This window comes from Podarcis muralis, chromosome 6 (assembly GCF_964188315.1).
Source record: "Podarcis muralis chromosome 6, rPodMur119.hap1.1, whole genome shotgun sequence".
In the NCBI taxonomy this organism is placed as follows: Eukaryota; Metazoa; Chordata; class Lepidosauria; order Squamata; family Lacertidae; genus Podarcis; species Podarcis muralis.
Genome location: NC_135660.1, coordinates 98,438,713 through 98,648,286, shown reverse-complemented (window position 1 = coordinate 98,648,286; position 209,574 = coordinate 98,438,713). Strand labels below are relative to the sequence as shown.

General features: G+C 43.2%; 6 protein-coding genes across 24 annotated transcripts; 1 reads left to right on the top strand and 5 right to left on the bottom strand.

Moving 5' to 3' along the window:
- Nucleotides 1-17,690: 17,690 nt before the first annotated feature.
- FBLN1 (fibulin 1) lies at nt 17,691-75,263 on the bottom strand. Of its 2 annotated transcripts, XM_028728640.2 has the most exons (17): nt 74,592-75,262; nt 67,981-68,080; nt 64,585-64,717; nt 62,406-62,574; nt 60,518-60,577; nt 59,607-59,708; nt 59,017-59,148; nt 58,346-58,483; nt 57,976-58,119; nt 56,400-56,528; nt 55,444-55,569; nt 54,086-54,205; nt 53,269-53,400; nt 52,256-52,379; nt 39,520-39,662; nt 38,332-38,463; nt 17,691-19,723 (listed from the first exon to the last, which is right to left on the bottom strand). In XM_028728640.2, the coding sequence occupies exons 1-17, from the start codon at nt 74,656-74,658 to the stop codon at nt 19,584-19,586; spliced, it is 2,091 nt and encodes a 696-aa protein (XP_028584473.1). In that variant the 5' UTR covers nt 74,659-75,262; the 3' UTR covers nt 17,691-19,583. The 2 variants fall into 2 exon arrangements, with proteins under 2 accessions (XP_028584473.1, XP_028584475.1); XM_028728642.2 differs by lacking the exons at nt 17,691-19,723; nt 38,332-38,463; nt 39,520-39,662 and adding an exon at nt 46,254-46,719 and having other exon boundaries at nt 74,592-75,263.
- Nucleotides 75,264-91,808: 16,545 nt separating this feature from the next.
- On the bottom strand, nt 91,809-108,516 carry RIBC2 (RIB43A domain with coiled-coils 2). Of its 5 annotated transcripts, none has more exons than XM_028728645.2 (8): nt 107,895-108,184; nt 107,306-107,454; nt 102,839-103,183; nt 102,164-102,282; nt 96,849-97,076; nt 94,160-94,326; nt 93,332-93,452; nt 91,809-91,892 (listed from the first exon to the last, which is right to left on the bottom strand). In XM_028728645.2, exons 1-7 carry the CDS (start codon nt 108,161-108,163, stop codon nt 93,371-93,373), a joined length of 1,359 nt encoding a protein of 452 aa, XP_028584478.2. In that variant the 5' UTR covers nt 108,164-108,184; the 3' UTR covers nt 91,809-91,892; nt 93,332-93,370. The 5 variants fall into 5 exon arrangements, with proteins under 5 accessions (XP_028584478.2, XP_028584481.2, XP_028584477.2 ...); XM_028728648.2 differs by lacking the exons at nt 91,809-91,892; nt 107,895-108,184 and adding exons at nt 105,650-105,731; nt 108,235-108,516 and having other exon boundaries at nt 92,082-93,452; XM_028728644.2 differs by lacking the exon at nt 91,809-91,892 and adding an exon at nt 92,082-92,722.
- A 749-nt stretch (nt 108,517-109,265) lies between these two features.
- SMC1B (structural maintenance of chromosomes 1B) lies at nt 109,266-155,220 on the top strand. 11 transcript variants are annotated; one of them, XM_077930786.1, is made up of 26 exons: nt 109,267-109,442; nt 111,521-111,629; nt 114,371-114,559; nt 116,966-117,078; nt 118,292-118,495; nt 120,077-120,315; nt 121,416-121,674; nt 122,130-122,270; nt 128,268-128,350; nt 136,272-136,479; nt 138,024-138,209; nt 138,553-138,732; nt 139,788-139,934; nt 140,567-140,704; nt 141,647-141,763; nt 143,487-143,593; nt 144,435-144,576; nt 144,954-145,099; nt 145,792-145,945; nt 146,551-146,649; nt 148,176-148,332; nt 150,303-150,457; nt 151,260-151,411; nt 153,397-153,466; nt 154,439-154,549; nt 154,769-155,220. In XM_077930786.1, the coding sequence occupies exons 2-26, from the start codon at nt 111,521-111,523 to the stop codon at nt 154,892-154,894; spliced, it is 3,732 nt and encodes a 1,243-aa protein (XP_077786912.1). In that variant the 5' UTR covers nt 109,267-109,442; the 3' UTR covers nt 154,895-155,220. The 11 variants fall into 11 exon arrangements, with proteins under 11 accessions (XP_077786918.1, XP_077786915.1, XP_077786920.1 ...); XM_077930787.1 differs by having other exon boundaries at nt 109,436-109,530; XM_077930788.1 differs by lacking the exon at nt 109,267-109,442 and adding an exon at nt 110,354-110,525.
- A 2,101-nt stretch (nt 155,221-157,321) lies between these two features.
- Nucleotides 157,322-172,396, bottom strand: FAM118A (family with sequence similarity 118 member A). Of its 4 annotated transcripts, none has more exons than XM_028728652.2 (9): nt 172,302-172,396; nt 167,554-167,611; nt 165,861-166,113; nt 163,912-164,133; nt 162,800-162,928; nt 161,484-161,769; nt 160,350-160,382; nt 158,786-158,869; nt 157,322-157,944 (listed from the first exon to the last, which is right to left on the bottom strand). In XM_028728652.2, the coding sequence occupies exons 2-9, from the start codon at nt 167,598-167,600 to the stop codon at nt 157,916-157,918; spliced, it is 1,083 nt and encodes a 360-aa protein (XP_028584485.1). In that variant the 5' UTR covers nt 167,601-167,611; nt 172,302-172,396; the 3' UTR covers nt 157,322-157,915. The 4 variants fall into 4 exon arrangements, with proteins under 4 accessions (XP_028584485.1, XP_077786911.1, XP_028584484.1 ...); XM_077930785.1 differs by having other exon boundaries at nt 172,312-172,378; XM_028728651.2 differs by having other exon boundaries at nt 167,554-167,614; nt 172,314-172,366.
- A 4,079-nt stretch (nt 172,397-176,475) lies between these two features.
- UPK2 (uroplakin 2) lies at nt 176,476-185,259 on the bottom strand. The gene is made up of 5 exons (XM_028728659.2): nt 185,091-185,259; nt 182,291-182,446; nt 179,796-180,033; nt 178,361-178,440; nt 176,476-177,373 (listed from the first exon to the last, which is right to left on the bottom strand). The coding sequence occupies exons 1-5, from the start codon at nt 185,170-185,172 to the stop codon at nt 177,237-177,239; spliced, it is 693 nt and encodes a 230-aa protein (XP_028584492.2). The 5' UTR covers nt 185,173-185,259; the 3' UTR covers nt 176,476-177,236.
- A 3,157-nt stretch (nt 185,260-188,416) lies between these two features.
- UPK3A (uroplakin 3A) lies at nt 188,417-196,645 on the bottom strand. The gene is made up of 6 exons (XM_028728437.2): nt 196,559-196,645; nt 193,936-194,094; nt 193,345-193,624; nt 191,827-191,909; nt 190,843-190,975; nt 188,417-190,273 (listed from the first exon to the last, which is right to left on the bottom strand). The coding sequence occupies exons 1-6, from the start codon at nt 196,611-196,613 to the stop codon at nt 190,159-190,161; spliced, it is 825 nt and encodes a 274-aa protein (XP_028584270.2). The 5' UTR covers nt 196,614-196,645; the 3' UTR covers nt 188,417-190,158.
- Nucleotides 196,646-209,574: the final 12,929 nt, after the last annotated feature.

The following is a 209,574-nucleotide window of genomic DNA, read 5'->3' as shown; positions in this document are numbered from 1 at the left end:
AGCTTTTTATTGCAGGGCCCCACTTTTTAGGGGCAGCATGAGACAAAATGGGAGTGTGCCCCCCTCCCAAACCTTGCCTACCTGGGTCTCGCAGCAGTGGTGACTTCCAGTGAGATCTCTCAGAGCTCTCACAAGATCTCACATGAAACCACAGCCACACAATGCCAGCAGGTCCATGCTGCCCCATGGGATTCTGCTGCCCATGGCAGCTGTTTGAGCTGGCCACTTGTTTCTTTTCCGTTTGAAAACTGATGTAGCCTTAAATTTGCTAAGTATGTCAATATGGCATTTGTCCAAAAGTGTTTTACTATTAAGCCGCCTTAATTACTGGAAATACATCATCTTGATGTGTGAGGATTGCTAATGGCAGGAGGAGCTTTGTGCTCCCACCCTGGCCTTTTAGATGTGTGGAGTTTTGTGGGTTTTGTAGCCGCTACCTTACAGGGCAGCCTAGAGGAGCATAGCTTAATGGCAGAGAACATACTTGTGAGGAGGAAGGTGCCAAGTTCCTTCCCAGGCAAAATGGTTTCAGGTAGCAGGGCTGGAAAAGGTGAGTGTCAGGGACCATCTTGGGCCGGGGGAGCAGTGGTGTGGCTCACTATAAGGCAGTTCCACATGTACAGCTATGAGGTTGTGCTGCCGATTCTTCTGCATAGCTCTGCCCACCCACACCTCTCTAGTGTGTTACATTCTACACATTTCACAACTGCTGCCGCTCCCGCACCCAAGCTGAAAATAACTTTGCTGCTTCAACTTGAATCCATGATGACTTCATCACTGGATTTTCACATATGCATGCCTCGCCCTGCTCTTTTTCCATCTTCTTTCCCTCAAACCCTTCCACATCGTAAATGCCCTCCCCACTTGTTCCATAAAATTAAATTCAGTCATATTTTATTAACACAAGAAGACATTCAGGTGTTGCCAAGGTGTAAACAAGACCAAAAGCTCATGTTGCTGTCAAAGACTGATAAGGATCAAACATTGGCCCAGGATGGGACTTTGCTGCATTTAATCCCCATACATGCCAGCTTGATGCAAGAGTACATCTTCACAATGGAGATAGGGTTTCACTTCCATTAGGGAACCGTCTACACAATAAAATGTATTTGAAAACTAGTCCATCTGTACTTTATAGTGGATCACGCCCAGAAGTTGACAGCAGCCCCCTTCCTCCTTCCCAGTGCACTCTTACCAAAACACACATAAACAGTTCTTTTTGTGGCATGGCTTTAAAAAGAGGAGTTGCTGTGAGACGCAGAGTTATTGTGGGATTTGATGTGTTGTGAGTATGAAAAGAATGGGATTGCTGCTGCATGGATGTAGGATGTGCGGTTTCTCTGCAGTGGGAAATAAGGGGAGAAAAATTGTGGACTGTGGTTACTGTCTGGATCAGATCATGAGTGGGATGCAGAAGATAATGAAAAGGACAATCTTGCTCTTTTAGTAAATGAAGGTTGTACGCAAAACTATGCCAAGCAAGTGAGGGAAAGGGTGCTGAGCAAAGGAGACAGGGAGGAGAAAGTAGGCTAGGCTGCTTTTCTAGGACACAAGATTGCAATGGGGTGGGCAGGGGAGAGTGGGAGGCAGGCATTTTTGAATGCTAGCTTCACTCCCATATCTATCAGCCTCACCTTCAGAGCCCTCCAGATGTTGTGGACTTCCATCAGCCCCAACCCTGTTTCTCATCATCATATATGGTAAGAGGAATATCCAAGGCTCCACATAGCATCATAGAGTTGGAAGGGACCCTCAGGATCATCTAGTCCAACCTCCTGCGATGCAGGAATCTTTCACCCAACATGGGGCTCAAACCCCCAACCCTGAGATTAAGAGTCTCATGCTCTACCAACTGAGTGATCCCTCAATTGGACACATTCCTGTGTCCAAAACCTTACCATCCATGCACAAGCAGAAAATATCAGCAGGGGGAATGCCCCCCCCCCCAAGAATATGCTGATGGATCTTAAAAGAGCATGTTAAATTGGGTAATGTGGCCATTATATTTTGTGTTAACCATGAGTAGGCAAACTAAGGCCCGGGGGCCGGATCTGGCCCAATCACCTTCTAAATCCGGCCTGCGGACCGTCTGGGAATCAGCGTGTTTTTACATGAGTAGAATGTGTGCTTTTATTTAAAATTCATCTCTGGGTTACTTGTGGGGCACAGGAACTCGCTCCTTTTTTCTTTTTTCCCCCAAAATATAGTCCGGCCCCCCACAAGGTCTGAGGGACAGTGGACTGGCCCCCTGCTGAAAAAGTTTGCTGGCTCCTGGCATAAACCAAAGGAAATGGAAAATGTAGGATTATATGATCACCCTACCTAGAAATCTAAGATGCAGTGTAGGCTTCATTCCTAGAGAAAGGAGTGCCCAGAAAACAGGACTCCATTATAAATCATGTTTTTAAGTGCAGATGGCAAAGCTGCCTAGCTGTTGCCTTAGGGAATCTGTCTAATTTGTCAGCTAAAATTTACTCTCTTGATAGAAAACTAGCCCATTCATGCTGCTTGCAGCTAATTACTCATTGAAAGAATCTGTTCAGGGAACTGGCAAATATATCCTGTAGGATTGTGGAGCTTTTACATGAGGGAGGTCAGAATTATCCCCTCTGAAACATGGATTCTCTCTCCATGTGAATTGGTCAGAGCACATCCCAGCAATGTTAAAACATCTTCCCATCTATTTCTGGGCACACTTCAAGTTCTGTTTTTAACCATAAAACCCTGTACAGTTTAGGACCTGCCCCCACAAACCTGTCTAGTTGTTGTGGTTTTCCTCTTTGGGCCCTCCTGCCACCCGAGGAGGAGCACATAGTGGCCAAGCAGCAGGTCTTCTTGGTTGTAGCAGTAAGTCTTTCTTGCTGAGGAGGTTCAGACCTTCTCAGATGCTGAGTTCTCCAATCTTCTAAAATCAGCTGGCTAGTGACCCAGTACCCTGGTTGTGAAATGCTCACCTCACAAAAAAAAAACCCATTTGGTTTGTTCTGGACTGCCAGCTGCCAGCTTTTAGTGGCTAATGGTGCCAGTGTGGTGTTAGTAATTAAGAGTTAGACTAGGACTGGGGATACCAAGGTCTCTTTAGGTCTTTTCTCCATAGAGCTGTTTTATTTTTACATGATTGTCTTCATCCCACTATTTTTTAAGGATCTGTTGTCTTTTATATTTTAAGCAGGACAGACAAACCACCCGCCAACAGTCAGATTTAAGATTCATCTAGTCCATTACCAATGCCATGTCAATAACTTCACCTGAATTTAATGAAAGGGATAAGAGTTGGGTGTCATCAGCATATCAACAACACCTCACTCCAACTTCCAGGTTGATCTTGATCAGTGTTTCTTGTGAACGATCTAGAATCATAGAATTGCAGAGTTGGAAGGGACCCTGAGGATCATCTAGTCCAGCCCCCTGCAATGCAGGGCTATACAGCTGTCCCATACGGGATGAAACCTGCAACCTTGGGGTTATCAGCACCACACTCTATCCAACTGAGTTAGAGGGCAGGCAGAGTTGTAGGGAAATGGTTCTTATTGTTAAGACTGTTCATGATAATGTTGAGAGTTTGTATTGCCTTGCTGTTTACTGAAATGGTGTTATGGAACTTTTAAATAAGTCACTAGACATAGCTAATACGTGAATAAGTAGAGACAAAACAACAAAGGATTTGGCAGAATAAACTCAAAAGGAAGAAGTTGTATTTTCCACTATTTGATGGCGCTCTCATAGTAACTTTAGTACATTTCCTGCCTCACCTCATTCACAAATGATTCTAACAGCTCTAACAAAAGACAATCATGGTCCATGTGAATATATCTTTGATCTTCAACATGCACCACATACAAATTGTTAAGATTCAAGTTATCTGTTATTTACCAACAGTATTTAGAAATCAAGAGAGGGTTGTATGCAGTGCAATCCTATATGAACTTGCTGAGAAGTACATTGAGTTGAACAGGTCTTACTCTCCAGTAAGTATGTGCTTAACATAGTAGCCTTAAGAACTTCTTTCCAAGTACACATTATGATTTAAAGATCTAATAACCACATTTAATGTCAGAAGAATGCAAATTCTCCGCATTTTCTATTTCATTTTTGTCTACCCAAATCTTTTACTTTGACCTGGTGCTTAATACACTGCCTTTTTTCTTTTTCTTTTCTTTTTTGGTAAAAGCTTAGCATTTTCAACCCTCGTCTCAATCATCAATTCTTTACCTTATTGAATCAGAAACCATTTTTGTAGCTTAAAACACATACACACTATGATCAGTAACTTAACATTTCAAAAGAAGTGTAATATGGGAAGAAAGACAACAGTGTTTATTTAAAGGCAGTGTTAAGTGTTTGCTTTTAAATCAAATAATACCATATGTAATATCAAATAAAGAGGAAGTATGGTACCTAAATCACTCTAGCAAAGTTTAAAAAATAGTAATATGAATTAATGATTGACCCAAGGTTTATTCATCTGTTTGCTTTGGTATTCATAAAAATGCATCGTTACCTTAGTAACTCCAACTTCATACAGATTTTAGTCTATCCTTGATCTAAAGTGCACCCTCTTAAAGAAAGGCATACAGTTTCTCTTGAGAACACTTTTCCTTGTTTTCTTTGTTTGTGAAGGAAGAAATAATGAATTGGCTTCTCTTTAATGGACCATTTTTGATCTTTTCCTCCCCCCCCCCCTTAAACAATATCTAACTTCCAACACTTGCTTTCTGGATGCTTCAGAAAACTCTAGAATGGCGTACGTGGCTCTGGGGCTTTTTCCTAGATAAGTGGGTGTCGGATTGCAGCCCTAGTGTCTTACAGACAATTTTTGTGAAGCTAGAAAAAATGATTGCTGTTTGTACTCCACTCTCTTAAGAGATTTGTTTTTTATTTCCACCACTTTGTACTTTATGTACACACCAAAATGAGTAGAAAATGCGCCTTTCTTGTTTAGAAACAGCACAGAACACAATGTTGTCCAATAAACCTACTGGCACCACTTTGATGGGGGAAGGAGTTAGTGCCGCCTTCTGCCCTGTTCCTGGGTCCTGTTGGTGATCCACTTCTCTTGTCTGTTGAAGCCTGGGAATGTTAATAATTTCTGCCTAACAGCAAGTGTGGAGGAAAGGGTCTTGGGAAGTAGCAGGCTGGGAGGTGGAGAGAAAGCAACTTCTTCCATTACTGTGTGAAGATACAGTTTGTGAAGATACAGGTGGGCTCTCCAGATCAATTCCTGGACCAAGAACCGTTCGCCATAGCTTACATGAGCTAGTGCTCCTAGCTAAAATGCAAATGCATTTGGCTTCTGAACTCCATTATCAATAGAAGACCAAGTTATGTAAATTTTACTTTCAGCTGGGTTGGTTACAGGTTATGATTTTACAACACATTTGCTCCTGACATGAGGTAGAGTGCTCATTGCCCTTTGATGGTATAATACACATGAGCAGTTTGCCAAGTGGTTATATACACCCTGGCTTACAGAGGCACATATGAGGCAAGGTGCGGCAACTGCCTCAGGCGTCAGGATCCATGGGGGCAGCAGATCCAGCCTCCAAGGAATGCATGTTCACTGCCCAGGTGGCAGCAACAACAGAGGTCTGATCTGCCGCCTTCTGGGCAGCCCTCCCAGAGCCCCCTCTAAGAGGGGGTGAATAGGAGGTGAATAGGGTGAATAAGAGGTGCTGCTGGTCTCCCCCTCCTTGCTCCCAATGTAGATCTTTATCCCCCCCCCCCCCATTCCTGATGCAGATCTTCACTCACCCCTTCTTCCCTAGCAGGAAGAGAGGACCATTCTGTCTTTCAACTCAGGTGCCAAAAGGTATTGTGCCAGCTCTGGAATGCACACTAGTTACTCCCCAAGAGAAGCTGGAGAGTATGGAGAACACTGGGGAACTGTGCTGTCCATTCCCAAAATGCTGTTTCCTTCTTCCCCCGCCCCTGGATTCAGTACTTTTAGTTTTATTGGAGGGAGAGGGAAATCTGATCACATAATTTACTTTTACTTTGGCTTTCCTATATTTCCAATCCAATATCAATTACTACCCAATACTGTATCTGAAACTGGTTTTTGGTGCAGCTGCGGGGATGGGAAAATCAATTACTAATTGTTTCTAGGAATTCCAAAACTGTCAGACTAGCAAGTCTCCAAATTTTGCAAAGGCTCAAAAATTTGCTGCTGTGTGGCTTTATTAGAAACATCAGTGCAAATCTGGCAGCATACCATGACTCTTATCAAAATTACAAAGTTTCTATCTTCAGTGATTGCTCTTTGGGTTGATGATTATCTCCGCTTGGTTTAAAAGCTGTACAGCAAACGCGTTAAATGGGGGAGGGTGAGCCTTAGGGAGAGGCTGAAATCTACTCCTCTAGCTCCACCTCTTGGAGAGACCAAAATCAGGAAAAAGTTAAAACAGCCAAGTCTCTACTGTAGCGGTACGTCATTATCCTTGCAAGTAACAAAATAGCACACTGGCTCTGGATGGTGGATAAGTTTGGGTAACCCCCCCGAAGGTAACACGAGAGTGAAAATCTTCCAGCACAAGAATTAAACCAACAATCCATTCCAAACACTATAATGAATGCTGTAGGTATCCAAGGAAGTGTTTTGAGTCATCTTTTTCCATTCAATAAACTCAAATCTGGTGTAGTTTGCTGGTTCCCCGACTGCCCTCTCCTTTTTCCTTCACCGTAAGGAAAGGCAGCCCAACCATTATTAGAGTTTCTGCACCTTTCCTGTGTCTGGTAGCCCCATTTCTAAAATAATACAAAATAATAGTCAATAAAATGCAGATAAAATCAGCAGCATGGAAAAAACTGAGAATGCATAACTAAGTCATATGTCTGGGACTTCTTGCTGAAATGAAAAATAGATTTAGCAGTATAGCGAGGAGTTTGTTTAATGGTCAGATTTGCACCATTGTTTAGAAAATACAGAAATAGGGATCAGTAGGAAATTATTTAAATCGATAACTGAAATCAACCTCTTTCTTTTTTGCTGATTTAAATCAAACCATCCTGATATGGGACTGCTTCTGAAGAGCCCCAGAAATTTGATTTAGTGTGAATCACAGCAGTCAATGGAGCTGCGGATTGGGGAGAGGAAACTTCCCTGCTGAAACAGCTGCCCTGGTCTTCCTTTTCAGAAGACGACTTTTGTTAAACAATGGGAATTTGTTGGAAGCTGGTTCAATTGCCTTCTGATTTTGATTGTGGGTTTAACCTCTGCTGTTTTTAGGTTTTCGTAGCTCCTGTGGTCAAGGGACGCGGGTGGCGCTGTGGGTAAAACCTCAGCGCCTAGGACTTGCCAATCGCATGGTTGGCGGTTCGAATCCCCGCGGCGGGGTGCGCTCCCGCTGCTCGGTCCCAGCGCCTGCCAACCTAGCAGTTCGAAAGCACCCCCGGGTGCAAGTAGATAAATAGGGACCGCTTACCAGCGGGAAGGTAAACGGCGTTTCCATGTGCTGCGCTGGCTCGCCAGATGCAGCCTGTCACGCTGGCCACGTGACCCGGAAGTGTCTGCGGACAGCGCTGGCCCCCGGCCTCTTAAGCGAGATGGGCGCGCAACCCCAGAGTCGGACACGACTGGCCCGTACGGGCAGGGGTACCTTTACCTTTACCTATAGCTCCTGTGGTGTGGCATTGTTTAAATTGACTATTGGCCTTCTCAAAGTATTTTGAGGAAAGGCAAGGTGAAATGTTTTAAATAAATAATAAAATAAATAAATAAATCCCAGAAGAATACCCACAAATCACAAAGCCAGCCTAACCCTACTTAAAAAAAAAAGTTGGCAGGGTGCTTTTATGCATTGGAGACCTTGGTTTCATTGGTGGGGCAGTGTTGCCTATGGCCTTTCTACTCACATTTCACTTGTAACTTTCTGAGTAAGTGTTGTTTTGTGCAACAGTCTCATCTTTGTTCAGTCCCACTACCTTGTTGCTCTTTATTAGCCTCTAATCCCTGTCACAATTTCACCTTTGCAATGATGAGGTCACAGCTCACGTTGATTGGGAAAGGAAGTGCTGGTGATAGCTGCTGACAGAAAGCTGATAAAGCTGGGTTTTTAGCAGCAATACATTCTCACTTGCAGGACTAATCTTTGTGCTAGAAACCAGCTTTTGCAGGTTGCTCTGTTGACATTGGCTGCAGATATTTTCCCATGCTTAATCTTCCTTTGGAGCATTCATATACACCTAAGTCCTTGCACAGAAGTGCCTTCTTGGGGCTCAAAACAAGCCCCAAGTCATTTTGGAGCAGATAAGCAAAGCACTACAAAACAAACTAGTGGTTTCTGAAAACTTACTAGCTAGTTGAAGGATGGAGAGACATTTGCTTTTAAATGTGAACCTAATTCACCCTTTTGGAAGCAAGAGGGAAGAATGGCTATACATTTGGAAAGGGATCCTAATCTTCCCTTCTTTGCACTCAGTTTATTGTACCTTTGGTACAACAGCAATTCCACTACTCATGAATGCCAGTATAACTGGTATAATCTCAAAAAAAAAAAATACCATGCTATATTTTTATCAGTGCACCCGTGTGTTTGTGCAGCAACACTACATATTGATGCACTGGCATATTTTTTTAAAAGTGCTTTTTTTGGAGTGTTTCATTAGTGCATTGCAACCACACTAATGCAACCCAGAGTGGCTAGGGAAACCTAGCCAGATGGGTGGGGTATAGATATTATTATTATTATTATTATTATTATTATTATTATTATTATTATTATGTAAAAGGTAAAGGTAAAGGACCCTTGGACGGTTAAGTCCAGTCCAAGGCGATTATCGGGTTGTGGCACTCATCTCGCTTTCAGGCCGAGGGAGTTGGCGTTTGTCCACAGACAGCTTTCTGGGTCATGTGACCAGCATGAATAATTGCTTCTGGCACAACGGAACAGCATGACAGAAACCAGAGCACACGGAAACGCTTGTTTACCTTCCCACCACAGCGGTAGCTATTTATCTACTTACACTGATGTGCTTTCAAACTGCTAGGTTGGCAGGAGCTAGGACAGAGCAACGGGAGCTCACCCCGTTAAGGGGATTTGAACCACCGACCTTCTGATCGGCAAGCCCAAGAGGCTCGGTGGTTTAGACCACAGCGCCACCCTCATCCCATTACTATTATTACTACTAAGGTGTTTCCTGCTTGGCAGGGGGTTGGACTCGATGGCCCTTGTGGTCTCTTCCAACTCTATGATTCTATGATTCTACTACTACTACTACTACTTACAGATCAGTAAAACACTGCACAAACACTAATGCTTGTCATTCAAGCTACAGCTGCTGAAATGTCTTCTTCTATGGAGCTATTAAACTATGGGCAAGATACCACATCTGAAGGCGGAATAGGTCACCTGACGTCTGGTGATTGGCAGGTGGGCAGCTCTGTCCACCTGTCAATCTTAGCCTCTGAGGAGTGGGGGAGATAAACCATAATCTAGTTCTAGGCCAAAGTCGGGAAGGATTGTCCAAAACGATCCACCAACTTGTGCAATTAGTGGGAGACCTGAAAGAAAGAATACATGTTACTATACAGGCCAATACATCAGTCACCATTTGCCATTAATCCAGATAACTCAAATGCACTCTGCAAATCCTTGTTTTTCCATCCCCCAAATAGGTTTGCTTTTCTTTCCATCTATGGCCTCTCCATAGTTGAACAGTACATTCCTGCCTATTGGTTTCTAATAAACAACTGTAACTAGGGGTGGTGATACAGTATGACTCATTATTGGCCAATGTTGCAAATGCCTCAGGGCCCCCAAAATATCAAATGATGATGACAGTTTGTTGGTGCTGAAAGGATAAATTGGCAGTGTTTACTTTGCAGTCCGTGACAGTACTAAAGTACTGATTAATGGTTCTGCTGTGTAGGTAGATTGTACCTTGAAACCTTGCAGTTAAGGTTTACCCGGAGTTTCACTCCCAGAATCTCCATTAGTTAAAACATTTGGATGAGTTAATTTACTCATGGTCATAGTTGATTGATGGATTGCTGTCCCCCAACATCTCTCTTTTTCTTCTGGCTCTAGATTTTATTGGTTTATAACTTGTGGTTGCCACTTTGAGTGTTACTATAGGCAGCATAAATATGAGATAGAAATGTTTTTAACAGTAATAGCACCTTCAGGAGGGGTGGTATATGGATGGGGGATCATGTTGAGATTCCTGCATTGCAGTGAGTTGAACTAGGTGACTCGACTCTATGATTCTATATTGAAATAATAATGATAATAAATTTGAGGAAGTCCAGACATGCCCCATGGGAGGTGTGCAGTGTGCATGGATCATGAAACTAGGCTGTACTTGCTTTGTGCATACTTTGCTGCACACGAACTTATTTGCAGTACATGCAGAAGAGTGTCGTTTGTATGTGGAATTCACTTTCCTCATTCCAAAACAATTTGGCAGGATCTTTATGACTCTCCTTGGTTTGTCTATTACTGTTGCTTTTAAACCTTCAGATTAAGCCTTGCCCCTCATTTCCCCCTCCTCTCTGTCGGACAATTGTCCATCTTTTCTTTATTTGCTTTCTCATCTGGAGCATCATTTCTTGAATACTTTCATCTTTGGGCCAAGGCTGAGCTGCTGGTTTCTGCCCTTTCAGTGCCGTTGTTTCCATGCACTGGGTTTCTTCCTTCATTGATCTTTAACATTTCACTGTAAGAGTTTGGAGCATCAAGTTGAAAGGAATAATTATTGTAAGTTCCATTGTCATTTTTACCTGAACAAAAATTATGCAGATTCAGTGAAAGACACTGTAGATTTGGAGGGCTTATCATATATTCAGGGCCAGCATTTCGCCACATAGGAATGGCAAAACATTCCATTCTAATTTCTAAATGCTACACAGCTGGCAACAGTTAAGACACCATCTAATACTTTCTGGTTAGCCTTCCTTAAAGCACATATCAGTAATTTCCAAAGCCTAAACTGCAGTTATGGATACACTGAAACAGAAGTTGCCAGATCCTTCTATATAGTGAGAAGGTGGGGAGGGGTATTACTCAGAGGGGGGTGGGAATGGGTGATTGGCAGATAGCTGTGATGAGCCTGTTGACGACTATTAACGACTGCAGTAGGTCTTACAGGAAAAAGCAAGGGGTGAGAAGGTGAAAAATGGCTTTGTCATGTATAGTGAGATAAGAATCCAATGTCTTTATTCAGGCCAGGTGTCTCCATGGTTTTAAGTTTGGTAATGATTTGCAATTCAGCAGCTTCTCTTTCCAGTCTATTTCTGAAATTCCTTTGTAGTAAAACAGCTACTTTGAGATCTTGTATAGAATGTCCTGGGAGATTGAAGTGTTCTCCTACTGGTTTCTCTGTCTTGTGATTCTTGATGTCAGATTTATGTCCGTTTATTCTTTGGCGTAAGGTTTGGCCTGTTTGTCCAATATAGAGAGCTGAAGGACACTGTTGGCATTTGATGGCATACACAATGTTAGACGATGAGCAATTAAATAGTCCAGAGATGGTGTGTGTGATGTTGTTGGGGCCAGTAATGGTGTTGTCCGGGTGTATGTGGCAGCAAAGTTGGCATCTGGGTTTATTGCAGGCTCTGGTGCCAGTGTCCGTGTTAAGTCTGGTTGTAGTATTATTGTGGGTTAGGAGTTGTTTAAGATTGGGTGGCTGTCTGTAGGCAATGAAAGGTCTTCCTCCCAGAGCTTGAGAAAGAGAACTGTCATTGTTCATGAATTTCTGGTGGAAGGTGTTCAGTTTTGTTCATGAACAAAACTGACTACATTCAGGAGGCTCACAGACAACTTTCCAATACCGCCTTTTACATAAAATTGGACTCAGACCCCACGCAAGAATACAAAAAAGAACTGAACAAGATTGTTAAGGAACTACCCCCACACATCCAAGAAGAGATCCTCACCAACACACCAACAGAACCTCGACCAGGAACTTTCTATCTTCTACCTAAAATACACAAACCAGGAAATCCAGGACGCCCCATCATTTCAGGTATTGGCACTATCACAGTGGGTGTCTCCGGTTATATGGACACTGTTCTGAAACCATATGCCATCAGTGCTCCCAGCTATGTACGTGACACCACAGATTTCCTGAGGAAAATACAATCTTTAAATAATCTTCCCAACAATACTATACTAGCTACTATGGATGTGGAATCTCTGTATACCAACATCCCACACAACGATGGTTTACAAGCTATAAGGAACACCATTTCAGATAAAACCACAGCGTACTTTGCCACCAAACTCTGCCAATTTGTCCTTACCCACAACAACTTCAAATTCGGTGATGACCTGTTCCTTCAGATCAGCGGCACAGCAATGGGCACCCGCATGGCCCCACAGTATGCCAACATCTTCATGGCAGATTTAGAACAACGTTTCCTAAACTCCTACCCACTCAAACCTCTCTTGTACCTGCGATACATTGATGATATTTTTATCATCTGGACACATGGTCAACAGACCCTGAACACCTTCCACCAGAAATTCAATGATTTTCACCCCACAATCAACCTAACAATGAATCAATCTATGCAAGAAATACATTTTTTGGACACTACTATAAAAATACAGGATGGGCGCATAGACACCACCTTATACCGTAAACCAACTGACCGACAAACATATCTACATGCCTCTAGCCACCATCCCAAACATACCAAACAGTCCATTGTTTATAGCCAGGCACTACGTTACAGCCGTATCTGTTCCAATTCTACAGACAGAGACTCTCACCTAAGAGATCTACAGCAAACCTTTTTAGAACTAAAATACCCAGCAGATGAAGTTAGACAACAGATCAACAGAGCCAGACTGATACCCAGAGAGAACTTGCTGCAAGACAGACCCAAAAAAGAAAATAACAGAACTCCTCTAGTCATCACATACAGCTCCCAAGTTAAAACAGTACAACGCATCATCAGAGATCTACAACCTCTCCTGGACAATGACAGTTCTCTTTCTCAAGCTCTGGGAGGAAGACCTTTCATTGCCTACAGACAGCCACCCAATCTTAAACAACTCCTAACCCACAATAATACTACAACCAGACTTAACACGGACACTGGCACCAGAGCCTGCAATAAACCCAGATGCCAACTTTGCTGCCACATACACCCGGACAACACCATTACTGGCCCCAACAACATCACACACACCATCTCTGGACTATTTAATTGCTCATCGTCTAACATTGTGTATGCCATCAAATGCCAACAGTGTCCTTCAGCTCTCTATATTGGACAAACAGGCCAAACCTTACGCCAAAGAATAAACGGACATAAATCTGACATCAAGAATCACAAGACAGAGAAACCAGTAGGAGAACACTTCAATCTCCCAGGACATTCTATACAAGATCTCAAAGTAGCTGTTTTACTACAAAGGAATTTCAGAAATAGACTGGAAAGAGAAGCTGCTGAATTGCAAATCATTACCAAACTTAAAACCATGGAGACACCTGGCCTGAATAAAGACATTGGATTCTTATCTCACTATACATGACAAAGCCATTTTTCACCTTCTCACCCCTTGCTTTTTCCTGTAAGACCTACTGCAGTCGTTAATAGTCGTCAACAGGCTCATCACAGCTATCTGCCAATCACCCATTCCCACCCCCCTCTGAGTAATACCCCTCCCCACCTTCTCACTATATAGAAGGATCTGGCAACTTCTGTTTCAGTGTATCTGAAGAAGTGTGCATGCACACGAAAGCTCATACCAAGAACTAACTTAGTTGGTCTTTAAGGTGCTACTGCAAGGAATTTTTTTTGTTTTGACTATGGCAGACCAACACGGCTACCCATCTGTAACTGCAGTTATGGAGTTATGAGGATATCCATTACACTGATGCCTTTTTATCATTATTACTGCTTCTGCCCCCAAACTCTGGCAGTCACAAAACAATTCAACTGCAACATATAATTTGAAGTCACCCCTTATCCGAGGACAGGGTGGTCTTTCAGATAAGCCCTGAGGTCAGTGATAGGGCGGGGAAATCTACTGATTGTTCCACATTTGACCAATGGAGTATGATGAGTCTCTGAGATCATATGTCTTGAGTCATAGCTCATAGGCTGGATCAATGAATGAAAGGGTGAGGAACACATTTGTCTACAGTGTATAAGTAGCAGTGTTGTCATTCGCAAAAAGAAACATCCCAAGCCAGGACGCCCAGCTGTGGGACACCAGCAACTAGGACATCAGGACATCTGCAGCATTGATTAAACTGTCAACCATGAAAGACCTTTTCTGGTAGATGAAGGAACACAGACATGATAAGTTAATACTCTTTGTCAGGAGTGCGTGCAGGAGCCAGGCCCTGTGACCAGTAGGGCTTCACAGGACTGGGGCCTTCCTGAGTTTGTTCTGGAGAGACAAGGCGCAGCCACACAGGTGAGGCCGCTTGGTAACTCACTGCACCTGGTGGCAAGAGCCGAGAAGGGATATAAGGTCAGCATTTCCCTGTGGCTCTTCGCCACAGCAACACATTTCCTGCCTTGCTGCGTTTGGCTTCTTGCTTCCTGATCCTCGGACCTTGGCTTTGTGACTCCTTGCTTCTTGACCCTCGGACCCTTGACTTCGTTACTCCCTGCTTCCTGATCCTTGGATCCCTGGCTTCTGGACTCTCATTCCTGCTCCCACCCCGCCACCTTAACCCTGGTCCTGATGTCCTCAGCCGGGACTTTGATCGCCCATAGACCGGACCGTGACACCCTTAATCTTTGGAGGCCAAACCTGGGGGGGGGGGGGTTTTCACAGAATTGGATTCAAATCTGAAGGCCACAATCTCAGATAGACTAAGATTAGGTATACACTGTGTTGTTTGTAGCTCTTGGGACCTTCAGAAGTACAAAAGAAAGAGGAATCCAGAAGAGGTGTTCCAACAGGGCTGGGTTAACCATTAAGCAAAATAAGGGAGGGGGAGGCATCACAAAAAAATGTCATTGCCAGATTTTTAACATTAATTGTCACAAATTGCTCAGCTGAGTGTTCATTTTCTCAATTGAAGTACAGTCATACTTTGGAAGTCGAACGGAATCCATTCTGGAAGTCTGTTTGACTTCCAAAACGTTCAGAAACCAAAGTGCAGCTTCCAATTGGCTGCAGGAAGCCGTGCCAGACGTCCGATTTCTGAAAATCGTTTGAAAACCAGAACAGTCACTTCTGGGTTCCAATCATTCAGGAGCCGATTTGTTTGGAAGCCAAGACATTTGAGATCCAAGGTAAAACTGTATATTAAAAATCCCATTAGAACAACCATGCAACAAGGCAGGCTGAATGCCTCATCCCTACTAAATATAGAAACAAATGTGTTATGTAAGATTCGTTTTGAGGATCCAATGAAAGACTTTGCAATTTAAAAAGCAGGATACAAATAAATATAAATTAATAATAAATAATATTACTTATAAGTATGATATGAATGATGTGATATGAAGATTCATATAGAGACACGGTTGATAAGAGAGATCTGTGTGAGAGACAGAATAGAGTGCTTTTTCTCAGGCTGAGGAAGATGGGAGGTATCCCAGGTAGGAGCTGGGAAGGTGTGGATCACTGTTTGTGAATTAAAGATTAAGACAGAAGGTTGATAGAATATAAAATTTTGGGTTGGGGGGGCTGTTTCTCCCCTCCCTCTTTTCTTTCCCCCCTTTTTCTTCTTTTTAGATACTAGCTTTGTTTTATTTTTGTTATCCAAATACAAATAAAGTGGAAATATACGAAAATAAACATTATTTTCCATCTTACTGAAGGTTTTGTTTTATTTCAAAAGATAAAATTTTATTTTACGGTTTATATCTTTCACTAGGTGCATTAGTGCATTGCCTATTTCTGCTTTATGCTGTGGCACCCAGCAGTTCAGGTTGTGCTACTGTGGTGCCTTCATTTAAGGGAGGCCTGACCAACAGAGAATTTTGACAGAACATTATAGACCATCATGTTAACAGAAAAACAAGCTGAAACTGCAGTGACCAAAATAGTGGGTTAAATGCCATGGACAAATTCATGGATACAAGTTTTCCCATTAGACCCACTCAAATTACTGGCATTTATAAATAACAACTACAAATAATCTTATTATATCTTTGGGGAATTTGCCATTACTGTACTTTAAATCAAAGATGGACTTAAAACAGATGAATATTTTACCCTTCTAAGCATTTTTAAATAATCTAATTTACTTTCTGGCACAATATATGGGCACAAGCAAGTACAGTAAACGTTTAAAAATTTTGATCAGCCTATCTTCTTAGGACATCAGAACAAAACTGCTTGCAATTGTAAAATAATATTTTTTAAAGTATGTTACTTCCCAGGAACATGCTGTTTTCAAGGCCCTTTTCCATTATGTATTATTTAGTTAGAAAAGAAGGGGGGGGGAGAATGATGCATATTACGGTAATTGATTGGGAGTGATCCCAAAATGTTCGAAATCTCTATCCTAATTAAGTAAATATACATATTAAAATAAATCAGTCGGCATGTACACTGCAATTAAGAAATGCTAATGGAACAAGAGGCGGGGGGCGGGGGGGAGACCTCTCTAGGGTCTCAGGAATAAGGTTTTCCAAGTCCTGTTAATTAAAAATAAGCACAGCCCTTCTGCTATACATTAAAATGTTCATTTGCTTTTGAATATTTTTTTAATTTAAAAAAAAATAAAGAAATAGTAGATCTAGGTTATTACGTATCTCAAGTAGCTGGGAATTATCTTCATTTGGTTCACCGGTGACCTGAGCATAGGATGTATTTTCTTTTTTTAAAAAAAATCTGGCTACTATAGAAGCAAGCATTGCCTTGAAATTCTGGCACGTGTGAACATGAGAGCTTCAAGGATCCCAGAAATTCCATGCAAGCAGATAATGCTCTGTATGCTTCAATCTAGCAAGCAATGCTCTGTATGTACACCCTCACTGTACCAGCATGGTCATAAGATATACTTCTAGCTTCAGTGTCCTCTAAAGCTTTTAAAACAAAGATGTGGCTTGCTCACTTGCAAGACTCTCCTCACAAGATTGGTTTGCTTGGAGGGGCAGCCTTGGAGGGGGATGTGTTTGTTCCCAACGACCAGAGGTGGTACCATCTTCTTGGTGATGGAATGGAGGTCAGCCCAGCTGGCTCCTCCTACTCTAGCTGTCCAGCCTCCCCTGTTGCTAGGGGATATTTCCACTCCACAAAATGGGCAGAACGGGGAACAGTGGAACTGCCTCCCCTTCTCTAGTATCTACAGGAAAAGAAGTAGGGTCCCCATCCTCCCTCTCAGGCTGCTCCCTGCCAAGGACATTCTCTGCACTAGTGTTTCTCAAACTTGGGCCCTCAGCTGTTGTTGAACTACAACTCCCATCATCCTCGACTACTGGACTTGCTAGCTAGGGATGATGGGATTTGTAGTCTAACAACAGTTGAGGGCCCAAGTTTGAGAGACACTGCTCTGCACCTACTGCTCCACATCTGCCTGGTCAGACCAATAGACCATGGATGGATGGCAATCTTCAGAGGTTCCACTAATGATTCTTAACATTAACTTCCGTTTTAATTCTCTCCCTCACTTCTGTGTTTCTCTCTCTCTCTCTCTCTCTCTCTCTCTCTCTCTCTCACACACACACACACACACACACACACACCTTAACTCTTGACTGCTTATTCCTTATGATGCACATTGTGAATATTCAGTTATATTGTTAAAATTAAGGGAACTTGGATGAACAACTGTTAAAAAAAGAAAAAGTTTATTTTCCTAAAAACGATACATGGTTGAGAGAAACTGTAGATACAAACAACACTCATTTATTGAGTTTCATTACATTATTGGGTCATACTTCAGCATGACACATAAGAAGCCTCATACACGATTGCTCCAACCCAGCAAGAAGCCCTCCTGTGTGCATAATGGTGGCCTAAATCCATGCTCACCTGAGACCCAGTGGGAGGACTCATTGGGATGTGCCTCAATGTGATGTCCACCCACATCTGGAGCTACCAGCTGTTCTGCAGCCTATCACTGCAACTGGATTGGGCCCTTCACCATGACTAATTTTAAAAATAATTTTAGCTTCTAAAACACCAATCCCAGTCTAGTATGTATCCACAATAGGTACGTACTGTTTCTATGTACATATCTCTGCTGCTGGATCATGGCATAAAGGTTTCGAATTACTTGGTTCCACTGCACTGTTGATTTCATTCTAGTTTGTCACTAAAGAAATGGGGATCTCAAAAGCCACTAAAAGTAGTATAGTCTACAGGATGGGAGTCAGAACCTGCCATCCCTGGGCAGCTGTCAGGGCCCCCCACTCTGGAAGGGCCCCCTCCTTTTCTAGCCTAAGAGGCGTAACTCTAGGGAAGTATCTGGGGTCTGCAATGCCTTGAGTTGTTAACGCCTTGGGGGATCTTGCAGATTAAGGAATACCAAATTCACGCATTTCCCCCTTCAGTTCTAAACCTTCAGGATGCACAGCTAAAAGAAGATGGAGAAAAGGCCTGCAGCCCTACCTTAGGCAAGCTCAAAAAAGATTATTGCTTGTTCCTGTTGCCCCCCCCTTTTTTTTTTTTGCTTTAAACAGCAAGCTCTCCTGCCATATCACAGACTGCTTTTGAAACTCTCCTCTGTTTAAAAAGCAGACTGTATTGTGACATGAGAGGTTGCTGTTTGGGGGAAACCCAAAGTGCCATTTGGATCCAAGACAATGAATCATGAGCACATCCTTCTCTTAGTGGCTGATTTCACATCAGGTACCACATCTTAAGTGACATTTTCCCCAATACTGGGGTCATTTAGCCCCTCAATACCTTGGCATATACAGTGTTTATTTTTCTACCATTTACTTTAGTTGGGGCCTACCTGATGCTAATGCCTTTTAATGAAACTTTCAGATAAAAAACCCCCAAAATACACACCTATTTTGAAGCACCAGAGAACTCCACCCACCCGCCCCACTCATTGCAAGAGAATATATGTGGAAAGATGTGTGGCGGAGGGGTCATTTTCGAGGTCAGTTATGCCCAGTGCTATTTTCCTAAAAGAAGAGGTGCCAGAACTCACAAAAAATGCCTCCCTTGTTCTCTTATAATGGCATTGGTGCCGACCTGAGAGGTGCCGGAACTGAGCTGAACAAAAGCCCTGGTTATGCCCCAAATTCATCAGAGGTGGGTGATTTCTAGATTTTTACAATGAAAAAATTAATTTGATAGCCAGGCAAGGCATTCAAGAAGGTGGAAGTAGGGAGGGTGAGGGCAGGCAAGGCTCTGATCCTGCAAAATCTTGCATGCAGCACCCTGCCTAAAAGACCTCAACAAAACAGAATTTAAAACCCCATAGAAGGAGAGGGAGCTGGACACACTATTTATTTGTCTATACAATCCAGCTAGATCAGACACAAAGGTTATTGCTCCATCCTACTTCTATTTTAGATAGTTTGCTATTGGTCCTTTAATTAAACTATAAACCAGAAATGTTACTTGAAAAGAAAGCTATTTGGTCTCACTCCCAACCCCAACCCCCATCTCACCCCTCCCTGACCCAAAAGGTGTGCATAACTTTTCTATGAGTTTGTGGTAGAGTTTCACTTGGAAGCTCTCCTGCTTCCACCCAGGTGGCGAGGTGGATCAGAACCAGTACTCCGAAACAAAGATGTGCACGTTGACAACGTTGCGGTGTGAGACAACCCCTCCAATGACGTAGTTCATCTCCAGCTTCAAGGTAGCATGGAAGGGGCCAATGATGGGTTTCACCTGGCGAACCACACCTGTGGGTTGAGGAGGAGGAAGAAGAATTAAAAATAAGAGTAGTGCCACAAATATAACTGGGCTCAGCTCTGCCGTACTGAGTAATGACCTTAGTCCTTCCGGTCAGGTCATTTCCCGCAGGGGATGTGGCTATTCCATTCTGTGGCTTTGGCTTATGGAGTGTCACAAGCTTCCAGCCTATCTCCCAGGCTGTGCAACAGGCCATAGTCATCATGCATGTCGCAGAATTATAGAAGAGCAGCATTGGGAGGGGCCACCAAGGGCCATCTAGTCCAATCCCCTGCAGTGCAGGAACCCCTTCAGGTTAGATACCTGTAATATTCTGTAGGGAAACCTACCTTTGGAGGCAAGTTGGAAAACTTCAGTTTGTCTACAATGCAACTACCAGGGTGTTGACAGGAAGAATGAGGCCTTTCAGAGAGGTGTTCTGCCATTTTAGCAGTCTGTTTCAGAGGACTGGTTTTTATTTTAAAGTAAATATGCTGCAAGCAAAGAGCCATTTGCAGATGTGTTCACAATGCCTCTGAGAACACCCGTGAGGTGGCTTCTCGCCCTGGGCTAAAACCTTCCTCTTCCATGGTGCCTTTGGGCGAGCTTTGCTGGTCCTCATCTCCAGCAGAATAAGGCCTAAGTAGAGGTAGCTGCAGGAGCAGGGAGCCTTCCGAAGAGCATGGTTAGTTCCTTTCCTGACTCTCCTGGTGGCTGACTTTTGACTGTCGGCTGATCAGGGCAGAGGCCTCTTTTGCACTTCAGTTTGTTTTGTTTGCTTTGTAAAGCACCATGAAGTAAATCAATATATAATATATAAATAATGGAAATAACAATGAAAAAGCATGAACATTTAAAATTTCCCTCTTTATATACTACATACATGGTGTTTCAGAATAACCAAATTAACCAAATCCAGAAACGTGTCCACCTCATGGAGGCTGAACACAAAGTGAGTGGCTCAGAGGTTTAGAGAAAGTGTTAAAGACACTGTTTCTTTTTCTTAAACAAATAGGGACATTAACGGGCTTTGTTTTCTACCTTATACAAAAAGAAAAAGTTCAAGTTTGCTCTCCAGTACCACAAGTGATGGAAAGTTCCATGGACAGCGTAGCGGAAGATTTTTGTTTGCTTGTAATATGTGCTTTATTTACAATGCAAAAGCACAACACAGTAGAGGAGTTGACCCTCCTTTGAGCAGATAGTGTAGCCCCTCATGATCCCTTGAACAGCTTCCTAAAGAAAGCAGTGTCAGCCAAGGATGCTGCAGCTGCAGCAGCCAGCTCACGGCACGGCCTCTTTTTTCTTTTTCTCAGGCCAAACTGGGGAGGGGAGAACCCCCCCAAACCATTTCCCTCTTGGCTCCAGAGTATGTCACTTTCTCAAACTTGGGTGGCATTTCTAGCTAGCAATAAATCTTTAAACATTTATTATGAAAACTGTAGTGAATGTGAAAGATGCATTAATGGTACTCAACTCTTAAAGGTAAAGGGACCCCTGACTGTTAGGTCCAGTCGCGGACAACTCTGGGGTTGCAGCGCTCATCTCGCTTTATTGGCCGAGGGAGCTGGCGTACAGCTTCCGGGTCATGTGGCCAGCATGACTAAGCCGCTTCTGGCGAACCAGAGCAGAGCACAGAAACACCGTTTACCTTCCCGCCAGAGCGGTACCTATTTATCTACTTGCACTTTGACGTGCTTTCGAACTGCTAGGTTGGCGGGAGCAGGGACTGAGCAACGGGAGCTCACCCCGTCGCGGGGATTCAAACCGCCGACCTTTTGATCGGCAAGTCCTAGGCTCTGTGGTTTAACCCACAGCGCCACCCGCGTCCCTACTCAACTCTTAACATCTGCCTAATTAGGCAGCCCTTTAAAAGAAGTTTCCACCATTTATTCATAGAGAGATATTGGAGTGGGAAAGCTCTTACCTCACCCACTCGTTGCACATTTCAAGGTTTGTGTTTTTCAAGGCCAGACCTGCCTCAGGCAGCAGAATCTCAATGGTCACACCCCCCCCCACAGGCCCCCATCCGCCATCACTGGAGAAGCAGCAGCAGGTTCTGGCAAGATCTTGCAAGAGCTCCACAAAATCTCATGAGATCTTACAGAGCTCTTGCGAGATCTCACAGGACTCTGCACAAGATCTTGCTGCTGCTGTCTTTTCTCACATCTCACTTTTCTGGCAGTGGCATGGGTGCCTCTCCCCCCCCCCCCACACACACACACAGACAAGGGGGGAGCCCTACTTCCAGAACCTGGAAGCCACCTCTGCACAATCCTGGTAAGCAAGCCGGCGTGGGGGCAGCTTACCATTTGATCTCAGGTGCCAAAACAGGACAGGCCATCCCTGGTGCTTTCCTCTGTAGAAAAAATACTGTTCACAATGGAAACAAGCAACTAAACTTGGGAAAAGACTGTAGCTTCAGAGAAGCTTTGATTGCCACAATTAAACCCAACTCATTGTTAAGTTGGGATAAACAGATTTTTGAAATAATTTAAGAAGAAAAAAACCCCACAAAATCCATTTACCAGAAGCTGCAACAGGGGGTTGCAGGTGCTGTCTTATTGTTTGTTGAGTTTAATAATAAAAAGAAATTTAAATATTATTTGTAAGCTGCCCAGTGGATATTTATTGCTGGCTGGTCATATATATTTTTGGGTGGCTAAAGTTGCATATAATCTGCCTTTCAAACTGCTTTCTGCTATGAAAACCCCCAATACTCACAGGGCTCTGGCCTGTGGTTGCCTGACAGCATCTTCTGCTTCTCTCCCTGCACTTTGCTGCCCTCCGCCATGAACAGAACACATGGCTAACTGTCTCCTACACTGTCAGTTTCTGAAAGTGCAAAATACAGAATAACGAAGGGTCACATATTCAAAACCCCTGCTGAGCTGAACGTTTTGGTATAGAATTGCTTCTTTCAGTTATTAGAATCCAACAGTGGCATTTAATTTGGAAGGAAACGTACAGTTTAAGGAAGGATTATTTGATATGTGTCCCATTTAGATCTTAGTTGAGGTCATGTTTCAAAAGTGGAGAGCTCGGCAGCGTGTATGGCATTCCAGAAGCAGTCTCCTACCAATTCCCTAAGAACACATTGGCTTAGGATCTGATGGGAGAGATAAACGTTTGCTTATGCCAGCTGTCAGCACCCTTTTTTCTGAATGCCGTGATGACCTTAGAGTTTTGTCCTACTTAAATACTGACTAATATCTTCAGCATGCTGAGAAATAGCAGACTTTTCACCACATTCATTTTGCTTGCCATATTCCATAACACACCTCTCTTTTTAAGCATCCTTTCCCCCCAGTCCCTAAAATGTTACACATAAGATTCATTTCCTTGGACAGATTCCCCTCCCTTATAAAATTGACTTGTATTGGCAGGAACTGAGATGGGGGTGGAGGGTTAGGGAATCTCCCTGGAATACAGCCCTGGCTACGGAAGCGCATTCTCTCTTTGGCATTATCTTCTAACCTATAACACATGAATCCATAGGATGCAATCATTTAATCCAGACAATTTCTTTCCCACTCTGCATATACCCTGGTGAGTAGGCAAGGTTGGATCTCTCCTTGATCCAGTCAGAGATGAAGCAGCCATGTCTTCTCCTGTCTATTCCTCCTCTGCTCTTGTTATCCTATTATCCTCTCCTGTCTGACATCTTGTTTATTGCAATTTTCAGGACACTGGAGTGGAAGCGGGTCAAGCTGGAAGAGACATGGCTGCCTAGCATACTTTTTGGATGCAGATTTGGAGTCCTAGTAGAACAGCAACTCATTTTTCGTCAGGGCTTTGTTTGAGACTACACAAAGGCTGAAAGGTCAGCAAAAATCGGATCATCCCCCCCCCCCAAAAAAAACCCACCACTAGTATGAACTGGGAAATGGAATATATATCAAATAATCTTTCCTTAAACTGTACATGTCTTTCCAAATTAAATGCCACTGTTGGATTGCAATAACTGAAAGAAGCAACTCTGTACCAAAATGTTCAGCTCAGCAGAGGTTTTGAAGATGTGAACCTCTGTTATAGCATCAAAATATTGGATAAACAGGGGAGACCAGGGCTCATAGTTTGAAGGCTCACTCTGCCATTCTGGTCTGAGGTCAGTCACAAGGCACTTCCAAACCATCACTCTCTTTGCGTGAAGGCAATCACATCCTGACATTGGTGATTGGGAGGTCTCGTGCAACAAACCCACTTCTCCCAAAGATTGGACTAGACTGTGGGAGTGAGGCACACATGTCAGGTCTCACAGTGAGGGGCCAGAAACAAAAGTGGGAGGCGAGAGAGAGAGAGAGAGAAATGGGCATTTTCTGCTGAGCTTGATATAAAGGTTGTTGGTTTTCTTGGCTAATAACTTTGGGCTCATCCACACTGAAGTTTAATGTGGAGCTGAAGCTTCCTGTGTCTCTTCTATTCTTACTCTTACATAACCTTCTCATGAAATCCTCCTCATTCAAGTGACAGCCACAATTCCCCTCTGATAAATCTGAATTATCCCAATCCGTGAATAATTGAATAAGGGCAGAAAAGTCAATACAAAATTGCACGCTGCATGTGGTGTAGGTGTGGGGTTTTTTTTACATGTGTGGTGATGCTTTCCTGCCACACAGCCTGCTACCAAACCCACTACTTCCATTTGGTTTTCATTAGCTAAAGGGAAAGGATACAGCCTTCCTTTTCTCATTGGCTGTTGCTGGAGGCACATCCACGATGTTTCTATTTTTAAAGCCGCTCTTTCGCACAGAACTGCTCTTGCACAAAAAGAGAAAATGAAATTTGGCCTTGCAGGAGGTGGCAAAGAAAGGAAGCAGCAGCAGCCATAAAGGAAATTTTTCTAAAGATGTTTTATAGATGGTACATAACACCTAGCAAAATATTCAAAATGTATAAAACAAAATCCAAAATGTGTTGGAGGTGTAATCAAGCAGAGAGGACACTGCTACACATGTGGTGGACCTGGAATAAAATTAAGAGCTTCTGGGATATTGGATATGATAAGCTGAAGAAAATATTTAAACAAACCTTTATAATAAAAAAAGACAGAAGCTTTTCTGCTGGGCATATTAGACTCCGACATTGCAAGTGAAAATAAGAGAATTGCAGTATCAGTAGCGAGAATCTTAATTGGAAAAAAGAAATAGTACCAACAAAAAAAGAGAGGCAAGATAAATTATTTGATTACCTTGAATTGGCCAAAATGACAGATACAATTAGGGGATGAGCTAAACAAAAATTCCAAAAAGAATGGGGAAAATATAGAGATTATCTAACATTACTCGTTGCAAGTGGCAGGAGGGTGCTGGTTTTAAACTTAGCATTGTTTGTCTTCTCACTCTTCTCCTCATTGGGATTTCTGGTACTGCAGACAGATGCTGAAGGTATTCTTTTGGCTCATTTATGTTGCTGTAAGATATAATTACATTTCCCTCCCTCTTGCCCGCCTTCAAAATATGTCAGCCCCTCAGGCAGTTCACCTTCATGTCTGGTTTCTGCTTGTATTTTGTATCACTTAGCCAGTTTGCTAATAACCTTGCATCTTAAACTTAAAAGAGCCATTCTGTTGTTTAACTCATTCCTCGCAAATACTCCTGAGCTGGCAATATGCAGAGCTGCAGAGCATCGTCCCAGAATCTAGACCTGAAATCCAGCACAGGATCCCCGAGGCCACTAGATCTGAAGTGAAGCAAGCAGATCACTTGAACTATACAAAAGGAGGAGCCAGGACCTATTCTGGAAAGACTGGCCAACCCAAAGGCTAAATGTTACCTGCCAATTGCATCAGTTGATGTTGCAGACCCCTGTTTCCTTCTTGTGCCAAAAGTGGACTCTGACATCTTAGCACACACAGTCCATGTCAATTAGATGGGACAGCGCTCTTAATGCAGCATTTGTGTTTGTATTCATGTCTCACTCAACTTTCTGGATTTACTAATTTCCTTCACCATACCATGAAATATTTTGCTTTGGTTAGTTTGGTTGCACTAATTGGGACATACTTAATAAAAATGTGTTGGGCCATATTTAACTGAATCATACCGCTAGTGGAAGCCAGTGCAAGGATTCCCACTAGTGCAACAGGACTTTCCCTCCTCCTGCCCCCCACGCCATCTCTAAATCTGCTCTGGAGGGTGGGGGGAACCCCAAGAACAGATTAAGGGGGCACGTGGGGAGAGGAGAGAGGGAGAAAATTACACAGCACAAGAAAAATCCTTGTGCTGATGGAACATTAGCCTTACGCTGAATATGGAATTTGGAGAGTTCAAACCACACTGCACGTATTGCAAAGAATCTTGTGGCACCTTAAAGACAAAGAAGTTTGCAAATTTGCAAATTATGGGGACACAGGCTTGCTGCACATTATTTAGCGTCATTTCAGCTTTGGTACAGTACATGGGAACATAAAAACTGCTGAATTGGCCAAAGGCCCATCTAGTCCAGTGTTATTTTTCGAATGGTGGTCAGGTTGACTATTTCAGAAGTTTACAGGAAAGGCATAAGGGCAACACCCACATCTTTATGACAGTGTATTCAGCTCTACTACCTCTGAACGTGGAGGTTTCATCTGTCATAGCTAATATCCATTGATAGACCTATCCTTTTTAAAGAACCTCATCACCACTGCCACATCTCACAACTGTGGACCATCCAAACTAATCATGCGTTGTGTAAAGAAGTGCTTATTTTTACCTAATTCCACTGCCAATCAATATAGCTGGGTAGCCCCAAATTCTAGTTTCAGGGGAGACACAAAGAGAGGGAGCGGAGGGGTGGAGAGAGAGGAGGAGAGAGCAGGATCCTGTTCATAACTGAATAGCATAGTCATGTCACCAAGGCTGTGGCAAGTGCCACTCCTTGACCATTTCGTGGCTATAAGCCGCACCATGGCACACACCAGGCCACCTCTGCATGATTCAATTTACCAAGGAAAATAAAGGGCTAATCCAGAGGATTGGGCCCAGAAGCCATTGCACAACCCAGCCATCATTACCTAGAGATGAGAGCCCAGAATTTCTGAAGAACGAATCCTTTTCAGCTGTTGTGCATTCTAATCCCTGACCAAATTCCAAGAATAAGACTGGGAAAGGGGGCTTCTACATCATCTTTAAACCCTTTAAATGTAGGTTGGGGGGGAGGTGAAGAGACCAAGATACATTGCAGAGAATGTTGGTATTAAACCCTATTTAACCTCCACAAACTCTGGTTCTGTTGAAAATCATGGGTCCCCACTACTTAGCATTACATTTAAAAAAGCTCAGATGTGCAGCATCTTATGCACTGAAAGTAATGCTTATGTTGCTGAAATATACTCGGAGTCATGCAGTGATTTCATGCTCTTTATTGCAGCTTGTAAAACAGTGATTGAATTGCCCCCACCAAACCTCATTATTTACACAATGGGTCCCGTCTGATTGGCTGATTCTGCTTCCCTCCTGGGGCCTGATTGGGCTGCTCCTGCAAGCCAATCAGTTGTTGCATTCCAGGATCCTACCTGCCTATTGTTCTAGGATCCAAGCTTAGTACATAATAGTTGCCTTTGTTCCGAGATTACGCAGTTCAAATATATTTGGGGATTTCACCTATTTTGTGCTATTTTTCATACTTACTCCTTACTATTGTCTCTATGATCAGCTGCTTTGGCAGCACAATCTTTTAAGCATTCCAGCTAATTTGGGGTCGCGATAAGAATGGCGATGCCACAGAACGAAGCAGGTCTTGCCCCCAGTTTGGTCTTAGTCACACTTAGCTTTGCTCTGCTCTTTCCAGGCCTGCTCTGCTAGTTAAAGCTCCCCTTCCAAGCACCCCTTTTTTGCTCCAGAGTTTTCCAGTCTTTAAAGCTGAATCAGAGCAAACGGGAATCCGTGAAAATCCTCAACTGACATTTGCTCCAATTCGGTGGTAAAAAGGGGTGCCTTGTGGGGAAAGCTCAGGGCAAGGGGGAAAAAAGGACTTGGACACAAAGCAAGCATTAAAGCACAGGCCTCCTCTGCCTGCTAAGTGTGAAGAAGTCCTTTGACTCAGCTTCAGTTCAGCATCCCACTCTCTATTCTGCGCCTTCTCTGCAGAATTAATACCTATGCACAGTTCTGGCTATGCAGATGAAGAGAGGAATAATTATTTTGCTATGCTTTCATAAGGCTAATTGCAGGACTTAATTAATGCCAGAGCACATCAGGGCACAGTTCCAGTATCTGTTTTTAGTGCCTAAACTGAACCCTGGAACAGTACGGCACAAAACCAGATGGCCATGGATGCAGAGGACCATTGACTCGCCACTGTCTCCTCTTGCCTTCGATAAATGCTCTCCTAATATGATTTTAGGGACGCGGGTGGCACTGTGGGTTAAACTACAGAGCCTAGGGCTTGCTAATCAGAAGATCGGCGGTTTGAATCCCCGCGACGGGGTGAGCTCCCGTTGCTCGGTCCCTGCTCCTGCCAACCTAGCAGTTCGAAACCAAGTGCAAGTAGATAAATAGGTACCGCTCCAGCGGGAAGGTAAACGGCGTTTCCATGCGCTGCTCTGGTTCGCCAGAAGCGGCTTAGTCATGCTGGCCACATGACCCGGAAGCTATATGCTGGCTCCCTCGGCCAGTAAAGCGAGATGAGCGCCACAACCCCAGAGTCGGTCACAACTGGACCTAATGGTCGGGGTCCCTTTACTTTTAATTCGATTTTGGATTTGTTTGTCTACACTAAAAAGCACAAGTTTGAGAGGTTTACCACTATGTCCCCTGCTTTCTAGGCATGGGTCAGAGTGGTTTTCCTTTTGCCCCACCTCTTTTCCCTGGGAATAGCCACACTTTACGGCTGAATCGGAGCAAGCGTCGATCCAATTCAGTGGTAAAGAACAGGTTTTCCCATTGAAAAGAGGCAGCATCAGAGGAAGCAGCGAAGAGCCCTGGGGTTTGATTGCTGCGGCAACACTGGGGAAAAGGGGTTCCAAAACACACTTGACGTCTCCTTTTTCTAGAAATTAAATGCCATTGGGCAGAAAATAGATTGAAAGCCTGTGATTACCCAGCCATATGCCTGCTATAGGGCCATTCTTTGAATGTGAGCCCCATCATAATATCCTGACGGTGTTGGTTTCAGAAAAAGTTTCCTACTAAGAGCAATGTTCAAGGGCAAAAGTTTCATTTTCCATTAACCAAACGTAAGTGTGTAAGTGCCTGGTTGGGGCCGGGGGGGGGGGAGGAAAAGGAGAGAAAACATCCTGCAGTTGAATGCCCTGCCTGAACACAGGTGGTATTACAGAACCCCAACACAAGGCAGAGGGAAAAAGCTGCATAGTGCTCTCTAATACCCCAGGCTTTAATAGGACCTTTTTGTACAAGCTGAAAACGAATTCTTCATTGACAGCTGGTTAAAAGGTACGAGGGGGGGGGGGCGGAACTAAACAAAACAAAAAGGTATGTAGCAGAAAGTCTGTAAAAAGGCTTAAGGAGAACAAGCTGAGGCTTTACTTCTGTTTACCCTTTCCCCTAGTTCAGCTGTGATTTAAGGCTACAAGGAATATCTTGCAGAATGAACTGCTAAACTTTGGGGCTCTTTGCAAAGGGGCCAGCCAGGTCTCAGAACCCAAGCTTAGAAATCAGCGGGAGAATCCTGCACGTCTAGGTTCTTTCCCAGCCTGGTACAGCATGTATATTGTGACCATCACCTAGGCTAAAGTGAGCTAAATTTTGAGGGCTTGGCTTTAAGGCCTTGCCTTTCATATTATCATAAATGCACAGATAAATCACAGCCAAAATTCACCAGGGCTTATCCCCAGAAACTGTTTTCTGTGCCAAAGCTTAGAATATTGGGGGGGGGGGGCAGACAGATAATTTTGCCAACCGTAGTTGTATAGGTGTTCCCTATCTACTACCCCATTTCCATCAGGCTCTGCCCTGAGCCCCAGATGTGGTGGGGTTTTGCCCACTGATCCCAAAGACGATATCTCTGGCCATTTGCTGTGTTGCACCCCTTCTTCCCTAGTTAGGCTCCAGAACTTTAACCATCAGAGCTTGGGAGACCTGGCAACCCCAGCTGGAAGGGGAGCTTGTCAGGCGAAGAGATCGAGCCATTTAAGCAAAAATACCAGAGAGTGATCCTCATACAGCAGAAAGCAATGAGACAGAACCTGAAATGTCTGTTTACATATCGGTATATATTGTAAACCAATGGTATGATAGTCATCTGTGCTTACAAAGCTCCTCTTTGTTTCCCCCCTTTCAACTCGGGGCGCTCAGTGAGGAGGGCACAGAGTGGCCATTCTTCAAAGTGGCATCCGCACCATGGAATGCACTCCCCAAGGAAACCAATCTCTCCTGCTCCCCTGCAGCCGCCCTTGAACAGTATTTTGCCATCAGGCAAAGACATTTGTGTTCTAAGGATGTTCCCTGTGGACTGATCTGGCTTGTGGGGCATTTTTCACTCAAGGGGCTGCTGCTTTTTATTGTTGGCTTTTAGTAACTCTTAAGTACAAGGTTCCCCTGGAGGTTGTTATAGTGGTACCTCGGGTTACATACTGTCAGGGGCTCAGGAGCAGAGGCACAGGAAAGGGAGGAAATAGAGAGCGAGGGGGAGGAATCCGAAGGAAATGTTAGCGATGACAGCGGTCCGAGGTCTCTGAGTCTTTCCAGCGAATCGGAAGATTCACAGAAAGGGGCTCCCATGGTCAGAGCAAGGGGGGTGCCTAGGGGGACACCCCAGGAAGAAGGGGCCAGAGGGGACTCAGAGAGCAGCAGTTGGAAATCAGGACCAGCTTCCCCACCAGAGCGCAGTAGGGGGGAGGAGTCCCAGGTATCAGGACCAGGAGGCTCACCGCCAGCGGGAGGAGAGGAGTCAGGATTGGCCACGCCTCCATCGGGGAGCGAGGAAACGGTCAAGAGGAAGGTGGAAGGCTGGGCGCGCGCGCCAAGTTCAAATGTACAGGAGGGCGGCGCAGTTGGCAGCCCGGATAGGGAGCCAGGTCCCAAAGCCTGACGAAAGGAGGGGGAGGAGTCAGGGGGTCAGCGTCAGCGTCAGAAGAGTCCAGAAAGGAGGAGACCCCAGGGGGCAGAAGGACCCAGAGGAGAAAGGAGAGACGGAAGAGGTGGAGTAAGGTTAGAGTCTTAAGCTGGTGTACAGGGGGTGGAGACTCAGATGGAGCTTCACCGGTCTAGCTTCTAAGACGTAGAGCTGCGCGCTGCGGCTTGAAAATGGAAACTGTACTTCAATAAAGACTTTTGTACATTACTACCGGCTAGCGTTGGTCCTCTGTGAGCTGGGACCTGGAGCCAGCTCTGACAGTAAGCTCCATCTCGACTTTTGCACCAAAAACCTCGCAACGTGAGTGGACGCAGCGAGGGGCGAAGATTGGTGCTTCGCGAGCTCACAAAAGTCAGGCAAGATGACTACCGAACAGCAAATAGCAGCCCTACAAAATGCAGTGACACAACTCAACGCAGAGATACTCGCATCCAGGAAAAGGGAAGATGAAGCAGCTGCCGCCTGCAGGGATCTCCAAGCCAGGTTGGAAGTGCTTACTAAGCAGGGGCAACCGGGACCCAAATCAGAGGGGATTGGGCTGGGGAAAAGAGGAGGCAGCCTTGTATCTCATTTCGATGGGAATTTACAGCAGTACCCTAACTTCCGAGCAGACGTGCTGTTTGCGCTGCAACTGCTGGATAAAGACTTTAGAGATGAGCAAGAGAAGGTGGGGTTTATCTTATCCCATTTGCATGGAGATGCTAAAGCGTGGCTGCGCAATCTGTGGAGAGATAAGGATCCGGCGCTCCGAAGTGCGGATGCATTCATTAAAGCGATGGATTCGTGTTTTTTATCTAATATAGACATTGATATCGCCAGTAAAGACATACATGGGCTGAAACAAGGGAGAGCCAGTGTAAGGCAGTATCATTCCCGCTTTTTTGCATTGGTCAACGCGCTGGGTTGGGAGAAAGATTCTGCTCCAGTCAGAGACCTTTTTTGGGAAGGCTTGAATGCAAATGTGAAAGACGAAATTGCAAGGGGGGAGAGGCCCCAGAGCACTCAGGAAGTTGTCCAGAGGGCGCTGACGATTGGGGTGCGTCTGGAAGAACGTCCATGGAGCAAAGAAGAAGGGCGTTGGGGACGCACGCCAGCGAGAGCACCTCCCCTCTTTCCCAAGGATGCAGCGCGTGCGCAATCCACACCTCCGCAGGGAGGGGGAGAGGAACCGATGGAGATTGGAGGCGCCAGGGCTCAGTCAGCAACCAGAGCCCTAACACCGGGAGCAGTCAAAGCGAAGCCTCCTAGAGGGAACAGGAAGTGCTACATCTGCGACAGTGCTCAGCACATGGCGAAAGAGTGTCCCCAGAGGCTCCACAAGCACACTGCAGCCTCCGCAACAGTAACAGAAACAACTCAGCAGAGAGAACCACAGCAGGGAAACGACAGAGTCTGGCTGGAGGAAGAGGCACTGGGGCCCAGCCAGACAAGTCAGTGAAGCAGTCCCCAGAAATTTTGCAGCCCACAGACCCCCTCCCGCCCAAACCAGTGGTGCAGCTCACCGCATCGCTCCAACTACCCAATGGACTCACTATGGAAGTGCCAATTACCATTGACTCTGGTAGTAACGCAGACTTTATAGGACTGGATTTCATTCAACAGCACAACATAGCGCTACTGCCAGCCACGCTGCCCCTGAAGGTTGTCACGGTGGATGGCAGGGAATTGCTGGGGGGGCAGGTGGTGAAGCAAACGCCTCCGATGGTGATGCAAATTGGGAATCACCGAGAAGTCATCAGCTTCAATGTCACCCAACTGTCGGACACGCCTGTAGTATTAGGCATGAGTTGGCTGCACAGGCACAGCCCAGCATTGGCTTGGTACCAGTGCCAACTGACTTTCGGCTCCTCCTACTGTGCGGAACATTGCATTCTGCCTAGCCCGGAAGGGGAAGAGGATGACCCGCAGCTACAATTAGGCACGCTGCAAGCAGTGCCCCTCAAGTACGCAGCATTTTTGGAGGTTTTCTGCGAGAAGGAAGCGGACAAGCTACCTCCCCACAGGTACTATGACTGCAAGATTGACCTCCTGCCGGGGGCGACGCTGCCGACCGGGAAACTGTATTCCATGTCTGAAGACGAACTGCAGGAACTCAGGGAGTTCATAGATCACAACTTGAAGCGCGGTTTCATCCGGGAGTCGAAGGCAGTGGGGGGCAGTCCCGTATTCTTTGTGAAGAAAAAGGACACGCCCCAAAAAAGGCTTGTGGTGGACTATCGAATTTTGAACTCGAAAACCAAGCCCACAGCCTTCCCCATGCCCAAGATCGACGACCTGCTCGCGACGGTGAGAAAAGGACGCGTTTTCACCAAGTTGGATCTGCGAGGGGCGTACAACCTGATTCGCATACGGGAGGGCGACGAGTGGAAGACGGCCATGTTCACGCCCCTGGGCACCTATGAATACAGAGTTATGCCCTTTGGATTACAAAATGGCTCCCACTGTTTTCAAGCCTTCATGCATCACGTGTTAGCGGGACTCCTCTACAAGAAGTGCGTCTGCTTCCTGGACGACATCCTGATATTTTCAGAATCACAGGAGGCTCACGAGAGAGACGTCAAGGAAGTTCTGCAGAGACTGCAGGAGCACAGACTGTACGCCAAGCTGGAGAAGTGCCAGTTCGACATGACGGAGGTGGATTTCCTGGGCTACAAATTGTCGGACAAGGGGCTCGCCATGGACAGCGCCAAGGTTCGCTCAGTGTTGGACTGGAAGAGCCCACGCAATCGGAAGGAGGTCCAGCGGTTTGTTGGCTTTGCTAACTTTTACCGCAAGTTCATCAAGGGGTTCGCTATGCAGACGGCGGCCATTACCGACACGCTCAGCTCCAAGAAGAAGAAGTTCATCTGGACGGAGCAAGCGGAGCAGTCCTTTCAGAAACTCAAGCGTCTCTTCTCGTCCGAAGAGCAGCTACTGCATGTGAATCCCAGCAGACCGATGAGGGTTGAAACGGACGCCTCAGACAGGGCCGTGGGAGCAGTCCTGTTGCAGCAAGACCCGCATAGGGACTGGAGACCGTGCGCCTTCTACTCCAGGAAGCTCAGCAAGTCAGAGCAGAACTACACCATCTGGGACAGGGAGTTGCTAGCCATTCATGCAGCATTCAAGGCGTGGCGGCACTTCCTTATCGGAGCCAAACACACAGTGCAGGTCCGCACAGACCATAAGAACCTGGAGTACTGGCGCACGGCAAGGTTCCTGAACCAGAGGCATATACGATGGGCGGAGTTCTTTGCGGATTTCGACTTCAGGATAGAGTACATCCCAGGCGACAACAACGTCATGGCGGATGCACTGTCCAGGAAGCCGCAATACCTCGAGGAGGCGGCACCAGCGGCGGCCAAGCACATTTTCGCACCGAAAGCGTGGGCGTGCGCTTCGGCAACCGTGGACCTGGATGCTGTACGTCGAGCGCTGCAGGAGGACCCCTTCGCACAAGCCAAGATGGAGGAGGTGCACAGGGGCACGGCGAAGGACGACAAGTTCCAGATACGCGACGGATTGCTCATCCGCAAAGGGGCCCTCTACGTACCGGGAGACGACCTCCGCGCGAAAGTACTGCAGCAGTTGCACGACGCACCCACCGCCGGGCACTTTGGCAAAGAGAAGACTGTAGAATTAGTAGCCAGAGATTTTTGGTGGCCCAAGATGCGGGGGGAAGTCGCGGATTACATCTCGAGGTGCGACACCTGCCAAAGGGCCAAGTCAGTGCACAAACCGCCGGCGGGACTGCTGGAACCGCTGCAGACACCGCTCGAACCGTGGGAGAGGGTGGCCCTGGACTTTGTCACGGATCTGCCCAGCTCGAGGGGCAAGACAGCAGTGCTAGTGGTGGTAGACATGTTCACCAAAATGGCCCACTTCATTCCGTGCGCGAAGGTGGCCACGGCGGAACAGACCGCCAAACTGTTCATAGACCACGTGTTCAGGGTTCACGGTCTACCACGGTCTATCCTGTCCGACCGGGGGCGACAGTTCATCTCGAACTTCTGGCAGAAGCTGATGGGCTTCCTGAACGTCAAGATCAACCTAGCGTCGGCGAGACACCCGCAGACCCACGGACAAGCGGAGCGGGTCAACGCCATCATGCAGCAGTACCTGAGATGCTACGCAAATCAGCAGCCTGCAACATGGGTGGACTACCTGCCGCTCGCCGAGTTCGCCTACAACAACACGAAGCACGTGTCCACGGGGGTGACACCGTTCTTCGCCAACAACGGGAGGCATCCCAGAACCTTCCCGGGATTAGAGAGAGTGGGGGAGGGGGAGCCACAGGCAGTGGAAGCCTTAGCATCAGAGTTGCAGGAGGTCCACGAACAGCTTCGGAGGCAGTTAGAACTAGCAAAACACGCATACAAACTGCAGGCTGACAGACACAGAAGGGTTGGGGAAGACATACAGGTGGGAGACTGGGTTTGGTTAGCAGCCCAGGCAGTGCCGGCCAGATCGTTAGCGAAGAAGAAGCTCGGACATAAGCAGCTAGGGCCTTACCAAGTCGAGGCACAGGTCAATCCAGTGGCCTTCCGGTTGACACTTCCGGAAGGATCCAGAATGCACCCAGTTTTCCATAGATCAGTGCTCACGCCCTACAAAGCACCTCACAGATTTCAGGAGCCAGGCACGGCACCAGACCCGCTCAGGGAGACGCCCACAAAGGGGGGGTCGCCAAGGGGGGAACCCATCAACGAGGTCACAGAGATTTTAGACTTGAGATGGGGGGAAGAGGGAGTAGAATATCTCCTCGCCAGAGAAGGTACCCCGGCCAGCGCCAACAGTTGGGTGCCGGACTATGCTTTGGAGGAACCTCTGCTCAAAGACGAGTTTCATGCCCTTTTCCCACACAGACCCATGCCAGCCGAGTATTTCGACGACTGGCTTTTCACACCCACACTTTCAGCCAGCACATTCCAGGGGTTCGCCTCGGACGAGGAACCGGAACTAGACACACGTTCCCCGGAGGGATCACCCTCGGGGTCTGCCTCAGACCGCTCTTATTGGTGGGACGATCGACCAGAGGAGCAGTGGCGCAGGAAGTGGCTGGGGGGCCCTTGGCAGGCAACATCCCCAGAGGAGAGACGGACATGGACGTGTTGGGGGAGGACGTTGGGTTCGAGCACGGAGGCAAAGAGATACGTTTCAGGTTACAGACTCCGCTAACCCAGAAATAGTGCTTCAGGTTAAGAACTTTGCTTCAGGATGAGAACAGAAATCATGCCGCGACGACAGCAGGAGGCCCCATTAGCTAAAGTGGTGCTTCAGGTTAAGAACAGTTTCAGGTTAAGTACGGACCTCCAGAACGAATTAAGTACTTAACCCGAGGCACCACTGTACTGGTTTTCAGGAAGGATTCAGTTGCATTCTGGACAATATCAGTTTGTGCAATTAAAGTGGATTAAAGCACTCTGGTGCAGCAATCCACTGGGGGAGAGTACACCACCACCTTTCACAGTTAGGAGAGTGAGGAGGAAATGCATTAAACTGTATTGTGGGGAAATGATTAGTTGATGGGGAAATGTATAATCTCCCAACAAACCAATTGGAATGGATGCTCAATAAAGAGCAGGCATTGTATTACTGCTGCATTAAAATCAGGATAAAGGCTCAGTAAACAGGTCACCTGAAGGAGCTGTTTATTTTCAACTTGTGCAGGTGCCTGGGGTGCCATTTATAGTGGTTAATGCAGATACAAAGAACTACTCAGGATGTGGGAACTGCCTCTTCCCATGCCTTGTGCTTCTCTTGCCCTCAGCATCAGAGATCTGATCATCTTCTCCTGCTGCTGACTGAAATTTGCCAGAAAGCCAAGCCAGGGAAGGAGGACAGCTACTGACATCTTTGCTTCTTTTCCTGGCTGGCAGCTCAGGGGAGTTTTGGAGAAATTGGTCCTTCGATCCTTACTATAGTTTTTCTGTCTCCTTTATTCTGTTTGTTATCAGCTACTGTGGATATCAAATTTTGGACAGAAACGTGGGGCAATTTTTAAACAGTCATTAAACGTTTCAAGCCGTAGCCCAGCGTTGCCCAACCTGGTGCCCCTCCAGATGTTGGGCTCCAGTTCCTGAGCCTGGAGGGCCACCGGCTGCTCTGCAAAGCCATGCAGATAACAGCAGGCCTGGTTTTCAAAGGTTTGGGATGTCAAAGCGTAGGGATTGGCATCCTGAGTGGAGCCCCTTTTTATCCTGTTTAATCGAATGGTTGCCATTCACATCTGTAGGGAAAGCTAAGGCCCTGGACCTGTGGGTGTTCTTGGTGCAGGGAGGGAAGCCTGACAGAGACGCTGCGAGGAGAGACAACGTTCAGGTCACAGAGAGAAATACCTTCTTCTCCGGGAGCACCCACAAGTCCTTCCATTGACCACAATGCAATAAAGAGCCCCACCCATCACAGCAAAAAGCAGGCCAGTAGCATATAAACAAGGAAAGCAAAGAACCCCGTCCACCATTTTTACATAATCTTCATTGTAAACACAAAACAACCCTCCAGTTATTTAACTGTCGTTTTCATCAACAAACTCTGTTTAAGACGTGGGAGCTTATAAACCTGCATTAACATGTTGCCTCTTGGCATGCAGCCTCACATTTCTGCTCGATAAATTATGAAATAAACCTAGATTTATGTTACAAGGATTTGGGTTGCTACAAGACAGGAAAGCCAACAGCGCCACCTTCAGGCTGAGCTACAAAAGGTGCCTCTCTATGTTGTGTGTGGCAGCTATTTCACCCCAGTGCAGCTTCTAGCAATAATTATTCAAGAAACTAATATCCATATAAGTTCAAAGCAAAAATACAGAAGGACTCTTGTTATCTGACCATCACCAAGATAACTAGTCCAACTCTTGCAATGTGCACAAAATAGCAGCCTGGTCTGCCCAGATACCAGCAGCAGCAACAACAACGTTAGTAGGAATAGTCACATTCAGTAGATATGTGCATCGCTTACACTGAAGCCTCTTAGGGAGGGTTACTGTTTCATTCTCGTTCTTGTCTTTATTGTGTGTTTTGTGTTTTTATCTTGTATTTTTATGCTGTGGATCTATGGATGAAGTGTGGTATACACAATGAATTAAGAATACACACACACATATATACAGCATAAAAATACAAATTAAAATACAATTGCTTCTCAATAGCTAACCCCACCATCATCCTCAGGCTGGATGACCAACAAACAGAAGTGATAAGAGGTTTATCGCGGCAACATCTAGACAGCCACAGGTTTTCCTTCTCTAGATAATTGCAGATCAACATGCAGCTTCTTGTGTTGTTTTTGTTCAGTAACAATATTACGACAATTTAGGAAAGAGATAAACATGCTTGAGATTCTTCAGCTTTGCCTGTGTACTCCATACATTCACATGGTGGCACTGAACAGAAAAATATCGTTTTTCAAACAGGGGAGGCAAAAAGTATCATTTGATTTGATATTGTGATTTCATTTTTATATCTTTAATTTGCTTGTAAGATGCCTTGTAGGATTTGTAACCCTAAAGGCCAGGTGTATATAATGTATAAATAAATAAAAATTAATAAAGGATGCAATAAGCCAATGTTTATTGATTATTCCCTTGAGTTCAATAATAATAGGAGAACTTTTTCCTCACCCACAGTGATGCCATCCATGTAGCGCTTGATGATGTCAAAGGAATCCCGTAGATTTCCTTCAGTGATGTCAAATATGATGTCTGCCTGGTTGCCTGGGTATGCTGGCGTGATGGCACGAAGGAAAATAATCTCTGAGGGGAAAGATATCGGAAGTAAGCTAAAAATGGCAACAATAAAACATTTAAATCAGTGCAGTGCAACCTATTCAGCAATTGCAAATCAGAAAAGTTAAATCAGAGAAATAAGAAAGCAAGATTACACTTCAGGTTGTCTTATCCTTCATGAGACTTACAGAAAAGTCTTGCTGGGGTGGCAGGGCAGGAGCTGCATTGGCCAGGGACTTAATACCGCAAGAGGAGTACTAAGAACCTGGAATGGCAAACCCTCATCCTGCAGCCTAGAACAGGGCTCAGCAACCTTTCTCAGCCGTGGGCCGCTCCACCGTCCCTCAGACCTTGTGGGGGGCCGGACTATATTTTGGGGGGGAAATGAATGAATTCCTATGCCCCACAAATAACCCAGAGATGCATTTTAAATAAAAGCACACATTCTACTCATGTTAAAACTCGCTGATTCCCAGACCATCCGTGGGCTGGATTGAGAAGGCGATTGGGCCTCATCCAGCCCCCGGGCCTTAGATTGCCTACCCCTGGCCTAGAATCTGCACAGGTGTGTTAATTAATTCCCTCCCTCCCATCATCTGCAACTCTGCAGAACCATCTTGCCCTGAGGGGAGGAGAGAAAAAGCAATTACTACAGCCTCTTCATTGTCTTTTCAATTTTATTGTGTTTTTTGTAAAACAGCAACTTCTACAACAACATTTTTTCCATTTCATTGATACTTATTGTTGTAATAATATTATGTAAATTGCTTTTTGAAGTCGGCCTGAAAAGGAGTACAGTATATTAATACCTGAAATAAAATAAAACTATAAAAGGAAGCAATTTAGCCATAGGTCCCCTGCTATATGACTGCTGTGCTATGTTCCAGCAGCATGGACATTGTGGGGGGGGGGACCTCTCTGGGGCACAAACCTAGCAATGGGTCTGGAGGTCCTGGGCCGCCCAGATGACAAGGGCTTCTCAGCCTTGCTCTGCATTCGGCTCTGAGCAATTCTTTCTGTAGGTGGAGCTTCTGGGATGTTTATCTCATAGGCTGCTTCTACAGAGTGAGGGGAAGCGTTTACCTTCAGGCCTCGTGAAATCCCTGAATGTGGGCAATGAAATGACCGTGTGGGAAATGGTGTGAACTGGATCTAACATGCAGTTGACGTCATTCGGTCGGCAGGACTTAATGCAGCGAACAGTGTCTGTCTTCTCATGTCTGACTCTGAGGGAGAGAAGGGAAAGACAAATATGGAACATTAATTCAGTTGTGTCACATTGCAAGGATCAAACAAGCAAGGTGCAGTAAAGATGGAAATTCTTATTTTAGATCCTGATCTCACTGTGAAACACTATGCGTATGTATATTTTTCCTAGCCTCTGGGGTCTGATCTATGTTTCGGACATCCATCTTACACTGGACTAATTCTAAAGGCAACTTGGGTAGATCCAACTACCACTGGGTCAGAAAAGCTACACGTCACAAAAATTGTTTAAAGAAATTGCCCTGGACAGTCAAGTCCAACCTGGACAGCTTCTTCACCCTGCACCAGAATCCAGGCTTTGACCCTTGTCCTGCCTGCGTAGCAGAATTTTTGAAATCTGAAGTTGGCAACGTCCACCAGTAGGATTGGACGGTTTATGAAGATCTGCAGTTTGGTGAAGACCAAGGGAGAGGTGATCGGCTTTGCTATGTTCAAGCAATGAGTTTGTGGACTGGGAACTCTTTTGACACTTTATGCTATCATAACTCCCTGATCCCTTGCGAGAAGGTGAACTATAAAATAGAAATAGAATAATTATTAATTATGGAACAAAAACAAAAATCGACTGAAACAATTTTCCTACTTTTTCTGCTCAGAACGGTTTCAGTGTTTTGGACTTGGCAACAGTCATCCTTGGACCAGTGGCAAGATGAGAGTAAGATAGCATCTTGTTATTTATTGAAGCTGAAAAAAATGGTCATGGCTGAATACCAGCAGGAAGCAATCATTTCTTCAAAGGATCCATAACTAAAGTTTGGGGGAAAGGTTGGAGTTGGAACCAAGCTGAAGATGTGAAATGAAATTGTGCTTTTACCGGGGGGGGGGGGGCTTCTGAGGTTGCTCTGGGGTTTTAGTTGCAGATTTTATCTAACTCCTTTGTGTACAAGTTGAACTCTTTCCAGGTAATGTTGTGGGTAGCATAAGAATATTACAACTGAGCAGGTGTTTGCAGGGAGCCAAGAAGAATGGATTGGATGCATGACTAATATGCAACCATTTCATTTAAATTTCCATTCCCACACCCGCACCATCAGAACAGATCTTTTTTAAAATGTTGCCAGCATTATTCATCCATAACCTAAAGCCAATTTGTCCAAAAAAACTACTTAGGGTGGATTCTCATGAACAATTTTTTAACTGAATTCAAGGCACATCCACTCCCAACCCCCCAAACCACCAATGGTTTTATGATATATTGAACAAGTTTTGCAGTCAACTGATCAACACTTGCTCAGATCTGAACAAGCCAAATCCAGTTGGCAGCCAAAAATAAATAAATCCAGTATAGCTTAAACTGGGTTTGCAAGAAACAAATAGAAGGTGGCAGTAGCATGCCCTCCAAGTGTTCTGGAATTGCAAAAGCCATCCTGGCTTCTGATTTAATCCCAGGATGTGACTATTTCCCCTCCCTTGGGCATCTCAAAGTGACTGCTGGAAAGCGGGAGAGGAGGACGGGAGAAGCTCTGAGGGGCCAGCTCTGAGGGGCAGGCAGAGGGCAGGGAGTAAGGGGGAGCCGAGCACAAGGAGACTTGCTTAGAAAAAACGCTTTGTGCATCTGCACCTAATCTTGCCCCTTTCTAAAATGTATTTATTAGTGTGTGTTTTTGTTTTTGTAAATTTACCAAAGAATAAAATAAAACCGTTGGCGTAGTGGTGGCGGAAATGCTCTGCAGGGGGGCACAAACAATGGGGGGGTGGAGGAGGGTCAGTGGGAGGGAGGGAGAAATGTCCCTATTTTCATCTGGGGAGTGTTGGAGGGTATGCAGCATCAGTAAGTGGAAGAAGCAAGGGTTGAGGGGGCCTCGTGTGGAGAAGCCAGAGCCCAACCTAGTGAAATGGTGTAGCGTATGAGGCTGCTAACTTTAGCCCTTCCTTTTGGACCAGAAAGGGAAAAGAATATGCCACATCAGCCCCTGTATAGCAGGCCATCTTCAACCTCTGTGCTGGCCAGGCCTGGTGGAAACACGTAAGAACATCATCAGAGCCTGGCTCCTGGATCAGGCAGTGGCCCCTTTAGTCCAGCATCCTGGTCTCACAGTGGCCAAGACAGATGCCTGTGCAAAGACCATTTGCAATACAGTGGTACCTCGAGTTACAAACGCCTCAGGTTACAAACGCTTCAGGTTACAAACTCCGCTAATCTGGAAGAGTTACCTCGAGTTGAGAACTTTGCCCCAGGATGAGAATGGAAATTGTGTGCTGGTGGCGCAGCGGTAGCAAGAGGCCCCATTAGCAAAAGGATGCCTCTAGTTAAGAACAGTTTCAGGTTAAGAACGGACCTCCGGAACAAATTAAGTTCATAACTAGAGGTACCACTGTACATGAATGTCCGCACATGTTCCACACCAATTGGAGGCCCCCTGCTTCCAGCGCAGCCCTCGTGGCAAGCAGCCACGGATAGGCTTTTCCTCTATGGTTCTGTCTCCCTCCCTCCCTTTTAAATCAGTGGCAGCACATTCCAGTCCATGCACTGGGGGGGGGGGGGAGGCTCCCTTTGATTGCCTTGATTTTCCCTATATATTCAGCTTCTTTGGATTACCGGCTGTTTTTAGAGAAGGAGAGAAAGTTCTCCCCGTGAGGATTGCTTAAGAGACTTCTAAGCTGCCTTCCCCAAGCAGAATATGGCATGAAAGCATTTTAAAAGAAACTGCAAAATTATAATTAAAATAATAGGGAACCACTTCACACACCTCAACCACTTGGCACCTCCTTACAGATGAGATCCAGTCATGCAGATAGGCTTCCTCTTCTACTCCAGCAATGCACAAATGGGCCTTGTCCTTCTTCCTCTAAAGGATGGTCCAATCTTGATTTTAATCTTTTCTATTTTGGAACATGGCACATTCCAATATTTTTCTTTCCTGTTCTGAACTTCTGCTTGCTACTTTTTGGGGGGGGGGCATATCTTTTCCGTTTAATTTATTAAATCTTTCAAGCAAGGAATCATGTTCTCATTCTCATCCAGACAGGCCCCCCAATGGTGCTATATAATTATGTCTATTTAAATGTTCCAGTTAGATGCAACATAGAATTATCCATCTAATATGATTTAATCTGGACTGCAGTATGTTTTTAAAGGCAACTAGATGAATATATGCACTCAGTAATATACTAGAATGCAGCAGAATTTTGCAAGGCACTGGGCCAAAGTCTTGCGTTCCTTATTTTGTAGCTCAAATAAGGCTTCGTTTAAAGACTTTGAAGCCAATCTAAGCTTTAGTTTTTGCTACTGGCTTGCTGAGGCATCGTGTACAGTTGACCGTGCAATGAACCTGTGACCACATATCCATGGATGCACATTGTCCTTGGAGCTAAAGGGCCTGTATTTGCAAAGGACTGTGCAGTCACCAATGAGCTTTGGCCACCTCTGGCTACCTGACAAGTATGCTAGACATGTTTGCAGATGCATCTGTTGCAATGGCTAAAAATGTTTATGCATACAACTAAAAAAGTAGGCGGAGAGGAATTATTTAGGGTGTGTGAGGGGGGGGAGGGAAGGAGGGAGAGAATATTGAGAGTTTGTGAGATGTGGTGCCATGGGCCTGAGGATTATCTGGCATCATGCAACATATGCATCCCATGAAATCCCATAAATATGGTGAGAAGCAAAAGGCAGCAGGCAGCAACAGTGAAGCAGAAGCAACGCAAGAACGACTGGGGAGAGGCCAGGCAAGCCCCCCTCTTTTTTCTTCCACCCAACTCTTTGGCTTGCAATCCTGAGAGAACTCCTGTCTATGATTCGCAGCCTCTCCCTGGACCGTTGCCAGCAAGGCGGGAGCTGGAACAGAAGAGAAACAGAAGCAGCCAGGCTAGTTTACCTCCCTGGCATGTTTCTGGCTGCTCACGGGATCAGAGGGCAGAGTCTCTGTGATGCACATAGATATGTAATATTTATTTAACAGGATTTATATGCTACTTAATCGTCAAAACCTCTAAGCAGTTTACATGAAATATACTTAAAAATTATCAGTCAACTCATATGTTGAAAACAAGCTGACCTAAAATATTTCAAAATATAGAAGTAAAAAATAAAATTATGAAATAAAATTACACATTAAAATACATGCCAAGTTTGCATGTCTGGGTAGACTTGCCTAAACAAAACAAAAAAATTCTGCCAGGTGCTGGGGGCGGGGGGGGGGGGATACAGTGAAGGCACCTGCTTAAGATCAATTAGCAGAGAGTTTCACAGTGCAGGTGCTGCCACACTGAAGGATTAAGTGGAGAATAAGCATTATGTAGCATTTGCAAAGTGGTCATTTCTGCAGACACAAGCAGCTGAATGCATATAGTATAGTCTGCTCTCCTCTGAATTGTGGGTGCACTTCACAGAGATGTACACCCAACTTCATTCTCTTATGCTTTTCAATACTTTTTAGGACACTTTGATAGAACTTTTCTGCCAAACTTTGGCCAAAGTAGTCCTCTTGGTCCACACTGAAGACGTCCAGTTTAATGTACAGTCCTGATTTGGCCCAAGTAACAGAAGTGTTTGAATTTAGCTGAGACATCTACACAGCTCTGTCAAAGCAGCCTGGAGGTATCTCATACAGGATGTACTAAAGTTAATGGGAATTGTTTAACAATAGCATTTATAACTGAAAGGTTTTCAGGGCAGTATGGTGAAAACTCAAAAACTGCAGTCCAGTTAACATCATTCAAAGAGTATATGTCATTGAACTGCATGATGTTCTCTCTCACTATATAACTTTGATTTCTTTGGCACATGGGATATCCTGACTATAGTGCACATAACTTTGTAGGATCTAGCCTGTGGAAATATTGAAAACATCCCCCTTTTATGCATGCGTCAAGAACTTGTGCTCTGTACATCAGGCCTCCTTAACAGAATGCCATGCAAATACTACTACAAGTCCTAAAACATTAGTGGATGTGTGCAGACATAAATCGAACAGTGCCAACCCATTGGACATGCTTTGAAGCACTTGCTAGATGAATGGTTACATTTGATGGGGCATAGCCAGGTGTGCAAAAGGTCCAAGAATTGCCAGTAAGTTAGATATTATGCATAAATGATAAAAGCTGGGTGTGTTATCCCTGGCAAAATAGTTCTCTTCTTAAGAAATGTGCAGAATATTCAGGAAAGTTTTCCATCACACCTGTGCCCTGCATGAATCACTTTTATTCCAACAAAGCTTCTGCATAGTTTTTTCCTTATGTTGTGGTAATTATAAATAGGAAATGATATGTTCTGTTTGAAGGTGGATTCCAATCAGATTTTAGCATTTCACCTTAGGCAATGGCAGCCATAGGATTTAAAGGGGACTTAAAATAATTCAGGAACAGATTTTGACTACTTTGGGAGAGTTCACCCAGCACCCTAATAGTCTCTGTCAAGGTCAGGCTCATCAGCTGCCCCCAAGAGTGTAACTGGGGCAGCAGAGAAAGCCCAGTTACTTCATACAGGACAAAAGTCCATGGAAGCCTTTAACACTCCTGTATGTGCCATGATGAACTCTGGATTGCCCTACGGCATTTTAACTATAGTTTCCGCACCTGATTCTTTCTGTGAAAATAGACCCCTAATTGTTATTTATGGGGTGCACTTAACAAGTCCACTCAATCTAGAAATGACACACACTTCTGAACTTCTCCAGTCCTGACTTACAGTCAAAGTCAACAACTCATTTTCGGCTTAGTAAAGACTGAAAGGTCAGCAATGCTGGATTTGCCAAGTGACATCCTCCCACCCAGGATGAGACACTGGTAAAGTTTACACACACAGAGAGAGAAAGAGAGCACACAAGCCCCATGCCTTAGCTACTCATTCTCCTTTGCCTGTCTCTTGGGAAACTGGCTGAGGAACAGTGTGGCTAAGAGCTCTTTGCCTATGTCTTCGTTGGTGCTGAAGTGGTTAAATACAAGAGAGAATGGTTGCTTTTCCCATGGGGGCATGGAGAACAGGGGCAAAGTGGGGGGGGGCTGCCAGGGCAATGGACCCAGGCGCTTTTTTAAGGAAGCACTGCGCATTTGGCTCCTCTTGCCATCCTGCCAGCCCTGCAGCGCTTTGCAAGGCTGGAATCTGATCCGAATGACTGTGATCCCAGCCTCCCAGGGCTGGCAGGGCAGTGTGAGAAGGATGCAAGTCATGCACCCTTCAGTCCCAGTCTCACCTTCGCTTTGCCTCGCCCGGCGTGGCGGACTCCGTTCACCCACCCACCCACCCTGCCCCGCCCCGCCCCCCTGGCATACATGGGCACCACATGTGCCAGAAAACCAGACTACACTGCTGGTGGAGAATGAAATAACCCTTTGCTTGTGACTTGGCTGTTACAGCAGAAAGCAGCTAAAGTGCCCCACTAAAAGGGGATGTGCAGGGAGTTGGGCATGCAGGATCTGACCCCCCACCCCACCCCTGACGCCATCCCAACTGCTTGTTGCCCATCCCTGTCTTCAGCATCTATCAGCAAAAGCTGACTTATAGGCAGAGCTCATCAAAATGAGAAGCAAACAGGAAAACTGGAATGTTAAAAATGCTAAGGCAAAATGAGTGGTGACAAATAAAATCCAAATGCACAGCATGCAGGAAGTGATTTACCACTCAAACTTTATTTTTTTAAAATGGTAAGAAGGGAACCAGTGTCAAAAAAGAGAGAAGGGGAGCGGGGGAGAAACTGCAATGGGTGCCAGCATGCAAGGCATCAAAGCTGTGCAGAGACAAAGACAAACAGCTTGGCTATGAAGGTGGTGACAGTTCCGTGGCGGAAGAGCTGCATCTGAATCGTCAGAAGAAGATCTCTGGGCTCTGTGATCGGCTGCTGCATGGACACTACGTGGCTGTGGCTGCTGACTTGTTTGGTAGTGAAAAAGCCCTCCTCATTCCCGCTGATGATGGAGAGCTGAATTTTATCCCCGGGGACAGCACTGGTGGGGCCCATGCGGAAAATGTCAATGGGAACTTGAATGTTGGTAGGAAAAGAGAGGTGATAAGAAGTTATTCTCAAGGGCAGGCTCTGGCATTCCATATTTTCGTGACAAGGCAAGCGGTCGCAACGACTGCAAGAAAAGTGAAAAGACAAGGGAGGAGGATTAGCAACCATTCCATAAGGAGGAAAGGAAAGGAAAGCAGAGAAGCCAAGCGTATCTTGACTTGTAACCTACTGGCCCATGAAACGAAGGAGGAATCGTAGGTCAGTGGCAGAGTTTTACGCAGCAGAGCTGGCACAGCCTAATAAGCAGGGCAGAGCGAGCCAAAGTCCATTGGCTCCAGGCCAACTTTGAAAATCCCTCATTGGGGTATGCAGAACCCCTGCCTTCTCAATGTGTTCTGAAGTGGAGTGTTCCATTTTCCTTGACTGAAGCCCCCTTCATTCCACAGGTAAATCGAGAGTATGTCTTATCAGGTATTTGGAGAAAAGCAAAAGAGCCTTCAATCCGGGAAACCCCCAAGCATGGGTGTAGCCAGGATTTTTGTTAGCGGGGGCAGACCTTTCGTTAGGGGGGCAGAACTTCAGTTAGCTATATTGATTCTTATTGATTGGGGGGGCAGCTGCCCCTTCCTGCCCTCCCCCTTGGCTATGCCCATGCCCCCAAGGATGAAGCATGGGTCTCTCTCTATGTAAATAAAACAGGTGCAGGTCTCCCCACATCTGCAGCCACACTCTCACTTTCAGGAAACAGATACAAATATTATACTACATAGTGAATTACCTGGAAGACTGATGTATTTTCCTCACCACAGAGCAACTGCTTACTAGCCCTACACACTTAATTCTACTTGCGTGAATCAACCTGGGTCTGGACTGTACCATGTCAGACATACTTGAATGTCAGCTTCCCAATAAAAAAATAACAAATCAATCTGCATATAAAGCTAGACACCAAAGCTTAGTGTTATTGGCTATCTATCATCCCCCCACACATGCTAGATTTGTATGTGAAGGAATTTCTCTTTTTTTCTGCATACAGGAACATTCAGTCGTGCATTCTGAAGTTGTATGGCCACAAATCCTGTTTGCCACTCCAGTGAGAATCAGGCCATAGAATGAAAGAGAGGGCTTTCTTCCAGGTCAAATGGTGGACTGCTTAGGGAGGCCTAAGATGGGGCAATATTTTGGGGGAAATAAAACTGCCTTGACAGCATTGCAAGAACATGATACAATTTTTAAAAACACATCTATAAAATGTAGAGCTTATGGGGCAGCTGCTGTCCACCTCTCCCCACCCCCCACCCCATATATAGTGATTAACTCCCGGAGTAATGGCTAGTAATCCTCATTGCAACTGTGAAATATCTCAAATGACACTGCTTTTAAACAACTCTCCTCTCTTCCTTTGCCCATGTAGTCAGACTTTGGTGATGGGACCATGCAATGCAGATGCTTCTGGGAATCCCCATACCGTATTTCTGAATACGCCCCATGCTGCCCTTTTCCTGTGATTTAGAATAATGCTGGAAAGCAAAACTAGTGGGAAATGGAGAATGAAATTCTGCTGATTCTGAAATATATTGTTGGAAGCAGATTTGTCTGTGGCAATTAGAATTGTTTAGAAATCATCAATCTCCTTATCTTATTGTTTGGTACCCCATATATTCACCACACACTTCATTGTGGGTTTACTTAAATGTGTGCTAATGATTCCATCCTGTGGCCACAAAGAGATCTGGCAGATACTGCTGGTTTCAAAGACCAAAGTTCAGGCATAGGTCGTCCACCATAATGACTATAAGCAGCTAGCACTGAAAGACCAATCTGGCCTCTGGCTTGCATGGGCAGAGGTAAAGTGTGCCGTGGGGACCTGTGACCTCAATACTGGGGCCCAGCACACTAAAGCGCCTGAGGGGAGTTCCAAACCCACAACATTCTCCTAGGGGTCTGCCCAGCATGCTGCTCTTCCATGGGTTGTCTGTAGGTGTCACTGCAGATGTTTTCCAAGAGGGGGAAACAAATGCTGAGCTAAAAAGGCAGGATAGGATATCATGAATCACAATACAGTCATACCTCGGGTTAAGTACTCAATTCATTCTGGAGGTCCGTCCTTAACCTGAAACTGTTCTTAACCTGAAGCACCACTTTAGCTAATGGGGCCTCCCACTGCCACCACGCCGCCGGAGCACGATTTCTGTTCTCATCCTGAAGCAAAGTTCTTAACCCGAGGTGCTATTTCTGGGTTAGCAGAGTCTGTAACCTGAAGCGTATGTACCCCGAGGTACCACTGTAGTTCCATAGCTGTCAACTTTTCCCTTTTCTTGCGAGGAATCCTATTCAGAATAAGGGAATTTTCCTTTAAAAAAGGGAAACATTGACAGCTATGAATAGTTCTAAAGAGCTCTTTGCAACCTCGTCCGCCTTGTGTTGTAGTGTTAGTCACAGAAACCTGAAAAATAAATGTTAGTGCAAAAAAATACTCTTGGGTTTCATTTCTGACCATTTAGCTTACCTTTTGGGGTTGGTTTAAAAAAACAAAAACACTCCCTCCCTCCTCCCCCCCCCCCCCCCCCCCGCAATCAATGATTATACTTGGCTTGATTCCTAGCCACAGAGCATGAATGTTCTTTTTTTAAATGTTAAAAATTGGGTCATTTATAAAGAACAAAAATGCCAAATTCCTTATTCTTTAGAGAGAGCACAAATTTAGCACTGTTGAAGTTTATTGTTTGTGAGCTGTGTCAATGTTTGAATGGCAGACCACTGAGAGCCTGGTGTATTAAGTACCTTGAAGTCTTATGAGGAACAGAAAATAGTATAAAAGGTAAGGTAAAGATAAAAGACCCCTGGATGGTTAAGTCCAGTCAAAGGTGACTGGGGTTGCAGTGCTCATCTCACTTTCAGGCTGAGGGAGCCGGCGTTTGTCCACAGACAGCTTTCCAGGTTGTGTGGCCAGCATGACTAAACTGCTTCTGGTGCAGCGGGACACTGTGACAGAAACCAGAGTGCACAGAAACGCTGTTTACCTTCCCACCGGAGCGATACCTATTTATCTACTTGCACTTTGACGTGCTTTCAAACGGCTAGGTTGGCAGGAGCTGGGACCGAACGACGGGAGCTCACCCCGTAGCGGGGATTCAAACTGCCGACCTTCTGATTGGCAAAGCCCTAGGCTCTATGGTTTAGACCACAGTGCCATTGTCATCTTTAGATAAACTTACCTCATTTGTCTCTCTACAACCATAGTAATCAGAAATGGCAAACAAGTTCCACAAATTTTCCACACACGCCCCCAAACCCCCACATGCTTCTCCTGACATTTTAGGTGGTGCAGAAGGAAGCAAATGTATTAGTGCTGCTGCCCCCTGCCCCAGTCACACGCACACATCAAGGGCTGCCCTCTTTTGGGTCAGGCATTCCTACAGCATTTCGTAATTGGCCTCTCAGCATCCCTGACGGCTGCCGCTCTCAGTGTCTTTCTTATCTCAAACTGAATGCCTTCTTCCCCTCAACCATGACATGACTTGGCCAATCAGACTGAGGTATGTGAGTCACTGGAGCAGGGGTGCCAGCTCCTGGGGGCAGAGCCCTTTTGGGTCCCCCAAATGTTTTGGAGGTGGGGGCCCCTATGTCCAAAAATGCAGAGTCAAAGCACAGTGCGGCTCCAGTGGCCAGCTCCTCCCCCCCTACCATGGAGGGGCAGGAGGGTCAGAGCAGCCTCCCCCCAGTGGGGGCTCCAGGAGGCAGAGGAGGAGGAGCTGCTGGCCATTGAAGCCGCGCAGCCTCTCCATTCAGCTCCGCCTTGCCCCCAATTGTCCTTGCCGGCTGGCGTCTCTGCACTGAGGGCAGCTGAAGCTAATACAGAGCCTAGGCAAAGCCTATGAAATTCAGGTGAGAGAGGGGTGAATATGGAGCCCAGCTGAAAGCCCTGCAGGCTTGCATTAGCCAGGGTGGAAGATTAGAACATGCGTTTGCATTAAGGTTACCAGATTTTTTTCAATTTTTTTACTTCCTACTAAATCCATGGATTTTGTCAGGGGACTGATTTGTAAATCCAGGGACTGTCCCCAGGATACGGGGACGTCTGGTAACCTTAGTTTGCATTGCTTTCACTATGCCAGCTCTGGGTTGGCTTAGGTGAAAGGCACATGGATCAGGCCCCTCAGGGGATCCACGGGGACTTTGGATCCAGTGGTTCAGGGCTTTGTGCTGTTACAGTAACTTTCTAGCTGTTTGCTTGACATTGGGCATTCCACCTCAACTCGTTGCCTCTTCCACGCAGCCAGGGTGCTGCACGCCTTCCCTCAATGAACTGCACCACACAACTGGCAGAGCTCATTGAATAAATCTGAGTGCATTCTATACATATCCAGTCCCAGGGTTTTCCTAGCCGGCAAGAAATGAAGGGTTACTTACTTTAAACTCTCTCAATACCCATCATTGTTAACCTTTTCTTAGCAAACAGCTTTTGAATTAAATGTTTAGAAGCAGGCAGCTACAATCAGACAAGTATATTATACTGGCAAAAGCTTACTTCGGCGGGTATAACAGATGGACTACATATGTCATCTTCATATCCATTGTTTCTCATGCCAGTCTATGACCCAGGATTGCAAATTTATCTCAATTTAAGAAGCATGTTGTTAAGCTACAGAATTCACTACCACAACAGAGTGTCATTCATCAATGGGAACGTAAAGGGAGGCTGCTCATTGTGTGGCTTAGTTGGTCAGGTTTGGTACTAGCACTGTTGTATAAGTCGTAATTTAAGATCCATCAATACCTTTGCTACAGAAGCTAAAACACTTTCACATTGTCTAGGTAATATTGGAAAACCCAATTTGTTATTCTAATCATTTCTTAAAGTCTTCATATCAAACTTATTTGTTAGTAACAAATTTCTGTTCCAGTGATCACTGTTTTTTAGTTTCAAAAAGTTTGTTCGATTGTTCAAATATCTCTGGTGTGTCAGAAGCTGAGAAAGCCACCGGTCCAAACAAGGCTATTACAAGACATTGTAGCTGCAGATATTGCTGTTGGGCTGCATCTGATACATGTAATTTATTTCTTAAAGCAGTATACATATAGAATTCAGCCTCCTCGTGCATTTTTCTGAATGATATGCCTATTGTATTGTAACAAAATCAGACAATGAAAATGGATTCTACGTGCCCTAACTATGGCCAATAATATGGTATATCATTTTGATGTGTACTGTGCCATGTGGGTGTTGTGCAAAATTAGCCATGTATGAGCAGATAAACTGCCATGTAGAAGTGCCTGGAAGAATAGCGATATGATCCCCTTATCCAAAGGACTGACAACATGACAACACTCACAACATATGAACAGATTGCTTATAGATGCAGACTTTGTTTGGATGAATATATTGATATTTGGAATGAGTTTATACAGAATATAATAGATGATTAATAATCATATATATTTTAGGACAATAACATTACTTATGTATCTATATAATTATGTATGGAAGTGTAATTGTTTATATTCAGTGTATTACATTATATCTTTTTTCTTATTGTATTTTTAGTTTTATTTGCATTTTTTCTTTTCTTTCTTTCCTCACTTTGATGATGATGGTGGTGGTGGTGGCGGCTGGGTACTAGTACAGGCTGCCTAATGAAAGAAAGAAATGTACTTACGTATCTCCAGATTTGCGATAATTTTCTGGGCATTCCAATGAAAGGCAGCGAAAACCACCCTGAATATTAAAGCAGGTCTCATTGTATGAGCAACTATGTGTTTCTGTAACACACTCATCAATATCTGTAAAAGCAGGAGAGGAGGACAGAGAATGCTTATTGTGGGAGTATAGATTTGGCAATGATGAAGTTTGCTCTGTGCCTCAGCTGGACTACTTCACACAAGATTGGACAACCCTCCACCTAGAAAGCCAGCTTATCGGAGAGATAGGGCATAAATTTCCATAGACTAGATGCATGAAAGGCTCTCTTTAGTTGCCAGTTTAAATATAGGTGAGTGTGGAGGGGGAAAGAAAAAGAAATACAAGCAGGGTGGTCAGCAGTCTGAGATTATTCCGCAGTGATCATCCACAACGGTAGGGTTGCCCTACGTCATACAGATTTCCCCAGACATATGTGGAATACTGCAGCCAGTAGCAGCGTCCAGGAGGAAATCGGGGAAATGTTGGGGGAAATCTGAATGTATGGCAGCCTATGTCAACAGTGCCGCTTTTCCTTAAAAATAGCTCAAAAACAGCATTTCCCCCCCTCAACAACTTTTCTGTCTGGATATGGAAACCCTACACAACAGGGATAATACAAACATCTTAGATTTGTTGTGCTATTTAACATCTGTAACCCGCTCCCCCCAAAGAGGGACAGATCTCAAGCTGAACTGCACCAAGCTTCTCATCGTTAAAACAACATTGTGCATTAGTCATACACAAAAAAAACCCTGCCAGTTTTGATATACCCTTAAGAAGAAGACAAGAAATTTCTGAATTCAGAAGGCCAGTGAAGAAGCATTTAGAGAACGAACTTTGGGAATGATTTGTCAAATGCGTTGTCAAATGCATTCGATCAAAAAGTTCTTTCTTTGCAACAGAACATGACAAAAGAATTCTGCCTTCTCTAGACCACAAGCTTCTTTCTTATGAATATCACACTTGCACATCATTATGCTTTAAACATACCTTGACAGTTTCGTGCATTGGGGGCCACTTTGTAACCGGAGGAGGGGCAAGTACACTGAAAACTCCCCGGAACATTAATGCATCGATAGGCACAGATATGTCCTCCAGTGGGCAAGGCACATTCATCAATATCTGAAAAGCATATTCACCAATTAGCAAGTACATGAGAGACTGTTTACTGCCTTGTTGCTCAACTCTTACACCTCTACAGAATGGATGATATAACGCTTGAGTACACGTTACATTTTACCTAACTAAACGGTGGGTAAATTGGATCTTAGACTTCCATGGAAACAGTCCTGCTCCCCTCAAAATTCCAAGGTAATCAATTCAGCAAGCTTCAGCAGTTTCTAGGAGAACACTTCTGGAAGAATAGCAGAAACTGGAATTCACTCCCATTACTGGATGGCTTTAAAAGAGAATCAGACAAATCCATGACTACTGGCCCTGGCAGACTGGTTCTCTCTCCCGTGTCAGAGGCAGTATGCCTCTCAGTACCAGCTGCTGAGTATCCCAAATTCGGGAGAGGGATGTTCTGGTCTAGTAGACCCGCTTGCAGGCTTCCCATGGCATCTGGCTGGTCACTATGACAGCAGGATGTTGGACTAGAGGGGCCTATGGCCTGATCCAGCATGACTCTTCCTATGTTCTTCAAGTGCCCACGGGAGGGAGTGAGGCCTCCACAGAAGACTCCCCTGCCTGAACCCTTGGGGAGCTGCTGCCAGTCTCATTGGGATAGATGGACCAATGGTCTTCATTAGAACAGTGCAGCTTCCATAAGTTAATATGAGCCGTGTGCATAATGACTGCTACCCACCTTCACAGGTGATGCCATCTATGTCACTCAGCTGGTAGCCCCGACGACAGTAGCACTGATAAGAACCATATACATTAGCACACTCCTGGCTGCAGGGATTACTTTCACATTCATTCAAGTCTGAAACCAACAAAAATGCATTAATGCAAAGCAATATTTTTTACCTTATTTGTCAGCAACCATATGAATTGTTGAGCAGCTGAATTAAATTAATTTAATTCCATTCCTTTCATATCCTGGTTTTCATCCAAGGAGTTCAATACACCACAAAATGGCTCATCCATTTTTACCCTCACAACAAACCTGGGAGGTGGGCTAGTCTGAGATCCAGTGATTGGCCCAAGGTCATCCAGTGAGCTTCATGGCTAAGCAAGATTCATTGCTTGAATCTAGGTCTCGCCAGTCCTGGCCTGATAGTCTAACCATTCCTTCACACTCACACTAAAAGGTAAAGGTAAAGGTACCCCTGCCCGTACGGGCCAGTCTTGCCAGACTCTAGGGTTGTGCGCTCATCTCACTCAAGGGGCTGGGAGCCAGCGCTGTCCGCAGACACTTCCGGGTCACGTGGCCAGCGTGACCAAGCTGCTCTGGCGAGCCAGCGCAGCACACGGAAACGCCGTTTACCTTCCCGCTAGTAAGCGGTCCCTATTTATCTACTTGCACCCGGGGGTGCTTTCGAACTGCTAGGTTGGCAGGCGCTGGGACCGAACAACGGGAGCGCACCCCGCCGCAGGGATTCGAACTGCCGACCTTTCAATCGGCAAGTCCTAGGCGCTGAGGCTTTTACCCACAGCACCACCCGCGTCCCCCCCACACTCACACTATAGGGCTGCAATTCTATACACCACACCAGAATTTCCCAAGGTGGTCAGTATTAATCCCCTGAGGTCAATGAGGCTGTGCAGGGGAGTGAATAAAGAGCTAGGGGTCAAAAGGGGGGGAAGGGTGGGGAAAGTAGCTTACAAGATACAGTGTGATAAAATTAATTAGAAACTATGAGCCTCAGAAATAAAGGGCGTGGGCATGTACAGAGTGTGCATCCTTAACAGTGAGGAACTTCTGTATTTAATAAGGTTATTCCACAATCCAACAGTATTCCTTACATTTTGTATTTTATGATTCCTAGTAATGGTGACTGACTAATAATAAATGCTGATTATATATCAATATTTCTTGACTTAACTTTATCTACACTCCTAAGAATTTGGTTTGGGGTTGCTGATAACCTCATGAAGAGACCAATAAACTCAGACATTTGGAAAACCCTGCTGAACACATGCCCAGGAGTAAGCTCTACTGAACCCAATGGAATGTACCCAATGGGGTAGGCAAGGATACAATTGCACTGTCAATGTTACCTTCACATGACCGCCCATCAGTTGAAAGTTTGAAGCCCATCGTACAGCTGCAGTAATAAGAGCCAGCCGTGTTTTCACATTTGTGAGCACATAGGTGACCAGGGTATCGTCGGCATTCATTAATATCTACGGAAATAAACATGCCATTCTGAAGATTTCAAGACAAGCATATAAATCAGAGACCTAATTCATATTGTAGCAAGTCAGTGTGGTAGCTGCTGAAAAGTTGTATTCTAATATCAGAGCCAGGATCTTCACTGGCTCCCAGTATGTTTCCGAGCACATTTCAAAGCATTGGTGCTGACCTTTGAAGCCCTCAATGGCCTCAGCCCAGTATACCTGAAGGAGCTTCTCCACCCCCACTGAACACAGAGATCTAGCTCCAAGCGTCTTCTGCTGGTTCCCTCACTGCGAGAAGTGAAGTTACAAGGAAACAGGCAGAGGGCCTTCTCGGCAGTGTGGCGTCCTCCCTGTGGAACACCCTCCCATCAGATGTCAAGGACATAAAGAGCTACACAATTATTAGAAGACATCTGAAGGCAGCCCTGCATCTGGAGTTTTTTAATGTTTGATGTTTTACTATGTTTTATATGTGCTGTAAGCTGCCCAGAGTGGCTGAGGAAACCCAGCCAGATGGGTGGGGTATAAATAATAAAATGTATTGTTGATGGTGATGGTGATGGTGATGGTGATGGCGTTGTCTCCATTGCTATTCTATGTTATTTCTGTTATTTTTGTTTATGCTGTTGTTTACTTTGTAATGCTATTTCAACTTTTCTTAGAAACATGTAGTGGTGTGTTTTAATGTGGTGTATGCCTTCCTGTGACTTCGTGGTGAAGTGTGGCATAGGAATACCCAAATAAAGCAAAATACTACTGATTTATCTTTTTTCTTTTAAGGGTTAGATGGCTGAACTAAAGGAAGGGCATGAGCCAATGCATGTCCTGTCACTTACCAGCGCAGGTTCTACTGATTCCCTCAAAATAGTAGCCAGCTCGGCATTCACAGCGGTAGCTTCCAGGGGAATTGGCACAAGTGTGGCCCTCTCCGCAAGGCTGATTCGGTGGCAAACACTCGTCCACATCTTGTAATACAGAAGGGTTAGAAAAACAAATTGAGGGGAAAGCATAACATGACAAAGTAAGAAAAAACAAAAGGGCTCTGGTTCAGAGAATCTACACACAGGTTTGCGCATGGAGTGCATGGGTTTCCCAACTCATCTCACAACTGTACACAGACCAGTCATGCCAAGAGTGTCCTTGGAGCACAGTGGGTGTTTATGTGGTCTAGGGCATTCTTGATGCTGCCATGCCACCTAGGGGAACCTTTGCTGACAAAAGCTGCCTTGGCCAGTTCTCTATCCTTTTTAAAGTGATCTGCAAAAACACTTGGAGGTCTTTTGGTCTTTGGAATGTTAAGTGGCTGCTAGAAATAACTTTTAAATTTTGGGACTGTTCTTGACCTGTTGTGAGCTATTGTAACTTGGCATTTTATTGCTTTACTGTGTTGATTCCTTTGCAAATATTAATGGTGATTACACACCCAAGGAAACATTCTATAATGCAGCAGACTCCAGCAAAATTTCCATTTATGTTGAAGTGAGTACGCTGAAGAAGCTTTTGTTGAACAGTCAAGCAAACCTGTAAAAAAATTCAAAGCCTTTCTCTGCATTTTGTCCAAGTCCTGGGCACTACAGGCGGACAAGGCCATGCAAATTGCAATGCAAAAAGCTTATTCTTAAGATGCTAGGTTTTCAAGACTCCAAAGATCTGTCTAATACCTGATCCATGGGTCCACTGAGTACTGCGCAGAGAAACCTGAGGATCAAGGGGGACTATGCAATCCTTGGGCTGAAAACTCTCCAAGAAAACAGAACCAAAGCTTAGGCAGAGCTTCCAGCCTAACAATTGTAGGCAGGGCTGGGGATTGGTGCACAGCCACTAATAACTCTTGGGCTGCGAGAGACAGCACATACCATGGCTCTGTCTGGATGGCCCTGTATTTCACAGCACTTTTGCTCCCACGGTTCCGAAGCTTCTTTGAGCTCTGCCCTGTGGGGCAATCACTAGGGTAGGTATCGCACAGCTCCTTAGAGTTTTATAAAACAGCCTTTGGGGTCCTAAATATTTATTTAGGAATGTTATATAGCACTCAAGATTTTTTAGCAAAAACATCTCTTGGAAAATAGCAGAAGTGAAAATGACATTAAAAAGACTGTTGTGGCTCAGCTCTATTCTAAAATATGGCAATTTTTAAAAGGAAACAAAACCAAAAGGAGGGTGTGAGCATCACTTCTTCATGTAATGGACATTTAAGTACTTTTTCATGCAACACCCACAGGTTGCAGTAGTGGCTTCCGGCTTAGGTGGCTGTTTGTGAACAGGTACATCAACAGGGGAACTGAGCTTCTGTGTCCAGAGGCAATATACCAGGGAGCACCAACGGCAGGGTGGCTGTCACCATGCCTGACCTCTCCAGGGGCATCTCTCCAGGAGGAAGGATGCAGGGTTAAATGGACCTTTTGTACCAACCTACACATCTTGTGCCTTCTTCGTTTAGATGGTAGCCTCGCCCACAGTTTGGCACATTCCTCTGGCAAGCGTAAGACCCATCCGTGTTGATGCAAGTCTGTCCAGCAGGACAAGGTGCGTTCGCACTCAAGCATTCATTGATATCTACAACAGTACAAACATTAAATTAAAAGGGAAACTTTTAAGAGCAGAACACCAACCTTAAAATCTTAACTGAGCATGCTCCCTTGAAAAGACAAAGCATAGGCAGGGACAGCATAAACAGAGGGAATTTCCCAGTGGCAATAGGGGGGCAGCTGTAACAGCAGCTAGCCTCTCAGGAATGACATGCAGTTCAATGGTACTGGCTTTCAGGCGCAACATGCCTTACCAATACAGTTGCCCAGTGCATCTTGTATAAAGCCGCTCCTGCACTGTTGCTTGGGTCGGCAACGGAAGGATCCTGGAGTATTCTGACAGATAAAATCGGGGAGGCAGTTATGAGTATCAGTCTCACACTCGTCAATATCTGGTACATCACAAAAGAAAGAATTTGTTAGCGTAAGGTCTTGCAGAGCCATCTTGTCATGCTTCAGACACAAGCAACATTTAAGCAAATCAGACCAAATGTGGGTTTTTTAATTATTATTCTAAAGGTATAACCACACTGCAGGATTAAGGTAGAACTAGGTGTTATAGCAGCAAACATGTGGTGCCAAAGCCACATTAGTCACTATAACAGGAATCAAGCTGGCAAAGGGCTACACTTTTAAGGACTAGCGGTAGGAGGGCTAATCCTGCCTACACTACTCTGAAAATGCTCCCCAAATTCATTTTCACCTCAGCTGGGTGGGCTTCTAATTTCAGAGCCCAGCATGAGAAAAGGTGTCCCGCTTTGTGGCATACAATACAGCAAACACTAGTGTACGTGTGGCAAACAAGCTTCTTGCATTATGTGTGAACTGGGCCTAACACAGCAAATTTCAAGAGAACAGGATACATTAGTAGTGGCTAAGAACTACAGCAGCCATCTATCTCTCTTGTGAGAAGTCTGAAACATACCTTTGCAAAGGTTGTTCTCCGTCAGTTCATAACCAGTCCCACAGCTGGTCTCCCGCTGACAGCGGAAAGATCCTGCTGTATTGATACAAATTTGTCCAATGGCACAAGGGTTGGTAAGGCATTCATTCATATCTAGAAATAATCAAGGGGGAAATATGTGAAACGGCAACTTTGCCATACCAGAGAATGCTCGCTGGTGTTCAGGAAGTAAGCAGTGTGTATGATTAGACTCTCAAAGTAACAAAAACTTATTTCTCATGTAATATTCACAAAAGAAAGAGGGAAGGAAAGCAAAACTAAACTTGACGAAAACTAAACTCTTATCCTTTCATAAATGTGCAAGTTGCCTATTTCCTCCTATTCAGTTAAAATCTGCATCTCATTAGTCAACTGCAAAAGACCCAGTGCATATAACGGAACTCAGTTACACCCACGATGTGTGCACAAACTCACTCCTATGTTCTGTTCCTCTCTTGATTTACTCCGCAAGCTTGCTTTGAGTACTTGAACAGCAGGACACACATAGCCAGTTATTTCTCTAAATAAAGGACAAAACTATAAAAGAAAAGCAAACGGCAACCTTTCTTTACCTTCGCAAGTGAAGCCATCAGGCTGAAGCTGGTAGCCCATGAAGCAAGAGCAGAGAACACTGGAGCCGGAGTCCCTGCATTGCTGGGTGCAAGGGCCGCCTCCTGAGAAGGACAAGAGCAGAAGATAGCTAGTTCTTTTAAAGTTCATCATTAAGAAACCCAAAGACCAGCATCAAGCATTTGCCCTTTAACAGTATTGTATCTTCCTTAATTTCTTTTGCAGAAAGCAAACAATTAACTACAAATTAGTGGTTCAAAACCAGAACAGAATACTCTGCGTTTCCACTATTATGTGTATCCTAAACTTGCATTGTTCAGTCAAGGTAAGCCCAAAATGGAAAGAGGGATCTGTGAATGGGATGGTTGCCATCATTCATGAATTCATCGAATTGTAGAGTTGGGACACCAAGGATCATCTAGTCCAACCCCCCTGCAATGCAGTGCACATGAAATGGCAACGCTGACTATAGCTAGCAGTCTGCATGCATTGCCAACAAAACAGAGCTAAGCTGCTGTGGAGGACTTGTAATGTGCCTTCTACACAGCCCACTCAACCAAAAAATGGTAGACAATATTAATTTTACAGGGTGCCTGACGAAAGGCTTGAGAGTGACATTAGTATTAGGAGCAAACTATGCCATATGGACAAATGCAGCAGAGCTGGGGTGGCTCAGTCAATAAAGCAAGACACCCCTAATCTCAGGGTCATGCCCCATGTTGGGCAAAAGATTTCTGCATTGCAGGGGTTAGACTAGATGACCCTTGTGGTCCCTTCAACTCTACAATTCTATGATTGTAGTGGTTTCTCATTGAGCTAGGAGGCCTCTGAACAGATTCAGTCACAAACTCACAAGCTGGTCTGTCAAACAGCTTCTCTCTCTCTCAGCCCTGCCCCCAAATTAGTAAATTACCTCTGCAGCGGTCATTAAGGTAATGATCCTCATTATCAACTTCCACTGGTGATGCTGCATCTTGAGGGAGAAAAAAGCCAAACATCAGGAGAGTGAAACAGAAAGGTCAAGCCTGCTAAAATAAAATGGCCCTTTGTCCTGTTATTTGGAATGGATCTTGATGTACGAAGTCTTGTTTATGACTCTGTTTTAAATCTGAGGTTTATATGACCATTTGTAACAGGTCAATTGCCACACAGTGACTCCTGCCAGACATTTTCTCGTAGAGATGCTTTTTAAGGGTACCTCCCAAGATAGTTGGATTTAGGCCAAATCTGCCTCAGAGTGAGAATGTTATCTGTAGTCCTATTCCATCCAGAGTTTTGTAAATGTGGTTGTTAGTTCCTCAATTGCTGTCTGGCCTAGATTTTTAGTTGCTAAGGCTAACTCATTACATGCTGTCTCAGGAAAGGCATTGTCTAAATGTCTTTGACTGGGAATTAAACAAGGACAAGGGGTCATCAAACAGGTCCTTGACTGAGAAATGCCATGAACCTCAGCCACACAGGTTGCTTCTAAATATTTGCAGATGCAACTGAAGTTAAAATGACTCCAAAAGCAGACTCAGTAAGTATTGTTGAACACCAACAGAGTTATTTAGTAACTGAGTTATTTGAGTTATAATGTTTAAAAAATAGATTTGTGGTTTTTTTTCCACTCTGTATGCTCCTTTCTCACAAATGGACTGAATGGTTCTGAATTAAGTGTCTGTAGGCTAGGCAAGGAGAGTAACAAAACAGTAACAAAAACAACATTTTGTGAGGTAACTTTGACCACTAGCACTTCATGTTCTTTTTGTTTCTCTGGCATCTCAAGAGATTTAAGGGCGGGAGATTGGGATGCCACATGGCAATGCAAGCCTCATAATGGTTAAGGATTACCTAGAACATGGAGTTGTTAAAGATTTAGATAAAAGGGGAGCTTTTTTTACTTCTTTCAGCATTGCTGTAGCACACACAATAACTCCAGCTATTGGCAGAGAGTGAAGCAAACACTGACCGTGCCTTGTGGAGTTGTGAACCACACCAATAGCAGCAACCTGATCAAGCAACTTTTGAAGGTGTTGTTTAGGAACACACAGATATTTCATAGAGCAACCACAGAAGTGGCAGTTTGCTGCCCACTAAGGCTGTGTCGACATGAACCTGTTTGCAGGAAATGTATTTTTTTCTTAACCCAGAATCATTCATGCTCATTTTCAACATGCTGCTTTCAAGCTAATTGATTCCAGATGTGTTCACAAGGGTGATGTGCTTCCTTGGCATGCATGTGAAAGCCCTTCCCTTGGTGAGGTTATCTATGAAGAAGGAAGTGGTGACTGAGGTCTTGGTATATAACCATCCACAATGTCATTGGGCAGCTATGGATACATACCTCCCTCACAAGGTCCATTGCGCATTGCACTGAGTTTTACAAGAATGGCTCCTCTAGGGCAGTAGCTTTCAATGCACTGTTCAGGGGTGATGCTGGAGCCCCCAACACCGTCTTCTCTTTGGTGTGTGCATCAGCAGAAAGTGAGGCAATGATGAAGCCTCATAACTGGCCACTCCTACAGGTGAGCTAAGTATGTACTCAGGTATGTAAACTAGCCCAGGATCTGCCCCTAAAACCCTTGCAATGCACAGAGGATATGTGGAAATGCCCAAGCAAGACAAGCTGATTTGGAAGGTGTTCCCTGAAGGGAGACAACTTCAAAACCCCAGCTCTGAGACATCAACCATTTCTGCACATGGTGAATTCCTAGCACAATCTCATTTAATCTCATTAGTTCTGAACTGAACTAAATCTGAAACGATTCCCCTCTACGTATTTCAAAAATAAAGTTGTGCTGGAGGAGGGTGTAACTTACCTAGCTCTTTGTTAGGATCATCAACAATTAACGTGTCAGAGTTTTCTTGCCCCTCAACACAGCAGGCTCGGAAGACCAAACCACACTGGTATCCCATCAGGAGGCTCTGCTCACAGCTGTTCCCTTGCTTTTGGGCCACCTTCCCCATAAAGCAGCAATAACAACATTTCTGCCAAAACGCAATACAGACATTATCCATGAGCTTTATAGTATTGTATTAGCAGCCACATTCAGGTTCCTTTTTGCAGCACAGTGGCCCCTCAGGTTGGATGCTACTCCAAACCATGTCCTCTCCTGTTTCCCTCAGTCCTCCTCCCCTCCCCTGGTGTTCATCACATCATGTATTTATTTTAAAAATATTTCTATACGGATATAAGTTCTCATAATGTATTTTGGGGGATCTCTGGGGAAATTGAAAGAAGTTGTGATGTAATGTAATATAATAAGAATAATTTGTATTACATTTCCCAACATTGTTGTTGTTTAGTCGTTTAGTCGTGTCCGACTCTTCGTGACCCCCTGGACCAGAGCACTCCCGGCACTCCTGTCTTCCACTGCCTCCCGCAGTTTGGTCAGACTCATGTTTGTAGCTTCGAGAACACTGTCCAACCATCTCGTTCTCTGTCGTCCTCTTCTCCTTGTGCCCTCCATCTTTCCCAACATCAGGGTCTTTTCCAGGGAGTCTTCTCTTCTCATGAGGTGGCCAAAGTATTGGAGCCTCAGCTTCATGATCTGTCCTTCCAGTGAGCACTCAGGGCTGATTTCCTTAAGAATGGATGCGTTTGATCTTCTTGCAGTCCATGGGACTCTCAAGAGTCTCCTCCAGCACCATAATTCAAAAGCATCAATTCTTCTGCGATCAGCCTTCTTGATGGTCCAGCTCTCACTTCCATACATCACTACTGGGAAAACCAGTAGCTTTAACTATACGGACCTTTGTTGGCAAGGTGATGTCTCTGCTTTTTAAGATGCTGTCTAGGTTTGCCATCACCTTTCTCCCAAGGAGCAGGCATCTTTTAATTTCCAGAATATTTTTGCTCTCATACTCCATACATTATTTTTGCTTCTTTGATGCCCACTTAATATATATACAAGAACAGATCTTAACTATGACTTAAAAAAATAAATCTTCATATAAACACAATAGGGGAGAAATGGCAAATCCCATTTTGATGGACAGTAGAGATAAATAATATAAATGACTAGTATGCCTGTCGGCTGTATCCAGCTGTGCTATCCCCACCCCCAAAGATGGCTGTGGCTGGTGGACAAGTTGTAAGTTAGGCTCTGACGAAGCACTGAAATAACAGCAGCCCTTTACCACTCCTCTAACCTCCTCAACATCCATGGATACTCATGCTGAGGTGTCAATGCAACGAGATTTTCCCCACCTTCACCACCAGCTGGTGCGTCTCACTACAGGGGAAACTCTCGATGTGCTGAGGATCCCAATTATTTTCATTTATTACATTTAAATCTTGCCTTTGTTCTGTGATGGGCACCAAAGTAGTCTCCCATCTGGCTCCTGACCAGATTCAGACCTGCTTAGTTTCACCCAGGTTGGTGCATTAATCTATTTCACGTCCTAGAACCAATTCTGGGACACAGGGAAGGTTATTTCGGGTAGCTGCCACACATCAGCCATAATATTTAGTTCCAGTATAAGAAAGAGCAGCATAAAGCTTTGTAATCTCAACAATGGGTGATATTGCCAATTAGCAAACACCAGCAGCGTCAAGAAGCAAACATTGTGCTAACGGTACATTAAGGAGTTGCCACAAGAGGGCTCTTGCTTGTTGACTTAAACAATGTTGTAGGTGGAAGTATATAGGAAAACCTAAGAATTACAATGCTTTAGAACACACCATTCATCTAATGTGGGGTACTGGCCGGGTGCCTGAGGGCACACCCAACCTAGATGCTACACACTATAGGGGAATAAATATAAATATGAATATATTATAATATAGGTATAATATAATAAAGGGCAAGCTGCCTCCTCCTACCAGTCTTCTTACTGAGGAGCTGATATGATCCCCAGAATGCCATGTTCCAGTAACACTGTGGAAAGCTAGACTCCAGGAGGCTTGAATACAATGCTGTGCCTGAGAGGTTAAATTCTGAGCCATAATTCAAGGCAAACGGTTGATATCAAATAATGGCAACTCTAAAATCTCACCTTAATGACTTTGTCTTCACAGGTAGTATTGCCTTCATTGGAATCACAGTCTTCATGCTTGCTGGCAATCGCTATTCCTGCTGTGCAACGCAGCTCTTCCAGTTGATTGAGGCAGCATTGTTCCTGAGCTATGCTACAAGTAAGTAAAAAGAATGGGAGGGGAGGTGGGTGTGTCTGAGGCCAAGCACATAAAGGCTTGTATGGTAATATTTGCCTCAAGCCAAAATCTCAGCATCTTCAGACAGTCCACAAGCTGTAGCCAAGGTTTCTTTCTAATGGCTTATGGTTTGTCTGGAGGAGACAAACCACGAGTCCAAGTTCAGACAACGCACCAAGCCCAAACCATAGTTTAGCTTGCAGCAGCACAACAATAGCAAGACCAGAGGGAGAACAAAGTGGTCATGATTTCCGCTTGAAGAGGTCGCTAAATTGTGGTTTGGCTTGGTGTTACGTGTGAACTGGGCCAGTGAAATCTATATTTAGTTAGGCTTTACTGAGAGTTTAAAAGCAAAGTATGGAGAGGTAGGGAAACTGCCCTGAAGATGTTGATGATGAGGATTAGTGTCACACCTGCCCTGAGTTAGAAAAAAACATAGTTCTAAATTAGAATTTGACATCTGCTTTCAGCCAAGTATGGTTAGTGTTCCACTTAGGGCAGCTTAGTGTGGCAAGAGAAGCGGGGAGTGGGGGTTCACAAGAGAGCTTGAGTCGTGTCCTGATTTCTTAATCTTGGTTAAGAGCTCAGGAAACCATACATCTGCACCAAACCAGCTACACAACCTGGTTGCTTTTAGTTTAATTAAGGTTAGCCGGTGTAACACCCTCCAAATGTTCTTGGACTACAGCTTCCATCATCCATGACCATTGGCTATGTTAGCTATGGATGATGGGAATTGTAGTCCAACAACACCTGAAGAACTTCACACTGGCTCTTCCTGGTTTAGATACATACATAACACCAAGCAACATAATCTGTAGTTAAATGTTATGTTTTATATCCAGCTAAGTCACATGTAGGGACGCGGGTGGCGCTGTGGGTAAAAGCCTCAGCGCCTAGGGCTTGCCGATCGAAAGGTCGGTGGTTCGAATCCCCGCGGCGGGGTGCGCTCCCGTTGCTCGGTCCCAGCGCCTGCCAACCTAGCAGTTCGAAAGCACCCCCGGGTGCAAGTAGATAAATAGGGACCGCTTACTAGCGGGAAGGTAAACGGCGTTTCCGTGTGCGGCTCTGGCTCGCCAGATGCAGCTTTGTCACGCTGGCCACGTGACCCAGAAGTGTCTCCGGACAGCGCTGGCCCTTGGCCTCTTGAGTGAGATGGGCGCACAACCCTAGAGTCTGTCAAGACTGGCCCGAACGGGCAGGGGTACCTTTACCTTTACCTTTAAGTCACATGTAGATCAGACCTACTGAAAGCAATGACTTGACAAACTAAGTGCATTGATCTACTCAGAGTATAGCTTAGTTGGGTACAATTCTTTTAAAAAAGTAAGTCTTTGTCCAATGAATAAAGCCAACCAAGAGATCTTTAAAGAAACAGAATTGTGGGCTTTTACTTCACCTCTTCATCAGATTTACAATTAGCAGAGAAAGCCTGCATTCCTGTTCATTAAATGAACTGTAGCTCCAGAGCTCTTTCATGTCTTCTGCTATCCCCTCCAGAGGGTGAATGCTTAAAAACAGCATGAATTTCCTAACTGCATCAGGACTGCTCTTACTTCCCTTTCATTCATTTCCATAAAAACCATTCAAAGTGCAGGCTATAACTTAAGGGGGAAAATTCCTCTAGCACCAATCTAGTTTCAAGTGATTGGGAGGGGAGTCCCTCACCTTCTCATTTCCATCATTTTCCAGAGAACATTGTGGTTAAATAAGGAACTTGCTAAGTTGGCATTTAGCATTTCAACATTAAATACAAAAGGAGGGACCTGCTGCTCTTTTCAACAAACGCATTTATGGAAATCAATTTGAACAGGGTGTTTACAGGGTACGTGTAAGCAATATCAGCCTAATTCTGTGTAAGGCAGTAAACCTATTCTAGCTCAAGTTTCCCTCTGATGTGCCAATTTTTCATCCCCAGAGGGATTTTAGGGGGGGGGCGGGTTGCACAGAGGAACACTCATTCTTAGTGGACCTCAGCTTCAATTTGTACAAGTGGTACAGTCAAGTCACAAATATACCACCTCGGCTAGGGGGTGGTGAGGTGGGCCCCTGCCAGGGGCACAGGCAATTGGGGAGGGGCAAAATTGGCTTTAAAATATGTCCATAAATATAAATATTGATTATTGCCTCATAAGAAATGGTTTTAAATAGAGGGTGAATTGAATTGGGGGGGGGGGGTTGGAGGAGAGGCGGAAAGAAGAGCTAATCTGTCCATGGCTATGGGGCACAATCTGGACAGTTCTGCCAGGGGCGCAAGATCACCCAGCTACGGCTCTGGCAACAAACATGCCCATTATGTGACGTTAAAGGAGTAGCAGTTGTAATAACCTAGGCCCAGGCGAAACCCGTGCGCTGGTGGCAATCTCATATGTGGAGTGGAGTGGAGTGAACCCCCTCCACATTACATCAAAATACATGAGTGACATGGAGCCTTGAATGCAGAGCCCAAAGGCACAGCAACTGGGTTTGAGTGATATTTAGGCTGAAAGATCCTGCAAATGAGGGCCCATGCAGCCCCAAGATCACACATTCTTAGTTAAAACAGTTATACACCATGCTGACTGTGTACAAAGTGACCTAAAAAAGTAAAAAAAAATCTTTAAAATATAAAACACAGTTCAAGTAATAATAATATTTAACGAAGTATGACTACCCACCAGGGGGACAAATACTGCAGTGCCATCCCTATGGTGCCAGGGCCATGTGACTTGAGGCACCAAGAGGAGCTAGGCTGCATTCCTCAATTTGATTTCTCAACAGGATTTCCCCTTTTCCTGACCCCTGTGTATGTTTCATCTTTTTAAAGTTTTATTGTTATTCAAGCAACTTCAAATCAAGTTAAGTTTTATCTGTCAACCACGTTGTGTAGGAGGCCGTATTCAATGCCAATATAAATGCAAACATTCACCAAGTACTAGCAGACAGGATTGCAAAACACATTCTTTCCATTCTTAAAAAGAAATCAAGCCAATTACAAATCTGAAAAGCAATACAACAAATATTTTCCCCAAAAAGGTTCTTTTCAGAGTGCTGTTTATAGATTGGGCAGGAGGCCCCTATTTTTCCACTAAAGACTACTATCATGGGAAGAAGTCCCAGGTCAGTGTCCGAAATGGGACCCTACAGTAGCAGTGAAGAGAAAACTTAGGACACTGGGCTTTCAAGGCCAATGCTTTATCCCAGAGGAGTAGTCTATCTCTTGCTATAACAACAAGCAAGCAAGCTGCTTTGAAGAATACCTGCATTCTTTGGAATCAGGATGTGATGGCAGAGAACTACAATCTCTCTTTTGACTTGCCCATTCATATCCCTGTGAGCAGCAGCTCTCCACTGAAGTTTCTGCAGAAAGAAAAAACAAGTGTGTTTTAGAAGCACTCAGGAAATGACATTGAGGAATCATCTGTCCACTCTCCCTGCAGAGGCGGAGCTAGCTGCTCTGGCACCCGGAGTGGCACACATGCTGGTCACCCAGGGGCAGGGCGAGTGGTGAGCGTCCCAGGGGGGCGGAGCTGAGATGTCACACACCCCCCCCCCCCAGGGATGATAGCCGGGGCAGACCGCAGCCACCACACACCCCTTCCTCCACCGGATGACATAATGAGGGTGCAATGGAGGCAGTAAAGTATGCCACCTTTGCTGCCTTCACTGACACTACGAAGGTTCGATGCTGAGCCCTCGCCAGTGTTCGGTTGCCGGACCGAACCGGACCTTTCTCCCACTTGCATTTGTCTCCCAGCTTGTTTCCTTGCCCTAAACTCTGGAGTATACCAGGGAGCCAAACCTGAACCTACTGCCAACCAGCTTTCTTGAGTGACCTAATGAATGAAGAAAAATGTCTCAGTGGTCCTCTTTTAAACTGCTTTCAACTGTATATCTGAGATATAATCATAAAAATGCTGTTACTGCTCTTAGATTGAAATAATCCAGTTGGAGTAAGGATGTGGAAGAAGCACCCTAACACAACAGTAAAATCTTATGAAATCAAGATGAATTGAAAACTATTTTTAAATAAAAAATGCAGAAGTGAAAAGACAGAACACATGGGGGAAAATAAGGAATTTAAAATTACAAAGAAAACGAAATTAACTATACAGCTGACAAATACATCAAAAGGAAAAAGAATACCAAAAAGAACTCAACTGAACAGACTGCAATCCTGAACACTGTGACATTTAGGCAGCCTAACTGTGTGCACATTGCAACCTTAGTTATTTGGACTTCAGATTATTTGTGGACAATGGCCAGGTCTAGCAAAATAAACACAGTTAATGAGCAACAGGATTACAGACATACTTAATATTTCATGCACAAAAGTTCACTACGCAGCAGGAACGTTAGAACTAATAAACGAGTCACTCTAATTGTTATTTTTTAAAAATCATTGCAGTCTTGCAACTGGTTCAAATCACTGTCTAGGCTGGCCAAAACTCCAGCTGAAAGAATTTCAATGACATTGGATTAGACACAGTGGTGTCCAAACATTTTTCAAAGAGGGCCAGATTTGATGAAGTGAAGGGCCATGAGGGCCAACCAAAGTTGTTGACAGTTGTTTTTAGGATTTTAACAGATTAAACCGACTGGCGGTCTGGATTAGGCCCCCAAAATAGACTTTGGACATGCCTGGATTGGAGCTTCAAGTAACTCCAAAGGCGTCAGTCAGTAGGCATTACAACAGCCGTCTTCCTTCTTTCATACCATTCCAAAATTATGAATATTCTGGGGCAAATCTTATGTCAAACTGCCCTTGACAGTTTTTGTTGTGTGTAAAATGTTGAAACTGATCAGATGACCTGAATTTACAATCTTGGCTGAGAGAAAAGTCTAGCCTTAAGAAAAAAGCAAACACTAATACTGCAGAAGAATTAGCCCCTTATCATATACAGTGGTACCTCGGTTTACAAACTTAATCGGTTCCAGAAGTCTGTTCTTAAACCAAAACTGTTCTTAAACCGAGGCGCACTTTCCCTCATGAGACCTCCCACCACTGGTGCCCTTCCACCGTTCAGATTCCGTTCTTAGACCGAGGTAAAGTTCACAAACCAGGACACTACTTCCAGTTCTGAGGAGTTCGTAAACTGAATCGTTTGTAAACAGGACTGTTCTTAAACCGAGGTACCACTGTATACATATCCAACAAAGCCCCATATATTATAAATATATATCAAACAAACTGGGGACCTTTCTCATGCTACCGGGGTTCACATACTTGAGCCAGCCTGTATAGCCAGATAAAATTTGTGGTTGTAATGACCCCCAATAGTGGATGATACAATCTTGCATCTAGTAGGGTTGCCATATGTCCTCTTTTTCCAGGACACATCCTCTTTTTCATGGATATGTATAATGAGAGTCATCATAGTGATCCATAGCTAAAAGAAGCCGGCAAATGTGTCTTCAAAATACAGCAACCCAAGCATCTACTGCCATATTGAGTGCACCGAACAGAGAACAAGCATGCACATAACACATCTATTTCATGCGGAATGTCAGGAGCAGGTTGGCAATAAATCACAAGTTAACTCTTTATTCAAAGAAAGATGGTCAACTCAGGAGGCCAGGCCTAGTGAGCACAGCAACTCATCCCGGTAGATTGTGCCCCTATGAGCCATTGTGGGGACTGAAGGTCCCCACCTTTCCACAGTTCCTTAAGTCTTCTCCTCCCCCGGGTCCATCCCAGGCAACCTGAGACTTTGTCGCCTTGTTTGTTTTTGCTTCACCCTCTTCATACCCCTTCTGGTTCTGAGAGACCAGGTGGGAGGAGATCAGGTCACAGCAGGAGGGGGAGACCCCCTGGCTTCTTCACCAGCCAGACTAATCTCTGCCTCGTGGCCCTCTCCTCTTGAGCCTCTGATTCTGCCTCCAATTCTGGACTGCTCTCTGCCACAGACTCTTTCTGCTCACTAAACCCTGTTACATTTCACCTTCTGATACCTTCTCCTCCCAGTCTTCTCCCTCTCACCATTCATCATCCTACTACTACCAATCCCCAGACCTTGAGCCTTCATCTCGTGGGAATTCTCCCGGAGGTTCCTCAGCTGTCGCCTCCCACCACTCCTCAACATCCAGCCAGTCCATGACAGCGAACTTCCAAAACATTCAGAACATAATCTGCTTAGTGGTGGACAATTCGCCCCTAGTCTTGTGCTTCTCTGTTGACATTTCCTGAGCACCTGAGAAGCACAATGTAAATGTAGCAAATGAGGAAGGTGATGCTCCATCAGATGAGCAAATCTGTGGTTTGCCCACCTACCACACACCCCACACATTATGAAACCATCTTCAGGTGAGAAAGTAATGCCTTTATTAGATCCATGAAGTTGTTGGCATATATGTGGTAGTTACTATGACATCCCTCAATACTAGTCCCTTCAATTTAAAAATTGCAAATTAAACTGTCACACGGTGTGTGGAATTCTTCAACTTTCAAATTCTGAAAATTGAGGGATGCTAAAAAGTTGTAACACGACTTGGGAATGCAAAAGATATTTTGGTTAAATTAATATAACTTTGTTTTGTTTTGTAAATAAATAAAATTGCACAGAAATCATTTAAAATGATTGCCAAGTACTTGCTTATTATTATTATTATTATTATTATTAAGCATCACCTAACATTTTCAGAAGGTAAAATTAATATTAGTTGGTTTTCCAAAAGCAGTTTATATGCTTCTTCATCAAATTCAGACTTACCAAGCTAAATGTTGTCCAATCACAAAAATAATATTGGATTTGAATTCCTCACACCCAAAACATATTTTAAATACCCCCTCTGAATAAATTTGCAAAAAATAAATTTTACCCCCTAAAATGATATGCCCTAATGGACTATGCCATTTGACAGTTCCAGCGGAGAAGAAAACCTGGGATTACAGTAGCGCCATTTACTCATCCTGCCCCCACACTTCACCTCACCAGCACACAGAGAGAGCAAGTGCATGGAAGGGGAAGCAGGACAAGACCCACTGGACCAGCCTCAACAGCTATGCACTCAGCGCAATGCCTGAAATGAAAGCCTACAGTCATACAAATGTACGCCTATGAACCCCATCAGGGTTCCCAGTTGCATGGAGAGTCTACCCATCAGCTGCCCCTTCAAATGTTGTGTTGAGGGCACAGAAGTTAGGGGTGGGTGGGCACATCCCTGTTGAGACAGTTCCTTTTCTCCTTCAGAGTACTATATGTATGGAGATCTATATCTAGAGAATCACAGACTTGTAGAGCTGGAAGAGAGACAAGGTCTAAAAATGTTTAGACTGGCTGGATGGGAAAGGCCTTTATGAGCTCCAACCCAAAAGCGGGAACAAATCATAGCCTCCAAAAACACAACTGCACAAGGTTGCTGTGATCTTCTTCCTGTTACAAACCATAAGCTCACCCATTAACCCCATTGCACACATTTCCAGATGGTTACTTGGCTATATTACTAAGCTGGCTGTTTTACGTACCCAGATGAACCAGTTTACAGTACTGTGTACTGGATGATTCACTCTTGACTGAAACCCTCATGATCAGTCTCAGGGGTCCGCTTGTAAAGTTGGAATTATTAACCTATCTGCCAGGGTGGTCAGAACAAGATGGTGATAACTTTGGAATTCCTCAAACAACAAAGGTGCTTTGTAAATGCTTTGAATATGGGGTGTGGCCCTCATCTCCACTTTCTGGCCAAGGGAGCAGGCATTTGTCTGCAGACAGCTTTCCGGGTCATGTGGCCAGCATGACTAAACCGCTTCTGGTGCAACGGGACACCGTGACAGAAGCCAGAGTGCATGGAAATGCCATCTACCTTCCTGCCACAGTGCTACTTATTTTTCTGCTCACGCTGGTCTGCTTTCGAACTGCTAGATATGTAGTCATTAGTTAGCAATGTGGCTCTGTGACCTGAAAGTCTTAAGTTGAAATGTCATCTCGGTCATGAACTTGCAAGGTGACTTTGCTATCTCTCAACCACTGCACTGGAAACACGGGGGAAATAGCGCTGGCCCACCTCACAAGAGTAAGGATTACTGAGAAAGAAACTTGTCTGAACCTTTCAGGTGCATGACAACATAAACAGTAAGTAGCATTAATCTTACCTGGGTCCTTCCTAGGTTATCTTCACAACCCCTCTGTGGATTAGACTGATTGCCCAAGACCAGCCAGTTAGCTTCAAATGTGAATGTAGACCTCCCAGAGGCCAACTCTAATACCCAACTACACTACACACTGCAGTGTAGTGCAGGGGGTTGGACTAGATGACCCTCAGGGTCCCTTCCGACTCTACAGTTCTATTATCCTAGTCTGGCTCAGGAGTGGCATTTGGGTCCACACTGAGGATTGCACACCAGTGGTACACCTGGCCAAAGTGGCCAACCCACATTTCCTCTCCTATGTGCAGACACTATGGCAACATCTAACTTGAAAATCGACCTGGTGAACTTGGAAGCTTACACCCCACACCAGAATTTTTGGGGGGTTGGTCCTAATAAAGGGCCATTTTAATCTCATTAAATTAAAATATTCTAATGATCCAACAGTGGCTCAAGAGCCCCTGGTAGGCTGGCAGCCCAGGAAGAACATTCTGGCAAAGGGGAGACCAGCCTGTTCCCAACCATCAACCAGGAGAGAGAAGCTGCGAGGAACTTTGCCTCCCCAGCGCTGTCAGACAGAGCACACAGCTCCACCTGCCCATAGCTCTGGGAATGCAGAGGGAATCCATAGGGAGACATTCTCTAGCCACAAACATCAGCCAGAAGAATTTGGGTGCTGGGCCACGTGTGTGTCACATGTAGATGTGGAGGGTTTTTTCTGAGTGATTATAACCTTGAGAATCGACTTGTGTTTCTAATCTTAACGGAATCACAGTTTCCTCCAGAAAAATGCTTCCCCCCCCCTTACACATCAGAAGGGATTGAGAACCTGTGGCTCCTCAGGTGTTGCTGGACTCCAACTCTCCTCAGCCAGCAGGGCGAATGACTGGGGTGACAGGAGCATCGGGAGGGCCACAGGTTTCCCCAAGGCAGAGCATACCCAAACCTTCGTACATTTAACAGGACCATACTCTTCCTTCTTCCACTACACAGAGAACACTGAATGTGCACCATGGTGTAAACTGGGCATCTGTTTAACAGGGCATTTATGAGGAATGCCTGGTTTACCCGAGGGTCACATCCAGTGCTGTTTTTCTAGCAGAAGAGGTGCCAGAACTCACCCTGAATGCCCCCCTGGTTCTGGCAAGGGCGCCCACCTGAGGGGGCAGGACCTGAGTTCCAGAGAGTTCCGGCTTGAAAAAAGCCCTGCTCACATCCACACTCGGAGCATGGATGACCAGAAAGGCAAAGGCAAAGGCATCTCTTATGCTTAAGTTATAAATAATGCTACACCTTTACAGATTTATCGATTATCGATATGCATATTTACTCGGAAGTAAGCGGCACCGCATAAGTGAGCAAGAGCTGGCTTCCGAAATGAATTTGTCTCCTCCTTTCTTGAAAATGTTTCTGAATGCCGAATTTTCCAAGTATTGGGTATCGTAAAATAACCTCAAGGAAAAATAACTTCAGTCTCGTCGAAATCAACTACACTCAGAATAGGGCAGACTAGGGCGCTTTGGTTTAGTTGCAAGAAAATAGTAACCTGCACGCCAACTCGAGGGGCTTCAGTCCCCAGCCAGGCTTAAAGATTAGAAGACACCCCCCAAAACACACACACACATACACATACACACACGCACACACTTTCCACGAGAGCCGACTCTTTTGCCCCGGGTCAAATCTTGGCTTTCCCAGCCAGTGAGGGGGGAGGCAGCCGGTCTTCTCCTCCTCGCCCTCGCCCTGCAATTCAAACATTTTGCAGCATTGCAGCTGTTTGCTTACCTTGCGCGCCGCACAAAGGCACCGAAGCCAGAAAAAGGAGCAGCCGGATCCTGCGCAGATTCTCCATCAGTGAGCGGCGCGGAAGCGGCAGGAAAGGTGCCGGGAAGGAGGGCGCAGCAGCCGCAGGCAGGGGCTTCACTCTGGCTCGCTCGCTCCCGCGCCCTCTGCCTGAGTTTGAGTGGACTTTCTTCCTCCTACCTCGGCTAAAGCTCAGGGCGGGTCGAGAAGGAAGGAGCCTGCGAGGATTACCCGCTACAAAGTAACTGTGTGGGGAGTTAATTTGCCGCCTTCCTGCCTTCCTTTCAAGTATCCCGCTTGCAGACGCTTAAGGCGAAACAGAGCCTGGAGGCGGGGCCTTTGGAAAGTCCTCTGCTGGATCCCGGGGTGGTCCTTCTCTCTCTCTCTCTCTCTCTCTCTCTCTCTCTCTCTCTCTCTCCACCAACTTAGGAACCTTGGGAAACAACCTCGTGGCCAAGTCTGTTTGGTTCAGCTTTCCTCCTCCAAACAGAAAGGGAATTCTCGAAATACCTTCAGCGCAAGCAAAATCCCACATAAACAAAAAAGTGGGATGCCGGAAAAAGTCAAGGCCGCTTCCTGGCCGCTCAGTGGAAAGTTTAAAAGTCCTGAATGTATGTGTATTAATGACTGAGAGAAAATCTGGAGCAGAAAAAAGGAGGCAAAGGAAGCAATGCAAAAATTCTCCAATTAAAGCACACTCGCTTTAATGGTATCTCGTTTTTATCTTATCCAAACAAGATGCAGAGTGATCTTTGGTCCAAAGGAGGATCTGCCCGGAGCCCATCAGCCTCCCTCCGGCTGCGCTGTTTGTGTGGGGATTAGATTAACTGAGGGTCAAATGTTATTTCAATAAGAGCAGATGGTGCTCAGTCCTATTTGAAGAGAGGAGTTGCTTCCTAGGCATGCAGGTTACCCCCACCCCGTTCCTCTAAGAGTGCTCTGGGCTTCCCATTTACACAGAACTCTAGTAATCATCCCAAGTGACCAGCAGTCAATGACTTACAAAACTGGACTGTTCTACATCCACATTTAATCTTCAGTGAGCCCCAAAATACTGTAGTTAATTTGTTTAATGGTTTGGTTGGAACTCTAAGATATTATTATTATTATTATTATTATTATTATTATTATTATTATTATTATTATTATCATTACTTGTACCCCGCCCATCTGGATGGTTTGTTAAGGCTCTATGAACTGCCATCTGATCAGACCAATGCCCATCTCATCCAGCTGTGGGCTGATTCCAAGCAATGCCTGCAGGGGACCACCTGCCTCTATTGGTCCATGGACAATGCAATTAATATGGGTGCTGTTAGCAACTGATAATTGCCTTCTATTGTTTTCCCCTATTATTATTTCATTATCACAGGAGTGGAATCTGGTAATTTTTTGTAAAATGACACCTTGTGCAAGGCGCCCCCAAATAGATCTTCACAAGTATGGATCTTCTCAATATCGTGCCGCCTCGGCTTGGTGCCTTCTAAATCTGGCACTGGCTTACCACATTGCACAGCATAGAGAGTTGCCTGGGACAGGAAATCAGTTCCAAAGATTAAAGCAGGGGTCAGCAACCTTTTTCAGCCATGGTCCAGTCCACTGTCCCTCAGACTATGTGGTGGGCCGGACTATATTTTTTTTTGGGGGGGGGGGAATGAACAAATTCCTATGCCCCACAAATAACCCAGAGATGCATTTTAAATAAAAGCACACATTCTACTCATGTAAAAACACGCTGATTCCCAGACCGTCCATGGGCCGGATTTAGAAGGCAATTAGGCCGCATCTGGCCCATGGGCCTTAGGTTGCCTACCCCTGGGTTAAAGGGTTGTTTAGTGGAGGCAGAAAGGAAATACAGAGATACCCACTTGGTAGCAGTAGTGAGGACCAAGTAAGGAGGTGCTAAGCTAGCTGTTTCACTTGTCCGCCCTCCTTCTCATGGTGTAGGCTGCAGCCCACCCGCCCCTCGCCCCCATTACCCTGGCCACTGCCTTTTGGGGCAGCTTGGATGATGCACACATGCATTGGCATATCTGCATACATATTTGCATATTTCCTCAATGCCAGGTTCCTGAGGCTCAAGGAGCAGAGCTTGAAAACTCAAGGGCAATGCCAGACAAAACGAATGGAGCCAGTCATCTCTTGACGACTTGCTGTCTTCAGAACGGGATTCTTGCCCTCCTTCTCACAAGTTTTCAGAATATATTTATTAGACCTTATTAGCATCTGTCTCAATTTCCTCTAAGAGAAAAGGCAAGTGAGACTGGAACAATATGACGAGAAAAGGGAAGGAGGCCAACTTTTAGGATAGTCTGCAAATGAGACTTCTGAAAATAGTCCTCTGTGCATCCTGAAATTTAACGCCTTGCCCTGGACATCCTGAGACCAAGCCAAACCTCTGGCATTTCCAGTCCAAGCAAACCCAAGTCTTGGGAGTTCATTTGTCTGGTGCCACACTTCACAAATAAAAATAGTACAAAAGTGAGTATTTGGGGTTTTTTTAACTAAGGAGCAAAACAAATCTGCTCCTTTCCATCTCAACCCAAATCTCCACAGAGCATCTGCCCTCCAGGCGGCTGCTGGCTTTATCAGAAGCCAAACTATTTGGAGGTAAAATTGAACTGTCGCAGGAGCAAAACTAAAACAAACCTGCAGTCAGGATGGTGACATAATGGAAATTCATTCCTGTTGCCTTTACTCTGTTTGCTTCCAATATTAGCACCTTTGCTTCATGTGCAACTTAGAGTATGTGCTATATATTGCAATGTTTGCATGAAAGCTCTCTCCATAAAGAGCTTCTAATAACTTTTTGCGTGTGTTGTGAAAGAAAATGTTTTGAAATGATTTTATTGATTACTACTGCATGTAGCGCACAGTTTTATAGCTTAAGCATTCTTTTGCAGGTCTCAAAAATGAAGTGTAAAACCTTGGGGTGATGTGCCAGAACGCAAAGTCAGACAGTTCTGCTTGGTTTGGTTCTTCTGCTAAGCCACCAAGCATAGCCAGGCTCTGACCTCTGATCTGCAGGTAGCATCCCGGGCCTCTTCCAGCTGTCCCTAGGCTCCAACCCACAGCCCACCATCTGCCAGCAACCACCTCCTGTTACCCAGATGCCTTCACTTTGAGTACCAGGGTCTGATGCTATTGAGATTTGACAACCATAAAGGGAGACTACACTTTTTCAAGCTTATGATTAAAACCATTTTTCCTTCCATCCACATTTGATTGGCTGATTTATCTTGTAATTGGCAGCTTGTACACTACAGGAAATATGGAGTGCAATTGTTTGAGTTGGGAGTCAGGCGTCATTTCCAATAAGTATTTGTGAAAGGAATTCACAGTGAATAATTTTCCAGATAAACCTACCACCAGGGAGCTGGTAGCTTCATACTTCTGGTCACTGATCACTTTTGTTTATATTTAGTCTTATTCCATTCTGGTTCCAGGCACCTGAGTGCTAACAATAAAAATAAGATTGCTCTGGATAGAACTAAAAAATATAATAAAATCCAGTGCAGGACTTATCTACAGGGGACTGGCCTGAGACAGTACAGTGGTACCTCGGGTTACAAACACTTCGTAACCCGAGGTACCACTGTAATCCACAAATGATTGCAACTTCTACCCTTCTTCTTTTTCAGCAAACACACTGGTTTCCCATTGGTACAGGTCCAGTTCAGCTAATACAGGGACATATAGGCAGCCAGCGGGATGCGGGTGGCTCTGTGGTCTAAACCACCAAGCCTCTTGGGTTTGCCGACTATAAGGTTGCCAGTTCAAATCCCCGCGACGGGGTGAGCTCCTGTTGCTCTGTCCCAGGTCCTGCCAACCTAGCAGTTCGAAAGCACAAAGTGCAAGTAGATAAACAGGTACCACTGCGGTGGGAAGGTCAATGGAGTTTCCTTGCGCTCTGGCTTCCTTCACAGTGTCCCGCTGCACCAGAAGCAGTTTAGTCCTGCTGGCCACATGACCCAGAAAGCTGTCTGCAGACAAACGCTGGCTCCCTTAGCCTGAAAGCGAGATGGGCACCGCACCCCATAGTCAAGTTTGACTGGAATTAACCACCCAGAGGTCCCTTACCTTTTACTTATATAGGCAGCCAGGAAATTTTCTTATTAGGTTGATACTGATTGATATTTTTATAATCAATTTTTATTAAAAGTTTTTGAATACAATAAAAGTAAAACAGGTGGGGGGGAAAGGAAGAGCATAAAAAGAAAAGAAAATGCGGAATAAGATGAAGAAGAGAAAGGAAGGAAGGAAGGAAGGAAGGAAGGAAGGAAGGAAATACAAAGCCCTCTCTCTCTCTTTACTCTTAGTCCACACAAAGGGAGGTAAGCCATCCCAGCTCTCGCCTGGGGGCTTCTCCCTCTTCCCCCAGCCTCCCACCCTGGGGGATCCGCTCTTGCTCTCACGGAGGGCCTTTCATCTTCCATCCATCACAGAACATAAATGTAGAAAGAGCTAACGAAAAAGAACAGAGTTTGAAAACCATAGAGAAAAAAAGATATAAAGAAAATTTGATTTAAAAATTGATCAACAGAAAAAGAGCTGCTGATTAATTACTGAGTATTTATATTTTTAAAAATAAAAAATATAAATGATTTTTAGTTCAAAACAAAACAGCTTGAAAGATGCATTCTCTCTCATCACACAACAGAGAATGCCTTTTCTAAGATGGTGCCTACTGTGATGTGTGCATGCATCATCCAAAATAAGTATGTATTTAAATCAGAACTAATGCTTAATTGGGGGACGCGGGTGGCGCTGTGGGTAAAACCTCAATGCCTAGGGCTTGCCGATCGCATGGTCGGCGGTTCGAATCCCCGCAGCGGGGTGAGCTCCCATCGTTCGGTCCCAGCTCCTGCCCACCTAGCAGTTCGAAAGCACCCTTAAGTGCAAGTAGATAAATAGGTACCGCTTTATAGCGGGAAGGTAAACGGCGTTTCCGTGTGCTGCGCTGGTGCTGGCTCGCCAGCTGCAGCTTTGTCACACTGGCCACATGACCCGGAAGTGTCTTCGGATGGCGCCGGCTCACGGCCTCTTGAGTGAGATGGGCGCACAACCCTAGAGTCTGGCAAGACGTATGCAAATTTATGTAGAATTGCAGGGCACTTCAAAGAGGCGGAACTACCAAATCCAAGGCCGTGCCAAGCTGGGTAGAAGGCTGGGAAGGGCAGTATCTCCTCAGCCTCAGCCCCCCCGTTTCTGGGTGCAAGGAAAACTGAGCGTTCATTCTGAGAGTGTGCCAGGGCAATGGGGTAGCTGCCCAATCTCCCTCTATTTAAAGGACATATGATCCTTGAAATAAGAACATTGATGTCATTTTGTATACACCCACAACTTAATAATTTGCTTTGAAAAACAGCATTTTTAAAAATAGACTTGAGTTCAATCACCCTATAAATAGCCTTTAAAATACTTCACATTGAGAAAAGATCTGCTTTTCAGCTGTTACACTATGAATTATTGACACCAGCTTAAAACCTAATATAGCAGTTGGATTTATTCTGTTAATACATTTCCCATAAGTTTTTTGGAGGAAAAAAGACTTAATAAATGCTGCTGTAAATATATGAAAAGCAGAACAGTCTATAATTGGGAACACGTGAGGAGGGAGGCTTAGAAAGAAGAAGTTTAATGTTAAAATATGTAATTTAGGATATGATAACCTACCATTTAGGGAGGCCTGGCTAGAAGGCCCCGCAGGAGCACGTTCCATCTTGGGGGAAGTGTCGGGGCCCAGAGCCCTTCCTGGGACCCCCCCCCCCGGGGGGGGCTGAAGGCAATCCTCTCAGGGTCCCCCCCCTCCTTGTAGCAAACAAATGTTTGGGCCTTCTTTTTCATTCTTCCCCAACACCAGTGATGCACTGCTATGTTGGGGGCATAGTGGGGCATTAAAAAGACTTGGTGCTCCTCTCAGGGGTAGAAGGCACAGATTAAAAAAAGAATTCTTAATGGAAGTTACTAGTCCTAGTTCGCGCAGCCTGCCTATACTGAGCCAAGTGAAGCTAGTTTGGAAATTAGATTTCCTCTTTTGAAATTGCTAAATTATTTGCCAGAGCAGTTTTCTTGTAGCAAGGAGTTCTGCAGTTCAGCTTTTTCCAAGTTAAATACTGTACATATATTCATTCTGGAAGTCCTGTGACTCAGCTCTCCGTTTCAAGAGGAATTTGCTGCTCCAGAGTCTCAAAAGAATACAGCTTTTCATTTTATATCTTTCCCTTCCCCACGTCTCTCCTCTTCTGCAATTTCTTCTGTCTTCTTTTACACTTAACTTCCACCCTCAAACTTTATTTCATCCCTCCTTTTAAATCCATTCCCCCTGCAAAACAACAACTAGTTTCCCTCTCTTATCCTGTTCCTTTCTCTTCCCCCTTCATTATTTTAAGAGATATGAACCATTCATCTCTCTAATTCCCTTCCGTGCTTCCTCTGCCACTTCCCCCTCAGAGGAAGGATATTCCCCACACATTTCTCTGGCTCTCCTACAGGGCAGTTTCGGTTCAACCAAGAAGCAGCGCATGAACATGAGGATGCTGAGCAGGTTGTGGCGCTGAGGAGCTCAGCCCAAAGGGGACCGAGGTCTACTAGTGCTCTCTGGCCCTCCGTTTCAGCCAGTCAAGTTGGCTGTTTTGGAGGAAATTGTATCACAACTTCGGCGGGAAGTCTCCTGAGAAATTGTGCTTGTGTTGTAGACCCACACATGCATCTTTCCTCTTCTTCTTTTTCCTTCTTTGCTTCCCCTTAAGTCCCTCGGCTCTTCTTCCTGAAACCTGGAATTTCTGGCCCACCGCTCACGCCTCCCTCTCCACACAGGTCACTTTCCCTCAAGCTGGAAACCATTTCCTTTCCACATAAGCGTCACATCAACAAGGAAATTCTTAATAATCACATTAAACATGTTGCATGTGAGCCGGTATCAGTCTGAGAGCTGGGGTACAAATGTAGTAAGAAATCATTGCACAAGTTAACAGAGTCTCTCGGACAGGCCTTTCAGCCTTGAACATGGCTGACGCAGCCCCCTTTCCCCTCAGACCAAGACACAGGGAACCAGTAATCATTCAAATCATTGTTTGGGGTTCCCTCTCCAGCACTGTCTGCAGAGATGAAAGAGGCAAGCGCATGCGAGGGTTGCCACATTTTGAAACAATTTAAATTATGCCCTGTGCATTTGCTTTTCAAAGGAGTGGGTGGAGAAGCAGACCTGTTGATCATGATTGCCATTTCCAGTCACTTCCACAGACAACATTTGGTTCTTATTATCAAAAGATAACCACATAAGTGGGGGGAGGGGGGCGTGCAAAAACAAAAAAGACTATCCAAAATGCCATAAGAATTCCTCAGACATGCACCATTCTGAAAGCATTTGTTACTGAGGCTTTCGGAAACATCTGTTATTTTTTATTTTGCATGTCCAAGTAAATTTTATGTCTTGTTTCCTTTGTATTATAAGGATTGACAAAACATTAACGTTTGATTTAGCTGAAAAGAATATATATAAAGAACACCCTGTGTATTTTAATACTTTGGATTGAGAAGTGAATTAAATACATATAAATGACATTAAGGATTACTTAACCAAGGAAAAATAACAAAAAATACCAAATTTCTGTGCACTTTTTCTGTAGTCTCTCAGAATCACAGCATACTTCCAACCCTGGAAATAAGACTAGGCCATTCTGCATGTTAGCTTGCAAGCCATTTTGGACTACTGTACATAAGTGAGTGAATAAATAAATATATGTATATTAATTTTTGCCTTTTAAATTAATGCATTTACAGTGGTACCTCGGGTTAAGAACTTAATTCATTCTGGAGGTCCATTCTTAACCTGAAACTGTTCTTAACCTGAAGCACCACTTTAGCTAATGGGGCCTCCTGCTGCTGCCATGCCGCCGGAGCACAATTTCTGTTCTCATCCTGAGGCAAAGTTCTTAACCCAAGGTGCTATTTCTGGGTTAGTGGAGTCTGTAACCTGAAGTGTCTGTAACCCGAGGTACCACTGTATAGGACTGGAGAGTATGGAAGCACTTTTACAGTCAATATTGCATTAATTCACACAACACAACTTTACACATAAATATCAAATAGAAGACTGCATTCTGTCAGAGGTACTTGCTTGTTACACATATACAATGATGGTTAGGTAATTTTAGACTCTGAACTTAATGGTCTTATGGTATTATCCATTATCCAAGTTCAAAATGTGTTACTCCAGTGCTGCTGTGCTATGGGACCTTCCTGCTCATTCTGTCTTGTCCTCCTGCTCCTTGGGCTCAGGCAGGGAGAACCCCAATGTATTTATGTAATCATGACTACTGCAAATATGGGATAGAGAGACATGGGGATGACCGGGCGGAGGGACGGGCGACGGGGACGGCTTAACACAGTAGGCTGTCTTTATTGCAATACATATACCCACCTATAAATGAAAGACTTCTAATCCCGCTCCCTTCAGCCTTAGGACTGCATTTCCTCTCTGCATTTGGGAATGGGAACTAAGGAAGTCAGACACTTCTTAAACTCCATGGCCTGAACAAGGAAATATGCCCAAGAGTTTTAGGAGTATTCACATGTCCCCCAGGTACACTTATAAGTGACCAGAAGAAGACAAAGGGAGAGTACCCAGCACAATGGATCCAGGAAGGAAAGTTGCTAAATGTAAACCATCTCTGAAAAAGATCCAAATAATGCAATCTGCTGAGAGTGTCTTTATGTCTATTAAAAACAATAAGAAGTCTTGCAACACCTTAAAAACTATTTTATTACAGCGTAAGTGGACGAACTCCACTTCATCAGAGGCATGAATAATATACATTAGTTGGCAGGTCTGTTGTAAAAGAGCCAGATTTCAGTCAGCATGGAAGTGTGGAAAACCATATGGTATCCTTCACAAAGGCTTTTGAAACACTGCTGCAAAAATGACTCCAGGCAAGGAGGGAGCATGTTGCAATTACAGCATCCTCACCATATGTTTTGTTAGTCAGGATATGGGTTGAAAAGCATGGCAACAAGAAGCTACGATAATATGCTGGGGAGATGCATGCTGCTTTGGAGCACGAGTTTAAGATTATTCAGGGAGAACTTAAAGTCCTTTTCCCTTTAAATAATATACCAATATGATATAAATCCAGATACACCTGTTATAAACGAAACACAATGGCGTAACTATGGAGCTAAAGGTGAGATTATAGAAAAACAACCCGGACCTGCTTCAAGGAGGCTGGCTACTTCTTACTGACGAAGGCAACTCAGACGTCTGGTGGGAGCCCACAAGTCTGAACGCTTCTTTCTATAAACTATTCTCCCCATGCAGAGATCACGATATCAGGGGAAAGACGCTTGTCTGCTGACAGACTACTTTTCTATGTGCAGGGGTTTATTTATTTTTATTATGAAGGAACATTCAATCATGTGAGACCCTAGTTGATGTCTGAAGTGGTACAGCTCAGTCACAGGTTTACCACCTAAACAAGGACTTGGCACAAGAAGCTTAGTTACTGGGTGACATCCTTCCTCTCTGCAATGTGCACAGCCCTGTATGGAAAAGAAAAATAGGGGTGGAGGCCTGCATCTGGTTAAGCCTCCACACAATCCTCCTTTTTATTTTCCAGGCAGAGCCTTATTAAGCATGTGTAATAAATTCCTGTGACTGTCATTCGTTTTAACTGTTTTTAATACAGAATTTTAAATGACTGTCACCCGCCCTGGGGCCTTGGGATGAAAGGTGGATAAAAAATTAAATAAATAAATATTACCTCTTGCTGAAAGAGAAAGAGCTAAGTTGTGTGGATGTAGAATTCTATATGTGCTGCATCCCTATCCCAGATGATCACCTTCATTTTTAAACGGTGTTTTACATCTCTTAATCCATCTCTTAATCCCTTTCTACTAGTGATGCCATTCCCTTAATAAGCATTGGTTCTTGCATCTATGCAAGAACCAATGCTTATTAAGCATTGGTTTTTTCCTCATTAAGTTCTAGGAAGCTTAAGCAGGGAACATCTACAATACACTACACTATACAATAGGATAGCATTATTTTCAACACAGCAGCACAAGGTACAGTTCTAGAAACATAAAAACGTACTGATGGCAAATACCTCCAAACAGAGCTGGTTGCAAAGATCTCCGAAGAAAACCTTGGACATTTTGAGAAGGGTAATGGCATACTCTGCACTGGTTCCTCAGTTCCAAATTTCTTAAACCTACCCCTGGTAGATCACTATCCCTGTTTTGTCTTTCAGGCGGGTTTTGACAAAATTGTTTTTTAAAAAACATGTTACTGTAAATCGCTACAGTTTTAATTCCTTCCCTTCCCCTGGTTCCCTAGAAGTTAAATCTCAGAAAGCAGGTGCTCACAGGGCACTACATCAGAAAGCTGTCTGGAAATATTTGCCCCTGGTTATAATTTGTAGTCAATAGAATTTGACCAGTTGCTTCCTAAAAGTGCAGCCATGGAATTTTCAAGGTTGTGTTACTATGAGAAGAACTCAGCTGGCCAGAACATTCTTAAAGGACTGAACCGAAATGCCTTAGAGGCCCTCCCTGTGCTGAGGCTGGAAGGATTCCTATCTGCATCATCAAGCAAAATATTGGCTTGTCTGCTCTTCCTACCTTCCAGCTACTATGGAGTGGTCTGAAGCAGGTTTTGGGGAACTGACTGCTTTTAATGAAAGGGCAGCTGCCGTGCTGTTTTTATTGTAATTATTTGCATGTTTTAAACTTACAGTGGTACCTCAGGTTACATACGCTTCAGGTTACACACTCTGCTAACCCAGAAATAGTGCTTCAGGTTAAGAACTTTGCTTCAGGATGAGAACAGAAATTGTGCTCCAGTGTTGTGGCAGCAGCAGGAGGCCCCATTAGCTAAAGTGGTGCTTCAGGTTAAGAACAGTTTCAGGTTAAGAACGGACTTCTGGAACGAATTAAGTACTTAACCCGAGGTACCACTGTATTTTATATATGTATATATAGTAGTTTTAATTCTATCAATGTTTAATTGTTTTTTAATTGTTGTTCTATGTTTTTGCAACGTTTTATATTATCTATAAGCCACCTTGAGTCCAACCAGGGGAAAAGGTGGGGTAGAAATAAATATATTAACAACAAACAGCTGCAGCTTTGCTTATATCAACATTAAAAGCACTGTTAGAAAGGGGGCGGTAATTCTCCAGTATATTTTTCTGCTGTTTTTCTCTTCACCCTCCAACTCTTCCTTACAATTTTAAACTCATATCTGAGATAAAGCGATGCTATTTACGTACATCAAAATTTTATGTTGAATGGGACGAGAATTGAGAATAACACAGTTATTTCCACTGTGTATGTTGTGTGCATTTGAACTCTGTGAGCCCGAAGTACCCACCTATGATGGAGGCTTCCTGCTACATCTCTGCATGACTCACTGCTCCAACCTTTCTCTCCTCCACCTCAGTTAATCTCTGCTGGGAGCAGGTAATTCTGCCCCTTTTCTGCATTGGTTGCTGAAATGTAGTAGAATTGCTTGCCCTCTCCTAGGAGCCTGCTCTGGGCTCCCCCCCCCCCCACAGGTATTAAGAGTATGCTTCGATTTTAATCCAGGGAAAAATTCTCTCTGTTATCAGAAGTTTGGAATGAGTAGAATAGTTGGACTGCAACATAGGTTTGGAAAATATGTGAAACTGTTGGAGTGGAAACATTTAGTTCAGCAAAAGCACAGACACCCTCTTTATATACACTTAACAGTTAGTTTTAGCATCAATTGCAGAAATAAAAAATGGCTGAATTGAAATATTCTGGTCCCAATCCAGCAAATTAGATCCGTCCACTTAACTGATGTAATGCACTGCAATTATATCTGGTTCTCACTGAATTCTGAGGCCACTAATTGCTGCATGCAGCAAAGTTTAACTAGAATGGAGCCACTGCATTAGTTCCTTGGACTTCTCATACAAAAAAATAGCAGCATGGTTCTCCCATCAGTGGGGATAATAAGGATTTAATCTGATGGGATACCTGACAGCAGAGCATATTCAAATCATTAGAGTGGCTCCATTTCAGGGATAAATAGCACCTCCTAGACACAACATCATAATCCTGTTTTTCTAAGCCCCAATTCTTCTGAATCCAAGCAGTTTATGGAAACCAAACAGTATTTCATTAAACTTGCCAAGAATGAGAGCACCGTTTGGGATTGCAAACTATGTTACGTCAGTGCAAATGCATTAAATGATTTTACCATTTACTTTAAAAATGTGAATGCTATATGATGACTAGGTTTCACTGACTGGAAGCTGGGGGCAGACAATACAGTTGTCTGCTTCTAGGCAGGCATTGAATAAAGTTTTAGTTTGCCTCTCTTTATATTATATTGTCTCTATTAATTTGCTTTTAGCCTGCTGCTGCTTTGTGTTCTTTATCTAATTTGTGTCATCTGTACTGAAATGGTAAGCCATTGTGAGTATTTTTGGTAAAGAAAAGAAGAAGTAGAAATTGGACTGCAGAAATAAATTAGCAAAGGACTGATGGTAGCATGTGGATTTCTTTTCCTATATTCCACCTCCATTTCTGGTCACAGAGTTGACAGGTGTTATAATGCTATGGAAACTCTGCTGGAGCAAGACTATGATGCTCGTTTCTAGCTCCTCCGAGAGCACTTTGTCCTATAAGGCGATCCTAAAATGTTACAGAGAAACTAACTCCTGATCTGCTCTCCCACAGTGAGTTAGAATTAGGCAAAAGTGACCCTCTCTCAGCTCTGCTGGTGGTGATGGAGGGGCTTCAACACTCTGGGCTTCCCCAAAGCCTCCATTGCCACTGGCAATGCTAGCCAATGATCCAATGATAAAGATAGATCACTCATGTGAGGTAATCAATCAGTTACGTAATTGGCTGGATCCCTAGATCTAAAACATGGGGCTAAACATACTCTCTAGCAAGAGAGAGACCATATCAGTTAAAAATCACAGAATCATGGGAGTAATGGGTTGTTACACCTTTTAAATATCTTGCTCTAGCCACTTACAGTGCTTCCCATCTCTTCCCCTCTTGCAATGAACAGACCACACCATTTAGAAAGTTAAGATGCTTTACTTGCAAACTTAAAAGGTCAGATTCATATGTTATTCCATGTAGAAGCAAGAAGAACACAGGTAGATATTTGCGGATTCAGAAGATAGTGAAATGGCTACATGACAAATTATTACATTTCTACCACATAAAGAGGTTATCCCCACCCCCCAAAAATGAACCCAGAATGTGCAGCAGCACATATATGTGTCTGTATGTCACTATGCTTTCTGTGACTTCAATTCCTGTGTTAGAACTCATTGGATTAGGCTTTAAATTGTATTTATGGAGAGACAGTCATCCTACATGGTCAAACTCTCAATGCATGGAAAGTACAACCAGTATTGCTTAACCTGTACTTACTTACCACCATTCCTTTTAGTGCCCTGGCAAGCAAATCACAGAACGGGATCTTCTTTGGGCCAGATTTAACAATGACACAGTCCCATCCTCATGCTTCCCAAGATAACTGGGAATGTGATGGTGGTGAGGAAGGCAGGGAGACAGAAGTGCTTAGCCTCCCTCACTTCTCTGTAAATGATGTTTTGGCTGCTTTTTTTGTAGAAAATGGGTGAGTGAGGGAAAGGCTACAGTTCCCCCCAACCCATCTTTTCCCTGAGTCTCCCCTGCAAATCTCCCTGGATTCTGCCCCATATTAGTATTACAAGGAAAACATGATATTGGGAAACCTATTTCCTTCAAAACTTCTCTTTTGGCCCATAAAGCGAGGGTGGGGAATCTCTAGCCCCCAGGCCAAATGTGGCCCTCCAGGCCTTTTTGGCGCTCAGCACCCTTCCCAGGCCACACTACCTGTTCCGCAGGTCACATCCTTCACCAGACCAGACTCCAGGCTCTTCTCAAGTACCTCTTTCTGGCTGGAATCTGCTCCTGAACTCAAATAATAATGCCTCTTTCTTGCCTGGATGGTGGAGAAAGGTGTGTGGAAACTTCTGGCTTTTATGTTTCTGGAATGTGGCCTACGATGGAAAAGTAAGCCACATCTGTTGCGCCGCCTGCTTTTGGCTGTAACCCTGTACTCTCAAAGTTGCCTATTAGGAAATGCGGCCAAGCTGAAAAAGGTCCCCCCCCCCCCAGCTGATTAAAACGTGTTTAATCCTCTTTTGCATTTTTGTATCCCAGAAGAGTGGGGTAATCAAATTAGACCTTGCTTTGTTACTAAAACAGAGCTACTTGCAAGCATTCTTTTCCTGTCCGAGCGCAGATAAAGCTAGGAAAAAAGGGTAGTGAATCAGCCCAGAATTTTGTGATTTGCCATTTTTTAAAGGGTTACAAACTGACAATGTAAGACTGCTTATTTTCTTGTGGTTTTTTATATGGAAGGATTTTTGCAGTGCCTTTTGTGAAAAGGCTGGATTACTAATAAGGCACAGGAAATAGATTTCTCAAGCCTATTATTCACTTGCATTATTTCATGCTATACTGTGTAGTGTTGTCTAGATCACAATGTGCAGATTCCTACACTTAAGAGTGGTTGAACTTTTTTTTTCTTTAACAGAGCTTTCAAGCCATGATGTTTCAAACCTCTGGATTTTGTGTGGTTACTTACATATATATATATATGCCTCTGGGGTCCATGGGGTATTAAGGGAGAGGTAGTAGTCCTGGTGGGGGACACGTGCTGTTCCTTCTGGGGTAGTTTGTCCACCTTTGGTCCCCACCCTGCAGTCGGCTTTCACCTGTGGCTCCTAGAAGCTGTCAGCATGCGACAGCGGTCACAGCCCACAAATGGCTTTGGCTGGCCAACTAAACCAGGTGAGGGTAGCCGATGGGTCTCAAACCCTCGGTGAGTTAGGGACTTCCCCTGTATGTGAAGACACTCCCAGGGGATTGAGCAGATGGGACCAATACTGGGTCCAAGAGTCAAGAAGTTAAGGATTATGTGAATGACTGGCTGCATTTTTTTTCAAATCAATGAGATGTTTAGAAAGGATTTAAATCAGAGGGGTTTTGCTGACAAAGAATCAAAATTTCAGACAGAAATATTGAATAATGATTATAAGATTTTAGCAAAAATGTATAAGATATTATTGGAATGGTGTACGAAGGATGAGGAGGTAAAATCAGTTATGATCCACTGGGCCAAAGACATCTTGCCTCCTTTTCAAAGTGTTAATACAAAAGGAGGATTCTGAACTGAGTCACTAATCTTATTTTCTCTTGGTAAATGAGGCTCCTAAGCATGAAAGGGATATGAAATAGTGAGGCTTATACATCTGCCACTGATTCCAGCTTCATCTGTTTAGTTATAGAAGAAAAAGAGATGGTAGTATCTACCAGCTGCTGGCTTCAGATCTGAAATAAAATCATAGGTGGTTACGGAAATTTTCCAGTGAACAGCATAAGGTAAGTCACAATGCTGAGGCACTGATAAAAAAATTCAATTTTTTTTTAAAATGGCCAATTGGGCTCAGTACTATAACACATACCTCACATGCAAAATATGTCAGGTTTGATTCCAAGCATCTCCAGTTCAAAGGATTATTTTGGGTAGCAGAGCTAGGAAAGACCTTGGGAGAACTGCAGCCAAATGGCACCACCCAGTATAAGGCAGATTCAGAAGTTCTATATTCAGGTGATTCCACATTTTAATTTACCACTTGTAGTTCAGGAGTAGAGAGCATTTTCTATTACTCCTGTGAAAATATGCTCAAATAGGTGTTGAAAGAAGCCAAATATGCATACAGTTGTGCCACAAATTATAGAATAAGTGTATGTTTCAATTCTGGAACCAGTTTTTTTAATTGAAAGGAAACCTACTAAAATACATGAAGATAGATAGATAGATAGATAGATAGATAATACTTTATTCGGCTATAAGCCCACAAGGATGAAGAAATACCAACTATTTACTAAAAAGAGCAGGGTTGTGGGTTCGAGCCCCACACTGGACAAGATTCCTGCATTGCAGGGGGTTGGACTAGATGACCCTCGGGATCCCGTCCTGCTCTGCCATTCCGATTCTATGTATAACAGGAAAACTATCATTTGTTAGGGAAGAAGAAAAAGGACGGAAAATGTTTTTGCTTTTGAATAAATGAATTTGGTAGGCTTAATACCATATATTTAAATGAAAAACTTTTGTGATGTGAGGTTATTGTACATTTGCTGTGACTTCTGTTGTGAGTGAGAAGTTCAGGATTGCCACACTTGCCTGTGCTTGATTTTGTTGAGAAAATCACTTATGGTATTTTGTAATCTGAATTTATTTACAAATATACAAGTTGAGTTTTGATAGAGGCACTCAGTTCAAAAACTCCCTACAGAAAGCTCTACTACCTCATATTTGATCCCCAGAGAGGTGGACACCCCCACAAAATTGCTGCTAGCTTAGACTCCAAAACTCAACTTTCTATTATTGTCCTCCTAACTCAAACTTCTCTTTGTTCCTTTTCCACAACAGATTAATAAATGCATTATTTATTTATTTTTGTTTTTGTTTTGTAGAGTGAAGACACCAGTAACATTATCTAAGTATCGTACCCTACAAAGTGTATGATGCCGCCACGGGACATTGTCATTGTAAATTGCTTATACATTCTGTTGATAACATACCTGCTCCTTTTTGCTATCTTTGTTTGCCTGTTTGTTCTTATCTATGCATCCAACCTTCTCTTTGGCAGCAAGAACACTGACTGAAGACCCACAAAATACAAATGCAAGCCAAAATTTAATGAGTCATATTTGCTGACTTCCTTCCCACAGCACTGAAATGTATCTCTGAATCTTGTGCAGCATCATCATATAGCTTTGAGAGACTGTGACTTGGTGTATACATGGAGCAAAATGGGGTAATAAAGATGACAATACTATTGCATACTGAAGGTAGGAAATGTCATTTTTGAATGTTCCCCCACATAAAAAGCTCCCTGAAAACAAAGCTTTTCACATCTCAAGAGACAAGTTCTAAGCAAGCCACCCCCTGCCATGTCGGTTTCCTGGTTTCAGGGAGATGTTTGGGTTCTTTGGTTGTTTTTTGTGTAGAGGAGTAGCCTTCAGAACTGTGATTCCCACTCCACCTGCCGTCTGAAGGGGTGCAGGACACTCCAAGAAAAATGCCCCTCCGTTCCTCTGTCTTTGTAGACCAGGCATGTCACCTTACTGCTCTGCTGGTGCAGATGAGCTCTTTACTAGCTACCCTCTCTCATTCCCCCAAGTGGTGTTCAAGCCGGGGGTAAGCTTATCAGGCAATTTTTGGATTTAGTAGAGGAACTGTTGATAGAAAAAAATAACTCTGGCATGCAAGTATGTCTTCTGGATGTGTGGCCATGGGTAAATTCTTCCCAAATTTATGGGACAGAGACATGTATAAAAGATGCAAGACTAGGGAAGACTGAATTGGGATTTCTGAGTAACTGCCAAAGTTCTCCCACTGATGGTTAAAATCACAATTCTCCGTGCTTCTCAGAATTCATTCATTTATTTTTAAATTCTACAAAATGACTCAAAAGTAAAAATGGTTCAAGAAGACACAAAAAGACCTTCAACCCAACTAAGCAAGAGGCACAGTACTTCCCCAAGACATATATAAAATAGTATCTAAGTCAAACTCAGAGTAGATCCATTGATATCAGTGGGTCTACTCTGAGCATGAAAGAGTTTGATAACTTTCTAGAAATCTTATGGATGTTTTCTCCTGGGAGAAAATTCCATATGAAAGTCTGAAAAGAGATCATGAAGACAAATTTTGGACAAACTTTTCCTAGTTGAGATGAATATTCTGGATAACATCCAATGTCAAGTGGGCTGACTTCTTCTTTTTCTTCCTTTTCTTCTTCTTCCTCTTCCTTTCCAACCCTGATGGACCCCTCTGTCCACATCTGCTCCAGAAGATCACCAAATCTCTAAAGCAGATTTTTGGGTTATTGGGGATGGGGGCAGTAGGGAGAGGAGAAATCCGTTGCACCAGCTATGTGTGTCCTTCTAGTGGAGTTTTCTGGTCATTCAATGAATCTTTATGCACAGGGTTGGATGTCACAAATGAGATGGGAATGCCTTTGTTCAAGTTTTCCTCCATAACATATAATATTGCTTATCCACTCCTGCCAGTGGCAACCAATGATTTGGAATGGAGGTGGAGAAATGCAGAGGGGATGGTGTTATATGGGGTAAGTGATACCATATGATACAGTGCAGAACGCAACATAGGAATGCTGTTTTCCATACTATCCGTCTCCTGCAACATATATTTCTGTCAGTAGTTTCATTGTAAAAACAGTCTGTTATCTAGAAACATTCTTGTATGGATGTGTTTGTGCACTGAACAATTGTTAAGCAATTCATTTAATTTACTGTTTCCCAAAATTTTGCTCAATTTGTATTTGCTTTTATGAATTGGGCAGCATTATATTATTCTACTGAAACTGACACTGGAATCATTCGATGAATGGTGGGGCTACAAAATTCTTCTATAAATTCTTCTAGAAGCATTATAGCAGTATCAACAACTTTTACTAAGAACTGCAAATGTTCTATTATATTGTCTTCACTGTACATTTGTTATTTCTGCATTAATATTTCCTTTTGGAATCCACCATCCTCTTGCGCATTATAAAGGCTTAGTTTCATAATATCCATATGTCAGGTAAAAAACATATTAATGTTGTTTTCTTTATTACAGTTTTGAAGTTGAAACAAATACTTCTGCAAACCTTTTAGATATATCCAACTCGATAATATTGATCCAAACATCACCGGCTAGTGGTGTTAAATTGTGTGTAATACTGGCCAGAAGGAAAATTTGAATGCACCTCTTCATCAATATATGCTTGCCTGGAAATAAATATATTCAATTAATAAAAGTTCTCATAAAAATGTAAAGTTCATTTTTCATGTGTGCTGCTTACGCTTCAGATAACTGCTATGCAAAGTAAAGTAGTCACCAAAAGCATCAATAGTATCACAGAACGATAACAGGTAATTGTTATTAAGTCTGACATTTTGTAAAAACTTAGCATGCTTATTTTTAAAGATTATGACAGATCACTGAATGTAGAAAATAGCAAGTTCTCTGTGGAATTTCAGTAGGATGAGCATTTTGGACCAAATGCAACCAGTTTGATCAAAACAGAATAACTTTGCCAAACTCTTGAAGATGCCTTGCACAGAGTCAGATCATGGGTCCATCAACCTCAGTGGTGTCTAAAAGGACTGGCAGTCCCTCTCCAGGAGACATACCCAACCCCACCTGAAGATGTTTGGGACTGAACCTAGGACCGTCTACAGGCAGACGTTTCCCCAGAAGGGGGTGTCTCCAGATCAGGGTTTTAAACTGGAAAGACTAGAAACCTGAGCCTAAAGAACAACGAGCGGAAGACACTACTCTATTGATCAGCTAAAAACAAAAACCAGGATCCTAGCCTTTATACCAGGCCTGACCAATGCCTGCTATTTTCTGGTGAGACTGAAGATGGTCATATGTATAGATGATAGCTTACCAGACTATCATCTATGAGGTACGTGGTATAAACACTTCTTACCTTGTCTTCTGTTCCTGGGAGAGCTGTGCATTAAGATTATCTAATGTTCTCCGAAGCTCTCGATTCTGACGCTGCTGATGCCGTTCGAAAAGCACTTCTGCCCTAGCTTCCTGAATGCGCTTTCTGTCCCACTCTGCATTTCTTTGACGTTCTTCTTCTTCCAACCTCTATGTCAAAAAGGAAATGCTTGTTATTTCTTCATAAAAGGTAAAGGGACCCCTGACCATTAGGTCCAGTCATGGCGACTCTGGGGTTGCGGTGCTCATCTCGCTTTACTGGCTGAGGGAGCCGGCGTTTGTCCACAGACAGCTTCCGGGTCATGTGGCCAGCATGACTAAGCCGCTTCTGGCAAGCCAGAGCAGCACATGGAAACGCCGTTTACCTTCCTGTCAGAGCAGTACCTATTTATCTACTTGCACTTTGACGTGCTTTCGAACTGCTAGGTTGGCAGGAGCAGGGACTGAGCAACGGGAGCTCACCCCGTCACGGGGATTTGAACCGCCGACCTTCTGATTGGCAAGTCCTAGACTCTGTGGTTTAACCCACAGCGCCACCCGCGTCCCTATTTCTTCATAGCCAGCAACAATAGCTATTTCTTCATAGCCAGCAACAATTCACACAGCAACAATTCACAAACACCCCCAATCCTAACTAGGGCAATCCTCATACAATCAAAATGGTGTATGTATGTATGTATGTATGTATGTGTGCATGTATGTACGTGTGCAAATGGTGCTGTGCATGCCTTCTATGTTTAAACAGACCACATGCCAGGGTTGGGATAACTAAGACAGTGGCACAGTGGATTTCAAGCCCACAGCTCAGAACTCTGATCAAACTGCTTCCTCTGTCCTCATTGTAGGCAGGAATGGTCTACCCACCCACATAATAATGTGCTGGTCCTCCCACAGTCTTAATTATGCTGGATCTGATGCAGATCAGGGCCACTGCTGGTGAGCTTCCATGACTGAAAACTGCATATAGTTAAACTGAGAGTTGCAAGTTGCCTGCCTCTGGCATATAGGCACAATTATACAGAGCCCAGAATGTGGAAATACATTTAGAGAAATCCATGCAACTGACATTACCAGCTTTACATAAAATATTTGCCAAGTAGCATATGTCTCCACGTAAACATATGAACCCTAATATACTTAATTATTTCTTCTGTAATTATCAAGGAGTAGACATACTGCATGTTTGGTGGGAATGTGCAATGAAATAGGAGTTTTAGTTACAGTTAAGGACAAATGTTAAAAAGACAACTCTATTAGTTCCTGTAATTATTATCTTAGGATATTTGGAAGTGGTAGGATCAGTACAGCAACAGGAAAGAGAACTGTTATTTATAAATAGCTGTACATATTTTAATAGCACAATATAGGGCGGAAAGACACAATTATGAAATAGGAAATTAAGAGTTGGTCAAATTAAATGCATTAGCTTTCTGTCCATCTGGGCACAGTTTGGGCCTCCCCTACTGGTGGTGTTCATCTCTGGTGACCGAGGCTAAGAAGAGAAGGCACTCTAATACACCAAACCTATGGAGGTACAGGAGGTACAGCGAATCTGCTTTCTGTGCCTTGCTAGATCAATGCAGCTGAGATGAGAGGTGTGGGCAGCCTTTTCCCTTCTCCTCCTTGTACCAACATGTACAATTTCAAGGTTCCCACCCATTGACATCAATCATCTGAAGTTTCAGGGCTTACAGAGTTCTTGGTGCTTTGGGGGAACATGTCAGAGGAACAAGGGGATTCAACTCCAAGGCTGTCTGTGGCACACCCAGTCTCCACACACACACACACACACACACACACGTGTGTATCAGGGGCTTGCACAGGGATATATGAACCACTCTGCGGACAAATTACATACATTCCAAAGGCCTCTCAGCCAGACTCTGACCAGCTACAGGACTGCAGCCTGAATTGAGCTGAGCGGATGAAGCATAATTTCATTTTTAAGGTTGTTAAGAAAATAATGAAGTCATTGGCAGGGCTGTCTTAAGCATATCCGGTGCCACAGTGCAAAGCTCTCTCCGGAAGCCCCCCACCCGTTTCCCAGAGTTTTTTAGGGAGGACGGCGCTGCCGGCGGGGCTGGAGGAGGCAGGCAGCGCCAGGGGGGCGGCTCCTCTGGCGGGGATGAGCCAGAGGCTGGACGCGGCGCCTCCCAGCTCAGCTGGACACTTCGTGCTGCGGTGGCCACAGCAGACGGAGGCTCTGGGCACGGTGCTGCTTTGGCGCGGCATGGCAGAGGCGGGCAAGCTGATGCCAGGCGGCGCCGCATCCAGCCTCCTCCTCTTCCCTGGTGCCCCGCGCCACTAGCTTCTATGGTAAGACGCTCCTGGTCATTGGGTTGATGTGGATAGATTATGTAATTGTTTTGTAGTTTTAATCATTACAGAGTAGTGTTAGTAGATTTTCTGAAGGAATAGTAATGATGATCTAAGTTATGGAGTTATATTTTTCTTGATATGTTACACTGTTTTTAAAAAAATAAGTATCCCTGTGAAATCCCAAAATAATTGTGTGGTCAGGGTGGCAATTATGTTAAGTGTGAATTAGTTCTTACAATGAATTCTGGAAAACTGGTGAAAAACAACTAAGTATTTGTGTTTTTAAACATCCTATTTCAAAAGAGGATTCATAAGTTTCTACTGTGGCACAGTGGCAATATGAAAGTGAATACCAGCTTCTCCAGAACTTGTTGCAGCTGAACGTCACGTATTTCTTTCAGCTGATCTTGGTTCATTCCTTTCCATCGGTTAGGAATCACTCGACCGTTACCAAAGGAACTGGCAGCTTGCTGTGGGTTTTCAGAGAGCAGGTCTCCTCTAAGCAGATTTGAAATCTCAGCTATGTTATCTTCGTTTTCTTGCTGCTTTTCAAGTTGTCTTCTTGATGCAATGTCAGCAGCCTTAAAAAAGACATTGTTGTAGGAAAAACTCAGAAAAACAGCAAACCCTATTAATTATTCCAAAAGATTTACCTTGTTAAACCATGCGCAGTTCTTAATGAGTACAGCATGATATTGTTATGCTATCTAATACACTTTACTACAATCCCTTCTCTTCAGCTCACAGGAGAATCAAGACAGAAAGATAAATAAGGAAGACCTAAGAATGGAAACATTAGCAACTGAATTAGACTAAATGAACTGAGGAAAAGGGAGCCAACATAGAACAAAGAAACACAAGAGGATGAGAATCAGAGGTAAGCATCCTGCTGCTGACTGCTTTTACTCAACTGAAAAAAATTAATCTTGCTGTTTTATTGATTTTAGTTATTGTATTTCTGAAGTGCACTGTCAACTGCTTTCTAAAGTTGTGAAAGTAAAGGTAAAGGGACCCCTGACCATTAGGTCCAGTCGTGACCGACTCTGGGGTTGCGGCACTCGTCTCGCTTTATTGGCCGAGGGAGCCAGCGTACAGCTTCCGGGTCATGTGGCCAGCAGGACCAAGCCACTTCTGGCGAACCAGAGCAGCGCACGGAAATGCCATTTACCTTCCCGCCGGAGTGGTACCTATTTATCTACTTGCACTTTGACGTGCTTTCGAACCGCTAGGTTGGCAGGAGCTGGGACTGAGCAACAGGAGCTCACTCTGTCGCAGGGATTTGAACCTTCTGATCGGCAAGTCCTAGGCTCTGTGGTTTAACCCACAGCGCCACCCGCGTCCCTAAAGTTGTGAAAAGTGGTATGCAAATGCTATAAAGAAATAAAACAACAGAAGAAAGAGGAACAAGATGGGAAAGCGGCAAATCAATAAGTCGAAATAAAGGAAGAGAAGTGACAAGGTAAAACTCTCAAAGATTTGAATAGGCCAAAACAGACAAGATTCACTAACTGACAAGAGTTAGCACTAGTCTAACAAGTGGAAACCCCTTCATGGATCACTGCCTTGCCGTGGCGAAGGGGCTTGAAGAACTCAGAGAAGCTATGAACTATGCCGAGCAGGGCACACAAGATGAACAGGTCATAGTGGAGAGTTTTGACCAAACGTGATCCACCTGGAGGAGGAACCGGCAAGCCACTCCAGTATCCTTGCCAAGAAAACTCCATGGACAAAGACAACAGGCATATAAAAGTTATGACGCTGGAAGATGAGCCCCTCAGGTTGGAAGGCGTCCAACATGCTACTGGGGAAGAGCGGAGGGCAAGTACAAGTAGATCCAGAGCTGATGAAGCGGCTGGGCCAAAGCCGAAAGGACGCTCAGTTGCGGATATGCCTGGAAGCGAAAGGAAAGTCCAATGCTGTAAAGAAAAATATTGCATAGGAACCTGGAATGTAAGAACCATGAACCTGGGAAAGTTGGAGGTGGTCAAAAATGAGATGGCAAGAATAAATATTGACATCCTGGGCATCAGTGAACTAAAATGGACGGGAATGGGCGAATTCAGTTCGGATGACCATCACATCTACTACTGTGGGCAAGAAACCCGTAAAAGAAATGGAGTGGCCCTCATAGTCAACAAAAGAGTGGCGAGAGCTGTACTGGGATGCAATCTCAAAAATGATAGAATGATCTCGATACGAATCCAAGGCAGACCTTTTAACATCACAGTAATCCAAGTTTATGCACCAACTACTGGCGCTGAAGAAACTGAAATTGACCAATTCTATGAAGACTTACAACACCTTATAGAAATGACACCAAAGAGGGATGTTCTTCTCATTATAGGGGACTGGAATGCTAAAGTAGGGAATCAAGAGATAAAAGGAACAACTGGCAAGTTTGGCCTTGGAGATCAAAACGAAGCAGGACAAAGGCTAATAGAGTTCTGTCAAGAGAACAAGCTGGTCATCACAAACACGCTTTTCCAACAACACAAGAGACGACTCTACACATGGACATCACCAGATGGGCAACATCGAAATCAGATTGATTATATTCTCTGCAGCCAAAGATGGAGAAGCTCTATACAGTCAGCAAAAACAAGACCTGGAGCTGACTGTGGCTCAGATCATCAGCTTCTTATAGCAAAATTCAAGCTTAAACTGAAGAAAGTAGGAAAAACCACTGGGCCGGTAAGATACAATCTAAGTCAAATCCCTTATGAATACACAGTGGAAGTGAGGAACAGGTTTAAGGATTTAGATTTGGCGGACAGAGTGCCTGAAGAACTATGGATGGAGGCTCGTAACATTGTACAGGAGGCAGCAACGAAAACCATCCCAATGAAAAGGAAATGCAAGAAAGCAAAGTGGCTGTCCAACGAGGCCTTACAAATAGCGGAGGAGAGAATGCTAGCAAAATGCGAGGGAGATAGTGAAAGATACAGGAAATTGAATGCAGATTTCCAAAGAACAGCAAGGAGAGACAAGAAGGCCTTCTTAAATGAGCAATGCAAACAAATAGAGGAAAACAACAGAATGGGAAGAACCAGAGATCTGTTCAAGAAAATTGGAGATATGAAAGGAACATTTCGTACAAAGATTACCATAATAAAAGACAAAAGTGGAAAGGACCTAACAGAAGCAGAAGACATCAAGAAGAGGTGGCAAGAATACACAGAGGAACTATACAAGAAAGAAATGGATGTCTCGTACACCCCAGGTAGTGTGGTTGCTGACCTTGAGCCAGACATCCTGGAAAGTGAAGTCAAATGGGCCTTAGAAAGCACTGCAAATAACAAGGCCAGTGGAAGTGATGGTATTCCAGCTGAACTATTTAAATTTTTAAAAGATAATGCTGTTAAGGTGCTACACTCAATATGCCAGCAAATTTGGAAAACTCAGCAGTGGCCAGAAGATTGGAGAAGATCAGTCTACATCCCAATCCCCAAGAAGGGCAGTGCCAAAGAATGCTCCAACTACCGCACAATTGCACTCATTTCACACGCTAGCAAAGTTATGCTTAAAATTCTACAAGGAAGGCTCAAGCAGTATGTGGATCGAGAACTCCCAGAAGTGCAAGCTGGATTTAGAAGAGGCAGAGGAACCAGAGACCAAATTGCAAACATGCGCTGGATTATGGAGAAAGCTAGAGAGTTCCAGAAAGACATCTACTTCTGCTTCATTGACTATGCAAAAGCCTTTGACTGTGTCGACCACAGCAAACTATGGCAAGTTCTTAAAGAAATGGGAGTGCCTGATCACCTCATCTGTCTCCTGAGAAATCTCTATGTGGGACAAGAAGCTACAGTTAGAACTGGATATGGAACAACTGATTGGTTCAAAATTGGGAAAGGAGTACGACAAGGCTGTATTTTGTCTCCCTGCTTATTTAATTTATATGCAGAATACATCATGCGAAAGGCTGGGCTGGATGAATCCCAAGCTGGAATTAAGATTGCCGGAAGAAATATCAACAACCTCAGATATGCAGATGACACAACCTTGATGGCAGAAAGTGAGGAGGAATTAAAGAACCTTTTAATGAGGGTGAAAGAGGAGAGCGCAAAATATGGTCTGAAGCTCAACATCAAAAAAACGAAGATCATGGCCACTGGTCCCATCACCTCCTGGCAAATAGAAGGGGAAGAAATGGAGGCAGTGAGAGATTTTACTTTCTTGGGCTCCATGATCACTGCAGATGGTGACAGCAGCCACGAAATTAAAAGACGCCTGCTTCTTGGGAGAAGGGCAATGACAGGCCTAGACAGCATCTTGAGAAGTAGAGATGTCACTTTGCCAACAAAGGTCCGTATAGTTAAAGCCATGGTCTTCCCAGTAGTGATGTATGGAAGTGAGAGCTGGACCATCAAGAAGGCTGATCGCCGAAGAATTGATGCTTTTGAATTATGGTGCTGGAGAAGACTCTTGAGAGTCCCATGGACGGCAAGAAGATCAAATGCATCCATTCTTAAGGAAATCAGACCTGAGTGCTCACTGGAAGGACAGATCGTGAAGCTGAGGCTCCAGTACTTTGGCCACCTCATGAGAAGAGAAGACTCCCTGGAGAAGACACTGATGCTGGGAAAGATGGAGGGCACAAGGAGAAGGGGGCGACAGAGGACAAGATGGTTGGATAGTGTTTTCGAGGTTACCAGCATGAGTTTGACCAAACTGCGGGAGGTAGTGGAGGACAGAGGTGCCTGGCGTGCTCTGGTCCATGGGGTCACGAAGAGTCGGACACGACTAAACGACTAAACAACAACAACAAGTGGAAAAACAGAAAGAGAAGAATCAAAACTCACCCACAGCTTAAAAACAAGATAGGAAAGAACCAGATGAAATAAATAAATAAATAAATAAATAAATAAATAAATAAATAAATAAATAAGATGCAGAAGGGCCAACTAAAAGTTTAAGAGACTAAAGTTAAAAAAAATTAAAATCTGCTCATAATTCATTACACCCCACTTTATTTTGGAGGGAACTTCCTAAGCTGAGCCAGAATAAACCAATGATTTAAACATCAAAAGGTCAAGCAAACCATATGTCAGATATCACTGTTGTTGGTTCTTTCTCTTAATCATTCATCATAAAATACGAGCCAATTCTTAAGTCATGCAGGATTCACTTGGAACGGGAGTTTTCCCACAGGCCTGCGGAGGACTTGCCCCCCAACCCCTTAGAAGTCCTGAGTTTTATTCCAGGAGCAAAAGGTTGATCACTTCCAAGGGTGGGGGGAGGGGGGAAAGACAGTGATTTGCACATTTGAAGGAAGTCTTTTTGCAGAAACTGAATGGGGATTGTTTGGTTCTGAAAGGGCCCTGAAAACATTCCATAAGAATAGCCTGTTCCATCGAAAATGTTGGGTGGCCATTTGTCTTGGGATGCTTATTTGAGATTCCTGCATTGCAGAGGGTTGGACGATGACCTTTGGGTCCCTTCCAACTATACAATTCTATGATTCTATGAAACTGTTTTTATGTATGTTTTATTGTCAAATTGCTTTGAGATGTTTTATGGGAACAGATTCATAAATAAAATAAAGTATGTCTCTAGAGGATGTCTAAATATTCTGAAATGTTTTTTCAGTGTCTTATTTGTTACACTATATTACACTGAACTTGGAAAATAATAGTTCATCTTCTTTTCCCTTTTAATACTGATTTACCAGAGCTTTATTAAATTCTGTAGTAGTGATGCAAATGGCTCGTCTTGTTTCTTCATCTATTCTTTGAAGGTTCACAGCCTTTTGATCAAGTTCCATTCTGTGTTGGTCATGGAGAGCATCTAAATTAGTGAAACAGAATTGGACACATGTACACATGTAAATCAGTATAACTGGGCGGGGGGGGGGGGGCGCGGACACCTATTGTCTCATTCTGTTGCTTCTGCCTGTTCCTTGGGCTCAAGTTTCCACGTTCACCTTACACAACCCAACTCATTTGCCCTGCTCTCCTGACAAACCAGTAACTTCTCTAAGCCCTAGATCCAGCTTTCTCCCTCCATTTAATACGCATCACATGGATATGATTCTGCAATCCAATGAATGTCTACTCTTAGGTAAATCCCACTCGTTTCAATGGGACTTATTCCCAGTAAATAGGTACTGAACTGCTCCACTGCTCCAGACTGTGGATTAGGGCTGACAAAACTGAAATGTATTCCAAGCCAAAAAAACCCACAAAAAGGCAACAAAACTAGTATGTCAGGGAGAAGTGTGCTAAACAAAAATATGTAGGAATGCTTCTGTCTGGCATGCAGCTGAACAACTTGATGACTGTTTGGCCAGCTACCTGAGATATAACTTTCAAAACAAATTCAAAAATCTAGGTTAATTTATTACCAGCATATTTTTTATCTGCCAGTGCGTTCTCCCGATCTTTTTGTTGTTCCAAAAGCCATTCCCTTGTTTGCTCCTTCTGGAATTTCCACCTATTCTCACTGTTCAAATCTTCTCCCATAAACTTCTGCAAGCCAGATATGGTACATCGAGGGTCACTGTCTGCGAGACGAGCTGGGGTATCTTTCTTTAGGGCTTGTGGGTCAGACAAATCAAATTCACGCCGTGTTTCTGGCCGCTGATAAGTTTGGCGAAATTCATTGACAGCTTTGTTTAGAATTTGAGAGTCTCTTTTCTGTCGTTCATCTAAGATGCAGAGGATTTTGTCATTTTGTTTCATTTCAGCAGCTGGATTAAAAAAAGGGAAAAAGTCTCATTCACAACCAGATGAAACATATACTCTTTTTAACTATTTATCAATAAAAGAATTACAAACTTCTTGACCAGCATCCAAAGACTTGTATGTGCACATTTCTGACGGTTCCATGTAGGGTTATGCCAGCTGTTAGGAGGGTGAGGCAGCTTGCTTCAGATAGTCAATTTCAGACTGCAAATGCTCTAACATTTTTACCACCATGCAGATAAGTGAGAGGTGCCTTTTGGCACCATATGTCTTTGAGCTGTCTCCAAACTTTTTCTTTATTAAATGTATATCTCACCCTCCTCCCAAAGGAGCCAGGGTGCCCGTTGTATGCCTGCAGCCTGGCTTCCAGCTACCATTCTTCACACTTCTGTACCACAGGCTGATGCTCTGAAGCACATGCCACCCCCGGTTGGGGGGGGGGCGCTTCTTTTTCAGTGGCACTGCATGCACTGCAGCAGTAGGAAAAGAAGCCTCAGAATCCTCAGTATTTTTGAGTTCCCCATGTGGTCAACTGGATCACTCCTTATTTTAAAAAATGCTAAAGAACCATTCTTTTTATTGAACCAACTTGTTTTGGTGTAGAAATATGCAAATGTTTGAGCAACAGAGAAAAGTGGGGGCATGAAAAGAGTAAGGATGCAATTCTAATCATGTCTACTCAGGTAAGTGGAGTTATCAGGTAATCTGCCATCCTTCTACTCCAAAATGCCTTGCTGCCTTGGCTGATTTTCAACCTGTGAAGTTCAAAATGCACACATGGATATGTAAATACCTGGTCCACAATAGGGGTGGGGCCAGCTAGGACTGGGGAAACAGCAGGCAGGCAGAAGAAAGGCTAAGTATCCCTTCTGAAGCTCCTCTTCTTTCCTTTTTCTAACGGTCACTAGAATTCTATTACACATATTTGTAGTATTTTGAGTTGGGGGAATCTTCTAATCCCTGGATCCAGCAAATGTTAAAATATAACACTTTATAGGCACTATAACAGAAGTATAGTGTCCAGATCAAGGAAAGTCGTAGTACAGCTCTATTCTGCCTTGGTCAGCCCCCACCTGGAAGATTGTGTCCCGTTCTGGGCACCACAATTTAAGAAAGATGTTGACAAGCTGGAAAGTGTGCAGAGGAGGGTGACCAAGTTGATCAAGGAACTGGAAACCAAGTCTTATGAAGAATAGTTGAATGTATGTTTAGCCTGGAAAAGAGGAGACTGAGGGGAGATATGATAGCCATCCTCAAATATCTCAAGGGCTTTCACGTGGAAGAGGGAGCAAGCTTGTTTTCTCCTGCTCCAGAGTGTAGGACTCAGTCCAATGGCTTCAAGTTACAAGAAAGGAGATTGCGACTAAACATCAGAAGGTTGGTTGAAGCAGAGCTTGGATGGCCATCTGTCACAGATACTTTAGTTGAGATTTCTGCATTGCAGGGGGTTGGACTAGATGACCATAGGGTAACTTCCAACTTTACAATTCTATTATTCTATGATAAGCAATGATTCAAATTCCTGGCGAAGTGATAGCCTAGGCAATGGGCCATTAAGTGAACAAACAAATGGGTGGGCCACCATCCCTCAACTGGGTGTTAGTTAGAAAGACTAAAGGCCAGATGGAAGTGATCTGAGCTAGAAGCTAGAAGTGGGAAGCAACAGGCTCGGAAACCAGAGAGTCAGAGTGATGTTTCCGTTTGAATCCAAGGCTGCAGCTATGAGGTGTCCATGCTGTGACGCCCTCTGTCGTAGGCTCAGGTTGTATATATGTGTAAATAAACCATATATCGTAAAGGCACCTCAGCCCCTGCTGTACCTTAGTCCAAAGGAAACACCGCCCCTGTAATCTTGCACCACTCGGATATTGCGGTGGCCTGCAACAGTAAGCAGGCTCTAATTTGCATTGGTGCTACATTGGGTATATCTCTACTACAAATTTATAACGGATTTACGCCAGTGTAATTTTGATGCCTTCCCAAAGAATCATGGAATGGGAGTTTGGTCAGTATTCTCACACAACCACAGTTCCCATAATTCCCTGGGGAAAGAAATAACAATTAGACTTGTTTAAGTTTGTGGTGAACGTATGCCTTTCTGTTGCAACTCCTACTGGCTGGAAACACACCTAGTTTGTACCTCTTCCATGTACCTGAGATTAAGTCCCACTTAATGGTCCCACTTGCTTCCAAGTAGACATAGAACCATAGAATTGTAGAGTTGGAAGGGACACCAAGGGTCATCTAGTCCAACCCCCTCCAATGCACGAATCCTGCCCACAGCTAGCCCTGGGTGGAGGGGTATAGGATTGTGCTGTTAATCTTATATAACGTTGGCAATTCATGACTTCCATCTTCACAGCAGAAGAGTCATAGAAAATGCAAGGTGTTATTTAAGAAGAAAATAGTAAGAGAACAAATTTTGATAGTTGTTTGATAAATTACTGATTTAAAACTATTAACAAATATACCAATGCTGTCCTCATATGCCCTCTGAGTTGCTTCTTGGATCTTTCTGTCTTTGATTTGAGCATCCAAAGCTTCCGTGTCAACCTGTAGTTAAAAAAAAGCCCACCACAAAACTGGTTCAAATGTATAAATTATAAAGAAAGTACTGTATTACCAAAACTATGCAGGGCTAACTTCAATACAGAAACTGCTATTCAAAATAAAGCATTTAGAAATGAACTAGTGATCAGATTATCCATGTAACTGCTCCAAGACTAATCCTTTCCTAGTATAGGATGTCATTGTAAGTTCTCTATACGGGAGTAAAAAGGGCATTAATATATTTTGCAAACTCAAGACACTAGCTTGAAAATAAAGACTTGTGTTCATCTGATTATGTATCCAACTTTAAGCACACATTCTGGAAAACAAGGAAAACATGTACATTTCCACTGAGAACCAGTGTGTTACTGAATGCTGGAATGGGATAAGGGAGACCTGTGCTCAATCCCCTACTGAGTGGCTTGGGTTCATACTGAGAGTACAACTGTGTTCACTGTGAGCACCCTACATAACAAACAAACAATATACAGTGGTACCTCGGGTTAAGTACTTAATTCATTCCGTAGGTCTGTACTTAACTGGAAACTGTTAAGCACCACTTTAGCTAATGGGGCCTCCTGCTGCCGCTGCGCTGCCGGAGCACGATTTCTGTTCTCATCCTGAAGCAAAGTTCTTAACCTGAGGTACTATTTCTGGGTTAGTGGAGTCTGTAACCTGAAGCGTATGTAACCTGAAGCTTAGTAACCCAAGGTACCACTGTATTAGTAAGAGATTTCTGTCCTTAAACACATTATTTACTTGCCTTTAGGATTGTCTATCCAAGCATTGCTCTCAAATGTCTAAACATGACTCTACATAGATTTTTAAGAGCATGCCACAAACACTTGACATACTTGCTTTGGGAACTACAGTATTACTCTGTTATCAGAGTAAAGCATGGCATTTTCTTTAACCATGAAGTTCACTGAGAGGACTTTTGTCTAATCGCCATTGCTCAGGTAGTGACCAAGCTTTTGTAAATTCAATGTCTTCATTGCATTTGTAGATATGATAAATGAGCAGTAATTAACAAAAGATTACAAATGAAAATAAAGGTAAATATAAATAAAATTGGGAGAAATAAATAGCAGTCTTAGTAGTAGCTGGTGATGTGAGTTATACAATATCAGAAAGAAAATATCCTAATAATTCAAGGAATGTCTATGTTTTTAAAATTATTTTCCACAGCGTTTTCCAAATATTTCTGTGGATTATTCATAACATTTGCAATAGGGAGTTTGCAAGAAGAGTTGCAAGTCATCTGAAAAAGTTTTATGCTGCTCATTGGGACATTGCGGTACCATTTATTTCATGACTGTATTGATCAGGCTACAAGAACCAACATTCTCAGTAAAATCAATTTTGACATTCCAATTTCAGAAATTTACAGACAGGATACGTACTTAAATCAACACTTTGGTCTAGATGTCCTAAAAAGAAGCATTGCCCCTTCCCAGGAGTCACTCTGCCCATTGCTAGAGGCACTCTGCCTACAGTACCAGAATTATTATTATTATTATTATTATTGCTATTATTTATTCCCCCAGAAACTCCACACCCCTCTCCTGCACGCTTACCCCGATGGTCCTGACCCTGGCGTCGAACACCCGGCTTTGCCTCTGCAGCTCCCGGTAGCGCCTCCGCTGGAGGGAAGCGTCCTCGGCCAGGTCTTGGCGGTAGTCCAGCTTCTGCGCCATTGGGGGAGGAAGGAGGCGCGTCTAAAAACCTGCAAATGGCAAAGCAACAATTTCCACTTATATGTTTGCGCGTGTGATTGTGTGTGTGTGTGTGTGTGTGTAATATATATATAGATATATATATATATATAATATTATATATATATTATATTATTATATTATATTTTATTATAATAATATTATATATTATTATATTATATTATTATATTATATATATATATATATATATATATGCTTTCGTAGATTTTCACGGGTATAGGTATGCAGGTTTTGGTGTCCTCGGGTGTCTATATATATTCCTTCTTCCCCCCTGACAGATATAATAGCAAAAGCTAAAAACATAGGGTGTGGGAAACACTCGTTAAAAAAAGCATTGAACATTAATCAAATTAAAGCTATATGCATATAAATATATATGAGATGATCTGCTGGAGTTACATCCAAAGCAGCTCCCCCCCCCCCCGCCCACCTCGCCTTCTCTCCTCCTGGGGATGCGAAGGAGGATGTCAACAACGCTCGGTTGCCAAGGGAAACAGGCCGCGCCCCCAGCCAGGTTCTCTTCCGCTCCAAGGGCCGCCTTGCCCCATAAGCCACGCCTCCCTCTTGGCTCCGCCCACCCCGTCTCCCCATCGCGCTTCCTCTCGCGCCTTCACACTGTGAAGAACACGCCGCCCTCTTCCTTACTGGTACTTCCGGTGAATCCCCCCCCCACCAAAACACGGGGCGGGATTTCACCATAGACGCGCGAAGGCTAGAGCGACGCTGTGCTCCTCCCGATGTCGGAGTCGAGCGGGCTTCGAGTTTCTTACGTGACTTTTTAAGGCTTTGCAGGGTCAGTTACACGTGTGTCTCGGATGCAAGCGGCGCGCTGCTCCTCCTGCCCACGGGGGGGGGGCTCGCCTTCTCCCCCATGGAGGGGTCAGAGGCTGGACTCGCTTCGGCCAAAGGGAACATAAAACATAATGAAATACTGTTTCAACGCATTAGATGAAGTGTTTGTTTTTTAAAACCTGCATCTCCGCACTTTATACCACAGTAGACAAAGTATTTTTTTATAAGATATTTATTAGGATTTTTTTTGAAATATTACAATAAAGAATGAAAAAAAAAATCAAAATAAAAATGGTTAAAAACACTCGTTTCCCATTGCTTATTTTTCTTTAGCTTGTTTCCCGGACCTCCTCATACCTCCCTTTTTTTGTATTCCAGTTCAGTTTGTTGGTTCAGCAAATCCTTACCCTATTTATCCTAATCTTTAGTCTTAAAATAATAACCTTAGGTTTTTACCTCATAACAACCCCTTTTTCATATTCCCTTAGAGCATTACAGCTAGAAACCACTTAATTTCTATCCAACATCATTCTAACATTAATTTTACAATATAGACAAAGTATTTTTAAAGTAAAATTAAAGGTTACTCTTCAAGTACAACCTAATATTTAGTCGGGTAGAATTCCAGGGTTCATTTAATATATTTAGTGCATGTATTATGGTGCATAACTGATTTGTGTTTATAGTGTACATTGATTTACCGCTTGTAATAACGAGAAGATTGTAGCGCGTAACTGATTTATGTACTTTGTTATTTGCGCCATTGAATTGCATGGAGCAATTTAATCAATAAACGCTAAATAAGTTCGCAGCTAAATGGAAAATTTCTTCGTGGCTGTTGCGTCTGCCCAGCCGCCCTCCGGAGTCCAGCACCGGCCGCACCTTCGCGGCTCTCGCGACGGCCCTCGGGCGGCGCAACTTCAGCGCCCGCGCTACTCGGAAGCGGAAACACCGCCCCCGGCGTCTGCGCGCGCAGCCCTCAAAACAACCCGGAGCCGTTAAACTGGGGGCGGGGCTTCCGTTCCGATTTCGGCGAAGCCCGTCGAACTGCCCCGCCCCTCTCTCGGGACTCTCGCGAGATTTTGTTCCCTTATGAAGAGCGGGGCGAGAGCAGGCCGGTGTGAGAAGAGACGCTCTAGGAAGAGACGATAGAGAGGGGTCTCTGAGGCGGCATCCGGGCGAGAAGGTGGTCTTCTTCTCCCCGCTTCTCCCGTTCAAAATCCTTGGGCGAGGAGACCCTTCGGGACTCCCTCAGCTCTGTGCTTGTTTGCGTTGTATGATTTTTTTATCGTGGTTTTTCTTTAAAAAAATAAGGAGACTTATTTTCTTTTTGAACTCCCCGTTTGAATATGTTTAGCGCCACCTGGAGCTTATATTATATTATTACACATATAATATGAACATGAGGGTGTGGGGAAAGCAGGTTACGTTATATCCACCTGTATTTAAAAAGCACACACGCATCACTGTAAATATATACAGTATATATATGTGTGTGTGTGTGCATATCTATATTTCTATCTACACACACACACACAGTCTTGAGATTCCTGCATTGCAGTGGTTGGACTAAATGACCCTCGAGGTCCCGCCCAACTCTACAGTTTTACTTAATTTTACTTGTACTGTATATAGTAATGTATGGCATCTATATATAGTAATATATAGCAACTATTTTATTAACTATGTTGGTAATTTAAATATCGGGTGCTGAATACTGTATTGTCACTGACTTGTTAAAAATATGACTTAGGCTGCAGCCCCTGCTCACCTGGGTTCAAAGGATTTAACTTCTGGGTAGGCATGGTTAGGGTGGTGCTGCAAGAAACGTTTTAAAGCGGGAATTAGACAAATTCATGGAGGATACAATGGCAGCTACAGTGGAATTTGTGGAGGGCTGTGTTGAGCGCCAGTTTAGTAGGGTCAGATTGGCTGGAGAGGGCAGTTGCCTTCATTATTATTTATTAAATTTGTGCCTTTAAGCTGTGCTTACATTAAGGGGAATATGGGAACATGGAGAATATATATCGATGGCAGTTTATATTATTATTATTATTACCGTATTTATTAAATTAATGCATAGCTACTGGCCTGCCTGTTCCAGCAATGTTCTTATATGTTACTAATATTATGTGTAATACAGTGGAAGGTCTCCATTTAATGGGATTAATGATTTATGGTATAATCCTAACTACATCTCTTCAGAAATATATCCTGTTGAATTCAGTGGCACGTTCTCCCAAGTGAGCAGTGTTAGCTTGCAGCCCTGGTAATTATCCATATCATTTCTTTTTTTAAAAAAAGATATTTATTAAGGTTTTCCACAATACATTAAAAAAAATTAAAAAAGGAAAAAAAAGTTAAAAACACATAAAGTTTACAGTCCTTATTTTCAATGACATATTTCCCTGACTTCCCCACACCTCCCCTTCTTGTATTCCAGTTCAATTTGTTTGTTCAACAAGTTCTTGTCCCCTAATTTTTAACCTTATTATTTTTAATTCATTTTAGTTAGCCAATTTTAATTTATGAACCTCAATATTTATACGTCAGTGTTCATTCTTAAAACCCTTTTCTAAGTTCGACCCAGATTCACTTCCACGAATTCCCCCAATTTTTATACTAATAACCTAATAAAAAGAAGCAAAATATAATTGTACACCCTTTGGATTCCCAAAAACCCCACCCCCTCCCTTTCCCGGTTTCGATCCCAGCGAATGTCCATCGGTCTATCTGATATCAGCCTGGAGACCTCACATCCGAGGCTATTAATTCTCTTACAATTCCTCTCTGCCGGTTTTTTTGATAGTCCTTTATATTAGACACCAAGTCTCGGAGAAGCTCTGTCCCAATAGGGTCCATGTTTCTTCCAGCCCAGACCTCCATATTCAAAATTGGAGCCCAAATCTTGTTTCTTACTCCTTTTAAGTCCAAATGTCCCAAAAGCTCCAACTTCCACCTTGATCCGATTTGTAATCCATCGGTCTTCAGATCTCCCCATAAGGAGATCTCTCCATTCTTTGTTCTCCCGTTCAGCCCAGATTTTCATCATCCAGTTCTTGTTTTCCTTTATATCCATCTTGACAGGCCTCTGGCTCACCTTTGTCATCTGCAGCATATCCATATCATTTCTACTGAGCAACACTCATATTCAAAGGGTTGCAGTGTTTGATTGTTACTTAAAGTGTTTATTAACTATTGAGGGGAAATTTTCTATGTATTTTTCTTTCAAAAATAATTTTCTCTCCTCCCTGTAATCCATAGATGGGATACTTGCAGCTTTTGATGGTGGAAAATTTCAAATCATGGCAAGGGAAACAATGCATAGGACCGTTCAAGAAATTCACATGTGTCATTGGTCCCAATGGTTCAGGTAACACATGAACAATTCAGACAGACTTCTGTCCTGTTATCTCCACACTGTTGCTAGAGTTTTTCTTTATCCTGTGTATTATTTGTTGTCTGTGATGTACCAAGCAAGATTTATTGTATGCTACTTTGAATGCTAAAAGGTGGCTCACAAATGGTTTTAATGAAATACATTTTTAAAAATTGATTGGGTGGAATGTAGTTCTACCTACCCAAATTGATTAATCTATATTAATATAACCCATTGTAAACTAAACTGAATAAACTAGCCCTCTAGGGAAAGTTTGCTGAAGGTTTCTCAGTTTGTGAGACAATGGCTGTTACTCAAATATCAAGCTTTGAGAAGCCTTTAGCCCCCACCAATAATGCCTTTGAGGATCTTTCCATTCTTACCCCAATATAGAATTCTTCATATCCAGTATGATATACCTGCTAAATCTGTAGGTGGCATATGCATTGCTGAGGTTGCAATGTTTAATCTGAGTTCTTCCGAGGTATCCTCTGTGCTTTTCTCCCTTTTTTCACTGGAACTACAGTACTCTGTGACCCTTACTTTCCTCCCCATATGCTATGCTTAAATTCTGTTTTAAGCATAAACAAGCTGTCTTATATACTTAAATTCATATTAAAACTAGAAAGTAAAATACAAGCTTATTCAACCTTAATTACTGAGGTAATACTTCATTTTATGTTGTAGAGGGGAAAAGTGGGGCTCAAAAAGAGGAGTTAACTTACAGCTGAGTAAGCTTATAGGTGGCTTTTATTTCAAAATGTTTTAGAAGAGATAGTTCCTGTCTCTTCTAAGATGGTACCTGCTATGGCAGGTTTGTATACGTTACAGAAAAATAATACATGTTTTTTGCCTTACGAATTATTATTAAAATTAATTTATCATAAATTTTTATAATAGTTCTGAAGGAAAAAACCTCTTATATATTATATAAACCTCTTATATAATATAATTACCCTATAAATTACCAAACCAAGACTTGGGGGTATGTGGTAATGATTTCAATGTTTTCTACAGTGAAGTCTTCGCTGTTTGTGCTTACGGTTATCAGAAACTAGTAAATCCTATGTTGTACTCCTAATCTTCAAGACTAAATTAGGGGAAAGAAAATAGTATAATTTAATATTAAAATTAGGCATCTATCAGTGTCATATCAATGAAGCAGTTTTATGGGGTTTCAGGGCTTTCCAACTTTTTTTGGGTCAGTAGGCACATTTGGAATTTTGAGGGCTCTGGTCACAAAATGGCTGCTTTGGGGCATAACATAAAATGGCTGCCACATCTAAAAGAGCAGAAAGAGTACAGCAAAATGGTACAAGCGTCCCCCTGCTCCCCCTATCAGTGGGGCAAAGGTACCTCTAGCAGCCACAACTGTGCTTGCTCACGAAAAGGCCCTTTTTGCCTATCTCATCCATTCAGAACAGGAGGAAAGTGTCTCCAGCTCTGAAATTTAATGAAATGTGAGTGTGATTAAGAGAGCAAGCTCAGCACAGGAGAGGTTAGAGATGTTGAAGGAAAACAAACAGGAAAATGGTCAGGGGGGGCTCCATTTTTTCTGAAAAAATGGGGGACGCCACATTTTCCACTTTTTTAATGGACCTTCACATCTTTCCAGTACATGAACTGGGCAGGAAGAGTGAGCAGACTGGTATGCATTGTGGGATTTTGAAGGGATGTTCCATGAGAACGTTTGTGGGTGGTTAAGGAGGCACAGGCAGGGATGCACACAGACCCCAGCAGGTGTCATGTTGGTTATCTCAGGCATACCTGGTGCTCTTGCTTGCCCCAGTATGGTGCCCCAAACTCTGTGGGAATTGCTGTGTGAGGCACTGTTTCAGAAATTGCCTCCTTATTTGTGTATCTAGAGGTATAAAAATGTATTATAAAGAAGAAACCTGAGTTATATAGTCTCCTGTTACCCATGCTAGTGGTTTTTAGTCATAAAAGTACAGTGCAAAACTGTTTCAACCTGTATCTATGGCTGATAGCAAATCTTATTAAAGTTCAATATGGCTTAGTAAAATGTGCGTAGAAGTGTGTGCTAAATTGTGGAATTATACTAGCTCTGTTTATCATCTAACATAAAAATAATGTCTGTGAGTTCATTCTCACAACTAGGAGATAAAACATAGCTGTGGTGATACACGAGTCATGATTCTTTGTCTGGTATGAATCAAATATTAGTCAGAAGTTTACCACACCACACAATATTTTAAGCTTTTTTTGTTGTTACGGTTCATTTAGTATTGTCAATGGTTTTGACATGCTCTCAAGCTTTCATATCATCATGTATACAGCAAGCCTTCATTGTTATTCTTGAACTTTGGCTAGGCAAATGAAATAGAAGTCATCAAATCTGCCTTTCAGTTCTTCAAAAAGTTGGGTTACCCACTATGGAGTGTGTGATGAAAATTAACTTTCAAGCTTGGCTAACCTCATTAATTATGCCCTTAAAAAAAGAGGATAGAAAGGAATCTGAGAATAACTTCATTTCCCCCTAAATTTGGAGGGTTGGGTAGATGATACCCAACCCATAGAACCAATAAAATCTGTTGGACATGATTGGACAGTACATACTGTCAAGGCCATGACAATGGATAAAAATATCTTAGTTTAAAGGGAAGTTTTTGAATTAAGAGTCTCTTACATCTGATCTGAAATGAAAATAAAGATGCTTGTGATTATCTAAACTATATTTGAAAAGGGTAATATTTTGATCTTTTATACAACTGAAGGGAAATCAAATGTAATGGATGCCCTTAGTTTTGTAATGGGTGAGAAGACATCTAATTTGAGAGTGAGGCACATCCAAGAACTGATACATGGAGCACATATCGGGAAGCCCGTTTCATCTACTGGAAGTGTAAAAATGGTGTACATGGAGGAAAATGGGGAAGAGAAAACATTTTCAAGAATTATTCGAGGTGAGTGGAGTTTTTCTAAATCATGGCTAGGCAAAATAAGGCCCGGGGCCAGATCTGGCTCAATCGCCTTCTCAATCCAGCCCGCGGACAGTCTGGGAATCAGTGTGTTTTTATATGAGTAGAATGTGTGCTTTTATTTAAAATGCATCTCTGGGTTATTTGTGGGGCATAGGAATTCGTTTAATTTCCCCCCAAAAAAATACAGTCCGGTCCCCCACAAGGTCTGAGGGACAGAGGACCGGCCCCCTGCTGAAAAAGTTTGCTGACCCCTGTTCTAAATAGTGGGTATGAGGTTTATATGGAAAATATGTACAGAAGCTTTTCATTATATATGTTTTTATTTTAAGAAGTAATTATAGAAAAAAATAAAATACATTAGCATACAGCAACATACATAGAGAGCCAGTTTGGTGTAGTGGTTAAGAGCGGTAGTCTTGTAATCTGGGGAACCGGGTTCGCTTCCCCGCTCCTCCACATGCAGCTGCTCTTGGGCCAGTCACACTTCTCTGAAGTCTCTCAGCCCCACTCACCTCACAGAGTGTTTGTTGTGGGGGAGGAAGGGAAAGGAGAATGTGAGCCGCTTTGAGACTCCTTAAAGGGAGTGAAAGGCGGGATATCAAATCTAAACTCTTCTCTTCTCTTTTAAGCTAATTTGTATGCTTAAATATATACGTAATTACTTTAAATTTTAAAATAGCTTGCTTTTTAACTGCTGTTGATTTTGCTTGTTCTTATTTTTAGGTTGCTTTTTGTCTTGTTTTTAGGGTGTACGTTTATCTTATTTTGTACTGTGTCAGTTGTGTGTAAACCACCTTATGTACTTCTGTAGAAAGGTGGATTATAAATTCATATTAATACTATACTTCTGTCTGGTGTGCCTAAATGTGAATATCTCAGTGATTAGCTGTTAACGACTTCTGGGGCCAAAGGAATTTGACATTAGAAAGCAGACCTATCACAGTGATTAACACCTTGCAAATTTTGATGGCTCAACTATCTAATTCTCATTTCAGCATAAGGCAGTCAGTGTTAAATCTTACCCCCTCCATTTCCCCCTATTGTGACACACAAGCGCCTCCCCCCCCCCCCCCCGCCTCCATCCCACCAATCTCCCTTTTTATCAAAGGGAGGACAAGCAGGCAAAAAGCTTTCTCTTTTTTTCTTTCCCTTTATTTATATGAGGGAAGCTATTTAGGGCCAACAAACGTCTTACTTTTACACAGGGGGAAAAGGGGCTCTGTCCCAGCCTCAGGTGGGCATTAAAAGCACCAGGAAGGGGAGAGAAATGACACAAGGACACACATAGAAGGAGAGAAAAGAGAAAGAGTCTTAAATAACAGGGCAACTTTTCCCCCTCTTCCTCTGAAGAAAACAACCAGTTTCTTTTTTCATGGTGGGTAAGGAAGGGGCAAAAGGGAAAGGGACTCCCAGCAAGAAGCCCCAAGCCAGCTCAGAGCAACATCTCTAAATAGCACCTACCGGCCTGGCCCGCCAGCCCCACTTTAAGCAAGCAGAACCTCAGGTGTCTGCTAAGTTTCTGCTGCTGGCTGGCTGGCTGCTGCTTTCCCAGCTGCTTTCTAAGTGTCATCTGCTCTTGTGATTAGTTGCCTCTGCAGCAGGTATTGGAGCTGAGCTGCTGCTCGCTGCAGAATGGGGGGTGGGGAGCCTATTGTGAAGGCTGCTACACCTACTCTTGTGAGTCACTCGCTGCCCCTGCAGGAGGCAGCGGAAGCACTAAGAATCACTAGCTGGCTACATGGTTTCCCCAAAATTGGGATGTTTGCCAGGTGACATTTTATGAAACCATTATGATAGGGACTTCGAAACCAGTTTTGGATTGATATATTGTTCCCCATCACTTGGTTAAGTCATTAATGTCAGTTTTGTCTGGTCACGCACTGCAAAGCTGCAGGTTATGAGAACCTTCTCCTTACATACTTTCACTTAGTGTAGTGTCTAGCAATGTCTCCCCACTTATGTTTTCAATCGCAGTAAAAGGTTTGGGAGAACCCAGTACAGTTAAAAGAAGACCCATGACACAAGGCATTGTTGTTGGTTTTTGTGGAGTGCTAGTAGATGACCTGGGTCTCACAGGAATGGTGAGACAACAGGCTTTGCCTCCCATTGCTTAGGAAGACACCTGGTTCCTCCTGAGATCCATAACAAGCAACTTGTTTGGCTTTGATGCTGCCTACTTATTTTCGAAGTTATGCTTCTAAGCTTTTTGCCATCTCTGTGTAACACGAGCATACATGTGAACGCATGCACTAGTGCAAGAGCAGATCTGGTAACAGTTCAGAACTAAAGACCATGTCAGAAAGTAATGAACTATTTTCTTGGCTTGAGTAGTCATTATCTCTTTCAAAATGGATGGCTTGTATAATCTGCTCTTTCTTCCAAAACTAGGCAGTGGATCTGAATTCCTTGTTAATGACAAGATTGTCAGCAGATCTGTTTATACAAAGGAACTTGAAGAAATTGGTATAATTGCTAGAGCAAGGAATTGCCTGGTTTTTCAGGTAAATATTTGTGTTGTAATCTAATGTATCAGGAAACTAGAGCATAACTGACACGTGTCTCTGCAGCTTCAGAGGCATGGAAGAATCTGGGGAGTAGAATGTGTGACATCCTGTGTCCTGTAGCCTCACACCCATTGATAGATTGAAGCAGGTACTGTATTAGCCTTGTATTTTAGCACCAGATTAGCAGCCATGCGGGGGACGCAGGTGGCGCTGTGGGTTAAAGCCTCAGCACCTAGGACTTGCCGATCGAAAGGTCGGCGGTTCGAATCCCTGCTGCGGGGTGCGCTCCTGTCGTTTGGTCCCAGCGCCTGCCAACCTAGCAGTTCGAAAGCACCTTCGGGTGCAAGTAGATAAATAGGGACCGCTTACTGGCGGGAAGGTAAACGGTGTTTCCGTGTGCTGCGCTGGCTCGCCAGATGCAGCTTTGCCACGCTGGCCACGTGACCCGGAAGTGTCTGCGGACAGCGCTGGCCTCCGGCCTCTTGAGTGAGATGGGCACACAACCCCAGAGTCTGTCAAGACTGGCCCGTACGGGCAGGGGTACCTTTACCTTTACCTTTTAATTTAGGCTTACTTACAGAATAAGTTCAGAAGCTTTTGTTTCCTCTTAACAGTTTCTGCTTAACTATACTAGAATTGTGGTTAACATTAACTGTGGTTAGTTGCATTGCAAGCCATAGTTTGAACCTATAATAATAACACATAAAATGACAATGTGAAGAAGCTCAGTGTTGGAAAAGCAGAAACAAAAGCTTCTGGATTTACCCTGGTCATAGAGGAGGAGGAAATGGGGGATGCACAAGACCAAAGCTAGTTGTGGTTTGTTTTTGCTTGTGCATGTCATGCTAAACCATAGTTTAATGTAGGAGTGAGAAACTTCCAGCTTGCTGGCCTCACCAAGTCCACCAGGCTTCACAGATTGGACAGGCTGTTTCGGACAAACTAGCCACCTTTCCTGTGTCTGATGTTAAAAACTGCAGTTCCCAAGATTCTTTGTGTGGTCGGGGAAAGTGCTTTGAATGTACTTTACATGTTCGGTGTGTATGTGGCCGAAGTTTGTTCCCAATTCTTTAAATCAGATGATGGTTTCATATGACATGCAAACATGGTCTTTGTTTTTAATCCCTTTCTCATTTTTGTTGCTGGTGACAAGGTTTTGCTTCAGTTTTAATGCTTTGTAATTCTGTAGTTTGATCCTACTTCGCTGTAGGGTGAAGTTGAAACAATTGCTATGAAGAAACCCAAGGAAAGAACTCTACTTTTTGAACAAATTAGTCATTCAGGAGAACTTGCTGCTGAATACGCAGAAAAGAAGAAGAATATGCAACAGTCAGAGGAAGAGGCACAGTTTAGTTATAACAAGAAGAAAAATGTTGCAGCTGAGCGCAAACGTGCCAAGTTGGAGAAGGAGGAGGTAATTCAAAGAATAGCACAAAACATTTGGCTCTTAAAGTTTGTGTGCGAAGTTTAGCAATATTGTTTTTGGTTCTTAGGTGGTGTTTTTATTTTTTTTCGGTAGAAATTCATGATTTAAATCAGTGTTTTCTAAATAATTTCCCATTATAGAGATTTAGCTCATAAACATAAGCACCAGCATTATTGTGCCAAAATATGCTTCCTCTGAATTTACTTTAACTATTTGTGCAGAAATCTTATAAATCAAGTTTCATTTGACATTTTTCTTTGCTTCTCCTGGTTCTGAGATGAGAATCGTGTCTGGTTCTTCTTGTTCAACAGTAGAAATAATAATCAACTAAAATAATCAACGGCTCTGCAATATCAGCAGTGGTGTAGTTTCTAAGGCAAAAGGAAAAGAAAATGAAAGAAAAGTAAACTGCTCATTCTGTTGTCCCAGTTTCTGCTCAGCCCTCTTCCTACATGCTGCTTCCCTCCCCCTTCCCCCATGGATCCAGCTTCTCCTTTTTTCAGTGCTTCCCTGGCAGCTGCTTTTCCTGCTTCCCAGGCCCACCTTTTCTTTTTCAGCCAACATACTTACTCTGTCTCCACTTCTCCTTCTGTCCCTACCAACCAACCACCTGGTAATGGAATCTGTCCAATCAGAAGGGAAGTAAGTGCAAACAGTGAAAGGTAAGTAAAGAAGAGCTGGACCTTGAGCATGCAGCAGGAGGAGTGTGCACGACAGGCTGTGGATTGGCCATACCCACAGCAGGCATACAGTTTCCAGAGGTTTGACCATAAGAAAACCTGGCCCTTGGACCAAAGAAAGTTAGCCATACCTGTTTTAAGGAACAAAAGAGACTTTCTGGCCTGCTTTGGTGCAGATTGAAACTGTGGCCCTTATGGCAGGCATGCCAGTCTTTAACCTAGACATGGCTTTAAAATGTGTATCCCTGCTATGGATCTGGCCCTATCCCTCTAACACCTATAACCTGTTGTGACAAACTAAAGAATAATATAATTAAACAATTATCAAATAATATTGCTATGGAGAAGGCAAAACCTATGAATGGAGTATGTTTCCTTTCCAGCTCTGTTAACCAGTGGCTAACATTTTATCCGTATCAAGGTGGTGAGTGCTGTAAGACAAGAGAGGCTGGGAGAGAGAGTTGACAACAATGCCTAGGCCATGCCCCTGATAGATAGTCGAGGCAGAGGTCAGGGTAGGAGACCTTCCTTCTCTGATTCACACAGAGACCCAGCCTGCAGGAAACCAGCACTCAGAGCTTGGGCTGCAGCATGGCCAGATGGTGGTACCCATCTGCCCTCCCCCCCTCCCCCCACAAAAACCACTGAAACCCTTGGTATAGTGATGTCTATTAAGAAATTTCTAATATTTACAAATACTGTTTTAAGGATTTAAATATATAGGCTGCATCTATAAATCACAAATTATTACTAATATATATTGTATGTATATTAAATATAACTGAAATAAATGCAAGTTTTTTGTTTGGCGCTTTGCTTGCAACTTTTAACTGCCAATATCCATTGCTTTTGAATATCAGTTAGCTGCTAATAATTTGGTTGTTTACAGGCAGAGCATTACCAGATGATGTTTGACAAGTTAAGGGAATGCAGAGAGAAGATGCAAATGTTTAAGCTGTATCACAATGAACAAAAAATTAACTTTCTGAACAGCAAATTGGCTGCAAAAAACAAGGATATTGATTCTAACAAAACTGCTGTTTCCCATGCTGAAGATGCAGTGGGAGCCAAGAAAAAAGCGCTTGGAGCATTAAATAGAAAACAGCAGCAGATTGAAAAAGAAATAAAGTAAGTACATAAATTAACATTGTTGGGAAATGTTTGTTTCTACCCATCTCTCAGAATGCTGTGCTACACCTAGTGGGTGTTGCTGGTATGTGAGGATTTTGTTTCCCCATTTTCACGAGGCAATATAATGTTGTGAAATGCTTTCGAGTGGGAATGCTTCTATTTATTCTCTTTCAGCTCTCCAGAGCCAGCCTGCTGAATCTGGAGATTATGCAAAGCCTCAGTTTCTATTTACTGACCGATATTGCTAAGAAGCTAAAATCCCAGAGAAGTTCAATATATATTTTTAAAATCTGATTTCACCCCTTCCCTTGCCAATCCCAGCTTCTTAGCATAACAGAAGAGTGAACAAAGCCTTAAAACCCATCTTATGCCATCACAGGGCCACTTATGCCAGGGCCACTTTTCTGACATTTCAGAATATGAATTCCCGGATTCCCCTTACTCCAGTTAAGGGCAAGGGTTCTTCTAAACCTATCAGCTCTCTACCTAGGGACCTGGGTAGAAGTGAGACATTTCTTCCTGAGACTCAAGAGCCTCCCTCAGGAGACACCTCATGACTTAGATAAGGAGAGAGGCCAGGGGAATGATTTGCCCAATGAGGAGGTTAAGGGAGCCAGATTATTTAATGCCTTGGTTTATCGTCAAGGCCTTTTCCAATGTGGTTATGTGCTCTGCTTAACCAGTTCCAGCAAAGGCACCATCCAGGGCAACTTCAGTCTCTGCATCTGTCAAAGTATCTCAGAAGGCAGCCTCTTTCCCTGCAATATTAAAGGATGTAGCAGAATCAGAGTGAGCCTCCCCCTTGAGTACTTAGAAATCAGATGTGCCCCAATATATTAGATTAACCAGCCATGGGCTTTTTTATATGGGCATTGGGCAGAATTTCCAGGTAGATCTCTGGGTGATTTGAATAAAGTAACCTACTAAATGGATGTCTCCTGATGCCAACCTTGAAGTAATATTCAAAGTAAGTGGACCGATGTTTATTTGTCATGCTGTGGAAAAAGGTTGATGACTTTAATGGAGCCTTTCAAAATTCTTTCTTGAATTCCTTTGAAAAGTACTTTGTTCAAAGATCAAAATATATCCCTTTTTAGGTCTCTGGAAATTTTGCTGAATCAAAAAAGACCTCAGTATATTAAAGCAAAAGAAAGAACCTCTTACCAAATAAAAAAAGTAGATACAGCTAGGAAAAATTTAAGAGATCATATGAAAGAACAGGCTAAGATAGAAGAAAACAAAAAAGAACTAGAGACGGAGCTGATGGATATTGATAAAGCTTGGAAAGCATATGAAAAAAAGGTTGAAGAGGAAGCATTGCACCAAGGGAGAGATGTTTTGCTGGAAGAAAGTCAGGTAAATTTCAAAACAAGCAGAAAAATGCTCAAGCTTTAACTTTAGGTAGCTTTAGACATATACTTAACACATCAGGAGTTCGTTGTTTTCATTTTAAATTATTTTTAATTCATTTTTGGAGTGATTATTATTTCTTAGCCACATAAATCAGGAAGTTGTTGCAGTAGATATTCGTTATCTTTTGTATGTAGAATATTAAATGATGTTGGGTTTTTTTGTTTCTAGTGTCCCATATAGTCCTACATGTTATTTTTAAAAGTTAATTAAAACCAGAAATAAAATAACTTTAAATACCTTAAATGGACAATGATTTGGAAAATTCAAGCTATAAAATTACTAAATTGTGGGTTGTTTTTTTTAAAAAAATATTTTACTGATTGCTCTTGAGCGCTTTATAAACTTGGTAAAAACTTTTATGAAGCAACCTGGTAATGTGTGTCCGATCTTGTGTCCAGATACGTAAATATAAGGAGCTGAAAGAACTAGTTAGGAAAAAAGTAGCTGTATTGACTCAGCAACTGAAAAAACTGCAATTGGAGCAAAAGGCAGATGAGGACAAGATGGCATTTGAGCAGCGGAAACAGAGAGAAGTTGAGGTACTTGTAAATAATAACAAACCAAAAATTATTTTGGGGCAAGAGTTGTATTCAACCTGTTGGCCCTCTTGGTTTTCATATTTCTATGTTAATACTGCACTTGCTGTGCAGTTCAAGAAATGGTGTATTTTCATGCATTCGGTTTCGCTAACAAACAGCACCAAGGCAGTTTTTCTCTGCCCTCCCTATTGCATCTAGTTAGTCCCGTAAAGAATAGTGATCAATGAAGATCCCAGCACATAATAGTCCTCCAATGATCTTTGCATGGCAGAGTTGAGGAAATTGAGGGTGGAAACCTCAATTGTTCTGGAAACAAAATGGTGTAGTAGAAAGGCAACTGGGTAGAGATGCAACCTTCAGGGGGAGAGGGAGCTGGAGACTTAACAACTGCAGGTGTTCCTTCATGAGACTGATGATCTAGATCCACTACAGTCTGGGTTCAGGCCCAGTTTCAGAACTGAATCAGCCTTGGTTGCCCTGATGGATGACCTTTATTGCGAGAGGAGCATGGGAAGTGAGACCCTGCTACTTGTGCTTGATCTCTCAGTGGCTTTTGATACTGACAACCTTGATATTCTCCTGGACTGACTTAGTGGGATGGACATCAGACAGTGTATGACAGTGGTTCTGCTTGTATCTAGTCCAGTAGTGTGTTAATAATTTTTTTATAAATAAGTGGGAGACCAGGGAGAGAAAAAAGGAGGCTTACAAGCCTTTAGACACAGCTCTGGAACGGGAAAGTTGGCAGGGAAAGGAGGAGATTGCTTTGTGAGCTTCACAGGGGGAGAAACTTGCCTGTTGTGAAAGATGCTAACCTGAAGAGCCTTAGGGTACCAGGGACCCACCAGGCAGACTCTCAGGTAAATGAATGCTTTGGGGCTCTGAGAGCTTCCTCTAGGAAACTCACAATGTTTCCTCTAATAGACTTTTCAAAGTGAGATCCTTCATTTTAAAGCCACTAGCATTTTAGAGGCAGAAAAGAGACAATTTGTTACTGTTCGTGGCATTGATTCTCTCTCTTTTTTTTAAATAAATTTTTATTAAGGTTTTCAAAGTATTACAAGAAGAAAAAATAAAAAGAAAAAATACAAAATAAAAGCAGTTAAAAACAGTTCAGTCTTCTCATATCTTATTTTTCATTTGCCTGTTCCCCGGACCTCCTCACACCTCCCTTTTTTGTATCCAATTCAATTAGTAGGTTCAGCAAATCCTTTCCCTCTTTGTTTTTATCCTAATCTTTAATCTTAATATATTATAACTTTAGACTATCCCCTGTTAACAATCCATTTTTGCACATCTTTATAACATTACTGCTGAAAACCACTTTACTTCAATCCAACATCATTCTAACATTCATTAATTTTGCAATATTTCTGTAAATAGTCTTTAAATTTCTTCCAATCTTGTTCCACCGACTCTTCTCCCTGGTCTCAGATTCTGCCGGTCATCTCTGCCAGTTCCATATAGTCTATCACCTTCATCTGCCATTCTTCCAGAGTGGGTAGATCTTGTGTCTTCCAATACTTTGCAATAAGTATTCTCGCTGCTGTTGTGGCATACATAAAGAAAGTTCTATCCTTCTTTGGCACCAATTGGCCGACAATGCCCAGGAGAAAGGCCTCTGGTTTCTTCAGGAAGGTATATTTAAATACCTTTTTCATTTCATTATATATCATCTCCCAGAAAGCCTTAATCCTTGGGCACGTCCACCAAAGGTGAAAGAATGTACCTTCAGTTTCTTTACATTTCCAACACTTATTATCGGGCAAATGATAGATTTTTGCAAGCTTGACTGGAGTCATGTACCATCTGTATATCATTTTCATAATATTCTCTCTTAAGGCATTACATGCCGTAAACTTCATACCTGTGGTCCATAACTGTTCCCAGTCAGCCATCATTATGTTATGTCCAACATCTTGTGCCCACTTAATCATAGCAGATTTCACCGTTTCATCCTGCGTATTCCATTTCAACAGCAAGTTATACATCCTTGACAAAGTCTTAGTTTTGGGATCTAACAGTTCTGTTTCCAATTTTGATTTTTCCACCTGGAATCCAATTTTCTTGTCCAAATTGTATGCCTCCATTATTTGATAATAATGAAACCAATCTCACACTTTGTTTTTTAGTTTTTCAAAACTCTGCAATTTCAATTTATCTCCGTGGCATTGATTCTCTCAAGCCCGGAAGACCTGAGGATGTGTTTCCAGTACAAATGGGCAGTGTTACGTATTTTTCGCTCTATAACACGCACCTGACCATAACACGCACGTAGTTTTTAGAGGAGGAAAACAAGAAAAAAAATATTCTGAATCAAATGTTGTACTAAACTATTTATTAAACAACCGGTATATCAGAATCATATTACAACCATGTAAAGTGAACAGCAGTCAACAGTGGCATTAAGAACAATCATCACTGTCATTAACAAATGAAGAGAGAATTTTAGGTTCGAGTACTCTTCTAGTCTTCTGTGAACCCCAAGAACTCATCAGTGCCAGAGTCAGAATCTATGAAGTTCAGCTCCTCACAATCACTGGCATCACTTTCTTCGCCATCTTCATATAAAATGTCATCTTCTTTTGAATCCAAACCATTGCTAATGCCACATTTCTTGAATGACTGTGCAACGATTTCCTCCTTCACCGAGTGCCATGATGTTTTCACCCATTCACAAACTTGAGTGATAGTGGGCCTCTTCATTCGTCCAGTAGGTGTCAGATCATGATTACCAGCAGCCATCCATTTGTTCCACTCTTCTCGCATAAAGACCTTAAATGGCTTGTTGATGGAAACGTCGAGAGGTTGCAACTGGCTGGTAAGACCTCCAGGAATTACAGCTAGATGAGTCTTCGCTTCTTTAAAACACTTTTTTGTACTTTCGCTAATATGTGCTCTAAACTGGTCCAGTACTAATAAGGCAGGTTTTTTCAAAAGCCCTCCAGGACGTTTGGACCACACTTTTTCAACCCATACTCTCATTCCATTTTCGTCCATCCATCCTTTCTCATGAACATGTACAACAATTCCTCGTGGAATCACTTCTTTTGGAAATGTTTTCCTTTTGAAAATTAACATGGGTGGCAATTTGGTGCCGTCTGCACAGCAAGACAACACAACCGTGTAATGGGTTTTCTCATGTCCGGAGGTTTTCACAGCAATAGTTTTGGCACCTTTCAAATCCACAGTCCTATTAGATGGCACATCAAAGGTTAGCGGGACTTCATCCATATTCCCAATCTGGCCAATTTCAAATCCATTTCTCTTCCTAGCATCAATTACAAATTTATGAAAAGACAGAATCTTTGATTCATATTCTTCTGGCATTTTTTGTGCAATTCTAGTTTTCGTGCGCATAGAAAGGCCACATCGCTTCATAAATCTGTAGCACCATGATGGTGAGCCAGTAAAATCATGAATGCCTTTCTCTAAAGCAATGCGTTTGGCTTCATATATTATCATTTTTGTGGAGACTGTGATGCCATTATTCCGGTGATGTGTGATCCATTCTTTCATGGCCACGTCCAACTGTGGCCACTTTGCAGCATGTCCACGAAAAGTGTGCTTATTTTTATCTGCTTTTTGCAGCTGATCCTCCTGTTTCCTCCAATCTCTTATCATTCTTTCTGTTGGAGGTGGCCCAAAATGTCTCTCTGCTGCTCTGTTTCCATGCTCCTTAGCATATTTTACTACTTCTAGTTTAAAAGGAATTTTATATGCTAGTCTTCTCTGCTTTATCATCCTTATCAGAACGGGGGAGGTTTTCTGCAAGAAAATACAGTTTTCTGCAAGAAAATGATGAAGGAACTGTCAGCAATGTATGGTATATCCAATACAGTGATGAAGGAAGAGGGGGGGGGAGCTCACATTTCTCCTAGGCAAAGCAGCCAACTCCTACAGGCCTAGGTGCCTCCCCCCCCCATTAATATTTGAGGGAGTCATCCTCCCCCCATGCTGATGGGCATTGCTATTCATATAAGGTACCAGTGTGCATGCACTTTGTCTTGAGATCATTGCAGTCTGTGAGATGGGGCTTACCTGTACCTGCCCCCCCCCCCATATTTTATTGAAGTTGGAAGAGGGAGGGAGAGCTCACATTTGTCCTAGGCAAAGCAGCCAATTCCTATGGGCCTAGGTGCCTCCCCCCCCCATTAAATATTTGAGGGAGTCATCCCCCACTCCCCATTGTGGTATGTGAGGTGGGGCTTACCTGGCTGCCCCCCAATATTGTTTGAAGTTGGAAGAGGGAGGGAGGGAAGGAAGAGAGAGGGGGAACTCACATTTGTGCAGCTGCCTTGCCTCGAATGAGAGCAGAAAGAGGAGGAGACGCAGGGACACGAGCCTTGTAAGCCGCTTTGTTTGAATTTACCGGTGAGGTGCTGGGGGATGGACGGAAGGGGATGCCCTCTTTGTCCCTCCTTCCGGCTCATTGTAAAGAAAGCAGAGTAAGAGCTGCTTACATGTGTGTAAGGGAGAGCCATAGAGCAGGCAGACACTGAGAAAGAGAGGCTGTCTTCCTTCTCCGACCCTGGCTTTTACACACGCTCAGCTGTTGCCGGCTTCCGAGCTGCCTCTCTTCTCCCACCTCCCCGAAAAGCCATAGAGCAGGCAAGCCGGCAAGCAGGCAGACACTCTGCGCTCAGCTGTTGCCGGCTTCCCAGCTACGGAGCCGGCTTCTCAGCAACGGGGGAGGGGAAGACAGGCTGCTGGAAAGCCATAGAGCAGGCAAGCAGGCAGACACTCTGCGCTCAGCTGTTGCCGGCTTCCCAGCTATGGAGCCGGCTTCTCAGCAACGGGGGAGGGGAAGACAGGCTGCTGGAAAGCCATAGAGCAGGCAAGCAGGCAGACACTCTGCGCTCAGCTGTTGCCGGCTTCCCAGCTACGGAGCCGGCTTCTCAGCAACGGGGGAGGGGAAGACAGGCTGCTGGAAAGCCATAGAGCAGGCAAGCAGGCAGACACTCTGCGCTCAGCTGTTGCCGGCTTCCCAGCTACGGAGCCGGCTTCTCAGCAACGGGGGAGGGGAAGACAGGCTGCTGGAAAGCCATAGAGCAGGCAAGCAGGCAGACACTCTGCGCTCAGCTGTTGCCGGCTTCCCAGCTACGGAGCCGGCTTCTCAGCAACGGGGGAGGGGAAGACAGGCTGCTGGAAAGCCATAGAGCAGGCAAGCAGGCAGACACTCTGCGCTCAGCTGTTGCCGGCTTCCCAGCTACGGAGCCGGCTTCTCAGCAACGGGGGAGGGGAAGACAGGCTGCTGGAAAGCCATAGAGCAGGCAAGCAGGCAGACACTCTGCGCTCAGCTGTTGCCGGCTTCCCAGCTACGGAGCCGGCTTCTCAGCAACGGGGGAGGGGAAGACAGGCTGCTGGAAAGCCATAGAGCAGGCAAGCAGGCAGACACTCTGCGCTCAGCTGTTGCAGCGACAGGGGAGGGCAGGCTGCCTTGCCGGCTTCCCAGCGAAGGAGGCGGGGAGGACAGGCTGCTGGAAAGCCATAGAGCAGGCAAGCAGGCAGACACGCTGCGCTCCTCCTGCCTGCATTCGCTCCATAACACGCACTCACATTTCCCTTTGTCTTTTAGGGGAAAAAAACTGCGTGTTATGGTCCGAAAAGTACGGTAGATTGTCTTCTGAATCATTGGCTCTGTTTGGGGGAAGGGTTAATATGGTCATCTGTCATGGATGCTTTAGCTGAGATTCCTGCATTGCAGGGGGTTGGACTAGATTACCCTCAGGGTCTCTTCCAACTCTGAAATTCCATGTTAATGGTTGATTGGATGCCAAATTATGCCCAAAATTGTTTATTCAGCAGCATTGCATCCTGAAGTTCTTCCAGTTGGGAGGGTTAAGTACAGAGTGCTTTGCTTTGCTCTGTCTCTGAAGTAAGTCATAGGAGCAATCCATCCCCTGGATAACGTCCATTCACTAGGGAGAGAATAAGGGTAAGCCTCGCATTCCTTTTTGATAAAGTAGTATCTTTTGACATTCTGTTTTTGTTTAGGCAAGTATGAAGCAAGTTATGGAACAGATAGAAGATCATGAAAAGCGGATAGAGAAGTTGACAGAGTATAGCAGCACATGTGTGTATGTATTTATAAAATCTGATTAAATTTAAATTATCACTTTTTGCACAAACATGAGCTATTAGATTAAAATATTTTGATAGTTCTTTGTTTGGTTTTCCCCATAAACCTGCTGTCAAAATAGTATATTAAAGGGGCTTCCGGAGGCGGCGCGAAACCGTGATGGCGGACCTCTTCGAGCTCTGAAGAGGGGCACCGCAGAAAAGGGTTGTTCGCGACGGCGCAGCGGCAACCCATCAAGATAAACCACGGACAGAGCGAGTCCGTGGCCGTGGGACCCGGCGGGCACCTGGAGCGACCCCGAAATCACAAAAGGAACCCCGTAAGGGGCTCCGGAGTGAAGGAGGGGGAGCGGTGCTGTGGGTTCATCGCTCTTTCTGCGGAGGCGAAGCCGCGCGGCTGTCACGGATGAGCGCTGACCTTTCTTCCAAGAAACATCGGGCTGAAACATCAAACCCGTGAGTAAGGACCTAAGATCCTACAAATTAATTCGGAAAATTTGGCTAAAAACGGGAGACGAGAAAGAGGAAGTCCGTCTTCCGGCACTGCTTTCAAGATCAAAGCAGACGGTTTAAAGAGCGGAAAGCGCTGTGAACAGGGAAGCTTTAAAGCTTTAAATTGGGACTTTCGTGCACACTTGAATTTTTCTTTTAAAGAATAAATACAGCATAAATTTGACCTGGAGCGGTCCCCCAAGGGGCAAGGGAAGACTCTAACCCCAAATTCCCGGGTGGCCGGGCAAAGTTGTTTAACTGCGGAACTGTTGCAAACTTCCAGATACTTTTGCAACTGGAGAGTGTAATTTTGAGCTCACTTAGCTGAAGTGGATACAATTGCAGGCACCTTGCTGGAACTTTGTTACATGTTTAAAAGTGCTCTGCAGGAGTTTTTTCTTAGTGTGCTGGAACTAATTTGCTTTTAAAATTGTTTTTAAAGTTGGAACAAAGGGACTTTAATGGCGGAAAAGTTACCTTCTTCTTACTAAAACTTTGGTGGCACTCCCCCTAGAGGATATTGGGAATATAGAGGCCTGGGAAAAGTTTCTCTGTTTACCTTCTCTCAATAGACTGTTTTTAATTTTGGGCTTGCCTTTCCCATGGGATTACAACATCTGACCTTGAACATTGACTGATGAGTGGCACAGGAAAGACAAGAGCAGCCAAAGCTAAGGAAGCTAAGGAGAAAGAGAAAGCAAAAAAGCAAGCACAGCTTTTGCAAACAACTTTAACTCAGGGACGTAGATTATCAGTTCCAGCTGTGCTTGCGACACAAAAAGTAGAAACCGAAAAGCCTGAAAAATCTGAAGAGGAAGATATGGCAGCAGGAGGAGCTGAGGCAGTACTGAAACAAGTTTTGGAACAATTGTCAGCAATAAATCAAAAAATTGATAACCAATCAACAAAAATTGATCAAGCAACATCCTCGATTCAGAAATTGACAGATCAGGTTTCCCAACATACCCAAGCAATTGAAAAATTGCAAGGAGCAACAGAAGAGAATCGTAAACTGGCAGGGGAAGCCGTTCAAATTGCAACATCAGCTAAAAAAGAAGTCGAGGAAGTTAAAGCGGAAGTCAAGCCTCTCCACAAACAGATAGGGGACCAACAAACCTATCTCTCGTTGGTGGAATTGAAAAATCGCGAGACCAACCTTAGGCTAAGGGCAGTCCCAGAAATTGAACAAGAAGATCTGATTGGACTTTTGACAACAGAGTTTTCAAAGTTCTGGGACTTAAAAGAAGAAAGTGATTTTAAAATTGTATCGGCTTTTCGGTTGGGAAGATTAGTAAGAAAAGACAGATCCAGAGACTGCTTAATAGCTTTGAGATCAAGGGAAGAGAGAGACAAAATACTAGGCCTACACTTCAAAAACTCAATTGTGATACAAGAGAAAAGGGTGGAAATTTACCGAGATATTCCTAAACAGTTATTGGACTTGAGAGCCACCTATTCAGAATTGGCTAAGTTGCTGAGACTCAACACAATTCCTTATAGGTGGGAGTTCCCACAAGGACTATCATTCACTTACAAACAGAAGAAGGTTAAAATAAGATCACCAGAGGACCTACAAAAGTTCCAGCACGACCACGGAGAAGATCTCCAAAAAGAAGCAGCAGCTCATTGGCCTATACTCAACCCAGGTGGAGCAATACCTGCACCTTCGGAACCAGAGGAGAAAGAAGATACACCGCTCTAGGTGTAGCAGAATAGTTCAGGATGTCTCTGCGGCTACTCAGTTGGAATATAAACGGCGGAAATTCCCCGGAGAAAAGAAGGAGGTTATTTCACATATTGAAGAAAGAACAATTGGACATTATTTGCCTACAAGAAACCCATGTGACCAGGCTCCACAGGAAGGTTTTGGTTAACAAAAGACTAGGCCAAGAATTTATTTCGTCTGACAAAGTAAAGAAAAGAGGAGTGGTGATCTATGCCAAGGAGAGCCTGACACCTAAATTTCTATTTAAGGATGAACAAGGAAGAATTTTGGCAATTGAAATTCAAACCCAAGGAGAAAAAATATTGATATTAGGAATTTATGCCCCAAATGACGGGAAATCAGAATTTTTCAAGAAGCTGCATGAGACGTTGCTGGACTATCTGGATTATGCTAACATCATAATGATGGGAGATATGAATGGAGTGGTGTCTACACATATGGATAAGTCTTACAACCAAAACTTAACATCAGACGGCAGACTGCCCAAAACTTTTTTTGAATTGACTGACAATCTGGATTTGATCGACATATGGAGGACAAAGAACCCCCTAGGTAAAGAAGGAACTTTTTTCTCTGAGGCCCACCTGTCCTGGTCAAGGATCGACCAAATCTGGACCTCCAGGGGGCTGGCACCCAAGACCAAAAAGGTGGAAATCTGCCCAAAAACATGCTCCGACCACAACGCCTTGAAAATAGAACTTAGATTAACTCAACCCGGTTCCTTCAGATGGAGAATGAATGACACACTACTAAGAGATCAAGAGATTGTGAAAAAGGCCCAAAAAACATTAAAGGACTACTTTGAGATAAATCTGAATACTACAGTTGAAAAAAGAACGATCTGGGACGCAAGCAAAGCTGTTATGAGAGGGTTTCTGATACAACAGAATACAATCAAGAAAAAACTCTGGAATGGAAAGAAGGACAAAATACTGGAGAAAATACACCAAGGAGAGAAAAAACTGAGAACCAAACCAAAGTCCAAGGAGGTGCTGAGAGAAATTAAATTCCACCAAGCAGAATACTCAAAATTGATCAATCAGGAGATTGAATGGAAAATAAAACAGATGAAGCAAAGATCCTTTGAATCAGCAAATAAATGTGGAAAGCTGCTAGCTTGGCAGCTGAAAAAAAGACAAAAGCTAAATACGATAACAAATCTAGAGATTGATGGAAGGACGGTACAGAAACCAGAAGAAATTAGGAAGTGCTTCCACAGATACTTCAAAGAACTGTATGCACAGGGGCCTCAGAAAGAATCAGAGATAGATCAATTTTTAAAGACAAATGGACTATCAAAAATAACTCAAGATAAAAGATCAATCTTGAACTCTACAATAACCTCACAGGAAATTGAAGGTGCCATTCAGAACATGCAACTAGGCAAATCTCCAGGCCCGGATGGGCTTACCTCCAAATATTACAAGGTTCTGAAGGACTATTTGATACAACCTTTGTTGGAGGTATGCAACCAGATCATGGATGGGAAGAGGGCACCAGAAACGTGGAAAGAAGCCTTCATCACATTGATACCTAAGTCAGAATCTGAAAAGACTCAGCTTAAAAACTACCGTCCCATCTCACTCCTAAATGTGGATTACAAAATATTTGCAGACATTTTGGCAAATAGACTTAAAAAAGTCTTAAATGAAGTAATTCATAAAGACCAAGCAGGCTTTCTCCCTGGTAGACATTTATATGAGAACACTAGAAACATCATTGACATTTTAGAACTTTTGCAGACTAACAGGAACACAAGGGCGGTGTTAATTTTTATTGATGCGGAGAAAGCATTCGACAACATATCTTGGATGTTTATGAAGAAGAACTTGGAAGGGATGGGAGTGGGACGGGGGTTTGAGAATGGATTACATGCAATCTATTCAGAACAAAAAGCCAAACTAATAGTGAACAATGTGGTGACGGAGGAATTTAAAATTGAAAAAGGGACACGACAAGGGTGCCCTCTATCCCCTCTGTTATTTATTTCAGTCCTGGAGGTGCTACTGAATATGATCAGAGAGGACCGGTTGGTACAAGGGATAGAGGTCGGAGTGAAACAATATAAACTGAAAGCTTTTGCAGATGACCTAGTTTTGACATTGCAGGAGCCAGAATCCAGTACAAAAAGAGTTCTTGAACTTATATCTGAATTTGGTCGGGTGGCGGGATTTAGGTTGAATAAACAAAAAACTAAGGTTCTGACCAAAAATTTGACAATCACAGAAACAGAGGGGTTTCAGAGAGAAACAGAATTGAATGTGGTTAAAAAAGTGAAATACCTTGGGATCCATTTGTCCTCCAAGAATTTGAATTTATTTAAGGATAATTATGAGAAATGTTGGTTGGAAGTTAAAAAGGATTTAGAAATTTGGTCAAGATTGAAACTTTCCTTGTTGGGAAGAATCGCAGCTATAAAAATGAATGTGTTGCCGAAAATGTTATTTTTGTTTCAAACCTTACAGATCGTGGACAGAGTGGATTGCTTTGGAAAATGGCAGAAGGATATATCTAGATTTGTCTGGCAGGGCAAAAAGCCCCGAATAAAGTTCAAAATATTAACAGATTCAAAAGAAAGAGGGGGGTTTGCCCTGCCGGACCTGAGGTTGTACTATGAAGCTGCAGCCTTCTGCTGGCTGAAAGATTGGTTCTTGTTGGAAAACACTGATGTCCTAGATCTGGAAGGTTTTAATAATGCTTTTGGTTGGCACGCATACTTATGGTACGACAAGGTTAAAGCACATAAATTGTTTAAAAGCCACATTGTCAGAAAAGCAATTTTTGCAGTCTGGATGAAATATAAAGACTTACTAGAGAGTAAAACTCCGAGGTGGTTATCACCAGTGGAGGCCAAGGCCCGAAAAAGACCCAATATGGAGGCCTACTGGCCGAAATATTGGGAACTAACTGAAAAAATTGGAGACAGTTGGAAGTTGCAGAGCCAGGACAAACTAAAAAATAAGGTGCGAGATTGGTTACATTATGCTCAAATTCAAGAGGTTTTCAAAATGGATAAAAAAGTTGGTTTCCAGGTGGAAAAGTCAAAACTAGAGACAGAATTGTTAGAACCAAAGACAAAGCTGTTATCTAGAATGTATAACTTGCTGCTTATGTGGAATTTACAGGATGAGACAGTTAAATCTGCTATGATTAAATGGGCACAGGATGTTGGACATAACATTATGTTTGAAGACTGGGAAAGGTTATGGAACACCGGAATGAAATTCACGGCAAGTACTGCCTTGAAGGAAAACATTATGAAAATGATATACCGGTGGTACATGACCCCAGTCAAGTTAGCTAAGATACATCACCTGTCTGATAATAAATGTTGGAAATGCAAGGAAGCAGAGGGGACTTTCTTTCACCTCTGGTGGACATGCCCAAAGGTTAAGGCCTTCTGGGAAATGATTTATAATGAGTTGAAAAAGGTATTCAGGTATACCTTTCCCAAGAAACCAGAGGCCTTCCTGTTGGGCATGGTAGACCAGAAAGTGTCAAAGAAGGACAGAACTTTGTTTATGTATGCTAGCACAGCAGCAAGAATACTTATTGCAAAGAACTGGAAGACGCAAGATCTACCCACGCTGGAGGAATGGCAGACGCAGTTGATGGACTACATGGAAATAGCGGAACTGACCGGCAGAATCCGAGATTTGGATGAAGAAACAGTCGAGGCGGACTGGAAAAAGTTTAAAGACTACTTGCAAAAGTATTACAAACTGTATGAATCTTAGGACCGTGCATGATTAGGAAATGATACGCTTTAGCAATTATGATTAAGTAATTAGTAAAGTAAGTGACATAAGAGAAAAGGAGGTAATATGAATTGAACATGTTACGTTTATTTTAAAGGTATAAAAACTGTGACATAATATATTGAATCTGGATACATAACATGTAAAAGTTACAATAAGGTATGACATAAGGTAACAAATTGCTGACATTGTTAATATAAAGAACGCAGAATCGGAAGGGGTGGGGAAGTCCAAGTTGGGATTTATTTTTGTTTTTGTTTTTATTGTTTTGTTAAAAAAAAAAATGGTTTCTTGTAACCTCTTTATTTGCTTGCAATGTACAGAATTTGAAAAGAAACGCAATAAAAAATTTTATAAAAAAAAAAATCACTGGAAATGACAAAAAAAAAAACAACAACAAAATAGTATATTAAAGGGAGAGCATTGCATGCAAATCTACAGGTGTATGCTATATAGTTTTGAGATGTAAACTGGCTGTAAACATATACCCAGGTAAACTCACAGAGCTCTGGAGTGGACTGAGTTTCATAAGTTGACTGGGAATATTATTTTTAATAGATATAAAATTTATATCCTTCGTTTTCTCCCAAATGAACCCAGGGTGACTGCCAGGACACTGTCAGAGGCTCCTGGCTGGTTGCCCTCTTTCATCGGGTCTAGGAAGGCTCCCTCACAGAGGGAAGCATTCATCACCCCGTGGAGCCCATCGCCCAGCCCTTCCCGGCTTGCTTTTATGAGCCAGAATGGGCAAGGATCAAGGAGACAGGTGGTCGGTTTCACTCGTCCAAGCAGCCTGCCCACATCTACACTGTCTTCCATCTCCCTCCTCCCTGAAGGGTCAGGATGGGGAGGTAGTCTCCACCATTCCTACTCTGCCTAGTTCCTGACAGTGACAGACAATACAGTAGTAAGAGCAATACTCTCTCCCAATAAATCAGTATGAGCAAGGTTCTTTTGGTGCTAACACCACTTGAAGTGAAAAGGATAATGAAGGAGCATCTCCACCCCCATCGTTCAGCCCAGATACTGAGGTCCCAGGGCATTCTGGCAGTTCCCTCACTGCGAGAAGTGAGGTTACAGGGAACCAGGCAGAGGGCCTTCTCCGTAGTGGCACCTGCCCTGTGGAACGCCCTCCCATCAGATGTCAAGGAAATAAAGAACTATCTGACTTGTAGAAGACATCTGAAGGCAGCCCTGTATTGGGAAGTTTTAATGTCTGATGTTTTATTGTGTTTTTAATATTCTGTTGGGAGCTACCCAGAGTGGCTGGAGAAACCCAGCCAGATGGGCAGGGTATAAATTAATAATAATTATTGTTATTATTACTGGTCTTACATATGTACATTTTTGTAATGGGTAGAAAGTGCCCTACTCAGCCAGGAAGGTTATTGTGCAAGGTGTGGGGGTGGGATGAGGAAATACTTGTCTTAAGAATTTAGTTTAGTAAGTTTTACATTTGGGGGTTCTTTCTCTCACTTGAATGTATCTTTGGTTCATACTGTTTTTCATTGTGGACACTTTGGATGATCAGGAATTTTCTCCTATGGTAGCTTTTTCCAGAGAGTTGTACTTCTATTTGCAGATCAAGATCCTGTAACTGAGTGTCCCCACCTAAGATCATTTACCTAGGGGTCAGGTAAAAACACTGTCGCGTAAGAACAACCCAGAGCCTTAAAGTGCAATCCTGATAGTTCCTTGGCAAGCAGGGTTTCTATTTGGCACTAAATTCAGCCCTGCCAGGACTGGCTTTTCTCGGCAGCTCCCAAATGGAGCCCATCCCTGCTGAAAGTGATGACAGTCTGTTGATTGGCAGGTACTTCAAGCCCTGCTTGATTTGACTGGGATCCTCCCTTGAAGGATGACCTTCAGGATTCATGGCAGTATTGCTTAGTTGACATTAAACTAATTGGGCTGTGTTTTTTACCATTTTGCTTTGGTTTGAAGTGAATCTTTAGCAGAGAAAAAACAGGAAGAAGTAACACTCACAAATGAAATTGAAAGGTCAAAGATACGAATGTCTGAGTTAAATGAAGAACTGAATAAAATTGTCAGTGACCTGCATAATGCAAAAATCGATGTCCATGAGGGGAAACGCCAGAAGACAAGGGCTGAAAACTTGGAGAGCCTCAAAAGACTGTATCCTGGTCACGTGGTAACTAGATGGACTCATTGTTACATTTTAATGTGTTCAGTAGACTTGAGAATTTCGCCTTGTGAATAGCCGGTTGTCTTTATCATGTTTCCTACTTGATAAATGCTGAGAAGTGTTGAACATAAGTGCAACTGAGAACTAGCAAACCATTTTTGAGTATCAGTATTTTTCTAACTGGGTAAAGAAAGTAGCACTATGGTGGCTACATAACTTTTCTCACTAAAAGTGAGAAACTAGTAGCTAGCTAGCTATTTCATAAAATATATACCCCACCTGATTAAAAATAAATAAATCTCAACTTGGTTTACAAAAAGAAACTATGAAACCACAAGAATGTTTCTCCAACTGGCAGTTGGGGACAAGAGGAGCAGGAAGTTGGAAGCTCCCTGCTGAACCGCTCTGAGATGGGTGGACAACGCTAGGAGCCAATCCTAGTTTTTCCATTGTATCTGACTGTCCATACCGTTGGGAGGATATTGAGGCTGTGGAGAAGGTGCAGTTCACCTGAGCAATAATTTAATTCTTGGCACTCATTCACTTTAATCTTTGCAGATTTAAAAATATGTTTTTATTTTTAACAAGTGATCACTAAAACATTCCATACCCCTCTTATAAATAAATAAATAAATAAATAAATAAATAAATAAATAGTGTTTTAATTATTAGAATATCACTGACGCACCCATTGCAGACACTGTCTTTTTAGCAATGTGTTCAATGGCTGCGCTCAAAATGATTTTTTTAAGCAATAAAACAAACCTTTTTATTATTATCATTATGGCAGTGATGCCCTCCAGATGATGATGATGGACTGCAGCTCCCATCATCCTTGACCATTGCGGTAGTCTCGTAATCTGGGGAACCGGGTTCGCGTCTCCGCTCCTCCACATGCAGCTGCTGGGTGACCTTGGGCCAGTCACACTTCTCTGAAGTCTCTCAGCCCCACTCACCTCACAGAGTGTTTGTTGTGGGGGAGGAAGGGAAAGGAGAATGTTAGCCGCTTTGAGACTCCTGAAGGGGAGTGAAAGGCGGGATATCAAATCCAAACGCTTCTTCTTCTTCTTGCTGGCTAATAGCTTGAGTCCCACAGCTTCTGGAAGCCTCACATTGGCTAGCCATATAGTATGATATTAGGACTCTCATTCAAGTGGTTTTTCACTGAGCTAAAGCTGGGAAAGTGTTTTAGCAGTAATCACAAGTTTATTTAAAAATGGTGTGATAAAACATTGCCATAGTAATACACCAACATACCCAGAGGTTTCTAAGATGCTCCACATAGTAGGTTCTCATATGTGCTCAAATAAGGTTCATTTAGGTAGAATGCAGTGAATGTCTTTTCATAATGGATTCACTGCTCTTAAAAACATTCCTGTATTTGCTTCTAGAATGAGGATTGTAAGATTCTGATGCCTCTTGAAATGGATGCTTCCATCAAGGGGAAAAAATGCAATTTTAATTGAAAAAAATGGGAAATTAGCTAAAATGAAATGTGTGCTGTACAACTCAAAAGATCAGTTTGCTCATTATTGCTGTTCTGTTTTTAGTTTGGAAGACTGCTTGACTTGTGTCACCCTATCCATAAAAAATATCAGCTTGCTGTCACCAAAGTTTTTGGCATGTATATGGTTGCGATTGTTGTGGCTTCAGAAAAAGTAGCTAGAGAATGTATTCGTTTCCTCAAGGCACAAAGAGCTGAGGCTGAAACTTTCCTTCCTTTAGATTACCTTAAGGTACACTTTTATTAAAAGTATATTATTAGTTTTTTATTCACAAAGCTGATTGGGGATTACTTTGACATCTAAGAAATTTTGTTAGTTTAAATTTGCTTTAAAAATATTTTGTAAGATGTGACTGTAGTCTTAGAAGATTTTGTACAACAATTAAAGTGTCTAGGTTTGTATACTTGGTCTCTCTGTGGCTCCTTATGGGCCCAATTAATATTCCTTTATTAATTTATGAGTGTCTGAAAGCATGTTTAGTATGTTAGAAACAAAATCTGATAGGATACTTGTAATCTTTGTTACAGGCTCTTTCATTGTATTTAAGTAACCTTTTCTAAACATTTTTATTTAGGTAGAACCAATCAATGAACAGTTGAGAGAGATAAAAGGAACTAAAATGATGATTGATGTTATACAGACATCGTTTCCTGCACTGAAGAAAGTAATTCAGTTTGTTTGTGGGAACGGTTTAGTATGTGAAACAGTACAGGAAGCAAGACAAATAGCATTTGAAGGACCATACCGACTTAAAGTAAGCACAAAGAACCTCACTTTTGAAATAAGACTTCCTGTTGGCTTTTAAACACGCAAGCTACATACATCTTTTCCAGAACTATATCACTTGAAATGCCAGCCAGTGCCAGAAACCTTTTATACAGCTAAAATAGGCTAGACTAAAACATTTCCCCCATACATGATAACTGTGATGGTCCTCTGAACATTTGCTTTTGAAAATTTGTTACTTTTGTCTGTTTTGATTATTTTATTATATCTACTGTTTTTATTGCTGTTTAAAATTAAAATAAAGCATTATATAAAATATAATGCTAGGTTGGCAGGAGCTGGAACAGAGCAACCTACAGTGGTGCCTCGCAAGACGAAATTAATCCGTTCCGCGAGTCTCTTCGTCTTGCGGTTTTTTCGTCTTGCGAAGCACGGCTATTAGCGGCTTCGCGGCTATTAGTGGCTTAGCGGCTTTAAGAAAAAGGAAACAAACTCGCAAGATGTTTCGTCTTGCGAAGCAAGCCCGTAGGGAAATTCGTCTTGCGGAACGACTCAAAAAACGGAAAACCCTTTCGTCTAGCGAGTTTTTCGTCTTGCGGGGCACCACTGTAGTTTATAATCTAGTGACACATTAGCTACGGAAGTTAAACATTGTCCCACTGAATGGGTAAAATAGGAACCTTCGGAGCTTAAAAGTCACCATACACACCAGGCTCATAAGACAATTGACATCCAGTGCAGGTCTTTTTAAATTGCTGTTATATGAGACCAGCCAGAGGTTCTGGTTAGGTTTAAGCTAGCCAGAGGTTATCACATATACTACCTTTCATCCAAGATACAGGATAGTCAGAGACACACTGTATTATATAATTGTCTTAATCCTGAACTATTTCACTGGTTTTATGTCCCGTTTCTCTGTGTTTTATTGGAAGGCAAAATTGATTTGAATATAGCTAGTTTGGAATCTCCCCCCCCCCCCAATATACTTGCCCTCACCTCAGTCCAGGAATTGTTTGTATACTTATGCCTAATTGCCCTCCAGTAATATTGATCAATTCAGAAAAAAACGTGTTTAATTTTCAGACAGTGGCTCTGGATGGAACTTTATTTTTGAAATCTGGTGTAATCTCTGGCGGCTCAAGTGATTTGAAAAAGAAAGCTAGATACTGGGATGAAAAGGAGGTGAATGAACTTAAAGAGCAGAGAGAGAAGCTGATGAATGAACTAAAGGTAAAGCTATGGAAATCATGTCCAACAGTATCAGTGTTTGAAGCTCCCATTGTTCTAGGTGCGTTTTGCAACAAACTACCGAATAGAAGGAAAGGAGGACATTTTTCTGCCTCCCCACTTCCAGCCACTCTCTGAAGACTGGAGAAGAGACCCTCTTCAGAACATTAGGGAGGGCAGGGGAAGCATGGCTTTGTTTTTTGCAGATGAGGACTAGATCATTTGAAATGAACATAATATTTTAGTTGTAGTTCATTCTTTTTCAGCTTTGTATTTTTGTTTTAAAAAAGCGTGCCTAGACATTCCGTTGTTGGGCCCATAACCTAAATTTAAGGTGCCAAAGTATCCTAATATCATTACTGTAATACTGTAAAAGGAACAATTCAACTTTTGATGAATTGATTCAATTTTTCCCCTAATGAACACATTTTTGAAATGCAATTTCCCATAATATTATGCATTTTTTTGTTATTTTCACTAATGCATGCATTTTAATGCACAGCTTCCCCTAATAAATACATTCTTGTACATATTACCCAGCTGGAGAACTGCACCACAAATTTGTTACAGAAAGTGTGATTTAGGTAGGTTTCCCTCTAAATGCAAACTAAATCAGATTTCTCTCCTATACTTAGGACTTGATGAAAATCAAGCGCAAAGAGGCTGATTTAAAGCAGTTGCAAGCTCAATGCCAAGGAATTCAAACACGACATAAATATTCGCAAAATGAACTAGAAGTTCTTAAAAAAAAACATATTGCTAATTTCTATAAGGTAATATTAAACTCTCAGGTGGCTGTTTTCCTTGTCTGGGCAAAATGACCTGCTTTTTGGTTTTAACTAGGACATCTTAAATGGTAACATAGTTGAGTTTTTTTCTTTACCCGTTGAAGAAATAGAAGTAATATTTTTTTTTTAAACCCATAATTTAGGAGGGAATGTTTCTATTGGGAGACTTTCATTTTTATACTTTTATACTCTGAACATGAAGTCTACATTTAGATGAACAGGAAACTAAATGCTGGACTTTTTGTGTTTGGGTGTTGGAGTGGGGGTGGCTTCTTCTGATCTCCAGACTGGCTTACTTTTTTATTGTGCCAAGGACTGCATTGCCCTTGATCAGTCATCCAGGGGCCACAGTTTAAAAGTGAGTGCAACCACATTTTTGTCAATGTTGTTTATAAAGGACAAATCTTGGGAGGGTGGAGAGGACATAAAAAACTTCTGTCATCACAGTAGCATAGTGAAGTTTACCTTTGGAAGGAGTCAATAAAACAATTTCTTTAAATTAAATTTTAAATTATTTTGTAAATTGAGAAATTTAGGTTGGATTTGTCTGGCCTCAAACATGTTGCTGTCACCAGCTACAGCAGGAACCAGTTACAACAGTAACAAATTATTTCTAAGAATTAATATCATTAAAATCATTAAATGTTTAAAAGAAAAAATGGAAGGCCCCTCAAAAAGCCTTTTTTTGGCATCATGGTCTCATAGTGGGGAACCCATAGAGCAGTTTTAGGGGAGGCCTTACCAAAAATGGTTTTGGGTGCAAAATGCATCCAGTGGACTGCAGGTTAGCTACCTATGTTCTGCTGGTTACATTTGCAGTACAATTGTGTGGTTCCAGAATAAAATATCCTTAGAACATAAATAATTAAAACAGTGAGACTAGTTCTCCATTGTTTTTAAAGACTGTTCATATTTATTTGTATTTAGGAAAAATCTATGCTGGAAAGTGTACTATTAAATAGCCAGTCAGAACATGTGATGTTGAATGAAGGAGTTTTACAAAGAGCTGTTAAAATGGATGAACTCCAAAAGAAAATTAATGAGGTATAAGTTTTAAATTCATGGCAGCATATAGAATCATAGAATGGCTGTCTTATGGCAATTGGTTATAGATGTGTGTTCCTTGTGTGGCTGCGTCTGAAACCCTCTGATCTAAGGGGAAAGCTCCAGACCTGCTTTTACACTTGTAATAAACTTAGTGCATATAGCCAAAGGCCTTTGCAGACTTCATGTTCACTCAGACCACGGATTAATAGTTTGCAAAATAAAATGTATCCAGGCTATGGACATAACCCAGGGAGGGGGGGGGAGGGTTCAAAAACTCAACATAACACTTGCATCTCCAAAAGCTATATAGCACATAAAGCTCATTTAAAATAAATTTTAACTTTGTTAATAACAAAAACATAGAAAAGTGTTCAAATAATTTTCTGGCATCTGGAAAAAAGGGCACAATGATGGTCTAATGTCAAAGATCCATCTTTCAGAGGTTAAGATACAGCTTGCCAATTCATTTGGACAATTCTTTGACAACTTACAACCCTTTATGGGAACCCTGTAAGACCCATATCTTAGGTTTCATTTAAATTGAGCCAGTATTGTAAGTAAGGCAGGTCAGCTTTTGCTGCCATAGATAGTGATCAAGGTTCAGCTCTCTAAGAAGAACAGATGGTGTCCCTGAAGAAGTCCTTGACTCGTTCTTGGAAATATGTTCTGCAGTATTTCTAGTGCTGCCTTTACTTCTCTCTGGCATTTGCCCCTGTATAATAATTATGTTAATTCTTTAACAGAAAGGAAATCTTCAAAATGGGCACTAGCACTTCATTTCTATTATAAAATAAAATTTGAAACAGTTTTAACCAAACACCAATTTCTGTAACAGTTCAGGCCAAACTAGATGTGATGCTGTTCGTGCAATTAGTAAGTGTGTAAGTGTGTGTGAATAAAACCAAGTAAATAGGAGCTATGCTGAAGGGTAGACAATTTAACCTTTTTCTTCCACCATTGTCCTGATCCAGATCTCTCCTCCCAACCCCCATATTTGCATTGGGAGAAGAGCTCCCACTTGCGCCGAAGGGATTTGCCAAAGGGAATTTTCTTTCCAGTGCAGATAAGAACCATGGTATGGGGACAATTATTTAGGTGGGGAGCATAGAGGGGCTAAAGAGTTGAAGATTCCCGCCCCCCCCCCCCCAGCTGCCTTACAGTCCCAGTCCAAATCACACGCATGCCATATGGCTACTATTTGTGTTTGTACAATTGCTACTTTCCTTAATAATGTAATGTCTAGCTTGGCCTGATCTCTATCAACCAAATTTCCCTAAAGAGGCGTGTCTGCAGTAAAAAAAATAGTAGGGAATTTCTTCTGGTCCTATCAAGCTTTTCAGTGTTCCTGTGTTCCAATTAACAGGTCAATACATCACAGTGAATAATATAATTCATTATTGAAGAAGAAAAGGTACAAGTGAGGTTTCTTTCCAGTGACCCTGTGAAAGAGGTCATTAAGAAAATTCTTGTCTTGACAATGTTCCTATATGGCACATTCACACATTACACACAGACACAAGCATTTGTCTATACATATAGAAGTGTCATTGTCTATTTGCATAGCTTGACTATTTGTATACTTGTTGAATGTAATATGTGAACATCCCTACAATAACAATTGATACTTCTTACATTTCTAAAACCTTCATATACTGTGTGAAAGAACTTCTTTTAATGAATTATATTTAATTGCCTTCTTGGTGGGGGGTTATTGCAATAGGTGGAAGACAATGTTTTCAGTGACTTCTGTGCAGAGATTGGAGTAGACAATATTCGTGTATATGAAAAAGAACATTTGCAAGAGCAGGAAGAAATTGACAAGAAGAGGTAACTATGCAGACGTGAATAGTAGTGATGTTTCGTAACATTCTGTAATCAGAATTCCTCCGTATTCTGTATACATACATACATACATACTTAATGTCTCTGTCCTAAGATATTGTTCAGCTATCATCATATGATTATTTTATTGTTAAATTGAGGTCAGAACTATGTTTGCATAGAATTTCCTCGCCAGTATGCATTTGCTACTCCTTGGGGATGAAAGTACATTGGGGGAGAGGAATTGTCACTAGCTTTATTCTTTTCCAAAGCTGTTTTTCCTATCCTATCCCTATCAATAGGGATGTTTGTGTGTAATGTTTTTATATGTTGCTTCCTTATTTACCCTGATTCCAATACCTTTTGCTTCCTTAGTTGTTTCCCTTGGATTGAAGATTAGATTGTAAGCTTTGGGGGATCTACACTGCAAAGCGCCATGCATTCTGATGCCACTTTATTATTATTATTATTATTATTATTATTATTAAATAACTTGTTTTTTACCTTGCATTTAGAGAAGGGCGGGCAGCCTACAGCCTAAAGCCACATGGACGCCCACCCTTCTGCAACTGATCAGTTCAGCCTTTTAGCAAGTGTGATCTGTCCCTCCCCTGGCAGTCTGCTGGGTAGAGTGGAAGAGGGGGCAAGAGAAAAATAGGTGTGCCAGAAATAGAGAGAGAATGGGAGTGCCCCCCTCACTTCTGACTCTGTCCCTTCCCACTGTTGACTTTGGCCCTCCCACAGTCGACACAGATCCCTTGACATTACTTCTGAGGGATGTAATGGCCCCTGACAGGAAAACATTGCTGTCTCCATCTTAACATATTACTGTATTGTGTCTGTTCAGGTTTCAGTTTGAAAACCAGAAGACACGACTGAGTGCTCAGCTTGAGTATATTTGCAGCCTGGTAGACAAGGCGGTGAAGAAGAATAACATGTTAAAGGAGAATATTTGCAAAGATGAAGCTTATATTATTAGCCTGAAAAAGGTAACCAATGGTTTGTTACAATAATTTATATCCAGCTTTTCAAGTTTTCACTACAATCAAGCAGTGCATAAAATTTCTTAAAGTAATATAATAATCAGATTTGGTTACAGTCATTTACTTCACAAAGAAATTATTTTAGAAGACCTCCTTTTCTAGGCATTTTGCACTATGCGCACATTGCATGTCTATAATATATGAACATATAAATGTAACTAAGATTAAGGAGTGAGATGGGAATTAGGAGGAGGAAATCCATGTAGATCAACCCAACACAGAGATATTAGAGTGTTCCATCTCTACCAATAGGTATCTGACTATCTTGTCTGGATAAGATTACCATGAGGCTATTATACTTTATAAATCTTTTTCGTACATAGGATGAGGAAAACTTTTTACAAATGGTCGAGGAAGTTACGGTGGACCTGCAACAGCTGAAGGAAAGGTGGAATGTTAATAAGGCTGATGTTGCAGAAGCACAGAATCAAGTTGAGGAATCAAGGAAGGCATTGCTAACTCTAATAAGGTAAGGTTGTGTTTAGAATAGGTAAGTGATTTGTGGGGGGAGGAACTCCAGATAACTGAAACTTCTCTCACTAATTTGTGTGAACAGGAACATTTAAGTTGAGCATTGTATATTTGCTAAGATAGTACAATTCTGTACAACTGCTATGACCTAGATCTGAAGGTTTGTGATGGAGAGGTTCTTTGTGTACAACAGGGTGTCTCCAATACCATTTTTATTGCAGCCTGACAGGCCACTCATGAATTGGTGGTACAGAGCAGGTTAAGAGATCCAGAAGCCGATGTGCACATGTTCAGCTATGGTGCTCGTTGGATCACCACCGCAGGGTGCCTTTGGATGGTAAAAAAGTGGCAAGAGCAAATGTGTAAATGACTTGGATACAAAACTGTTTCTAGCTTTGAAAGAGGGCATGCAAATCTTTACCAGTTACTTGTGTCTGCTTACACATGTCACTGAAATCAAGTAAGCAAGCTGAATTTGATGGGGAAGTAATTGATTTCTAGAATGGATTGAGATACTTTGTATTTGGGTTAGAAACTTAAGCTTGAAGTGTGGTTCAAAAGTACTACCTCGTGTGTTTCTAAACCCAGGTATTAAGTCTAAATTAATAATATAATACACAAACTATTCTTCTATAAATTTTAAACCTTCAGCAGCTGAAATATTTTTGTGTTCTTGCTTTTTGGTGGCAGAGAGTTGGCAAAGTTGCAAAAGGAAGGTATTGCAATCGAGACCTCTCTGGAACAGAAAAAGTTAGAAAGGCATAATACCTTTCTTGATTGCAAACTCCAGGACTTAAAGATAGGACTTCTGTTGGGATCTTTGGATGACATTAGTGAAATAGAGGTAGGTTTTGTGGCATATTAAATAATTTAATACAGTTGTGGAGTTTGTACATAAATAAGGTCTGCCAGACCTTGATCTAACTAGAGTGGTGTTTTCCAAACTTGGATCTCCAGCCTTTTTTTGACCACAGCTCCCATCATCCCTAGCTAGCAGGACCAGTGGTCAGAGATGATGGGAACTGTGGTCCGAAAACATCTGGAGGGCCGAATTTGGGAAACACTGAACTAGAGTTTTATCTGGTGGCAAGTACCAAATTTTTAGAAGAGCTAACACTGAGAGAGCACAGAGAGAACCAGAACTGCAAAGATGTCATCCCGATGGGTGTTTCCCCCCCGAATCCAATGCTATTTTATTCAGATGCTAGATTGTATATTTAACAATTGATGCTCCTGCCCTTCAAAAAGGGCAAATGTGTAGAAATATATGAATAGGAGGCTGGATAAAATTGAGGCACCACTGGTTTTCATGAAGAAATAAACAGTACCTTAACCATAAGTAGAAGGATGGGAGAGGAGAGAGAAGCAACTGCTGCTGCTGCTGTTTTGGGTTTTTCAGTTTTCAGTATTATGTATATCTCCATTAATTTTGCTGGCTGTTTGTTACAGCTGGGATCTGATACTGAAACTACAGAAATGACGGCTGATATCTATGAAAGAGAAGAGGCAATTCATGTAGACTATAGCAATCTTGCAAAAGAGCTAATGGTAAGAGAAGATCTCCATTTTAATATTGTGCATGAAAGCATGTTTTCATGAGCTTGGTTCCACAGTTTATTTTCCGTTTGCCTGGCTAATGTGGTTAAAAGGAACATCTGGCTACCATGATTCCTTAGATGTTCTCTGCCGCATGCAACTTGCTCCGTAAGCAGGACTGCAATCAATCACCCCAGAGACTATCCATCCTGTGGTGTGCAGGACCACTGAACCGCTTCCTGCTGCTGTTAACCACGGAGGGAATCTTTCATGGACGCCCATTGAAGCTTCCCTCCCACAGACAGAAGCAGCTTCAGGGAGAAGGGTGGTTTTCATCAGCATGTGGGGGACATTCTTCCACAGCTTGTGCGGTCTGCACTTCATAGCACAGCTACCTGTTGTGATAAGTGCTTCTGCATTTCGTAAGTTTGTGGTGAGGAAAAAATGGGGAGAATTATGTATGCCACCTTGAGCTCCTTGGAGGAAAGGTGGGATATTAATAAGAAAGAAAAGAAATAAGTTCTGCATTCATTCTGCATTACAGACACTGCATACTGTGTTGAGACTATTGTTTGTAGGTATTCATCAGGTTTGTTGCCTGAACCAAATTCTCCCCGAATTCTTTAGTCCCTCAGATAGGTAGATACTGCCATCTGCCATCCACTGTCAGGAATTGCAGAGTTGGGGAAGGAGATTTCCTCCCGGTGTAGAGACCCTGGTCAGTTTCCTGCGTCCTGTCCAGATGGTTTTGCCTTTCATTGCTCAGGACTAGCCTCACATCTTGGACTTTGTGGGCTTATAGCCGAATAAAGTATTATCTATCTATCTATCTTGGACTGTTGGGTGATTTATCTTCCCCTTCCTCCCCTGCTTGCTTGTTCATTATGGTGAGTTTTGAGTGGTTTGGGTTATTGTTTTTTCCTGACAGTATTTTAATTTTTTCTTCACACGTCTCCTGACATCCGCTTGGCTTCTTGGCCCAGTGGTTTGGTGTTTTGTTTGTTTCCTGGCCCCTCAGCTTCCCCACCTGAAGTGAATCCCCGAGTGTAATTTCATTCAATGGTAGTTGTGGTATGTGAGCAGATGTCTCCAGTCTCTTCCCCACACCTGCTCTCCTAAGCCACAGCAGTTCCTTTTCTTCTCATAGTAGCTTTTGCACCCAGACCTTTCCTGAAAGCCTTTTTAAAACATGTTTTTCGTTCTAGTGTGTTTTCCTTATTGTGTCAGTACCAGTACCTTAAAAATCATAGTTCCTAAACTCTGCCATTCCTGCTTGTGGGTGATAGATGGCAGTATCCATCTGATGGACTGTGCATGCTCTAAGAAGGTCAATCTGAGTCCATAAGGCGAGGAGGAATAAGCATTGCACTTGCAGCCCCACAGGGACAATCAAAATGTTGCAACTGCAGCAAGTTCCTCTGGTGTGGACATTACCTCCCCCACCCCTTGTCTTTTCTTTTAAGACTTTGAGGCAATTTTTAATAACCCAATACCATTATTCATTGCTTTTATACTTCTTTATTTCATTTTACATCTAGGACTTGCGCTCCGACAAAGATATTGAAACTCACCTAACAAAACTTCAGCAGGAAATAGCATCTAGAGAAAATGTTCTATCAAAAACGGCAGCACCGAATATGAGAGCTCTTGAGAGATTACATGTTGTTACAGGCAGATTTCAAGAATCGGTTGATGGTAATATTGAACCTTTTTAATTAGTAAAATTTTAATTAATAAAATTAATAATAAAATTAACCTTTTTAATTAGTAAAATTAATAATAAAACGATTCTGTGATTCTGATAGTAGTAGTGAGAAAGGTGTTTCTGTAAACCCAGATTGCTTGGGTGCCCTTGTAGCTGTTTGATCACCCCACAATGCACTTACATCCCAATTTATTACGTTATTGCAAGTCTTTCAAAATGTCCTAGCAGTTGACAGGAAAGAGGCGAACACATGTCTTAGATTAAAAATCAGCCACAACTTTTATTTATTGTTTGCCTTCAATAAGTAATTGAGATAAAATATTTGAAAAGTGCGCAGGAGGCCTCCCCTTCCCTCTCCCCCCCCCCCGAGAAGTGGCTTGGCTGTTTGTCCTGCTGGACTATCTGTTGGGGCCTTTTTCCTCTGGTGAAGTCCTATGTTTGAGCATATGGTTAGGTTATGAGCAGGCCCCTTCAGCACATGCTCCTAAACCTGCTGGGCAGTCCCCATCCCATCCCCTATGGACCTTACTGTTCTGCCTGGCAAGTTGTCACCATTATTTGCATCAAGCAAGGACACCACTTTCTTTACATTAGTAAAGAAACAATTTGCATGCGCTATAAACATGCAACACCAGATGGCACCAGAGAGCAGGAAATCTTTATATGCGTTTTTATAAAGGGTTTTTTATTTTATTTTGTTATAACGATCTAATTTCTGACTTATTTATAGCATTTTTTTCCGTGTGTAGATCCACCACAAGATCCCTTAGGCAATATTCCAAGAAAGTAATCGTCGTTGGCCTCCCCCCCCCCCCCCTTTTCTTGAGATACCACTTTAGGGACCTGAAAACAGCTCTTGGTTACAACATTTAAAAACTTCCAAATAGTTTTTAAAAAAAATTATAATCACAAAAGCATGGTGGCTCCTGAAAATATACACCTCAGGTGTCAGAAGTCCGAGTAACATAGGCCTTGCCTGAAATGTTTCTCAACCCTCTCAAAATCCCTTTCCTTGTAAGATACTCTTCTTTCTCCTTCCCGTGATGACTCAAAGCTTCCATCCATCCCAAGAGTTACCTATCAGGCCCGCAAGGCTTGACCAACATCCTGGGCACTGCACATCCTGGTTGCCCCAAAGGGCTTGCGGGGCTGGGAGGACAGTGCTGCCTTCTCAGGCCCCACAACTCTCTCCCTCACTGGAACTTGAACGTGAAGGGGCCCTATGTCAGAATCTATGCTGCAATGGCAATTTTTGCAAGGATGTTCATTTTTATTTGTCCCTTTAGGGCAATAGATGTAGAGGTACTGAAGAAAGAGAACACCCTGGTAAATCCAGTGTTCCATCAAAAGAATAGACATTTGCAAGGATTTTTCTCTCTTTCCATGAAAGTGTGAAGCAATTCAATTTTCCACCATACACAGATAGATAAATGGGCCACATAAGCTACAATAAAGTTTGAATTTAAATAGCACTGCAAACATGTAATGTTCACTGAGAACACTTTTTAAATTGCAAGAACCTGGCCTTGTACAGCACAAACTTGTATGTTGAGAAAAGTGGCTTTCTGTTGCAAAAGAATATCTGTATAAGTACTGTTTTCTTGTGTTTGTTTACTGAAGTTGGTAGGAAATTGTGGGTAGAATCCAGCTGGTGACTTTTGCTTTCATGGAGGGACTTTTGATTCAGCGGAAAAGGAGAAGGGTTGATTTTTGCTAATTCATTCTTCCACCTGCAGCTCTCCACACCACCTTCAACCTTCTGCTGGAGGGTGACAACTATCTGAAACGAATTTGAGTATGGCGTAAATCACCTATCTATGTTCTTACATTAGCAGAGGCATCCACCAGAAAAAGCTCTTCCTTGAATGCAAGGACATTAATTGGATTCTACCCTATAAAATTAACTCCCAATATTTTAGTGATATGTTCTGTTAAAGTTAGTTCAATTATCCTTTTACAGTGTTTGAGACTTGTAGGACAGAAGCCAGATTATGTAGGCAAGAATTTGAGAAGGTGAAGAAAAAGAGATACGAGCTGTTCAGTCAGTGTTTTGAACATGTGTCAGTAGCTATAGATCAGATCTACAAGAAACTCTGCAGAAACAGTAGCGCTCAGGTTTGTAATTTTTCAGATATTTCATTTAATACTCTTTAACAACAACAGTGAGTGTACTGGTTGTAGATTAAGGCTAGATTACTGGTCCATCAGAAAACGAATCATTCAAGGAATTCTTCTTAGTTTTTAAAACAGAAATATGGGCAACCAGATTCAGGATTCAAAATAAAATGATCCAAGGCAAACAGCAAAGGGTCCAATCCCTCTGCCTCCATGACTTGGAAATACAGAGTTAGCTGGGCATGGGGAAACGACAGAGCTGGTGAAAGATGACTTACTTGTGAAGCTGCATCAAGGCTCCACAGTAGAAGAGTTTGTTTTGGGGGTGGGAAGTTTGTTCTGTGCAAAGTTGGCATGCAGTTATCATGAAGGTTAGGTTAACTTGCCATGCACAGAACTAGTGTGTTCTCAAGCTTTGTGCTCATGGACACAGAAAGGAGCTCTGGCTTGTTTCCAAAGCAGCTTGTGAATGATTTTCTTCTGTTCTTTTCCATCCAGTACAAATACCGCTTTGGACTTTAACATCTAGATGCTCCCTGTTCTCCAAATTTACTTCAAAGAATGTTGTATTGTTTGCATCCGCAAGTTGATTAGGATTGCATTTTTGTCCAAAAGAATAATTTAAATTGCATTTCTGGAAACCAGTATTTTTTTAGCATTCACGAAATCTGGAATAGCCAGTATGGTGTCCTCCTGATGTTGCAAGGTCACCATGTTGACAAGCCCTGCATTAAATTTTTTACAGATAAAGCTAATGCCCATGTTTTGTTATTAACTGAACAAGGAAGGTGGTATCTTTCAGGCATTTCTTAGTCCCGAAAATCCTGAGGAGCCTTACTTGGAAGGTATTGGCTATAACTGTGTAGCTCCTGGAAAAAGATTTATGCCAATGGACAACCTGTCAGGTGGTGAAAAATCTGTTGCAGCTTTGGCTCTTGTGTTTGCAATACACAGGTAAGAAATACATTGCACTTCAAAAAATAATATGAACACACATATCACAGTTTATACAACCGTGGTATGGTTTTGGAGTCACTCCGTTCTTCATAAAATGTTGAGATTCTACCTCTGGGCATATATGGTGGACAAGATGAGAAAGGAGAGAAACATATATAAGCTTTCAGTTTGTTCTGGAAGTGTGGAAAGGCAAGAGAGGATTTGGTCTGTTGTTGGTCCTGTGCTTATGCTTCGAAGTTCTGGAAGTAAATGTGGAAAGCTGTTGATCACGTTTTTGTGGCCCTGTGTCAACACCCGGTTTCTAGGGGATGTTCTTCCTATATTCAGTTCTGGCTCAAGCTCCAACCCAGAAAACCTGGTTCTCCAATTTATTTAGCTAGATCAACAAGAGATGGGCAAATAGATTTTCGTCTAGAATGTGCCACTTTCTCCCAAGGTCCACCTATTCCAAAGGAAGTCTGTCAGGGATGCAACAAGCGAGGGGGCTTCTTCCAAGTGCAGAATTTGAGAGTGGTGCAGTATTAATACTCCCAGGGAACTGCAGCTTTTGCTACAAAGATAACCATCTAAGTTATCCATTAAGCACTTCCATGCAAATCAGTATCCAAATAAATAAAAATTATACAAAGTAGCTCCTTCCTTGGGGCAAAATTACTCTATTTAGAATTCAGCATAGGTTAGTGGTCAGATGAGCACCATTATTTAAGGGATATATAAAATACCAGGAGAAAGTTTATATAAATCATTTACCGGTACTTACGGTAGTTGCCTTTTTTTCTTGCTGATTGAAATAAATGATTTAAAGTGCCTTTATTGATAAGCCCAAATCAGGTAGTAGGAAATGTATTTAAATTATTGTGTTTGTCTTTTATATTGTTTCTTAGTTTGTTTCGTTATGTAATCTTTTAATTTTTGTAATTTCTAATTATTGTGGTCTTGTATAGTAATTAAAATAAAAATGTTTGAGAACAATGAAGTGCACTCCAGCTATGTTCACGCAGAGGTCATTACTTGCTCGTTGCTCGCTAATTCTATAGCTGATAGTCAATAGATACCTCTTACTTCTGTAATGATCATATTCGTTTTAAGAACGTAATGCTGCCTTGCAGGAGGATCATGTTGGATGAAGTTTGTCTCCTACTAATCTTCTAGGGCTGCTACCATGCTAGTTGTTTAGAATGGAATTGCCATCCTTCTTACTCATTCTTCATAGTGAAAACAGACAGTATGATTGCCCACCCAGTGTTTTCTTGTTGTTCTTAAATAAAATGCAATTGCAGCATCAGTTTTTCCAGGGTAGACTGCAGTTCTCAGGGAGGATACTGTGCTTTTAATTAGAAGCTTCTTCTGCCTCTACTTCTTGTTCGGTGCATTGGTAATTAATTGTTCCTTAATTAGATTTCTGATAGGTTTCAGGATACCATTCAGGCAGTTATTTTCTGGCTTGACCTTATATTTTCCTTTTTCTAAAATCACAAAATACCACTGTACTGGAAAGAGTCTAGTTAAAGTTCCAGGCTACCTCTGCTTAATTCCCTGTTAGGTCTTGGCTATGGAGGTGGAAATTGCTAGATAATACAGCATTGTATTAAGTGCTATAATAATATTAATTTATTAAAGTGCTACTTTTAATTCCATTTTAGCTTGATACAGAAAAGTAATACTTTCTTGTTTAGATGGCAATATGGTAAAGAGAAGTAGTAATATATTTCTATATTTCTGTACCACTGGCATATTATAAGGTGGGGGAGGCTGTATACTATATGGCACACTTGTTTTAAATTCTGTATTTGTGGGGGATTTTGGCTATATATTAAGAAAAAGTAAAAAGAAGTCTTGAAATTCAGAATATGCAGTCATTAAAGTAGAAAGCAGGTGGTGGCAGGTGCAATTCCATTGGTGAAATTGTTTCTGTTACTCTTATAGGTACAATTGGACTAATTTACATTCCATTAATAATTGTGCTTGCTTTGTTGTTTCAGCTTTAGGCCTGCCCCCTTTTTTGTTTTGGATGAAGTAGATGCAGCACTAGATAACACAAACATTGGCAAGGTAAGCTATCAGTCTCTCTTCCTAAAAGAAAAACAACATTCCATCTCAGAAATGTGCTTTTTCTTTTTATATATGAAAACAATATTTTTAAGCAGGGGCAAAGAGTAAATAGCAAGCAAACCCTTTATTAAAGAGATTACACTGGATATGCTGCATATATCAGACACTGTTTGAAATGGACAGAAGCGAATTGCATCTCATGCTAATTCCCTGTTAAAGGCAGTTTAGATTGTTCACTTAAGAATCTTTCCATGCTTACCCAATGCATCTTAAGATTTACCAGTACTTTCCAGCCACAAGAACTGTTAGTTCTTGAAAGCCACTGTTCATTGGGATCTCAGGACTCCAGAAATTGTCAGTGAGTAGACATGCATTTGCCTAGGGATCAAGGCAGGAGTGAAGACCCTCCAGTCCACAGACCTAACCTAGGCCATTTTGACAAACCCTGCCCCCATGTAAAGTGAGGTAAAGGAGGGCTTGGCGAAGGGGCTTTGTAGCACTTCTTGTTCAGCTGGTTGTTGGGCGCTTGGGATGTACTGTACAAGGGCTTTGCAGGCTCCTTTGGAAAGGAACCTGCAACCTTCCACAATTTTTTGACAGTATTAATCAAACCTCTGCTGTAGCCTATTAGCACGTGGGGGTTTTAATTAAGATCCCCAAATAGATAATAAATTATTATAATGAAGACCCTCCCATGATTTGTTCTGCACTTATTTGTTAAGCAACTTCTTACAATTCCTCCAAGCCATAATGGTGTGGGTTTTTAAACATAAAACACTGTCTTAGTGAGTAGAGATTTATTGCATGAGGAATTTTTATTCCAAACAGATCCTCTAATGTATTTTATAGCATAGTCTTGTATTTGAGATGTCTTGCCAGCAGTATGCTTACCCATTCTATAAAGCAAGTTTCTTTTCTAATCATTGTATTTCTGCATTTATCTATTAACCTCCTTTTTTTCTTCTCAAAAAGATATCAAGCTTCATTAAAGAGCAGGCCCAAGAAAAGTTTCAGATTATCGTTATTTCTCTAAAGGAAGAGTTTTATTCTGAAGCAGATGCTTTAGTTGGAGTCTGGCCCGAGGTATATATATGCACACAAAACACACTCTTGAGTGATAGTTTCTGCACCCTAAGTGTTTCATAGAGAAAACAGAAACAGAATATGGCTACACTTCTATAGAATCAAATCCCTGGTGATTTTAAAGGGTTGGGTGGCAGAAATGCAAAGAAACCAAACACCTACAACTGCATCATTATGGCCTGGTGTGCTATGATAACTCTTGATCGTTTCTCTCCTTAGCAAGAAGATACTATCTACAGTCAAGTACTGAGCCTGGATCTTACTCTGTATCGAGAGTCTGATGATGAAAATGAAAGGCAACCGAAAGGCAGAAAGAGCTCTGCATTGAAATACGATATAAAGTGAATTTGTGGCTGTGGGCTTTCGTTTAACCACGGTGTGACAGGTTTGAATGTTACTGATTAGAATTCAGTATAAAACTAAATTCACATATATTTAATGTGAGAACTGGTTGTTTAGCATTATATTAATATGCTTATTCTCTGGAAGTTTAACTGCTAAAATTTGTAATAGCTGTGGCCCTAGTAAGACATTAGATACAGTTTCCTGATGTCTCTGTCAAAAAGAAAAGCTGCTGGAGGGGCAGATGGGATTGAATATGAAAATAGTATTAATTATTTCCCCACCATTCTGTCCCGTTCCCACCCCCCCACCCCCACACACTTTAACTTCGCCACCCCCCACCCCCACACACTTTAACTTCGCCACTACCTTGAAAGGTTTCAGATAGGTATTTGCAAGAGCAAACATGTGAAAAGTCATGGGGTGCAATCTGGAATGGAAGAATGAGTAGGTAAACACACCCACTTAGCCACTCCTCAAAGCTTGATTTCCCCTCCAGCAGTGTTTTCCTGTTTAAAACAGGGTCATGACACACAACTACATGTAACATCTGCATTGGCCTGAGTTATAGTTGAAGTTTCACACTTTTTTGGTATTTTTGAGCTAATTGTTATCCTTGGTCAAAGAAAGACTGGGGACCAATGACATTAACTAATAAAAAGCATAGACAGACAACTAGAACCACTGACACTGGTCACTGAAGATTATTATGCAACAGTTTCTTACACAAAATATTTCTTAAGTGTTTCCATTAAATTTGTTTTGCTTGCATTTATATTTGAAAGTTGCTAAATAAACTATTCAATGTTTAGTTTCTAATTAAACTAAGTTGTAGTCACTTCTAAGCATAGTTGCTAATATAAGTGGTAAACAGAGCTTTTTTTCAGCTGGAACTCTTCAGAACTCAGTTCCAGCTCCTCTCAGGTGGGCGCCATTGCCATTCAAAGAGAATAATTGTTCATGGTGAGTTCTGGCACCTCTTTTTCTAGAAAAATAGTGGTGGTAATTACATTTTCGGACGCGGGTGGCGCTGTGGGTAAAAGCCTCAGCGCCTAGGGCTTGCCGATCGAAAGGTCGGCGGTTCAAATCCCTGCGGCGGCGGGGTGCGCTCCTGTTGCTCGGTCCCAGCGCCTGCCAACCTAGCAGTTCGAAAGCACACCAGTGCAAGTAGATAAATAGGGACCACTTACTGGCGGGAAGGTAAACGGCGTTTCCGTGTGCTGCGCTGGCTCGCCAGATGCAGCTTTGTCACGCTGGCCACGTGACCCGGAAGTGTCTCCGGACAGCGCTGGCCCCTGGCCTCTTAAGTGAGATGGTCGTACAACCCCAGAGTCTGGCAAGACTGGCCCGTACGGGCAGGGGTACCTTTACCTTTAATTACATTTTACACTGCAATTCACTATTGGTATCTCTTGCCCCTGCCAGTTTACATATATCAATTCTCAGAGATGCGTATGTTATACACCTGCTTTACATAAGCATGTAGGACAGAAAAAGTGTTCTTGAACTGTATCACTTTGAAATGCATGATTTTAAGAAAAATCACCCTGATACAGGAAACAAGCAGGGGGGAAAGAAGAATAGAAACTTTTCCTGAATACTTAGGTTCAGTAATTCTACACTGGGTGCAGTTTCCAGATCAAGAAGTTTGTGAACTACTGTGGTCAAGCTGTCTTACTCAGTTATCTGGGCCTCCAGAAACACCCCACAGGCTGCATTACCTGCTATTTCAGTTGGAGTGCAACCCCATCTTGCAACAAGAACCACTCGCCCACAGTGCCTCCATCATGCCAGGATTCAAGCTTCACTTATTTCCCCTCATCTGTGCTAACACTGCATCCCAATAGCAGTTCAGATCCTACACAGCCTGTCCTGATTCAGATGTCTCCAGGATAGTGATACCACCTTGCCCCAAAACTCCTAATGACTGCTGCTAGTGGCTTCATATAGTTATTAAATAGCTAACCTGGCTAACCACCAGGCAGTCAGAAATCAATCTCCCCGTGCTACTTTCTGGACTTTGAACCACAGGTCCCATTGCATGGAGCCGGTCCAGGATGATACAGTGGTTGACTCTATCAAAAGCTACAGCAATCAAGAAGCAAGAGCAGTCAGAACTGCAGGCTTGGAAAGGACCCCGAGGGTCATGTCCAGCTCTGCAATGCAGGAATCTCAGTTAAAAGCTTCCATGACAGATGGTTGCATTCTTCTTGTCATGCTCTCTGTAAAGGCCATCATATCAGGACAACTCAGTCCTAGCCCTGAATCCAGATTAGAACAGATTTCTTCCCCAAGAAGTGGGTAATTGTTGGTCAGTAGCTATTGTAACAAAGCTCCTCTACTAGTCTCATAGCTTTTACCTTCTATTTATGTCCTTTATTTTCTGACATTTTGCTAGGTTTAAAAAAAATACACAGAAAACAACAAATATTTGCTCCTGGGTTTCAAATCTTTTTATTAAAATGTACATAAATTAAAAGCCCTTACTGTTCCCCACTGCAACCAAGTTTTTTTAAAACTTAGAAAATGTGCAAAACCTGTTTATATTTGCAAGGGGTAGGAGTAAGCAAAATAAAAATTACCATTACTGCTGTTCCACAAATGTTTGCACAAGAGTTCACTCTGATGGGTAGGTTCTATAGCAGTTCTCATGCACTTTTCTCACAACTGCCCTTGGGAGAAGATGATTTCTAATACTCACCTTTGGATTCAGACAAACGGAAACAAAATTAGTCCAATTCAAAGAAGGTAAAACGCTGTTTCACAGATTTATGTCAGAAGCTATCCTTTTGCAGTATTTCTTTGCTGAGGTAGTTGCAAATTGGTTAATGGATACCCTTAAAATGTACATATCCTGAATCGGTGTACAAGTCTGTAATAGAAAATCCATTCCTAAACAATTCTTACTAAACAATGCATACAAATTTAAAGGATCCTCTTGGCCGCTGTTGGAATCCTTATCCGTGATATAATCAGGTGACACACTCATCGTAGACCACTGTTGTTCAAGTTACATTCTTGTATTCAGAGAGGGGCAACATCTTCAACACTACCTGTTTTTGAAAAAAAGTTTTCAAATTGAAAAAATACTATTTTCTTTTATCTAGACAAATTATAGAAGCAATGGGTATGCACAGGTGCCAGGAAATTCTGCCTCTAGTTCTAAAAGCAGCTGTTTTAAAACTTTGGCAGAAAGGAAACTGCCTTGTAGCATTTCAGGTAGATGCTTATGCTCTTCTAAGGAGCAGTTTATCATCTCTTCATGGATGACAAAAGGCCACACTTATGCTGAGATACAAACTTAATTCATAATTTATCGCTTTATATGCAGAGAAATCTGTTTCCATCAAGATAGTCAGTTCCAACTGCTGTTGATGATGTGAGCTAAGATCTCTCTAAACATCTCCAGATTAGGAAATGACTGCAGAGTTTGGAGATGCACGAGTTCTCCCAATTGGTTCTAGATTGCTGGCACGCCACTCCCCCGTTTATATGGCAAAAATAAGATTCCCCACTTCTACCACAGAAATAAACAAAGCAAGCTGTTGATCCAGGCAGGAGAGTGTTTATGAAATCTCTGCACAAGGATTCTAAAAATGACCATTTTGGGGTCTTACAGTAATAAACAAATATTTATTTAACCCAAATTAGGACTTGGTGATAACTAAGATGCAGTGCAACTTTCCCCACGGTGTGGCATGACTCTAGGCACATGTTCTTGAAAATATCAGCTGCATGCCCCATGACACACTATTTTTACACACCATGCATTTATTTAATTCTGTTTACTTTTACACTGCAGACTCATAAATATGTGCTATGCACTGTTTGTAGGCTTGGAAACAATGTCCCCTTGAAAATAAAAATAAATGTCAAATAACCGGTTAGAATTACCATTATCTGCAAGCCTTGGTCTCTTAAGTTGGTCATTACTGCTCTCCCCTAGCCGTCTCTTGGCACAATCCACGCAAGATGTTCCTGTGAGAACAAACAGTATTACAAAATCGTACGCATGTAGTGAACATAAGGATTTTCATGAAAAGACGCTCCAACTAAGCACATATTGAACTCCATTAGAACTCACATCATAATCCTGTGCCGTATGCCAGATGTAGGTAACCATTGTGGATGGAGGTCTGCATTCACCATTGGTCATACCAGCAGAGGTAGAATTTGCACCTGCATCAGGGTCATGCCCATTCGGCTGTGCATCTACTTTAACTTTTCCCCCCTCTGCTGCTGCTGCCCAAACTGGTGGGGTTGGGGGCTTTTTCAGGTCCCTGAACCCGGGGTTAACCAGTTACAAAAGGTATGCCAGAGTGGAGATTTCCCTGCTGAAATGAATTCATTCACATCCTGGGCCCCAGAGGCCTGACCTGGCCTCCTGAGACCCCAGATAAAGTAGGTAGGAAGCAGGAGTGGGCAGAGAAGGTTAACGTCCAGATTGCCCCCTCCTAACTTGATCTGCACAGGTTAGCTGAGGTGCTGGCCATACACACCACTGACAGACATGCCCCAGAGGATTTCCCCCCTTGAATAGAAAAATGAAATGTTTGTTTCAAGTAGTTTGTTTGACCAGATAACAGTTTTATACAACTGTAACTGTTTGAAGTGGTACCTCAAAATCCAAAGGTAAATGTGTTAAATTTGTGGCTGTGCACAAAAGAAACACACAAATCACCCTTCAATGGTATTACTGTAGGGTTCTCCTGACAACTTTGAGGTAGCCTTCCAGTGCTCCTGCCTTAAGCACTACGATGCTGAAACAAAATCTCAGAGAAACACCCCTATACATTTACTGCTTGCAAAACTAAGGGCTTACTGCACAAAACAAATAAGCCATAAACCAAAATAAATAAACCATAATAAAAGTTTACAAAACAAAGCCTATTATGCCAAGGCAAAGTAGATAATGTATTCAAGCACCCCCTGTCACTTTATCAGCTCATAGGCTGAGGTGAGTCCTTGGCCACTTTCTTCCTTGCTTTCAAATGAAATGAAAGTGAGACCAAACAGGTACAAAATCATCCTTTTTTCTTTGGCCCCTAAGGACTTAGTTTTTCTAGCACAGCAATATTCCACGCTTTAGTGTACCAAGTAGTAAGAATGGCTCAATTTCCCCCAAATTGCAGTGGTTGTTCTAGCTGCTACAAGAAGGTGCTATATCAACTCTTCATTATGCAAATGTTTGTTAAATTTGTCAATTACAAATAAAACCACTAACTGAGAAGTTGGGGAAATGTGACAGTTTATCAATTTCTCTGAATACTATTGCCAGAGAGAGGGTTTATTATTATTATTTTACTGTTGTTGTTGTAAAACAGAATATAATTACCCGAACATTCAAACTAGCACATAATTTTACATGGGTGCAAAATCATACTATCCCAGGTCTTCCCAAGACCCACCCCAAGTGAATATTACAAGGCCTACATTCAAATTAAAAAATGTACTTAACCCAAAAGTGTTGTACTGTCCACCCGATCTGCATCTGGAGAAAGAATGAAAACTACGTCATGAACGAGATAGGATAGAATTTAGCTACATTCACTGTTCAGAGTTGTTAATAAACAAGGTTCCATCAAAGGCTAAATGCACAGAGACATCTTATCCAGGACATTATTCACATGCAACTCTTTTGCACACACACTATTATATAATGTAATATTCCTGTATTATATAAAGTGGTAAGTTTCTCCATGGAGGCAAACCGCAAATAATGATTTACATTAAACTTGTGCTTTTACAGGTCCAAGAGTCTACATCCTCAGTTCTGTATCGTGATAGTATTTCCATGATAGAGTAGTCTAGATACTCTTGGGATAAGAGAAAACAGCTCTTCTTCCTAGAACTACTGGGCCAAAGATGGGATAGGGCAGCATGTGGGCCACCTTCTTGAAAATGGGGTATTTGCCCAATGGCAATACTTATAAACATATATATTTTGCTGTATCCCAGGCCTTCCAAAATAAAAGAGCAAAACATTGTAGTACATGTGAAAAACATCTTGGGGTCTTGGTAGACCACAGGCTTAACATGAGTCAACAGTGTGACACACACAGCAGTAGCAGCCAAAAATAAGCTAATGCTATTCTAAGCTGCGTCAACAGAAGTCTAGTGTCCAGATCAAGGGAAGTCATAGTCCCGCTCTATTCTCCCTTGGTCCGACCACACCTGGAGTTCCGTGTCCAGTTCTGGGCCCCACAATTTAAGAAGGATATTGAAAAGCTGGAATGTGTGCAGTGGAGAGCAACCAAGATGATCAAGGGTTTGGAAACCAAGCCTTATGAACAATGGTTGAGGGAGCTGGGTATGTTTAGCCTGAATAAAAGGAATCATAGATCTATAAATCTATGATTTGGCTATCATTTCCATGATTGTCATAGGTAGTACAGAAACAAGGGATGGTGGTTGCAACAGACTATTTTACAAATGAATGTGGCATCAAAAGCATGAAGTTTCACACACATATTTAAAGCAATACCCTTTATTCCAGAAATATATGAAACTAAAAACCACTGGTATATGGAGAAGAGAAACAATGTTTCAACACAACATTTGACACACACACACACACACACACACACAGTACCTGGACTCCTCTGTTTGCAGATCTGAGTGGAAAGATCTTGAACATACTCTGGGAAACTTTCAAAGCAATTTCCATAGGATACAACTTTTATTCCATGTAGGAGCATATCTGCCTGGAGTTTAAAAAACTGGTCTTCATTTTCTTTAAGCACCAGCATATAATGTTCTAGATCCACCTTGTTTTTGACAGTGTACAGAAAGAGGGCCTGAAATATCTGATCACGCAGGGTTTCTCCGCAGCCCACGAACAAAAATGATTTTGTCCGGTACAGGTTCTGCAGAGCCTCCTGTAAAGAACAAGTAGTTCCTAAGTCAACATTAAGTCACATATAAGATAAATGTTTAATTGTAAGGCAGCCTGGGCTCATAAATGGCCCATTTCCTGATTGATAGTGGGCCAAAATTGCTTCCAGGTAAGGAAGTTTCCAAACACTTAAGACAATAGGTTTTCCTTCAGGTTGTCACTGCCACAAATGACTAATAACTGCACATTTGGGCTAGTAATTATTTTGCAAGTTAGTATATTTGATGGGTTCATTACAAGGCTCTAGATAACATAACCATTTGCACTTTTATGCCCAAGGAATTTGGTAATATAACCAGTTGTTACTTTTCAAAATATACACATATTAGAAATATTTTTGTTAAGATGTCATGATCAAGAGGTTGCTGAGCCACTGTCTGCATCCACTTAATTAGCATTTCATTATAATATTGTATAGTGGAAAGAATGGGTTCAAATCCTTCCTCAGAAAAAGAGCAGCCTATAGCATGACCAAACTCACATAGCTCTTGTAAAAACTACATATATAACAAATATGGATGCTGAATGCAGGCCTGAGTTCCACCCTCTCACACTGTGCACATCTGCACTTCATCAAGGAGTGACGCATACACTGGAATAAGTATCAGAAAAACTTATTTTAACAGTTCAAAATACAGTAGGCCTGCAACTTACATGGGGGTAATGCTCTGGGGATCATGCCTAAAGTCAAAACCACACATGGTCAAAACCCATCGGGTTCAATGGCGGATGGAATTACTAAAGTCATTTCCCCCCAAAACCTGCAACTTTTTAAATTTGTTGCTGCACGTGTGAAGCTGAATGTGCACAAGTTCAATGTGAGCAAGTTGTGGGCTTACTGCACAGAATTCCTCCTCACACACAAAAATATGTATCATATTAAATGATACAACATGGGCAATGTAAGGAGATGGAGGCCACGGAAGGCAAGCTCCTGTCTCCAACAAGAGAAAAGTGCTTTTGAAGCACTTCCTGATTTATAGGCGACATAACTGGTTTCAAGGTGCACATACCATCACTTCAGGGTCTTGAGTAACATCCTTATATCCTGAGGGATCCAACACCATTCCACAGGGATCAGCATACAGGCCGTGAATGTGAAGCACTCCATACTTGACGTGTCCTTTTGCCCACTGGAGAACCTGGAGAGAGCCAAACAGTTTATTAATACTGCCAGGCAGGAGGCAGAAAGGGGCTGAGCCTCAAAAGGGATATGTGATTTATTCATTTTGGTGACAGTACCATCACTTCCCTCATTTACTTTAAAAAAACAACCAAATCTGAAAAAGGAACCCACCCAAACTGTAGGCTGCAGCATTCACACATATTTCATTTGCTACCTGTTGAAGGCTTGCCGTTCTTGAGAGAATTGTCTAGGCTGCAACATGGCATTTGAGAGCTAAGTTTCAAATTATTAAATGGAGAACAATATTCTGCAATAATGCAATCCAGAGCATTTTGGCTTGCTCAGACCACCTTCTTCTTTGCTCTCAGGTCGCCTTCCAGATCACCTCCCCTCGCTATCAGACCACCTCCCCTTGCTTAGCTAATCTTCCGTTTGCTCTCAGGTCACCTCTGCCCACTCTCAGACCAGCTTCCCTTTGCCCTTTGCGCTCTTGATAGGCCTTCTCTCACCCTCCGACTCTGACGCCACCAAAACACTCTCCCAGAGTGAGTGCAATGGCTGATTGACATGCTTCTACAGTGTATTTGATTTTTCCCAATTTTTCCAACATATTCATTTATATAAGATGGCATTTATGGTTGAGGTCATGAAAGTAAAGTGAGCTAAGTTGTGGGCTTACTGTATATTCTGCTGCTTTCAATAGCAAAAGAGGCAGACAGTGATTATGTCAACAGTAATTCCTAGTTCGCCAATATTGAAAAAAACCAATTAGAGCAGAACTTTCAGGTGAAAAAAATTGCAGCTGCTCTGATTCTGTACCCCCAAATAAAGCCATTTTACCTCTGAAATACAGCCCAAACCGAAACAGTTGACTTTGAGGTGGATGAACCACCTTGAAATATATGGATGAAGGGCGGTATATGAATTTAATAAATAACCACCACCAAACACTTGATAAATTGCCCTTGTTAATTTGGTAAAGCGGTAGTCTTAGCATACCTTGTCCTTATCCTTTAAGTCAAGAGATTCCATTGGTTTACTCTGCTGCTGACCAAAGATTTCAAGTAAGTTGTCATAATTTGTGGTCAGCACCATAGTGCCTCTCTCCATTAGCCGAAGAATTGACTGCAGAACAACAGGATTCTGAATGTGTTGCTCCAAGTTATCAAAAACTTCCATTAGGCAGTCCTGAAAGAAGTTTGGCTTGGCATCTCCAGTGCGCTGCGGGAGGAAAGAGAAGAACAGAAGGAAGACATCTATGTAGAGGCCTTTGACAGCAAAATAAAAACCGCGAAAGCATCAAAATTCACGGGGGGTAAAGCTATCAACACCTAGTGGCCCTGATGGCTCTATTTTACCTTCACGGTCAGAGGTGCATAGCCTCTGAGTATCGGTTGCTAGAAATCACAAGTGGGGAGAGTGCTGTGTTCAGGTTCTGCCGGTGAGCTTGTCATGGACATCTGGTTGGTTGCTGTGAGAAGAGGATACTGGATGAGACAATCCTTTAGTCTCATACAGCAGGCTCTTCTTATTTTCTAACAGGGCTCATTTACATTACCACAAAGCCTGCACCATCTGCAGACTACCGGCCATGTCTTCTGGTCTGCCAAGGTCTCAATCACTCTGCTGAAGTTGAGGTTGTGAGTGCACAACTTGCTGTAGTTGAGGATGAAGGGATATCAGAAGGCTTCGCATTATGCTACTCTACAAAAAGTGTCCCCCCCCCCCCCTGGGGACAGTAAATAGTAACCGCATGCCAGGATAACTTTTGCATCCTGGTGGAACTGTAACCACTCTCGTCCACAGACAAAAAAAGAAGGAAATAGAGAGCTACGGCTCACCACATTAATATACCTAAGGTAAGTATCTAACCTTGTCCTCCTGAACCATTTCAAATAGCCCCCTGCTTCGCAACATGCCTCCCCCAATTTGCCCTGTGCGAACAGGACGGTTGTTAGCCTAAAAATGCAAAAATGGAGAAACTGCCAAAGACCTTGAAGAAGGCATGGAAAAGACCCACTTAAGCCCAAGCAGTGACTTAAAGAGGCTAGTGCCAGTGATTCAGTAAAGGTAAAGGTACCCCTGCCCGTACGGGCCAGTCTTGACAGACTCTAGGGTTGTGCGCCCATCTCACTTAAGAGGCCAGGGGCCAGCGCTGTCCAGAGACACTTCCAGGTCACATGGCCAGCGTGACATCGCTGCTCTGGCGAGCCAGCACCAGCGCAGCACACGGAAACGCCCTGTACCTTCCCACTAGTAAGCGGTCCCTATTTATCTACTTGCACCCGGGGGTGCTTTCGAACTGCTAGGTTGGCAGGCGCTGGGACCGAGCAACGGGAGCGCACCCCGCCGCGGGGATTCGAACCGCCGACCTTTCAATCGGCAAGCCCTAGGCGCTGAGGCTTTTACCCACAGCGCCACCCGCATCCCCAGTGATTCAGTACTGAAGTCCAAATCTAAGAGTTCTTGGTTGCCTTGAACCTGAGCAGGAACCAAACCCCTAATCACAAAAACTGGTTCAAAAGCAATAGTTCAATAAACAGGTCAGGTCAGGAGGGACCTTAGAAGGGCCCCTCTCTTTCTCCGTCTTCCAACAGAAAGGCAGGCAAAGCTGGCCTAAGTATACAAGGTCAGCTACCTTATATCCAGTGCTATTTTTCTAGAAAAAGAGGTGCTGGAACTCCCTATAAACGCCTCCCTTGTTCTCTTACAAAGGCAATGGCGCTCACCTGAGAGTTGCCTGAACTAAGTTCTGGTGTTTCCTCAAACTTGGGTCTCCAGCTGTTGGACTACAACTCCCATCATCCCTAGCTAGCAGGACCAGTGGTCAGGGATGATGGGAGCTGTACTTCAACAACAGCTGGTGACCCAAGTTTGAGGAAACACTATTGTATGGTAATAATGTGCGTCCAATATTGTTTGTTGCAAAGCTACAGATATGTGCTTACCGGCGACATCTTTCTGATGAGGTCATGTGCAACCACAAGCAAGTCTCGCTCTTTGACCACTTTTTTGCGGAATTCAGCCACATCCCCCGGGTGCAGCACCTCCAGCTGATCTGCGGCTTCAATGACAGCTTCAATGCAGCTTCGCCAGGAGCACAAGGCTGGAATTCCTGGTGCTACAGCAGCACTCACTCCCGTTCCAATCACTAACAGGAGGTCTTGGGGCTGCTTCCGCACAAGGCTTTTTAAAAATTTCCTGGAGAGTAGAAGTCAAGCAGAAATTCTATTTATGGCCGCAGCTGACATGGCCATATTTTGTTAATCAACGGCATAGCACATTAATTAATCAAACTTTTCTTTTGGAACTCAGCAAAAGTTCTCAATATGGTGTCCATGGTTCTCCCTCTCCCCCCTCCCATACAATCCCCACAACAACCTTGTGAGGTAGGTTAGGCTAAGAGATAGTGACTGGCCCAAGGTCACCCAGTGAGTTTCATGGCTGAGTGGGGATTTGAACCCTGGTCTCCCAGGTCCTAGTCCAGCACTCTAACCATTATGTTACAAGAAAGGAGATTCCAACTAAAGACATGGAAAAACTTTCTGGTAGTAGGAGCTGTTCAACAGTGGAAGAGTCTTCCTTGGGAGGTTGTGGATTCTCCGTCCTTGGAGGCTTTTAAGCAGAGCTGGGGTGGCCATCTCTCATGGATGCCTTAGCAAAGATTCCTGCATTGCAGGGGTTGGACTGGATGACCCTTAGGGTCCCTTCCAACTCTATGATTCTATGATCACAGATGCCAGGCATCAACTGGGTTCCTTTAAAATCAGGAACCTTTTAATTACCGGTAACTGTGGAAGGGAACTAAGCTGAACAGGACTGAAAGGGTGGAAGCAGCTTTAGTGTGGAAGAAATCGCAGTTCCTCATCCTCTCCAATGAGTACAATCTCCCAGAGTGTGCACTGCCTCAAGCTCACAGGAGAAGAGGCACAATAGAAGTATAATAAATAAGAATAACAAATAAGAATAAGATATTGGTAGTAGTATGTATGCTTTCATATTTCTAGGAAAATACTTTTTATGGGGAGGATTTAGATTTGGTTCACATTTAAAGCCCTGTTTATCAAATCCACATTCTCTGAAACAGCACGACAATCAAACAAAGCCAGCCTTCAAAGCGCACGGATGCGCGCACACACACACACACACACACACACACACACCATGATTCGTGATATATTGCCAGGTCAAAAATTATGAAACTGCTATCACGATCTGGACTTCAAACTGGTTTTGGATGATATATCAATATATTTCCCAGCCCTAAAAATAACATGCAAAAATGCATCACATTTAGGGTAAATGCTTGCAAAATGTATACATTAGTCAAAAGTGCACACAAAAATGTGTTTATCAGAAGAAATGTGTACAAAAAATCTGACCAATTTTCATGAGCATTTAAAAAAATGCAAACTGCTACAGAAATACGGACTACAGAATTTAAGATTGGTAAAATGAGAAACTGAGGGAACCGACTCTGAGAGATGTTTCCATCCCTACTTTTGGCACTCAGTTCTCCACACAAAATTGTTGTGGATATAAAATGGAGAGGCTGTTCCAAACATTAAAAGTATCAGCAATAATCCTCATGTACCTAAAAAGTATTTTTTTTAAAAAAAGGGTTTAAAGAGTTGTTTTCACCTTGATTTTTGTTCACTTCTATTTGTAGCTCTTTCAGCTGAATCCATTTCCCCAGCTCCTGTGAAATAACAATGCAAGGATTCAATAGACTAATTACAGCTGACACATTAATCAACTTTATCAATATATTAACACATTTTGGACCAATAAAAAAGTTGGCTCCAATTAATCGGGTCAACATCCCGCCCGCTATACTTGCGGGAACCAAGCCAGCCTCTGTTAGGTCACAGCTCTCTCTCCAATAGGTATCACAGCAGTCAGCCAGAATGATGGGGAGGACGTGAAAGGAACCCTGGCATATTTTACAGAGACTGCAGCAGCAAGAAAACTAGGTTCCACTTGCAACCCTTCAATGTTCAGTATCCTCAAACTGCCACAGTCTACTCTTGAGGAGCCATGGCAACCTAGTTTGTCTTCCAGAGAATCCCTTTCTGCTGCCGTGGCTTTTGGAACATCGGGGCACCCCCTAGGTTCACAGGGTTCTTCCTAGACCTACTGCGGTCTGTCAGCACACCAAACATACTGAATGTGCACCCCAGGAGCATTCCCCACGCTCTCCTGCAGGCTGCACATTGCAAGGAACAGATTAGCAAAAGGGGAGGGAGAAACAAGCCATGTTCACTTCCAGAGACATTTGCCTGCCCCTGGTTATTAGCAGGTCCCTGGGAAGCTTCTGAGAGGGACCCCATGCAAGGTCACCCATGAGGCAAGGTGAGGGGACTGCCTTCGGTGGCAGGATCCCTCAGGGCAGCGGATCCGGCCTCCAAGGACTGCATCACCTGCTGTAGCCTGCTGCATCACCTGCTGGATCTACAGTCTCCTCGGAGCGGGGCCCCCCTGCCGCCACCAATGCTGCCCCTACAGGGGTCTCCCTGCCACTCACCCCCTGGCCCAGGGCAGGGCCTGATGGGCTCTATAAAGGACTGCTGCTGCCGCTGCTGTTGCTGGGCAGAGGGGGATCCGTTGGTTGGTTGTTTGCTTAAATTGCTGTTATTTTTTACCTATGTCATTTTAAACTGTGATATTAATGCTGTATTCCTAGTTTTAGATTTTATGTGGAAATTGTTTCCCATTTGGTTCTGTATTTTTTTGATATGGTTTATTTATTGTTTATGACTTTTGTAATTATGTAAATCTTGTCATCCTGTAAGCCGCCTTGAGCATTGTTTTTTTAACTGTGGAAAGACGGCATACAAATAAAAAATGATGATGATGATGATGAATAGGAGGTGCTGCTGGTCTCCTCAAACCCCAGGAAAAAAATGGCAGGGGCTGCCCTCTGGAGACTTTACAGTCCCCTTGTCCCCAATGTTGGTCTTTACGCCCTCTCCCTTCAGGGGGGCACCATTTGGGGGTTTGCCTCAGGTGCCAGAATGTCCTGGGCTGGCCCTGACCCCACAGCCCCACAAAATGCAGTTTGGAAGCCCCCGTTTCTCTCAGAGGGAGCCTGATCCGGAACCACCAGTGATCCTCAGGGCCACATCCTGCTCCCTTGCCTCTCCTCCCAAAGAATGCCTGGCCTTCTGGTTGGAGTAATAGCGGCCAGGAGATAATAAGACAAGGGGGGAGGAAGGAAGGACGGACTTCTTCCTTTGAGGGGAAAGGGCCAGATGAGCTATGGAAGGGAGCTAGCAAGTGAAAGAAAAGGTTAACGTTTAATCAAGGAAACAAACAGAAAATGGAGTAAGAGAGGAAAGATCATTTAAAGAGAATTAAGTGAAGATAAAAGGACCAGGAAGGAAGGATTAAAGAAGCTGGTGGGATGGGGTGGAGATAAGGTGAGTGGAGTGAGGAGAAGTTACAGGGGGTGGGTAAAAAACTTCGGGTGTGGGGACAGGGGAATATTACAAAGAAAAGAACCCTTCTCCACTTAGAGCACCCAGATCAACAAATGCTGCCTAAATTGGTGTGTGGGTGTGTGGCCACAGAACAAACATGCCTGTTCTTAGTTGAAGGAAAGCTGAATTACAGAACTCCTTGCCACAAGGAAGACGCTGTGCCAAAGTATTCAGAAATTTCCATATATGGATTACTAGAAAATGAAGTCAGAAATTGCCAACTGGTTGTGCCAATGTCTGTCTCCTGACACCATTTTGTGACTGGCTCTGCCTAGGCAGCACAGGGTGTGTGTGGGGGTATGTGTGGGGTGTCTGGTGCCCCTCAGTAATTTCCGGCCATCTCAAGTGAAGAAGAAGAAGAAGAGTTTGGATTTGATATCCCGCCTTTCACTCCCTTTAAGGAGTCTCAAAGCGGCTAACATTCTCCTTTCCCTTCCTCCCCCACAACAAACACTCTGTGAGGTGAGTGGGGCTGAGAGACTTCAGAGAAGTGTGACTGGCCCAAGCTCACCCAGCAGCTGCAGGTGGAGGAGCGGAGACGCGAACCCGGTTCCCCAGATTACGAGACTACCGCTCTTAACCACTACACCACACTGGCTCCTGGGAGTAGAAAGTCTGAGAACCTCTGCACTACAATATAGAAACATATTGACCTGGAAAATGGAAACTAACCTAAAGGGCATGTAACTCTTTTGTGCAGAGGAATTTATAGCCCCTCCCTACATCCACACGTCACTGCGTATCATGTGGGGTACCTATTTGTACTTAAGCAGTGCCCTTGAGCCTTTAATAGCTCCATGCCAGATGAAAACCAGCCCCCAAAACTTTCCCTATCACTGGTCTGTATGCTAGGAAAAGCTTCACTTGCTAAATTTGTGTTTCGTTACACTGGTGTTAAATTGACACAAGGGCCTTCCAGGGGAAAAAGTTGACAACCATAATATCATGGGATATTTATCTGTGGCTAAACCACTTTGGGATTTATTGGGGGGGGGTTACAATCAAGAGGTGTATAAATTTTATGAAATAAAATAAACCAATTTCTCACTGATTTCTCAAGAAAAACTTCACTCCTCAATAAATGCTTAGACTTTGGTCCTAACTACACACACTTGAAGGGAATTAAATGAACAGAAGTTAATTTACTGACATTTACAATCCCTAACGAATGGTAATCACTTCTGAATAAACATTATTGAAAATAAAGGAGCAAATACATTTAGGATTGATGTGCCAATCATGATGTCCTGTTGTTGAGGCCTTCATTTTATGTTTTTTCTCATAACACACACTTCATAAATTGATCACAATGACCTAAGTACATGCCCATTATTACCTCATTGATTCTTACTGTTCCAATACCTAACAAGTGCAAACCAGTGTTTCATTCTATCCAAAACAACCCCAAAGAAAATCTCTACATTAAACTTTCATTTCAATTAAATTAGTTAACAGGTTTCGAACAGTACTAGAAGCCAGACTGAACATTGTATTCCCACACAAAACGCCCCCAGAGACATTCCTTCATCCTGTTCCCTATCTGGCACAGAAACGGCTGTTTGGCTTGGCGAGTAAAAATAGCAGACATTAGAGGTGCTATTTTGACCAATGACCGCCTGTTGTTTGACCTCCAGCAAGGCTCTCTGGTGTCTCATGGCTAAGCTCTGATGTCACAGCTACCAGGACAAAGATGTCAAGGCAAAGTAAAAAATATCCGGAATTGCACCTTAAGGAAGCAGAATCAAATAAGCAGCAGCTGGATTGAAATGTGTGTCCTCCTTCGCCTCAAGGGGTGAAGACACAATGAGGTGCAAAAGAGAAAGGGAGGCAGCTGACACACTGTGCTCCCTAGAGATGCTAAGGCAAAGACAGCCACCCAAAGAGAAGAAGAAGAAGAAGAGGCGGATGGCGTTTCAGGTGACACTGTCTTATCCGAGAAGACCTAAGGGGAAAGTGCCAGTAGCTAAACTCAGTGGGTGCAGTGAAAGTGGATTAAAGGATTCTGTCTCTTTAGCACAACAAAGCCACTTTATTATTTTTTTAAAAAAGGAATCTGGACTTTTTGCAGTTTGGAAAGTGGCAGGGAAATGCATTGACAAGTGTGGGACGAACAAATGGCTAATGAGAAGTCAGCTCAGCTGAGCAATGGCCGGATGTAATCTAAAATCCACGTAATCTTTGTGTAAGCAAATCAGAAGGAATGCTCAATGAAGAATTCAGAGGGGCCAAATAACAGTGAGAGTTTGAGGCTGAAAAGCAGGGTTCAAATTGAAGAAGAGAGAATTACAGCAAGAATAAGAGAGTGGAGCCGGGACAAAAAGGGAGAAAGAGAACCCCCCAGACCCCCCCCCCATACGCATAAAGCAAGAGACACGAGGTTCTTTTCCTTACATATTTCAAGTACACACCAAAACCTTCTTCCCGTCTCACTCAGTTATATAAGCAGAGTCCTTTCCTGTTCCGTAGGGCTGAGCGCATCGTAGCAAGCAGAAACCCCGCAGGTTCTGTTGCTGGAGGAAAGGCTTCACCTGTTGAACGCCTGCCTGGCCATTCTTGTCGGGGGGGGGGGGCGGGAAGACCAGTCCAGGTCCAAATGTTACCGAGACAGAATGACTTGGGTTGTTCGCTGGGCTGAGAGAGAACAGGAGCCTTGGCGGCCGAGGGGGGCTTTGGGGGGGGGGCGCGGAGGAGCGATGCAAGGCGCAGAAATCCGCCCCCGCGCCGGGCTGGTTGCCGAGGAAGAGGCTCCTTCCAAGGCAAGGCGTGCGCATTATGGGATGGAGAAATCCTCGCCATTTCCTCTCTTCCGCGCGCCCGGCTTGCCCAGGGAGGGCGCCACCCCAAGACCCCAGCGCTCCGGGACCCCCGCCCACAACTGCCTCCCCGGCCCCCCGACCGGGCGCCCCTGACCTGCCGCCGCCGCCGCCGCCGCTTCCTCGCTCTCCCGTCCGGCGCAAGGCGACGCCGAGCCCCTGCTGCCGCCGCCGGCGCCGAAGAAGAAGCGAAAGAGGGTCGGCTCCTCCTCCGGCTCCGCCTTCCTGCGATCCTTCCTTGGCTCCAGGCTGCAGAAACGGCGCCGCTTGGCGCCTGCGGTCCTCAAACTTTCCTCTCCGGTCCTCCCTTTCGGAAGGAAAGCTTGCTCCCGCCACACCGATTTGTTTATTGGTAAGAACTGCAATGGGAAACAGAAAGAAGCAACTCCTAGCAGGGCTTGATTTATAACACAGAACACACAGCTACCTTATAATATTGTAATAAAAAAAATCAGGTCTTTTATATATATATATGATGTTCATCAATGTACCAACCAAGCACGTACATAGATATGTGGACCACATGTCTGGAGCAGAACAGGAAGACCGACCTGAAACCATTTTGATTCCCAAACTGACCAAATGTTTTCCCTGCAAGGAGGGAGGGGGCGAGGGAACTTTCCCATTGTCTCAGGAATTGGGAAATCACCATCTCAAAGGAATGGCCAGACTACCAGGAAAGGCAACCTGATAAGGCATTATCAGATAACCTGGCAGACAGGAAAAACAACAACATTCAAATTTCTGTGATGGTAGGTATGATGTTTGTGGAGGGTGGCCTTGGGTTACACCCCTTCTGTGATGTATGTATAATGTATGGAGGGGTGGTCTTGAGCTCCAGGGCAGGCAATTTAAAATGTCTATATAAGGGCAGGCACACCTTTGCGCTGGGTGTGAGGGGAGCACCCTGTTGCAACAGTTCAATAAAGATCAGGCTTACAAGCTGCTTTGTTTCTCAATATTCTCTGGTTGGCCTCTGTTATCTTCTCCTACCAATGGAGAACCTACAAAGGACTCTATAAGGGCTCTTGTGTCCCCCATAAGGGAAGAAGGGCAGACTTTGTTTACAGCAATATATATGATCATGGGACATCCAGAAAGCTATATAAGAACATGAGTCCTTCCCGACGGAAGTCTCTCCTCCGAGATATCCAGCGGCCTGAGAGTCCTGGCTAGGAAACACGTGAGAGTTTGGGAGAGCCAGCCCAGCACGCCACCCTTTGAGAACGACGCTTCTCATATAGGAGAGTACAAAAGCTTGTAAACATGGGATAGTAGTTTATGACTTGAGGGTGGGGCTCAAGTAACCCCCACTAATAAGTCCCTCTGAGTTCAATGGGGCCAACTCTCAGGTATAGTCATAATTAATCCCCTGGAATTTGTAATTGCACAGTGGCACCTTCAGAGCCAGCTTTTCCTTGGGAGGTGGTGACTACTACTACTGCTATCACCAATAATAATGTTGTTGTTATTATTGTTATTAAATTTGTAAACGTAAAAAAAAATTAATGTGCAAATTTGTAATTCGTAAATTAAATCTTTATTAAAGCCTATGCAAAACGAACTGGCCAAGCTAGGGCCATTGAGAAACAATACAGGGCCATTGAGAGAACCTTCCTCCTTCCTTGCCCTGAGGGGTGAACAGAGTCTGGAGATTTGGAAGGTTGCCAGGGTCACTGGGTGTGAGGTGACAGGAGGAGAGGCTTAGAATCATAAAATTGTGGAGCTGGAAGGCACCCAAGGGTCATCTAGTCCAACCCCCTGCAATGCAGAAATCTCAGCTAAAGCATCCTTGACAGATGGCCATCCAAGCTCTGCTTCAAAACCTCCAAGGAAAGGAGAGTTAACAGCCTCCCGAGGGAGACAGTTCCACTGTCAAACAGCTCTTACTGTCAGAAAGATTTTCTGTATGTTTAGTCAGAATCTCCTGTGGTTCTGTATGTTTAGTCGGAAGCCATTGGTTCAAGTCCTACCCTCTAGAGCAGGATAAAACAAGCATGTTCCCCCTTCCACGTGACAGCCCTTAAGATGTTTGAAGATTGTTATACAGTGGTGCCTCGCAAGACGAAATTAATTCGTTCCGCAAGTTTTTTCTTCTTGCGAGTTTTTCGTCTTGCGAAGCACGGTTTCCCATAGGAATGCATTGAAAATCAATTAATGCGTTCCTATGGAAACCGCCTTCAGACCAGGTCTGGGGACAGTCTGTCCCCCGACCTCTTCTGAAGGCTGGGGGGGGGGGACAAGGGCTTTTCTTCCCACCCCCAGCATTTTAAAAAACCCCGGGACAGCGGAGGTCTTCTCCGCTGTCCGGGGCGATCTTAAAATGCTGGCGGGCGGCATTTTAAAATCGCCCGGGACAGCGGAGGACTTCTCCGCTGTCTGGGGCGATTTAAAAGCCCCTGGGAAGGCAGGCAGGGGGGACAAAGACTTTTGCCCCCCGCCAGCCTTCAGAAGAGGTCCTGGACCTCTTCTGAAGGCCGGCGGGGGGCAAAAGTCTTTGCTCCCCCCTGCCTGCCTTCCCGGGAGAGTGGAGAAAGGCAGCGCGTTTCTCCGCTGTTCCGGACGGCTTTTGAAGGCAGGCGGGGGGGAGCAAAATCCAGAGTTGTTCCGCCTGGCCTTTGGCTTGGAGCCAATTTGATTCCCTCCCTCCCTCTCTTTCTTTTTTCTTTTCCTTTCTCCTCCTGCGATGAGGCTACATTTTAATATTTTAATGTTTCAATATTTTAATGTTGTATTTTAATTTTGTTTTTAAGTTGTATTCATTCAACTTATTTTTATTGCTTGTTATTTGTCTCTTCAGAATTAAGTCCCCTTGAGTGCAATAAAACTTAATTTTTCTGGTAAATGGCAATAGCAGAGGTTAGCCTTTTTGAGTCCACGGCTCCCTTAGCCAACTATATTCTTTCTGTGACACCCCTGTGGGGACCAGGAGCCCAGTTAGGTCACCTTTCCTGTAAAGGAGCCCTGGGGTGTTTGGAGAAAGCAATAGAATTGGCAGCTGTAACTGTACTTGCCTTCCCTGCTTTCCTCGCCTCCATCTATGATCTGTAGTCCACAGCACAAAACAAAACAAAATGTATTTCCCAGTCGCTACTTATTTTTGCCACATTGTTTGTCCATATTTTGGGCTTACTCTAGGTGGCGCTATCTGCCAGTTTCCCCCTTTGCTTATAATGGAATGGCGCCACAATCATAAAGGGAAACAGTTTTTTAAAAAAACTTTAACCAAACAAAATGTTCACTGCTGCTATTACTGTATTTATATCTCCCATATTTCAAGTACAGTGGTACCTTGATTCTCAAACTTAATCCGTTCTGGAAGTCCGTTCAACTTCCAAAGCGTTCTAAAACCAAGGCACACTTTCCCATAGAAAGTAATGCAAAATGGATTAATCCGTTCCAGACTTTTAAAAAGTACAAGTAGTGTCAGGAGGAGATCAGATCTCCCTATTCTCCCTCAATAGCAGTCAAGGAGAGAGGGGCAAATGAAGTGGGACAGTACTTCTGGCGGAGAAGTTTAATCCTTTCCTAGTGCCACGTTCCCAATTAAAATCACACCATCAGGTTGTTTGCCCTATAGGGGAAAACACACATGCACAAATAAATGATTCTATGAAATAGCAGCTTTGGGGGTGCTTTGTTTAAAAATGCAGCAGATCCCCAATGTCACACTGAGTTTGGCTCTTAGCTATAGAATCTCCTCCTTATTCTAGCTGCCTGTCTAGCTGCAGTGAGCTGTACCTGGTGATGAGATAATACTAAGGATGATACCTTGTGTCTTGAGAGGAACAATGGAAATATCACCACCCAATTCTGCTCAACATGGTCCTTCTTTTGGGATGACAGCAGCATTTTGTATACAATGTGAGTAAACAATGAAGAAGTAAGGTACACCCTCCTGTATTGCTACTTCACAATAAGTTGTTCACATGTTAAAGGGATTAGAAAAAGAGGGGTTCAAACACCTGGGAGCGGATCAGAAGGGTCTAAATGGGGCTGTCACACTAATCGCCCAAACTATACTTAGCCAGTAGGATGACTAAAACTGCAATCTTGGAATAAGCCTAACTGAACTCCATGGGGCTTACTTCTAAATGGATATGCATAGATTTTGCAATATAAACCCTGCAGTTTTTTCTCACAGTGTTACAGGTTTAAGTCATTGTTTTATTATTATTATTATTATTATTATTATTATTATTATTATTATTATTTTATTTTAAACCAGCATGCATTGTAGCATACAATCAGAAACTAAAAGACAAAGAAGACACAAAGATTAACAATTTATTATTTCTTCAATTTGGACACAATGATTACAAAAGCCTTTTTGTGTGTGTATTACATGACATTGGAGCATTTAGGACTGTACAACGTTTGATCATTTTTATTTTATAGTAACAGAGCACAGAAAGTAGACCAAGCCTGTCCAAAAGCGCACTTGTATAAATGTGAAAGACATGAAATAGCAAGCTGCCTTATTGGACCAAAGTCCACCAGCCTTTGGGTTTTGCAGATGTATTCTTTTTTAGGCAGGCAGGAATAATGAAGAACAAAGCATTAAAATTTGCATATGCACCTTTGTAGAAGTTGGCCCAGTTAAAGGTGTCACTTTAAGAGTTTTCCCTCCTCTTAATTCTCTGGAACTTCCATTTCCCACGCTAAAGACATTGAAATTGTTATTATGATTCAGACTAATCTAAGCAGCATTTCATACATTATGCAGCAACAACAAAGGTTTGTCACCAATGAACCACAATCTCATTTTCAGATATATAGACTTTAAAAACATACTGTGGGAAGAGGCCACATAAACAGCATAAATTCTGCAGTCGTCGTAGGTTAAATTCTACCAAAACAACAACACCCCAAAACATTTTTAAGATACTCTCGTTCTTCAGAATGCTTGTTCATTGACTGAAAACATGTTACTAAAGTACATTCTTTGATTCTCTGGAAAAATCCTGCAGTTGATTCATATCTGTTGTTGCCGCTGTTCCAGAAGAAAGGAAGTGCTGAGTTGCCTGGCTTGCTATTTCTTATTTGAAAGAGCTACTGCTACAATTAAGGCAACCACTAGGACAGCCCCACCAACCGAGACCAGAATGGTGATTACTATCATTCCTCCAGCTCGCTCAAACATCACATCAGCAGTTTCATAGTTTGTCACTGGAATGCAAAAGGAAAACGGGTTCAAGAATTAAACACAGGAGTCAGCAATTTTTTTCAGCAGGGGGCTGGTCCACTGTTCCTCAGATCTTGTGGGGGGCCAGACTATATTTTGGGGGGGGAGGGAATGAACGAATTCCTACGCCCCACAAATAACCCAGAGATGCATTTTACATAAAAGGACACATTCTACTCATGTAAAAACAAGCTGATTCCCGGACCATCCATGGGCCGGATTGAGAAGGCGATTGGGCCGAATCTGACCCCCGGGCCTTAGGTTGCCTACCCATGAGTTAAAGCAATCAAGACAGATTGGGTCAAAGTCCATTTTATATCTCTACTAAGGAAGTACTTTATACTTATGTATAACAACTAAAAATATTGCGCTGAGGTATTCAGGCAGGACTTGTATAGCACAAGTATACACACAACATATTCCTATTGAATCAACAAAGTGGCAGAGTGTCTGTGTGGTCCCACGTGACTGAACACTCCTTCCTGCAGAAAGAACATTCCTTCCACACAGAGAACTAGAGGTCAGGAGAAGAAGTACCAACTTCTCCATATCAGAAAAAACTAACCCCAGCAAAGTTGTTCCAAAGTTGTGTTAGTTTTTTGGGGGGTGGGGGAAGCAAAGTGTATTGTGGCATAGGCTAACAATTTTTAGTCTGGCCTACGTGTGCACCTGTGAAGTGGACTCTAGTGTATGGAATCTAATGTCATAATAAAAGTGGTTAGACTTTAAGGTTCCGCATGTTCACAACTCACAAGTGTAACTATTCTTATTTTCACACAGTGGGTGGCGTCCGTACATCAATGGCCACTTAGGTTACGCAGCAGTGGAAAACCCAGATTCAAAATCTTTCACATACCAAGTAGGTGAATATTTTCTGCTACCATATCTGTCCTGTCCTTAACTGCACAGATATTTTTTAACTGGGCAACGTGTTACATTCTAGGATACATCTATTCATTTCTGAAACTCACCATTTTTGGTCTGTATTGCTGTTGACCAATCTGTATGAGCTCTTATTGTAGACTTGCCATCCAAGAAAAAGTAGTTCACCCTAGGAAACAGAGATTAAAAGGCCAGGGGAAATTCATATGCACTTTAAAATATCAAGTATGAAAATAGAACTGGAGACAATCTCACCGTAGTCTTTGCCCCATGTTTTAACATGTTAAATAGGAATGCTCAACCCACCATCCTGAATCCATAGTCTTAGCTTCTATTATTAAAATTTGGTCTTGCCCTGGGGGGAATGTTGCCTTTTTAGAATACTGGTACTATGTACTTTTGCTTTTATCTTGGAAAATAAATGCAGGTGGTGTGCAAATAATGGCCATAATGAAAAGTGTGCAAACATAATATTGATAACAACCAAAATCACTTACCTGGTTCAACCTGTCTCTTCTACTATTTTTGAACTGAAAACCTTACTTTTCATATAAAACTCTCTCAAGATCCATTTTAAATGTTATATTTTGTTCTGTTTTGTTAGTATGTAACAAAACGTTTTGTAATTGATTCCGTACATTTTGGCTAATCAGAAAACCAATAAAAATTTAATACTGAAAGAAGAAGAATATAGTAATTTTCATTTTTTAAAATGCCCCCAAAAGGATACTGGAGGAAACAGGTCAATGCCACTCCTCTGTAGTCTATTGCCAGAGGCAGTGGATTCAAGTTTTGGTCTGCTAAACCAACACTGACGCATTGCCAACCACATTCATACATAATGGGACAAACTTATCATTTGTATGGTACTAGTTAAACCCAACAGATCTATTGTTAATAGGTAAGCAAAGGATGAGGAGTTTCTCCTGCTCCACAAGCATTCTAATGGAACAAGAAAGCTTTTTACACCATTCCTGGATGCCCTGGTAGAAGGCAGCCTAATTTTATTTAAGTGGTAAACCTGTGCTGGACTATGCCACTCCAGATTGTATTAAAATTCTTCTCCCTATAAAAAGATTTCTTCCATATATAAAAAACCAGGGGAGCCTAGCTTTTGCCCATCATCATGCTAATTCTCCATGTGTATATACGGAGGAGAATTCAGACATAAGGACCCCCCCCTCTGTATTCTCAAATGGTGCGGATCCCATTCACTGAGAACTGGAATATTGTGTGCCTATCCTGAGATCATTCCAAGGGCAAGGTTCCATGTGACAGGTTTTTCTCCTGCGATTGTAAACTATTTTAAACACAAGCTTGATGTTTGCAGTGTCCTGTTTTCCATTTAAGAATGCTACAACCTCAGTTCCTCCCCTGCCTAGATGCAGCTCAGCATACACCAGTAACCATCTGAAAAGTACAAATGTTTAGCCTCTATAATTAGTGCATGGTCTGTAAAAAAATAATATATATATTTTTTAAAAAGTCAGAGGTGCATATATTTCAATCAGCGTTCACAGTTACCTATAAAATGTGGATGGCTTGAGGGCTTGATTGCAGAAGGGACCTTTAGTTTGACGGCAAAATTCTGATCCCACCTGGTAGCCTACGACTGTCATGAGCTCATATTGGCTGTTATCTAAATCCAGTACCACAATGTCCCTAGCTACTTCACAGGAGACACTCTTGAATTCACCAGCAAAATAAAGAGTGGCTTGAGGTGTCTTGCGGAGATTTTCAATCTGTTCAGTATCTGCCACACCTTCAAAAGATGAAGAACAGCCCATAATATGATAATCGCAAATATATTTCATCAGTACAGCACAAAAAGTCATTTCAGCATGTAGAAACAGAAAATGCTACAGCTCTTCTGGGATGGCACCTGTTCAGATGGCAGGTGAGGGATTGCATCTTTGATATGCAACCAAGAATAAACTCTCTATGCATGCATAAAAAGCTAGCCCAGCCTTCTTCTTGACACGCTGGATTTCTCTATTTGAGGGGCCTCTCTCTTTCCTTTTTCAAAAATGGATCACTGAAAAATGAAATCCCTTCTTCTTGGAAGCCTGCACTGGTAGAAATGAGAAAGAATACTACATGCTATTTCCATACCCTCCAAAGTTTTGTTCCCAAAATTGGGACATCAGGAGGGACGCGCCTTCTTCTGTTCTGGCACTCTGGCACTCGTTAGCAGGATCACACCAGAGGTGGCACAGCCCTGCTGACTTGTACCAGAGTGAGCATCTTTTGATCCAGCACTCTGGACTCGCACCAGATGAAAAAACAGGACCTTCTGGGCAGTGGCAGAGCTTCATGCTCCGGCACCGGGGGGGCAGAGAGCAGGCGGGGGCATGGCATGCATCCTGGGGGTGTGGCACACCACCTGCTGGGGCGTGGCACCTCACTGGGCTGGGCTCGTGCAGCTGGGGGCAGTGTGCTCCCCCGCACTCTTCTTCCTCCACCAGTGCTTCCGGGATCCAAACAGAAGCTGGGATTGGCTTCTGTGATCTGGAATGTCCCGCTTAAAATGGGACATTTGAGGGACAGGCACTAGCAATCATGAACTCCAAATTCTTGTCATCCAAAGTAGTGTCAGGTAAAGACATTTCAAGGATTATATAAAGCCAAGAAAGTAGAGAGAAGACTAGACTCATCATTCTGATAAATTCTTCAGCTTAATGGAGGGGAGGGGGAATGATTGTGTGTACCCCTCTGTGTCCCTCTATATCTGTAAATCCAAGCAAACAGAACAACATGGCCCAAGAGCTTAGGGGGACTAAAACGTGATCCAGAACCTATTCATTTTCCTGAATATATGACCACCTTTCTTTGTAATACAGGCCAACCATCAAACCCAGTTGTATTTATTGTACTCCCCACCCTCCCACTTTGTACTGTTATGCTGGTTACCACTTTGGGTGCCTTTGGGTCAAAATACTGTACATAAATAAGCCACAGCATAGCATAACATCCTAGGGGAGCCCTTTCCAGCAGCAAAGAGCCCATCATTTCCCCAGTTTCCATTGCTCAAGTATACGGCTTGGCTAAATGACAGAAAAACGTTCTCATTTACAGTTTTAATATTGTGAGATGGACAGATAAGGAAGCATAAAATATTTTGTATTTTGCTTTCCTCAAGCACTCTTATTGCATGTCCAGATAAGGAAAAGAGAAAAAGATTACAGCACTCAGTCGCTAATTCTCTACGTTATGAAGGAGTCCCTGAAAAATTGCCCAAGTATTCTGTTGGCCATTTCAAAGCAAGAGGGATTGGGACTGGAAAGTCCAGCTGAGACGTACATTAATGGAAAAGGAATGAAGTAAACCGTGGAACAGAAATGCTGTAGTTTTTATCTTCAGTTCTTGATCAGCAAGTTTTGCTTGTCTGTGTGGTGCCACAAGACTGATGTAAGAAGGATAAGGAAAACATCTGCCCCCCCTCAGGTCACATCTGCTGGTGACTCTTGTTATTTTAACCTTTCTCAGGCTGGACTGCAGTTTTAAAACCTGGTTTTGAAAATCGTATACTGAGCACTTGGGATATAAATGGATATGAATGTTAATGTTTTTCCCTATGTTTCAGGCACTCGGCATTTAAATGCCCTTGAGGTGGGTTGCATGGGAGCTATGTGGAAATAATTTTTTAAAATTCACACAGCCGCAGGTTCATCACTTCTGGAAGACAGCCGCAACAGACCATCCCCTCAGCTACTGACTTCTGCTCAAAGTAGAATGCTGAGGTTTGTCCTCTGGAGAAATATGAGAGACTTTTAATAGAAGGGAAACAATTATTAGACCAAGGGGGGCTACCCTTTGGCCTTCCAAATGTTGTTGAACTATAATGCCCATCATTCCTGCCTACTGGGGCTGATAGGAAGTGGAGCCCAGCAAGATCTCGAGGGCCACAGGTTCTCCATATCTGGATTAGAGTAACAAAATCTCTCAGACAGGATCCCGCTCATTCCTGCACGGCTGCATCAAATGTTACATGCACACACATACATACATAAGTCCCATACCTGGCAAAGTGGACGAGTCAGGAAGTTGAGCTACAGCTATTCTCACTGTGGCTGGAGTAAACTTTGCGGTGGTAACACACTTTGGGATATTGACAAGAAAGTAGGTGCTCATGTAGGTTGTTAAAAGCATGCTGTTGTTAGGGAAAAACTCCAATGCTGAAAAACAAAATGAAAAGTAACCACATGGTATTGTTCCATGGGATGGCTAATTTCTTGCAAACCCTGTCAACTGAATAAAGTGCATGTTTCAAAGTGCCTTTGCTTGAATCACCGCCCCAAACTTGCAGATAGCCATCACTAAGGGCAAAGACATAAACAGACATTTATTGCTATGTTCAGAGCAGGCTCCTGCTTTTAAACCAGCTCCATCTCCTCCCAGTCAGAAGGGGGCAAGAATTATTGTGAAACTTTCAGTGGTACGGCTTCTGAAAGTCCCAAGTCTGCAGCACTGACATAGGCTGCTCCTATTCAGAAGCTGTTGTGCAAAATGCTTGATGGCAGCTGCTGCAGAATGCCATAGGTAAAGGTAAAGGGACCCCTGACCATTAGGTCCAGTCGTGACCGACTCTGGGGTTGCGGTGCTCATCTCGCTTTATTGGCCGAGGGAGCTGGCGTACAGGGAGCTGGTCATGTGGCCAGCAGGACTAAGCCACTTCTGGCAAACCAGAGCAGCGCACGGAAATGCCGTTTACCTTCCCACCAGAGCAGTACCTATTTATCTGCTTGCACTTTGACGTGCTTTCGAACTGCTAGGTTGGCAGGAGCTAGGACTGAGCAACGGGAGCTCACCCTGTCGAGGGGATTCGAACCACCGATGACCTGATCAGCAAGTCCTAGGCTCTGTGGTTTAACCCACAGCGCCACCCGCGTCCCTGCAGAATGCCATACCATGTGCCAAATTTTCTCCACACACACTCAACAATATTCAGTAGCTGAATGTGTTGTGCTGTTTCAAATTGCAGGCGCAGTGAGATGCTGAAATGGGCTGGCTCAGGCATGCAGGTCCATCACTTCACCAGCACAGCCCTGAATCGTGACAGCTGTGTGTGAATGAACCATCAGCCAGGTTTCAGCTTATTTCAAATGCAGGGCTTTTTGGAAGAACCAGCTCAGTTTAGCTGCCATTCTCAAGTGATGAGAAACTGCGCACACATGGTTCTAAGTAATAAAAGAAGACTAATTCCTTCAGTTGAGTTGCCTTCTCTAAGTGGTTAAAAAAAATTTCTCTATGAAAGAATTATGCTACTGAAGACTAAACTGCTCCCTAGTGAAAAAGAACTCATTTAATACTCAAAGACAGCTAGAAGGATTATACCCTCCAAAAAAGATAGATAGACAGACAGATAGAAGCACAAATGGGGGTGGAGTTTCAAAGAACTGGAGGTCTTCAGCGTATATAGGGTAGGTCAGGAGTAGGGAATGTTTTCCCGCCAGAGGCCACATTCTCTTCCAGAGAGGCTTCTGGAGGCCACATGCTAATGGTAGGCAGGGCCAGGGGCAAAAGTGACCCCTGAATGTGAATGTTGCCATACTCCAAGGAGACCTTCCAGGCAGGCAAAACCACCGAAGTAGAGTTTGAAGCAGAGTCCTTGAGGGATGAGGCTTTCTGAGAGAGGGGGTGGTTGAGGAGGGACACAAGCCAGGGAGAGAGACAGATCTGAGGTGCTGGCGTAAGGCAAGGAAACATCAAACTTTAGTCTGCACAGGCAGACGGCCAGCAGAACTGCTTTTCACCCTATCAGTTTATCATAATAATCCATCTCTATTCAAATATGTTTTTTAATCTCAGCAAACAACCTAAAAACAATAACCTGAAAAACTCATTAGCTGCCCATCAGCATGTTTGCCCTTTAGCCATCCAGGCCCACCCGCTGCTTCCTTTCTGAAGAGAGCATTACAGCAGCAGCGTAACATGTTTTGCATACAGCATTGCAAGAATAACTGAAATATGATGTTGTTAACATTGCAGCTTCTCTGATGTAGTTCTGCAAACAGTGGCAGGGAACATAAAGCTTATTTGGTTTCTTCCCTAACAGCTTCATATGAAATGCATCTTACGTTGCTCTATGTATATCTCTGAAAATATATCACAAACAAAATGATTTCTCCATTATTGCTTTAACATACAGATGTCCTTTCTAGCTTTCTACTCATGTCATGAGGCTTTCTAGTCATTTGTCATTTCTCGGCGATAATCAGTTATAGCCTTGAAGGTTTCAGTTCTTTCTCAGACATATACAGTACAATGCAACTCCACTGAATTATTAGTTGTGATTCTTTGTTTTCTGAAGTGCTGCTTGGAACTGTACATAAAAGTAAATTTCTTTATGACAAGAAAAAAATATTGAAGCAAAGTTATTATGCTTATAACATCTGCGTGAGAAGCAGAAATTCAGCTCTTTGGGGGCGTCCAGTTGTAATAATGGGGAAAGCTTAAGTATCTGAATTTTTACTTGTCACACAGCTTTTAAAGGTACAGGACTCTCCCAAGGGAAGAAAACAACAATAACAGTGGAAGAGAAAGTCTGAAAGTTTCAGCAGAATCAGGTCATGATGAGAAAAAGATTATGGATTACTAAATATTTTGCAAGCAAATCATATGTGTAGTGTAGAACATAAACAGTTATTTAATATGAACAGTTATTTGCTGTAAAACATCACCCAAACATATGGAACTTCATCAATATAAATTTATGTACTGAGATGACAGTGGACTTTATGCTCCTGTCCATCCAGACCAAGCTCTACACTTCAAGGCTTTGTCAACCTATTCCTGCTCAAGCAAGAAGGTAATACTTACTGATTTTTTCCAGGTCTTCCACTGGAACAGCCCATCCAGATCCCAAACTGCCAAGCAAACACAAGAGCAAACTCAGCTTCATGTTGTACAGCCAAGACTTAACTAAGTGGCCAACTGAAAGGACAGTTGATCGAACTGCAAGTTTTCTGCTTTGGCCGGGCGGGGGGCGGGTGGGTGGTGTGGATGGGCAGCCCATTCTTTTGTAAGCATGAAATGGGCCAGAAAAACAAGGAAAACAAGATAATCAGGTGCTGCACAAGCAAGACAGGGGAGCAAGGAGCGCTGGGCACTTATGCAAGAACGCAGTCCTTAACGTATTGGGAACTGCATACTTACCTATAAAAGCACTTACAGGAATGTTTAAAAAAAACAAGAAATAAAATTAAATTATGAGAACTGGGCTGAAACAAGATAGTTTTCTTTTTATATTCCTAATGGAGTCCATCCTTTCAGAAGAATATCAGGAGCATACCCATGGTAATATTTAACATTTACATACAGCTTCAGAGATTTAAAAAACAACAACAACTTGTTAGTGTGTGAGAGGTTCCAAAGTCATCTGTCTGTGCCCAGAGTTAATGTTGTTAATGTGGGGTAGACTGCAGAAAATAAATAACATACACATTGTGTGATCAAGGTAACTTGAGAGACCACCTTTCCCCTTCCATCCCTGGTGGCTCAGGGCATTCAGCAGGAGAGCCCTAAACGCTAAGAAGCCAGCGCTACAGCAACTTAGAAGAGGGCTGTGGCTGCCTCTGTTTTTGGGCATCATAATTTTGAGATACAACTGAAGACATTTTTGTTTCAACAAGCTTTTCCAGCTGGATGGAAAACTCACCTACGTACTCATCTCTGCCTTCGGTGCTCATTTTCTATTGTTTTAATAATAATAATAATAATAATAATAATAATAATAATAATAATAATAATAATAAATTTTATTTATATCCCGCCCTCCCCAGCCGAAGCCGGGCTCAGGGCGGCTAACAACACTAAAACAATGCAACATTATAAAAACATTATAAAAATTAATTAAAATACAAATTGATGGCAACCATAAACTAAAGTTTTGTAAAGATTGCCAAAGGAGGGAGTCAGGCTGCGCCCTGACCAAAGGCCTGGTGGAACAGCTCTGTCTTGCAGGCCCTGCGGAAAGATGTCAAGTCCTGCAGGGCCCTTGTCTCTTGTGACAGAGCATTCCACCAGGTTGGAGCCGCAACCGAAAAGGCCCTGGCTCTAGTTGAGGCCAGCCTAACCTCTCTGTGGCCTGGGACCTTCAAGATGTTTTTATTTGAAGACCGTAAGTTCCTCTGTGGGGCATACCAGAAGAGGCGGTCCCGTAGGTACGAGGGTCCTAGGCCATATAGGGCTTTAAAGGTTAAAACCAGCACCTTAAACCTGATCCTGTACTCCACCGGGAGCCAGTGCAGCTGGTATAGCACCGGGTGAATGTGATCTCGCAGCGAAGACCTCGTAAGGAGTCTCGCTGCGGCATTCTGCACCCGCTGGAGTTTCTGGGTCAGTCTGAATCCTTCATTTTCTATGCATTTCTTTTGAACCTATTTTAGTTATTTTTATTGTAAATCACTTTGAGACTTATGTAAAAAGCAATTAATAAACTAATAAAATTATTATCATTTCCATTTTTTAAAAAGTTAACTTTCTACTGTAAATGTACCCTTTCATGCAAAAACAGCATATGTAGTCTTTGGGAATTGGATAGATCTGCAGGTATGTATTTTTTTCTGTTGTATTTGGGCTCATCCTCACTTCCACTTGTCCTGTGCCTAGAAAGCATGGGGCTGAGCAGTTTTCTCCTTGCCCTGCTCCCAGGGGTGAAGTGTGGGGGAGTCAGGGGGGGCCGTGACCCCGAGCACACAATATGGGGGGCACAAACCAGCCCCCCCCCCCAAGATCCCTGTAGCACCCTGCCGGGCTGTGGCAGTGAGGGTTGGGTGAGCGCAGAGGAGGTTCTTCACCCTCCATGTCCCACCTTGCCCAGCTCACAAGTGCCTGCCTGTCAGCGGTGAGGGCTGGATGAGTGCGGAGGCTGAAGAGCACCCTCTGCGCCCCACCCCTGACCTGGAAAACCAACTATTCTCAGGGGGAAACCCACTGTTCAGCTCTAAATCGGAAGAAACTGCAACCCACAGAAAACCCAACAAGCCATTTGCTCCGACTGAGTGCTAAAGAGCCATTTTCCCCAGGGGGAAAGAGGAAGTGTGGCTAAGCCCTTGACTCAAGAATAGTGCTAATGGGGTCTTCCAAACAGTAGCAACTCTTCCCAAGAACAAAGCATGGATCTCACAGAAACACTACTCTTTGTTGCAGAGGGTTAGAACTTGTCCCTGTTTTGCCACAGCAGTAACTTGTCCACCTCTACTAGGCACCTAAGAATGCCATGTGTCCTAGTATGACCTAGTTATTTCTACCCCTCTCAGCTTCACAGCCTCCTCCAACCTGGAAATTGTTTGGGGAGCCTGGGATTCTGAGTCGGAAGCCATCTGTTTTAAATGTGCTTGAAATGTATGATGTGCCTGCAGCTTGAGATTCTTTTGCTCCGGTTTCTGACAGCGGAAAGGTCAGTCTTGTCCAGTCCTATCCCTTCACGACTGTCCCTGCCTTTCATTCGGTTTTCAAAGTTGATGACCTCTGCAAACAGGTTCAGCTACATGCTTTGATGACCTATAATCTTTAACTACATCATATTTGAGTACAAGGTGGTTCTTGCCCATGTTCCAGAGCATTCTCATCTCAATGGCACGAGGAGCATGCAAACTGGCTAGAGAAAGCTAGTGGTAATCAAATCAAGAGAAACTTGATTTACCACAGGGGTGGGGTTCTGTTTTGGCTCAGTGGGCCAGATTCTTATCTGTTCCCACCTTGTGGGCCAACGTTGACAGGTGGGGGGACAACACACCTGCTAGTCAACTGACATGATTATGACATTATAACACCCTCCCCCCATGTAAAATAAGGCCACAGTCATCTAGGAGGAGAAATCCAGGAGTTCAAGCCTAGCCCTTCCCTTGGCCTGCTGTGTTAGTTTTCAGTTTTCAGCATGCATTTGTAACGCAGTCCTCAAGCTGCCATCCAAATACCACGGTCCTTCCCACAGCCCCCTGGGCAGGACCCATGATAATATCAAAATGACCACCAGGGAGTAAAGCTCTGTGAATGGCAAACACAGCTGAGAGGAGAAGAGAGACCCATTGAAACATGCAGAGCTTTTGACTTCTTCAAGGCAAGTTGTGGGCAGGAAACACAACACATTCCTCTGGATTGTTTATTCTCAAAAAATTACACACTTTTTTTCCCTTTTTTTCTCGGAAGTGCAACATACCACAAAGAACCAAGTTACATTTCTTCTCATAATGGACAACATAGGATCGAATACTTAAGAGCTATAGGCCTGCACACCTGAAAGGAGGAAATGTAAAGCTTCTGCTTCCCATTTTAAACTGTTCACAGTTGCCCAGGACATCTGATGGCTGTGGGTTGCTTAAACTATGGTTAATGTGAACAAGCCCAAAGATCCCAGCATGTTTATTTAGCCACAGTTTCTTGCAATGGTGAACCATGTGAGTCTCACTTATAATGGGAAAGACAGTTTCTCAATACTGTACATATGAACCAGGCTATTGGGCAAATATAAGCACAAATAGCTTCATCTGCAGTCTGAAACAAGACACAAGGAAGAAAAGTGACTGGGGACTGGGCAAGTTACAACTAAGGAGCACCGTTAAACTCTGTTGAAGCAGCGTTTTACCCATTCTTCAGCTCCCGGCTTCACAGCTTGTATACTCATGCTCCAGAACTTCAAAGTACCTTTCAGTTTTTACCACAACACTTTTGAATCATACAATCAGCCAACAACATATTTTTTTTAAAAAAAGCTTAATCTTAAAGTATCTGGATTGAGATTTTTAGTTACATTATCACTTTACAAATCAAGTGATCAACCCTACACCAGCTCTTGCTAAACTACAACTCCCATCATCCATTGTCTACACTGCCTGGGACTGATGGGAGCTGGAATCCAAGTAGAGCTGGAGGCCACAAACTCCCCATCCCTCAACCAAGTCAACAAAAAACTTTTTTGGGATGCCCTTCATTAGGTCTGATGTAGATTAGACTGACAACAGGGCCAGCAAAAATCATAAACAGCAACTCTTGCTGCATGAAAACACCGCAGATTGTGTTATTAGAGGAGTATCGCGTCAGAACAAGGTCAACAATGCTTCCTCCAATGCCCTATTGTTCCAAGCGCAGGAAGATTTTCAGTAATGTCATGATGTATGATAAACAAATGAGCATTCTGGAATGTGGTTTCCCATGCAATTCTATGTATAAATGTTGCTCAGTTTCACCCAAAGCAGCCACAACAATTTTCAGCTTTGTAACCACTTTCCTCTGCCATTCCCCTCCCCACTCGGCCACGTTGACTCCAATTACTCAGTATTCTCTTCTTTTAAATTGGAACTTAAATACAGCATCAATTATGATACCTTTAGAAGTTTAAATTTGTACTCTACTACAATCAATTTTCACAAATCTAATGATTGCTTTATAAAAACCACACATGCTAAATGACCCAGGCTATATCACTTAAATCAGGGTAGCCAGTTTGGTGTCTTCCAGATGTTTAGAACTACAACTCCCATAATCCCTGGCCACTGGCTATGTTGGATGGGGCTGATGGGAGTTGTAGTCAGAAATACTGGAAAACATCTTATGGGCTACCCCCAACTTCAGTAACAGGACTTATAGCCCATTGCTCAAAGTGAAGAAGTCATTCAAGCAATTAATGTTGGAATATTATTTTGGACTACCCACCCAGAAAAGGTCCCCTTTTAAACTTAAAAAAGTCATATATTTAAGTTCATCGCTGCTTGAGAATTGGAGATAAGTTCATGAATATTCCGGTTCTATGCATGGGACTAGTCACACGGGGTCACAGTTTTTAAAGATGTGCAGTTTTGTAACCAGACTTTGTATTCAAGTATCTGGGAGCATTGAAAGGACATCCACAGCTGGTTTGCCACCTTTTCTGACTTGAAGACTATATTTAGTGGGCGGAAGAAACTTCTAGTTCTGACTCAGAAGTTTCTAGCACTCTTGGAGAAGTCTGTTGGGTTGTTTGGGATTCATATCTCATCTCAGTGGGAGTCTCTTCTGATGTCCTGGGAAAGAAAGAGAGAAGGAAGGAAGGAAGGATCACTGGCTCACTTACGTTTTGAACCAACTTCACTGAAAAGCATAATGTGAAGCAAGATGAATTTAATGCATATGCAAGCCAGCCCTATTTACCCCAACTGATTAGGACAAGTTCACGATAGCTCAAGCGACACTTAAGCAACTGAAACAGAAAGCCACCTCAATCACCTTCCAGAGCTGCTCTCTTAATGGTGCTATAAGGCTACATCTAGGGCAGTATTTTTCTTTCTTTCTTTTTTTTACATATTTTTTATTAAGGATTTTCTTGTTTTACAGAAGTGTAGTGCCTCGTATTTTTCTTCTTCTTCCATGTAACATTTTTACAAATCCGTTTCATTTGTTGAGGCATTAGGGGGAGAAGAAAAAAGAAAGAAAGAAAGAAAGGGGGGTGGAGAGAGGGAAGATTTCTGCAGCAAAACCCTCTGGGTTTCCTTCCCATGTGCATGAAGCTCTGAAGTGGTTCTATTGGGAGATGTTGATTAGATCTGAACCTTAATAATGGGTAGAGACAAAGCAGAGCACAAAAGAAACTCACGTTACAGTCAGAAGAGTCGCAGCAAGAAATCCAGCCACGAGGGTGAACATCAGCACACTCAGGATGGAAGTTATGACTATCATTCCACCACTTCTGCGACCTGGCCAGGTATCAATGGTGGAGGACCATTTCACTAGGAGAGGAAGTGGAGTGATGTCAGCATTCTGCACAACCTATTTAGATGGGACAATGAAGTAGGGTTGCCATATTTCAAACAGTGAGAATTCGGACAGAAGTTGTTGATTTTCCCAGACATTTAGCCGATTTCTGCCTGGATGCTGCTTCGGACTGCAGTTTTCCAGGTATGTCCACAAAATTCCAGATGTATGGCAACCCTACAATGAAAGAACACTTGGCAACTGGTAGCTTGTTTCTTTTAACAGTATAATAACACTGGACAGCCAAACAAGAAATGCCACTCCCATGAAACATACTGTTGCAAGCCACCCCAATCTCTGAGAAGTGCCAGATTCCAGGGGTTGCAGGTGCTCACCCAGGGTTCGTGTTTCCATTTGGAATGAGGGACAGAAGAGACTGTGGAATCTTTATGATGTACGGTTTATTTACACATATGTACAACCTGAACCTACGATTGAGGGGTTCACAGCATCACCACTCCAAAAGGGTCTTGTTTCTTCCTTAGCTACAGCCTTCTAACAGAAATCATGCCTTGCTCTCAGGTATTGTTCTGACTCTCTCTCTAGCTTACTGCTTTACTTCTAGATCACATTACTGCCAAACTCTGCTCTCAACTCTGGCTTTTGTCCTTCTCACTTTCTGTGAGTTCCATTTGTCATCTCCCACAGAGCCCCTTCCTTTGTTCCCTGAATGGCTCATCACCCAGGCTATCACCTCAGCAGGAAGCTGGGCTGCCTATTCCAAGAGTTAGAAGCCTTGGTTAATTGCTGGATCCGGGGATTAGAGGGGTCTCAGCATACAGTTTACTCCCCCCCCCCAAAAAAAACCCCTCATAATAATACTTACACTTTCTGGTTCTGATTGGTTGAGACCAGGGAGTTTGGTCTTTCATGACGCCTGCTGTACTGTCTACAAGGACGTATTTAAACCTGGTAGCAAGAACGCGGAAAAGGCTTTACTGTTCCGATAACAGAAGACAACATCTTAACGCACCAAAGCCCTGGCCTCTTACCTGCAGAATCCTCAGTGGAGGCTACCGTTCAGGCATAAGCAATAACCTATTAAGGCACTTGGCGAGCTGCTAGACTTATTACTAAGGCCTGGCTTGAGAATCTGGATCTCTGCTTGAAAGAGATCTTGAGATGGTTCCTCCCAGGCTTTCTTGCCTTCCCCAGCCCCCCTGCCACCCCCCTTGCCCCAGCCACCTTCGCCCAGAAAACACATCTGAGTCCCTGCTGAGCAAAGGGAGCTTGCAGGGATAAGCAGCAAGTGGAGAAGCCTGCATAGGCATCCTTCCTCCTGTCTTCTGCTTTAGATCAGTGCCCTCCCATGACGGCTTTGCAGCTGTTTGTGGCAGAGACCCAAATTCCAACACTCTACTGAATATTTAATCTAGGATTAGTATACTAAGCATGTGGACAGTGGAAGAGGGAACTCTCCTGACCCTGCTTCCTGAAAGCAACTCAATTTTTTAAAAAAGGCCTCTAAAAGCAGAGCGTTTCTGATGGGTGCTGTAGCCCTCCCTACATTTTGCAAGGAGTATTCTGAATGAAGCCAACCTATTAAATCTGCTTTGGAGTCTTGGCGTATACTGTGCGCATGTTTTGCTGATCTACCTCAGGCCATGGCAAGTGACTCAGAGGGCTGCCAAGGGACTGCAGTGAGGCTCCAGAGTCCTTGGGAAGAGACTTGCTGCAGTCACAGCTAAATGCAGGTCAGCTGGCTTATTTTAAATTTGTACGCTGTTTTGAGTATTTAAAAGCAGCTTGCACAAACATAAAGCAGCAGCAGGAACAATACTGCTGACTTGGGAGCAAAATGGGTTTGCAAAGGAGAGGGGGCCTTTTCTGTGGTGGTGCCCCAGCTTTGGAATTCCCTCCCCAGGGAGGCACTGATGTTTCTCAATCTTTTCAGCATTGGCCAAGACATTGGTTTTATGACCTCTGTTTTGCTTAATAGTCTTGTAGTTCATTACCTTATTTATACTGCTGCACTTAGATAGAGTATATTGAATTTTTACTGCCCTGGAATCTCTGTAGAATACTTTAAAACAACCAAATTAAAAGAAGCAAAAGCAAGACAATAAGAATAAAAGCCACCAAAAACCTCAGCAAATGTGTTCTAACTGGCTTCCTGAAAAAGCTCATTTTCCAAGCTGGGCACTGAGGAGTCTCAACCTCCCCTCCAACCACCAACCACCCAATTTCACTTTGTGGGAATACCTGGGGAAGGATTTGGATGCTGATCTTAATTCCAGGAAGACTTATAATTATGCCACCATTCCATTGGGTAGAGGGTGCTCTGTCCCTTTCAGATTAGCCTGAGCACTTACGTTTCAGAAACTTTCTTGGGAGAAATGCATACCTGTAGGCTGTGTCTTGGGAGAGAGGCGGATTACAAGCATCTAGAAAATTTGGGTCATACAAACAAGTGGCATCATCACCAACTCTGACCAGATACTGAGACAGGATGGCAGGTGCTTTGGTGGCATCCGCAGCATCAGACAGCTTGGGAAGCGACGCACAGTTTGGAACATTAAAGACCACAGCTTTGTAAGGCCCACTTTGTCCTCCGCTGGTTTGTTGGAAAGTAGCATCGAGGGGTTTACTACTATTGTCCATAAGAAAGGAACCTGAAGTACTTGCTGCAGCAGAAATGGACACATGCAAAAAGGTTTACATGACAGTGTGTACATGGCACTCACCCGCACTATCAGTGTTTTTTCTTGTGTTTCTGCAGGAGAATGGCCAGTGGCCATTTGCCAAAATGACTGTCTACCCATTCTCCACTCCCCATTCCAAACTTTGCCATCCAAGTGGGAACTGCTATCTGTAACTGCTTCTGTATAGGAGCCTGTGACAGGGACAGGTTTACTCCAGTTCCAAACAATATAATATCTGCTTTTGGGGACCCCCCCCCCTTGAACAAGGACAGACACGATAAGCACCCACTTACCAGAGTCCATCATGACATACAGGTATACTTCATAGGCTGCTCCTTTCAACATCGAGCCATCAAACACACAGAAGGGCTTCTCCAAAGCAACTGTTGTGAGGGTGGGATTGTTTGTGGCAAATTTGGGGTTTGCGATTTGTGGTCCCAGAGTCTGGCCTTCTAGAGTAAGAAGAAAAATTATTTGCTATTAACTTTGGAACAGTCAATCACTCAGCCTCCCAGGTTCAAACAAGAAGCTGTTGTACTCTTTGCACTTAGGGAGAGGGGTATATATACAGTCTCGTAATGTTGGCACGTGTCTGTCTTGAGCCTTTCTGTTCTGTTCTTTAGCCCAAGCATGCACACCACTTCTACTTTAAAACCATATATTTTTAGGGTGGCAGTGCTGCTATGGCAACCCACATCAGAGCAGACGGTGACTCAGCAGTGGGTCGTATTCACATAGCCTGGTGCTATCAAGACTAAGGGAATGACACCCATGAGGATGCATTTTACCTAAGTGGCTGAGTTAGAAGCAAGGAGATTCTCCAGTCAGGTCTTACCTCTATAGGAACTTCTCCGTTTCTACCTGCTGCCTAACAAAGGAGGGGGCCTTGCTGGTGCCCCATTTGTGGAATGCTCTCCCACGAGATGCACACCTGCACACTCACTGTGGTCTTTTGAGGAACCAGGTGAAGACCTTTGTTTTTTCACAGGCTGTTTAAATTACAATGGATGTGGTCATTTGCTTTCTTTCTTAGACTCTTGCATCAAATAATTCACTAGCTGGTTTTATGCCATTTAAAAATTACATTTTGCTGGTTTACTCTGCTTTGCTAGTTTTGTTTTTTCTTTATAATTGGATTTATTGTTTTTATTGTTTTAAACTGATCAGATTCAGGGATTTGTTTGGAACTTAAATGTGCTTGCAAACCAGTGTGTGAGCGGTATAGACTTTAACAAACACTGTATGAGTCTATATAGTTAACAAAATATAGCACAGCCTTAAATTAGTCTGTCACTGTCCCACCTGCACTATTTGGATGACAATACTAATCTGCTTTACAGGAGATATGTAAGGATTACAAAACATATGTGAAGTGATTTGAATATTCACAAGCACTATCATCTGTGCTAAGCTTCTTTCTGCCTTTAACACAGAAGAGAGAGTGGTTCTCCTTTCCATTTCCACAAACAGCAAGCTAACTACATCCTAAGTTAACAGAGGTCAGGGACATTACAACTGCAGCACACCTTGCCCATAGGTCATATGTTCCTGTTCCTTTAACAGGTATTACATTGATCTTTGGTCATCTTTAGCACTTCCAAATCCTTGCAGCAGCTGCCACCAGTAAATACCCAATCCTATGCAAATTTGCAGCCCCCCCCCCCCCAGCAACCAATCCGGGAACCAGATAAGAAGATGGCTGCTATATGTTAATAGTGTAGAACATCAACAGGGTCTGCTTATCCTAAAGATTTTGCCTATAAAAATCACAGGCACACAAGCCCTATCTATGTTTTTATTGCAGAGGTGGCCAGGCTTTAGATTTGTAGGATCTACTTTGATTTTATTAGAATCCCAAGGTCCACCAACTAGGTGAGCATAACAAACAGATTGAGCCTAGGGATTTGCAATTGGTCCCATGACCAAGCTAACAAGCCATTTCACACAAAAATTTGTGCCTCATTTTGCAGTCCCCTTCAAATATCCCCCCCCCCCAGCAACCTATTTGGGAGGGAGCAGGGAAGAAAGCTCTTTGGTTGTTGCTATCCACAGATGTTTGAGAGTTTGGTCTCCAGGTGATTTTCAGGATATTGGCAAAAGTTTCTCCCTTAACAGAGAAAATAATACCTTCCTCTCCTTTGCACTCTTGATGCTGAACTGAAGAGCATCACCACTACCAGAAGTTGCTGCAACAGCTTATGCTGCTAATAATTGTTGTGGCACTTAGTTGTACAAACCTTCAAGGCCAGAATTAACACAATTGGTGTTACGTTGTTCAAAGCCACGGGCAAATCTGATTAGTGATGCAAGACTTGAATTGTCAACAACACACAGCTATGAAAATTGACTCCTAACATCTATGTGTTAATTAATATACCATGTGGAAGGAAGAGTAATGAAATTTAAACAGATATTGGCTTACCCAAGTATATTGTATCTACTTTAGTATCTTTTGAAGGCTATTACAAAATATTGTCATTGGATATGGAATAATTGCACTCAGTACAGCAGCACATACAGTGCGGCAGAGAGATTAACACTGACCAAGTTGCTCTATTATGGTCCCCCTTTAAGGTGCTTGATGCTCTGGGACCTTGTAGTGAGGAGCAATGGGTTACTTTTTGAAACAAAGGGGGAATTGTCAGTACCAGACATGCACACTTGAAAGCAAGTTCCATTGAACTTAATGGGCTTGCTCCCAATGCAATATATGCTTAAGATTACATTAGAGTGCCATGTCTGAAAAGTATTTCCTAAAAATAAAGAAGGAAGAGTCTTTTACTTTGAATCCCAGAAAAAGAAAATTTCTCCCGCAGGGAAGAGTTTCCATGAAGAACCTTTCAGCCCAGTTGTGTAGCATAAACAGTATTAGGGAACAGGTTAAAGCAAGCACCACTCCTGATTCCAATGACTTACCTATGCACAGCTGCCACAAACAGCAAAAAATCAGCTGCAACCAGAGAGCCCACATAATCAGACAGTAGAGGAAGCCCCTGCTACCGGCAGCCCCAGCTCACAAATGCCAGCTCCACAGCTTGCACTAACTATATCAATGGTTCTACACCTTCCACTAATTGCTCTGTTCCACCAATCAGGGGCTCACATTCTGCTCCCTTTCAAGCTCCCTTGCAGGTGCCCTTTCTCATCCCTGCCCCAAACACACGTTATCATCTGCATCTAATCTTGGGGGGGGGGGGGGGAGCTGTGCCTGCCTCACCCAGTAGAAGCAGACTGCAGTCCTTCTGTCACAGTTTTAGCAAGGTCTCATTTTTAAAGTTTGCTGTGTTGCCAGTTGTTACTGGAACTTACTCATAGTTTTCCCAAGGAGCAGCAGCTTATTCTGAAGTTAGAAGTAAAACCTCTTGCACAGGAAGTTTTGCAATAAGAAAGGAAAGTATGTATGTATTTAATATATTACATGCCTGAATGGCACCTATAATGACAATAGCACATTGTTAGAAACTTTATTAGAGTGGCCCAGAGACTGGCCATCCCCAACCTGGTGCCCTCCAGCCCACGGCAACCGTGAGCCCCAGCCGTGTTGCCAGGGGCTGAGGATGGCATTTGCAGTCCGAAACATCCTGGAGCTCACCAGATTGATTGAGGAAGGCTGAATTAGAAAGGCACAAGTTATCTTTGGTCAAATCTCTGGCCCTCATCCTCCCACCGTAATGTGAGGTTGAGAATCCTGACCTTCCTTAGAGGCTTGTTGAAAGGAGGCCGCAATATGTGCAGCACTTCAAGCATTCTGAAGCACAATATAAACAGTAAATGTTTTTATGACCACTGCTGCTAGTACTGGAGAAATGCTTTCACGGACGCCTGGCAGGCATAAATTTAGTAGGTTAGGCTTGCTTCTCTCAGTCCACTATCTCCGTGCTGGGAATTTCTTGTTCTGTTCCTAGTTGGTCATGGCTTTTATTTGCTTGTTTGTTTTATTCCATTGATTACAATGTTGATAGTGCAGAAGTTGGATTTTTGAAATGTTTGCTGTACAGGGACTAGATGCTTGAATCAGTGGGAGCCTTGCCTGAAGTACTGCCGTCATCGAAAAGTGCGCTTCCTGGCTGCAAGAAGCACCTGCAGACCAAAATCTCGATACACTGGCAAAGAAAAAGTGCTTTATATGCGTTGTTTATGCATTCTAACACTGTGACACCAGATGGCGCTGTAGAGTTGTGTTTTTGCCAACCCGATTTCTCATACAAAGTTTAAAAGGTGTTTAACCGAAACACTTCTTTGTTGTGTCTAGATCCAGTTGTTTCTCCCCTGCCTTCCTTATTTACACTTGAGCAGCAAGATATGAAATGAGGAAAGATTAAGTAGGCTATGGGAGCTGAAATATTTAATTTTATTTTGAGCACATCAGTTGAGATCAAATAAGAGACCAAAATACTTCTATGTAATTCAAGGCATGTGCCCCAAGGCAAGGTTATTCCTTATTTCATAATTTACCATATACTGACAGCAAATATTCTTAGAAGAAAATAATGACTCCAGATTAGTGTTGCCAAGTAAGTAAGAGACATGTATTTGAAAGATTCTGATTCAAATTTCTCCTTTGCTATTCAGCTTAGCAGAAGTGGATGGTTGCTCTATCGCATCCCCTCTGCAATAATTGGGATAATAACACTAGGACCTGCCATGCAGGGTTGTTGTAAGAAAACAAATATTGCAGAGATTAGATAACTTTTTTGTTTTTAAATGTAGGAAATACAGGCCTGATTCTTAGATGGTATAACATGGCACATCTTACAAATTTGTACGAATAAAATTATTAATTTAGGAATCCCTTGTTGTCGCTAACCTGATATGACAAGAATCCTGATTGCGGGGAGACTGCTAAGCATGTTCAAACTAGGATGTTTAGTCCTTCACACTGAAAGTCCAGGGACATTTGGGGCAGCCTTTCCTGTGAGCCCCCTCCCCACTGAATATCTCATGTAATCTCACATATCTGTCAACTCACATATTGAGCTGTGAGCAGTTCAATGCTGAGTAATCAAGTGATGTGTGCGCATATGTCAATGTCCCCTTAGGAAACGAGTGTTGCTGCTCTAGAATGTCACCCATGCTGTGCACACTGCTTTTGTGAGGAGAGGAGCATGAAGTGGGCTCTGGCCCATTAAAAAGTATGTCACAATAAACTGACACACTTCTTCCTTCATACTGTGTTGTTCTATTAATTTGTGGCATCATTTTCTCTATTAACCTTGTGGGCATCCGCAAAGAAAGGCATATTGAGACATGGCGCTAAGGGATAAAATGACTGGGAAACTACATAAATGAAGAACAAAGAGACATGTGGGCTTGACTTTATTACATACGCTATTGACCACCAGTGACTCATAGCAAATTATGGACAGATACTTTTATTTAACATCTCTTAGTAGAGATGTCACATCTCTTAGTAAAAAGGTAAAGGACCCCTGACAGTTAAGTCCAGTCACGAACGACTCTGGGGTTGCAGCGCTCATCTTGCTTTACTGGCCAAGGGAGCCGGTGTTTGTCCACAGACAGTTTTTCCGGGTCATGTGGCCAGCATGACTAAGCCGCTTCTGGCGAAACCAGAGCAGCGCGCAGAAACGCCGTTTATCTTCCCGCCAGAGCGGTACCTCTACAGTCATACCTTGGGTTGGAGTAGCTTCGGGATAAGTATTTCTGGGTTGCGCGCTGCAGCGACCTGGACGTAACAGAGCGCATTACTTTCGGGTTTCGCCACTTGCGCATGCGCAGACGGTCAAAATGACATCACGCACATGCGCAGAAGCGGCAAATCGTGACCTGCCCGCCCGTGTTGCGTTCGCTTCTGGATGCAAAAGGGACTGCAGAACAGATCCCGTTCGCATCCAGAGGTACCACTGTACCTATTTATCTACTTGCACTTTGATGTGCTTTCGAACTGCTAGGTTGGCAGGAGCTGGGACTGAGCAACGGGAGCTCACCACGTTGCAGGGATTCAAACCGCTGACCTTCTGATTGGCAAGCCCTAGGCTCTGTGGTTTAACCCATAGCGCCACCCGCGTCCCACATCTCTTAGTAGAGATGTTAAATAAAACATCTCTTGGTTTGACTTTAAAACTATGGTTTTTTCTATAATTCTTGTATGAATTTGTTCTTCCATGGGTGTGTGGGTATGGCAGGAGAGTTTGTTGAAGGTTATTGTTCTGTATAATAGCTGTAAAAGATAAATGAGCAGTTTTGTTTTTTAAAAAAGAAAGGCAACTGTATGCAGAATAAATACCCCTATTATTAGAATTTGTGGTTAGTGTTTAATCAGAAAAACAGTCCTGGGCATACATGAAACTGGAATGCCACTAATCATGTTCTGAACTATTTGGCAATCTCCATTAATAGTTGGAGAACAGCGCAGTTCAGATTCAGTTTTTGATACCAACCTGTCTTCTTGGTTGGCATCAGTTTACAGCAGTTTCTCAGAAATGTGTTGTACTCTGGAAAGCAAGGCTTTGCATCCTCTAGCGATAAACCTGGAAGATAAGCAGGGGTGGGGGGGATCTGGGGACTTTCAAGTACATTATCTAGCACAAATCACATTTACTTTGCAGTCTGACACAATACAGCTGCCATTGTTCATGTCCCACAGGACTTGCTCCTTTGGCAGGTGCTCTGCCTTTATTGGATGCATATATCATACACTCTCATGAAAGGAACAGCTTCTCTTAATGTGAGAGAACACACAGTATTTATACAGACATTCCAGGAGGCTGAGTCCTTTACATTTTTCTTTCCTTTTTAAAAACTTGTCCTCCACAAGTCTAGTTCTTCCAGTTAAGCAAGAGGGCGGGGGAGAAAGACCCTTGCATTATTTCTTACTTTGCATTCTGAAGATACTTTCTCACACTCTCACAAACCATTGTTGAGATCAAACTTCCCCACCACTTATGTCCATGCCAGGGTAATCTTCACCTAATGAGTCTCAGAATATCAGCCTGTGATTTTAAGCAAAAGAGTTTTCCTCTCAAAAAGCTGGATGTGTATCTTGAAATCTCCAAATGTGCCTGGATGATAGCAGGTGTGGCTTCTCCCAGCCATTCCTGTCCCCTACACAGCAATTTAGGGGAATGGCAAGAGTTGAGGAAGGAACTTGCTGCTGATGTGGGGTAAAATAACACACCTGGTTTCCAGATTGCATTTTGGTGACAGTACATGGACTGCTTTAAGTTTCATTTCCCATTGCTGTTAGATTACTAACCCAAGGGTGGCACTGTGGTCTAAACCACTGAGCCTCTTGGGCTTGCCGATCGGAAGGTTAGTGGTTCGAATCCCCATGATGGGGTGAGCTCCCATTGTTTGGTCCCAGCTCCTGCCAACCTAGCAGTTTGAAAGCGCGTCAAAGTGCAAGTAGATAAATAGGTACCACTCCGGCGGGAAGGTAAATGGCATTTTCGTGAACCAGTAATCATGCTGGCCACATGACCTAGAAAGCTGTCTGTGGACAAATGCCGGCTCCCTTGGCCTGAAGCGAGATGAGCGCCACAACCCCATAGTCACCTTTGACTGGACTTAACCATCCAGGGGTCATTTACCTTTTACTATTTCATATACAGTCATACCTCCATTTACGTAACCCTCTGGTTACGTAAACTTTGGGATGCACTTGCAGAAAACCCGGAAGTATTTTACTGGGTTTCGCCACACGCGCATGTGCAGAAGCGGTCCTCAGGTTGAGGAAACCTCAGGATCTGACCGGACCTCCGGAACGGATCCCATCCGCAACCGGCGGTACCACTGTACTGTAGTACCAACAATCCCTGCCCCAAGACACTGATCCCAGCAATTCTTCCCAGTAGGTCTTGCCCCAATGTGGCAGTTGCGAGGAGTGACTGAAGGCCCCCGCCTTCCCACTGCTCCCTAAGACTCCTCCCCTGGTTCCTTCCCCAGCAGCCTAAGGCTCCTTCGTCTTGTCTCTCTTTGGACTCCCCTCTTCATTTCAGGAGGCGGAGGCTCTCTGGCTTCCTCAGCAGCCTGCCTCATCTCTGCCTCTTGACCACCCTCTGCTTCTGTGTTTGAATCATAGAATCATAGAATCATAGAGTTGGAAGAGACCACAAGGGCCATCGAGTCCAACCCCCTGCCAAGCAGGAAACCTTGAGTCTCTTCCTGCTCCCTAAACCTTGTTGCCCCTTCAGCTTCTGACACCTCCTCCTCCCAGTCTTTTCCCTCTTCTCCCTCTGACCACTCATCATCATCCCACCAATCCCCTGGCTCTGAGCCTTCTTCCCTGGGGGTTCCCCAGCTGGTGCCTCCCCCCACTCCTCTGTGTCCAGCCCCTTCAAGACAATGAGGTACTGGAGGCTTATGAAATGGTGGGATTTGACTAGGTAGCATGAGGAAGGTGTTCTGGAAAACCGCCAGATGCATAAGGGGCATTATGGTTAGGCAGTCAAGATGTACAAAGTTCACTAGAATAACTGGGGGGCTTTGTGCATAGGCACTATTCCTTGGCCCCATTTTAATATTTGATCATCAAATTTAGCTTAATTGGTTTGTGCTATACATGCTATACACACACACACAAATTCACATCTTGATTTTGGATCTTTTTGGACACTTAGTAACTATGGTTGTAGAAAGACAAATGAAGTATCAAAGCATATGCAGATTTATACAAAACTGGTGATTTAGACAACAGCCTGCCAAAATAAGGCAACTTTGTCAGAAGAAAGGTGTGGAGGAACCGAGGAGGCCAGTGACTATGGTCATTATAGGTGAATGACTGGCCGGTTGAAAGGTGACTTTCCATCCACTGGCTCAGCATCCGAGGTGTTCTGGGATGTTTATGCACATTTCAACTCCTCATGAGTGAAAGAGTCTTCAGCACGTAAGTCCTGGGGACAGGAGAGGCTGGGCCAGTACTATGAAAGTGTTGTTCAGTTGTTAGGGGGCACATGTAAATAGTGTGTGTTTTTATGAGAGTGGCCTGTATAAGTATTGTGGGTATACATTAGAATTTTGTGTGATAGGTATGCGAATGGGGAAACACACAACACATACCAGTCTGTAAATGTACACAGTTCTCCATACTATTATTATTCTCCATTAGATTATTTAATTTCTATGACACTTCATACATTGAAAAGATCTCTAAGCAGTGTACAGAAAACTGAAGCAGCAGACAACTTAAACAAAATATTACAAAAATACAGTTATATATATAAAGCTTCCTTCTGACACCCCCTCTGGGTTCTCACCTGGGGGCCAAACAAACTCTCAGCTCTCCCTCTGGACTTGCTCTTTATGCACAGTCTCAAGGTGGGTGGTCCTTCCTGGGGCTGCTCATGTCTGTGTCGCATTCAGCTGTACTCGCCACACACAGTTCCAGGTGCAGCAGGGGGTTTGTTGAGGTTCTCAGGTGATCCAGAAGATGTGAAAATAGCCCCCCTCCACTCAGAGCTCTCTCTTCACCCTCTGCCCTCTCCCTCTCCTCCAGCTGCAAGGTGATATGGACCAACCAATTAACTCCACAATGGACAATTTAGGGACAGTTTGCATAATAACCAGGACCAATGTTTCCATGGTCTGTACCACATCACATCACACATGAGAGATTGCCCCTTTTATATTTCACATGCAAGCTTTCTCACTCAGTTCTAAAAACTGGATTTTCGAAATTAAACCTGATTTTTTTGTGTTGGTTATTGTTCAATTTAATATTTTTGATGTGAAGATTTTTTCCTGTTTTTCATCATAATAAGCAAAGTAATAATTATTGATATATTGTATGCCTGGCTAAAGACTGCTGGAATTAGTTCTTTGGTTTAATTATATTTTACAAGCACTTTATGCAAGTATTTAATTGCATTCCTGCAAATATGCTGTTCATTATATTCAGCCTCTTAATGTGATGATGAGATTTGTTGATGCCATAATAAGCTTTATTAAATCCCATGGCATGCATGTGCCACAGTTAACTGTAGCCAGTTCCTCTATGAAAAATAGCTGTAAACTGAATTATATTGGTTTCCTGAGCCTGTTTATGGATCCTTCCCTGCCCTCCTCTCTCTGATGAATGGCCAGGTTGTTCGCTTAGTCACCTGCATTTATGAAGAGGCAGGAGCTCCCTTGCCCCATTTATTATAGCATTGGTATGAAATGTCCTTTCTTATACACAAAACAATGAGTTCATATATTGAGGTGCAGTCTTCTAATCCACAGTACCTCCTATTATTCTGTATCCCCATTTCTCTTGGGTTTTTATGTCCCAAAAGGAATGCAGTGGGGGAGGAGAAGGAAGAAAACCCATTCCAAGCTTAAAACAAGTGTGGGAGTGGCGGGGGGGGGGGGGATAAAGAAATGCCATTTGTGGGAAGTGATTATTTCATATCAAAGATGAGGAGATTATTTGATGTGTTTCCAATTGCTGCTTCCTTTGACATTAGAGTTGTTCTTTTACCTCAAGAATGCACTTATATTCTTGCTTACAGAGTCAACAAGCATTTCTCCTGGCTTTGGAAATATTCAGGAGCAGCTGGTTTTAGGGAAGAGAAGTGCTCTTTGTTCTGATTTTGGCATTAGGAAGAGAGAAGTGCTACGTTGAATGAAAATTGCAAGTCAGTGGTGCCCTCTAGTGAAATCCACAGGAATCCATATGCAACTGAGACAAGTCTTTGCACAGCAAAATTAGCAAATGGAATTCATTGCCAAAAGATGTTACTATGGCTGTCTCTAATGTGAATCAAGCTTCCACTGAATTAATGATTATGAGAAAGAGCTTTGAATTTATCAGGTGAAATTGATACATTTCAGGAGTGAGGACTTGAAAAGTTTGTACAAATCTGGACTTAGTTTTGAGTCCTGCTAGTTAGTGCTCTAGAGCTTCAGGGTTGCCATATTTTGAAGAGCAAAAAAGAGGACGCATTTGCCGACTTCTGCTTTTAACTACAGATCGCTATGACGACACTCATTTTACATACCCATGAAAAAGAGGACATATGGCAACCCTATGAGGTGTACAAGGCACCATCCAGCTGTTTTAGGGACTCCGCTCCAGAGTTGTGAAGGGTACATTCTTTAGCCTTTTCTTCTCTCAAAGACATCCCCAAGGCAGTGGAGATTTAGGGTCAGTTTTCCTTCTCTTAGATGGGCTGCCTTCCAGGTGGATGCGCCCCACCTGCCCCTCACTTCCATCTACAGCATGGGAAGAAATCACGTTCTTGACCATTAGACCCACTATTGATCTTGTCTGCTTAATCCACCAAAGTCTGTCTTCACGAACACTTCAGAATCATTCCTTCATTATATTGGTGTTCCTACATTTCTTCCAAGAATCACAGCTCATGGCCAGGGTGTTACCGCATTATATTCTCACGATAGGACTGTGAGGTATGCTAAGAGATGGGGACTGATTGATGGCCACCCTATGAGGTTTCCCTTTGGAATGATAAGAAGCACAAATTATTGCATCTGCAATAATATCCAAATCTGCTGATGGGTTGCTTACCAAAAATTCAGAAACCAAAATACAAATGCAAATGCTAACACAATAGTCAATTTGGGCAAACTTTGATAATTAGTTTAAAAGCCTTGAGAATCTAGGTTGTTGTTCACATTAGTCTGAGGGGCAGATGTTTGAAACAATTACTTGCTCTGGCTTTTAGAAAAATTCAAATGGCTTATTGAATCTGCCTATAAGTACTAACCCAGCTTGCAAATTCTAGAAATGCCTATCTGGAACAGATTCTGACATTTTGAATTCCATTTCAATAAATGTTTCTGGTATGGTGGAAATATCAAAATCTGGCCCAGTCATGGGAAATTCCAAAAGCATCCCTAATGAAGATCAGCTTCTGACAATTTACACAGGTGCCACGTGGCAAGAAACCTCCAGATAACTGCAGAAGCCATGGGTCCTGGAACATGCTAAGCCAAGTCCTCTACCTACCTTCTCCTTGGCAACCTTCCCCATACCCTCCAACATTTCTCTGATGAAAATAGGGGTGTCCTGTTCAACAACAACAACTACAACACAACAGCAACAATGATGATGATGATGATGATAATAATAATAATTTTATTATTTATACCGCTGCCCATCTGACTGGGTTGCCCCAGCCACTCTGCATGGCTTCCAATATATATAAAAACATAATAAAACATTTTTATAAAAAACTTCCCTATACAGGGCTGCCTCCAGATGTCTTCTAAAGGTTGTGTAGTTCTTAACTTCATGGCTTGGGGGGGGTCACATAACTCCATACCTTCCAACACTTATTTGATGAAAATAGGGATGCTCTAAGGAAAAGCAGGATATTCTGGGATCAAATCAAAAACTGGAATGACTGCTGTAAATCTGGGGCTGTCTGTGGAAAATAGGGACTCTTGGAGCGTCTGTTTTCTCAGAGACTTCTATGAACTGAGTTTTTTTAAAAAATATACAGTAGCTCCTTATACCTTTGAGACTATTTTAAAAGAGTTATTGAAGCTCCTCTTTTAAGGGGTATGTGTGACTGCATGTGTGTCAGGCTTCGGGGAATCTGATCCCTCCCACAGTGGGCAGCCAATAATTAGATAAACAAGAAGAGTTCTTACCAAGTCTTTTATTCACTATTCACAGAGAGAGGCTTTGAAAAGTGCCTCTCTTGCAGTAATGGCGTTGCTCTGAGTAAAGCCCCCACCCCCTCCTTCTCTCGTATTATACGCCATCCCTGTGTTGGCTGATCTGTGCTTTCTGCCTCTGAGCTTCCTGTTCTCCTACTTTCAATGCCCGCGGGTTCTGGGAGAGGGGGATCTGGAATGCTTTCTAAAGACACTGAGTCTGTCAGCTGTCTCTCCCCTGGTGCTTCTTTTTCCTGATGCTCCTCTCCCAATATCTCCCAGCTTCTCCCCTCTGCAGCCTCTGAGCTATGACCTTCTGCAAACCACTGTTGTAAATCTATACTGTCTCTCTCTTCTCTGGCAGGTTCAGGCTGCCATTCCTCCCCCTCCTCTGCCCAGTCCCTGACAATGTGTGATGCTGCTGTTTAAATCTCCTTAGCCACACGCCCACAAGGCTTCCCTTGTGGTACATACTGGGCCTGTATAATTGTGTTACAAGTGATCACTCACTTGCATGGCAGCAAATGATGAGATTTTGCAGAATTTACTTGCTTCACCAAAGCACTGGAAGATTCCACTTGAAGTTGAAATGGGTTGTTTGGAATTCAGGATAAAGGGCACTATAGAAACTTGATTTATAATTCATGTTCTTTGGGCTTCACTCTCACTTTTGGAGTTTACCAAATTCATGTGTTTGCACCATGGTGTCTCCAGCAGTGCTCCTGGGGTGTAGGTTGTTTAAAAATCAAGGATTTGTTATGAGAATGCTAAATGAAAGGGTTTTCCAAAATAGCAAAATAATTCATCCCTTTGTTTTGTTTCATCTTCAGATATGGTCTTAGTGTGTCCTATTTAACTCATCATGATACCATAGAAGTATAATTGTGTGATTCTGTCTCTCATGCCACAGCAACCGGTTAGTGCTGATACTCCAGAATAAGAAGTTCTTGTATCACAGCAAGATCTGAGCCTGGGCTTAAGGAGAATTAAGGAGGGTTGGAAGAAAAGTGCCTGAAGCCACAGAGCATTAAAAACTTAGGGAAGTTTTTAATGTTTGATGTTTTATTATGTTCTGTTGGGAGATGCCCAGAGTGGCTGGGGAAACCCGGCCAGATGGGTGGGGTATGTATGTATGAACAAACAAACAAACAAACAAACAAACAAACAAACAAACAAACAAACAAACAATGCAGTGGTTTGCTTCTCCTTTAGATGTAAAAATTAACCTCTTCGTCCCTTGGAGATGCTCCCATCACATCTATGTGGGCACAGGACTCATATGTTCTAGGATTCTTTTGTAAGGGGACAGATTAATTTGGCTTCTGGTTTGCTGGACAATAGAGTGATTCCTGCAAATACCAAGGTTTGCCATCCCTCCTATAGAGTTCACAAAACCGTCTCAGTCACCATTAAGTAATCATTCTGAAATGTCCCAGTACTTGCAGCAATGGCTCCACTGAGCTCCACACAGTCCCTCCCATCTTGGAGATCTCTTTTCTTTAGGAGCCAACTAATTCCTTGGCAACCTTATTCTATAAAGAGTTCAGAATTGAACGAGTGCCTCCATGAACAGATTTCACTGTACCTTAACTCCCAAAGGCTGGCAATTCAGAGAGCCATCCTTCTGTTCACTCTCTTGCAGCCCTCATTAATATTCAACAGCATTCTGTGCCACCCTATTGAATAATTCACTTCCTTGCTTCTAAGCCATCACAGTGTTAATTTCTCTGCAATTACTTAAAACAGATATGACTGAATTTCAGCTATGGAAAAATGGTTCCTTGATAAGACTGGTGTCTGGAGGCATCCGCACCATATCTGCCATTTTTCTGAAACCAGGAAACCAAGCCTTATGAGGAATGGTTGAAGGAGCTGGCTGCATATGTTTAGCCTGCAAAAGAGGAGACTGAGACAAGATATGATAGCCATCTTCAAATATCTAAAGGGCTGTCACATGGAAGATGGAGCAAGCTAGTTTTCTCCTGCTCTGGAGGGTAGGACTGAAACCCATGGCTTCAAGTTATAAGAAATGAGATTCTGGCTAAACACCAGGGGAAACTATCTGAAAGTAAGAGCTGTTCGACAGTGGAACGGTCTCCCTCGGGAGGTGGTGGACTCTCCTTCCTTGGAGGTTTTAAAACAGAGCTTGGATGGCCATCTGTCAGGGATGCTTTAGATGAGATTCCTGCATTGCAGAGGGTTGGACTGGATGACCTTTGGGGGTCTCTTCCAGCTCTACAATTCTACGATTTGTTGAAAGCCACTTTCCTACTCCGTCCCCATTTTGGAAGCCCAGAGGTAGAGATGGTTGTATGTGCTCCTTCACACAGGACATTTGTTACACGCACACCTGAGATGCTTTAAGGATACTTCTAAAAATGTAACATGTGGATGTGGCCAATGGGTGTATCCTATATGGACCCTTCTCAGAACTGGCTGTGGTCACACTGAATGTGCTTCTACAGCAAACCCAGATTTGCATCGTGGCAGAAATAGACCTAAGGCAAAAGCACATCCTGGTAGGGTACAGGCTGCTCTGAGCCATCCATTCCCAAAACAAAATTACCTTCCCATAATGCCTTTTGGTGACTAGGGACTCAAAGGAATTGTGAAGAACTGATAAATATGGTTGTGTGTTTACTCTTTCACGGAAATTATACAGAAGGGTTTGCACAGAAAAGGATTAAGAAGCCAAGATAATTGCTGAAAGGTCTTTAATGGGCAGGTGCCTCAGCCACATTCTTGGGTTAAGGTACAATGGTACCTTGGGTTACAAACGCTTCAGGTTACAGACTCTGCTAACCCAGAAGTAGTATCTCAGGTTAAGAACTTTACTTCAGGATGAGAACAGAAATTGCATGGCGACAGCACAGCGGCAGCAGGAGGCCCCATTAGCTAAAATGGTACCTCAGGTTAAGAACAGTTTCAGGTTAAGAACAGACCTCCAGAACGAACTGAGTTCTTAACCAGAGGTACCAATGTAAATGGCTTGGGAAGGATCTCTCCCATCCCCAATTCAAGGATGAGGGACAATCCAGGGGCTTTTCCACCCTAGACTTTACTGTGAGTTGAAGCCACTTGTCCATTTGATGTTGCCCTCAGTCAATGGATTCTAATTTTCCCAGTTTTGGGTGAATCCAAAAAGAAACATCCAAACCCAGTTTGCTGTTGCCAGGCTACCAGGAGCACTGCTGTGGTTTGCATTCTCTCCCCTAATTAAATGCTGCTCCTCATCCATGCTGCCTGCCTCTTCTGGCTCTTTCAGTTAAGGTGGCACCAGAAAAATGTATGTGATCTGTGGAAGGTTTGGCGGAATTCAGAGTTTGCTTGTTGGTAATGTAGAAGGCAAAGGAGGACCTTCTGTCTCCTGAATGGTT

Coding starts and splice junctions, on each gene's coding strand:
- RIBC2 (XM_028728645.2), bottom strand. CDS start 108,163: ATGGTGAAATCCCGCCCCGTGTTTTGGTGGGGGGGGGATTCACCGGAA. Junction 103,184..107,305: donor CCAGGGTCAGGACCATCGGG/GTAAGCGTGCAG, acceptor TTTTTAATCCAG/CTGCTGAAATGAAACAAAAT. Junction 93,453..94,159: donor TCCCAGGAACAGAAGACAAG/GTAAGAAGTGTT, acceptor ATTTATTTCCAG/GCAAGCATATATTGATGAAG.
- FBLN1 (XM_028728640.2), bottom strand. CDS start 74,658: ATGGAGAATCTGCGCAGGATCCGGCTGCTCCTTTTTCTGGCTTCGGTG. Junction 56,529..57,975: donor AGAAGGCACAAGATGTGTAG/GTTGGTACAAAA, acceptor CTGTATTACAAG/ATGTGGACGAGTGTTTGCCA. Junction 53,401..54,085: donor AGATGGCATCACCTGTGAAG/GTGGGTAGCAGT, acceptor TATGCTTTTCAG/ATATTGATGAATGTGCCTTG.
- UPK3A (XM_028728437.2), bottom strand. CDS start 196,613: ATGTGGGCTCTCTGGTTGCAGCTGATTTTTTGCTGTTTGTGGCAGCTG. Junction 194,095..196,558: donor TTTGTGGCAGCTGTGCATAG/GTAAGTCATTGG, acceptor TTCTTACTCTAG/AAGGCCAGACTCTGGGACCA. Junction 193,625..193,935: donor GTATGTCATGATGGACTCTG/GTAAGTGGGTGC, acceptor TTTCTGCTGCAG/CAAGTACTTCAGGTTCCTTT.
- UPK2 (XM_028728659.2), bottom strand. CDS start 185,172: ATGAAGCTGAGTTTGCTCTTGTGTTTGCTTGGCAGTTTGGGATCTGGA. Junction 180,034..182,290: donor TGACTCGTCCACTTTGCCAG/GTATGGGACTTA, acceptor CATCTTTTGAAG/GTGTGGCAGATACTGAACAG. Junction 177,374..178,360: donor AGCAATACAGACCAAAAATG/GTGAGTTTCAGA, acceptor TTTGCATTCCAG/TGACAAACTATGAAACTGCT.
- SMC1B (XM_077930786.1), top strand. CDS start 111,521: ATGGGATACTTGCAGCTTTTGATGGTGGAAAATTTCAAATCATGGCAA. Junction 138,733..139,787: donor AAGGACCATACCGACTTAAA/GTAAGCACAAAG, acceptor TTTAATTTTCAG/ACAGTGGCTCTGGATGGAAC. Junction 150,458..151,259: donor GCAGAAACAGTAGCGCTCAG/GTTTGTAATTTT, acceptor GGTATCTTTCAG/GCATTTCTTAGTCCCGAAAA.
- FAM118A (XM_028728652.2), bottom strand. CDS start 167,600: ATGGATTCAGCTGAAAGAGCTACAAATAGAAGTGAACAAAAATCAAG. Junction 164,134..165,860: donor TCATCAGAAAGATGTCGCCG/GTAAGCACATAT, acceptor TTCCTCCCGCAG/CGCACTGGAGATGCCAAGCC. Junction 161,770..162,799: donor CTCAAGACCCTGAAGTGATG/GTATGTGCACCT, acceptor TGTTCTTTACAG/GAGGCTCTGCAGAACCTGTA.